This window comes from Amyelois transitella, chromosome 28 (assembly GCF_032362555.1).
Source record: "Amyelois transitella isolate CPQ chromosome 28, ilAmyTran1.1, whole genome shotgun sequence".
In the NCBI taxonomy this organism is placed as follows: Eukaryota; Metazoa; Arthropoda; class Insecta; order Lepidoptera; family Pyralidae; genus Amyelois; species Amyelois transitella.
Window position 1 is genome coordinate 2831101 of NC_083531.1, and position 269545 is coordinate 3100645.

Consider the following 269545-nt stretch of genomic DNA (forward strand, 5'->3'; position numbering starts at 1 on the left):
CTGGCAGGCTCAGTTGCGAGAGGAAGCTCTGCTAGTACAGCCTGCAACTCTTCCATCCTTGTGATTTTGCGTTTGGAGCCATTCCCACATACCACTACAATCCGGCCATCGCTTGTCCAGCAGCCTTTGATGCCCAAGATTTTTCGTGTCTCAATGAATACAGCATGACGTGCAGTTGTAAGGAATTCAGACACAGTGAGACCACTTCCTTTGAGCGATTTTTTGGCAGCCCATACTTTATTCCGGCTGCTACAGTCAGTAAAGCGTAGCAATATGGGCCTGGGTTTGTCGGGATGATTATTCTTGCCCAAGCGCACTACTGATAGTGACTGGTTGACAAGTCAGACAGACAAAGTTGTGTTTATTAATTGTTTGACATGGTTTTTCCTTTGTTGCCTTCACGTGATTTTCACATCATCACATGTTTTAGGAAGTCAACAAACAACTCTTCTGTCATCCAACCTGATTGATTACTACCTCCTTTACAACTAACAGGTCCATCCCGTATGAAATGATCTTGGAAGTGACCTTGCGGAAAAACAAAGAATGGTGGAACTGAATTGCCTACCGCCGAAGCAGCAGCAGCTACGGTGACTAGTGTGCCTCTTTTAGCTGAGGTAATAGCAGTTAGCACCAACTTGTTTGAATCCTTTTTTAGCAACAACTTTGGTTGGTTATGGCACCGTTGTAAACCCAGTTTCACCCATGTTCACCCATATTTCATGTGGCTGAATATTATTTCGTTTAAATACCAATTCAAGGTTATCGACAAAACTTTTGACATTATGTGGATTTAAAGCTCGTGGCTCGAGCCAAACTAGTGACTTCAAGTGTTCTAATGGATAAGGAAGGGTGTCGCTTCGGCGCCAGCTAGCTTGTTCAATTCCCATGACTTTGGCATCTTCAATTTATTGGATACAGCCACCTTAAATGTTATATTTCGAACTTCAAGGGTGCTGATATATTTCTTTTTCTTTAATGCGCAGCTTTTCTCTCTCGAGTTCAATTTCATCCTCATGTTTTTTTCGGAGAAAATTTCGCTATTCCTCATCGGAAGATCTAAATTGCTGCGTTGCCTGCTCAGTGTGGGAATGTGGTCCGACAAGGCGCCTTCTCGGTGAATGAGCACGGCCTAATGGAGAACCGTGCCGACGACGAGGTGTCTGCCCTCGTTGAGCTGGCTGACGATGAGCTGGTGCAATATCCTCCTGGTGAACTGGCGGTGGCGTCTTCGTCGGTGTTGGTACATGAGGCTGGTCTGACGGTCCAGCCTCATTCCAATCATCATGAACTGATATTTCATTAGCAGGAACATGGTCAGGAATTTCAACATGAGTCACTGAAACAAAAATTGTTTTATACATAAAAATCTCAATTTACTTAGTTACCTTGATATTCAATTTAATTCCTCAAATAATAAATACTAACAAACCTCTTGAAATTTCCCCAACTTCTGGAAATTATAATATTGTAGGGCTCTCTGATGATTCGAGGACGACACGGGGCAATGTTTCAGGTAACGATAACGTCCTGTCAGTATCCCCTGTTACATTTGGTTCCTGTTAAAATAATGTTTAAGTATGTTAAAAAAATAATCCATTTTTTTTTTAAATAAAAGTTGAAAATATTTTATAATTAATTTTTTAATTTTAAAAAAATCCCACTGTCCACTTGGAACCATATCTAAAAAATAAAAAAATGTGCTTCTAAAAAGAGAAACCTCTTGAGTTATAATTATACTAATTGATGACACAGAGAGCTTTTACATTTATAAGTAAGTATTAGGTATGTAAAGAAGGTACAAGAAAAAATGTAACCTGAAAAAACCAGTTTCAGGCACCCCCATCAGACCTGAAGCAGCTTGCGGCCCGAGTATACTGAGGACTCGCTCCTCCAGCTCAGAGAGTCGGATTTGTAAAGCAGGCCCACCACCAGTACCTCTAGCACCCTTATTAATTTTTGCTGCTTTCTTTTTAGTGTTATTTTTTAAGTCGCTCCACACCTTTGAAATGCATTAATACATTAAAGTCAAATATGTTAGGAATGTTAAGTAAAATATTAAGTACCTACCTAAAATAGGTATTACACGAATATACTTACTTTTTTCCATTTCTCTGTTGTTTTTGCTTCACGTAGTAAGCTCAATTAACGTGTTCGAAGCGTATTCAAATTTTAAACAAACAGTTTAGGGATGGCGATTCTTTCCAAAAAAGATCGATTTTTAAATCGATTCGAATCGAAGTCTAATAAATCGATACACAAAAAAATCGAGGTGAAAAGAATCGATTTTGAAAAAATCGATCTTTTTCCGAGTTGCTTATTGAGTCTATGTTTTTAATACAAATACAAACCCATTTACCAATTAAAGGGTTTTTACTACTAAATCAAAGTAACAGGTATTAAAAAAGATATTTATTTCAGTTAAAAATTTAGTTTACATTAAAAAGTTAGTTTATATTTCCCAGTACTCAATATCCAAGCTTTTTAAGAATAATAATCTGTCTAGCCTGCTAGGATCCAAGCGATTACGCTCATCACTTGCGATATTCAATACATACATTCAACCAATTGTAAATAATTTTATGTTCGTATCAAAACAGAAAAAATCGAATCTCGATTTCGAGGGTGAAATATCGATTCAATGGATCGATTAAGAACACAATATCGATTTAAAAAATCGATTTTTTTGGTCTACTTCTTCGATTAATCGATCTCAGATCGCCATGCCTAAAACAGTTACACTTCAGGTACTGAAGTAGGCCTCCGGGCCTCGTCGAATGAATCCTCGGTGGTTCGCGCCAGGCGTAGCAAATCGGCAAAATTATGAAATTCTTCTCTTCGTATTCTTTTCCTAATACGGCTGTGGAGCAACCCGTATGTTATGTCTAGTTGCGCGGACACAGACAGGTCGCCTTTCGGCAGCCGGGCGAGAAGGGCACGAATACGTGATATGAATATGTCCGTATTTTCTTCCTTCTGCGGTTTAGCGAATATTTCCAGATAAATACGATGAGGTGGCCGTCGATCACCAAATGCACTGATGAGATTATTTTTGGCTTCCTGCCATCAGCGCCGGATTAACCCTGTCATGGGCCTGTAGGCACTACAATTTTCGGGCCCCTTTTCTTTACCTATTCTGACTGACTAAATCATGTGATGTATTTTTTTTGCCTTCTACTAGGGTTGCCAACATTTTAGTGTCAAAATATAGTATTTTTTAAGAAAAGCATTTAAAAATATAGTACCTTGCACATAACTATAGTATTTTAGTAGGGAACAATAAAAAAACACCTAAGTTACATTTTACTAATTTATTTTTTATTTTTTACTGGCCAAAAACTATATTTTTTAACAATTTTTTCTCGCCAATAAAAGTGGCAGAAGGTTTATGGCAGTTAATTTTTAAATTACTATAAATGAAAAGCTCATTTTTAGTAGGTATAATAGATATATGTGCTCTGTTGCTTTCTTCACACCATTTCGAATTCATAATCCTTTCTATGAATGCCGAAATAGCGGGAACAGAACGCAGAACTTTGATATAAAATATAGTATTTTCGCGTACTATATAATTATTTCTTCAACAGTATATAGTACGGAGTCCCGAAATATAGTACAATACTATATATTATAGTCCGGTTGGCATCTCTACCTTCTACCCACATTTCTGAATATAATTCCAGATATAGGCATGGATGTCATGACGTCCTAACTCCTATGGGGTCAGACATCGCATGCTCTATCCGTGCTCAACGCGGATTGGTTCCGTGTTAGTACAGAACAGTCTTTCGCGCAGCACACGCTTAGAGTAAGCGTACGTTTGATTTCGCCCTAAGTCTAGGTGTTTTCTATATATAAGTACATGAAAAATTAAACGCTACTCAATAATTTTTAATTTAAAATATATATTTAGCCAAACGCAATAAACAAAGGAAAAAGTGAAGTACAGTTCTGTTAATTTAAATAGGGACTTTTCTAACTTTCTTATATATAAAGTCGTTTACGACTTCTTCGATGTGGACCTTTTCCAATATATCATTTTCAATTGCCATTATCGACAATGAATTTAAACGATGTTGAGACATTGTTGCTCGGAGACAATTTTTTAATAATTTTAATTTTGAAAAATTTCTTTCTCCGGTCGCGTTTGTTATCATCAAACTTCTATAAATTTGCAATGCTATCATAACATTTGGGAAAGCTGATTGAACCATATTATTAAGGATCAATTTATAAGATTTCTCAGCAGCTACAATGTTATCTTTCCCGGCATCCTCCAATTGTAAGACGAAGTACTTGAACTGCACCATCTCGTTTATAAATTCACGCTCAATATCCTCAGAATAAAGGTCACAAAATTTTGTACAAGCCTCTTTGATTTGATCGTCCGTCTTTATTAAGAAATCTGTTAAAAATGCAAATAGAGAGTTAACTTCCTGGTAGCTTTCTAGTCGTCGTGTCAATTCTGAATGCAGCACGTCCAGTACAGGTAAATAAGTTTCGATTTTCAACTTCTCTCTTCCACTGAGTATAGTTTATTTGATTCCTTGCCACCAAGTGGCAGCTTCGTCTTTGAAAAGGAACGATAGCCCTTTTATGATATTAGCATCCGCGACTTGGTCACAATCGCTGTAGGCTTCGACAGCGTCTATGAATGCCTCAACGCTTTATTGAGGTTTGCCCGCGAATGTAGATGTGCAGCGCGCTAGGGTTCCTTGACCTAGCGGAACCGATATTGGAGTGGAGTTTGCCCTCGTTACGGACTCCAGCAAGTCTCTGAATGCTTCGGTTTGAGATCCTGAGATGAGAAAAACCTGGTGTCGGTACGTAGCGTTGGCGATGAAGCGGCGCACAGTGGGAACTTTGACTACTTTTCATCTCATAAATCCATAACTTTTTTGTTAATGATGATATCAACGTTTTTCCTGATAATCTTCGATATATGTACAATTAAATAACATACACTTTATAATTGAAAGTTTATTAATAGTAGTAATAAAACATGTAGAACAAAAATAAGTACATAATTTGTAGACTTACATCTATGTTACAAGAAATATGAATAGAAATAAAATAAAATAACTTCGTCAAATATCAAGACAATATAAAAATATAGCTTAACAGTCACTCAAGAGCTCTATAGTTTCATCAAAAAGTTCCAAATATTTTTTATTGTAAGGTTTTCTCAAACATGAAATACGAGGGGCGTTCAATGTATTCTCGGTATTGAGGTGATATACTAATGTTAAGGGTAATTAAATTATCTCACTAAGTAATAATACTCTTTGAGGGTATACATAAAAAAAATTATTTAATTGTCACCGTTAGTATTCAAGATATCATTGCGAGAAGACAATTTAGATGACTGATTCGACAACGATGAAAAAAATCGAGCATCGCGCTGTGATAAAATTCCTCACAAAACAAGGAAAAACTCAAAAAGTAATTCACGAAGAAATGGTGGCTGTTTACCAAGATTCTGCGCCTTCATTATCTACAATTCAGAAGTGGTCAAGTGAATTTAAACGGGGTAGAGAGAGCATTGAAGACGATCCCCGTGCCGGTGGGCCGGTTAGTGCCGCTACTGAAGAAAACGTCAAATTAGTCGAGAAACTTGTACTCGAAGATGCCCGTGTAAGAGTGAAAATATTATCAGAAAGGACTAAGCTATCCGTAGGTACTATTCACACTATCCTTCATGAGCGTCTGAATTTGTCAAAGGTCAGTGCAAGATGGGTGCCGCGAATGCTCACAGCGCTTCAGAAACAAGTGCGAGTTGACTGTTGCAAGGAGTTTTTGGAGCTTTGTGGTGAAAATCCACAAAGTATTTTCGATCGGATTGTTACTGGTGATGAAACGTGGGTTCATCACTATGACCCTGAGAGCAAGCAAGAGTCTATGCAGTGGCATAGAAAAGGAACAGACCCACCGAAGAAGTTCAAAGTCACCCCGTCCGCAGGAAAGCTCATGGCCACAGTGTTTTGGGATTCCAAGGGAATCTTGCTAATCGAGTACACAAAAAAAGGTCAAAGTATTACTGCTGCATCTTACGCAAACACCCTGCGTAATTTAAAGGAGGCAATTAAAGAAAAAAGACGTGGAAAATTGACCGCAGGTGTCTTGCTGCTTCACGACAACGCTCCGGTCCACAAGGCGCGTATCGCCAAGGCTGCTGTGCAGGAGTGTGGGTTTGAAGAAATCAATCATCCACCCTACAGCCCGGACCTAGCTCCTAGTGATTATTTTCTATTCCCAAATCTTAAAAAAGATCTTCGTGGAAAGCATTTTTCCGACGATGAAGAGTTGAAGGCAGCGATAAACGAACATTTTTCAGGCCACGAAGAAAAATATTTTTTAGAGGGTATCGCAAAGTTACTTTCCCGAACAAATAAGTGTCTTGAGATGGTAGGGGACTATATTGAAAAATAAATTTTATTTAGAATTTTCTGCTGATTATTTCATGCCTATACCGAGAATACATTGAACTCCCCTCGTATATGGATCAGAGGTATATAAAAGTGTGTGTAAAACATCTTCGTTTGTAGCTGTCCTCGAACATTTTCTTGCATGATGAAGCCTGAACTGCCTGTAGTCTTTGTTTCGTGACTCCTGAGCGTCTTCTGAGAGTTGTCCAAGAGGCAAAACTGAGAAATGTCGTATAATACTTTCAACATGTATTAACACCTTGTGCACCGAAGATGGCATATAATACCATTTATATTTATTAACATACAGTTGTGCTGTATCAAATGCATATTGACCAAATTTCGTGGCAATACCTCTACCGCTTGACATAACCTGAAGTATTATATAGAATCGTTTAATTAATTCCTCATCTATACCAGTGATTTCTGATGAACATTGGTAATTTTGAAAAAATCTCCTGCCCGTATTACCATCATTAGTGTTGCTAGTAATTTGCTTTGGTTTATCTATATTTAATCCAAGTTCTTCTCTGAACCTTCTTTGTACATAAGCCTTCTTTTCCTTTTTTAAATTTTGTAAATAAAATAAAATAAATAAATAAAAATATATTTATTGCCAAAAACATTTACATACCGCTGTTACAAACATAACTAATTATCAAGTTTTGATATAAACAATCTTATAATAATAGCACTCATTGAATACTTACATTAACTATGTATACAAACAATGTACGCTAACAGAAGCTTATAAAAATATTATTGTTTTTAACATGACCTAGAATAATGTTGAGGGTAGAAGCAATAAGTTTGGTAACAGCAGATATCGACGGCTACTCCCCGCACTAGTAAAAACTGTGTTGCGGCAGAGTAGTTATCATCGTCCGCAGTGACCATTTTACATTGACCCATGTACGGCTAATAGGCGCTTTACAAAACAGATCTATTTAAAATTGGTTTATGTGGTGACAATAATAGTATGCGCAAGATTGTCAGATAAAGAATATACTTAACAACAGGATATAGTGATGTAATTTAATTAATGGTTCAAATTCTATTACTAGGTAACCAAGTTACTTAATATATTTTGTACCAATAAACTGTTTAAATATATTTACTATGTATATGTACATTGATAAAATAAAAGTATTTACTTATATAAATATTTAGTAATTGTTTACTAATTATACCATATAACTGTAGATTATATATATTTATTAATAAGTATAGTTTAGTATAGAACATATATAAATACACAATACACACATATATATTCTAAATGCGCGGTTTGGTTAGATTTTCTGTAGCTTGATAATCTAACGTTAATAAGTAATTAGTGACCAGTTTTTTGCAAGACCTGAATGTTTCATCCCTAAGAGTTTGAGCAACCACGCTGCCTATTTTATTATATATCCAGGGACCCAAATATGAGAAACAGCTACGAGCAAATCTAGTTCTGGATTGAGGGACCATGTAAACAGTAGCAACCCGCCTGCGTGAGATTACACTGGGAGGTGGAACCTTATGTTGTCTCAAAATGACTTGTTTTACAAATAGTTGACGCACGGTTAAAACTGGAAACACTTTATAAAGTTCAGTTGTTGAATAGTCAAATCTTTTAAAATTTAATATTTTAATAATTGCTCGTTGCGTCCGTTCTATTTTAATAAGATTTGTCTTATTGGCACTTCCCCAGGCTGTAATACCGTACTCCAATAGGGACTGACAAAGTGAATAATAAACTATTTTGTTTGTGGCGTAATCACGTATCTATTTCTATATCTCTCTATTTCTATAATCTTTTTGACGGCCTCTGTGGCGCAGCGGTAGTGCGCTTGTCTGTGTCACCGGAGGTCCCGGGTTCGAATCCCGGTCAGGGCATGATGAGAAACGAACTTTCTCTGATTGGCCTGGGTCTTGGATGTTTATCTATATAAGTATTTATAATAAAATATAGTATCGTTGAGTTAGTATCTCGTAACACAAGTCTCGAACTTACTTCGAGGCTAACTCAATCTGTGTAATTTGTCCCGTATATATTTATATTTATTATATTTACGTATGTGCCTTATTTTTTTTACTATGCATATTAGTTTTCTTACCCTATTACTGAGTACTTCAATTTGGTGTTTCCAGTTTAAGTTACGGTCAATCATTATACCTAGGTATTTAATATATGGTACTGACATTAAACTATAACAATCACAGAACTCATTATTAAAACATGTATCTGTGTGTAATTTAATATTTAGTCCAGTCGGTTGTCCACTAGCATTCATACTAAAAGTAATATATTTTGTCTTTTCGCAGTTAAGTGTAAGCAAGTTGGTATCAAGCCATTCCATGACAATCCTTAGACCATCTTCAGTCGCTTTGTGGACCTCCTTCCAAGTAGGCGCATTAAACAAGAGAACAGTGTCATCAGCGAAGGATATTATTTTAGAATTATTCAGGGCGATTTTACTAAAATCGTTTAAATATATCAAAAATAGAGTAGGCCCTAGCACCGAACCTTGCGGTACCCCAAAGTTAATGTTTACAGATTCACTGATCACACCATTTATTTTCACGCATTGAGTCCGGTCACAGAGGTAAGACTTAAAAAGTTCCAACGTAATCCCACGTACCCCTGCGCATTCTAGTTTTCGTAATAGCAAAGGAATAGAGACAGTGTCAAATGCCTTCGCAAAGTCCAGGAATACGCCTAAGCATTTGTTCTTTTTATCTAAATTGTAAGTGACATTATGAACTAGATCTTCAATAGCATTAGAAGTTGACAATCCCTCCCTGAAACCATATTGATTTGAAGAAAAGAAACTGTTAGCGTCAAGAAAACTTTTTAGCCGTGAGTTAATAGCCTTTTCAAGTATTTTAGCAATCACTGGAAGAAGCGAAATCGGCCTATAATTATTGACACTATCTCTATTCCCTGACTTGAACACAGGTATGACTATGGATTTCTTCAGCGCCTTAGGAAAGATACCTTTTGAGAAACACAAATTGCATAGATACGCTATTGGCTCCGCTAAATAGTCCGCACAGTCTTTTATAAGTTTAGAAGACACCCTATCCCAGCCAGTTGACGAGGTGGTTTTCAAAGAATTAATTATTTTTCTTATTTCATACTCATCGGTTGGTAAGAGAGTGAGGGAGTTCATTGGTCCAGACCTTTTCCTAAGTTTATCAACTAACTCATTCTCAGTTTTGCCAATTCTAGTCAATATTTTAGTCGCAAGAGATTTTCCAGTATCAGCAAAATGTTCATTTACTATATTTACGGAGGCTATTGGAGTATTTTCAATATTTAATAGTTCAAGGGGTGTTTTAGATTTAGAGGTGATATTACATATTTGGCTAATAGTATTCCAAGTATTTTTTATATTGTTTCTATGTTTATGAATTTCTGATTTTTCGTAATCTGTTTTAATGTTATGTAGTAATCGGTTACAATAATTCCTGTACCTTCTGTAAGATATTTGTAAAGAAATGTTATTAGGGTCCTTTCTAAGATTTGCGTGCAACTTGTCTCTCCACCTAACACATCTGATTAGGCCTGGTGTCATCCACGGTTTCCTATTATTTAGTCTATTGTTTATTTTCTGTGTTACCGAGCAATTTTCTATAGTATCCGTTAATATTTTCAAAAATACATTTATAATTTCTTCAGGATCTGTATTTGAATAAAAGCCTGACCAATCCCAGTTTTTTAGATGATTTATGACCTTGTTATAATCAATTTTAGAAATAGTTTTATTTGCTGTATTGACCGAAGGTGGACTATTTATCGATAATAAAACAGAGCAGTGATCAGTAATAGTAGAGTTGCAAACCAGTGTAGTAGCTGTATTCCCCATCTTAATAAATGAATGATCATAGCATTTTGATTCCCGAGTTGGAAACATATGGCTAGGCAAAAGACCATGCATTGATAACCGATTCAGATAATCTGGAGTTCTCGTGTCTATATTTCCCTCTTTTATGTCCAAATTTATGTCCCCAGTCACTATAATATTTTTAAAATGTTTAAGTTGACGCAAAACTTTATCTAGTGAGTTTTTGAACGAGTCTATATCATAAACTGATGGGGACCTATAGATAGCTATTATTGCCTGTTGATTATTAATCTCAATAACCAGACAATCGGCATCCATAAACTCAGGCTCATAAGTTTTAACATGCAAATTTTCATTGACATATACTACTACTCCACTACTCTGGTTAATGTGGTTTTTTGTTGAATGACAAACATAATCATTCATACCAGGAATATTGCTCAAGTGTGGGAGCCAACACTCCGTCAAGATAATCAGATCAAAATTTATATTTAGTCTTGCAAGATGAAGTGCGAAATCATTGAAATTACGATCTATGCTTCGAATATTCTGAATAATAACATTTAAGTTGCCATTAGATTGACTAAATAAGTCTTTGCAACCATTGACTTCATCAATCAGAAACGCCTCACCAACATTGACATTAACATCAATGTCAGTGTTAACTTGTTGCATATCATTGACTATCATATTGTTTATATTTATAATATTTATAAATTAACAGTAAGTAATTAGGCGTCTCCAACCTCCAGTCAAGAATTACATTCAGAATACCTAAAGCAGGGTCATCTATTTTAGCGCATATTATAGATATTAATATATTAACACAGTAAGATACACATATATATAAATTCTGAAAAATACTGATAAGATAGATACTGATTAGAATAATATTAATATATACGAAATATATCATTATGTTTACTGGTATACAAAATAATCTAAAATAACAAAATGAAATGTACAAAAATCTTATATATATAGAAGCAATCTCATGCAGTGTGACTTTTATTGCATAATTAGTTTTATTTAGTCAATCTGACCTGGGGCAACATTTGAGTTTTTCCAAATCCGTAAGTTTATCAATACGTATTGGGGTTTCGTCATCATTTTTTCTCAGTAATACGATTCCTCTTGAAATCCAGCAGTATTTAAATAAGCCTTCCTTTACTATCTGTTTGGCTGCAGCCAGGAGCAGCTTTGTTTTCGGTGTCAGTTTCTCTGACACATAAACAGGTGTTACGATAGTTTTTATTCCTAGGTCATTACTATTCAACTTATTATCTTTATTCATTTTATTATAATTTTTAACAGATTTTAAAAGCTGGTTTTTTTGAGCCATGTTTTCAAATTCAATGATTATTGGCGCATTGGCCTTACCTCTACGATAAATTTCACGGACCGAAGCCTCAGATATCCCACTATTTACAGCATTCATCAACATCGAAGCTATATGCTTCAAATCTTCGGTTTCTTCCTTTGGCACATTCCTGACTTCAACGGTATTTTTCACCTGGTATCTTTGAAGTTGTTCTACTTGATCTTCCAGTACATCAATTTTACTGTGAGCATCAGCACATTCAATTTCCAGATTAGAAATTTTGTTTCTTAGCTCGCTCTGTTGATTAATATTTTGCTGTAATTTATTTTCAATCTCACTGTTACTTTCAATTAATTTAGTATTTTGGGAGGTTAAGGCTTCTATTGCTTTTAACAAGCTTTCATATTTTTTGTCCTGGTTTGATTGAAAGATTTGGAAACTGGTTTTCATCTCAGAACAAAAATTTTCAAATGACTCTTTTTCAGGGTTTTTTCTTTTCCTCGAGTTTACCCTCACGTTAACGTCATCCTCATCGAAACTCAAGTTGGGATGTGATGAGTAAGTTCCCATAGTTGGTGAACGTTGCAGTGGCATCTCTTTTTCTTGCGTATACTATATTTTTAAGTAGTTGCAGATCGCAGTCAATGCGTCGTTGTGCTATGCGTTGTCCTTGTCGCTCACTAGTCACTGGTTAATTACCGTAATCGAAAATATGCTTTATAACAATGTAGAAAAGTTGAAAATTGTATAAAGATGTTTATAAAATGATTAAGAACACGTCCACTTCGCTCAGCGCCCGACGATGAATGAGTGCTTTAGTATATTTTTGTTCTCTTATAGTTGTGGCCGACCATTTTGCAAATCCTAAATTGTAAGATAAGTGTAAAATAAGTTCCATAAATCTGATCCAACAATGCAAAGTTGAAAGTCCATATTGATAAGAAGCTTCGTCGACAGGTTTGTTTTGAACTTTTTCTAAATTGTTCATCTCTGTTGGTCTTGCACCGCAAATGGTACATACAGCACTCGATAAAGTTTCTGATAAAACCTGAGCCACTTTACCGTCAATCATAGTTAAAAATAACGTGTGTTTTATTTCAATACCTTCTCCATTATGATTGATTAGGGAAGGACTTAGAGCTGAAATTTGAGCATTAATTTCATCGACTACTTGTTTCGTCTTCTCTGGAGTCTCTTTTGAAAATTCTATCAAAATAGGTCGGCAAAATCTGACTGATGATGAAGCAGGATTACACCACAAAACTTTATTAGTATTGGTATCAATAAGTCTCAGGGACACAGGGGATGATATAAATAAATTAGAGTCTGAAATCAAATCACTCTCTTCAGGCAGGACTTGTTTGTATTCGCTTTGTGCACTTGATCCATCACAGCCCCATTTGGAAAGTAATGTTAAGTGAGTTGAACCAACTTTATAAACATCACTAATTTTTAAAAGCCTAGCTGAAGTGTGATCTAATTTGCTTTGATGTTTGTTATTTCAATGCTCGATTCTAGCGGATAGCACATCCGTTTAGCTTCAACGACTCAACTTGTATGAAGGAAATAATAAGCAGTTTTTTATGATCAAACAATTCCTCATATTTTCATACTGTGATTTACTCAGATTTAATTCTATGAAGATGCTGAGAGCTTCTTCTTTTGAATAAGCAGTTACCTGTTCGTTAAGAAGACTCTTGCGTATTTCACTATTCTTTTCTGCCGGCAACATTCGTAAAACTTCAACAATGAAGGCTTCTTCTACTTCGCCTTGAGACCTTAAGCCTTGTATGTATGAGTTCAATATAAAATCGGGCCCACATGTATCAAGTAATTCCTTGTTTTTACGTTTCTTTGTACTTTCTGAACTATCTTCATACGTTTTAGAAGGCCTTCCCTTTTTTCCTGCTGATGTCGAAGGTCCCGATCCGGTCCGGCATGTAGGATCTTCTAGCTTCACAGTAAATTTACCATCCAGCCAACTGATGTATTGACTTAAAAACTGATCTTTCTTTCGACCCGCTTTAGTATAGCGTTGTCGAAACTGAGTTATGAAAGAGTTTTGAATACTGGCAATGATTTTTCCTATGTTTGCTTCTGAAGATTCGGTGAAATTGTTTCGTATATAATTTGATAAAGAATCAACATAATTTGTATCATTATCAATCAATATGAGACTTAAGTCGCGTCTGGTGCACGAAAATTCACTCCTTGTGGAGAGTAAGTATTAACAAACTTTTGCGTATGACAAAAAATAATGACGAACTGTAACGTTTCATGAACAAGTCCCTATTTTATACTAAATAATGAGGGTATCTGTAGCCGCAACTTGTGAAAACGAACGTCTCTGAGGAGTTTTGGTTTCTGCTTCAAAGTAGCTGATGTTTTCATTTGCCATGAGAACTTTAATTTGTTTTTGCCTGATATGTTCAGAGCAGGACGGGGCAGTAGCTAGGTGGGGATTCTCACAGAATAAACATGATACCTGAGCATCCGAAGGACACTAATCGTTTAAAACCTAAACCGTTTCTGCATTGGATTGTGGTAAGGAGGTAAAGGAATACTCGAAGAGAGGTGTGAAAACAAAAATCTCTTCGAGAGCACATGCCCACAGAAAGTTAGGACAACGATAGTGGTTGGGAACCAGGAAATTGAGTCTGGTTTCTTAGATTTTGAGTTGAGACGTCTGGCCATAACTACCTGACCACAGTTGGGCGGAACAGAAATATTTTCAATTAATTCCTCTAAGGTCGAGTCCGTAGGGATGTCCCTAACAACTCCCATGCGAGAGATATTGAATCTAGGTACAGATGCAGTATATTTATTAGTCGGGATTAAGGGATTTTCTAGAAATAAATTGGCAGAGTCCCTATCTGTAAATTCGATGAAAACTTTGTTCCTACCCATGAGTTTTAGTCCACCAGATTTGATATCAGGGACAGAATTCTGATGCAAAAATTGTGCAAATTTAGGTAGCCTAATATATAATCTGTTTACAGGTGCAACATTTTTATTAGAAGGAATAAAGGGATTTTCAAGAAATAAGTTGGCAGTATCCCTATATGTTAATTCTATATAGAAACATTGTTCCTACCTATTGGAAATATGCTTAAATTAGTAAAATATTTTCGCTGGAAAAAAAGATGATGTACTCATTCAAAATTCCGAAATTCCCATTATTTCCACAATCCAATGGAAAAATATTTTGTGTCACAAACACTCTCACTTGGCTATTGCAGTTTAATAATCAAATTTATATTGTCACTTGGCTAATTCAGTAACATTAAGTATTTTAAAAATTAAAATTCCACGGAGCACTGTCTTGATGTTGCGCCACCTAGCGGCCTTTTTGATGGTGCTCAAAAGCTTACAGTCCCGCCGGAAGCACTTCATTCGCTTATCAGTCCTTTGTTGTAATTGGCCTTTGTCATCGTATCTAACGTCAATCGAAGGCAAATCTTGCTGCGCATTCCTTTTCTTCTTACTTGTGGTTCCTCCACAGAGCTGTTGCTTGGTCGTCCTCTAGTTGAGGGAGCATGAGTGCCATAGTTACAAAGTGCGTCAGCAAGCTCTGGGTACATTTACTGCTACTTTTTTAAATTTAGAAAGATTACAACAGGGGTCACTGTTTACAGGCACACTTATATTTAATACATTATAGTTTGGAAGGAGTTTAGTACATTTGCAAAAGGCTTTACAATATATAGGTATATTAACCATTCCAGTACCTATTACATTTATGTCTATTGTTTCTAAGTTTTCACAGTCTATAGATAGTTTGCTTAAATGGGATTGTACAAATATCCAATTGTTATTATATAGGGGATAGTTTCATTATGCGATATTGGTACGGGTACAATATGGTATAAATAGAATTCTCGGGGGCTTTTTTTTTTTTTTAATATACAGAAACCTCCAACAGAATGGAGCCTATACTAACTTTGAGCCTGTTTCATTCAAGTTCTCGCTTTCATGCCTCTCGTACTTCCATACTTCATACCATCTAGTTCATTCATCATCTTTTATTCCTTGTACGGGTGGGACTCCCGTCTAATGTCTATGTATTTATTCTATCTTACACTATTTTAATGCTACTTTCTTGCGGTTGGGATGCCCGCGTACTGTACTCTCCTCTCATGGTATGGGTAATAACTTTGAGCCTTGCCTTTATTTATTACATTTCTTAATCACTAATAAACTCTACTAATAATTAATTACTAATTTTACATTATGTGTTTTTAATCTTATTCCTATTTTTTGTTATCCTATGTTTAAAATAAAAATATGATGTGTACTAATATTGTGCCATCATTATTTATTGCTATGTCTTTTGTTCACAATATCGACTATTTCCACACAGTAATCTAAAAATTTGTTAAATTTATTTCCGGTTATTATTGTCTGCAAATTGTCTTTAGTAATTTTTGTATCCAGAGTGTATTCTATGTCAAGTCTTTTGCTAGCAAAAATGGGGCAGTCAGTCAGTAGATGTATTACCGTGTCGTCTTTGTCAGGGTCGCACAGGCACGATGGCCTGCTCAGTCGTTTGAATCTGTGCAAGTATTCAGCAAAACCACCGTGTCCCGTGAGCACTTGTGTAATTTGGCTGCAGGCTTCTACTCTCTTCATCGCTTTGTATGCTGAAGCGGCTGTGGGAAAAAATATTTTCGTAACTGGTGCCGTTTCTCCCGTCCTTTATCTCTCCTCCCATCTATCAAGTGTGCTCTCTCGTAGAACGCTCTTACTCGAACTTACTCGAACAATATAGTCTAAATAGGCGTGAGCAACCGCTTCTAGGCTCACATCAGTTTGTTTTAGTCAGTCGACGGCTTCCCGCGCTTCTTTTCTCGCCCCGCCCCCGCTCCATTGCCGTCGCGACGTAGCCAGGACTATTTTATCATTCTTCCCCCTTGACCGAACTACTTTCAAGAGGCTTTTTATTTAGAGATAAAGTAGGAGGAAAGTCGTGTGGTGTTGATAAGAACACGCATAACCATTTGGTAGGTAAGATTTTGGAGTTGATGTTACGAGTATTTCTCTAAGAGCTTGAATGTCATAAGATTTTCCCAAGCTCTGATCTAGATTTTGGGGAAAGTGTGATAATCTTTTTATATGAGGAAGATAGATTAGGGGGTGAAGAGTGGGGAGGGTTTCGTGGGCGTTGAGGAGAGGTGACTAAATATTGGGAGGAGTAGTATTGGGAGAAAGCAGAGGGTATCTGTAGCCGCAACTTGTGAAAACGAACGTCTCTGAGGAATTTTGGTTTCTGCTTCAAAGTAGCTGATGTTTTCATTTGCCATGAGAACTTTAATTTGTTTTTGCCTGATATGTTCAGAGCAGGACGGGGCAGTAGCTAGGTGGGGATTCTCACAGAATAAAAATAAAATAAATTAATAAAAATCATTTATTTCAGGTTTAAAAACCTATATAGTGTTAGTAACAGAGTGTCTTACAAACTATGTTAGTACATCTATATTAAAATTACGGGAGCACTTGGTGTCCTTAGCTAGGTGGATGCGAGTCCAGTGCTGCATGAGAGCGCAGTCCACGTCCAGCCTAGCAGCTACGGTCTTCACCAGGCTGTTGGTGCTGCGCCGCACTCGGCGCATCAGAGATGCTGTACGCTTCCTAATAATGGCCGACATAAACATGATACCTGAGCATCCGAAGGACACGAATCACCTGAGGTCTGGAATGGCACTGGCTGCTAATGACAGAATTTGCAAAAGTTTCTGCATTAGATTGTGGTTAGGAGGTAAAGGGATACTCGAAGAGAGGTGTGAAAACAAAAATCTCTGCGAGAGCACATGCCCACAGAAAGTTAGGACAACGGTAGATAGTGGTTGGGAACCAGGAAATTGAGTCTGGTTACTTAGATTTTGAGTTAAGACGTCTGGCCATAACTACCTGACCACAGTTGGGCGGAACAGAAATATTTTCGATTAATTCCTTTAAGGTCCAGTCCGTAGGGATGTCTCTAACAACTCCCATGCGAGAGATATTGAATCTAGGTACAGATGCAGTATATTTATTAGTCGGGATTAAGGGATTTTCTAGAAATAAATTGGCAGAGTCCCTATCTGTAAATTCGATGGAAACTTTGTTCCTACCCATGAGTTTTAGTCCACCAGATTTGATACCAGGGACAGAATTCTGATGCAAAAATTGTGCAAATTTAAGCAGCCTAATAGATAATCTGGGTACAGGAGCAACATTTTTATTAGAAGTAATTAAGGGATTTTCCTAGGGTTGCCAACTTTTTTTAGAAGAAATAGAGTGTATCTGATTTTAAAGGAGGTAAATAAAGAGTACAGACTTACAAAAAGGAGTACTATTTATTTTGTATTTTTAAAAAGGTATTTTTTTGTACTTTTTGCCGCACATAACAGTTTTTCATTGATTTTAAATAAATTGTATGACTCCAAACATTCCAACTCTAAATTTATATATATCAAGAGCTCAATTTTAATGAAGCTCTGTTTCTCTCTTCTCGCCACTTCACATTCATGACCGAAAAGACTCTTTCAGTAAATGCTGAAGTGGCGGGAACAGAGAGTATATAGCTAATGATTTTTTTTAAACAATTAAATTCTTCAGGACATTTTTTAAAAATAAATTGCCATTTTTCTGAAGTGGATTTTTGCAAAAACTCTGTATTATTAAACAATTCGGCTTGGAGTTGTTTCAAAATGATCACTTCTGAATATAAACTGTCCATGTTTATGTTCAGTCTTTGTAAATTAAGTTTTCCTTCTATAATTTTTTCAAAATAATTAAATTCAACATTAGTTTTTAAAGATATTGTATTTAGTGATTACAGCTACTACTAAAATCAAACCATTTTTGTAGATAACTTAAACATTTGTCTATACACAATGAAAAATTAGTGTTAATCTTACAAAACAAGTCGGGTGATGATTGTTCAAGAGTTTTTAATTTCTTTTTTGTTGTACAGCCATAATAGTTGTCTTTCTGTCTTTGCAGTAATTCAGTTTTCAAATTATCCATTATACCAAAAGCATCTACTATTGTAACAGAGTTACCTTCCAGAGATTTAATAGTTTTGTTAAATATGTTTAAAATATGGCTGGCAAAATGTAAGTAAATTTCAATTAAAACATCTTTATGACCTAACATCAACAGATTTTGAATTATCATAGAGCAATCCTCATCTAGACTTTTAAAATAATCACATATTGGATGCCAATTCAATAATATGGTATCAATACAAGGTAGTAATGACAACCATCTAGTGCCAATATGTCTCTTAAGCTCATGAAAGTCTCCTTCAACTATTGCAACAAACATTTTCAATTGTTCTCTCCTACAAGCTGACACAGAAAAATGGCTATATATTTTTAATATAACATTTTCAACATCATAAGTTAGAAAACCCATTCCATGTTTCACACAGTTGTGCACAATATGTGCATGACAATTACCCTTAACAATATCAGGTACTACATCTGCCATGTTAGTGTATAATGAGTGATGCACACCAAAATTTGAATTTGTGTTATCTGCACTAAGGCCAGATACTCGATTAAAAGGGATATTATACATATCCATAGATTTTTTTATAGCAGCAAACATGCCATCAGCACTCTCATTAGCATTTTCATAAAAATCTAAAAGTTTGTTTTGTATTCCCTTTTCCACAGTGAAATATTGAACTACTAAAGGGAATAATTTGATGTTTTTTTTATTAGATGCATCAGTTTGCAGACAGAAATACATATTTTCATCTTTTAAATCATTAACTACACTTTCAAGAGCATGAGGTCCAAGTACTTCTGTAACCAGAGCTTCCATTTTAGTCCTGGCTAATTTGATGTTAGTAGCGGTTTTCGAGTCACTATATATTATTTTATCTAGTTTAACGGAACAATCCATGCTATTATACGACAAATTATGTTTAACTGTATGGAATGTTAAAGCTAATTCAGCAGCTGTAACATTATCATTTTCAGATACTGGTTTTGAAGTTGAAGGTGGAGTCAAAAACTTTTGTAGGACTCCTGATGTCCTTTTTAATTCAGTTTTGGCTTTATGTTGTTTTGTATCTTGATGCTGTTTTATCTGAAAAAAACATAATCTACATGCTACATGCACCTTAACCAAAACATCTTCGTCGACATGAATAAGTCCAATTACATGACTGCCAGTCCAGCACCACAATAAGCCCAATTCAATGCAATGACATATATTCACACAACCAAACCAACCGACCGACCGCAAATACAAACAAAACAAATTAAACATTCCATGACTTAAAATCGTAATAAACAGTTTTACGTACGTGTCCAACTCCAGCTGATGAAATAGAAAAAATTACACCACAAATTATGCATTTTGCATTTGTATTATTTTCTGGGTCTTTCCTCAGCCAAGAAAATTCATTTTCCCAAGATTGTGTGTACTTCTGTGACCTTTTTTTCCTCGTAACAACTTTTCGCTTTTTAGGTGGGGTGCTTGCGTTATCAACACAGGATTCTTGATCTGAATTATCTTGTTCGTCAATTAAGTTGTCATCCATTACGAATTGGATAAAAGTATTCCAAACAAACAAAAAACAAAGACACACAACACAGTTTACACAGTGGAAACAAAATCAATGTAACGGGTATTCTCAACTCAAAAGAGTCAAAGACTACTCAAAACTTGTGACATGACATTCATTGACATTGACACATGACATTATTAGTGGCTGCGTTCAGGAACATTCGAATATGGTTATGGGAATCGGTGACATTGCAGACAGATTCAGCATGTTATAAAACACGCACATAGGCCATCTCTTAGTTTTTCTGTTCGCGCATATGTTGGAACACATTTGATCCACAGTGTCAACCGCACCCTTTGTACTATTGTAAAAGTGAATTATTTCTGGTTTTCCTGTATCTTCGTTAATAATAGGTTGATCGTGAATAGTAGATAAAACAAAAACAACCTTATTTGATTTAGCTTTGTACGAAACTAACGACTTATCACCGTCGTAACAAAACATTGAAGTACCAATTGCGCGAGACTTAGTATTCTTAAGTTTTTCAGGGATTTCTCGTTTATTACTTCGTAATGTGCCCACCAATGTCAGATTATAAGGTGCCTTCAAGAGCTCCTGAGCCAAAGGAACAGATGTGAACCAGTTATCCATTGTAATGTTGCGATTTGTGCCGTGTAAAGTTGACGTTATTTCTTTTATGAAAAACGTAGCCAATGGTTGCCTTTGAATATCAGTTCCTTTTCCTAAGTATGGAATGACATTGACTACGTATTTACTGTTCACATCTGCAGCCATCACAAGTTTGATTCCATATTTATTTGGCTTATTCGGTATATACATTCTGAATGGGCATCTTCCTCGAAATCCAACGAGTTGTTCGTCTACAGTTATATACGACCCTGGAGTGTACCACCTCTGAAAGTTGACAATCAATGCTTGCCACAGTTCCCGTATAGGCGCAAACTTGTCATCTCGTTGTCTAATAGCTCTTGTTTCCTTATCATCAAATCTAAGGCATTTGATAAGAAAATTGAATCGCTCTGCACTCATACAAGCTTTGAAAATAGTCCCTGATCGTTGAGTATTGAAAAGCGTGCGTGTTGGTAAGTGGTTACTTTTCACAGCTGCTGAGATAAATAGTAAACCAAGAAAAGCTCTTATTTCTTCAAAACATGTGGGCGACACCGTATACAACTCCTTTTTATAATTATTTTTTTATATATTTATTTCTGCATTTGTAAATGTCACAATATCTCGCAGCATGTCTTCCGTTAAAAACAGTGAAAATAGATCAATTGGTTCAGAAAGTTCCCTAGCTTCTTGTTTAGGCCCTGGTATAAAGTGAACTATGTTTCTCTGCGAAGTTCGTACAGAAGCTAACCTTGGTGTAGACGACCATTTATGGTTATTTTTCCCGTATAGGAATTGGGAACGTGGCTGGAGAACATTTGAGTGAATTTTCTGAGATGTCTGAACCTCTGTATCCTCACCTGATTCCTCGGAGTCAATAACCTGAGTTCTCCTTCTCTTACTTGGGCGAATAGGTTCGTCGTCGGACTCGCTGGAAAATTCCGATTCACTGCTGGTATTTCTGTGAACTTCCTCCTCCACATTATCTTCGGTTTCCGAGGCTGAATTGTCGGACCCATTCTCGTTGTCTGCATCAATGTCTTCCTCAAGCCACCGACGTATCTGATCCTCTTGTCTTCTCAAATCCATCTAAAATTATAATAAAAAAGTATTTTTAGTTATGTAATACGTCTTTCCGTGTCTGAAAATGTGTGAAAAAAATAAAATTTTGGCAATAAACAACTAACAAAAAATGGTTAAGAATATACACCATCAAAATAGGCTAAATAAAACGATTGCATTCATAAATTTGATTACTATATCACTTAAGGTGTATAAACAAATATAAATAAATAAAGAAATATAAATCTAATTCCTCCCAAATCATTAAAAAGTAAAAAAAATATATAATACTGTACATACCTTTCAAAACTAACTTTGTTACTAAACTTTCGTCGAGCGGACGACGAAATGACCGTAACTCCTGTTCTAATAATCGTGTGACGTTGCGCGTGTCACGCGATGCACTAATTGGCAAATCAGGAAGCTAGAAAAAGTGGCGGGGGCGTAGGGCGCGGGGAAAAGGGTTAACTCAAATTTCGCGGTATGGCGCGTCGTCGAACGGACGAATGTTTAGTTATCTAGGGTTAAATAAACACTGTTTAGCACTCATTTTATCACTTATAATTTATAGGTATAACTTATAATTTTATTCTCACATTCTTGAGATTTGTGATGCGTTGAATCCCAATAATTATTTATTTGAAGACTTTGTTGCAATGTTAATTGTCTTTTAGCGTTTTCGGTTGTCGTTTGTAGTTTAATTTGAACTTAAATCAAAATTTCAGTACACTCTGTACATAAATCTTTTTAAAATTGGCAATCCATAAAATATATATATATATATATATATATATTTCTTTTTTCAATATTAAATCTCATAAATATATAAATCTCCCGTGAACAATGTATTCTCCCGTCCACATTATATTCTAAGTATAATTTAATATTGTGAAGTTGACGTTGTTAAAGAAAATGCTGCAGTGCAGTTTGTTACCGCTTCTTCTGCACTGACGCCTTGGAAGCGGCAGTAAACTTAGTTTTTAAGTAATATATTTGACGTCAACTAAGTTGTTAAACCATACGACAATTATTAAGCGATATAATAATATCCTATAATAATGAATAAAAATTTTGAATTTTTGAATTTTTTGAATTTTTGAATTTTTGTTGGAGTTACATTAACCTACAACAACATAAATTGGTTACGATTACTATACGAAATAAAACACGTATATAAAACGTTTAATTACTAAACACTAGGCTACACACGAACTTACTTACATAAAGTTGGTAAAGTAAGTAATAAATAAATATTAACTGACCATTTGTTTTTTCGTTTCTGATGAAAGTTTGACAGCATCATTTAACTTCTCAAACTCTGCGAACAGTTCGGCATGAATCGATTTTAGGTAACTCTTTAGAGCTGTAGTTGTGCGGCCTTTTCGCGAATACACTTTTTCACAAAGTTTGCATTTGGCACTCGAGTCGTTAATTTCAACGAAATAGTTCCAAATGGGACTTGTTTTTGGTTTCATAATTGCACTGTTATTGCACTAAACACAACTAGGTACTAAACAAACAACAACAGAAGAAAAAACAATAGAACATGTCACTATTTATTAAATATGCGCATCACCGCGCCCCGTGACGTTAAATAGTATTTAACGTCACGGGGCGCGGTGATGCGCATAATGAATGAACCAGAAACAATAAATAAGCAAACTCGTTGTGACACGTTTGTTTATGTTTACTTACCGCGCGCCCCTCTCTTTCGGCAATTATCGGAATCACGCGCGCGCGCCTGGTCGCTCGTGTACTTTCGCGGGGGCCCGCGCGTCGACGAAAGTTTCGTCGACGCGCGGGCCACGCCGCCACGCCGCCGTCATGTCGCACCCCACCTCACCGCTCTCGCCCCGCATCCGTTTCGAGTTCTGTTATTAGTTTGCGGAACCAGAAGCAGAAACGGAACTGAAAAAACATGCGGAACTTCTGCAGATGCAGAAGCGGAAGCAGAGTTCTGTTGCAACACTACTTTTTATCAAATTTCACTATCTTTTCTTTTCATATATGTACCATAATCTTACTGCCAACTATACGCAAATGGCTGATATCTGGTTTTTTTTTCTGTATATTGTTCATAAGGTGTTTTGTTAAGTCCTGACACAACAGATCTATTCCGCAAGTTTACCGCTGTGCTAACAGATTCTGCCCAGAACTTCTTCGGTAGGTTTGCTTTTTGTTATTTCATACAACAAACACTTTGCTTTTTCAACTATTTTTGCAGGTAATTTTCAAACTGTTTGTTGGCAACTCAGCACCATTATCTGTCCTCAATATTTTATCTATCCATTTTGGTTCTCTACTAATTAGTAGTTTTGAACTTTTTTGTTTTACTTAAAAGTTTTGAAACATACAAACACTTCGACGTTTGTTTTCAGGAAGTAAACATATGTCATATTAATGTAGTCGTCCACAAACAATAAGAAATATAAGATAATAACGTCGTTCTAAATGAGGAAAAATATACTTTCAGTGTTACATACAGTTCCTTGGACATCAATTATCGTGCAATGGGGTGAAACCTCTAGACAAATATGTCAGTCTGATTGAGTTATTTAGAGAACCTAAGGTAGAAGAGGAAGTCCGGAGCTTCTTGGGAATTTACTACATACTGTGACAAATATAATATGCATCCAACTATTGCTTAATATGTAGTGTTCTAAAAAGTTTCGTGTTGAATTTCAGCTTTTTCTGTTTGACATTAGCATCAGCAGGTGTCCACATCGGTTTACAATTGTTCATTCCAAATCGTGTAAGTATCATACTTATATAAATGGATTGATCGATAGAAATCTGATTTTCATTCTGTGAAATTCTATGTGTGTGTGAAATACCAATGCAGTGTTTAGCTGTTACTAAATCCTTCGTGCAATTTTTCTCAGCGGTAATTTTAAACAATCGGATTGGTACATTGATAGTGGTGCCAGCTGTCATTTAACATCAAACAGGGATTGGTTGTTGAACGCAACAAATCAACACCAAGTGCGAGACATTATTATTGCTGATAAGACGAAAATTGCTGTTGGAGGCCGTGGAGATGTCTAAATAACGTTATGGGTGCTTTATATGTGCCTAACTTGGCTACGTACCTATTATCGGTTAGCCAGGTAGTGAGCAAAGGAAACAACGTGACATTTGACGAGAAGCACTGTTATATTTACAACCATACTAAAAAAATTGTAGCAATCGCAGATGTGGTTGGAGGTGTCTACAAATTGAGGATAAAGGAAGTAGATTGTTTTTTAACTTCAGTGTCAGCTAATTTATGGCATAGAAGGTTCGGTCATCTTAACAGCAAAGACCTTAATGCAATGAAAGATAGTGCTGTTAAAGGTATGTCATATTCGAACAAGGCTCAGGTCAGTAAGACTAGCTGCGTTGTATGTTGTGAGAATAATATAAGTATTCAGTTATGGGTGTGTTATATGTGCCTAACTTGGCTACGTACCTATTATCGGTTAGCCTGTTAGTGAGCAAAGGAAACAACGTGATATTTGACGAGAAGCACTGTTATATTTACAACCATACTAAAAAAATTGTAGCAATCGCATATGTGGTTGGAGGTGTCTACAAATTGAGGATAAAGGAAGTAGATTGTTTTTTAACTTCAGTGTCAGCTAATTTATGGCATAGAAGGTTCGGTCATCTTAACAGCAAAGACCTTAATGCAATGAAAGATGGTGCTGTTAAAGGTATGTCATATTCGGACAAGGCTCAGGTCAGTAAGACTAGCTGCGTTGTATGTTGTGAGGGAAAGCAATCCAGGCTGCCTTTTAGCTATGTTGGCAACAGAGGCACAGAACTTCTCGAGGTGGTTCATGTAGATGTTTGTGGACCGGGATCCTCTTCATTCGCCTATTTTTTTTTAGACTATTATGGATTCGCATAATTGTTTTCGCATAATATGTTTTGGCATAGTACTTCTATCGCATAGTAATATTTTCGCCTACTACTTTTTAGGCACAATACTCTATTGGAATATTCTGTGTTGGAATAATTTGTTTTAGACTAATGCACATTATTCATATTATTCTTAGGACTATTCATTATTTGTCATAATTTAATTGTCATAATTGTCATTTGAATAAAACACAGTTTCAAAGTTATCATGATATATTATTATTTCAATCATTTAATATTTTACATATTATTAAATTTAAATATATATCATGCAATATATATTTATTAATATATCCATTCATTTGAGGTTTAGATTACTGGCTATGGCTTTTAGGAAATCAATTTTACTTGTATAATCATTTTTCTGACTAATAATTATGTCAATACGCTTCAGTTTATCGCTGTATTTCTTCTTTTTTTTAGGTGGTGCTATTCCGAGTTGCCTCTTTTCAATTTCTGTGATTTGGTGTGTTATCTCTTGGGTAATCTTTCTTGCTAAATAATAAAACTGGGGATGGTGTTTCCCCACGAAATGTGCGAATCGGTTATGCCATGCTTCGGCGTGATTTTGTGTCCTGGGTATATCTTCTTGGGTTAGTTGGTGTGTACTCCATATTGCCGGTGGAAATTGTGGCGGAGAAGTTGAAGTACCCCACACATAATATTGTTCAAACCACGTCGCTATTGGTTCTGGAAGAAAAAATACGTATCAAATTACACCATATACGTACGTCAAATACCTACCTACAGCACAACTTTTTAACGTTTAGGTTAGCGAGGAGCGAAGCGACGAGCGTGGCTAGGTGGACATGAACCCCCCGCACGAGCCGAGCGAGCGAAGCGAGCGTGCCGCGGTAGCGGCCGGCGAGTGCCAGAACCGACTTTAATAAGGCGTTCCCAACTCGGACAAAACTAAACTATGTAGGCATACAATCATTTACCTGTTGGTGATGTTTTTGTTATTTTCCATTCGTCAAAGTATATTGGTATATCTGACTCTTCCAAAAATGCCAAAGCATACAAACATTTAATTTCCAATGCAAATGATTCATTGTTTCCATATAGTTTTTGAAGACCATTCTTTTGTATTTTGCGATAAATTATTTGACCAAGATGAAAGTTACATCCTTTTATCGTAGTATTTTCGAAAACTTGTCTGGCACACGTATACATGTGCAGTTTTTTCGAAGTCCATCATAATGTATTTTGGTGATAGTAGTAAATTGTTTTTCTCGCAGTATTCTACAAGTAATGTAAATAATATGCTATATGTATTTTTGTCCTTGTTGGTACATAATGCGAATACACAAGGAAATGTTTCTGAAAATATACACCCGTGTATGGTATATAGTTGTTGGAATATCTTCGGTACTACCTTAAATGTTCCATCCATAATTATGTACTTAGACTTGCATAACAACGTAATTAGTTTCTTTGATGTGAATATTATTATTCTTCTATCATTATCATACTTTTTATCTATTATTATTATATTGTTAGGGATATTATGATCTTCTGCGGTTTCTGGAATACAGTATTCTTTATTTAATTCAAAGTGTATATCTGTTGGTTCGGTTATCGAAACTGTTCGTTTTCTCTGTCTGTATATTGTTTGTTTTAAATTAACTTTATTTGGTAGATTAGCCAACACTAATGGAGTGGTCATAGATTCGCATTCGGATATAATATGTATTGGCTTCTTATCAGGATTTAATAATGCGTTTTCTTTAATTTTGTTACGGGCGCATTGAACCTACAACATGAACAATAACATTACTTAATTAGGTACATAGGATTAGGGTTAGTACGAGTATATACCGTAATAGATCGTAATTAATAGACCACTAACCTTTTCTCTTAGTGCATCAGGCTCGTGATTGTGGGTTTTTATCTGTTTGGATATGATTTCATGATTTTGTGCATCATTTAATTTGGTTAGGAGTCGAACGTTGCACTTGTAATTATCGTTGCGGCGTAGTTCACACACCCAGTAGAATTTATTGTTTTCCTCCCGGTTTTTTTCGTATATGAAACCACTGTGGTTTAATTTGAAACCTCCTTTGTTTGTCCTCAATATACGCACTTGATTTTCCATTTTTAAACAATTTTTTTAGTCATACACAACAATTAATAACACTTGTCTATACTACAATTGACAACACTGTTTCATTCATTATTAATAAAAAATAATTGCATTTTACCCACATATAATAACGCCTAGCACCTGTTTAATAGCAACTTTTCAATGTGTCATTTTATGCATTGCGCATTATTTATAACAAGGATAATACTTTTATGGATTTTGGAATGATGCTTATTTATTATTATGCTTTTAACTATTTATGTTACTTGATATTAGAAGTTTCAATGGATATGGTTTTTGTATTTGTGCTTTTTGTATTTATGCTTTAAAAATTATGCCTAATGATTACAATGCGTATTGATGTTTCTGCGTAAAACTACGATGCGTAACTATATTAGGACAAATATTTATATGCAATCCAATAGAGAACCTTGTGGACCTATGGAAGCCAAGATCTATTGGAGGAATGAAACATTTCTTATTGTTTGTTGATGTCTGTAGTCGGATGGCATTCGTATATTTCGTTTTGAAAATGCATTGATGCCAGATATGTTTATAAGATACAAAAATATAGCCAGTGGCCATCTTTTTATTCTTCTCCCAATATTTTAATTACTGCAAAGTTGGTCATTACAATCCACACCACCTTTGGTACTATTGTAATAAGTAATTATTTCTGGTTGTTTGGTGCGAGCATACTCGCTCACTCCCGGCACGGGACATCCATCACTGCCCACCAACTGCACGGCTCGAGGGTCCTCGCCCATCAACTGCGTGGGGCCTCCATCGTCACCTACCAGCGACGCGGCGCTAGGGTACTCGCCCACTCGCGGCGCCGGGCCTCTAACGTCGCCCACCAGCGGCGCGGTGTGAAGGAACTCGCCTACTCGCGGTGCGGGGCCTCTATCGTCGCCCACCAGCGGCGCGGTGCGAGGGTACTCGCCCACTCGCGGCGCGGGGCCTCCAGAGCTTCCCACTAGAGGTTCGAGTCGGGATTGCTTATCTATTCGATGTGCGGGGGACCCATCACTCACCGGTGGCGCGCGGTTCATATCACTGCCCATCGGCTCCACGGGTTGCAGCGCACTACGTTCGTAATTCTCGTGTGATTATGCCATGCTAACGTTCCCGTCCACGCGGGGCGTATCCAGTGTTGAAATATTAAAATTTGACTTTATCGATTCATACAACACTATTGGAGAGTGTGTCACCTCACTTGTGTCATAGACTATATATTATCTTGTACTCTGTGGAATCTCGTCAAGTAATAAACTGCGTTATTTAATTCTTTGAACTTTTAATTAGTAATTTCATCATGTTATGGGCCCAGGCCACCTTATTATTATCTCAAAACAGTTAAATAGTATAAAACAATATAAAAGTTTCATTGAATCCGAAATAAAAGTAGTTCCGAATAGTCATAACCTAAAAGTCAACACGTGTTTTCTGTTTCTTGCAATCTCTTCATCAGCAAAATGTCTTCTACAAACACGATCGCACTGATTGAAAAACTGACCGGAAGAGAGAACTATCCAACGTGGAGATTCGCCGTTCAAACGTATCTAGAGCACGAGGACTTGTGGCAATGCGTCACAGCGAACGAAACAGTTGACCCCAAACTTGACACAAAAGCTAAGTCTAAAATAATTTTATTAGTACATCCTATCAACTATGTACATATACAAGAGGCGAAATCTGCCAAGGAGGTGTGGAATAACCTCTCTAGAGCTTTTGATGACAAAGGATTGACACGAAAGGTTGGCTTATTGAGAGATCTGATAACCACAACATTAGAATCATGTCAGAGCATAGAAGACTATGTAAACAAGATTATATCAACAGCACACAAGTTAAGAAATATAGAATTCGATGTGAATGATGAATGGCTTGGTACGCTATTACTAGTTTGGCTCAGAGAATGGCTCACTTAAATTTTGAAGATTTGAATAAATTGACAGAAAGCTCTGGTTTGAAGTTGGAAAATAAAGAAAAAGTAATATGTATTTCTTGTTTACAAGGAAAACAATCAAGAATACCTTTCCCTACTGAGGGATCACGAGCACAAAATGCACTGGAACTCATCCACTCTGATGTATGTGGACCCATGGAGGTATCATCTCTTGGAGGTGCTCGTTACTTTGTCACATTCATCGATGACTTCACTCGAAAGGTATTTATATACATATTAACTAAGAAATCAGAAGTGTTTGAGAAATTTAAGGAATTTAAAGCTTTAGTGGAATATAAACTTGGTTTTAATATAAAAACACTCCGTACTGATAATGGGAATGAATATTTAAGCAATTATTTTCAGCATTTCCTTAAAAAGTCTGGCATTTCTCATCAAACTTCCGCCCCTACACCCCTCAACAAAATGGTTTGGCGGAGCGAATGAACAGAACTCTATTAGAAAGAGCAAGATGTATGTTGCTTAACGCAAAAATACAAAAACAATATTGGGCTGAAGCAGTGACAACAGCAGCATATATCACCAATAGATGTCCAACAAGGGTGTTAGGTTATTTAACACCAGAAGAAAAATGGACTGGTAAAAGGCCAGATATTAGTAATATAAAAGTTTATGGTTGTGAAGCTATGGTTCACATCCCTAAAGAAAAAGCCAAGAAGTGGGATCCAAAGGCAATAAAGATGATTTTTGTGGGCTATAGTGAACAAACAAAAGGCTATAGGTTCTTTGATCCAAAGACAAGAAAAACCTTAATCAGCAGAGATGCAATTTTTATTGAAAGTTCAGTGAAGAGAGATTATGCAGCGATGCCATTATCTGAGTCGGTCTCGGAATCAAAAATTGAAAATGAAAGCCCGACTAATAATGACACAACATCTGAGAGTACTGATGACTCCTACCATTCAGATGATGGATCTATATATGAACCAGATGAAACAATTGAGGAAATGGAATTACAACGAAATATAACAACTAGATCTAAAATGCGGACTGCCAAAATGCAAGGTAATACATATATGTGTGCAGATGAAATAATTGATCAATATGATGTTCCAGAAACCTATGCTGCAGCAATATCCACTGACAATGTGCATGCTGAAAAATGGAAACAGTCAATCAAGGAAGAACTAAATGCACATCAAAAGAACAACACCTGGAGTTTAATTGAAAAACCAAAAGGAGTACGACTAATAGACTGTAAATGGGTCTTCAGAGTAAAAGATAATGGGTCAGTTTTTAAATCAAGACTATGTGCTAAAGGATGTGGACAAATAAAAGATATTGACTACACTGAAGTTTATTCACCAACAGTAAGATATGATTCAACAAGAATCTTACTCTCAGAAGCTGTTCAACATGAATATGAAATGATGCAGTTTGACATCAAGACTGCATTTCTATATGGAGATGTGAAAGAAGACATTTACATGAGAGCTCCTGAAGGTTTGGATGTCCCACCAAATCAGTTGACCCACATACAACTCTAGAAAAGGGAACTGAAACACCAGACAAGAATATACAGTACAGAGAAGCGGTTGGTTCACTTATGCACCTTGCAGTGGTAAGCAGGCCTGACATCATGTATGCAGTCAGTCTGGTAAGTCGCTATTTGAATAGTTATAATCAAACACATTGGAATGTTGTCAAGAAAATATTTAGATATTTAAAAGGAACATGATAGAATGTGTATCAAAACGCAATGTCAGTGTAACAAAACGAAATGTCAAAATTGTACTTCCCTCCTTTTTTATTACTTAAATAAAGTCTGTTGCGAACATACACGTCTTTTAAGTGGTTATGGGCTTCCATTTGCCGTTTTATCAGTTATTTTATGTTTTAAAATAGATAATTTGTGTATAGTATTTCGCGGAAACATGACTACAAACTATATTGCCAATGTGCCGAAGTTAAAAGGCAGAGAGAACTATGATGAGTGGTGTTTTGCTGCTGAAAATTTGTTGGTCTTGGAAGGTATGGAGAAGTACATCAAACCAGCGGAAAATTTTGAAACAAAACCAGCGGAAGATGCAAAAACCAAAGCTAAGTTAATTTTAACAATTGATCCATCGTTATACGTGCACATAAAGAACACCAAGAGTTCGGCAGAATTATGGAATACCCTAAAGACCATGTACGATGACTCTGGTTTCTCAAGAAAAATTACTTTGTTGCGACATTTGATATCCTTAAGACTCGAAAATTTTGATTCGATGGCTAGTTATGTGACTCAAATGGTCGAAACAGCGCAAAGATTGAATGGCACCGGATTTGTTATAACGGAAGAATGGGTTGGATCGCTTTTATTGGCAGGTTTAAGTGATCATTATATGCCAATGATTATGGCAATCGAGCATTCGGGTATTTCGATAAATACTGATGTTATTAAATCTAAATTACTTGACATGGAAATGACAAGTGATGGTGAAGCTAGTGGAGCAGCTTTCGCGGCAAAAAATAGATTTTCTAACAAACATAAGAAATATGGCGGGACGTCAACTTCACATAAAAAGTCAATGACATTGACAGATGAAAAACCGGCAAAAACAATAACATGCTACAAATGTAAAGAAGACGGCCATTATAGAAATCAGTGTCCTTTGCTAAAGAAAAACGCTAATAATTGCGTGTTTAATGTTGTTTTTCTAAATGGAAAGTTTAATAAGAACGATTGGTTTGTTGATTCAGGAGCGAGCGCTCATTTTACGCCGAATGAAACTTGGATAGAAAACAAGGGCATACCGTATTTGTCAGAAATTGTTGTTGCAAATGAATCTAAAGTGCCAGTTGTTTGTTCCGGAGATGTAACAATATTCTCAGAATTGAATTGTCATATAACAGTTAAAGATGTGCTATGTGTGCCGAGTTTAACTACAAATTTATTATCAGTAAGTCAACTTATAAAAAATGGAAATAAGGTTTCATTTAACAATAAGCACTGTTATATCAGAGACAAGAATAACATTTTGGTGGCGACTGCTGATTTAACTGATGGCGTTTATAAGTTGAGGTTATAAGAACCAAGTTGTTTGTTAGCGGCTACAAAAGCTAATGGTAACCTATGGCACAGGAGACTCGCACATATTAACAGTCAAGATATGAATAAGATGAGAAATGGTATTGTGAAAGGTTTGTCTTATGAAAACAATTTTAATATAAATAAATCTCAATGTACCATTTGCTGTGAAGGAAAACAAATGAGATTACCATTTTCCCATATAGGTGAACTAAGTACAGAAGTTTTGCACAGAATTCACACGGACATTTGTGGTCCTATGGAAAAAAGTTCATTAAATGGAGCAAGATATTTCCTTTTATTTGTAGATGATTATAGTCGCATGACTTTCATATATTTCCTGAAGAAAAAAAGTGAAGCTTTTATCAGATTTAAAGAATTCAAGTCAGTTGTAGAAAATCAGCAAAATAAGAAAATTAAAATATTGAGATCCGATAATGGACTAGAATTTTGTAACAAGGAGTTCGATAATTTTTTGAAACAGAATGGTATCATCCATCAGAAAACTAATAGTTATACTCCAGAACAAAATGGACTGTGTGAAAGAGCTAACCGTACAGTCGTTGAGAAAGCAAGATGTTTATTATATGATGCAAAGTTAGATAAGAAATTTTGGGCTGAAGCTGCAAATACAGCAGTATATTTGAAAAATAGGTCCATTGCATCTGGTTTGGATAAAACTCCTTATGAATTATGGTATGGGTCAAAACCAGACCTGAGTCACCTACGTTTATTTGGCAGCAAGGTAATGGTGCATGTATCAAAAGTACACCGAACAAAGTGGGATAAGAAAGCCACACCACACATATTAATTGGATATGGCGAGGATGTGAAGGGTTATCGTGTGTATAATACCGCCAAGAACACTGTCACTACTAGCAGAGATGTTGTAGTGATGGAGGATGACATATGTGTAAATGAAAATAGTGAAGAGTCTGCCATATGGATTCCTACTGAAGATACACCAGCAGAGAGTGCAGAGGATGAGAATACAGATTCAGTGGGGGAAGTTGACAAGAATATTTCAAACTCTGAGGAAAATCTTGACTATTCTTCAGATTCTTCTGTCTATTTAGATGGCAAAGAAACATCAATTCCTACTTTTGCACCAGAATCTACTATTGAATCTACAGAACAGGTACCCCAGAGAACCAGCAAGCGACAAATAAAGCCACCTGAGAGGTATGGTTTTACCAATATTTGTGTTTCCAGTTTTGTTCCAGCATCTGAAGAGATAGTTTTCTCAGAGGCTATTAATGGTCCAGAGCGGGAGCAGTGGAGACATGCAATGGCAGAAGAGTTGCAGTCTTTCGAGGACAATGAAGCGTGGGAGCTTGTAGACAATCCAGGTGACGTGACAATAGTAAAGTGTAGGTGGGTGCTTATTAAAAAAATTGATATTGACAATAATGTACGATTTAGAGCTCGTCTTGTGGCAAAGGGTTTTTGTCAGAAACCAGGTATTGATTATACCAATACCTTTTCACCGGTAGTGAGACATTCGACTCTAAGATTATTGTTTGCTCTTAGTGTAAAAATGAATATGAGTATTACTCATTTGGATATAAATACAGCTTTTTTAAATGGTTTTCTAAAAGAAAATATATATATGTCTATACCTGAAGGATTTGTAAACAAAAGTGGGGGAAAAGTATTAAAATTAAAGAGAGCAATTTATGGATTAAAACAATCATCACTAGCATGGTATGAAAGAGTTACAGATGTTTTAAGTAAACTTAATTTTAAGAGTAGTCAATATGAGCCATGTTTGTTTACAAAAATAGATGGTAAAGTTAAAATCGTAGTAGCATTGTATGTCGATGATTTTTTAATTTTTTCGAACAATGACAGTGAAACTAATAATTTGAAATGTATTTTAGCTTCACAGTTTAAGTTAAAAGATTTGGGCCCTGTCAGGCAATATCTAGGCATGAGAATAAATTTAGATAAGGATAAAAATTTTATTACTGTAGATCAACAGCAATATATAGAACAGTTAGTTTCTAAATTCCAGATGTCTGATTGTAAAACTCAAAGTACTCCAATTGAGCCCAAATTGAATTTAGAAAAGTCATCTGACTTACCAAGTGTTCCTTACCAAAATTTAATTGGAAGTTTAATGTACTTAGCAGTATTAACAAGACCGGATATAGCCTACTCTGTGAGCTACCTTAGTCAATTCAATACTTGTTACAGTCACATACATTGGAATTATGCTAAGCGTTTATTGAGATATTTACAATGTACTAAACATTATTGTTTGAAATATGAAAAAGATGATAGTAATTTGCATGGATATGTGGACAGTGACTGGGCAAGTGATGCCTTAGATAGGAAATCTTATACTGGGTTTTGTTTTAAGTTGTCAGGGTCTGCCATTTCCTGGCAAAGTAGGAAACAGAAAACAGTTTCATTATCTAGTACTGAAGCAGAATACACTGCTTTATCCGAAGCTTCAAGGGAAGCTATATATTTAAGGAATTTACTACATGAGATTACCAGCACATTTTATGTAATTGATTTGTACTGTGATAACCAGAGTGCTTTGAAGTTAGCAGTTAGTAACCAGAGCCACAATAGATCAAAGCACATAGATGTTCGCTTTCATTATATAAGGGATATGGTAAAGAATAAGTTTGTTAGAATTAAGTATATTCCTACTGAGGAAATGCCTGCTGACTTACTAACTATAGGTCTTTGTCAATTGAAACATTATAAGTTTATGAACTTGCTTGGAATAATATCCTTGTAATGTAAGTAATTTTGGTTTGTTTTGATAAGTGGGGGTGATAGAATGTGTATCAAAACGCAATGTCAGTGTAACAAAACGAAATGTCAAAATTGTACTTCCCTCCTTTTTTATTACTTAAATAAAGTCTGTTGCGAACATACACGTCTTTTAAGTGAACAAAAGACCATGGCCTATGTTACTCGCCCTCGAAGAACTGTCTTGAAGGCTACAGCGATGCAGATTATGCAAAAGACACTTGCACACGCAGATCTTTGACAGGATATATGTTCATAAAAAATTGTGCTGCTGTGACTTGGGCAACACAACGTCAACACAGTGTGGCATTATCCACTACTGAAGCAGAGTTCATGGCTGCATGTTCAGCAACTAAAGAAGCTATATGGTTAAAAAAATTATTAATAGATATAAATGCATTTAACCAGGACTCTATTTGTTTAAACATTGATAATCAGAGTGCAATTTGTTTAATTAAGAATGTAGATTACCACAAAAGATGCAAGCATATTGATATAAGATATAATTTTATTAAAGAAAAATATTTAGAGAAAGAAATAGATCTTAAATATGTAAATACCAAAGAACAATATGCTGACATCTTTACTAAGGCTTTACCCAAAGAAAAATTTGAATATCTTAGAGATAAAATTGGTGTTAAACAATTATAATTTTTATAAAATTGTATTAAGTAAGTGTGACAACTCAAGTTGTAAGTTAGTTATGAAAAGTTTATTAATGTAAGTGCATAAATGGTTAAAAGTTAAAATGAACATTTTTATATTTTTGTATAACTTATAGATGTAAAGTTAAAATTTGGTGAGAGTGTTCATTCTTTTGTTTTTGTATAACTTGTAGATGTAAAGTTCAAATTTGGTGAGAGTGTTGAAATATTAAAATTTGACTTTATCGATTCATACAACACTATTGGAGAGTGTGTCACCTCACTTGTGTCATAGACTATATATTATCTGTACTCTGTGGAATCTCGTCAAGTAATAAACTGCGTAATTTAATTCTTTGAACTTTTAATTAGTAATTTCATCATCCAGCATACATCTATTCGCGAAATCATATACCTTGCTCGGGGTGTCCGTGAAACACCAAGTACCAGTAGCTATATTCAATATCATACTTGCTCTAGAGATAAAATCTAGTCCCAATAATGTTTTAGTGTCGGCTTCAGCGATCACGGGATGACCATGAAGTCAGTGCGCAGTCTACAATCACCAATCTCGACGTCCACTTCAGCACAAAGAATACGTCTTCTTTGGCAGGAACCGTCAGCCAGACGTGTGGTGGGATACACCTCCTCGAACTTAACACCACAGGGTACCATTATTTCGTGCAGGGTGGGGCTCGCAATACAGTGCGTCGCGCCCGTGTCCACTATGGCTACGCCGCTATGACCTAGTATACCTATGTTAACAGTCGGTTGCGACGAATCGAACGTCGTAGCGGGCTTGATGGCGGCGACACTACATACGCTACTCTCATTAATCTGTTTTGACATACCTACTAACTCCCAACTACTATCGCTGTTAATACTATTGATAAAGTTATTAGAGTTTCCCAAAATGTGTTTATTAAATGATATACCACTAAGACCAACAGTATTAAAACTTTGTTCATGATTATACGCGTTAACACTAACTTTGCTATCGGATTTACCTACGCGATTACCAACCATATAAACATCACACTTCGACCTTATAACGCGAGGCTTACCACAGCCGTAACAGCGAATCAATGTCGTATCGTTCTTATTAGGTACGTTATCGGACTTATCATGCTTAGACCTACCCTCGTTAGCTAAATGTCCGTGGATCTTACACAGAGAGCACCGCGTTCTAGACAACATTTTCATAAAACAAAATGGCTGGTGGACTCTGGCGCTAGTGAGCACATGTGCTGTGATTCCGAACTATTTACATCATACACCGGAGTTCAAAATAAATTGGTCATAGTGGGAAACGGAACGCAAATTAGTGTCAATGGTTGCAGTCAGATGGCGCTTGAAGCTTGGAACGGGAGTGAATGTGACGTGTGATCGTGACGACCATAGAGAACGTATTACATGTCCCTGATTTATAAACAAACTTGTTCTCTATGAACTGCGCCACGAATAGAGGTTATGTTGTTGTGACAGACGACAATACATGTAAATTTTACAAAGATAATAAAGTGATGGCAATAGCTGAGCGTTATAGGAGCATGTATTATTTAGAGTTTCGATATTTCAATACGGAAGCGAATTTTGCGGAAACGAATCAATCAGACTGGCATGAATGGCATGAAAAGTTAATACATCAAAACATGGTACATGTAGAAGGCGTGTTAAAGAAAAATGGCATCGAATTAAATAAAACTAGATTATTAGCACCAACGTGCGAAAGCTGTTTAAAAGGCAAAATTCATCGATTGCCTTACAATGTAAGTGACAATGTTAGCTCAAATGTATGCGATATTATACACGCTGATACATGCGGTCCAATGCAAGTTGATTCAGTAGGAGGATCTAAGGGTAGTTTTCAAAAATTTGCCGATTTCACCTGCCAAATTTGTTTGACATGGATTTATTTATGTTTGTCGATTTAGGGCAACGCAAATGTCAAGGATGGTTATAAGTACTTTAGTAGCATAAAGGCAAACGCTTTTAACTTATTTTTAAAGAATATCTAGGACTTTAAATTTGATTTGTAACTGCATTTTCTAATTAACCTGCGTGTCCTAAGGACAGGAGAACGTAAGATTTTTATACATAAAATATTATACATAAGAGCTAAACAAAATGTAATGAGCCACTTAATTCATGAAAGTGTTAGCTACAATATCCGGAAATTTGGGGCTTCTAAATCAAGATATAATAAAAGAAAAAAATAATAAGTCATTGTAAACAAAAAAATCTACATCACCTGTCACCTTAAAAGATTTCGACTGGTGGCAACACTATTTCCGTTCGGGCGGCCGTACCTCCCCCGCCCGGTAGCAGCAGTTGCCCGCTAGCGGCAGGAGTGGCGAGGTGCGTGCGAGTGTAAAAGTTTGCGACAAAAACAATATCATCTATCGTCGCCGCGTGTATTTGTAACGGTAAGTTCTATTTTTTCTGCCTTCAATAACTTCAACGCTTATTAAACGTTTCTAGTTAAGGTTTCACCTGGTTATTTAGAGCACGAGGTCTGCTTTGGGGTGAAGTAGGTATAACCGCGCTGAATTAAATATTTGCTGTGTCCGACGAAATAACGTCGATTTTCTCATTGACCTGTTTCTAAATAACCTGCCGTTACCGCACAGGTGGATGAGATGTGTTCGAGTGAATGAGATCCCCCTAAGCTTTAAGATACAATACTACTTTTTAACGCTCTTTTATACTAAAACAAGACACCCATTTCTAACATATCTCTCTCTCTCTTTTAGGATCCTATTATAACTATTAATATTTTAAGATAAATTATATATTACAAAGTGCTTCTAAGCTGTTTTGTGTTTACTTGTAGGTTAACAATGGGTCGACCAAAAACTATTTCTAAGACTACAGAAGAAAGAAAATAACGCAAAAGAGAATTAGAACGAAGGAGATACCAAAAAATTAAAGAAGATCCAGTGTTATATGAATATCAGCTTAAAAATAAAACTAAATATGAGAAAAGGAAAGCTCAGAAGAAGGTGATTTCAATCAAAGATATGACTCCCAGAGCGCGTAGAGTGCAAAGAAAAAAATGGCGTGAGGCCTTCAATGCCTTTTATAAAAGAAAGAAGGATGCAAAAACTGCGGATAGATTTATAGAGACACATAGCCCTTCATATATTGATGCTGAACAGATTGAGCAACAACGTACGAATGTATCAACTAGAAACTCTCCATCTCCTTCAATTCTTACCTCTTTCTTTCTTCTGCCTGTAGGTCACTCTCATACGTCTCAGAAACGTCTCCAATTTCCAGCAGAGGAAATTCACCTTCTCAAGTAGTCAGAAAATTAAGGTATAAAAAGGATAAAGAAATTAAAGCACTTACAAGACAATTGGAAGGAATTAAGAAAGTAAATGAAGCTTATCGTAAGAAATTGAAAAGACTAACAGAAGAGAAAAAAGAAAGTAATATGGATACATTGAATGACAAATTGCTGCTGTCTTATACAGCTCTGAAAACCCACAAAGCTAAGCAAGAATTTTCATGTAATCTACAAGTAAATATTAAAACTACATTAAAAGACAAAAGGAGATTAGGAAAACTATCAAACATTTTTAGACGAAGAATAAAATAACAAAAAGGTTTAAAATTGAAGAAAATACGAGATGACATTAAAGAGTTTCTAGAGGAAGATGAGAATAGTCTGTAACTGCTGGGAAAAAGGAGACAGTGAAGAAAACTGGAGTTATTAGACAAAGACGCTATTTGACGAACTCCTTATATCAGTTGCACAGAAAATTTTTGACAAAAGTCGATTATAAAGTTAGTTTCACAACTTTTAGTAGATTGAATTTTGTTTTTTACCCATTAAACTTGCCGCATTCCCTCTTTGGATAGCTATGGAGAGCCTTTGCACCAGGTACCATCCCGAGCGGTAGTCATAACCACGTGCCTTTAAACGCCGTCCTATCTCACCAATAAAGAGCCTCGCCTGAGGACACCATGGACCGGCTGTTTCTAAGGCCACCGGAACAAACTCATACTGAGTTGTTAGAACCGAGTATTTATTAATCTTTTGTTCAGCAGCTATCTTAGTGGCTGCGCCGGGTGTACGCTCAGTGTTAGTGAGATAGGACGCCGCATACGTGCTAACACACGTCGCGTCCCACAACAGGCAACGTCCTCTCTGCCACGGCACCAAAGTGAGTCCATCAGGTCGCCTCCCGTCTGTACGCGACAGGCCCGGCGGTTCCAGCTGACAAGGTATATTGCCAGATATTAAAGCCCTTCGTATAATGTCATTTAACGAGTGATGCCGCGACAGACGACCCGCACAACGTGCGCACCCGAGAGCATGGTGCCCATCGGCCTCCACCATCTTCCCACAAATACAGAGATGAAGTTGACACACAACGCACCCCAACCGTAAAGCTACGGCTACTCTCAGGGAATCGTTATCTAATAATGTTCCCATTTGTGGGGATGGGATAGCGTGCAACCAAGCGCCCGACTCCGGTTCAGCTGCGGCCTTGAAGCGAGCCAAATGAGCACCGGTGACCTGGCCCTCCCGTTCCCTAAAAATAGCCTGAGTCCTGTTTTCATCCCAAAGACGCTGAACCTCGGGCCTATCAGGAACCGCACAGTTCGGGTTTTGCCCCACCCACGCTGTCAAAGCATCGTCTACAAAGGGCAAGATCAAACTGTCACAGCTAGAAGGGAGTAATTTAGTGACAAGATTGACAACCCCATGCGACGAGGCCAAGAATGCTGGGAGAGCTAAATCTTCCAAGCGGCGAATACCCAAACCACCGCACCGGACAGGCAAAGAAGCTTGCTTCCACTGCACTTCATCAAGCCTGACGTTAAGAATGTCCTCTAGGATTGATTTGACTGCATTGTCAAACTGTTCTATTTCGTGAGGGCATAACCAAGAAGGACTCGTTCTCAAAACGTATGTCAACCGAGGGACCGCCAAGGAATTTCGGAGAAGCACCAGCGAGACATGGGAAGATAAGTTTTTCAAACGATCGTGAGAGGCAACGAGATTTATCAATTTATCCTTAAAGGACTGAGGCAATCCCTCCTTAAAAATAGGTGCCCCTAAAAGCCTGAAATTGGACTCGTCCGTCGACTTTTCAATTGTTTTGTTAATTTTAATTTAAAATAACAATTATAAAATACTGCTGTATAATATAAAGCCGGTATATATAAATATAAAATATACCCGTGTGGTTCCGGGTAGTAGAATTGTGCTCACCCATCTTTTCATGTAGTTAAATAAATATGTTGGCAACAAATAAAAGACCGATCCAAATAATAATCAATACCTTCAATTGAACATGATTAGACAGACAATAACAATTTAAAATTTCTTGTAATAATTTAAATTACACTTCAGTACCACTCTCTTCTCGAACATGCTGTCTGACAGTTTATGACTCTTTGGCAGATTTGTCATTGTCGCAAAAGAAAAAAGGCGTTCCACTGCAGCTGACGATGGCAAAGGTGTGTTGTACTTAATAAAAACACTTTTTATCTCAGGATATCTATTGAGAAGTTGCAAATCTTGGCTTTCCTCGGCAAAAAATGCAGCATCAAAAGTTCTGCTTTAGTCATTGGGGCATTGGAGGAGCATTCGTTTTTATTTGAGATTGAAATATCCGAGTCTGAGTCAGAGTCAAAATTAAAAAAAATGTTTTCTTGGGTACTTTTTGTTGTTGCTACTGTTACTGTATTTTCACTCATTTGTTTGGAAATGCAGGTCTTGAAAATTTTCAGAAATTTAGTACGATCGTGGGGCTCAAAACAAGTCAACCATTTATTTTTGAATCTTGGGTAAGATAATGCCGCAATAGCCGCATTTTCCGCTTCAGGAGTGGTGACGTCAAACATTTTTCAAATCTCTTCTCAACACTCTCTGTATGCCTTGATCAACGGGTTGCAAAAGGAAAAGTTGTTTTTCTTTTAAATTTTTTGCAATTTTTTTCTCAGCGCAAGTAGGCACGGCAGAGTTATCCCATAATAGGTGTTAGTTTCACTTTGCAGTATATCGAGTGCTTCTGCAACTGGCGAAGTACACATCAAATATTCTTGTATGTAATCAAATTCATTATCTTTGATAGTATTTTTTATGTTTAATGATTTATGCAGAAGTAAGCTTTTTTCTTTAATGTTGAAAATTTGCTGGAGGGCATCAAACAAGCTATTCCACCAGGTCGGCTTAACGTGTGCCCTAACACATCCTGTATTATTTCGGAACTTTTTGGTCGCCCTGCAGCCTTCCACAAAACATTACATTTTTTCATAATTGCAGCATGCATTTGCGACAGAGGCGTGTCTTGCTCGGTTAAAACTTTGTTCGCATCCGTAGTTGAGCAAAGGCTTAAAGTATGCGCACAGCATCGTAAATGAGCAGGAAGGAAACAAATATGCTCAGGATCATCAAAATTCCATGCTTCACCTTCTTCAACATCTGATTCGGAAGAAACTTCTGTTGACTGAGAGTCGGACATAACTTCATTTTCAATGTTTATATTGCTCAATTTAACACCGAACATTTTGAAAGCTTTTACGAAATTGCTGCCATTATCCGTCACCGATGCAACAATTTTATTCGTATTGACTTTTCACTTTTCTTTTTTTTTACATAGGTTTTGTACTCTTCAATGCAAACTTGCCCATGTTTTCGCTTCAGGTGACCCAGAAAATTCGACGTACAATTATGAAATCCTTTAACTTTAGTTAATACATCTCTTGGACATTTCATACAAAGCGCTGTGATTTTATTACCCGAACACTCTTCTGGCAAGTATTTGAAAAATGTTCCATCCAGTAAGAGAAGCCGCGCTTGCGACGATGATGAACTCTCGGCGGTGTCGGTTGGTGGCACAGGTGAAACCGTTTCTAATGAATCATTTATGTCCGAAAGAGTCATTGAAATGTTACTGTCTTCGTCCAATTCGTTTATCGACGCCATTTTATGTTACAAGTCTAGGCGAAAACAATGTATTTTTAACTAAAATACAAACATTAATTTATGTATGCAAAAAGCTTTAACGACACGAGTAAAGAGATTAGTTCACGTGGCGAGCGAGCAATGAGCACTGGACGAACGACGCCCCACGCACGCCCGGCGCGAGAGTGATGGAGACGAAGATTTATACAATCTGTGACGTGTGTGAGAGCGAGAGGTGAGAGCAATGTTCGGGCCGACAAAATGAACACGTTACACCCCTTTCACACGGCAGTCCAGTTTTTTACAGGATCCCGTTTTCTACAGGATCCCGTTTGATGGCGAATGTGTTTATATGCTAGCGTTCACACGAGCATCCCGCATGCGGGATCCTGCAAAAAACCGATCCGGTCGAATTGTGCCATTCGGTTTTGTCACTAGAAACTGGATCCGTAGTCCAGTAAAAAGCGGGATCCCGTTTAATCACACATATATTTCAATAGCAATCTTCACACGGCTTCCTGCATGCGGTTTTTTGCTGGACACTGTTTTTAGCGGGATAGTGGAGTGGTGGCAGCCCCCGCCCCGCGCCCGCCGCGTCACCCGCACATGTGTAGCGCTCGCGCATTGCTCTTTTGCGCGGCGCCGAGATTGCTGTGTTTCGTCGAAAAATGTCGCAAACAAATATTGATCCCGAACTTCTTATTACACTAATTGAAATTAGGCCTATATTATGGGATAAAACGCTGGAAAATTATAAAGATAACAACTTGCGAACTGCAGCATGGCGCGAAGTTTGCATTGTTTTGAGAGAAGACTTTCAAGAACTTGAGGAAAAAGAAAGACAAAGCTATGGTAAGTTTTTATATTTATTTCGTTTATCCTTGTATTGCTTCGTCTTGCCAAGGTACAGCTCCCACTTCAGAAACAAAATAATTTGTGAACTCTGTTCGTATTGTGTTAGCACAGCGTCCACCTCGTGTATTTGGCTCATTACGTACGTTTTCCAAAGATATCGTTGAATCGTTGCTGTCAATGTTCGCATATGAACTTTCATTATGCATGATATAGTTATGAAGCACGGCGCAAGTTTTAACTATCGAGATAGCTGTACTGGTGCTTACGTCCAATGGACGATGAAATATTCGCCATTTATTTGCCAATATTCCAAACGCGCACTCCACATAACGTCTGGCTCTTGTTAATCGATAGTTAAATATCCTTTTATTTTTATCTAAATGAGTTCCTCCATAGGGTCTCAACAGATTATAATGCAAACCAAATGCTTCATCACCCACTATCACAAATGGAACACGTGATTCCAAACCTGTAAAGAGAGGACGAGCTTCTGGTAAATCTAAACTGCCATCATTTAATCTTTTCCAGAAAGTAGATTCTTTGAATATAGAGGAGTCGCATTCTTTGCCATAAGAGCCTACGCTGATATAGGTGAATCTATAATTCGAATCCACTACCGCTAGCAATACAATGGAAAAAAAATTCTTGTAATTCATGTACATAGAACCGCTGTGACTTGGTTTCTTCATTCTTATGTGCTTCCCATCAACTGCACCAATGCAGTGAGGAAAGTTAGCTTTATTATAAAATGCGTCAGCAATTTGTTCCCACTCATATTTTGTGTCGGGCAATTTCATAAACTCCTGATGCAAATTATTCCATATGACGTTTGTTACTTCTACTATTATTGAGTTGATTGTTGAGACTCCCACTCGATATGCGTAATGCAAATCCATGTACGAACACCCAGATGCCAAGTACCTGCAAATTAAAAACATATATAGTGTTATTATAATAAAGTTAAACACATATTTAAAAAAATCACTATGTACGTTTTTTAAACATTGTGTTAAAAACGTCAGTTAAACTTTTTTGTAATAACCCTGTAATATTTTTTAACATTACGTACAACTAAATTTCCAGCAGAGGTATTCTGTTATTTTTTGGGATCGAACTCGCTTCGAATAGATAATGCTATTGGTCGAGCGAGAGAACTTTATTTATTTTTAAATACAAAATACAAATTTTCAACCAATATCGTTAGTTATTTGCATATATTTATAATTTATTATTATATATTAAAATGTTAATAATTATGAGATATTTTAATATATCACAATAAAATATAAATGTATTATTGAAATTTGAAAAAATAGCAGAATACCTAATACTGGAGCTGTTGAAGGTTCTTTCTCCGCCCTTATTTATAATTTATGTTTTCTTTTTCAGCTAAAATGGTCGTTAAAAAATGGAATCAGATAAGAGACAGCTGGAAGAGGAGTTTAAATGCGAAAAAGAAAATAAATAAATCTGGATCTGCTGCAGTTAATACCAAAAAATACTGTTATCACGACCAGTTGTTGTTTTTAAAAAAAAATATGGATCCGGCTGAAACACAAGACAGTGGCGGTAACAAAGCTGCAGATATTGAAGAGGGTGATACGGAAAATCCTATCCAAAATGAAGAAAGTGAAAATGAACCTATTATCGGAAGTCCAGGACAAGAAAATCCTGCAGGTGGTGCTAAACGACTTAAGAGAAGTGTACTACCAAGGCAGAGACTTTCTGTAATGGATCAAAAAATGGCGAGTTTCATTGATCACCAGATGAAAAGTCAGCCGAATACGCAGAATGAAGATCGTAACTTGTCATTTTTTAAAAGTTTACTTCCTACACTAGCTTCACTCAACGATGATCAAATATTACAATTTCAAGCAGGTGTTATAAGTTTGTTGCAAAATATAAAAAGCCGCAATTTTAACCAATGGTCCTCTCAACAACCATCTACTTTTAACAACTCTTATCAATCAGCAGGTTATTTCACACCGCATTACAGCGTTCAGTCATCGCCATCTGCACAATCAGTTGAATCGCAGAGCTCTGATTTTCCGGATTTCACTAATATTTAATTAATATTAACGATCATCTTGTGAAAATATCATACATACATAACTTATTGTGTTTGGTAATAAATATTAAACTTTAAATATGTATTTCATTCTTACCTTAAACATATTGCTAACTTTTCTTCAGGTGTGATGCTTTTTCTCATATTTGTATCATGTTTTTTTTAAATCTTCATTCACCCTTTTTAAAAGATCGTCAAATGTGGTCATACTCATTCTAAAATAATTGAAAAATTTTGACTCATCTCTTCTCAAATCGCTCATAAGATTCCGAAAAATACCCAAATTCGAGCGTTGTGTCAGAATAGGATGAACCCAGAATCTTCTATTTCGCTGCCGACGCCGATAATACCAATAGAAAATTAGGAAAGTATTTACGTCCATTTCACCTGATAACCGGCGTAGGAATGGTAAAAAAACAGGATGCAACCGTGTTCATACGGCAGTCTAGTTTTGCGGAACCAGCTTTTTACTGAATCCTGCAAAACTGAACTGCCATGTGAACACAGCGTCCAGTTTAGCAGGATACCGTAAAAAGCCGATCCTGCAAAACTGGACTGCCGTGTGAAAGGGGTGTTACGACTAGAAATGTTTTTGTTGTATACCTACGCTGTAGAAATATTTATCAATGCAACATTGTTATACATATAAATAAACACATATTGAAAGGAAATATAATGAATATTTCCTTTATATACCATCAGTTATTTTTTCATGTAGAAAGAAAGATTTAGATTTTTTCTTTTATAGATTTGTTGACGGGGCTCCCCTTTGAGTCACCGGGAATCCCTTCATCCACAGGTTTATATAAGGATTTTATTACAATATCTAATAAGTATGACTTTAACAAAAACAAAGAGTAGAGAACTAAATTAAATAGATTTATTCCAGTCGGATACCACTATTTGTGATCCTCCTACCGTGAGTATTATTAACAATTTCTCGTCTGATCCCACTTGCAGTTTGTACGTCCCAACGGATCCTACTACATTCTTGCAAAGTTAAAAAAGGGGTATGTACAGTCAGGAAAAAAGTCATTCGTTAAAAATCAACATTCATTTATTTACAACAATTATCACAGATATCATAGAAAAATAAATCATCACAGAAAACACTTTACATTTAAATTAAAACTATCAAATATTAATTACAACGACTAGCTTCAAATCAACTTGTTATCTTAACTAAAAATATAGATAAGTCATTCATATAATCTGTATATAAAAATTTACAAAATAAGGAAATAAAATAAAAAGAAATCATAATCTTAACTTTTCCAGGCAGTGACCAACTGTGATTTTACCTGACAAAAGTTCATTAGTTACGTGTTTAAACCAGTTGTCGTTAGCAATCACTTTGGTTAGTCTTCGCTTCGGGTTCGGCAGCTCAAAATTATGCTTTTTAATGTTAACCTTTTGAAGACTGGCATCATCTTTTAAAACTTTTAAGAGTTGAAATAAATTGGGTTTCTTTGGCAGAGTACTGTTTAGTTTTTTATGCCAAGATTCTACAGCATTGGTTGTGCGGTGACGTTGATTATGAACACACCAAATGTTGACAAAATTTTCGTCTTCCAGCCATTGTGTCACCATATAATCGTTGAATTGTTGAATTTCATTAGATTCAGGACTGTCTTCCATTAAATAGCACCACCCGTCTGAGATGAATTCTCGAGGTAGCAGCGGCAGGAGAGCTGAGAGCGCTACATGTTTTCGGAGTCTCTTTTCTTTAGTTAAATTTAGCGCTTTAGCCTTCTTCCACACGTTGTGTGAAAAATGAAAGTAACATCCTTTTACTTCGACTGAAGGGAAAACTTTTGATATGGCATTCATAGCCGCTTGTTCATAATCTGTCACATATATCAACGGTTCCCAATCTGGAATATGTTCCTTTAATACTTGAAAAAGTGTTGTGTAAATTTCTTCAGTTTTTCTATTCAGCAACACGTACATTAAAGGCACTATTCTTGTGTGCTCTTCATTGCTTCCGAGATCGCCGTGTATAGAATAAAGTTGTACAAATGGTTTTGGGCAGCACTCAAAAGTTCCGTCACTAAAATAAATCTTGATATGTTTAATTTGTTCCAGGACTTCGCTATCAGCAAAAACTATAATTCGAGTTTCGGAAGATTCATTATAGTAGTCGGCAAGAACAAATTCCTTGAACTGCAAAGGAACTATAACTTCTTCAGGCAAATTGCATTGTATTTTTGTCACTCCGGCTTTCTTATTTCTGGCATTATATAAAGAAGATTTAATGTTTCCGAATGACGGAAGCTTTTTTAAGAGATCCAAGCCTGCATTTTCGAATTCTGACATAAAGTTGTTGTAAATATTGGGTATTGGTGAAAAATTCGAAGATAGAACCTTTTCTCGGCATTCATGTAATTTTTGATCTACTACATTTTTTATTTCGTCCGGCTTACATTGGTGACTTTTTTCTTTTATAATGTTGTTTTCCTGATGAAAAAAAAAACTTCAAGTTAGATTACACACTTTAATGAATAATAATAATACTGTTAGACTAATCCACACAGCGCCATCTAGCCCCAAGCTAAGCAACTAAATGCTTATGTTATGCGTGCTAGATTAACGGATATTCCTACTATTTATAATAGTTTTTTTTGTTGTATATATGTCGCAGTCATCTGGTTGAATCTACTATTTGATTGAATGACTAGCTCCTATATTGAATGACGATATTCAATTGAATGACTAAAGGACAATTCGTCAAGTCGTGTAACGTTTAACGTCTTGACTGAACGTCATTTAGCGAAGTCGTTGAATGGGATATAGCCCATTTTGTAATGTTTGGTTAGGATGACCATGAGTTCGCAACTTAAAAGTTAACCTTACTTTAAATAAAAATAAGTTAATTATAAAATATCTCGTTAAATAGAATCTGTACGACTTTGTAATATTTGATTAGGGTGAACATAAGTTCGCTAATTTCGTAAAATTAAAAAGGTAACCTTACTTTACATAACAAAAATGAGGACATGATATGTTGCAGGATAATATGGCACACCTTATTTATGATATCACAAATAAGGCACTTTAACGCTAATTTAATCGAAAAGAATTTCAATACAGTGCTTTCTGTGCAAGCTGTTTGACGCCACATTTGTTTTGGTGACTACTAGCGCTGCAGTGGGAAAAAAATGAACTAAATTTGAATCACCTGACTGATTTTACGTCCGCCCTGTTCAAAGAGCTATGTTACAATCAGCTAACTAGTTGGACGTTGAGTGACGCTTGTTCTATCAACGTTTAGCCTAGTGATTCAATTGAATATCGTCATTCAATAAAGGAGCTAGTCATTTAATCAAAAAGCAGATTCAACCAGATGACTGCGACATATACACATTATACATAGTAACACCCAGACCCATCACAGATAGTAAAATTCATCATTTCATTTTCTGCCCGGCCGGGGATCGAACCCGGGACCCGTGCATAGCAAACCCGCCATGGTGACCACTACGCTACTCAGGTCGTCAAAATGAATCAATGAATGAGCCAAAAAATTAAAGCAAGTCAGTTCGTTATTTTATGTGGATATAAAGTAGCTCATACCTTTATATTTATATATGCCGGGCACTTTTTGCGCCAATTCACGCATCTCCACGTAATACATCCACTTTTGAATGTTATTTTCTTAGTATATTGGTAACCAGCCCGCAACAAAACTGCACCACCGTTCCTCTGTATAATTGTGAACTCACCACCAGAGTTATTAGAGGTAGAGGGCTTGCTATTACCTTCTGACATTTCCTAAAACGAATAACATTTTCATTATTATACATCAATTAAAAACATAAAGTTCTAGGATAATGATGATAATAAAATTGATGTGTTGAAATAAACGTTAATCTTTTCTATAAACGAAATATAACTATTCTCTGCCATGCCTTAACTGTTCTATAACAATAAAACTTTGTAAATGAAAATAGAATTTAATAAATCTATAGCAATCGTTTAATATTACAAGATGCGTACTTACTGTCTAGTAATTCACTTCAACACGTCACGTACAATGAGATGCACATAATTTCACATTGGAAAGCAAAATGACGACTGGCAATTAGAATAAAGATAACCCCTTTCTCAAGGTCAACTAGCTCTAAGTATGAAACAATTCCTGGAAATATTAGTTATACTTGTCTCTGATTGGATGGACAAGCGCGCCTACTACGTTCGCAGGTAAAAAAGCTGCATGTATGGCTATTATTACTTTTTTTAAATTAGTATCATTATGATAGTAGAAATTATGTTACTGGCTGTACTAAAAATATGTTTAAACCACTAGTAGGATCAGAATGGAATATATAATAAATTAAAAAAAGTTGATCCCACTGGTATATTATGCAAGTGGTATCCGACGGGAATAAAAAAATAAATAAAATAATCGTGATCCCACTGGGATCAAAACTTAGTAGTATCAGACTGGAATAAATCATTAAATAGGTTTACATGACAACTTTTTTTTGTGGTGTACGTGCCTCAGTGCACATGAGAATGTGTGTGTTAGCGCGCGTGCGTGTGTATGTTTGTGTGTGTGTATGTGTGTGTATGCGTGCGTGTGGTATATAAGTTAATTGTTAATTTTAATTGTTTTATAAAACAATTAAAAAAGTTAATTGCAATTATTTTAATTGTGAGTTGCAATTGACACACGTTAATCAAATTAATTTAATTGCAAGGTGCAATTAAAAGTTCAATTGCGATTAACTTAATTGTAATTAATTTAATTGCAATTACTTTTTTAATCAATTAACAAGACAATTAACAAATTAATTGATTAATGCCCAACACTGGCGGCAGGTAGGGTTGTTTGGTTGGTACTGGTCGGTCTTATGTTTAGCGTGCAAACGCGCGTGTCATAACGACGGGAGTTTTGAATTGTGGGATGCTTGCTAGCTTTAAAAATAAAGCCAAAAAGGAAAAATAAATTATAAATTTGGGTTTGTGTGTCTATTAACGTAATCCAATTTGCCATACAAATTTTGTGTAGGTTTTGTATAGTTTGAATTCATACGTTCTTAATTAAGATTTTGCTTTTTTGCAGGTTACAATTCCGCCTAATAAATTAAAAAGTAAGATTTGGAATTATTTTAAAAGAGCGGGGCACAAGGAAGCCATTTGCAAAATATGCAAGAAGAGCCTTAAAACATCAGGCAATACATATAATTTGCGAGGGCATCTGGAAAAAATTGGAAACATTGGAAGATGATGTTCCCGATCCCGTTCCCTGCAAAAAAAAAAGACATTCCATATCTGATTTTATGTTCAATGATGCTACAACTGCCCCTGCCCCTGCCACTGCTACCAGTAGTGCCAGTATCAATCAAGATAAAGATAATATTGAACTTATCCGCCATGTCAATTTTAATGATTCGACTGATAAAGGTGCACGAAATTCAGTGGCCGTGGCCAGTACATCGTCATCGTCAAATGTTGCAATTTATACACGCAATACTGCTCAGCCTCAAGTTGATGATTTCATAAACAACATTAAAAGTATTTCTACACAGGATGGAGCAAAATCTAAGAAGATTACTGAGGCTATTCCCAACTTTATAATAATAGATAATAGACCGTTTCTCACTCTAGAAGGTAAAGGTTTTAAACAACTCATGATAGAAGTGTGTCCGTTACATAAGATACCAAGTCGAGAGACAATAAAAACAAGGGGTTGATGAAAAATATGAAGCCATGAGTCATCTTTTTAAAACATTATATCACAAATTCTGCCAGCTATTGTATCACGTACGACATTTGATTTGCAACACACAATTTACAATTTCATATGGAATACAAATTAATTAGAGTATGAATTGCAGCAATACAAAAAGGTCACAACTCAAACGAATTTATTGCTGTAGAGCAATACGCTGATTTTCAGTTATGACCTCGATGCCGTGCAGGTCGATCTGCGCACGTAATAAAAAAAAACATTAACAAACAAACAAAGACTCGTGTCGTGACTTTAAGTTTTAATTGTATATGTGTCATAAATGTAGCGGCTTAACAACCAAAAGAGTATCCCAAAATATTTGAAAATTTAATACACGCCCCGGCATCGCTCGTGTAACCTTTTTCTTGAATCGCTCTTTAAAATATACATATAATGGGAATGGAATAGAAGAGGACATGAGGAGCTGAAACCGCCATCGGTTCCGAATAAGTATGTTCTGTAGATCTAAAAGATGGCTGCGTAATTTAACTTTGAACGAAATGAGAGATGCTTGAATAAATATTCCATTAAGGTTTTTAATACCAATGATTACTAAGTAAAACAGTTAACGAGTATTATGCTATGACATATAACAAATCAGAAAGAGACGGTAATCAACGATGGCCTAACTGGGCCCGATAATTGTCGATCGAGATATCGTCGTCTCTCATTATTTGCATGAGATTTGCCTATCCCTTTACAACCGGACACATAAAGTTGTGAGTTTATGAAAAAAACTGTACTTAGACTTGTATTATGGTTCTAAAGAATACAGGAAAAATAGAGAAAAATTCGGAAAAGCCCCATTTCCCGGAAAATGACGTGCACGATCGTGCGCTTCAGATTATAACTGACATTTGCACGATCGTGCAAGTTTTATATTTTTTGTAAATAAAACTCCAATAAGTAACAAAATCAAATATTTTTTTATTAGAAAACACTTAAAAACGCTTTATCTTTAATCAGTCTCAAAAATTTACCAGTCTTCATAATAGGAACAAGCTTTCATAGTTATTTTTAAAAGTTTAACAAAATTAAATGTCTTTTCATGACTTAAAAATTATAAAAATACTCAAAACAAAAAACAACTCTCCATAATTAAAATATAAAATTACTTTTACATTAGGCAGAATGAAAATCTTTGAAACAATTCTGATTACGAGCTATACAAAGATAGGCATTGCATTTGATGCATCGTGTCTTCGTACGACTTTTGCAATTTTCATTTTGACATGCTCTAGGAGACTTAAGGTCATCAAACTGTGGCAAGTGATTATAACCATCATATCTTAAAGATATAGAAGGCTTTATGGCCTTTTTAAACTTTTTTGGCACATTAATCTCCATCGTATCTTCATCAGAGGAACGACGCTGCTTATCAGGGCTATTTAGCAATACCTCCGCTATTTCAAGACGAAAATCTAACAAATCTAACGTTTTATTTCTTGGGTATTTGTTAGCTAAACAATCATTTTTGTAAGCGCGCCAAGAATTAACTAAAGACAAATCTAAAAAATGAATAAGTACCTTCAATGTCCATTTTTTAGTTTTTATAAAAGTTCTATAGTATTCCATTTGCTGGTCCAGGACATCCACCCCGCCCATGTGTTTGTTATAATTCATCACTATTTTAGGGGCTGGTACGTCGATATATTGACGGTTTTTCCTATCCCACCGTTTCACAATATCTGTGGTCGAGGCACCTGTACAGTTGGACGCTAGGGTTACAGTGGTATTGTCCTTCCATTTTACAAGAACTGATGAATCCCGCACCATTTGCTGACTTTCGCCTCGTTGCATAAGTGAGTCCTTTTTAAACTTAAGGCTAGTCCTGTCAGGTATTCGATTATGCATTATAGTCCCAGTGCTGTGGATACCTCGCTTGTTTAACTCCTCTATCAAAGGTATCGTAGTAAAATACCTATCGTGGTACAAGCAACTGCCAACTGGGACACTTCTAGCTAAATGAAGAATGACAGATGGTCCGAGGCCTAGCCTCGTCTCTTCAAACATTGTCTTTGCGCCTTTGTAAATCTCAAAATCCAACATGAGGCCTGAACTAGTCGTCAAAACAAAGTTTTTGAGTCCCACAGGTCGAGGTTTGTTTTTTACCACTTGACGGACGGCACATCTTCCAGTAAATGGTATCATCTGCTCGTCGATAGAGTAGTAACCGGGAGTACGTTCTTGTTTATAACATCCATTTCTTACTTGGTCTATAATTGGCTGCACCTTCCAAAGTACATTAGGTTCTTGACTAGGGGGTTGAATGTCTGTATTAACAACATGCAATGCATTTCTGAGTGCTTGAAAGCGATCTCTGCTCATCTTAGACGTAATTTTTTCTAATGCTATTCCAGCCCGCCAATACATTGTCACCCTTGGATAGGGAATACAACCCATCATGATATGGATTCCAAATAACTTAATTATTTCAGATCGAGATGTTTTTAATTCTCTGCCACTCTTTCGCATGAAATAATTATTTGTACACAAACTTATTAGTTCATAAAACTCGTCATCAAAATATTCTTTGAAATACTCTACAGGAGCTTGAACTGGTCTTACGCTGGGTTTTTCAAAATTGTGTGGCTTATCTTCAAAAGGTGTTTCTTTCCAAAGATCAGGGCGCGAAGTCGATGGTTGGTTTTGTATGGAGAAAGTAGACCTGTTAGTAGAATTCGGTTGAACTGGTTGAATGTTAGCAGTGTTGCGCCTAGTACTGTTCCTGTTTTCTCTAGAGGACGATACAGTAGGAGAATGACTTGATGACGACCTTGTAGATGATCTTTGTGCGAAATTATCAGGGGTTGGTGTATTAATTGTGTGACTTGGCAATTGGCTCACCTGAAGTGGGATATTGTTCGTATTTGCTGAAGAACAGGAGATATCTTCGCCAAATGACACAGCTGACGGCGGTGGTAGACACTGTCCTTGGTCGGGGATGGGCTCAGCATAACTCTGGTCTAATAAGACGTCTCCAGAATCCAGGCCTTCTAATACCAGCCGTTCAATCGCAGTTGGGTCACAATCGTCGTCTGAATCTTCGAATTCGTCAATATCCGAGAGATTACCATCACCCATCGCTGTCAAAACGTTCTCTATATCATTTTCATTTAGAGGCAGGCCTGAAAGAAACATTTATTATGTTATAAATGCAAATAAAAAGCAAACCAAAACAAAATCTGCGAAAATTAAGTTCAGCGCACTCATACCGAAAGCACACGAACGTGCAACATTTTTATTTTAGCAGTATTTCTATTAATTCCCGTGTACATTTTATTAAAAATCTTATTCCATTCGATACTTTAATACCTTTACTACATATAATCATAATAGCACATTCATTTTACCATAAAAAAGTAAATAAAAATAATACTTACGTGAGCCGCCGATTCCGCCAAAAAACCCAGCCATGTTCGACGCCTCACTGCCTGCGACTGAGAGGTCACGAGGTCACGCAATATTTATTATTCGCAGGAATAGATCTTGCACGCTCGATCAGTGTCGTTTGCGTCCACGAAAACGAAATCGCGCGTCGTCCAGAATTTTTCAAAGTATGATGCACGTTTAGTTTGAGTCGGTTGTAAAGGGCTATAGAGGGAAGCCTGCGACAGCCAGACTTTTCATTTCAATAAGGTTGAAAGTTTGTCTGCACACGAACCTAACATGATAGGTAGTAGTTCCTTTGAAAGTTATTGGGTAGCAATTTTATTACTTCGTGTGAGCAAGTGAGATCTAGGATATATTAAATAATCTCGCTTGCTCACACTCGCTTGTTCTAGTTACTAGCGTTACTTGGATTCCGAAGTTATTCAAGGATTTTTTTTTTTGCTATTTTAGTGTTACTGACAATTTTTTATGTTTTAAGGTGCCATTTGAACTAAGTAACTGACTGACTAACTAACTGATATCTAAGAATTACAATACCCGTGTCTTCAAACACGGAAATCAGCAAGAAATATTAAACAAGAGGAAGCAAAATAAAACATTCAAAAATTAAAAATACCTAGTTAATTTTATTGAAACAGTTTACCTATAGTTTTATTTACATATTGATGATTATATAAAGCTATACATACAGTATATTACACTAATTGTATCATCCACTTATCTCCTGTTATTTAGTTAACAGATTAATTATTCGTTTTCATAAAGAAAAGATATTGAAGCTGTCCTTAAAATACTATTTAAGTAATTAGTACATTAATATAAATTGGCAGTACCTTTCACGCACTATATGGACTCGATGCACAGGGCAGTTGTCTTGCACAAATGATATTGTTGGCATATCATCAATCGGATAAATACACCGCACAGTTGGTAACATGGTTTCTTCCAGCACTTGCACATAATGAGTAGCTGAAGCGCGTCCTGCCAACCACACCTGTTCCCCAGGTCCAGCAGCACTCATCCAGCCCCACATATTTACAGATATGCGTCCAGACTCCATATTTGGCACAATATTTTTTTCTTCATACCGAGTTGCATTTCTTCGCCATAAATGAAGCCTACCGTGTTGCGATGACATAAACGAACTTTTCGTCCGTAAATATCGCTTTTTTCCAGTCAAAATCCAAATACTGCCGAGCAAATTCTAAACGTTTTTGCTTATTTATTTCGGATAAATACGGCTTTCTTGCTGGCTGTTTGTGGTTTAGTCCCTCACGGTGCAAAACTCGACGAACAGTTACCACTGATGTGTCGAACTGTTCCGCAAATATTCAGGTCGGTACGAAGCCATTATTTTCGTACTGTTCCACCATTGATCTCCGCTGTGTGGTGTCGCTGTGTTGATAAGCGGACGACTTTTTACACTACCCTCTTCTTGATGGCGCGTTACCCAACGCTTCACCGCTTGTTGTTTATTGTGTTATTTGTGTAAATGTGTGAGTGATAGCAGCGGTGCAAGCTATAAAGTTTTGCGAACTATGACTGCAATTATGAACGCGAGTACATATGTACCTATGATATTTTAGATTCAAGTATTTTCCTCTTGCACGCTGTGGCTTTTCTTGTGAGCGTGGTACGAAGATTTACGCCAATAAAACTTGTTGCACACTTTACAATACACAGATTTCTTTGGCTGAAAAGAAAAAAATATTGTTAACACTTATGTGATCTTAGCTTCTATGCTGGTAGGGTAGGGAAGAGAATACAGAATTTGCCAACTTCTAGTCTTACCGTGCAGATTTTAAAAGTCAATCAAGGAAAAGGCTTAGCTCATCTTTTAGGCGATGGGTTAGCAATTTGCACTATTTGAATCTTAGTTCCATCAGTTAGCCCCGTCTACTCCATAAAACGAATTATTGTTCCGCCCAGACTTTTTCTCTGGAAGGAGTCCGCATCAGACCACACGATCCTGCATTAGGTAAGTCAAGTTTTTACACGAACTCCGTCTTACATCCGCAACCTTTGCAGAGGAATCCATATTGGATTATGGTTCTACATCCAGCTACCTGAATGTGCAGGTTTCTCCACGATTGTGTATAAGTAGATGGAGTGGTAAGTTACTGCTGAATATGACGTCGCAACTGATGGTTGTGACAAGATAACATTTTAAGTACATATTACATACATACATACATTTATTACATACATACATACATTTATTACATACACACATACATATGGTCACGCCCATATCCCTTGCGGGGTAGACAAAGTCATCAGTCTTGAAAAGACAAGTATTGCATCTTATGTAATTCTGAGATTTATTTGACAGCTTTAGTGGTGCGCAGAAAATTGCGTCCATGATGCATAAAGACACATCATTCTCATAGTTTTCAAATACTTTTCTATTGTCATACTAGAGTATTCGCGTGTCAAATAAAGGTAATATTCATGTCATATCATGTCATAATGTCAAATAAAGGTAATAAGGTAGTCAAATAAAAAATATTTAGGAAATCCTTGCTTAGAGCACCCCTTGACTTAATAAGCTACATGCCAAATTTCAAATCTCTACTTGTCTGTCAGTCCGTCACTCATTTTCATATTAATATTGATGTACCAATTTATATATACATGGAAAGCACTCACCGTAAAATTATGTATGGCCTTCAAATGAAACTGAAAGCTGCCTTTATTGACGAAGAACTTCTTACAAATGTCACACTGAACGCTCTTTCTGCCTTTGTGTATTCTGAAATATGAAAAAACTTAATAAATAAAAATGAAACAGTAAAAAAGAAATTTATGTTCATTAAATAAATAAATATATAAATTAATAAAATATAAATATATACGGGACAAATTACACAGATTGAGTTAGCCTCGAAGTAAGTTCGAAACTTGTGTTTCGAGATACTAACTCAACGATACTATATTTATAATAAATACTTATATAGATAAGCATCCAAGACCCAGGCCAATCAGAGAAAAATTCGTTTCTTATCATACCTTGGCCGGGATTTAAACTCGGTACCTTCCGTGCCACAAACAAGCGCACTGCCGAGGGGCCACGATATTTATGACATCACAAAAATTTGTTATTTACATAAAGAAATTAGTTAAATAATTAAATAATATATTAATTAATGTCTAAACAGTAAATAATAAAAGGTGACAAAAAAATATTTCTATCAACTCACGGGCAAGAAACAAGTTTAACTAAATAAATACTTACAGCTCATGTAACTTCCTACTGTAGTCTTTTGTGAATGTCTGATTACAATACTTGCAAGCGTGCTTCACCTCGTGTACTGCTTTCTTGTGATGGGTCAGCAGGCTCTCTAACCTGGAATCCATATCCATAAATACAATAAAACTAGCTTTTAACTACTAAACTAGCCACCTACATGCGCGAAATTAACGACACCGACAAAATAGTACAGATTTTTCTCAAATTGCAAGTGATTACTTAAGTCTTATTTATAATTATTACTATAGAAATCGAGGATGATATAATTGTTAAATAAACATCATAAATTTTAATAAGGACACAAAAAAAAGTAGCTTTCAGTACCCGAAACAGATTTGAACCATTCACGCATTAATTGATAAAATAACGGCAAACTGCTTCAATGCTAAAGAAAAATTACAATCCCGGCGAAAAGAAAGAACTCTTACCATGTCATGAACAAACAACAAATTACATGGAAACAAAAAATTATAGAAGAAGGCTGGAAGAAGAAATAGAGAGGGAGTATGAAAATGAAGAGGAGGGTTCACTTGACTCGGCCTCAGAGTCGCGGGATAGAGTGGAGGAGAAATACATCTGAACGCGCCGCTTTATTTTACTATTCCTATCCCTTTTCATTCCGCACAATACGATAGTGACAGCATATGTGGTTTCTTCGGAGCTCGACAACACTCGACGGCTTACGAATGGACCCATAGAACATTTCAATTCAAATTTGAAAACTAGTGATTGAAGAAAAAATATGGCCGCATATTGACCGCTCCGCTCATATAATAAAAATAGTAAAAGTGCGTATCTTTGAAACAAGAAGAACCCTGGCCAGGGCCCAAGAAGCCAACATACAAGAAATTAAGGTACGTGTTGTGCGTTTACATTCCCGCTTCCCGCTTCTTCCTTTCGGATTTTCAATTTTCACAATATTCTCTCTTTACCAAAAATCCAGCGACCTAAATAATTTTTCCGCTATCCCAACATCTCAACACTTCCGATTCCGAATTTTTTCCAAACGAATCTTCAGAACCTGAGGATGACATCATTCGACCAAGTAAGAGACAAAGAACTCAAATTATAGACTCTGACAACTCTTCAAGCGATATTCATGAAATGAATTCTCTTCTAACTTCAAATCAAGGTAATCAGCGTGTTCTTCGAGCAAATTCCAGATTCCTTTACGGGAAAAACAAACATAAGCGGTCGTCTGTACCTAGATCAGCTACTACTCGTATATTGAGACGGAACATCATACGAGAAGATAGGGAATTAGACGAACCAATAGATTTATTTCGGCTTTTCTTTACTGATAATATGCTGCAACAAGTTGTGATATTAACAAACGCAGAGATTCTTAATCAAAGGAATAAATCGCTAACTTATTGCAAGAACGTCATTTCTCAAAATCATAGTTTATTAAGACAATAGGGATGAGGACTGTACTCAAATAAGTAGGTATAAAATGTTACCACCAAAAGGTAGTTTCTATAGTAAAAATAATAAAAAACACAATATTTTCCTCAATAAACAAGGGATTATTTTTTTATTTAATAAAATGTAATTAAATATTTCACTCTCAAGTCACGTGACAATGAACACCAATCAAAATGCGTAAAAGTATAAATTTTGGTGTGTCTCATTTAACCGAGCCCCATAATGCTGGTTATTTTAGTCAAATGCTAATAAAAATGACTGAAAAATGGGGCATTTTTTCAGAAAAAGTTGCAGCAATTGTTACTGATAACGGTGCGAATATCATCAAAGCCGTAACAATCCCATTTGGCAAACAAAAACACTTATGGTGTTTCGCCCACACCTTAAATTTGGTAGCTCAAAAACCTTTTGACGAGAAAGGTGGTATTGAAAATACCAAACAGTTACTAAACATTGTAAAGGACATAACTAGATATTGTAAACAGAATGTAAATGTTGCTGATGCTCTTCGTAAAGCGCAAAATGATATAGCAGTACCACTGAAATTCATTCAGTCAGTTTGCACGCGATGGAATTCAAATTACTATCAGCTAGTTCGATTTGTAAAGTTATCAAATCTACTTGCTCCAATATTACTTAACCACCCGAAAGCTCCACCAATGTTAACAGCCAGTCAACTGGAAGGTATTAGAGATCTTATAAATATTTTAAAACCCATGGAAGCTGTGACAAAAGAAGTATCTGTAGAAAAATTTGTAACATCAAGCAAAATTATACCAATTGTATCCTGTCTTTTAAAAACATATAGTGCTATGAAGACGGAAACGGATGTTGGTTCTGCAACTAAAAATTTAATATTGGAAGAATTAAGTAAGAGATTTGGTACAGTGGAACAAGTTCATGTTTTAGCTACCACGACACTACTGGGTCAGAGGTTCAAGAAAATTCATTTTTCTGACAGAGCTATTAATAAAATTAATAGTATGATCGTAACTTCAAAACAATAGTTAGAGAACAATATAAATCATGAAATACCAGAAAAAAATTTGGAAAGCCAGATGAAGGAAGCAGAAGAATCTAACATTTGGGAATTTCACAACAAGTTGGTAAAAAATCAGCTGCAATCACTTCAAACAGAAAGTCAAGGAGAAGGTTTACAAGATGAATTAAAACATTATTTATTAACACAGCCTGTCGTCGACTTCAAAACGTCGGACTCTATCACATATTGGTATCACCAAAGAAATTCCTTGTACAGCTCAATGACGCCGATTGCCAACAAATACTTTTGCATAGTTGGAACATCTGTTCCATGTGAAAGGCTTTTTTCTGTTGCAGGAAATATTGCTAGTGACGAAAGGAGTCGTCTAGATCCCGAGCGATTACGAGGGGTGATCCAAAAGTAATGATAATCAGTTATTTCTAGTGCACAAAGAAATAAAAAAAATATGTCAGCCACTTGCTCAGTTATCCACTAGTTCAGGTAAAAAAAATCATATAAATAGGTCACGATTCCCGGGAGCTACATTCATTTGAATACGAACAGTCAAGGAGTGAACATCAAAATGGACAAAAACGAAATCAGAGCCGTGATTAAATACCTCTGCTTGAAAAAAATGTCTACCAAAGACATACACAGCGACCTGGTGGAAACATTAGGGGACTCTGCTCCTCCATATTCTACAGTTGCACGCTGGGTTAAGGAGTTTAAGCTGGGAAGAACATCGACGGAAGACGAACACCGCGAAGGACGCCCATCGACCTCTCTCACTGAAGAAAATGTGAAAAAAGTTGAAGAAGTTATATTGGCAGATCGAAGAGTGACTATTAGGCATGTAGCTGAGGTCACAGGGATCTCATATGGCAGCATTCAAAGAATCCTTACGAACGAATTGCATATGAGAAAGGTCTCCGCGCGTTGGGTACCGAAAATGTTAAACGACGAGCAAAAGAAGAAACGAATCGACATGTCAAGAGCAAATCTCGAAAAGTTCCAGGCAGACAAGGAAAATTTTTTGTCACGTTTTGTGACCATGGACGAGACCTGGATCCATCACTTTGATCCTGAAACAAAACAGCAATCGATGACATGGAAACGAGCCGATGAACCGACGCCGAAGAAATTCAAAATGTCAAGCTCAGCGTGGAAGGTTATGGCGTCTGTTTTTTGGGATGCTGAAGGAATAATCATGGTGGACTACTTGGAGAAGGGGGCCACTATTACAGGCTCTTACTATGCAGAACAAATAAGAAGATTGCGGGAGGCTATTAAGGAGAAAAGGCGAGGCAAACTGCGGGCTGGAGTGCTGTTCCATCAAGACAACGCACCGGCTCACAAAGCTGCAGTTGCCATGGCTGCCATTCAAGAAGCGGGCTTTGAGCTGGTGGAACACCCACCTTATTCACCAGATCTAGCCCCCAGTGACTTCTATCTCTTTCCTCGACTCAAGGAACACCTCCGGGGCAAGAAATTTGACGATGATAGCGATGTGATGGCCGCGGTTGACGAGTTTTTTGAGAGTCAGGATAAAGAATTTTTTTCTAAAGGTATTTTAGGTTTAGAAAAAAGATGGACTAAATGTATAGACTTGCTAGGAGACTATGTTGAGAAATAAATTTATTTATATAATATATTCATTGTATTTATTATTGATTATCATTACTTTTGGATCACCCCTCGTAGACAAATTAATTTTTTTAAAGTCACTCGACTTAAAATACTGGGAAATGTGATTTTTTTGTTGAATTTTTATTTAACTTTAATAAAATTTTATAAACTTACAATTTGATTAATTTATTTTTTATGACTGACTTGTTTAGGTTAGACTACAGACAGACTGCCTAATTGGTCTCCTACATTTCCTACATTACTTGTATTAACGGTAAATTATCATCAATAATGCTCTGTGTCTATATGAGGCATGTTTGAAAAATCCGCGATTAATCCAAAATCGATTTTTAATGCTCGATCTAATCGAGAATCGATTCTAGTATGTTCGATTGACTGATCTAAATGACTATATTAGAACTAAAATTTAGATCATCTACCCCTAGTTCTCGACTCCCAAAACCGTTGCAGGATGACAGGGGGCAGGTCAACAAAAGCAAGACATCAGTGTCGTACTTGCAAGGTTATTTTGTGCTTAATGGCTGGTAGAAATTGCTACAAAGCCTATCACGAGAAGTAATTACTATTACTTTAACTATATCACTACTTTTTCTCTGTATTTTTCTTTTTTTTTTATAAAGTCGTTTAGAAAATATATGGAGTTTATGTACTTTTAGATGTATTGAGACCCGAGGTTGGAAATTGGAGACATATATTACTGTTTTTTGGAGCTCTGTGGTGAAAATCCACTATTTTCGATCGGATTGTTATTGGTGATGAAACGTGGGTTCATAACTATGACCCTGAGAGCAAGCAAGAGTCTATGCAGTGGCATAGAAAAGGAACAGACCCACCGAAGAAGTTCAAAGTCACCCCGTCCGCAGGAAAGCTCATGACCACAGTGTTTTGGGATTCTAAGGGAAAATTGACCGCAGGCAGGTGTCTTGCTGCTTCACGTCAACGCTCCGGTCCACAAGGCGCGTATCGCCAAGGTTGCTGTGCAGGAACGTGGGTTTGAAGAAATCAATCATCCACCATGGCTATATGTGATGGAAGAAAGTCCAAATAGTAAAGAAGTCACAATATTCAATGACTATTTCGTCAAAACATGGCTCGAACACGGTGTGCTCTCAGACACATGGAATACATTTAACGAGATTCACAGAACCAATAATATGGTAGAGTCATGGAATGAAAAAATAAATGGGAAAATTCCAAGGAAACCAAACCAAGGAAACCAAACATTGCACAATTTCTCGAGGGCTTTTCAACAAGACGCAAACTTTTATTATAACAAATTACAACAACCTAGAAAAATTAAAATTTCAAGAAGAATAATAACTACCATAAAAAAGAACAGAAGAATCAATAACACCATTCAGGAGTTATTGGCTGGCCAAATAACCATCGGCCATTGTCTAGAGAAGTTAAGAGTTTAGAGATTTTTTTTGTTGATTAATATATTTTTATTTACAATATATTTATAGTTATGTTAATTACACAGGCATGCAAAAAAAAAATTTTTTTTTGGTACAGCCCTGTTAGTGTCTATGTTCGATAAAGTAGGTAATGTAGGGTATATTGCCTAACGCCATTTTAACTCATGAGCTGTAGTTTTCGTTCTACTCTCGTTTTCAATTTTTGCCTGTCTTGGTCGTAAAAAGTCATTATTACAATAACATCGATTAAGTTTATGTTGATATTTCATTATGGCTAGTACGTCCAGATGTTGTGTTAACAATCCTGATCAATTTTGTTATGTTTGTGGTCAATTCATACTGAAAGGTCAGCGCAAATCAATTACAAACACGGTAAATCGTTTGTATTTTGCTTACTTCGGAATTGAAATTCGACAGCAAGATAAAGTGTGGGTGCCTCATAGTGTTTGTAAAATATGTGTTGAACATTTGCGACAATGGGAGAAAGGTACACGCAAGTCTTTGAAGTTTGGAGTACCTATGATTTGGCGAGAACAAAAAAATCATTTTGACGACTGCTACTTTTATATGACTAATACGGTGGGCATCAACAAAAACAATCGCCATAAATGGAAATACCCTAATATTTCTTCAGCACAAAGACCTATTCCTCATTCAGAAAATGTTCCAATACCAACTTTTCACCAGGAAGTGCAGCAATCTCACGAGGATCAAGTTGAAAAACCGGTTTCTTCTGAAGATGATTACTTTGAATACTGCGAAAAAACATCAAATCCTAAGCCATTTTCGCAGAAAGAGCTTAATGACCTTATCAGAGACTTAGATCTTTCTAAGGAACGTGCTGAATTACTGGCGTCAAGATTAAAAGAAAAAAACTGTCTTACTGCAGATGTTCGAGTGTCTATATATCGCACGAGAGAACAAAGTTTATTGCAGTTTTTTTCATCTGATGACAATTTTGTGTATTGCTGTAATGTGAGTGGTTTGCTAACTTTCATGGGTTTGCCAACCTATCAGCCCAATGAATGGCGTCTCTTTATTGACAGTAGTAAACGAAGTCTCAAAGCAGTTCCCCTACATAATGGAAATAAATATGCTCCCGTTCCAATTGCTCATTCGACATGTGTGAAAGAAGAATATGAGGTAATTTCAATTCTGTTACAGAAAATAAAATATTTTGAACATGTCTGGGTGATCTGCGTCGACTTGAAGATGGTTAATTTTTTACTGGGCCAACAGAGTGGTTATACTAAATACCCATGCTATATTTGTCTCTGGGACAGTCGAGCCAAATCACATCATTGGACTCAAAAAAATTGGCCAATGAGAGATGCTCTTGTTGTTGGGGAAAGAAACGTTATAAATGAACCCTTAGTTTCAAGAGAAAAAATCATTCTTCCGCCATTGCATATTAAGTTAGGGCTAATGAAGCAATTTGTTAAGGCTCTCGACAGAAATGGGCAATGTTTTCAGTTTATTTCACGGAAATTTCCTGGTTTAAGTACTGAAAAACTGAAAGCAGGGATCTTTGATGGACCTCAAATACGTCAATTAATGAAAGACACCGCTAATTTTGAGACTTATATGAACGAACTGGAAAGACTTGCGTGGAAATCTTTTGTAGCAGTTACACGAAATTTCCTCGGAAATCATAAGGCTGAGAACTATGTTAACTTAGTAGAAGAAATGCTAGTTTGTTTCAAAAATTTAGGGTGTAATATGAGTATAAAAATACACTATCTCCATAGCCATCTGGATCATTTCCAACACAATTTAGGAGATCTAAGCGAATAACAAGGAGAACGTTTCCACCAAGATATAAAAACGATGGAGAACAGATATCAAGGAAGATGGGACGTTCATATGATGGCTGATTATTGCTGGGGAATCATGCGAGATTTTCCAAGTCAATTTCATTCCAGGAAATCTTTCAAAAGGCAATTTCTTGATGTCTAATGCCAATAAAGTTTTTTTTTTGTGAAATTTATGTTTTTATTTATATCGAAAACTAGAGCTGATAGAAAAAAACTGATAACATTTTTGATATCACCATGTAGGACTTATTTAAAATCAGGTCCAAAACCCCCGGCACCAAAATCGTTGTAGGCCTGTGTTATTAATGATGTTGTTTTGATATTAATGACATTTTTTTTATGATTTTTAATCAATAAATAAAATTACAATTAAAATTCAGTACCGTAAAATGTTCCTACTTTGCTCCTTTAAGGTAAATTATGCTCCAATTTTCTGAAATGTTTCGTCGTTAAGCGACGAAACATTTCAGAAAATTGTGCAAAACGGTGCGACATTACATTTAATTGTGAACGCACCCAAAAATATTTATTTATGACTGGCAACACTGAAGTGGAAAAAAAAAACGTCCGCCATTTTTCTTGTCAGATGCAGATGTAGTGCAAGACGTCAAAAGGTTTTTTTTCTTGTATGGCAAAAAGCCACTTCCATCCCGAAATATGCATAGCATATTAAGGTAAATTATATTGTATATAATCAGGTAAAGGAATCCATAAATACTTCATTGAATTTTTTAATTAGTCATAATCTAACCTCACTTTTTGGTGTGCTCATATTTTTTTTAGTAACTTTGGGGTGACTTTGCACCTTGTAACAAAGTAAACCCAAATCGAGTAAATTGTTTTATTTCAGAAAAGATGCCAAGAAATTATAAAAAACCCGTCGGATCTAGAAATTATAAAAATTACAGCCCTGAAACTTTGAGGCAATGTTTGGCATCCATAGAAAATAAACAATTAACGCAAAGAAAAGCTAGTGAAGAGTATAGAATACCACGCAGAACCATTATTAACCAGCGAACCTAAACTAACCTAAACGATCTAAAACCACTTTAATTACCACTTTTCTTCTATGTGTATGCAAGTTCTCAAGGAACATGAAAACTTAGAAGTATTCGATAATAAATATTTTGAAACGGGACACACTCATATGGAGTGTGACTCCATTCATTCCAAAATATAATTAAAAAGAAAACGTGCCTGTGTATACACTGGATGATTGGGCTCAAATTGTAGATACAATTAGCTAGGACTAATCCCAAACCATACAAAGTGACAACATTACTTTATGAAGACTTAAAAGATTTCGGTACCCAAATTAAAAAATAAACAATAAAAACATTAAAAAATAATATTATAGCCAACGCCATTTGATGCCATATTGACTAATGTACCACAAGCGAATTAATTAATTTCAATATTACTCGCTAGGGTAAACACGCTAAACTACTTTTATTAAATAAATAATAATATTTTTACAATTAAGACTGTCCAATTAGTTTTCCATTTTTTACACTAGATGACCTGTTGCCATATTAAAACGCGCTATAGTTTTTTTTTTACAATTTTTATATACAATTTTTATATTTTTATATTCTTTTTTGTAATAGTGCCGTGTGGTTCCCGGCACTATTACAAAAAAGAATAGGACCACTCCATCTCTTTCCCATGGATGTCGTAAAAGGCGACTAAGGGATAGGCTTATAAACTTAGGATTCCTCTTTTAGGCGATGGGCTAGCAACCTGTCACTATTTGAATCTCGGTTCTATCATTAAGCCAAATAGCTGAACGTGGCCATTCAGTCTTTTCAAGACTGTTGGCTCTGTCTACCCCGCAAGGGATATAGACGTGATCATATGTATGTATGTTTATATAGTGTTTGGCAATTTGTATATCTATAGTCATTAATACAGATTACTTCTTATTCTGAGTTTAATTTTTAGACCCAGTACGGCAGTGTCTAGGTAGCCAAAGACCATTAAACAGAATAGTTATGCTCCTGAGAAATCTAAAAATAACAAACATTAGTACATATTTTCAAATCTTGATTTATACGGTTTTCTTTTAATTTCATTGGCCTCTCCTGAATAATTAAGTATTTTCAGTTTGGCGAGTTTACCACTGGGCCGTCGACTTCTTCTAACTGTCAGCTACTAGAACTTTTTGCAAAATGTTGAGCAATTGTTTCGCATTTTAAACATAGCACAAAAGCTTCTTGTGCCTTACTCATAGTGAGAGCAAGTAAATGTAAATACATTGAAACTTAAGCAAGACGTTCGGAGCAAATATTGACAGAAAATGCGATTCACTTCAGTTTTGGAATGACAAGAAATGTTTATTTCCGCGGTTATCCGAAATTGCCCAAAAATATATTTGTATACCTACCAGCATCGTCAGTCCCTTCAGAACTTCTATTTTCAAAAGCTGGGATTTTGTGAAATGATAGAAGAATAATGTGGATTTTAACTCGGGTTAAATCGAGTTTTGTTTTTTCCGAGTTGGTACATCACTTTTACAGCTCATTACTAGTGGTTCTTCTATAAGAAATGCGGCTTAAGCAATGGGAATTCCATTTTTAAGTCTTCAGAAGTAAAAAAAGGTTAGGGCCACATCTAGAACGATACAAAGTGTTCATTCCTGATGCAGAAGCCGAGCTAGCAGATTTTGCAGCAATAACATATTTTACATTAAAATTTAATGAATAAAATGGAAGATCAAGCACATTATGATCTAGAAAATGTGATACTGTAAATGCTCGGAAACGCATACGCAATCCACGATCTTGGAAACGTGAACAGGAGCGCCAAAAACAGTAAGTAAAATCTTCTCAAAATAGTACTTGAAATGACATTTGGAAAGTATTATGCAGAATGAAGTAATAGGTTCTTGTAGTATCTGATAACAATGGATTATGATATGTTAGTATCATTAAACTATATACTATATTTAAACGCTAACAAGTAAAATCGTTTATAATACTGTTTTAACCTTTTGGTCACGGCCAAGAAAAGTAAGGAAAATGATAGTATGTATGTCCGTATTATCAGTGTTACTACTATTTTAATAATAATTTCCCTGGCTGTTGGCTATGTTACGTGAAGCCTGACTGTTTTAAAGTATATTAACATTGTTATTACTACTGTTAGTAGTCAGCACCTATAATTTATGATGCTCGATCGATGTCTGGCAAGTATGAGGATGTCTGACAAGCGCTTATTCGTAAAAAAGCACCATATGCTATGTGGACCCATTGCATCATCCATAGGTAAGCTCTTGCATCAAAATCAATGAGCTCGGAACTGAACCAAGTACTGGAATGTGTAATTAGTTCGGTAAACTACATAAAAACTAGGCCTCTAAAAGCCAGACTTTTAAAAAACTATGCATAGATATGGGAGCTGAACATACAGCGCTGCTGTACTACTGTAATTCATGATGTTTTATTTCGTGTGTTTGAATTACGCGAATAAATTTACACTTTTTTACAGCAAGAACTTCAAGAAAATACCAAATATTTTACTGAACCTGATTTTTTGCTAAAGCTAGCATATTTATGCGATGTGTTTGAGAAATTAAACAATTTAATCTATCTTTGCAAGGCGCAAATGCGCACATTCTGAAACTTTCGGAGAAGATGGCGGCGCTTAGAAAGAAACTGCAGTTGTGGATAGCAAAGTTGGAAGAAGGCGGCGGTCAAGATTGCTTCCCGAAATTGTATACTTATGCGGCATCCAATAAACTGGTTGTTTCACAAGACCTGATCGCCCTTTTTACGGACCACCTAGCGAAGCTCACCGAATTGTTTTCGAAGTACTTTGCAGATGATGATGTTGAAAAATTTGCGTGGAGCCAAGACCCTTTCCATACACAAAGTCGACAAAGATTTACATCACAAGATGAAGAGTCTCATCAAACTCTCTTGCGACAGCAGCCTAAAAACTAGATTCGCGAGTGTCGATTTGATGATGGAATTAATGGTTTGTAATTGTGATGCCAACTAGAAGATCCAAAAGATAGAAAGTCAACTACAGGCTATTATTTTATGCAGGGGAAAGTGGGGTGATTGCGAGCAACGGGTTGATACAGACACCAATGCGTTGCCTGATGTAGCTCCCCCCGCGCCGCCCATACGCTTTCACGGGATCAAGTCCGCCATGTTTAGTGTACGGACAAGACAACTGTCAACATCGGAGGCCGCGCTCAACTTCCAAGGTATACTCGTAGAATCAAACATTTTCGAGTATTTTTTAAATTTTCTTTCAGATTTTCAGTAGAAGTAGTAGAGTAGTAAAACTATTATTGTAGCGGCCGTTCAGCCTCCATGGACAAACACTTTTTGACTTGACAATTTAGATGACCAAAACTGACTTATGAAAAAAAGGACAATCGACACTAAGACGAGACGACGACAAGACGCACCTTGAACGGGCGAAATTCTGTTTTTATTTAGACTAGACCTAAAAGACCCTCGGACTCTCGGCCCGTTCAATTATAGTAACGTGTTATTGTGTTATCAAGTCTGTAAATGTGATACTAATAACCAGCACGTGTAATTGTTCTAACCTAAAATCTTTTGTATAAAATAAAATGTAACCTTACAAAATACGGACAGTTAATACGGGGAAATGCCCCTTATTAACTGTCCGAATGTCTGTATTTACCCCAATAAATCTACTGATATAATACTTTTATCCGACTGCAAATAAAGAATGATTTAACCAATTTAGTCGTTGTCTGTTTGTTTTTTATTATATCAGGTTTTTATATTATGGTTAAAGAAGTATGTGCGATGAGGTCGGAATTAAAAATCGTTCATGGTAAACCCTGACACTCTCAAACACAAGGGTCTGTTGAAAGGGCTAACCAAGACGTAGAGAAGATGAGGATTACGCTTTATTCAATTTATGAAGAACAGAGCATATCACGCAGGGATAAATCGTAGCCCTTATGAAGCAATGTTTGGCTGCAAAAGCAAACATTGGATTAAGTAGTGTTCCTAAAGACGCGTTGGTTGACCTGTTAATAGATGGAGAGATTTTTTTGTTTGATATCTTAAATAGGTCTTAAAGTTAGAAGATAGCCTTTCAGTTGTAGATATTGTTATAATTTTGTGTAATAAAAAGGAATACTGGTAAAATACTTCAGTGTTTTTTTAGATTTAATCGATATATCGATTTTTTTCATTTTCGACATCGCTTGTCGTGTGTACATTTTTATCAATTATTAAAATTGCCTTAATGTCCCAGGCTTCAGCACTCGAAGAATTAAAAACATTAAAAAAATTGGGGAAGCAAAAAAGAAAATTAAATGTTTAAATGATGAGGTCTGTCAATAATCGATGAAACTTGTCCCCTTTAAATCATAATTGAGTTGAAGGGGAAGATTTTAATAAATTTGGTGATATCCATATTATTACGACAATGCTGCGTCGAAGGATTTAGACAGGCAGCTTTTAAAACGTAATGTGTTGCCATTGTCAGCAAATGCTACTAAATTGTTGATGCTGCACCAATTTAGAAGCATTTTTTGGAGCTTAGATAAAGGCATATCAACTCATCTGTGCTTTCGTGGGAGATGAAATGTCTATCAGAAAATCACTTATTAGAGATGCATAGTCAAAACAATATCACGGTCGAGTAAACATTGGGTCTGACATTGATAGTGACAGTGCTCATGTAGCAAACCAAAGTTTTGTATTTTAACTAAACTGTGTTAATGGAAAATGGAAACTGGCCGTAGCATGCTTTTCTCATCACTAGTTTAAGTAGTGAACAAAGTAGTTGGTCTGTTGTTTTCATGTTTATACAAATGTTTTGAGGTAGGTGTTACTGTTAGCAGCGTGATGTGGCTGCATCGAATTTTTCCATATTTCAATGTATGAGGTGCAATCTCATGCAATGAAAGGAGACCTTTTCTTTCGAGGATTTAAAAAAATTTAATTCATCGATTCTTGTCATGTGCTGAAATTAGTAAGAATCGCTTTTATTGATAAACAATTTTTTTATGATTCATTTGGAGCAAAAATTGATTATAATTTACAAGTAAATCTTGTAGAATTGGAAAAGAGCAAAGGCTGCTGCCATCTGCCAGGTAAATATGGAATATGGTGGTTTTCCGATTGAACTGAGTTTGGATGTTAATCTACATAAGTAATCTCCCACCTAATCAGTCTTATTAATAAAAATCGCTTACTCCAAACTTAATTCAGAAACGCCAGAAACGCAATCGTTCTATTAACTGGGATGAAGAAGAAAAGGTAATTTGAAAACATTATAGTGCGTGGGTGCGTGGTCCTTAATTCAAATAATGAAATGATAAAATGTGATATTATTCTCACTTTACAGCAATTGTTGACATCTGTGCTAAAAGATTTTGCCCTAATTATAGAAAATAAATCTTTGGACACCAATACCAGCAAACTAAAAACGAAAGCTTGGGAAGATGTTTGCAAAAAGTAAGTTCTAATATGCGTAAACTGCGTATCATCAGTATTTTAAAATAAAATTGTGTAATCAGGACAAGCCATGGGTTCCTCATATTGTTTGCCAGAAGTGTGTAGTATGTCTACGGTTGTGGTCCAGTGGAAAAAGAGATGGAACAATGTTCGAAACACCAATGATTCGGCGAGAACCTCAAAACCATCATAACGACTGCTACTTTTGCGTTGTGAAAATAAACGGAATCAATCCTGGAAATCGAAGTAAGTGGCCTTATCCCAACTTAGCTTCTGCTCAACGACCTCAATTAAGATCACGAGAGGTATAACCCAGCACATCTAAATCTTCTGATGATCCAAATATTTGTGAATCCGAACGAAATGAACGAAATATATCAAGTGAAGATTCTGATCCAGACTACAAATTCAACCTTTCAGAACCTCAACCATTCAATCAGAAAGAATTAAATGACCTAGTAAGAGATCTGAACTTACCGAAAGAAGCTTCTGAAATTTTAGCATCTCGTTTAAAAGAAAAAAATTTGCTTACTCCGGAAACCAAAATCACATTTTATCGTACGCGAGAAAAAAATCTGTTACCGTATTTTTCTCAAGAAAAGGATTTAGTTTTTTGTAACGATGTTAGCAGTATTTTGAAACAGATAGGTTTAACAAAGTACCAACCTAGCGATTGGCGTCTTTTCATAGACAGCAGCAAAAGAAGTTTAAAGTGTGTTTTGCTACATAACGGCAACAAGTACGGTTCTATACCTATTGCACATTCGACGACTTTAAAAGAAGAATACGCAAATATTTCTAAGGTTATGGATAAAATTAAGTATAAGGACCACAAGTGGGTCATTTGTGTTGATCTAAAAATGGTTAATTTTCTATTAGGTCAACAAGGTGGGTACACAAAGTTCCCTTGTTTCATGTGTCTCTGGGATAGTCGTGACAAACAACATCATTGGTCACAAAAAGTTTGGCCAGTGCGGGAAGAGCTGGTGGTTGGTACAAAAAATGTAATAAACGTGCCTTTGGTTAGTCGAGACCGCATCATACTTCCACCTCTTCACATCAAACTTGGCATAATGAAACAATTTGTGAAGGCACTTGACAAAAATGGAGAATGTTTTAATTTTCTTTTTCGCAAGTTTCCAGGATTAAGCAAAGAAAAATTGAAAGCAGGTATTTTTGATGGGCCACAGATTAGGCAAGTCGTAAAAGACCCCAATTTTGTCGAATCAATGACTGAAGTGGAATCCAAAGCTTGGAATTCATTTGTTTTGGTTATGAGTAATTTCCTAGGCAACAAGAAATCTGACGACCATGTTAAGCTTGTTGAGAGCATGCTATCAAACTTGCAAGTGCTAGGGTGCAACATGAGCATAAAAATCCACTACCTGCACTCGCATTTAGACCAATTTACTGAAAATTTGGGTGATTTTAGTGAGGAGCAGGGTGAAAGATTTCACCAAGATCTTCGCACAATGGAAGGGCGATATCAGGGAAGATGGGACTCACATATGATGGCGGACTACTGCTGGAGTTTGAAACGAGATCTACCTAACGTCGTTCATGCAAGAAAATCATATAAAAGATCATTTGATAGTGTTTAATAGATATTTTGTTGAAATATGTATTAGTTTTTTGTCTTTATTTGGTCGAAATTATGAAACTGTATATTTTAAAAAGTAAAGCTGTTGGCAATCTCACAGTATTTTTTTCATAGTCAGGACCATAGAAATAACCAATAAGAGAGAAAAAAATGAAGGAAACCAGAATCGTGTTGACCAGTGTAATATGTGATATTATTCTCACTTTACAGCAATTGTTGACATCTGTGCTAAAAGATTTTGCGCAAATTATAGGAAATAAATCTTTGGACACCAATACCAGCAAACTAAAAACGAAAGCTTGGGAAGATGTTTGCAAAAAGTAAGTTCTAATATTTATAATAATAATATCTCACTCCATAACCCAATAATCTGGTCCACTTAACATCCCATCCACATAGCCCAAATCAGTTGTTCCCTTCCTGGCAATAGTTTGGCAGATGTGGAGTCCATAGTCGGAATCCCTAAACTTGTCAGCTACCATGACCCTAAGAAACCCCACAAATGGGGCTACAAAAACTTTACCCTTAGCGGCAATTCAGGATTTAGTTTAATAAATTAAAAATGCTGAAACACGTGTTCTTTTATTGCAGTAAAGGGTTAAAAACATCATGATTGAGTTGAAGAGGAAGATTTTGACAAATTTGGACACATCCACATTATTACGGCAATATACTGGGTCAAAGGATTTAGACGCCTTAGTAGTATAAGAAGCCTTTTGCACCTTTGGTGCTTAAATTAACACACATCAAGATCCTGTCATCTGTGCACTCATGAGAGATGAAATGTTTATCAGAAAATCACTTATTAGAAATGCATAGTCAAAACTATATCACGGTCGAGTAAACATTGGGTCTGACATTGATAGTGACAGTGCTCATGTAGCAAACCAAAGTTTTGTATTTTAACTAAACTGTGTTAATGGAAAATGGAAACTGGCCGTAGCATGCTTTTCTCATCACTAGTTTAAGTAGTGAACAAAGTAGTTGGTCTGTTGTTTTCATGTTTATACAAATGTTTTGAGGTAGGTGTTACTGTTAGCAGCGTGATGTGGCTGCATCGAATTTTTCCATGTTTCAATGTATGAGGTGCAATCTCATGCAATGAAAGGAGACCTTCTCTTTCGAGGATTTAAAAAAAAATTGAATTCATCGATTCTTGTCATGTGCTGAAATTAGTAAGAATCGCTTTTATTGATAAACAATTTTTTTATGATTCATTTGGAGCAAAAATTGATTATAATTTACAAGTAAATCTTGTAGAATTGGAAAAGAGCAAAGGCTGCTGCCATCTGCCAGGTAAATATGGAATATGGTGGTTTTCCGATTGAACTGAGTTTGGATGTTAATCTACATAAGTAATCTCCCACCTAATCAGTCTTATTAATAAAAATCGCTTACTCCAAACTTAATTCCAATTTACGCTAGGACTTGTTAATCCGAGAGTAACAGCGCATTATGTTGTAAATTTTTTTGTTATTAACCCTAGATTACTAACCTTCGTCGATTCGACGACGCGTCACCAAAAAAATCGCGATAACTTTTGCGCGCGCGACCGTGCGGTTTTCTAATTCGAGCTAATCCCAGTCGACCCGTTGCCCTCGCGACGGACGGTAGTCTTCTGTGCGTAGGGGGGCTGTGCGCGCCGTTCCAGCAACCATGGCTCGTCGCATCGACGAAGGTTAGTAGTAACGTAACTTTTTGTACTATTTAGTTAAGTTAAAATAACGTTCTTTTATCTTTTTTTGATTAATAATGGTGTCTAATATTTCATTTTTTTAGATGCGGTCCTTGCGGTGTTATTAAATGATGACAGTGAGGAGGAAAATTTTTCAGAGAGTGAGCCCGAAGACCACCTTGAGGCTGATCCCGCGTATGAAACGGAGGGTGAAGATGAAGTTTTTACTGTGAATGACGAGCAACTTCCGGATGAAGATTATGAGGCAAGTGATACATCTCCACCATGTTCTACTGATGACGCGACACCTAGCACTTCAGCAGACCGTAGCGACTTGATTATAAGACCATCGCGTACTATTCTTCGTGGGAAAGATAAACACAAATGGTCGTCACAACAGTCAAGGTCACTAAGCAGAACAGCTTCAAGGAACATAGTTCATATAAGACCTGGACCTGTACGCTCTTGTAAAAATCTTTTAGAGCCTCTGGGATGCTTTTCATGTTTCATTACTGATAATATGATTGATTTAATTGTCACCCACACCAATGCCGAGATAGCAATAAAATCTCATAAATATAAAACATTAAAATCTACACAGAGACCAACCGATCCTAATGAAATTAGAGCTCTCATTGGCATTCTCACATTATCTGCAGCAATGAAAGATAATCATTTACCATCCAGAGAGTTGCTTGACACCACGTTCTGTGGCAATCGATATCGCAGTGCAATGTCCTGTAAGAGGTTTGATTTCCTAATAAACTGCCTAAGATTTGACGATAAGTCTACGCGTCAAGAACGGAGGTTAACCGATGTCTTCGCTCCCTTTCGAGATATTTGGGACCTTTTCATAGCTAAGTGTCGAGAGAACTATAAACCTGGATGCTACCTCACCATTGATGAACAGTTGTTAGGTTTCAGAGGCAGATGTCCCTTTCGTATATATATACCAAATAAACCCAATAAATATGGTATAAAAATTGTGATGGTTGTAGACAATTCTACAAAGTATATGGTGGATGCAGAGCCTTATCTAGGTTCGTCTACTAAAACAGATGGAGTACCACTTGGTGAATATTTTGTGAAAAAATTGACAAGGACTGTTCATGGCACAAATAGAAATATCACTATGGACAATTGGTTCACTTCGGTGCCACTAGCCAAAAGTTTAGTAAAAGAACCATATAAGCTGACATTGGTTGGAACTCTACGAGCTAACAAAAGGGAAATACCGGTAGAGTTTCAAAATGAACGCACCAGAAGAACTGGAACAGCTGTTCTGTTATGATAACGAACTAACACTACTATCCTACAAACCAAAACCCCAAAAAGTTGTATTCCTACTATCAACGTGTGACGAAGAGGGAACCATTAATGTAGAAACTAAAAAGCCTACAATGATTGAGTTTTATAATCAAACCAAAGGAGGGGTAGATACTTTGGACCAAATGTGTTCCATTGCCTCTTGCAGATATTTCGTTTATAAATAGTTACATCATTTATGTAACAAATACTATAGAGGCTAAGAAAAAACCTCTATCGAGGCGAGAATATCTAAAAGCTCTACATCACAAGCTGATCGAACCACACATGCAAAAAAGATTGCTTATACCATCTCTACAAACTACTCTGCGGGACTCAATTACTCAAATTTTAAATATGCCAGGAAGTTGTAATGAGAGCGGTATAAATGAGACTGTGCAAAGTAATGCGGCTGATGTCCTCCCACAGCAAAATAAAAGAAAAATATGTGCCATATGTCCCTCCGCAAAGCGAAGGATGACTAAGAGTAGGTGCACTAAGTGCAATAAATCGTTGTGTGGGGAACACAAACTTGATGTGTGTCACAAATGTTTTAGTTCCTAAGCTATTGCCAAAATTTTGTTTTTAATTGATTATTCTAATATTATTTTTATAATTAACAGTTTATTTAGAACAATTTGATGTTATATATAATATGTACCGTTATGTTTATAAATTTTGAAAAAGTTGATTTTGCATGTAAACTGAGATCTCATTAATAAGACTGTTTGAATAAAAAATAATGTTAAAGTGTATATTATTATCTTTAAATATGAAGATTAATACTTTGTTTTTAAAATAAAAACATTAATTAGAATATATATTTTTTTAATAAACCTCTAAGCCCCCTCCATTATAGAGCGTAGTCGAAACGACGAAGGTTAGTATTAAACGTCGTAAAATAAGGTTAGTGATCTAGGGTTAATAAACGTGGTGTAACCTTGGACTAGCAATACATTCCTTACGCCGAAATGAGCCAGAAACGCAATCGTTCTATTAACTGGGATGAAGAAGAAAAGGTAATTTGAAAACATTATCCCTACAAGGCACTCAGTGACTCATCGGGAACACTCATAGAAAAGGTTCCCTACACGTTTATTAAAACTGATATAGACTTCTGTTGGGTTTTTGTAGAAACTTTACTAGTATAGCGATTACGTAATACAGATAGTTTGGCATAGATGGCGGTATCGGTCACTAGGCAAAGAACAGAACTTCAAATTCGGGGTGTCGTCGCGAGTTCATTAATTCCACATATTGAAAAAAATATAAAAGTTGTTTTATTGGAGTTTTGGACAGTAAAAAAATTATTGTAGTTTTATAATAGTGTTCACTTTGACTCGGGTAAGTTAGTTTTTGTATTGTTGTAATTTATGTAAGAAAAAAATCCATTTATTTGAACGTTCCAGATACGGTACACTGTGCCTTAGTCTTCCTTTTTACCAATACGTACTATCGGTATTTTACTGACGAATATATATTTTTTTTTTAGATTATGGCTAGAAAAAGATTATTTGAGGAAGAAATTATACATTTCTTGACTATACCATCGGGTAGCGAAGATGGCGAAGATTCTTCTGCAGCCGACAGTGATGAAGATACTGAAAGATTACGATCCACTCTTAGCTTTTTGCCAGAATCACTTAATGACATGGAAGCAAATCAATGTCCTTCTACTAATGAAGATACAAGTCACGAAAACAGACATGAACCAAGCCCTCGACCCAGTACTTCGGGTGCAATTTCAGAGCCCACTGCAGGTATTGTTCAACCGTCACCAACAGCCAGACAATCTTCGACTTTTGTGAGTATTGCCACATCTAACAGAACTAAAACCAAGGTCTCTTGCTCTCAAAGAAAAAAAAGGAAGTTCATCTGGAAAAAGAAGTCTTTTCAACCAGTTCTGCCTCAGTTTACTGGAAACACAATTTTACCGCCATCGATTTCACAATTTGAAACACCCTTACAATATTTTCTATGGTTTTTTGATAATGAATTATTAGAACACATCACAGAAGAAATGTACAAATTTAGCATCCAAAAAAATGTTTCGAAGCCATTTCATATTTCAGTGTCAGAGTTAAAAAAGTTTTTAGGTATATGTTTGACCATGAGCTTAGCACCACTGCCAAATATACGAATGTATTGGGCAAGTGAACTGGGCATACCGTTGATAATGGAGACAATGCCAATTAATTATTTCAAAAAAATCTGCCAGTACTTACATTTTAATGATAATTCATTGCAACCACCTTCAGGTTCGCCAGGCTATGATCGTCTACACAAAATCAGGCCTTTATTGGAAACACTGAAGAAAAAGTGTCAAAGTATACCAAAAAGAGAAGCGTTGTCAGTCGATGAGCAGATGTGTGCGACAAAGGCTTCAAATTTTCTACGACAATACCTTCCGAACAAGCCACATAAATGGGGGTATAAGCTGTTCATACTTTGCGATGATCGTGGGTTTGCTTACGACTTTGAAATTTATTCGGGGATGGAGAATGATCCTAATCTTAGATCCTCAACTGAACCAGACTTAGGAGCAAGCGCAAATATTGTCGTACGTCTAGCAAGGTTCATACCCAGAGACCAACAATATAAATTATACTTTGATAATTATTACACATCGCCAGAATTAATTTCATATTTGTCAAAACAAGGTATACAATCATTGGGAACCCTGAACAAAGGTCGGTTGGGAAAAGATCTAAACATACCATCTCTAAAAGATCTGAAAAAAGATAAGATCGATAGGGGATCCTCCGAGGAATGGGTGGCTAATGTTGATGACACAGAGATTGCTACTATAATGTGGTACGATAACAAGCCAGTTGTGCTCTCATCATCGTTTGTGGGACGAGAGCCAGTACATCAAGTGAAGAGATATTGCAAAAAAGCTAAAAAATATATTTATGTTGATTGTCCTCAAATAGTGAAAATTTATAATCAGCACATGGGAGGTGTCGATCTGCTCGACTCATTTCTGGGTAAATATAAAATAAAAATAAGAACCAGAAAATGGTATTTGAGATTATTTTACCACCTTCTAGATGTTGTGGTTATAAATAGTTGGTTGCTATACAGACGAGTTGGAGAGCAGAACGGGACACCAACCCCTCTAAAACTGAGAGACTTCAAGTTTGAAGTTGCAAAAAGTCTCTGTATGTCTGGTCTATCGATGAACAAGAAAAGAGGTAGACCATCATCTGCGTCTACTGAAATTGAGCTGAAAAGGACTAAGCGTAATACTGCAATCCTGCCTCCTCCTGATGTCAGAAGTGATGGGTTTGAACATTATCCTATTTGGGGTTTGAAACGTCAACGCTGTAAATATCCCGGATGCAAAGGCAAAACTTTCATTACATGTGAAAAATGTCGTGTGGAACTTTGCTTCTATAAAGATAAAAATTGCTTTCGGAATTTCCATCAATAGCACTGTTATAATTTTATTTCGTTTATTATATTTTTTTTTCTTTTTAAGGGCTTACAATGATAATTATAAAACATGTTGTATTAATCAAAGTGGGGTAGTCCATTTGTACTGATTCGATGCCAAAAAGTAGTATTAAGGCACAATGTACCTCAGCGGGAACCAAATAAAAAAAATATATTTCTACGTAAATATTTGGTTTTGATTTTTTTTATTATTTTTCCCGGACTTCTAGTGGTAAACTATATAACATACATTTTACTCGAAAAGAAAAAAAAAATCGTGCCTTGTAGGGTTATAGTGCGTGGGTGCGTGGTCCTTAATTCAAATAATGAAATGATAAAATGTGATATTATTCTCACTTTACAGCAATTGTTGACATCTGTGCTAAAAGATTTTGCCCTAATTATAGAAAATAAATCTTTGGACACCAATACCAGCAAACTAAAAACGAAAGCTTGGGAAGATGTTTGCAAAAAGTAAGTTCTAATATTTATAATAATAATATCTCACTCCATAACCCAATAATCTGGTCCACTTAACATCCCATCCACATAGCCCAAATCAATTGTTCCCTTCCTGGCAATAGTTTGGCAGATGTGGAGTCCATAGTCGGAATCCCTATATTTGTCAGCTACCATGACCCTAAGAAACCCCACAAATGGGGCTACAAAAACTTTGCCCTTAGCGGCAATTCAGGATTTAGTTTAATAAATTAAAAATGCTGAAACACGTGTTCTTTTATTGCAGTAAAGGGTTAAAAACAAGATGATTGAGTTGAAGAGGAAGATTTTGACAAATTTGGACACATCCACATTATTACGGCAATATGCCGTAATAATATGATGCAAATCACTTATTTGAGATGCGTAGTCAAAACAATATCACGGTCGAGTAAACATTGGGTCTGACATTGATAGTGAAAGTGCTGATGCAGCAAAAAAAAAGTTTTGTATTTTAACCAAACTGTATTAATCGAAAATGGAAACCGGCCGTAACTAGCATGCTTTTCTCATCACTAGTTTAAGTAGTGAACAAAAGGTTGGTCTGTTGTTTTCATGTTTATACAAATGTTTTGAGCTAGGTGTTACTGTTATCATCACGATGCTGCATCGGATTTTTCCATGTTTCAATGTATGAGGTGCAATTGAATGCAAACGGATGGAGATCTTTCTTTTCGAGGATTATAAAAAAAATTGAATTAATCGATCCTTGTCATGCGCTGAAATGAGTAAGAAACGCTTTTATTGAATTAAACAATTTTTTTATGATTCATTTGGAGCAAAAATTTATTATAATTTACTAGTAAAACTTGTAGAATTGGAAAAGAGCAAAGGCTGCTGCCATCTGCCAGGTAAATATGAAAAAGAAAATGAAATGTTTAAATGAAGAGGTTTGCCAACAATAGATGAAACTTGTTGTAGGGACACAAATGTACAAATACAGGTATGCTCCATATATGTAGGTATGTGTAAGCAAACGTACGAAGGTATGAGTGTCTATCTATGTAGTGGTGGCTGCGCCCACCTAATCTGTTTTATTAACAAAAATCTCTTCCTCCAAACTTAATTCGACTTTACGCTAGGACTTGATAATTCGAGAGTAACAGCGCATTAAGTTGTAAATTTTTTTGTTATTAATAAACGTGGTGTAACCTTGGACTAGCAATACATTCCCTACGCCGACTTTAATGCGGATGTAATGGCAACCCAGTAGATTTAAAAGTAAAAAGAATGAGTTATTGAATGAATAAGGAATGAAACTGACGTCTGACGGCTCCGACGCTGTCAAATCGAAAATGCCAAATTGATAAATCACATGATCGTGTGCGTGTGTTATTTTATTTTCGTTTAGTTTAATTTCGCCAATCTTCATTTTCAAATTAATAAATACTATCTACGCTGTTATTTAGGAATTGGGAAAAGTGTGCCGCGATAAAATGAGCCAGAAACGCAATCGTTCTATTAACTGGGATGAAGAAGAAAAGGTAATTTGAAAACATTATAGTGCGTGGATGCATGGTCTTTAATTCAAATAATGAAATGATAATATGTGATAGTATTCTCACTTTACAGCAATTGTTGACATCTGTGCTAAAAGATTTTGCGCAAATTATAGGAAATAAATCTTTGGACACCAATACCAACAAACTAAAAACTAATGTTTGGGAAGGTGTTTGCAAAAAGTAAGTTCTAATATTTATAAAAATAGTATCCCACTCTATAACCCAACAATCTTAATATTATTTACCTTATTTACAGATCTTTAAAGATGACATACCAATGACTACACCAGTAAAAAGAAGTTTGGACATACATATGGGAAAATGCCAGGGTATGTATTGAGTGAGGAAATACACAGTGCTCCCTACCACAGGCTCCGGGGTTATTAAAGGAATTAAATAATGTTATAAATAAAGAACATATGTTAACTGTCTACAGAAGTAAGATTATAGATTAGATTGTTTATTTTAATATTTTTTTTTAGGTGTGCAAACAGAAAATTCTTGTTAATAACAATGTTGTGGGTCATAATGGTTCAAAGCCAAAAACAGTAAATATATTATCTAAGTTTTCTGCCTATTATTTATAACTCACTTTTGTATATCAACACAACAACGACAGAAATTTTGGTCGGTTTTCAATTATTTGTTATATTACAGGACCAAGATGACTATGTAAATAGAATGGTAAATCATAGCAAAATGTTAAAGGATGAAGAACATATGAGGCATATGGAGATGGCTGAGGAAGAGCATGCAATGAAAATGGAAATACACAAAAAAAAATATGGCTGAAGAAGAGCATGTATTAAAAACGAAAATACAAAAGGAAAAATTAAAATCAGTCATATGAAAGCAAGAAATATTAGAAGAGAAGCATCTTTCTTCATAATTAATTTTTAATAGTTGTGTAAGGAGATATTATATTGATATTTAGAAAATAGAAAAAAAAAATATACTGGAGCTCAGGGACCTGTACAATCTGACACTAATTTGCCAAAAATAAGTACTAGCAGTGGCGTCGTAGTTCGCCTTATACCAGAAGGACTCAACTACAAACAATTTTTTGATAACTGGTACACGTCACTACCCCTTTTGACGTACCTTAACAAAAAAGTTATTTTACCAATAGGCACCATAACAGCTAATCGTATCCCAGGCTACAAGGTTCCAGTTGAAAAAGATAAAAAGGCCGAGGAACTACTGTAGAAAAATTGACCACAATTGACAACACTGATATTGATATATCAGTGTTGCCAATTGTGGTCAATTTTCTGGTCACTACTGATGTAGTGACCTGGTACGACAACAGAGTTGTGAACTTAGCTTCAACTTACGTTGGCAGCAAACCATCATCTGAAGTACAACGTTTCAATAAAAAAGAAAAAGCATATCAAAATGTATCATCTGGAAATTGTAAACAATCAGCATGAAAACTACGGGAAGAAAAAAGATGGAGATAAAGAAATTAATGTCATATAACAAATAGAAACAAAAAAGAAGAGACTACACAGAAAACACAAACAGCTTACAAGAGGAAAAGATGTGGGACGTGTGGCAGTAGCCGACATTAATCAGATGATGAAACATGTCCAGCAAGGAAAAAAGTGCCACTATTGCGGGAAAATAGGACACTTCAGACAATATTGCAAAACACCAAAGGGGCCTACAAAACGGAAACATGAAGAATATATAATAACCAGAGATAAAACAAACTATACTAGGGGAAAACCGCATTATGCAAAAGACAATAGATATAGAAAAGCAAAGTAGAAGTAGACAATGTTTTTAATGTTGAAGACAATGCAACTGTCGAGTGCACGTCTTTTTCGTGATTAAGGAGAAAGAGTGAGTAACATCGAGGACTTAATATCAAAAGTTTACCCTGAAATCAGCAAAATAGACTAAAAACTAAAGATCATCAATGGATGCGTCAAAGGGCAATATTGGCAGCGAGAAACAGTAGCGTGGATAATATTAATGACGTAATTTTAAGTAAACTTCCAGGAGACATAGCTACCTACACATCTATTGATAATGTAATGGATCAGGTCGATGCGGTCCATTACCCACAGGAGTTTCTTTGAACCCAAGTGGCCTTCCCCCATATGACCTCAAGTTAAAAATAGGTGCTCCAATAATTTTACTTAGAAATCTTATTTCATATAATCAAATTTCTTCGCATAAACGTGATCGTTGCAATAGTTTTGACTGGTCAAGCAGTTGGTCAAACAGTACTTATACCTCGCATCCCAATGATTCCAAATGATTTACCTTTTTATTTTAAAAGAATTCAATTTCCCGTTAAGCTATCTTTTGCCGTTACAATTAATAAATCACAGGGCAAACATTTAAACACGTAGGAATTGATTTATGTCAAGCCTGCTTTTCAATCGGCCAATTGTATGTCGCGTTGTTGTAGAGAAAACCAATATGTTTTTATGCCACAAGAAAATAAAACTAAAAACATAATTTAGACGCAGAAGTTCTTTAAAATAATTAAACTTAAAAAATAAATTATCAAAAATATCACAGAAAATGACACTGACAAAGTCATGGGTAACAGCTATAATTTATAAAGCTGAGGAGGCTGTTCGCAAAAATAAATGATGCCCAAAATAACTATTTCTCGCGGACGAAGTCGTGGGTACAGCTAGTATGATATATACATCACTACGGGAGTAAAAAGACGAATTGTGGCAGCAGCATTAAACAATAGAACCCCATATGAGCTGTGGACTGGCTCTAAACCTGATATAAGTAATATAAGAATCCTCGGAAGCGCTGTAATGGTCCATGTTGCAAAAAGAAAGAAAAGAGGAAGAAATGGGACAAGTAGTCGTCCAAATGTATTTTCATTGGATATCCAGATAATATCAAGGGATACAGAGTATACAAACTAGAAACAAAAACTGCAACAACCAGTAGAGATGTGATCATCATCGAGAAGGAATCTGATCTGATCTGAAAAATCCTGAGCATCTCATCGAAATGCAAGAATCAGAATGTTGATCAGTGAAGGATAGAGAGAAGTCTAATGATCCCGAATCAAGATCTAGCCAAAGTTGGCCTGAGCCACATGTTTGTACATAAACACCTAGTCAAAATGAAGTATTTTAAACTTTGAAATTTATTCAGGAATGGAGAATGACCCAAACCTCTAGGTAGAATATATTTATCTTCAAATCCTTCCATCAAAGATCTAAAAAAAAACTAGAATATATTTATCTTCAAATCCTTCCATCAAAGATCTAAAAAAAAACAAGGCAGAGAAGGTTTACCCCGAGGAATGGGTAGCTGATGTTGATGGAACAGAACACGTAACTGTCATGTGGTACGACAACAAACCAGTTGTACTAACTTCATCTTTTGTGGGTCGAGAACCAAACCAATCAGTAAGGAGGTATTGCAAGAAACAAAAATAAATACATCCAAGTAACTTTACATGCAAGTAACGTAAAATTGTCAAAATATACGAGTATAACCAACTCATGGGCGGGGTGGATCTCCTTGATTCATTTTTGGGCAAATACAAAAATAAGACTTCGAACAAGGAAATGGTATTTGAGATTATTTTACCATCTATTTGGTTATTATACAGAAGAGTTGGAGAGCAAAAAAGGACACCAACATCACTAAAACTAAAATACTTCAAATATGAGGCTGGTAAAAGTCTTTGTACGTGTCAATTACCAAAAAAAAAGCGGTTGACCGTCATCTCTGCCTGATGAATTGGAAATGAAGAGAAACAGAGCTAATACAGTGATCTCACCTCCAGTTGATGTAAGACGTGGCGGATACGAGCATTTACCAGTTTGGAGTGAAAAACGATACTTTGCCTTCTTTACAATACTCTCTATAATCCTGCATACCCCTCATATCTGCGCAACCGCTTCACCTTTGTTTGTCCTGTCGATACTCCATGCAGGTCTCATCGTAGGACCATGCTTAAATTCCCTACGCATCGTTCGGCCACTTTCTCCAACTCCTTCTCTGTCCATGTTGTTAGATTGTGGAACTCACTGCCTCCTGAGATACGTGACTCTAAATCACTGTCCCAATTTAAAAAAATAATTAAAATTTATTACCTCTCCAAGTCTTGCTAATTTGGTATATATTGTATTTAAGTTTATTATTTTGTATTTATATATGTATTTTATTATATTTTATTTATGTATTTGTTTATGTATGTCTATTATTAGTTGTGTGAGTGGAGTACACGCCTGTCACCCTTTCCATCATGTCTCCTATCTCGGGTCTGCTGGAAGAGATTTCTTTTGAAATAAGCAGAAACTTTGTAATTTTGTTTCTTGTGTTTATCAGTCTGGATGTTTTCTGTGTACATAAATTAGTAAATAAATAAATAAATAACGATTTTATCGCTCGCATCGCATTAGCTAGATCAATGAGCATAGTAGTAAATCGGATAAAATAGTGGCTAATTGTAGATCGCCAGAGAGTCTAACAATCAACTCCGACTCCCCAAGGGGAGTATAGGAAGACCTGACGTCGCCTACAGCCAGCAGGTCAAGAGGAAAGAAACCTCAAGAAACAGCAAGGAAACAGTGTCAGTGACAGTGTTTTTGGGGAATTGTTGTGCCCGCCCGATAACGCCGCTATCTCGCCGGGGCTTGCTACAAATAGTCAACACTCCCTTGTTTCATTTGTACAACCTATCGTGTTTCTTGACGGCCCCAGGCTCTACCGCGTCGCGACATCCGCGATCCTGCGACTCCCCACGTTTCCACGGGTACTAGGTACAAAAGAACTGGCGGTGACAGCGTAATCAGCACAAAACAGTGAAGGTGTGCGTCTACAGTCCCGCACAATTATGGTTGTCTATTACCAGAGATAATAATGTTGACGTTAACGCCTAATAACGTCTTTAAAACTAAGGTAGATGAAAAAGGTGAAGTAACAAAATATATTGCACAGCTGGTAGTAAAAGGATGTTCTCAAAAGAAAGAAATAGATTACAAATTATGATAAAAATAAAATTATGCAAGACATATCAAGAAGCAATTGGTTGCTGATTGTATATTTCACAAATTACTTGACCAGACATTAGCTTAGTCATTAATTTGTTAAGTAAATATAACAACAAACCGGAGATGCAGCATTGGCTGGCAATTAAGAGAGTTATAAGATACCTAAAAGGCACACTGGATTATAAACTCATCCATAAGCAAAATCCTGAAGAAGTTATTACTCGTGATGCCGACTGGGCGAATTCTGAAGACGTAGATGCTCATGTTCGGGTTACAAATTCTTGTTTGGCGTCTCGAATTCCAGCTAATGGATCCTCCATTAGCTGGAATTCGAGACGCCAAACCACTGTGGCTCTATCCACAACTGAAGCGGAATACATGTCCCTATCAGCATGTGTTCAAGAAGTTTTTATTGAGTGGTAAAAAAGAAACAACGCTGCCGTAAGGTAAGATTTGGTTTTATTGTATTATTTTATTACTTGTCAACTTATTTCAATTAAATTTTACCATGTACCATTTTATTTCCAAAAAAACTAAAGACAGATAAAACACTGTTGATTTAAGATGGTCGTACCTCACATTCCAATTCGATAGATTTGTTAGACTTTGCCAATGAGAACGATGTTATTATTTTATATTTACCCAAGCCACACAACACAAGCTCTTCAACCTCTAGATCGCACTTTTTTCAAACCCTTGAAAACCTTTTATAATCAGGAAGCAAATGCATGGATCTTGAGAAACAAAACCGGAACTTTAACGAGTCTACAGGTTCGATAATTAATGGGGAAAAGCTACAATTGTGGGAAATGCGACATCCAGTTTCATGAAGAATCCCAGACTGATATGGGTTTCATGTTTCGGTGCGAAATCATGAAAGCCACATCAGTCTGGGAGCATACGAACTTTTCCGAGAACACGGCTTGCACGTTCTTTCCTTGCCACCCCACGTATCTCACAAAATGCAGCCATTGGATCTTACAATATTCAGCTCGCTGAAAATGGCCTACAATAAAGAATGTGAGCTCTACATGGTAAACAATCCAGGGAAAAAAATAAGCCAATACGAGGTTGGAGAACTCTACACCAAGGCATTTAATAAAACAGCTAACATAAGCAAAGCTATCAGTGAATTCAGAGCTGCTGGAATTTATCCTATCGACCCTGACAGATTTAGGGACAGCTTTGAATGCTCACTGTATGCACAAACCGATATCAATCAAACTCAAGCAAGCAGTGCTTTGGAAACAACACCTGCGCAAAATTTAGCTGGGCCTATTGATACAGCCAGACTGAGCCAGACACCGCCAATGCAAACACAGGTTACGACCATCACTCCGATTCCGGAAAATGACAACTATTTGAATGCTACTGCCATATGCACTCCTCCTTCGCCATCCACCCCTGTGCCACTCACTGAAGTAACTAATGTGCTTATCATACCTCAAACACGCACATCCTCTAGACGACATAATAAGAAACATTCTCAAATTTTGTCCAGCAAACTAATCAAAACTAAGTTAGAAGAGAAAAAGAAAAGACAGAGTACAAGAAATTCTAAAAAAGAGAAAAATCCCACCAAAAAAACAGAAAAAAAGAAATCACAGAAGATGGTTTCAGCTAAAGGTAAAGGAGTCAAAAATTTAAAGAAGGCTTTAGGAGATGAAAAAGATGAAGAGTATTTTTGTATTATGTGCAATGACAAATATGAGTCACCACCAACAGAAGATTGGATAATGTGCTCAATTTGTAAGCTTTGGGCACACGAACAATGCACTTCTGGTGAGACCGGCAAAGGTTACATAATTATGTGATTTGTGTAAAGGAAAGAAATTATAATGTAATTGTAACTGTTTCAAACGCCATTTCTATTTACCCCCTACCATTCTCATTTGCCCCGCGGACTTATCTTAATACCCCATAGGGTGTCGGGTAAATCGAAACGGCGAGGTTTTTTGTATTCCTTTATTGTTCCAACAAAACGTTGATTATCAAGAGATTTTTTGTCAGTTATAAATAGAAAGATAAGTAATTTCTTTTTTCAAGACTTCAATTTGGTAACGTACATAATAAACCTTGGAAAAAAGCCGCATCCAGTGAAAATGCTATGTCAAGATTTAGAGCTACAGGAGTTTTCTCACTAAATCCAGGTGCTATTCCAGAACACGCCTTTAGTGGAGAGCCTATAGTTTCAGTTGGTATTGACATACATACATATAATCACGTCTAAATCCCTTGCGGGGTAGACAGAGCCAACAGTCTTGTAAAGACTGATAAGCCACGTTCAGCTATTTGGCTTTAAATATAGAATTAAGATTCAAATAGTGACAGGTTGCTAGCCCATCACCCAAAAAAGAATCCCAAGTTTGTAAGCCTATCCCTTCGTCGTCTTTTACGACATCCATGGGAAAGAGATAGAGTGGTCTTATTCTTTTTTGTATTGGTGCCGGGAACCACACGGCATATGACGATATATTGGTATCGACGATAGCATTGAATCTAAATTATTAACTAATGCTGATCCTGGTCTAAGTACATCGAAAAAACAGTCATCATTTTATCAAATGATGACTGTTTTTTCGATGTACTTAGAGTAACCGACACCAATGAGAGTTTTAAATGAAATATCACCATTGCCCAAAACAATTCAAGAAGTACGTAAACATGCCAAGCAAAAAAGGTGAGTATTCTATTGACTTCTGAGGAACATATAGAGAGCCGTAGAATAAAACGAATCTAACAGTTTTTCATCTAGGCTTGCTTTGACTTTCAAATTAAAAAAAAAAGAATGACTTACGAAAATTTCTCCTCGCACTGATCACAGTAAAACCAAATGGGATACTTCTTGGACCGGCACTCATCGCCCTCCTGATGGGACTTTAGGAACCGCAGATATCGGCTAGTGTAACCGCAGACCGTGCAGTAGTAAGCCCTGAAAATAACTTCGATGAATGAGTGAGAGTGAAATAAAAAAACCTAAAACAAAATGGCGTCCGTAAGTAGGTACAATAGCAGACAGTTAAAGTAAAACAATACAACATACATACATACATATGGTCACGTCTACATCCCTTGCGGGGTAGACAGAGCCAACAGTCTTGAAAAGACTGAATGGCCACGTTCAGGTATTTGGCTTAATGATAGAATTGAGATTCAAATATGTAGTGACAGGTTGCTAACCCATCGCCTAAAAAAGAATCCCAAGTTTGTAAGCCTATCCCTTAGTCGCCTTTTACGACATCCATGGTAAAGAGATAGAGTGGTCCTATTCTTTTTTGTATTGCTGCCTGGAGCCACACGGCACGCTCGCTCGCTTCATCCTCATTCATAACTTTACTAATTCATAAAATTTATATGCATTGAAGTATTCTACACTCTACACTGGACTGGACTTACATGAAATGATGCAGATAATGATCCAAAACAGTTCTTTTATCACAGAATCTCTGGTCACATATACTACAAACTTCTAATCCTTGCCTCTGTGAATAAAAAACATTAAATATAAATAACTGGAAGCCGCCCGCGATTTCGTCCGCGCGAAAACCCGCGGTTGGTCCGGGATAAAAAGTAGCCTATTTGTTATTCTGGGTCTTCAGCTACCTACATACCAAATTTCATCATAATCGGTTCATTAGTGCCGTGTGGTTCCCGGCACCATTAGAGGAAAGAATAGGACCACTCCATCTCTTTCCCATGGATGTCGTAAAATGCGACTAAGGGATAGTCTTATAAACTTGGGATTCTTCTTCTAGGCGATGGGCACAGTAATATCAATACTATCAGTAAGCCCAAAAGCTGATCGTTTGAAGACTGTTAGCTTTAACTACCCCTACAAGGGATAAGGAGGTGATTATATGTAATGTATGTATCGGTTTATTAGTAGGAAAGTACAAACAAAAAGACACAAATCACTACAATCAAGGGAAGCCTTATATTGGATCATGATTACACTTTCAGTTGCTTGTGTGCAGGTTAACCTACAATGTTTTCTTTCACCGTAAGGGCATCAGTTAGCACACAAACTAATATACCTCAGATATTAGTCATTGATACATAGCTGAGGTAGGAATTTAACTTGTTATAAAAATAAAACATTTAAATTACCTCGTCATGTTTCATCAAATGTTCAGTGTATTGATTCACATCATCAAATCCATACACACATTTCTCACATTTAAAATAAGCGTTCTTATAAATATTGTTCTCCCTCTCCTCTTCCAACATCTGTTGCAACTCCTCTATGCTTATTCTCTTTCTAGAAACTTTACAGCGTTCCAATACTTTACGTTTCGGTATATCAAAAGCTTTATTGTACTGGTAAGGTATTAATTCATTATTATCTTCATCATTGTGACCAGACATCGGACGCACTTGTTCAAATTCATCAAGTTCATCTTTATTTTTATTTTTGTGTGCATCATCAGTCTTATACATTGAATTGCTTTCAATCAGATAAGGCTTAGTTCCCAAGGCTACATTTAAACGATCTTCACCATAGAGTTCATTACATGATAATTCTTCATCAACATCTAAATCTTGATACTCTATCTCTTCATAGTATATGTTGTTGACATGATTTTGTTCATAATCATCATTCTCGTTCAATACTTCATCACTATCATCATTTTTAAACTGTATTCGGCTCGATTGGTCTTCGGTGACTATTTTGACACCATCAACCATTAGTTCCCATTTCAAGTTTGAGATTGACTTGATAGAAGTCTAAAGGGGATCCGAATAAAAAAATTTATTAATAATACATATAATTGGGGCAAAAATATTTGTTTTTGTATCAATGTATGTTTGTAACATGATAACTTTTGATTTTAATGAAATTTACATGTATGAATGTTAGAATCTGTCAAGAATTTTAATTAGTTAAGTAGTCTTTGAGATATTCACAATTTTGTAAGAATTTAAATGTTTATAAGATTAAGTTCATGGTGGAAGACAATAAAATAACTTTTGCTCAAGATATCTTCATTAAATATGCATGCCAATTTTGTTTTATTAAAGTTATGTTGATGTCATTAAGTGATAACTTGTATCCAATTTTGAAATTGAATCTATAACATCAATGTTTTGACGGCCTCTGTGGCGCAGCTGTAGTATGCATGTCTGTGATCCTAGGTTCAAATCCCGACCAGGGCATGATGAGAAAAGAACTATTTCTGATTGGCCTGGGTCTTGGATGTTTACCTATATAAGTATTTATTATTATTATAAAATATACATAGTATTGTTGAGTTAGTATCTCGTAACACAAGTCTCGAACTCACTTTGAGGCTAACTCAATCAGTGTAATTAGTCAAAAACAAAAAAAAAATGTAAATCACTCACCATGTGACCTTCCAAGAACCTGGTAAACATTTGTTGGGCCTGCAATGCTTTTTTTCTGAACTTGACAAACTTCTTCACTGTAGAAGCACATTCCCAACATAACTTGTTTTTATTTATATTTAACTAGAAAATACATTTAAGGCATTAGCTTTGAGATAATTTAGAATAGAACCACTCTATATCTTTTCGATGGATTTTGTGAAAGGTGACTAAGGGTACTTATAAACTTGGAATTCCTCTTGTAGGCGAAGGGCTAGCAACCTGTCACTATTGAATCTCAATTCCATCATTAGGCAGCAGCGGCATACAGCTCAACATGACTTTCAGTCTTTTCAAAACTGTTGATTCTGTGTATCCGCCTGTTAGGATATAGCCGTGACTTTTTTAATTACATCCTCACCTCTCTGGAGAACAGCCCAAGGTATGGCTTTGACCATAGAACCTGGACTGGGTGAATCAGGTTTTTACACCAAGCAACACCCATCCTACCTCCGCAGCCTTTGCAAGGGCATCTAATCGATATTGGATCAATCATGGTTATACATCCAGTCTGAAAGTGTGGGGATATTTTCCATCACTGGTACATAATTTGTACATAGCCAAGATGCGATTTGAACCAGTGTCTTTGCGAATAAAGCACCTTACCGATTCGACCTCCGACGCTGTACTTCAAACTTAATTTGTTGACTATTACTGTCAACTATAAATTGTGTATAAATCATGCTCAAGCTTATTCTTGATGCTTGAATCAGGGTTATTACCTCTTTTAAAAAGTATTTATTTAAAGAAGGTACTTACTTGTAAATGAGGCAATAATTCTTGAATTTGTGGAATGTCCTGAATAAGATTTAACTCACGATCACTTGCGAGACAAATCACACAGACTATTTCATTGAGATAATTATTCAATTCATCCATTTCAGATCTTAGATCAATCTATTGTTTGCTGATGAAACAAAATAAAATCAAAATAGGTACCTAGGTACTCTGGCTTTGAGCTTTGACTTTTCTTCTTGCTGCTCACGGTCACAGATCTTAATATATAATGTCATGTCTCACGGTGCATTGCTTCCAGTGTTTCCACTATAAAAACTTTCTTTCCCCATGCCTCAATTCCGATTTCCCCTTTTCAGAACTTTTTTCCCCTCAAAAATTATTTTGCTGTAGTTTTGGTACTAGTGTTGTAACTAAAAGTTTAATATATGATTTCCTAAAATTTCCCCTTTTATAGTATTTTCCCTTTTTCTTCCCCTCTGGACCCTGATTACCCCTTAAAAGGGAAATTTCCCCTCATTGTAGAAACACTGATTGCTTCCTTGCTAGCTTTGCCTTGGACCGAAGAAAAAAAATGATTGTATGAAACAAATAGGAATTTTTAGAAGTTGTAAGTTCAAAAGACTCTTCATTCTTTAGATTAATGAATAGACAACTGGCGGCTTTCGAAATTTGTTGGACTATACTGAGCCGCCACCTTTGATCCGCCAAGCTGGTAGTCAAAGCATTAATATTTACGGAGAAATGTTAATGCTTTGACTACCAGCTTGATCATGACGTCTGTTTATTATTGTTATCTGATTTAAAATATCTGAGCTAATTTTTTAAGCATTCTGCATATTTATCGAAAATTACATATGTGTTTGACGTCTATTACAGCTACTTTACACAATCACAACTTAAAATAAGTGAAATATACATAGAAGAAAAAGGTACGCAATTTGTAAAACAAAAACTTGTATGTGGACGATCAAAAAGCTAAATATTATTACCATATGGCAAAACTGTGTTAGTTATCAATCTTATTTATAAAATTCTCGTGTCACAATGTTCGTTACCGTACTCCTCCGAAACGGCTTGAGAGATTCTCATTAAATTTTGTGAGCATATTGAGTAGGTCTGAGAATCGGCCAACATCTTTTTTTTATACCCTTTAACGATAAGGGTGGTCCACCCTTTACTATTTTTTTAGCTAGAAATTAGGTACTTGACAATATTTGGCAAAACAACGTTTGCCGGGACAGCTAGTTTCATTGTAAAATAAGATAACCAAGTTTTATAAAAACTTTAAGTGTGTGCAAATTTTATCAATAATTTTCATTTCAATGTAGCTAATTTAAAAGAATTCATCAGAATCAATACTAATATTATAAAGTGTTAGTGAGTTTGTTTGTTTATGATTCAGCTAACCGATATCCATAAAGTTTTGTAAATATATAGTATAAAGTAAAAAGATCGACGTAGGGCACTTTTAAGGCTGGCAATTTATAATTTAGTCTAAAGGAAAATGATATCCATCAGCCAATTGAAAAATTAACCCATTAAAAATATATCTGTGGCAATAATTTCATTACAAAAGATTTTAAGAAATAGGTAGACTAAATACGTTATATATGTATATATTATATATATATATTGCAATGAAAAAAACACCGATCATAATAAGTAATTATGCATTAAATAAGTAAACATATCAAACGGTTTATTCTATACTGTATTTTTCAAATATAGGCAATTCTTTTTTTTTACTAAAATGAACAAGTAAGTTTTGGCAACACAGGTTAAAATATTGATTTAGTGAGAGGCTTTTCTAGGGCTTTCACGTCAGTAAGAACTTATTCATAGTTATGTTAATGATCGGCATTTGCCTTGAGTCTTAATTACTACGCTGTACTTAGTCGAAAATCTCCTTTCGATATGAAGATTCGCTTCAATTTGAAGTTCAACATCTGAAACCAAGGCACGTATGGTTCTTTTACAATTTGTTTGTAATAACAAATGAGTGCAAGAAGATGTATCATGCAAAAATTCTGTGCAAAAATCAACAGACCTATAAAAACTAAGAAGATTTTAGCAGTATATCGTGGTAACATGTCTCGTTATATTAAAATGTTTTTTAATAAATCTCATTGTTAAACATTTTGTGGTTAATTTTTTCCTTGCTCACTGAAATATTATTAAGAATAGATACCTATTTAATCTACCTAAGTACGATAGGACATATTTAAAAAAATAAGCGTTTGTACATTCGTCTGTTTAAGGCAAGTAATTTTCGATGATACTGACATGATTTGAAAATTCTTTCACCATTAGAAAGCTACATCATTATCCGAGATTGCTACAGATAAAAGTAGGTATATTTATTCGGAAATAAATTAATTTTTCGACAGATTATTTAATAGAAATAGCAGATTTTAGTACTGTTTTTTGTGTTTGTAATTCCTATATTTTTTCTATTATTGTAATTAAATATATCTTGATCAAATTAAGGACGTCCTGGTAAAGGGTCAGGTCAAAAGTACCCGAAACCGCCGAGCTTGCATGAAGAGAGTTATGAATGTGGATGAAGCAAAGGAAGTATGCAGGGAACGTGGCAAGTGGAAAGAGGTAGTCTCTGCCTACCCCTCCGGGAAAGAGGCGTGATTTTATGTATGTATGTATGTATGTAATTAAATAAATTGGTACGTAAATAAATAAATAAATTAATCAACACTTAAAAGTAATCCATGAAAAGCGCTTCCGAAAATCTTTTCATGCATGCGCCAGCCAAGTTTAAAATTACGAAACAAACGAAGTAAATAAGTACCTACTAAACAAGAAATTAGTATCTGTCAAATAATGGTGTCTATGTAATTTAAATAGTCTCTGCCTAATCCTCCGAAAAAGAGGTAAGATGTTTTATGTACGCATGCCGGCAAGTTTTGTGAGCTCCCAGTAATTACGTCTTATAGCTAAGTGACGTCTTATTCCTGGTTACTTTGGAAATCTAAAAATAAAGACCAAGAAAAAATGGAAAAAAAGAAAGTAAGACTATTTTAATGTAATTTCTATATTATTTTTCTTAGGTTAACGGTTACATCATGTTCTACTATTAAATAGAAATATGTAATTGCGTTTTTCGAGCTGAGACCTTCGTATGAAATGACAATTCAGGGTCTATATCGCTTCCTTTTGTTGTTCTTGATTAACAAGACACACAGCATGACACATTTTCACTTCATAGCACGTCTTTCATTCCAAATTAAATGATTTTAATGTGACATGTGTAAACAGTGAAATTTTCAACGAAAGTTCGTTTATTAACGGATGGAACGTATGGAATCCCTATCAGGTTACATATGCAAGGAAGATCGAAAAGGTCCAAAAGGTCTTCTTGAGGTCCTTGTATAAAAAATCATTTGGATACTACCCCTATTTGTATCCCACTAAGTTCTTGCTTGGTCATTTAGGGTACAACTCCCTAGAAGTACGTAGAATGGTGCAGCAAATAACTGTCTGTCTTAAGGTGTTGAAAGGATCGATAGATTGTCTCCTATTACACAACTTATTGTGTGTATTGTTCGTCTCTGATGAGCTTGAGATTCCAGTGGATAGGCGTTGCCGTAGTAGACCCCCTAAATTATTCTACCCAGACGAAGGGCACACGGTATCCCGCGCGATGTCGCCACTAGTTCGACCGTTAAACCACCTCAATGCACTTCGTAGCGCCAACACTGATTTTGACCCTTATTTTGACAACTGGCCAACCATTGCACGAGCACTACTAATATATTGTGAAAATTTGAGTGACCAGTGGTTTAATACCAATAACACTGACACTGACGAAAGTGATTAACTTAATTATTGTATTAAATATAAGATCTGACGGACAAAACTTTTATTGACAAAATTTTTAAAATATTATTTTTGTTGTTTTTAATTTATGTGTATTCAAATTTAATTTCATTATTCAAATTTTTTATATTATATGATTTAATATGGTTAACTTAATATGATATACCTGTGTTTCAAATTGTAAAGTGTGATAATTGTAATAGGTGTAAACCGTTTTTGTCACAATAAATAAATAAATAAATAAATAAAAATAAATAAATATTAACGACAATAAAATTTTAAGCCTGCAGATATAAAACTACATAATACTCTTTTATTCAAAATGAAATTTAAAGCCTATTATCAAATAAAGGTTTTTAAAATTTGTTGAATATTTGATCACAACACAAATTTAGTTTAAAAATTTAGCATCATTCAACGTAACAGATGAAACTTGTGTCATTTTCTAAAATGTTAAATCACTATAGATTTACGGAGTTAGAAAAAACCTAGCAAATATATTGTTTAAAATTTCTATTGTATTGGTAAATGTTTTTAAGACACACTAATAATATTATGATTGTACTTACCTATGTTTTATTTTTATGAGATGTGTTATACTAACTTTATTAACAATTATAAAAATATTGCATGCCTAGAGGGGCAATCTGTTGCTACTTTTAAATGTATTTCCGTCCACATGCCTCCACAGTTAAGCATTAAATATTTTTGAATTTTAAGTACCTATTTGGTTTATACCTACTGGTCGGAAACCAAGTGACACGGCAAAGCGCTTTATCGTCTTGTCTACTTTCTCTTTCATTCATAGATATAGATGGCATGGGTTAGACAAAGATAATAAGTGAAATGATTAGCGACCCACGAACGACAACGATTTATTTTAGAATTCTTGATCCGAGGCCCTATCGCTGCAATTTAGAGCACGGCGCTGTCACTTTCACGTCTGTCGTCCATTCCTGAGAGTGATAATTCCTGTACATTTTTTTCCTGTCACTATCTCACATTTCTTCATTTTCTTTACTTCTATGTATAATTCATAGACGATGGAATGGAGAAAACAAAGAGTAGATGTAAGATTATTGGCGTTGTGGTTGAGATGCGGGAGCAGAGTTTAATTTACCGTCTAAATACAAATAAATAAGCAGATCTGCAGGAAATCAAGATGTTTATTTTGCATGATGATACCAATGTAATTTATGAAACGAAGTCGGCGACGTCTCGGAATGTACTGTTAGCGACGCGCTCACATAGGTTTTTTTTTTGTAAATATTTCTCAATGATGGTTTTGGGTTTGTGTCACTGTCGTAGATGTCAATGTCAAGTATTGTGAAAGAGTGTGTCGCGCCTTTTTTGTTTGATTATTGCAAAGAGTAAAGTAAGTAAGTAAAGCTTTTTTGTTTTCCGCATAATTATATTTTATTACCATAATTCAGTGTAAAATATAGTTTATTTTATTACGCTACGTGTTTCTTTTACCTGGCCTGATCATAGTGACCATCCGTCGTTGTCACTAACAAATGTATACAAGAAGATGTATCCTGCAGTACACACTGTTGGTAAAGCGGATTCCTCCGAAATAGTACTTACTGATAATCATGGTAAAGTATAAAAAACCCTTTCATTTTAATGATTTCATTCGGTTCGCTATTGTGGTTTGTTTAGCCTCCCAGTCCCGAGACCCGGTTTTAAATAGTACCATATTGATTTTTATATAGGGTAAATTTCTAGTCATTGGACCCTTAAGGAGCATATGAGTCGTATAAAATCAAAAGCGGCAAAGTAGGGTTGTCCTAAATTTTGACAATCAAACAAAATCCGTTAATTTCGATTTGGATCCATAAATATTAAAGGCAGATATGTTGTCTATTACTGTAAGGTGTCAAAAATCTATGTAATAGTTAAGGATAAAGGTGCAAAATCACATTGAATTTGCTAGATTGCCGACTTTTATTTTGAATTATAAAGATTGCCGTATTTGAACCCAAACCAAGGCAAGATGGCTGTCTTTGGTACCAAACGTTGGTCTAGATTGCTGTCTTTGATTCTGACAGATTTCATGAAAATTAGGGTTGGCAACAACAGATAAAACCAATATATTCATAGGTAATTTTTTTTAATTAAACTTAGAAATAGTCAGTTTCATTATTAAAAAACTAATTAAATACCGAAAAGGCTGCATTCGGTTTTCCGTACTAAGGTTAGTTTATCGAAACAATTGGTATGGGAGAGGGAAAATTAATTTTTGATTAAAAAAATTAATATAAAAAATATAGAAACTTAAAACGGACGTGAACAAAACTTTTTTTTAGATATGAACGCTACTATTTTCTTCTGTAGGTTCTAAGCAGAAACTACCTTCGTCAACTGTAGGCGCCACTAGTATCTCCTGACTTCCGAACACTTTATTGTAAAAATCCAGGAGCAGTGAATCTGGCCACTCAGAGCCGAAATGTTTGGTTAATAGTTTCTTGACGTCTTGTAATTTCTTTTTATTTACAGGTACGATATTGGACAAGGGTTCCGGGTTGATCATGGAGATAATTTTTCCGCGTTGGCATACACTTTCAGATTTACCTAGGTCTGTTTTATAATTTAGCTCTCCACGGACTAGTATGTTTCCTCTCTGTTTTGATCGTTTTAGTACGAACCTTTTACATTCCTTAACCTTTAGCTACTGAGGTGGAATTATTTTCACGTAAGTACTGATGTGGGGGCCTCCGCGGCCCGTGTATATAAATGTTCATATTTTAAAATATTTGTGTTTTAGGTTTTATTGTATAATAATAAGCTTTTGTGGATAGATTTTAAATGAAATAAAATGTTTTTTGTTTAATTTTTTTATTTATAATTAACTTTTGAGTGTTTTTAAAAAACACAAAATTTTTGGCAAAATCACATGAGATCAAAAATCACAAAGTATTCATTAAAATATTAGAAATAATCAACAAACTTACATAAAATATTAATTTTTAACAGTCTTTTTAACATTAAGCACATTCATAATTATCTTTGTATTATGGGAAGAAAAAAAATACAAGCACCAAAATCATACACAATCTGGGCAAACTTGCTTTGCACATTGAAGGCAAACATGTTTCTTGCATGTGTAACATGTGTGTGTAGATTTTCGTTGTAGCTTCAAAGGACATGTATGGCATCGTCTTCTTGTTTTAAATGTTTCATCAACTTCTTGAGGGTCAGGTACAGGCATATCCGGTCCAAGCACACGTGCCAAACTCAAACGCAGCTCACGTGGCAACCTCTCGTTCAACGCTCGTCTTTTCATTTGGGGTAGCACTAAAGTTCGAGCTAATTGTTTTAGAAACATTCCCCTTTCAGTTGTCTTGTCATGGTGTATGTCATAAATTAAGTGACTATTGACGGTACTGATGTCCAACATGCGGTAGAAAACTACCATTGGCCAGCGGCGAGTCCTGCGGGTTGAAGTGTAAATTGCACATTTTTTGTCAATTTCATCCACACCGCCTTTGGTTTTGTTATAAAACTCTATTATTTCAGGTTTCCCGGTAGTTTCATCAACAGCTTCTGCATGGTGCATTGAAGATAGCAGGATGACTGCTTTGTTTTTTTTCGGAACATGTGACAAAATATGGTACCGACGCATGTAAGTCCCTTTTTCTTCAAATATTCTATAAGCTCTATTGATGTAAACCAGTTATCACAGGTTATGTTTCTGTTACTCCCGAACAAAGGTTTTGCCAGATGGATCACAGATTGTGTTGGAACCATAAACTTTTTCTCTTCTTCTGTCAAGCCCGCGCCATCTGATCCACGTCCAGTATAAATATAACAGTTATAAAAATAACCATTATTTGCATCACACAAGCACATCAATTTCAAGCCATACTTAGCAGGTTTCATTGGCATATAAATCATTAGATGCGTGCGTCCTCGAAAAGGCACCAACATTTCATCCACAGTGGCATACTCGCAGACGTTATAAATCTTCTGGCAATTTCCTACAAATTTTGTAAATATGTATGAAATTGCTGCTATCTTGTCTGACTCTCTTCTTTCTTCACGATCATCAGGGTTATCAAATCGCAAGCAATGCAAAATGACCAGAAATCTGTTTTTAGACATCACACATCTAAATATCTCCCTACCGGTACCATCAGTCGCAAATAGGTAATTTACATTTTCGTGATTGGATTTGAAAACCGCAGTGAACAAAAGCAGGCCAATAAATGCATGAAGTTCCACCATATCTAAATTTCTGAGCTCTGGGCGATCTTTGTCAGAAAACTTGCTCCGGTATTGAATTATCTTTTCATTAGTCCACTTGAGAGTCTCTTGTAAAATCTCATCGTCCATCAATTTGTTCCAAATAGAAAAAGGATCTTTTGGATCATCTTCTGTTAGATTTAAAACGTTAGTTCGTTGAATTATGTTGTGTTGAGGAACTCGAACAGCTCTAGATGGTGGTTGGCAGGCCCATTTGTAGCGATTTTTCCCATAAAAAGATCGACGTGTTGACAGGGGAGCATCGTCGTCGGATGACATATTATGTTCTTCGGTAACATGGTCCGCAACCTGTTCTTCGGATTCCGACTGACTTATAGTATCTGATTCGATTTCGTGACGCTCCGGTGTAAAGTTGTCGCCTATGTCTTCGACCTCGGAACCGCTAGAGTCTTCGTTGTCTAGCCAAGACGTCACAGTTGTTTCAAAATCCCTGGTTCCCGGCACTACGGCTCTTCTATTTTTCGCTGCACGCTGGTTATGAACATTTCCGATAGACCGTTTTCTTCCGGACGACGTACTGGGTTCCATTTTTTAAACGTTTTCAAGCTACTGCAAAAAAAAAACACAATAACTTAATCGAAACTATTTACAAAAAAGTTACGTAAACACTGAGGTGGGACCTAAGAAGCCCGCGACAAATTTCAAATTGAATTTACTTACCGAATTGCGCACGAAAACACGTGCGAAGCTTCTGACGGCCTAGGCGCAACTAACATCGAAGCTACTAGAAGTTACGGGTTTGTCGCGCGCGGGGGAAGGGAGGAGGGGAACAATTTCACTTTCGCTAGGCTCGAAAAGCCCCCACCTCAGCAGTTAAAGGTTAAATGCAATTGACCAGGAAGTCGTCTTTTTCAGTACCTTTTTAACGGCGTCTCTCCAATCGCAGACGATACAGTCGACTCCGAATTTGACAATACTTGACGATTCCTTCACAATATTCGTTATTTCATCGGGATGTAATATGACGTCCTTTTTCTTTAATTTCCTTTCAATTACACCAAACTGCCGATCAGCGGGCATAAAAGAGTGACCAGTAACTGGGAATACCATTTCAATTGACTTGATGGTATTATTTTCCAATAACCATTTGCAGCAAGTTCCTAAAACTATGCAGTTTTTATTTTGGCCACCACAGCCGTCGGCGACCAAACGTATGTGTGAGATGCCAGTTTTGTCAGTGACATTCAGCCTGTGATATAAGGCTGATGCAATAAGATTTGAATCTTTGTTGTATTCATTTTCAGTGCATACCAGTGGCGTAGCGTGCATTGGCGGGACCCCGTATAAAAAATTGTTTGGGGGCCCTTGTATTGTTTGGGGGTAAAGATTTTTCACAAAAGAAAAAAAATATTGTGAAAAGAAATATTTATTTATCATAACATAATTTAACCTTAATTTAAAAATTTAATTTTACAAATAAAAATCAAATTTTAAATATTCATTCGCCTTGCCTTTTTTTCGGCAAACTGATTTATTAAATCATTTATGGCTGATGATGATTTTAGTTTTTCTAAAGTTTCTACCTCTATGGACAATAGTGAGAGGTCTGACAGCCGTTCTTGTCCCATCGAAGTTCTTAAGTAATTTTTTATCAGTTTTAATTTTGAAAAACTTCTTTCTGCAGTTGCGGTTGTAACTGGAAGGGTCAAGAATAAAAAGCATGCTGTGATTACCTCGGGAAAACTAGATGCAAGACTATTGAATTTTAGTAGCAATAATTCAATGAGTTCTTTAATGGAATAAATTTTTTGAATTTCAGATTTTAAGCATGTTTTTAGAGCCTTTAATTGGTCACAAAGATTAACTGAGATGTCTTTACTGTGTTTAACCGACAGTTTTTCGGAAGCGATTAATATCTCTTCGTTTGAAGAAGATAGGAGTTTCTCCGGTTGTTATATTTCGAACATACTACTCAGGTCGCAAAGGCTCTGAAATCTTTCTTTAGTTTGAGAAATTAATATATCTAAACAGCAATAGTATACATTGACTTTGAAATAGGATTCCGGGTCGGAAATTCTCTCATCTTGTGATAACTCATCAAAAAAACGCTTCGTTATCTTTCGCCTACTGTTTTTAAAAACAGTTGTTACCCCCCACTCTTTTGCTAAATCTTTGGACTCATTTAGCAAACTATTAAATGAAATCTGATTTCTTAATTGGCACAGTCTATTTAAAAGATTACTTAATAAAATACTAGATTTCTGTAAGTCATTATTTTCATGCTGTAGAGCTTTAGAAATAGGATTAATAATTTCAAATAGTGAAGAAAAAAATGTAACGAGCACTAAGAAATTATAACTCTCTAAAATATTAATTATATTTTTACATTCTTCACGTTCATCTTTTTTATTTGAAATTAAATTTAGTTGGTACAAAGTTTTCATGATAAGTAAAAAATTTTTCTTTACCGATAATAAAGCATCGTTCCTAGAAGACCATCTGGTTGGACATACCTTTTTAAGGGTAATCAAATATTTTTCAGATGGATCGTCACTTACCATAGCCCAGCGTTTTATACTATTGCCAAAAAAAGTATATATTTTTTCTAAATTATCGAAAAAAGTCGATACTTCACGAACGTGTCTCGCAGCATCGTTTAAAACTAAGTTTAAAGCGTGCGCAGCACAATGAACATAATCGGCATTTGGAGCATGCTCTTTTATTAGGGTTTGTAATCCTCCATAAACACCCGACATAACATTTGCTCCATCGTAACCCTGTCCTCTACATTTAGTCAAATCAATTCCATATTCTTTAGTCAAATTTAAAATGTCAGTTTTCAGACCTGCAGCACTGCAATCGGTTACTGCTATAAATCCTAAAAAGGACTCACAGATTTTTATTTCTTTAGGCACATTATCATCATTTTCTGTAACCGAGATATATCGAAAAACTACAGAAAGTTGGTCAATTTTTGACAAGTCTTGTGTTGTATCCAGAATTATTGTCAGAAATGGTGCTTTTTTAATTTCTGAGATAATATTGTTCCTAACGGTGGTACCAAGCAAACTAATAATTTCGTTTTGAATCGTAGGGCTTAAATAATTTATTTCGCCTTTCAGTTTTAGAAGAAGTTCTTTTAAAGTTGCATCATAGTTAGATAGCAAACGTAAAATTGCCATAAAATTTCCAGAATCAGAATCATGCCCTCTCAAAGATAGATTACAAGATGCTAAAGTAATTATAACATTAATAATACGATTCAGTACATCTCTCCAGAATGTAATTTTACTATTGATTTCACTTTGCAATAGACTATCGATGGTATTTCCTTGCAACCAATTATTATAAGAGAGTGAGGCATTCATATGCTGCTGTGACTTTTCATGGTCAAGTATAGTTTGCGTAAAATTGCTTCTAACCGAAACACCGTTAACCCAAGCAGAGGAGTACGATTTGTTTTGACGATCTGCTAATAACCAACAGAAGTGACAGTACGGTTTGTTTAAAACGTTAGAATAACATAACCATGGTCTTACAAGTTTTATGCCTGCCTGATTGAAATATGAATAATAATAGGCCGAAAAAGGTCGGTTACTTTCTGGATCTTTTGGAAATGGTCCTTGTGGTTTAAATGGATCCCAATTTAAAAATTATGTTTTGTTCGCATTCAGATAAATTGTCACCGAAATTTCCTCTATCTGATGAAATTATATTACAATCCTCAAATATATCAGAATCGTTGACTTGGTGTTCTTCAATTTCTGGATGGACATCCGATGAAGTATGTGCTTGACTTTCTTCTATTTCCGAATGGATATTTGACGCAGAACGTGCTTCAGAAGAATCTAAAAATAAACGAGTATTCGTTAAAAAATAAATACGAATGCTTTGGTACTAAACTAAAAAGAGTTATATATAAATAAATAACTTTACTAAGGGTTACAGTTAGTGTTTACGCGGATTGTGTTCGTATTAGTAGATACAAAATCACCTGCAGCCCGTCCGTGCGTTACATTACACCTGCGTGCTATTTGAACGCAGCGCGTAGTGTCGTGGCCATACAAAACGAGAACAACCCGAAAGCGAGTCTGCACATCTTCTCAACACGCAATTTACGATACGATACAGACTGATAGACAAACAACAAAACAAATTGATCCAATAGATAAGTTAGTTTCGGTTTTTTTTGTTTCGAGGCACCCTAGAAACAAAATTTACCCTTCGCTACAGGTAAATAATAAACCAACCACGCGTATCTAACCACGCAGATCCACATTAGCGTCGTGTAAAATAGTACTTGTGTAAATTAGTAAGTTTTTCGAACAACTAATTTTACAATTTGACATTTATTTTTAAACCTTATCCGTTTTAAGATTTTTGCCAAACCAATTTCATGTAAAAGTTTAATTAGTAAGGAGTCTCCAATATCTTTTTTATATTTTTGGACCAGTAGATGTAGTTGAAAAACGAGGGGGGGGGGGGGGAGACCACTTTTTGTGACGGACAGATTGACAGACCGAAATTAAAAGATTTCCTTGTTAATCACTACGGACCCCGAATAAATGGGTTGGGTAGTACTTACCTTTCCAATCTAAATCACTCACAGTATCTTGTCTCTGAAAAAATGAAGAAATTTTGGGCACTTTTTTTATAACCTCTTCCCTTTTCCGTTTACTTTTTCTTTTCTCAGCACCGCTGGGATAATCTCTTTTCCTTTCACTCATTTCTTTTACAAATCGCTACTAATATTGTTAAACCAGAAGAACAATATTGTTTGTACTGAATTACAATGTAGGTAATGCACAATTACATAAAACGCGTAAATAAACACTGCACTGCACTCCGTGGTTTAAACATTGCTCTATATTTGGCAGATGTTATTGCATATGGCATTCTTATTGTGTTTCTTTTACCTTTTCTTTCCGATGTTTTTGGCAAAGTTAAAAAATTTCTCAAGACTATTTGAAACTATTTTAAAAGCAGGGCTGGTGTCATATATAGGCTGCTGAATATCTACTTGTGCAGAGTTTACAGAAATATTGTTAGAGCTAACAATTTGTTTAGCTGGAGTCACATATCGCACCCCCGGTGCGACACTGTCACTTATGCAAAAACACAATTTTTCAGGAGAAGCATTTAAAACTTTAACATCTCATAATATTGTCATATTTGAAGATTTTTACAAGATGAATAGCTTATACTGCAAAGTCAACTTTTAATTTACTTTTGAATAAATAATCGCCAAATAATATTGTAAAAAATATATTATTTAATTATTTTAAACCATTGGACACCCTCATAAGTGACGTTGTGGCACTAAGGAATAATAATAACTGTAATTGTGTCACACTTTGTTAAAACAAAAACACCCAAATTGTTTACTTAGTTTTATTTTTAATCACAAATGGCAATCTATAGGTAATAGAAAAGGAAAACAAAATTCTGTAAAATAAACATAAGAAACTTTTTTTACTTCTTAATATTTCTGCTACTTAGTGTAGTACAGTAAATAGTATAACAAAGAAATAACAATAACAGGAAAGAATGAGAATTTAAACGTTTACAAAAACATCTTAACTTAGAGATAGTACAACAAACATAGCTTTAGTCTTTTTCTCCTTAGTCTAGTTAGTATCTGAATTACAAGTTTAATCAGACTTGTGACATCACAGCACGTTAATTACCTACCTGTAAACTTTAATAATGCCTATTATCATACTATTTAGAAATGCCTTAACTAATTTTTCAAAACAATTAACATAAAATTATACTTCAATATTTTGTTTTGAAAACGTAGTACAAAAATAAAAATTAAATTAAATGAGATCCTTGAAGAACTTTCATAGTATCTTGGTACTATATTTGTCTCTACCAAGTTCAAGAGATCGTGCTTCTTGCGTTCTGTGATCGCAATCTTTGATGTACATACGCTGGTTTCAAAGTGATTTCGTTAATACTTGGAACATGAACTCGGCCTCGACGCAAGGTATTTCTATTTGTTTCTGCTACTGATTTGGCCTCTTCCCAGTTTTCGGTCTTGTACGTTTTTCGATATTGATAATTAGCGCAATTTTTGATAAACTGAATACTCATAATCTCGCTAACTTTAATTGCATCGCCGTTAACATTTTTACTCATATTAAAGTTTATTTTATCTGTCAAAGCCTTAAGATCGAAGAAGTCGCTGTAGTTCATTTCTCTCACTGAAAATGGTTTCCCTGCCTTCTTCGCTCCTCGTATAATGAAAATGTATTGCTCAGGAATATAGATAGGCCCAGATTTTTTGGCTCTAGTGATAGCTTTTTCGATTACTGAATGTGCTGTGTCTCCTTCGTTCTGGGTATGTCCACGTATCAAGATATTATGTTTTATTGAATTAATGTTCAATGTTGTAACCGCGAAGTGATACATTGCAAAAACTATTAATTAATAAGAGGCAGGTACGAATTAGGTATTTCTGTATGGCAAGTTGTCATAGAATTCATGGCAATCTGAAGGTATAACACTTTTTAATTGTTGTAAATGTAATAATTTTTATATGATTTATTTTTTATTATTTTGTGCTTTAGGACATGAATCATTTATTATTTATAATATTGAAGAAATAACAAAACACAATAATAACTAAGACAGAAAAATAACTGTTATACTGTATAACTTATACAATTAAAATTTCTTCTTTCTAGCTTTGACAGCTGCAAACTCAGCAATAACGTCATCGAAATTTATATTTTGTATTGCCTCGTGTTCGATGGCTAAATATACCAAGATTGCTAAGCCGCGATTGGGTCATTGTTGCACGCAAGTAGTTTTTTATTAATTTTAATTTACTGAAACTCCTCTCACATGAAGCTACGGACACACAAACCGTCATAAACAATTTTAGTGCAATCATAAGATTTGGAAGAGATTCTGTAAAATCCCATTCTACAATAAATTTAAAAAAATCTAGAGACACCCAATCAGTAGCCGTAACGTTAGCGGCTTTTAAGTGTCTACGCAGTCTTGGTATCTCCAAAAGTAATTCAGTTTCTGAGACCTCATCATAAAAATCAGTAAATTTAGATGTAGCTAATTTCAGTTTTACAGTATTCGCCAAAAGCAAAGTATTAGCTTGTACTATCTCGAACAATAAAGCTACGTCTTGAAGAGACTTCGATCGTGTTTAGAGTTCAACTCTGAATCGGTCAAAACATTCCAACATATCTCTTTGAAGTTCCTCTTTCAGTGTGAGTCCAGCATCGCTGGCCATCTCATCAACCATCCGTTTTTTACGCCGAAATCGTTTTTCTGTTGGAATATCGTAGTCTTAGTTTTTTGTTGCAATGGCTATTGCCTCTTCCACAATATGATCCCATTTTTCATCGATATAAAAACGAAGTGCCTCTATTTTTATGGCAGTTTCATCAACAGTCAAGCCTTTACTTTGCAATGCAATCTGTGCAGCATTAGTTTCCCGAAGAACATCATACCAGAAGAAAAGATAACATAAAAAAGTGTAATTGCACACAGCAGGCAAGAGATTTTGTGCAGCACCTCTAGTGTCTACATTTTCTCGTCCATCACACAACTCCTCAATTGCGTCTACAAGTCCTTCAAAATTCTCTGCTAGTGCTTTTACTGCACGGTAATGAGCACTCCAACGCGTTGTTGAGAGTGTTTTAACAGATAATTTGCTGTGTTTCGTAAGCACTTCCCAACGGCTAGTGGAGGCGGAAAAAAAAGAAAAAATCGTCTCTACCGTTCCAAAAAACGTAACCCATGATATATTTTGTGCAAATAAATATTGACCACACAAATTAATCGAGTGATCAATACAATGATCAAAACAAAAAGCAATAAAAATTGCTTTATTGTTTTTATAATGGACTGTACTCCTCCATGCACACCGCGCATAACAGCAGCATTGTCATAGCCTTGGGAACGACACATCATAATATCTAAATCGTCTGTCTTAAGCTTCTTAAGAATTTCATCGCTTAGATCAGCAGCTTTTTTTCCTTGCAAAGGAATAAATCCAAGAAATGCTTCTTTGACTTCCACTTTCCTATTTTCTATTTTCACATAACGTATCACTTCAGACATTTGGTCAATATGTGTAATATCGGGTGTGCTATCAAACATAATACCAAAATATTTCGCTGATTTATAGCTGGAGAGCTAGTGAACCCTCCGAGTAACAGTCTTCCTGTAAGGCTAGAAATTTGTAGAGCGATTATTCATAGCACACCAAGGCCAAAAATCATGACCTGGCAGGCATCTGCCCTGCACGTAATCAACACGTTTATTTCTTAAAATGTACAATACATAGCATAAAAAAACTTCCTGCTGTAAGCTTCAAAATTTAATATCATCTATTTTATTTATTGATAATTATAAAAAAAATTGCCAGGCGATTAGAGTAAGCAAAAGTACTTACCAGGTGCATCGAGACCTGCACAGTTTGGGAAGAAAAATAAACTTTCTTCTGTAAAGTTGAAATTTAAGTATGTGTTTCAGTATATCATTTAGAAGAAATGTGTACAATGACAGGCGGTTCCGAACAGCATAAGACCTTGACAGGCGAGGGGAAAGATGCTAAGAGCGTGCGAGTGTCAACGATTTTTATATGAAGACGAATCCCACTTTTGAATTACTACGCTGCATATTTTGAGTGCCTTTGAAAATTTAAATTTTATATTATTATTTATTGCTATCTTGAGTAATGTGAAGAAAATACTTTCTTTTCTTTTTCTTTCTTTACTTTAATTTTCAAATTATTGTCTTTTCTTATTTTTAATATTGATTTGCTCTTATGTAATGATGTTGGTGTGAACTTACAGGAACTAGCTCTTAGACTATTAATCTCGTCGACAAGCTTAGTTATCACATGGTTTGATAGAACATTAATGAATTCATTCTGTATATCTGGCGACAAATATGATACTTTTGAAGTTTTATCTTCCTCCAATTTCATCATGTGTTATTTCAACACTACGTCATACTTTGACAATAGTTTTACCAATTCCAAAAAGTTTCCTTTATTTTTAGAGTCTTGTCCTTCATCATGTCCACAAAAAGCCAGGTTTTGTTTAGCCAGAAATAAAGGTACAGTAATACCTCGGACTTACGCGATAGGTGGGACTGAGCGCTATCCGCGTAAGTCGAATTCGCGTAAGTCGGGGTACAATTTTGCATATAAAGACATACAAAGTATATTTAATTGGGACTGGAGACTAAATAAAACAATAATTTAGGAAATAATTAGTATCTAATTTTAGATAATATGACAAACTATATTAATAGAGTGTATAAACACAATCCGAAGTTATTTTTATGTAGAAGGTTTCATAAATTGTAACAAAGTCGTCTGACGAGTCAATGATTTTTTCTTCTCCCGTAATATCTCCTCGTAGCATCCTAGTAATTTTTTTATTTCATGTTTTGTAACAAAAATGCGCTCTTCATTGGAGTCTATGTTTTCCAAAATTGTTAACCCTTTTTCAATCGAACTGAGGGCTTCTGTCAAGTTTCCAACTGTCATTTGATCTTCTAATTGAACTGGATCCAAAGAATCATGTTTATCAATTTCTTCCTCTTGTTCACGCATTGTCATGAGCTCATCAATTGTAAGCTCCTCATTGTGTGAATCCAACAGCTCTTGAACATCATCACTATCCACTTCTAAATTTATTTTTCTACCAAGTTCGACAACGTCTTTGATCACATTGCAAATTTCATCAGGCCCTGGCACTGATTCCGCCTGAGTCTCAGTGGAGAAAAAAAATGGACAGAGTTTTTTCCAGACGCCATTTAAAGTTTTTTGTGAAATTTCATCTCAAGATTCTCCAATGATTCTCACTGCTTCTAAAACGTTAAATTGTTTCCAAAATTCTTTAACAGAGAGCTCGTTGTTTTGTCTCATAGCTTCATGCAGATGTGCAAACGATCGTCTCGTGTAATAAGCTTTGAATGTTTTGATAACTCCCTGGTCCATCGGCTTAAGCAAGCTGGTTGTATTTGGTGGCAAAAATTCAACTTTCACACGTGGGTCGAAACTAGTTAAAGTAGCAGGAGGATGACCTGGCGCGTTGTCGATTAATAGCATCACTTTAAACGGAATTTGTTTAGACTGGCAATAACGTTCGACTTCAGGTACGAAGTGATGACCAAACCAGTCTTCAAAAAGGGAGGCCGTCACCCAAGCTTTACGATTCGACTTCCAAATCACGGGCAAACCAGCTTTAGATTTGCTTTTCAATGCTCTTGGATTTTCTGAGCGATAAACTAAGAGAGGTTTTAATTTAAAGTCACCAGCTGCGTTCGCGCCAAGCATCACTGTCAATCGATCTTTGGCGGCCTTAAAAACCTGGAAAAGTTTTCTCTTCACGCGCAATAAAAGTTCTTTTAGGCATCTTCTTCCAAAACAGGCCAGTTTCATCTACGTTGAATATGGTTTGGCTGGTATAGCCACCTTCATTTATCATAGCTTTGAGTTTCTCTGGATAGAGAGATGCAGCCTCTTTATCTGCACTTGCCGCCTCTCCACTTTCTGCAATGCTATGCCAGTTACAGCGACTTTTGAACCGGCTGAACCAACCGTTACTGGCTTTAAACGTTTCATCTTTAGCCATCTCCCCAGCTTCTTCTTTTAATTTCTCAAAAATTTGTTTAGCTTGAAAGCACACCGTGTTCTGATCAATAGGACAATTTTTCACACTTACTTGATTATCACACCATAATTTTAACAATGTTTCCATTTCAGCGATAATTCCATGCCGTTTACGAATGATGCTTGAATTCAAAGACTGAGCGTTTTTCACAGCTTCGAGAATTTTTTCTTTACTTTTCGTAATTGATCTGACTGTCGATTCCGGTAGATCATACTTCTTCGCTAAATCACAAATTTTTATTTTTGCATCGTAGTCTTTAATAATGTTAAGTTTACACTCCAAAGATAATGTTTTTCTCTTCTTGTTTAAAGCAAAAGAGTCGGTTCTACTTCGTTTGGATGCCATAGTACTTAGTAAATATCTCAGGTCGTCGCACAACGCACAAAAAAACACAAAATCGTAACTTATGTACCTACGCGCCGATTCCGCACTACACGTCTGTGCCTGTTGTAAACTGAACGAATAATAATGCAGGCGGGGGGAGTCAGAAACAAACGCCGACGCTTGACCTTGACTACGCGACGTTCAAACAGAAAACGAATAGACGAGAAAATTAAATCGCGTAACTCCGAATTCGCGTAAGTCGAGGTAGCGTAAGTCGGGGTATTACTGTATATCCAGTAATCTAGTCAAAAGATGCTTCCACTTCTGTTTTTCTGTATCCATCAATTGCAAAACTGCATCATCTATTGTTTTATTACATTTTAGTCACAGTTCTAAAGTTTTCCATTTCTCAAGATTTTGTAGATGTTCATTTGAACATTCGTGTTCAGCTACTTTCGGATTTAATTTCCACCACTTTTGAAATCCAGTCGTAAATGTTCCCGCATTGGTATTATTGGTCATAGCATATAAACGACAGCAGAAACAGTACAGGTTATTAGAAGTGATGGAATAAACCATCCATGACCGTAACATTTTTTCGCCATTAGCCATAATTTTATAAAACCAATCTTTTGAGAGATGACGAGCGTCACCTTTTATTTTGGTTCCGTGTCTAGAAACAGTGGCAAATGGTCCTTCATTGTTTTGGAAATATTCACTTCCTTTTCTCTCTGATACATCATTCAATTGAAAAAATGGTTCATTGGTAGCAATAATAGTACTGCTACTATTATTTTCAGCATCTTCTTCGTTATTTTTAATTAATTCTGTACTGTCAATGTTGCTTCCTGAGGATGAGCTGATATTATCTAAATCATCTATTGCATTTGCATGAAGACGAAAATCAGTTTCTTTTGATGAACTTGGTCTGTCATCAGTATTTGTAACATATTTAAAAATCGATCCAGACATACTCTGAGCTACATCCAATCTAGCCTGTTTGGCTTTCTTTTGCTGAAATCTCCTTTTTCTTTTGGATGTATGCACTCCCCGGGGCATTTTTACTTGATGTTTGTTTCTTACACTAAAACAAAAAGCCAGTTTTTATGGTTTATAATGTGAGAGTATTTTCTCCATAATTTTCGTCCATATAGATAGATGTAGGTACTAGGGAATTTAATTATAAATTATCTTACCTGTTAAATATTCTTTTAAAGTAATTTAAAAAGAATATTTAACAGGTCATGTTAGGGATTCTTTAAAAGTCTCCACCTAGGGTTCCGTCATGAAGGTACCATACGTTTAATTTTGAATTTAAACCGTGAATTATTGAGTTAATTCCCAAACTGAAAATAGCTGGACCGAGGGGATCACCCTACTGACAACCCATGGCCGAATCAATCTCATTATATTTGTGTACTAATTTTAAAAGAGTATGATAGCATTGCAATAAAAAGTTGTACAAGTCCAATTTAATTTCATTCAGCAAGGTATCCCTATTGACCGAATTAAAGGCGTTTTAAAAGAACATATTGGAATGAATAAAGGTGCGCACGGCATGCACTGCAGCTTCACACCCTCCACGTGACCCTCCACGTGTGCCGAAACCAACCTGTACGGGCGCAAAAAGATTTTGTAATTTATGGCGAGTGAGCCGAACGCAACTTACCTTAACTTTAGCAGCTTACCTTCTAAACGTAGACCCTACAGCAATGGGGCGTATACCACCGTCCTTTTTAGTCAGGGCAATAAGATTCGCCCCATAGATCACCGCTGACACGTCCTGACAGACATCTCCCAGCAGCATTAGATTGATTAGTTTGGTAATGCTTGTTAAGACATTATTACCAGCTACTCCAGTGCCGTAACTGGTCAGATCAAAGTAGTAGTATTGTCGTCTGGACTACATCCGGATTTCCTCGACTGGAGGTGTTTTTTGAGCTCCTTCCTATAGTTGTTTCTCAATGAATTAAATTTTTTCTTCACATCATCTTTGTTGACTTGTGGAACATCTTTTTGAATTTAGACTACAATGTTTCTTTATTATTGTAATTTTTTTTTATCACGTTCATGATATTCTGTGCTCTTGACATTCCACAGAGACGGCAGATCTCTAAACAATTGAATGCATTCGACGATAAACTCTCTTTCCTTAACTTTTGGATACACTTTTTTCCGCCATTTTGTCAGAGCGCGCGTGCACCTGTTCTCCTCTTCAAAATGGCACAGAATAAAAATGATGCAATACCTACCCTACACTACGCAATAAAAAAAATTGTACAATAAAAATTAAACTCTTGCAAACTTTTGTTCAATCATTGCGCAGTCTTCAATATTAGCCCTAATCGGTCAATTTAATTACGCAATTAAATTGATCGTCTAGACCGCCTTACAAATTTGAATGACGCGCCAAATGAAATCACATATTAAATTCACTACGCGACTGGTTTTCAACTACCTATCCATGCACGACCGCAACCAGGCGAGCGCTCCAAAATGAAATTTGATATTAGGTATTACATAGATGTGTCCCTACACACATATATTAACGTGTCATACACCACAAATCGAATTTCACTCAATTTGCACTTATTTTTACACATGTACTGATCGTAAACTGGTAAGTAAAGTAGGTGGCTTACTGGAATCGGCTCTCTTTGTCTTCATACTATCTCGACCTTGGATTGTCCGATGTGCCCTTTGTCATGGGTACAAAACTGTTTCTACGAGTAATTAGACCTCGACCTTCGAAAAATTGCACTTCTATAAAGCTCCTGGTTTATACAACGTACATGGCAACGACGATACATACGTAGCATAAAATAGAGAATTCCGATCCCCAGTACTAACACTACTATGGTTAGCACTATGGTTATGGTAGAAATATGAAATTTTACTGTATCTACTTGCGAATTGTTGGTACCGCCGGCTGCATTTTGCACCACTATGTTTTCCTCCTTAGTTTGGGAACCACCCATTTTTATCTCAAAACTATAGCACTTCTTCACAATAAAATAAACACGCTGTATCGCACTGGCGGAGCAATCAAAGTGATCAATTCAAACATTTTCAAAACTTGCTCGCCAAAGTCCAATTGTTTGAAGCACATGCCCATGTACGGCACGGAGGCGCTGGTAACACGATCACGTCTGCGTGCCCACGCCCGTAGGCAGGGTCGTCATGTAAGGACGGAGGTATTGAAGAGATGATACAAGAAATGATACTTCAGGCTGCTGGAATAATACCGACTATATTTTAGGATAATCATGTTTATATAAGTTTGACGAATACATAGGTATACACACAGATAGATACAACTAGTTAAGAGTATATTAGTTACACATTATGGTACCTAAAGATAATGTACCCCGTTCGTGATGCAAGTAATAAAGCAATTCTAAAAAAGTGAACCAGTTATCAAAGTAAACTGTACACAGAGAAAAATAGTGTTGCACAATCTTACAACAGTCTTACCACCAACGCCAAGATAATCTTCCCAGTCTGAAAATTTAACATTATTCTAACATTTGCCCCATCATAAGCAAAAAAGTCTTAAACCATCCCAGAACTGCCGGCTCGAACTTGAAATTTAAAGCCCCATTTATGAGGTTTCTTGGGATTATACTGTCTTCTGTTACCCGCTTTTTTGCTCTTATAGGGTATTATCATTTCATCAATAGCGAATGATCGCTTTTCTTCTAATTTGAGACATTGCTGACGTACATGCTCCATTACAGCAGAAACTTTATGATAGTTGTCGTTTATGTCTATATTTGTATTATTACAAAAATGTTAAAAGCGCTTGATAGATCTATAACGTTTTATCCCCATAGCAGATGCAATCGGTTTAAACATGAGATCATTGCTCCAGTAGTCTTCAATTGCTGGCATTTTTACAATTCCCATACTCATCTCAATACCTAACGCAACTTCAATTTCTTTCCTTGTTACGCATATGGATTAACCTCGTTGTACCGAATACAAGATTGTCATATCTACAACGAAGTCCAAAAGATAATTCAAAACGCAAAGCTTGTTCTGTTGTTGTTTGAATCTGCTTCTACGGTTCCTGTATATTTTTTTTTTAATAAAAATTCTAGACACTTCATTTTACGTTTTCTTGGAACAGATTTTGTGGGTGGAGGTGACATTGGAGAAGGCTCAGAATTAGTGACATGGTAGTACTACGAGTTGCTATTCGTAGTGTCAATGGCGAACCTATAGAACTTGTTGATGGTGTCTCAGGTACAATACACATGGAGGTAGATTTGTAGGTCTAATTAATTGTGAAGACGATACTGACAATCATGATTCTTCATCTGTATTTATACCTACTTGCGAAAGTTCTTGGTCTGGGTTTTCGAGGTCACTCAAATCTTCCAATAAGTCATACACTGCAGGCCAAGCACCACTTCTTACAAGCAAAGAACCATTGGAGTCGTTCCTGAAGTAATCACGTGCACATAGTCTTCCTTCTTCATCGTCCTCAGACTCTAACTCTGAATCTTCAGAATCTGAAGGAGGCACCAGAGCGATAATTTTCCTAGATCTCCAAGCTTCTTTCGTCATATTGCTGAAATCAGAACAGGCAATGTCCGTTAGAAGTGACAAATAAAACTTTTGGCAACTTTGGGCGATGTCCGCTACAAATGACGTACCTACTTATGAAACATTACTTTCAGTACCTAATTGATGATGTCCGTTTCAAGTGGCATTCACATTTATACGAAGATTTGTTTTTAACAGTCTGTCAAAGAATTGGTTGGTAAATAGTATTTTCTCACTAAGTTAAGCCGTAGATCGAAAAATTATCTTATAAGACTTAAAATATACTTACAGGTTGGTTACATACAAAAGATTCAATGCTCCTGGGAACCTGAAGCTGATCGTCTTGATTTTCGGGGCAAAAAATTTCATGATTATCATTGCTCTCAGGAGCTATTTTGTTGTTGATTTCTGGTAAATGAGTTTTGATGTTCTCCACATGCGCCTTCTAAAGAAATAGCCGTCACATAGAATGAGTACAATTTAAATTTTAACAAAATATTAAAATTTTAAATAAGTTTTGTGTACTTACGAAACAGTGTTTACTCCCAAATATCTCTTCGTAATCCTGTGCATTTGAATGTCTTAGTCTTGTCACAGAGCTAGTGTTTATATTTAAACTTTCCAATATCTTTCTTCCTCGTAACTCTTGATAAAGGCGTTCATTTCGTGATATTTTTCTAGAAAAAATAATAATTATGTATGTAGCGGCCGTTCAGCCTCCATGGACAAACGACTCTTTGACTTGACAAATTTAGATGACTAAAACCGACTGACAGACTGTGAAAAAAAGGACAATCGACTTGGACACTAGGGAGACGACCATAAGACGACGAGACGTATCTTGAACGGGAAAATTCTTTTTTTATTTTATTTAGACTAGACAAATAGACCGCCTGAGGAATGGCCCTTATTTTATAGTCAGTTTATGTCCTCGACGAAGTTATGTGGCTATAGCGACGACGAAAACATCGCTAGATTAGCACGTTGCCTGAAAGGCCGCGACCTGAGACCGCTGTTGAAGACATTGACAGGACGGTCAATACGTGCACACAAAAGAATCATGTGCTGCTAAAGGTTGTTCCAGTTGTGGTTTCCGGAGGAAAAGGCGATGTCACCACGTTCGCTCTCCTGGACGAAGGATCGGCAGTGACCCTGGTGAGCTCGTCGTTGCTGGAGAGGGCCGACATCACGGGACCTACGTCGAGCCTACGTATGCGCGGCGTGACTGGAATGACTACTACGGAGACAGACTCGAAGACGGTCTCCTTTAAAATTCGTGGACTGAACGAGAAAAATGTATTTAATGTAAATAAGGCGCGTTCTGTACATAATTTAAATTTGTCTGTAAATAGTTTTTTGTATAAAAATATTGTAAATAAATATCCATACTTGACAGACTATGTGACAGATTATGACATACGACCGGACAAGGTTGAACTACTTATAGGACAAGACAACATTGACTTAATTATAACTAGACAAGTTATACAAAAACATAAGACTGGACCGACGGTATCCAAGACTGATTTAGGATACGTTATACATGGCAATGTGGGACTTGGTGGACTACCAAACGACTTGACTGTCCTACACGTCTGCCGCTGCCGATGTGACTCAGGGTTCATACAGACGAACTGCAAGTTGTAAACGTCAGAGTCTACTTCAGCCGTCGCCATCTGTCGACGGCAGCCGACGACGCGTCGGCGGCAGCAGTCAATACGTCGACGGCTGCCGCCGACAGGTGGCGATGTTTGCGGTTCTTGCGTGTTTCGTCCGCCATTTTGTAAAGGCCTACGCAGACCGGGACGGAATGGCAAGGGATTTTAATTTTTACTAATGGACATTCAACCGTACTGTAAGAGCTCGTTCCCACCTGTCGGCTATCGGATCCGTATATTAATCGGATGTCGGCGCCTTTGTTCACACACACGATCGGTTGTCGGCCACGGTCGAAGCTAGTGCCAATTTCAAGCACTCTACGCGAGGCGATTGTGCACGATGGACGTCGACGAAGCTCTTGTTGTGATGTATTATTATTTGAGAAGAAAACGAAGAAAGACAGCCAAGGAAAGAAAATATTGGGTGCACCCAATCCTGAGAGAAAGATTTAGTTTGGGAACATTTCAGAATTTAATAACAGAATTGAGGAGTGACGAAATTAAGTTTTTCAATTATTTTAGAATGTCGATAACTACATTCAACCATCTATTGGCTCAAATATCAGTGAGCATAAACTACCAAAATACGAGATTTAGAGACTGCATTTGTACTGAAGAAAGGTTGGCGATATTTTTAAGGTAATATAATTATACATATTAATTTGTATAAAGGAAGAGATAAAACAGTCACTTTTAGTTCACATATATTTATTGAAAGAAATAACTTTAATTTTTTTTAATTACGAAAACAAATTAGTGGAGTTAAATATTACTAAAATCTAAGTCCGAATCTTGAGTATTACTTGAATGTAGTGACAAAGTAGGTGATGCTGGTTCAACGAGTTGGCGTGTCGAATATCCATATCCACTTGAAGGGAAGATATTATTCTGGTTTAATGGTGGGTGCACATTCTGGTTTTGTGACGAATATACAGATTGTTGCACGTGATCTCTTGATTGTGAATGCCAACCATAGTTTGATGAGTATAAACGACTTTCACGCTGCTTTTTAATATTTTGAATCAGTGACAGCACGCCTGATTGAAACTCTAAAGTTTCATTATCGTCAAAAGACGTAACGCTCGGTAGAACACCTTTAAAAAAAGAGAGCATTGGATGTTCGTTACTTCTGTCTGACTGTAGCCTGCTATCTAAAAACTGGCTCATTTTGTCATCGAGACAGGAGGTTTTGGGCTTTTTGGAAGTGCTTGGTAATAGCAGCTCTGAATTTATATCTGTTGTATTGGCCGCTGATGCCTCGGGACATGTATCTGTTGGACGCTTCTTGACAGAATCATGAGTTCGATTAGGCTCAGCCACTTTTTGCAGAAAACTCATCTGTTCTTTATATATATATGGCTTTGAAAACTTAGCCCCTGCTCCGGATTTTTTGACGTCATTTTTATTTGCTCGCATCCAGGCATCTCGTAGATTCGACCACTTTGTAGATACTAATTTACCTGCAATTACAATAGGTACATATAGAAATGTTAATTATTTTACCTACTTAATTATTTTACAGATATTGCGCATCGGGTTGTTCCTTCAAAGAATTGCACTATAGTTACAGAGTTGGTGTGTCAACTATTAGTAAAATCTGCAAAGAAATTAGTTCCACTATCTGGGATGTATTAAGAGACGAGTTCATGCAAATTCCTGATAATGAGCGTAAATGGTTGGAAATTGCAAAAGGTTTTGATATGAAAGCCAACTTTCCGCACTGTCTTGGAGCAGTTGATGGTAAGCACATAAGAGTGGTGAAACCAAACAATACTGGCTCGATGTATTTTAATTACAAAGATTATTTTTCATTTGTTTTACTAGCCGTTGTTGATTCAGAATATCGTTTTATTTTTATGAGTGTTGGCTCGTATGGAAAAGAATGCGATTCTTCAATATTCAAGGAGTCAACTATATGGAAGAAACTGAATGATGGTAGTTTAAATATACCAAAACCAAGGCCTCTACATGCAACACTTCAAAATGATATGCCTTATGTTCTCGTGGGCGATGAGGCTTTCCCTCTGTCAACAAATTTGTTAAGACCTTTTGGAGGCACTCATTTAGACCACATGAAAAAAATATTTAACTATCGTTTAAGTCGGGCAAGAATGTACGTTGAATGCGCATTCGGTATTTTAGCCAATAAATGGAGAATATTTCATCGGCCACTGGATGTCCACCCAGACACGGCTATCGAAATTGTAAAAGCGTGTACAGTATTACACAATTTTGTAAGAGAAAAGGACGGTCTGAACTTTGAAGATATTCATTATGCGGCAGAAAATCCGATGCAAGAACAAGTACAACTGCAAAACTGTAATCCACGTGGTGGTCCTATTGCAAATTATATACGGTCTGAATTTGCAAACTACTTCGTTTCAACAATAGGCTCGGTGCCTTGGCAACCAGAAGCGCATGGTTAATATTTATGTTTTGAATTTTACGTATATTATTAAATAAATAACTTCAAACACTTACCACATGATTGTCTTTCTTTTTCGTCCAAATTGTCAAAATTAGGTATGAGTAGGCAGCAAACTTCCCGCCAAGCAGCTATTTTCAGGTTCTTATCTTTATAATCATTTAGAGTTTTGTCCCAAAGGACACCTCTTTCCTGAACTAGTGTGATCAATTGTTCGGGGTTGATATTTTTTTCCATTACTACGAATCACCAAACGTGCGTACAATAAAAACACAACAACTCTGCTTGCGCGCCGCGATGTGTGTGTGCGCGATCGCAGGTACGACGTACGCACGAACGGAATGAGGGGTAGCGGGGAGAGGGTTATCGGCTCCGACATCAGACAAATGTGAACAGCGCCGTTCTTAATCATAGGCGAGCGAGATCCGACACGATTTTTTTCCGGGCGTAGAGGGCTGGCAAAACACCCGACATTTCTTGTCGGAGCCGACACAAAATCGGTTTCCGATAAGTGTGAATAGCGTCATATATAATGCTCTGCCACTAGAACTTCCGTTTAATATACGGATCCGACACCCGACAGGTGGGAACGAGCTCTTACAGAAATACGACATAAATTGCTATGCTTTAAAATGATGCCGTGGCATTGAAAGGGATTTAATCGAAAAGACACGCCACAGGCTCCCGTGGCGGGATGCCGCGGCATACTGCGGTAGGCAACGGCATGACACGGACTCCGGCGCTCGTCACAGGCTCCCGTGGCGGGATGCCGCGGCATACTGCGGTAGGCAACGGCATGACACATGTGTGTCAGAATGGCGGGTGTACCTCACGGATTTTAATATCTGTTTTGGATTAAAAACGTACCTGATGTGTACCTCAGTGTACCTACCCTAAAAATCTGTGTACCTCCTTCTATGTAAAGATTTTTAATAAAATAGGTACACCCGCGGTCCTGACGTCAGGACCGCGGGTGTACTTCTAGTTAGCATATGTAGGTAAGTTAACTGTATATGTAGATTTGGTACCTCTTGTGTACCTGCAGAAACAAATATTAAATAAATAAAAAATATTAAGGGTACTGAGAAAATGAAAAAAAGAAAAAAAAGAAACTCTTATAGGATCACTCTAGTGTGTGTCTGTATGTGATTATACATTTATGTATAGATACAGAATTGGAACATTCCTAAATCACAAAATATATTTTTATGTATATTACAAAAAAATATTTCAATCCATAAAGGTCACATTCTGAAATCATACATTTAGAGCTTTTTCTTACATTATTACGAATATCGTCATAACACTCCCATCGCTTGCCTCGGAAGGATACCTACATGAAAGTATATACTGTAGTAATGAACTAGAACTAGATCATTTATACATAAACATTTTGTTGTTGATATATGTTAATTATAATTTGTATTGTGCAACTTCTTTTCTGTTTTGTTCAGAATGTGTCATTACTGGCCAGTTACAAACAAAGAAAAAGAAAATTTTAACATGAAAAAAATGGTTTTTTTTCATTTTCTCATCATTTTTAATATTTTTATTTATTTAATATTTGTTTCTGCAGGTACACAAGAGGTACCAAATCTACATATACAGTTAACTTACCTACATATGCTAACTAGAAGTACACCCGCGGTCCTGACGTCAGGACCGCGGGTGTACCTATTTTATTAAAAATCTTTACATAGAAGGAGGTACACAGATTTTTAGGATAGGTACACTGAGGTACACATCAGGTACGTTTTTAATCCAAAACAGATATTAAAATCCGTGAGGTACACCCGCCATTCTGACACACATCATGACACGGACTCCAGCGCTCGTAGTAATATAGGGCCCTAACGCACTAGCGGTTGGCCGCTAGGCGGTTAGACTCGAGCGGTCCAACCGCTTAACGCGGTTTCTTCGCGGTTGGCCGCCATAGCGGTCAGCCGCGATGAAACCGCGTTAGGGCGCGTTTATATGACGCGGAATGTTACAGCGTGTCGGCCGCGCGACGAAAGTATGGTGACCGCGCGGCGGCCGCGCGGTCAGGCCTGGTGGCCACGCCACTGCGAACCCGAACCATTTCCAGTTGATCTTGGTCTTTCTTAAAATTCACACGTGTTCGTTATGAGCTATTTGACTAAGAAGAATAAAATTATGATTGCATATTACTTGTACCGACAAAGCAAAAAGAAAGAAAAAAAGAATTGTAGAAAATTTTGGATTCATCCTATTTTAGCACGGCGAGAAGAGTTTGGTGAATTTCATACGCTATACAACCAATTGCGAGAAGATGAAAAAGAATTCGCAGATTATTTCCGAATGGATGTTAAAACATTTGATAAACTACTCAACTTCATACATGATAAATTGAAGCACCAGAACACTAACATGCGGGACAGTATTACCCCCACAGAAAGATTAGCAGTGACATTGCGGTAAGTAAATAAATAATAACAATTACTTGGTCAAGTGGTATTTATTAATCATTATATATATAAATTTGTAAGGCAGACTATATATTTGTAAAATCTAAATCGTCGATACTTGAATTGGATGGACTGGCAAAATTGTATTGCTCTCCACCTACGGTAGATTCGGACTCTTCAGAATAAGATGATTGTTGTGTTGTCGGACGTCCAGATCCAGCAGCAGTAGTGTAACCATACTGATAGGTGCTTTCGTATGATACATTTTCGCCTTCTCGACGATACGTAGTCTCGGGTGGTGGAGTAAAGTAAGGCCTTTTCGAACCAGCATTCTATGTGTGTCAGAATGGCGGGTGTACCTCACGGATTTTAATATCTGTTTTGGATTAAAAACGTACCTGATGTGTACCTCAGTGTACCTCTCCTAAAAATCTGTGTACCTCCTTCTATGTAAAGATTTTAAATAAAATAGGTACACCCGCCATCCTGACGTCAGGACCGCGGGTGTACTTCTAATTAGCATATGTAGGTAAGTAAACTGTATATGTAGATTTGGTACCTCTTGTGTACCTGCAGAAACAAATATTAATTAAATAAAAAATATTAAGGGTACTGAGAAAATGAAAAAAAAAAAAGTTTTTTGTCTTTGACGTAGATTTTATTTTATAAAAATAACTACAGTATAAGTAACTAAAAATAAATTAATTGTACCAGGTGTCATTAATTTAATTTATTTTAAGTTATTAATACTGTAGTTATTTTTATGTAATAAAAACCGGCCAAGTGTGAGTCGGACTCGCGCACGAAGGATTCCGTACTATCATTTTTAGTATTTGTTGTCATAGCGGCAACAGAAATACATAATTTGTGAAAATTTCAGCTCTCTAGCTATCACGGTTTATTTACAGCCTGGAGACAGACGGACAGATAGACAGACAGTGGAGGCTTAGTAATAGGGTCCCGTTTTACCCTTTGGGTACGTAACCCTAAAAATGACGTCATAGAAAAAATTTTTTTTTTTTTTTCATTTTCTCAGCACCCTTAATATTTTTTATTTAATTAATATTTGCTTCGGCAGGTACACAAGAGGTACCAAATCTACATATATAGTTTACTCACCTACATATGCTAATTAGAAGTACACCCGCGGTCCTGACGTCAGGATGGCGGGTGTACCTATTTTATTTAAAATCTTTACATAGAAGGAGGTACACAGATTTTTAGGAGAGGTACACTGAGGTACACATCAGGTACGTTTTTAATCCAAAACAGATATTAAAATCCGTGAGGTACACCCGCCATTCTGACACACATGAAATTTTCACAAATTATGTATTTCTGTTGCCGCTATGACAACAAATACTAAAAATGATAATACGGAACCCTTCGTGCGCGAGTCCGACTCACACTTGGCCGGTTTTTATTACATAAAAATAACTACAGTATTAATAACTTAAAATAAATTAAATTAATGACACCTGGTACAATTAATTTATTTTTAGTTACTTATACTGTAGTTATTTTTATAAAATAAAAACTACGTCAAAGACAAAAAACTTTTTTTTTTCATTTTCTCAGCATCCTTAATATTTTTTATTTAATTAATATTTGTTTCTGCAGGTACACAAGAGGTACCAAATCTACATATACAGTTTACTTACCTACATATGCTAACTAGAAGTACACCCGCGGTCCTGACGTCAGGATGGCGGGTGTACCTATTTTATTTAAAATCTTTACATAGAAGGAGGTACACAGATTTTTAGGAGAGGTACACTGAGGTACACATCAGGTACGTTTTTAATCCAAAACAGATATTAAAATCCGTGAGGTACACCCGCCATTCTGACACACATAGCATTCTGGAGCTGTTGGTTTTTAGCTTTTATATTTCTCACAATAGACATCACCTGGTACTGAAACTCAACAGTATCTTCATCATTGAATTGTTCAACAGTTGGTAAAATTCCTTTAAAGAACGACATCATACGACTGTCTTCTTCTTTTTCAACAGAGTCCATAAACTTCATGAATTTTGCATCCACATCACTCAATTCTTTATTTTTCGTATTTGGTTTACTTTTTCCTGGCTCAGAATTCTTAAAATTTGAATTAGTTTCGCGGGGGTTGTATATTTTCTTTAAAAACAACATATTATCATAGTATGGGTACTTATGAACTTTTTTTGTTGCAGATCCAGATTTGTTTTCCCTCATTTTCTTTTCGCATTTCATCCACCCATCTCGCATATTTTTCCATTTCTGAATAACTTTTTTACCTGGAATTTAAAAATAATATTCACATTAAAAAATATAGTTATTTTTAATTCGCATGATTCCTCTTTATGTTTCATTATCAGGAAACATGTTAATTAATATTAATACTATTAGTATAATTAATTGCTTGAAATAAGTTCCTTAATATCATTTTATATATTTACAGGTACTTGGCAACAGGTCACACGTTTGCCGATTTAAGATACGCATTTAGAATTGGAAAAACAACATTATCGTTTATCATTAAAGAAGTGTGTAACTGTATATGGTCAGAACTAGTAAACATATATATGAAAATACCATCAGAAAATGAATGGCTGAATATTGCTGAAGACTTTGCTGTTATTGCAAATTTTCCCCACTGCCTAGGTGCTGTGGATGGGAAGCATATCAGAATAATTAAACCTACAAAATCTGGATCAATGTTCTTAAATTACAAACACTTTTTTTCTATTGTATTAATGGCAGTCGTTGACACCAATTATAATTTTATATTTGTAGATATTGGTGCATATGGCAAGGACTGCGATTCAAGTGTTTTTAAAGAAACTGTCTTTTGGAAGAGACTGCTGAACAATACACTTAACTTACCACAGCCTGCTCTGATTCCAGAGACTAATTTTCAATTACCGTACGTATTTGTCGCGGATGAAGCATTCGCGTTGCACAAAAATGTACTGAGACCATTTAGTGGTCGAGAACTCAATGAAACAATGTCAATATTTAATTATCGTCTTACTAGAGCAAGACGTTATGTGGAATGCGCTTTCGGCATAATGGCCAATAAATGGAGGATCCTCCATCGGCCTTCAAATGTATCTTTGGAGCTCACAGTCGACATTGTAAAAACCTGTTGTTTATTACAAAACTTCATACATAAAGAACAGGGCATAGGTAATTTAATTGTCGATTCAGGCTTTGAACTACAGACACTGTCACGATCAGAATATGCAGATCCTTTAATAGCAGACAATGTTCGTCAAAATTTTGCTGAATATTTTGTTTCTCCTCAGGGCAGTGTACCATGGCAAAACAAATATATATAGATACTCAAAATTATCAAATCACTCGTTTATTGCAAGAATATCACAGTTAAAAAACAATTTTAAACTTAACTCAAATAATATTTTTTTGCGATTTATGATGATGATGAATGTTCACAATTTTTTAATTACCAAATAAAAGATGGAAAACTTACCGTATGTGTTTTTTTCCCCAATTGGAAGGTCATTGAAATCTTCTTTTATAATTGAACATAGGTCATGCCAGGCTTTTAGTGTTTGACGTTTATCCTTATAGGATTCGCTTGTTTTATCCCAAAGGATATTTCTTTCTTCCACTAAAGATATCAATGTCTCAGGATTGATACTCAGTTCATCCATCTTCGAAATCACGATGTCCGCGCGTCACGATGTCTACGCAAGTCCAATGAAAGGAGAATGCGGGGACGCCGGCGCGGGGCGTACATCGAGAACATTCGAGTGATTCGAGCGAGACGGCCGCGCGGCCGCCGTGTGATCGAGGAGCGAACGCCGCGCGGTCACCGCGCAGTTAGTTACTCAAAATTAATTTCAACTTTACGTCCTAGATAATAAAACATAAATTTGCTATAACTGAACAGTTAGTACGCGGCCACCGCGCGGTCGCCGCGCGGCGGCCGCAAGAATTTTTTCGCGTCGTCTAACTGCAGCCTAAAGCGGTTGGACCGCTCGAAGGCGCGTGGCCCATAAATAAAATGGACGCCGTCGAGATAGCTTGTGTTATTTATTTTTACTCCCGAAAACAACGAAAGAAATATAAAAAAAGATACTGGATTCATCCTTTAGGCCTCGGTCTCGAATTTTGCGGGCAGCGGGGTGGCGGCGGCGGCGGCGCGGGAGAGGGGCGGGCAACGCATACCTGTTCTCGAAACCAGCGGGCAGATCGCGCGGTACTGTAGCGGTGTAGTGATGTGTTCGTGGTTGTGTTGTCGACATTCGCAAACGAAATGTCTGAAAATCGGCGACAACATCTTTTTGATTCAAATGTATTCCTAACGCTCGATTTATTGTGGGCAAAAGAAGAAGTGGATCCCTACTATAAGGCAAGGAAAATAAATGGCGAGTTTTATCGAAATTATGAAGAACAGAGACAAAATCCCGATAAATTCTACGACTACACCAGAATGAGTGTAGAAACTTTTGACTATATTCTAGAAACTATCAAGAGTGATTTACAGTCTGGAATTAATCCAAAAAGTTTTAGAGGTACATCTCCAGCAGAAAAATTATACATAACGCTTGGGTAAGTAAAACAACGAAATTGTAATTTGTAATTGTATTTATTGATAGTTTCAAAAAGGAAGTGTTGTACCTACTAATTTAGTAAATAGTTTGGCATCGGTATTAAGTTCCCAGATACAATAATTTTAATTAAATACCTACTACACACTAATCAGCCTTAATTATTTATCTTTGACGAAAAATATAATATAAAAACGTTTCGTATGAAATAAGTAACATAACAGTTTGTCATTTATTTTTAAAATCACAGTTTTCGTTTGTACTACGATTAATTATTTCTACAATCACAGTTTTCTCACTCATTTACAGTATTTTTATTACAAGGTCGATATACTATGTGTGTCAGAATGGCGGGTGTACCTCACGGATTTTAATATCTGTTTTGGATTAAAAACGTACCTGATGTGTACCTCAGTGTACCTCTCCTAAAAATCTGTGTACCTCCTTCTATGTAAAGATTTTAAATAAAATAGGTACACCCGCCATCCTGACGTCAGGACCGCGGGTGTACTTCTAATTAGCATATGTAGGTAAGTAAACTGTATATGTAGATTTGGTACCTCTTGTGTACCTGCAGAAACAAATATTAATTAAATAAAAAATATTAAGGGTGCTGAGAAAATGAAAAAAAAAAATTTTCTATGACGTCATTTTTAGGGTTACGTACCCAAAGGGTAAAACGGGACCCTATTACTAAGCCTCCACTGTTTGTCTATCTGTCCGTCTGTCTCCAGGCTGTAAATAAACCGTGATAGCTAGAGAGCTGAAATTTTCACAAATGATGTATTTCTGTTGCCGCTATGACAACAAAAACTAAAAATGATAGTACGGAACCCTTTGTGCGCGAGTCCGACTCACACTTGGCCGGTTTTTATTACATAAAAATAACTACAGTATTAATAACTTAAAATAAATTAAATTAATGACACCTGTTACAATTAATTTATTTTTAGTTACTTATACTGTAGTTATTTTTATAAAATAAAAACTACGTCAAAGACAAAAAACTTTTTTTTTTATCATTTTCTCAGCACCCTTAATATTTTTTATTTAATTAATATTTGTTTCTGCAGGTACACAAGAGGTACCAAATCTACATATACAGTTTACTTACCTACATATGCTAATTAGAAGTACACCCGCGGTCCTGACGTCAGGATGGCGGGTGTACCTATTTTATTTAAAATCTTTACATAGAAGGAGGTACACAGATTTTTAGGAGAGGTACACTGAGGTACACATCAGGTACGTTTTTAATCCAAAACAGATATTAAAATCCGTGAGGTACACCCGCCATTCTGACACACATGATATACTTAGTGGTCAGTATAATAATTCCACGCTAATCTTAAAACTAAATCTTCTCTCTAAAATTAAAGTTCTCATCTGTACGACGATTAGTTAACTATTTAAATCACAGTTTTGTTATTTATTGACAGTATTTTCATTATAAGATTGATATACCTCTATTGTTGAGTACTATACCCATACATATATGATTCATTAGAAGGGTACGTGCTTTCATTTACACTTAACTCATCTAGAAGAGCTTGATTAATTTTTTGTCTTACTCTAAACTTTTGAAAGGGCGTGAATTTTTCCATTTGTGGAAGTAAACTCATAAAAAAGTAGTAGTCATCAGACTTATTCTCATTTCTAGAAGCCTCGTTTCTACTTTGATTTGATAAATCATTTTCCAGCAGTCTTATCCTTTTCCTTTCCAATTCTAAAAATTCAGTTCTTATGTCATTCGCTGTTCTCTTTTTTCTTGATCGTTGTGACGCAGAAGCTTCTCTTGGAGGCGTAGAAATTTCTTGCAATGATGTAGAAGCTTCTTGAGAAGAAACAGGAGTAGTGTTGTAAAATGTCGGAAACTTTCCATTAGTGGCGGTCATAAACGAATAAATGTCCGGACAGATTCGACACATATAGACAAATTGGACATTTTCATTAATTTCGTGTATATACAAGTACTACATAAATCTTAACATTTATCGGCCTTACTCTCACTCACGCACTATTTTAACGCACGGGGATGACCCCGTAGCTTCGTCAGCGGCGCGTATGGCGGCGTACCGGGACGTAGTAGGCGTAGTCGCAATATTGGAATCATGCTCTGCATTTGTTGAACTCGAACTATACAGGTTGACTTTTAATTCAACTGCATAAATTTAACTGTTAAGTGTACTCATCTAAAGGATATTTAAAAACGTTGATAGAAAAATATCGGTTCATATTTCAGAAAGTAGGAAAAAAATAAAAGTATCAAAATCCACGATCCTAAATACGTCATATCACCCCGGGCGGTGGAAAAGCGACGCGTAAGATTCAGAGGTCAACGACACAATTCATTCAGAGCTGAGCGATCACGACAACTCTGTACTTTACTTGATCTTGATACTAGAAAAATAATTTATTTTTCAGACATTTATTTACGTGTTTAGTTTTAATTTCTTTTTGTAGTATTGGTCTTTAATAAAGCGTGTGACGTAGTTTTTGAGGGTTTTTTAAATGTGAAAATTATGACGTTTAATTTAAATAAAAATAGGCTCAAACGGCTCAGAAGCATGGGTATAGTCAATGTTTAAAAGGATGCAGTTGTTTTAAATGTCACCCTGTACAGTGCCTTCAAGACACTCTTTAAGTACCTAATACTCTACTAGACGCCGAATATTCTCGCGTAATTGCGAAAATGAATGCAAAGATCAAAAGTTCATCAGCGCTCACATTGTTCACTGACCGATGGAGGAATATAAAATTGTGTCGAGCCAATTAAATATATTACTGATATTGTATCTATAGTCATCAAGTACATAAAAAACAGACACGTGATTTTGGCTCAATTCGAGAAAACGCAGATAAGCATTTACGGGAACCTAAAATACTCTTTAAAGCTTCCATGTAAAACAAGGTGGAATAGCATTGTTATAACATTGGAATCGTTTATATGAAACAAGGATGCTTTGAGAACACTAGCTATTTGTGATGCTATTGATGTGGTCATTAATATAAAAACAGTTGTATTAGATGAACAATGATGAACTGATGACAAAATATGGGATGCTCAAGCCGGATTTCGAAAGGGAATGGGATGTACGGATCACGTCTTTTTATTGCGATGCATAGCCGAAAAGTTTTTGGCAAAGAGTCAAAAAGTTTATTGCTCATTCGTGGATATGGTTTTCCATATCCACGAATGAGCAATGGCCTATGACAGAGTTGAGAGGAATGAATTGTGCTCAGCACTTTCTATGTGTGCAGTCTCCTAATACGAGCACTGAAATCCTTATTATTATTAACTTATACCCTTAGAGCGCACACTGAGTGGTTTAAGATTGAGAAAGGCGTTAGGCAAGGATGTGTTGCGACACCATAGCTGTTCAACCTATTTATGGATAGTCGTTTGACAGGTTTGAAAGAGTCCGAAAGTGGATTAAGGATGAATGAGTTACTCGTCAAATGTCTGCTCTATGCTGACGACCAGGTAATACTGGCGTCATCAGCTGAAGAGTTACAGGAGATGGTAAACTGTATGCATGAAGCTTTGAACGAGAAAGGAATGAAAGTGGACGTAAGTAAAACTAATACACTGGTTTTTGAAATGGAGAAAGAAATGACAGCATGTAATATTTTGATTGAAGGAGAAAAAGTTGAGCAATTGAAAGAGCTTGTATATCTAGGATCAAAGTTTACATCAGATGGCAAGTGTGATAGTGATATTGAAAGGAGAGTGAACGCGGGAAACATGGTGAATGGAGCTTTGCATGTCTTTATGTGCAGTCAGAAACTTTCCAAAAAGGCTCGACTGGCTGTGCATAGGGGCGTGTTAGTCCCGACATTAATGTATGGGAGTGAAAGTTGGGTATGGCAAAAGAAGCACGAAAGCAGAATAAATGCAGTGGAAATGAAAGCGTTAAAGAGTATGATGGATATGAAATTGAGTGACCGGATAAGGAATAGCCTGATAAGGGAATGTTGTGATGTGAAAGAAGATGTAGTTACTGGAATAGAAAAGAGTATGTTAAGATGGTTTGGTCATTTGGAGAGGATGAATGAAAGCAGGTTGACTATGCAGATATACAAGGAGAGTGTGGAGGGAAAGGTTGGAGTTGGAAGGCCTAGCCGAACGTATCTTGATCAAATTAAGGACGTCCTGGAAACCGCCGACCTTGCATGAAGAGAGTAATGAATGTGGATGAAGCGAAGGAAGTATGCAGAGATCGTGGCAAGTGGAAAGAGGTAGTCACTGCCTACGCCTCCGGGAGACTCGCTGCTTCCATAGAAGAAATTAATCATACTTTATAGAAATATATTATTTATCACATTATGCAGCTTACTTACATACTGACGAATGTGAAAGAAATTATTCACAAACTAGTGATTTTGAGTCCGTGTTCGAAAGCGAAGATTGCGATAATATTGATAATTTTGCGCTAATAGTAAATAATACAATATTTTTTATAAGTTTTATTCTTATTCCCTGCCTCGCCGACAATCGCAGAACGGTAACAGCGGAGTTTTGGTTTTATTTTGCTTTTTTGTGATTAAATGTCATTAAGACATTAAATATTTTGATTTTGTCATTTTTGTCTATTTATGTCTAAAAATGTCCGGACAAATGTCATATAAGTCAATTATGCTCGGACACTTTCGACAGACACATTGAATGTGACCGACACTTTACAACACTAAACAGGAGCCTCTTGTGAGGATGTAGAAGGTTGTTGTGGATAAATAGAAGATTCTTCATTATGACCGGTTGTATCTTCTTGAGAGTTTTCTCCAGATATGTCTTCTGTCTCAAACGAATCATTACTTATCTGATTACTTACTTCAGGTCTGCTTAAATTACCCTCAGTAACATTTGGTACAACTTCATCTTGCAAAAACCTCAATTGAGAAAAATATTGCCAATTTGAGGGTTGATTAACATTTCCGGCATCTCCTGATCTAGGGGCAGGATTTTTTTTTAATTCCTTTCTATAGTGATCTTTTAAATTTTTCCATTTCTTCTTTAAATCGGTCACTGAAACAAAGAACGAACAGACTATTTATTACATACATAACTTTAACATATACATGCTTTAATTTTCAGGTTTTTGGCGAGTGGGCAGCCTTTCAAAAGACTGTCATTGTCATTCAGAATGGGAAAAACAACGGTAGCCAACATAGTTTATGGCACTTGTAAAGCTATATGGAAAAATTTGGTACATTTACATATGCCAAAACCGACAGAAGAATTATTGAAAAATATAGCGGAAAAATACTATGAAAAATGGCAATTTCCTAATTGCGTTGGTGCTATTGATGGCAAGCACTGTCGAATAAAAAATCCTAAGTTCGCTGGATCATCGCATTATAATTATAAACATTTCTTTTCGATGCACTTGCAAGCGGTCGCGGATGCTGACAAAAGATTCGTTTGTATAGAAGTTGGAGGAAGAGGGAAACAAAGTGATGCAGGGACATTCCATTACTCTAATTTGAACCGTTTACTTCAAAGTAATAACTACAATATACCAGGTCCACAATATCTACCCACATCAGATATCGTTCTACCAATGGTTTTTATTGGAGATGAAGGATATCCACTCAAAACATATTTGATGCGACCTTATCCACAAAGCGTACTTAATGCACAAAGTGAGTTATTTAATAAGCGATTATCGCGGGCTCGAAAGACTATTGAGTGTGCTTTCGGAATTTTAAGATCCAGATCGCCCATAGAGACAAACAAATGTCATGCAAGATTACTCATCAAAACTTGCTGTTTGTTGCATAACATTATCCGAGATAAGGACGGTGATAATGACATTGCCTATATTACTGTCAATACGAATCAACAAACATTACAAACACGATTACAAACCAACGCCCGGACGTCTTATCAAGCACAATATATACGTGAAAAATTCAAAGAATATTTTGTAAATAATCCCATTAGCTACTAATTAATTTGTAAACCATAATAAACATTGTATATAACATAATAAATAATTTTTATATTCACCTACCTTCAATATTCAGTTCGTTTTTTATTTCTTCCCATAATTGATTAATTATTCTTCTATTTTTATGGTTCACATCTTTGCTGTTCCATATGGGTCTCCTCTCAAAGATTGCCGAAATAATTTGCTCTTGCACGTCCGAGGACATTTTGAAACGTCACAAAAAAAAGTACAACACTATACTACAATGCAGACGCGCAACACGGGACGGTCACCGCTCGACTGGAGTGCACCGCTCGTTGCCCGCCCCCGCGCCGCTCCCGCGCCTCTGTTTTCGAGACCCGGTCCATTTGACGATACGCAAGATCCTGCCGCTCCCGCGCCGCCGCCGCCGCCGCCCCGCTGCCCGCAAAATTCGAGACCGAGGCCTTACTAGAAACACGCAACGAATTCGGCCAGTTCGCAAGTTGTTTTCAAGAACTGAAGAAGCACCAAGATAAATTTTTCGGCTATGTTAGAATGAGTGTTTCGTCATTTGAAGAACTACTAACAGTTTTATATGACACCATCAAAGGACAAGATACTAAATTTCGTGATTGTATCCAACCCGAAGAGAAATTAGTAATAACATTAAGGTAAGTATGATAAAAATAAAAAAAGTTTTAGTAGTTATTATGTTTTAATTTTAATCGCAATGTGGGTTTATAATTGAATAAAAAAAGTAGTAAACTATAACTATTACTGAGAATTATTATCATTAAAAAGATCTAGATAATCAGATTCTTGAGATATCTGTGAATATGTTGATTCAGGAGACATTACAGATTGTTCTTGATTACATGTTCCACGGTGTGTAGGTGGAACTGAGGGCGGTGGTGGTGGGTTATTATTTCTAGCAAATGATGGTGTCTGATATCCTTGGGATGGCCCTTGGTTGTAGAATGGTCGTACGTAATCCCAAGTAGAGTTACAGTAGTTGTATCTAGGGCATGCAATACCGGAAAGTTATCAATACCGGAATTGAGTTTCGGTACTAGAGACCTAATACCGGAATTCCGGTACTGGTACCGGAATTGGCACCATTTGTTTTTATTCTATAAATCTATACTTATTATAAGATAACATACATAGTGTGTTTAAATAAAAGAACAATCGTCTATTCAGTCTTTTATTTTCTTCTAATATCAAAATTAAATTAAATAAAAATTAAATCAACATTCTTTAAACATACTTGAGATCAAATCAAATAAGACATATTTTAAAAATACGTCTCCGACTCCGTGTCGATCTTATAACTCTAATATCAAAATTAAATCAAATAAAAATTAAGTCAACATTCGTTAAACATAAGTACTTGAGATCAAATCAAATAAGACATATTTTAAAAATACTTCTCCGACTCCTTGTCGATCTTATAACTCTAATATCAAAATTAAATCAAATAAAAATTAAGTCAACATTCGTTAAACATACGTCAATACGGATTTAGATCTGGCCGTAGTACGGAAGATACAGTGTCTGACTTCACTAAATTGGTGGTCTCACAACTAGATTCTAGGAAAAAATGCATTTCCGTATTCCTAGACTTAAAAAATGCATTTGATACGGTGTCGGTACCAATACTTCTGCAAAAGCTCGAACATATAGGAATACGGGGTGCACCTCTAAAACTGTTTTCAGACTACCTACACGATCGGAGACAAAAAGTTAAAGTAGGACAGTTCTTGAGCGAGGATGGGTTGATAACACATGGTGTCCCTCAAGGCAGTGTACTTGGCCCTACTCTTTTTCTCATTTATATAAATAGCTTATGCGAGTTAAATCTGAGAGGAGGTCAGGTGTTCTCCTATGCAGACGACACAGCCATTGTCTTTTCGGGTGACTCTTGGGAAAATGTGTATGAGCTCGCAGAACAAGGACTAAAAACAGCTAACAATTGGTTAAAATCTAACATCCTTACCTTAAATATTTCTAAAACTAATTATATTGCCTTTTCTATTCGTAATGATTCCCAACCACCTGAAAGTTCAACATTAAAGCTTCATGACTGTCGGAGTTCTCAGGAGCCTTGTAGTTGCATGATCATTACCAAAGTAAAAGCTGCAAAGTACCTTGGTGTAGTAATCGATCAGAACATTAATTGGCATTCCCATGTAGAATCTGTAACGGCTAGAGTAAGGAAACTATCCTGGATCTTTAAAAACCTTAGGCACGTAGCTGACATAAAATTATTACGAAAAATTTACATATCTCTTGTTCAATCAATTCTCACATATTGTATCCCAGTATGGGGTTGTACTGGCAAGTCTAAGCTACTAGAACTAGAACGAGCCCAACGGTCATTACTAAAAATAATGTGCTTTAAGCCTTACCGCTATCCAACACACTCTCTGTACACCGAAACTAAAGTACTGACTATTAGGCAACTATATATATTACATTCTGTACTCAAACAACACAAATCAATAAAATTTATAAAAGATAACCTAGTTAACAGAAGACCAAATATAATCATTCACATAGAAACTGTCAATACTGTGTTTGCATCCAACCAAAACTATAAATTGTCTGTCTATTTGTATAAGTTATTGGACAAAAAGGTAGGAATTTACGCTAAAACCCTTTATGATTGTAAATTGGCATTATCATCGTGGTTACAGAACCTAGACTATGACGATACTGAGGCATTGTTAACTCGTGTGGTTTAAAAGAGACATACAAAATATTGTTTTTAGAATAAAACAATTATTTTTGTTATGTTATTTTTAGATAAGGCATTAAGACATCTGGTGAAAGAGCGGGACTCATCAGACACAGGTTTTTTCTAACTTAATTGATGGGTCTCTGCTACCTGTGTATTATGTAATACGTTGATTTAATAAAGAATTTTTGAATTTGAATTTTGAACATAAGTACTTGAGATCAAATAAGACATATTTTAAAAATACTTCTCCGACTCCTTGTCGATCTTATAATTCTGATATCAAAATTAAATTAAATAAAAAATAAATCAACATTCGTTAAACATAATTGAAATCAAATCAAATAAGATTTATTTTAAAAATACGTCTCCGACTCCGTGTCGATCTTATAATTCTAATATCAAAATTAGTAGACAAAAAATAAAAACAATATTTGAACATCTATTTGACAACAAAATCAACAAACATTAAAGATCAAATAGGAACACCTACGTTTTTAGTTTACTTGATTTTGGCCAGTAATCTCTGCTCCTGATAATGTGTTCTTAAGAACAATAGTGCGTGCAACATTTTATCAGAAAGTGAGCTTCGCAGACGGTTACAAAAATAACCGGCGCTCGAAAAGACTCTCTCACTCTCTACACTAGTAGGTAAAATGCACATCAAATATTTATATGCCTCTGTGAGATATATCCCTCGTTGCCCTCCATTATCATATATAGCCTTTTCTATTTGGACGAATCCCAAAAGGTCCAAATTGGTGTTAGAAGACTGATCTTTATTCTTGTTAAATTGTTGACATTTTTCTAGTTCTTTCTCTAGCTGTTCTTGTAATGTCAACGTCAACGATTCCTCAGACCTTTCAAATTGGAGATTAGAGTCACGGCTGTTGCATGAATCATCCGTTGCGAACGCGGCCGTAGTTTTGTATTTAAGCTGACTTAGTAAATTGACGACAATGTCAGATATTTCATTACTATCAGGTTTGGGAAAAGTGTCATTATCTGGTTCCGCAAAAAAATCCTCTGCATCATGCAAATAATGAAGCACACCTGCTAATAAAAGCCTTCTTGCTTTTATACGACTTCGCAAATTCGATGCCAGATTTTTACTTAAAAAAGTGTCCTGTTCATCTAGTTTTTTAAGCATAAACTTTAATGCAGTATCGGCCGTATAGAGCGTCGTTTCACGTCGGCATAAAGACATAACTGTCAGTTTTACCACATTCAAGCTGTGATGGATCTCGTTAAGACACTGGATATCATTCTCCGAAAACGAAATATCTGATTTCCAATCAATTAAAGCTTTCGAAATAGAGTCTTTTAACTTTAAAAATACCCCAATCATATCAGACATGCTCGACCAACGCGTACGACAATCTAGTTGTAACTGTATTTCTTTGCCATGTTGCCGGAGTACATAGTCTCGGAGTGTATCTGCTTTGAGTGGTGATTTTCTTACCGACTTTACCAGGCTTCGAACTTTTGATATAACTTCCGGATATAACTTTACACTAGCACGAGCAGTGGGAATTTCAATTTGAAAACTACTATCATTTGTTGCCAAATCCTCATCGTCTTCGTAAGTGTCGTCACTTTCAAATTCCTCATCAGATGTATGGTGAATAATAGGTATTTGAGATCCAAGTTTGTAAAGAGTATCGATAACAGCCAGTTGAATGCCATGAGCGAGACACAGCTGGTGATATCCTTTGAAATAAGTCCCCATTTTGATCATCACACTTGCCCCGTCAGTGGTTTGACTTATGACGTCGTCATCCACAGAGACTTTGAATTTTGCAAGATGGTCTCGTAATAATTCAAACGCTTTCTGAGCTGGCATTGAACCACTGATCTTGACGAGACCTAGATTTTTAAAATTAAAACCACCGAAACCTTTGCTGTGTAAATTTATGTTCATATAGCGCTTATTACGCAAAGACGTCCATTCATCCAATGTCAACGCAAATCTTTCTCCGGCTGTTTTTAATTCCAATATTTTGGTAATAGTTGCAGCTTTGACTTCTTCAGCTTGAGTAAATATTATTTTTCCTATTGTATTGGATGATTTGGGCAAATCGTATCCACTTTTTTTAAATACATTTCTCAAATCTTGGCTCTCCGTTAGAAATCTAAAGGTACACCCATCTAATGCTGCCATTCGGGACACAACTACCTCTATTGAATCACCGGATCTAAAGAAATCTGTCACGAGTTTTCTCTTTTTTGCGTCTGCTACCGGTAGTTTAGAAGTCCCTGGAGTGATGTCTGGTACACTTATTGATGTAACATTTTCATTATCCTCTTCTGTATTTGTTGTATTTAAATATGGGTGTACTGATCGAAAATGCGTATGTAAACCGGTAGTAGAACCACCGCTAATTTTTAATATTTTGTGACAAGTTTTGCACTTTGCGCTTTGACCATCACTTGCACGAAGAAAATGATTCCAGATATTAGTGGTTGTTCTCTTGTTAGAGAATTCAAAGTATTGAACTTTTTTATTCAAAGTCGACCTAAAACAATAAAAAAAATGCATTTATGATTTTGACATAACAAATATCCAGTTGAATTATTGTTCATTTTTATTTTAAAGCGACCGACCCCGGCTTCGCAAGGATCCATGTTATATACAACCTTCTTCTTGAATCTAAATCCGTTGCGCAGTTTTTAAGATCTAAGCATACATAGGGACAGACAGACAGCGGAATGCGACTTTGTTTTATACTAAGTAGTAATTACAAACTTTATGCACAATAACACAAAAACCATCAGAATTCTATACCAGTTTGCCTTGGGGTGATGTGATCTGCATCACCCCTAGGAGGTTAAGGAAGTAGTTGCATTAAGCTAGCTTAAGACAAGCTAAAGCATGATATAGGTATATTATGAACAATAATACTATGACATATCGCTCAACGTTATTGGTCATTTCTGGACTCCCTCTTTATATTGAAACTCAAATCTCTTGTATAAAAAGTCTATGTACTTACTATTTTATTACATACCGGTTGACATTTAACCAATTAGCTTTAATTTGTCTACACACTCAGTCCGCCATCCTGAAAAACACAATTTGCTGTTCCGTACGAAATCAAATACCTACCGGGAGCAAAATGTACAGAACATCTGATTTCTTTTTCTCGATTTCGCAGTTGGCCGCTTAGGTTTTTCAGGATAGTGGGCTGAGTATGTAGACAAAGTAAAACTAATTGGTTAACTTATTGGTTAATTGGTTATATATAGTCAACCTGTATATAACCTTCGAGATTATACAATAGAAAATCATGACAGTTTTTGTTAAGTACCTAATTTATTTAAACTTAACTATAAGCTATAATTTTTAGCATAAATAAAAAATTTGGCCGCCATTTTATCAATAAAGACGCAAAAGAAACAAATGAATGAAAGCGCGGGCGACGGTGCGGTGCCCATTGGCGAACTGTTTATTTACTTTCCAGTAACTACCCAAAATGACTTATACAGAATTAAAATAATTGATAACATAAAATATTCGCTTTCCAGATATGCAACAAGATTTAAAAGTACTTACATTGTATATTAACAGTCGCGTGAAGCCGCGCACTACACCGCATACGTGCACACTCGCTATAGATGTTTAGGCGACTGCAATGAATGCTGCGCGGGGACCGGGGAGCGCTTGCCGCGTCGCGGCTCGCGGCTTGCGTTCGGTTCGGAATAGTTCGGATTAAGCCGAGCCGTATCTATGTCGCAGCTCACAGCCGTTTAAATAACAGCCTAGCCTCTTTACCAAACAGCGCCGTTCAACTAGCGGCTGATTATATTATTATTGTGTAATATAGTGTAATTTTTAATTATTATTATTATTTTTTTTTAATACCGGTATTACGGTATTTGTCCCTTCAGTTCCGGTGTTGAAATATCGAAAAAATCTGTCCGGGATACCGGAATTACGATATTCCGGAATTCCGGTATGCATGCCCTAGTTGTATCCAGACGTTTGGGCTTCAGTAATGACTTGCATTATTTGAGATTTTGTACGTAGGCGTATATGTTCAGGCACTTTTTTTATTTCACTAACCAACGACAAAAAGAAAAGTCTATCTTCATCTTCTTCCGCCTTTTTCAACTCTACATTCTTATTTAAGACGTTAATCAATTCAACTCCTATATCATCTTCTTTATTTTTCTTTTTTTTTCGTTTTGGCGGTGGTACTACGACTGGGTCAGCTACGTTTTCTGTTTCATTTCTTTCATTTTCTTGCCTTTGCATGCTTGAATCAGTTTCATTGATAGATACTGTGTCCTTCAAAAACATTAAATTATTGTAAAATATGTATTGAGTCTTTTTCTTAGCCGCTGACCCACTCCTGGTAACATTGTCCTTTAGAGCTTTCACGAAATTATCCCTAATGTTCTTCCATTTCTTTTGTAATTCTTTTCCTAGAACAATACAACAAACAAGTTAATGATTTAGTCATAAAGTAATAGATTTGTTGTAATTCGTGTGACATGTGCAATAAAGAATATACATAGGTCATTGAATTCAATAAAACATGTAATAATAATAAAATGTTTGTTTCAGATATTTTGCAACAGGTTGTACATTCACGGAACTACATTATACATTCAAAATTGGAGTAAGCACTGTAGCAGAAATCGTACGAGAAGTTTGTTTTGCAATTTGGTTTTGTCTGAAAGATATTTGTTTGCCTGAACCAAACAAAGACGCTTGGAAAAAAATTGCCAATGATTTTTTTCAAAGAGCAAATTTTCCTAACTGCTTAGGTGCTGTTGACGGCAAGCACATACGATGCATTGCACCTAATAACAGTGGCTCGATGTGTTTTAATTATAAAAGTTTTTTCTCTTTGGTTTTATTAGCAATATGCGACAGTAATTATAAATTTGTTATGGTTGATATTGGAGCTTTTGGTAAATTCAGTGACTCGTCAATATTTCAAAATTCGGTTTTCTATGAAAAAATGCAAAAAAACCAATTGGATATTCCAGAGCCACAACCGATTTCACAAAGCAGCGAGACATGTATCCCATACGTATTTGTAGGCGACGAGGCATTTGCGTTATCTACGAATTTAATGCGCCCATACGCAAAAAAAGATTTGGATGAAACCAAAAGAACGTTCAATTACAGGCTTTCTAGAGCAAGAAGATATGTAGAATGCAGTTTTGGAATTTATGCAAACAAGTGGCGTATATTTCATAGACCTCTAAATGTTCAATTCACTCTAGCAAAAGATATCATAAAAGCTACTTGTGTCTTACATAATTTTGTAAGAGATCGAGATGGCTATTGTTTCGACGACTCACTCAGTTGCCCTTTGCCAGAAAATGTAACACAGGAAGGGTTAAGAAGGAACAATAAAACTGCGTTGAGATACAGAGAATTGTTTGCCGAATATTTTATGACTGATGGGAAATTAGAATGGCAAAGAAATATGATTTAACTGAAAATAGACCTATTTATTATGTTCTAAGATGTTTAAAGTATGTTTAGTTTCGTTTAAAAATATGTAACAATAATAATAAATACTTACCAAGACTTTTTTTTGCCTCTGTTGTCATCTCTTCTTTTCCAAAAATATCTACTAATTCTTCCCACTGTTTCCGTTTTAAATCTCTATTCTTATAAACTGCTCCTTCACAATTCCAAATAGCTTCTCGTTGTTGAATTTCAACAATGAATTTCTCTGTGTCGAAGTTCATGGCTGCGCAACTCAAAACACGTGCATACTTCACCGGCGGCTCGCCGCAAACTAACCGCCAGTGCGTATACACAAGATGGCGGCTAGCCGCGAAGCGGGCCGCGGCCCTCCATTCAACCGCCGCGGTTGAAATTTTGTGGCGGTTTAGTGCGTACGATCATAAGCGGTTGCATATTAAACTGGAAAAGCGGCTAGCCGCGCGGTTAGCCGCCCCCGCGGTTAGCCGCTAGTGCGTAAGGGCCCATACTGCGGGGTGCGGCGGTGGGGGTAGAGAAGCGGGGAATGCACACCATTGACCATCCATTTGCGCCCGCGTCTTTGACGACTGTGTACCTACGTGTTTTTTTCGGAGACCAGTTTTTTACGTTTTTTATTCCAACATGGAGGAAAAATTAATAACATTAGTTCAAGCCTATGATTATTTATATAATATGTCATCAAAACATTATATGAACACTCAAATGAAGAACAATGCGTGGAGAATAATTGGGACAGAAATGAATAAAACAGGTAAATATTTTTGCAATATAATTATATTTTAATACTTCACACGGTATTAATGTCTATTTACAATATCGTTTTGCCATGGAATCGAGCCCTCATCAGAGTTAAAGTAATCTTTAAACATCTCCCGTACTGTCGTACCATCTAATGCATTGTTCATATTATTATCGTTTTCTAAATTAATGCTTACACTTGCTATACTTTGACTTTCTGTGCTTGTACCACCTATGATGAAATTGTGTAAGCAAGTACATGCTAAAATGATATTATCAATATATTTTGGTTGAACCTGAATTCCTTTTTGACATAATTCGAAACGTTCTTGAAGTATACCAAATGCATTTTCGACGATACGCCTGGCTCTACTCAAACGATAATTGTATATTTTCATTGCTTCATCTGTCAATCGGTCGCTACTAAATGGTCTCATAATGTTTGTGGTTAACGGAAAAGCCTCGTCTGCTATAAAAACATAGGGCAACTCAAGATCTGTCCTCGGTAAACGTTTTTTTGGGGGAATATCGAGGGCATTAGAAGTCAATTTTTTTCCAAATATTGAGTTTTGCATTATACCTCCATCACTATTTCGTCCATATGATCCTACATCTGCAATCACAAATTTATAATTTGCATCCACAACCGCTAGTAGCACGATACTAAAAAACTTTTTATAGTTCATGTAGAGACTTCCACTATTGCGAGGTGCCCTTATCCTAAAATGTTTACCATCTATTGCACCGATGCAGTTCGGGAAATTCCATTTTTCATCAAATTCCATCGCGATTCGCGTCCATTTTTCCCTTGTTGGTTTTGGCATAACACTAGGCCTTAGGACATTCCAAATGACTTGGCAAGTTTCATGTACTATAGAGCGCACTGTACTAAACCCCATACGATAGCTGTAACCTAGAGACTTGAAGCTACTTCCCGTGATCAAAAATCTGAAAGATAATATAAAGAGGGGTAAGTGAGGCAGAGTGAAAGACAGGGTACAGTTAAACAAAGTCAATTAAATAATACGATATATTTATTTATATATAATTATGAATTCCTCACGATATTTTCCTTCACCGTAAAGCCAGTGGTAATTTTTACTTAGAAAAAAAATTAGCTCAATATAATCCCATAAACATAGCTGGTGCTAACCTAGTCACCTAGTCACTATCTAAGGCCTTTTCCCATTACCTACTTATTCTGATTCTATACCATTTTACCTGCTTATGTTTTGTTTTAGGTGAAGAATGTCAGAAAATATGGAGTAATATACGTAATAATTTTAGGAAAGCTCTGAATAACAGAAAAACAAAGAGTGGTGACCCGTACACAAAGCGACGCCCTATCAAGTTTGAAAAAGAGCTGGAGTTTTTGAAAAAATTCATTCAGCACAGAAAACAAACCTCGAATTTGGACTCCTCTTCAGAGGATACGCAGACTTCTTTTGCAGAATCCGCTGTCGTTGATAGCGATGAACGTTCAGTTTCGCGAATGACCAATGATTCACACCATTCCTCAATAATACCAGAACCTACAACAACTGCTGAAATACTAAATAAATATATTGAATCGAAAAAGGAGGTGGACGCCATTGATTCGTTCTTTCAAACAATGGCTGCCACAGTAAAAAAGCTACCAAAAAGAGAGCAGGTCCGAATAAAGAGACAAATATTTAATATGGTAACTGACGCCGAATTAAACTACATAGAGGGAACTCCAGCTCCAACATCTGAAGATGTCTCTACCAATTTGCAACATCAACGACCATGCCGTACCGCTTTTACTTCAAGATCTGGCTGTGGAACCGCGGCAGGCTTGGGCTATGAAGCTGTATCAGGATCTGGCTATGAAACCACCTCAAGATCTGGCTATGAAACCACCTCAAGATCTGGCTATGAAGCAGCTTCGGGTCTGACTTTGGAACCGCCTCAGGCTCCGGTTATGAAGCAGCTTCGGGGTCTGGCTTTGGAACTGCCTCAGGCTCTGGTTATGAAGCAGCTTCGGGGTCTGGCTTTGGAACTGCCTCAGGCTCTGGTTATGAAGCAGCTTCGGGGTCTGGCTTTGGAACCGCCTCAGGTTCTGGCTATGAACCTGCTTCACGGTCTGGTTATGAAACCGCCTCGGGCCCTGGCTATGAAGCTGCTTCAGGGTCTGGCTACAAAACTGCAGTTTCTGAATACGAAACTAATCTAAAGTAGTAGGTACTCTAAATTAAGTAAAAAGAAATAAAGATCCAGGAATTATCAGTGAGAAGATTTATCAGTGCAAAAACATAAAAATCGTTATTATGTGTCTACAATTCATGATTGTATTTGGCAAAAAAAATTGTTTTTTTAATTAAATAAAAGAAGAAAATATTAAACTTATACAATCATTTAACTGCCCACCTCAAACACAAGGATAATCTTTGATCGGCTTCAATGGGGTTGCGAAAATTGGTCCTCTGTTTTTCGATATATGGTCGACATATATTCAACAGTGCTTGAAATTTCTCATAATCCATTCTATGATAGTCATAAAATTTTTGCACGTCGTATTTTAAGTCATTAAATAAATTATTGAATTCACCCTTTGATTCCCTTTCTTTCCATAAATTATCAACCCAAAATCTTCTTCTATTCCTATTATTAGCCTGTGCACTTTCTTCTTCATCTGCAATAATCGATATCAACACTAAATCCCAATCTACCATTGTAAAACTGAGGCACACCAACACTCAATCAAACGCAACTGAAGACTGCAGGCAGCAGGAGTCGCTGAGGCGTGCTTTGTCATGCCGCGGCACCCCGGGGCATGCCGGGGCATGCCGTGGCAAAGTGCTGGAATGCCGCGGCACGCCGTGGCATGCCGTGGTAAAATGCTGGTATGCCGCGGTATCTAAGCAGCCGGTGTGCGCTGACTCACGGCAAAATCCCTTGCCATGACGTCCCGGTCTGCGTAGGCCCTAAGTCGACTGCAAATAGACGGAGAGTGCGCAAGCGTCACGCATCCACAAAATGAGCTCAGCTAAGAGCGCATACAGACGAACGGCATGGTGTCGACGGCAGGGTACCACCGCAGCCGTCGACGTGTCGGCGGCAGCAGTTAAGCCACGGATACACTAGGGGACAAATGGAGCAACATGTTGCGGAACATGTTGCTCAACAACTACGTGGAATGTGCCGAGATACATGTCGCGGAACATTTTGTCGACCACACTTCTCAGTGTTTATAGAAATGTCGCCCGAGGAGGTTGTGGCTATTAGTGCTGCGTACATAGTAATTATATCGAGTGTGTTGAAACGTAAGAGAAAGAGAAGGTGGTGGATGCGGAATTTCTTATTACAACGAGAAAGAAGAGTAAATATTCTAAGTGATCTCCGAATGTCTGACGGATCGTTTGTGAATTTTACTCGCATGTCATCATCTGATTTTGAAACTTTGTTGCAAATGATCGCATCTTCCATAGCCAAACAGGATACAATATTACGAAACGCTATTAGTCCTCATATCAGACTTGCCATTACATTGAGGTACTTGTCGACTGGAGATTCTTATGCTTCTTTGTCGTACACTTTTCGAGTGTCAAAACAACTGATACGTAAAATAGTACCAGAAGTTTGTAAAGAACTGATAAATAAATTGAAGATATGTGTAAAGGTAAGTTAAAGAAAACGCATATATTTTATTTATAATTGTATTTTAATCTTCAGTAAAATAAATTTTAAAGAGTACGAGATGGATATAGCGACCAACGTAAATTAATTAGTATTAGTGCCATCAATGCTATTAGTGTTCGAGGAATCCATAGTTTCAAGTATATCTTGTATAATATGCTCTTCAGAAGGCTCGGGGCTAATATCACTGGATGCAGTGCTATAGCCCTGTTGAACAACTGGCTGGCTTTGATTATTATAAATTGTACGGTATTTTCCTAAGCGTGCATCTAATAAAATATTATTAATATAATATTTAGCCATAATTACACTGTGTTCGTCATTTAATGCACGTAACTCAGTTCCTACGTACTGTCCATAAACATCGAATTCATCTCGGGACATCATTCTGTTTTTAGCAGCATGCAGAACTTCATAAGCCTCCTCTAATCTATCTTCATTGGGGTGGCTCCTCTTGCGAGTTGGTCGCGACGATGAAGGTGTTGGTGCAGGGGTTGTAGGTTGCTCTGCTTGATCAATGGTAGATTGCGATTCTAGTTGATGAGGAGATTGAAATTCTGGAACGGTAGATTGAGACTGTAGAACGACATCTTCATCCGGAGACGAAATCGTGTTTTGGCTTTGTGGACTCTGAAAAATTAATGATATAAATATTAAATCAATTATTATAATAAGGATAGACTATAAAACACGTATTGTATTATTTCAAACATCTGTTAGACATGAATCCTTAATTATTAGTACGTAAAAATAGTATTTAATGTTTAATAATTTCTTTACAGGTCCCAGCTACTGCAAATGAATGGAAAGCCAAGGCTAGAAGCTTTGAAAATATATGGAATTTTCCGCATTGCGTTGGATCTATAGACGGTAAACACGTTTTGATCCAAGCTCCTTCGAATTCTGGAAGTGACTATTTTAACTATAAAGAACAATTTAGTATTGTCCTATTGGGTATTGTCGATGCAAATTACAATTTTATCTATGCAAATTGTGGTGCTAAAGGAAAATCTTCTGACAGTGGAGTATTCCAAGAGACTGCTTTTTATAAAGCTTTGGCTGATAACCAACTCAACTGGCCGACTCCAGACCCAATACGACAAGATGGGCCGAATATGCCTTACGTACTTGTAGGAGACAGCGCCTTTGCACTGACAGAAAACATGATGAAGCCATATCCCGGTAATCATGACGTGGGTACAACAAGACGCATTTTCAACTATCGACTGTCAAGAGCTAGAAGAATTGTCGAAAATGTGTTCGGTATCTTAGGTGTTGTATTTCGTATATTCCGAACTCCCATAACCATCCTACCCTGTAATGCTGAACTTGTTGTAATGGCGTGCATATACCTCCATAATTTTTTAAGGCGAAATAGTCAATCGAGATCACTGTACAACCCACATGGAACTTTTGATTCTGAAAATGTGGATCACGATATTTTAGAAGGATCTTGGCGCAGAGAAGCTGGCTCTGTTAATATGTCGAATTTAAATGCTATGGGACGACGCTACCCTGAATCTGCTATGGAAATAAGAAACAAATTTGCTGAATATTTCATGAGTGAAGAAGGACGTGTTCCCTGGCAGAATAATTTTTAAATGAATAAACTAGTATTGTACTATATTTTTTCTTTTAATGTTATTGAACAACGTCAATCCTTTTAGAAGTGAAGTCTTGTGGGTGAGGTGTGTACAAATCTTAGTTAATGTAAATAATACATATTATATTAGTAGTGATAAGGTGAAATAATAATAAAATAAGTGATAAGATAAAAAAATACAGCATCATATGGGCAGAAAAAAGGAAATAGAAATAGAAGAAAGTTTAAATTAATAAATTAAGTATGTATAAATTTAGCTACCCGTGCGAAGCCGGGGCGGGCCGCTAGTAAATATAAATAAATTAGAAATAAAAAAGCATAACTTACGTTTGTGTCCAAAGTGTCCAAGCTTCCAGACGTTGTGGCTCCCTTTAGCAAAAATTTCATTGCATCATACGCAAACCATGCACTGGACTTCACGTCCTCTCGTCCACTGCCAGTAGTTTTTGACGATTTCACTTTCTTCCTTTCTCGGACAAATTGCGAACGCAGGGTATGTACTTTGGCTTCTATTTCTTTTCTAGGCAATTTAAGCGCCTTGGCAATATCCTCCCATGCATCATTTTTCTTTATTTTATTTCGATAGTCACGGTGTGAAGTATCCCATAACAAGTCACGACTTTCGTAAAGCTCAATAAGCAAAAGCACTGTATCATTTCCCCACACAACAGACATTTTAAAGGCACGTTGCGTACGCGACTATACTCGGTGACAAATGCCGCAACACTGACGCGGGACACATGCGCTCGCTCACGAGGCGGGAGCAAGCAACATGCCCCGCGTCACGTACAATGTTGTGGGTCATGTTGCGGGACACTATGCAACGTTGCAGCGTCACGTATATTTTGTGTTGCGCGTCATGTTGCGGGACAAAATGTTCCCTAGTGTATCCGGGGCTTTAGGCTCAAACCACACGGGCGGCGCGGCGCCGCACCGCAAGCCATTTCGCCGCGCTGGCGACCACACGGGCAGAGCGGCGTCGCAACGATCTACGGAGCCGCGGCGGCGCCGCAGCGGTAGCATAATGAGGGGTTGTCCATCGCTACGTACGACAGTCTGTAATAACAATGGATCGGGAAAGACGTGTGCTGCTGCTCTTATTACTTCGCCACCGAAGAAATCGACGTAGAATCATACGAAAACACTGGATCAGTCCATTTATAGCCTTGAGGAATAGTGACGGACTTTTTTTCTTTAAAGAATATCAAGAGTTAGTTTTAGACGAAAAGAGGTTTTACAATTTTTTTCGAATGAGCGTATCCACTTTTGAAGGTTTATTGCAATCCTTAGAGCCACATATACGGAAACAATATACTAATATGAGGAATCCAGTGGAGCTAATAGAAATGTTGGGTATCACTTTGAGGTAAGTAATGAAAATCTTTTATTTTTTCAACTTGCTTTATTCGAGTTAAGTACAAATGGTGTAACACACACGACTTTGTTTTATATATTATAATAGATTTTCAAATCAACTTCAGGGCAATATTATCACTTACATGTTTGCAAAGTCATATTCAATCTCTTCGCTATTTTGAGACACTTCAGAACCTTGATTTGGAGATTGAAATACAGCAGAATTTGAGTTTATTGAACTGTACGTACCCGTACTTTGGTAATTTCGGGTTTGATACCCGTGTGATAATTGCTCTTCAAACGCAAAGGACGAATGTGGAGTCGATTGTCCATAGCGCATTTCCGTGATTAGTTGTAAAACTTTTGTTTGGAAAGTCAGGGTCTGAAGTTCGGTAAAATCTTCTATAGATGGCAGTATGCCTTTAAAAAAGGACAAGTGGCGATTCTCCTTCTCCTTAGGAGCTTTTAATGCTTCTAATGTATCTTTTTCAAAATCATCCAATTGTAATGTTCTCTTCCGGGTGACAGGAACATAGCGGGACGGCCCAGGAACAGGAACATCATCTGTAGAACACATGGTCGATTCATCAGCTAAGTTTAAACTATCGTCCGTGGCATTCTGTGCTATTTTGGTTAAAAATAATAGCTGATTGTAATAATGATATTTTGCAAGCTTTTTAGCGGCTGAGCCGGATCTCGAGGCTTCTTTAATTTTTTTCAAATGTTTGAAAAAGGTGTCTTTGACATTTTTCCACTTTTTCACAACAGTATTACCTGAAATGAAAATCAAATATTACATGTATATTTGTAGGTTCATCGCGTCTTTTTTTAAGGTCCTATAGATGCGTAACTAGAGCCTTAAATCGAATACTTCAGAAATGCATTTCATAAATATAAGGGAAAATATTGCCGAATTTTGAATCACCTCTAAAAAGTGACTACAAACTACCAGTATGTGGTCACTTTCAAGGGGTGATTTAAAAACATATAATTTTGTATAAGCATCTATCCCTGAGTGAGTACTGTTTTATAGACGAAGAGTGAAGCGAAACTAGCGCCACCCGTCTATTTATTCTTTTTCTTTCTGATTACATCATATTATACAAATCTAATTCGATAGTGCCCTAGTAAATGACTCATAGTATTTTTGGTATAAATTTCACATTTTTCCTTCGGTAAATTCAGAGAAAAATTGATTACTGCCGAAAGTGGCCACTTTTGGCGATAATCAATTTTTCTCGGCGGTTTTGAAAGGAAAAATTGTGAAATTGATACGAAAAATACTATGAGTCATTTACTAGGGCACTATGGAATTAGATTTTTAAAATATGATGTGATCAGAAAGAAAAAGAACAAATAGACGGGTGGCGCTAGTTTCGCTGCACTAGTCGTCCTAATAATCTTAATTTTTTTTTTTACAGGTACCTAGGAAGTGGAAATACGATTCAAGATTTAGAATTCAAATTTAAACGGGGGAAATCTACGATTGCATGTATGATATTGAGAGTATGCGAAGCTATATGGAAACATCTTCTTCGTGACAACATCCCTGAACTGACAACAGACCGATTCCAAAAAATAGCATCTGATTTTGATGTCAGAGCAAATTTTCCTCATTGCATCGGGGCCATCGACGGAAAGCATATACGCATGTGTAATCCTGCTAATAGTGGCTCCCTCTTTTTTAATTACAAATCTTTTTTTTCTATGGTGTTGCTAGCTGTTGTGGACTCTAACTATAAATTTACTTTTGTCGATATTGGCGCATACGGAAAAGAGTGCGATTCAACTGTTTTTCAAAACTCAAAACTGTACGAGTTAATGATTTGCGAGAAGCTGCCATTGCCTGATCCCCAGCCACTATGTGGTTTTAATAGACCAATCCCATATGTGTTAGTGGGTGACGAAGCTTTTGGATTAAGCAAACATGTTATGCGTCCTTATGGTGGTAAAAATCTCGATGTAATACAGATGGTATTCAATTATCGTCTTAGCAGGGCAAGAAGATATGTCGAATGTGCTTTTGGAATCATGGCAAACAAATGGCGCATTTTTCACAGACCGATAAACGTATCCTATGATTTTGCTACTGCCATTGTAAAAGCATGTTGTGTCCTACATAATTTTGTGGCCGATCGGGAAGGTGTTCGTCAAAAAGATAAATTGGCGATAATTTGTGATGAGTTTCACTCTCTCCAACCCCAAAATGAAGAATTGACAGCAGCTAATGGCATTAGAAATGAATTTGCAAACTATTTTATGAGCAGCACAGGATCTTTGAAGTGGCAATTAAAGAAAATTTAGTCATGTTACTAGTATGAAGAAAAATAAGGACTCACCAATTTTGTTCTTTCGATCGGGAGCGTAGCTATCATATTCTGGAAATAAATTTTTTGTAACATCTGCCCATGCCTTCGCTTTTAAATTATTGTTTTTAAAATCCACATGAAACTTATCCCACAGTACTTCCCGTTCTTGAACTAAAGAAATGAGGTAGTCCATGTCAATATTTTCCTCATCACTGGTACTCATTTTAATAGGTACAGGTTACGTGATCGTACTTAATCCAGCATGCGTCCTTCCCTATGCTGCGCAAACAAACAACTGCGGCGCCGCTCCGGCACCGCTCTGCTTACACCCCTCCCCGCCTCGTCTCGAATCCGACGCGCGCGGTGCGGCGCCGGAGCACACCGCACGGCGCCATGTGGCTACAATGCATTTTTGTATGTAGAAAACCGCAGCGGCGCCGCTCAGGCGCCGCGCCGCAGCCGCGCCGCCCGTGTGGTTTGGCTCTGACGTTTACAACTTGCAGTTCGTCTGTATGAACCCTAAAATTTTTTATTATAAAATAAAACCCTCTTACCTTAATTTCATAGCGAGTCTTTGCTCAGCTGGTATACTTTTCCGCATCACGGTGTCTTGGCGAGATATTGAGGCTTTCAAGATAGTTGTTAACTCATCAAAAGAAGCGATTGACATACGAAAGTAAGGGTGAAGCCAGACGGGCGTAATTTTATAAGTTGTGAGTCGCAGAATTTCGGCCGCGTAAATTACGCCCAACCGAATTTCGGTTGAGCTGCCAGATGGACGTAATTTATTCAGTCGCTATCGAGTGTTGATACGGGGTGTTTGTGTCATCAAGTGCGATGGATCCATTGAAAATATTGTGTATTTACGAAGCATATTCAGAAGATACTGAAGATGATGCCAGAAAAAGAAGCTGGGTAAACCCACTCAATAGTGAGAGGCTGATATGTGGACAGTTCCATACATTATATGAACGTGTATGTGCAAATCCAGATATGTTTAAAAACTACTACCATATGCCATTACATGTTTTTCAAGAATTATTACATCACGTAAAACCTTTTATTACTAAATCGGACACAAATATGAGACTAGCCATCAGCCCAGAGGAAAGATTAATAATAACACTCAAGTAAGTTTTAAAGTATTTTAATTATTATTTTACTTAAATATAAAGATTAATGAACAAGCTGCACAGTATTCTATGTTTCATCATATTCATTTATTTCATTAGAGTGATATTCATTTGCCTGTGTTGTGTATCCTCTATTTACTGGTGTCGGGTAGTATTGATTACTGCTGTGGGAATCGGAAAAGGGTGATGAAAAATGAGGCCAATTTGATTGTGTGTGCTGTTCTGGAATTTGGTACTTGACTTTATTTAATGCTTTCATAAGTTCCATGCGAAATTCGAAATTCTGTTTTTCTGTCATTTTGGACATCTCCGGCAAAAAAGACAATAAAAATAATCGATTAGGATCCTTATCATCATCATTATCAAACTTTTTGAGAAGAGATTCTTGAAACAGTGTCAGTGTTTGTTTTTTATTTTTTGTTCGGGATACAGATGTCTCGGGTTGCGATGGCACTGTCTGCTTTGACGTCGATGGCTGGTTTTCGTATACAGGTTTTTGCATTGACGCTGGCTGGCTGGTAGACGGTTGATACAGTGGTGAGTCTGCTTCTGTGGATCTGGATTGTTCATCAGGATCTTCATCGTCGTTGTTGCCAGTTATATTACTGTCATCGTTATCATTATCAGTGTTTTCAGGAGAAGTTACATTTGAAAATGAGTTCCTTGACTGTTTGGTAACTTTTAAAAACTGCAATAAATCAAAATACGGGCATGGTTTCTTCTTCTTTGCTGCGCTACCACTTCTTTCTTCATTTTCTTTTTTTTTTTCACGCGTGTAATAATCTCTTACGGTTTTCCATTTTTTTTGCAGAAAATGTACTGAAAAGCAAAAGATTAAAATTTTAATAGGATGATTATGTTATTGATTTATGTAATAAAATATAACTTTAGTGTTTTCAATTGTGTTCAATTAATTATTTTTACATTTTGTTTCAGGTATCTTGCCAAAGTTATTGATTTAAATACAATAAGTGAAGACTTCTTGATTGGGCGTTCTACTGCGTATGATATCGTCAAACATACCTGTATACAAATATGGAATGTACTTCAGCCTAATGAAATGCCAGAACCGAATGAATCTATTTGGAATTCGAACTCCGAGCTTTTTTATAAGAAAACTAATTTTCCAAATTGCGTTGGGGCAATAGATGGTAAACACGTCAGAATAAAATCACCTTCACACAGTGGTTCGAATTATTATAATTATAAGAAATACTTCTCCATCGTGTTAATGGCTGTGGCAGATGCAAACTGTTGTTTTACAACGATTAATGTTGGTGATTATGGAAAAGAATCCGATAACTCTATATTCAGAAAGTCTACATTAGGTCAAAAGTTTTTCAGAAATGATTTAAATTTACCGGAAGACAAAAATTTGCCCAATTACACAAACGAACCCCAACCTTTTGTTTTTGTTGGAGATGAGGCGTTTGGTTTACACAGAAATATGATGCGCCCATATCCTAACAGAAACCTAGATAGAAACAAACGTATTTTTAATTATCGTCTTAGTAGAGCGCGACGATGTGTAGAATGTGCTTTTGGCATATTAACAAATAAATGGAGGGTACTTCACTCTTCAATGCAAGTCAACCCTGACTTTGCCATTGATATAGTTAAAGCTACATGCGTTTTGCACAATTTCGTGCGAAGGAGAGTTGGGGCTAAGTTTGACGATGAGTTTTTGAAATGTCCTTTACAATGTATTCAACAAATTTCAAATGGAAGAAGGTCGTCGAGTTCTGCTATAGTCACCAGAGATTTTTTTAAAAATTACTTTGTTTGTGAAGTAGGAGCGTTACCCTGGCAAAATCGAATCAATTCTGTATTCTGATCTTTTACAATAAATTACTTATTGGTAATTTTAATATAGGATACAGCATATAGATACAGCCGGTATAGATATAATACAGGTGTTACAAAAATCACTGAAAAGGTGAGACACGTAAACAATAGTTTCATACAAAGAACTCGATGGCATAGTCAGAATTTACCAAATCACGAAAAAAAATTTGACTCTCCATACAAAATGCGATTAGCACTGGGACATTTTGTATGGGGAGGTAAATTGACCATGCCATCGAGTTCTGTGTATGAAACTATTGTGTACGTGTCTCACCATTTCAATGATTTTTATAACACCCTGTATATTAATAATATTTTAATGTTAATAAAAATATTTTGTACGTGTCTCACCATTTCAGTGATTTTTAAAGCAGCCTGTATATCAATAACATTTTAATGTTAATAAAAATATGGTAAAAATACTCACTTTTCTTTTCTTTGTCTTCGTTGCTCAAGTTGTTCCATTCTTCAAAACAATTCTCAGCGACCTCTTGCCATGCTTTCTGTTTCAAAAACTTGTCACTGTATGACTTTTCTGACAAATTCCATAAACATGGCCGTTGTTCCACTTCAAAAATCAATTTTTCCGTGTCGAACATTTTTCAGAACAGCGAGAAACTCCTACCTACGCATCCCGTAACGAACTGTCGCTGCGCTGCCCCGCTGACCGCTCTCCCCTCCCTCACCCCGACAGAAATTCGGTCGAGTTTATGCGCGTGAGTCGACAGACAACTCATTTTGCGTCGTCGTGTGGCGCAAACTGCACTTTTGTATGAAACCGAATGCAGCAGAAATTACGCGACCGAAAATACGCGACTCACAACTCATAAAATTACGCCCGTCTGGCTTCACCCTAATTGAAAAATTTATTTTCGTTCTCTCGTAAACGTGGATAGAGTGTATAAAAATCTCCCTCTTGTTCTCTATACATTAATATTTCTTCAACCCACACTGAACGTATCTTTCTTTTTCGTTGTTGTCGGCGACGGCGGCGGAGTAAAAGCAATAACACCCCTTTCACACGGCAGTCCAGTTTTTTACAGGATCCCGTTTTCTACAGGATCCCGTTTGATGGCGAATGTGTTTATATGCTAGCGTTCACACGAGCATCCCGCATGCGGGATCCTGCAAAAAACCGATCCGGTCGAATTGTGCCATTCGGTTTTGTCACTAGAAACTGGATCCGTAGTCCAGTAAAAAGCGGGATCCCGTTTAATCACACATATATTTCAATAGCAATCTTCACACGGCTTCCTGCATGCGGTTTTTTGCTGGACACTGTTTTTAGCGGGATAGTGGAGTGGTGGCAGCCCCCGCCCCGCGCCCGCCGCGTCACCCGCACATGTGTAGCGCTCGCGCATTGCTCTTTTGCGCGGCGCCGAGATTGCTGTGTTTCGTCGAAAAATGTCGCAAACAAATATTGATCCCGAACTTCTTATTACACTAATTGAAATTAGGCCTATATTATGGGATAAAACGCTGGAAAATTATAAAGATAACAACTTGCGAACTGCAGCATGGCGCGAAGTTTGCATTGTTTTGAGAGAAGACTTTCAAGAACTTGAGGAAAAAGAAAGACAAAGCTATGGTAAGTTTTTATATTTATTTCGTTTATCCTTGTATTGCTTCGTCTTGCCAAGGTACAGCTCCCACTTCAGAAACAAAATAATTTGTGAACTCTGTTCGTATTGTGTTAGCACAGCGTCCACCTCGTGTATTTGGCTCATTACGTACGTTTTCCAAAGATATCGTTGAATCGTTGCTGTCAATGTTCGCATATGAACTTTCATTATGCATGATATAGTTATGAAGCACGGCGCAAGTTTTAACTATCGAGATAGCTGTACTGGTGCTTACGTCCAATGGACGATGAAATATTCGCCATTTATTTGCCAATATTCCAAACGCGCACTCCACATAACGTCTGGCTCTTGTTAATCGATAGTTAAATATCCTTTTATTTTTATCTAAATGAGTTCCTCCATAGGGTCTCAACAGATTATAATGCAAACCAAATGCTTCATCACCCACTATCACAAATGGAACACGTGATTCCAAACCTGTAAAGAGAGGACGAGCTTCTGGTAAATCTAAACTGCCATCATTTAATCTTTTCCAGAAAGTAGATTCTTTGAATATAGAGGAGTCGCATTCTTTGCCATAAGAGCCTACGCTGATATAGGTGAATCTATAATTCGAATCCACTACCGCTAGCAATACAATGGAAAAAAAATTCTTGTAATTCATGTACATAGAACCGCTGTGACTTGGTTTCTTCATTCTTATGTGCTTCCCATCAACTGCACCAATGCAGTGAGGAAAGTTAGCTTTATTATAAAATGCGTCAGCAATTTGTTCCCACTCATATTTTGTGTCGGGCAATTTCATAAACTCCTGATGCAAATTATTCCATATGACGTTTGTTACTTCTACTATAAGGGCGTGGACCCATGTCTACGGTGCGGCGCCGTTTGCCGTGCAACGGTACGGCACCGCCGCCGGCAGATGGCGCGGCGCCGTGCCGCGCCACGGCGTCGTGTACCGGCACGTACACGCTCAGCACTTATACCAAAATTAGTTTTGGCTTGTTATGGACCGCAAAAGACGTATCCTGCTCCTGTTGCTGTTAAGACGTCGACGAATGAAGAAAAAACGAAATCAAAGAAAATATTGGGTAAATCCATACCTTTCTATAATGAACCATGATGGAGATCATTTTAAGAGCTAGTTCAGACATGGCGGATTCCGCGCAGATGCAAATCGCGCGGTTCTAAACGCAAGTGTTCAGACAGGCGCGGATGTACATGCGGAGTGCCGTTATTCGCATAGGGTGACAGTCCAATCATGGAAGTCGAAGAAGCAATATGTGTGTACTTGTTGCTCCGTAAAAAAGAAAGAAAGAAGAAACGGCAGTATTGGGTGCATCCAATATTACGCGATCGGTTTACTCATGGTCAGTTTCAGACTTTATATCCAAAATTAAGAAGTTTTGAACCAAAATTCTTCAATTATTTGAGAATGTCGATAAATTCATTTGATGAATTATTAGAAATGATAAGTAAACAAATTGAATCTAATGATACCCATATGAGGTCAAGCGTGTCCCCAGAAGAAAAACTCGTGATCACATTAAGGTAAGATATTTATTTTATACGTCAGAATATATATTTTGTACTATAGAAGACTGTGAATCGTCAGTGCTATTGCATGATAAAGGCGATGGAGACTCTCCTGGTACTATTGTAGAATATCCAGTGAAATATCCTTGTGGGTTTGAATATTGTTGGTTTTGCCAAAATACTGCATTAGGCGTGTTTTGCTGGCTCGTGATATGAATAGGCGATGGTAATTTCTGCCCTTTCTGTATTACCTGGAGCAATTCAATTTTAGTAGCCAATCGTTTATTTTCTGGAACTTTCTTTAACTCTTTATACAATGACATGCAAAAAAGTTTATCATCATCATCTTGCTTTGACATACTTTCTTGTATCTGTCTTTGTATTTTATCTCTTGATTCAATACTATTTTCTAATATGTCAGCCAATCGCTCTTCTGAAGTAATTTTAGTTTTCTTCCTTTTATTGGGTACCGGTTGTATTTCACGTGCATTTACAAAATTATCTAGCTTTTGGTCAATGTTCCGAATTTCTTCATTTTTGGCTTCATCTATGTTTGTGATAGTTTCTTTGTTTTCTATCGTCTTCTGAAGAAAAGAAAGCCGGTCGAAATACATGTATTTTGAACCTTTACATGCACCAGAACCAGAAGGAATTGATTTGCCTTTCTTGAATTCCTTATTATAAGCATCACGGATGTTCTTCCATTTTTTTTGTAATAATACACCTGGAACAGAAATCACTATCTTTAACAAATATAAATACAGTAGCGGTTAGGTAATTCAAGACACTCATTATGCTTTAACTAGCGGACCCGGCAGACTTTCAAAACGATACAGATTAATATTTTATTTTTCAGATATCTGGGTACTGGTTGTTCCTTTGGAGAACTACATTACAACTTTCGTCTTGGCAAATCTACAATCACAGGAATTGTCCGTGAAGTATGTGAAGCTCTGTGGGAAAAAGTCACAAAAAACGTCATGCCTGAATCCAGCGAAGATATATGGAAGAAAATAGCTAAAGATTTTGAAAAATATGCAAATTTTCCCAATTGCATAGGCGCCATAGATGGCAAGCATATAAGGATTACAAAACCCAAAGATTCGGGTTCTTTGTATTATAATTACAAAACTTTTTTTTCCATAGTACTGTTGGCACTTTGTGATAGTAACTATTGTTTTACTTTCATAGATATCGGATCTTACGGAAAAAGTAGTGATTCTGCAATTTTTAAAAATTCAGCATTTTATAAAAGGTTAATAGAAAAGTCATTACACATACCAAAACCTAAACCAATATCTGAAACAGATCCTAAACCATTGCCATACGTCATAGTTGGCGATGAAGCGTTTGGTTTATCCGAAAATGTAATGCGACCCTATGCAGGTAAAGGGCTATCATACGAAAAAAAAATATTTAATTACAGGTTATCAAGAGCTCGACGTTTTATTGAATGCACTTTTGGAATTCTGGCAAACAAGTGGCGCATTTTTCATAGGCCTATAAACGTGAATATAGACTTTGCCGAAGACATAATAAAGGCCTGTTGCGTGCTACACAATTTTGTTAGAACTAGAGATGGTATACAGTATGAAGATACTTTACATACTGCGCCAATGAGTAATCTTATTACATTACATGCAGGAAGGGGTACACCATCATCATTAAACATTAGAGACAAATATGCTAATTACTTTGTGAATGAGGGTCGTGTAGAATGGCAAGACACGAAAATATGAAATTAAAATTGTTACAGTTCGCGCCAAATAACTAAACTCAAGATGGCGCGTCGCGTTGGTGGGTTGTACATATTACAGTTAATAGCTATACGTTACTGTGGCAACGTGATAGTTTTCCCGCGCTCGTTACGTACCGCCAAACAACGTTATACACATTTCAGTTATTTGGGGTGGACTGTCTATTACAAAACATGTAAACTACCCTGGTAAAATGTATAATTAAATGTCTACTGACCAAAAAGAACCTTCTTTTCCAAAGAATCCTCATTTTCTCCAAAAATCTCCACCAGCTCCTGCCAAGCTCCGATCGTTTTGTTAGAATATTCTGCACATTGGATGTTCCACAAAGCAGGTCTTTTTTCCACCTCATCGATGAATAGCTCGGTGTCGAAGCGATCCATTGTCACCGTCCGATACGCGCGGCTTCCGCGGAGCAACTGAACGCCCTCTAGGTACGTCAAGTAAATAAAACCGAGCGGCGACCGCGCGAATTCATTTTCTAGCGGTTGAGTGGCGGGAGCCGCGCGGATTGTCAATCCGTGCGGACAGGTATGAACGATTTGTAAGGCGCTAATGTAATTAGGATCCGCGCGGTTCAACCGCGCTGTTTGAAACCGCGCGGAATCCGCCGTGTCTGAACTAGCTCTAAGACGTCGACGAATGAAGAAAAAACGAAATCAAAGAAAATATTGGGTAAATCCATACCTTTCTATAATGAACCATGATGGAGATCATTTTAAGAGGAAATATGAAGCGTTGAAAATATGTGGTGATGACAAATTTTACGAATATTTTAGAATGTCTATATCAAGTTTTGAAGAACTGCTAACCAAAATAGCGCCTCGTATACAGAAGAAATACTTGTTCAGGAAACCTGTTGGGCCCATGGAAATGCTAGGCTTAACTATAAGGTAAAAAAAAGAAATTTATTTCAACTTATTTACATATTCTAATCATAGAAATATTTTCTTTGATGTATTCATACGTATGTATTAGCTAGGTCTGTGTTTTGTGTCAATCCGCCAAGCCTTTTAAAATTGCTAACTCGTCAAGTGGTCCTTTTTGCAGAATTTAAATAAAACAATCAAGTTCACGCATTTAAACAAATGTATATTTTTTACTTCTTTTCGCAACCATAATATTGTAATCTTTGTATCAATAACAATCAAACAAAAAAAAATCAACAAAGAAGAAAATCAATAAAAAAACCGTTTTCTTACAAAATTATAATATAAATCAGTAATAATGTAATCTTTTTCGTATTTATTATGATTTAAGAAAAATCGTATTCGGATTCCAGTGTATCTGTGGTATTAGACATGATGTCTTCCAAAGTTGAGACTGGTGATGTTTCGCGACGATTTATACTAATTGGGTTTGATGAATTACAAGCTGTTTGATAGTTAGTTTCATAAGACATTGTAGCTTGTGGTTGTTGGGCAGTTTGGTTATAGTTAGCGTCGTAAGATGTTGCTGTCTGGTACCCGCTATATGACTGGAATGGTGATTGATGGAAATCTGTTAAAATCTTTAAAACCCCGCTTTGAAATAGCAAGGTCTGGTGGTCATTTAACTTGTTGAGAGACGGTAAAATGGCTTTAAAAAATGACAGGTGTCGATTTTCAGAAGCAGCTAAAGTTTCGACGATTTGCTTCTCAAATTCATCGCAACTTGGTTTTCGTTTTAGCGTAGTTTTTCTGTAGGGTTGATATCTTGACCTTGTGTTCGGAGTTTGAGATTCTTCTTCTATACTATCTTCAGTTAAATTTGGTGCATTTTTTTGTAAAAACATGAGTTGTCTATACAAATGATATTCTTTTATACGTTTAGCACCAGCTCCAGATTTCTTTGAAAGTTCTACCTTCTTTGTATATTTGAAAAAATTATCCTTAATGTTAGTCCATTTTTTTATGACGTCATTACCTGTAACAATCGTTATAAAAATAGAACTGATAATAAAATTGCTTTTATAATGGTCTGTAAAATTTTAAGAAATGTTTCTTTTGCAGATTTTTGGCAACAGGGAATTCATTCAGAGATATGGAATTCACAGATTATCGTGGAAAATCTACAATTGGAAAAATTGTACGAGATGTTTGTCGTGCTATATGGGACATTCTTTTAAGTGAAAGTATACCGAAAATATCCGAAGAGCGAATTGAAAAAATAGCTAAGGATTTTGACGTAAAAACAAATTTCCCGAATTGCATGGGGGCATTGGACGGGAAACACATCCGAATATGTAGTCCTGCCCACAGTGGGTCCCTTTTTTTTAACTATAAAAGTTTTAACTCTATAGTCTTGCTGGCACTGGTGGATTCTAAGTATAGATTTGTATATGTTGATATAGGATCGTATGGAAAGGAATGTGATTCCACCATTTTCCACAATTCAAAACTATACGAATTATTATTGCAAAATCGACTTCCCATACCAGCGCCAAAGCCTTTACCGGGGCTCCAAAATTCAGTTCCCTATGTTTTTATCGCTGATGAAGGCCTACCGTTACTTAACAATCTAATTCGTCCATACCCAGGGAAGCATCTCAGAGAAGAACAAAGGGTTTTCAACTATCGTTTGAGTCGAGCAAGAAGATATGTCGAGTGTGCTTTTGGTATTTTCGCAAATAAATGGCGAGTATTTCATCGGCCCTTAAATGTTCAATATAATTTTGCGACCGACATTATCAAAGCATGTTGTGTTTTACACAATTTTGTTGTAAGTCGAGATGGAGTTAGAAAATCAGAGGAGTTATATATTGACGACTGTTTTTTGAACCTTCCACAAACAGCAGATGACGTTTCCTTAACAAATCCTGTCAATATAAGAGACGAATTTTGTAAATACTTTAATAGTGATGTCGGTGCGCTTAGTTGGCAACTAAGCAAAATATAACTAAAGTTGGGTCACGGATCGAACCCACCAAATGTATTGAGTGTGTGTAAATGGCAAGTTCATAATAATACTAAGCATTAATGCATTGATTTCACTTTGATGTTTATTGTATTCACTTTATTAAGTTAAAAAGATAAATAAATAGGTAGGTATATACTCACCGAGTTTCGTTTTTTCTTTATTGTCCATGCTGTCGAATGATGGAAAAATATTTAGGCAGACATCTTTCCACCCTTCTGTTTTTAAATTTTTATTCTTATAATCCTCCTTTGACTTGTCCCAGAGAACGGGACGTGCTTCCACTAGTGAAATCAAAAAGTCTAAATCTAAATCGTCCGCCATTTTATGCAAAAAAAATTACCACGTGCGCACTATGCAACTGACAACACAATAATGAGCACGTCGGTACACGACGCCGTGGCGCGGCACGGCGCCGCGCCATCTGCCGGCGGCGGTGCCGTACCGTTGCACGGCAAACGGCGCCGCACCGTAGACATGGGTCCACGCCCTGAGGCCTATATTATGGGATAAAACGCTGGAAAATTATAAAGATAACAACTTGCGAACTGCAGCATGGCGCGAAGTTTGCATTGTTTTGAGAGAAGACTTTCAAGAACTTGAGGAAAAAGAAAGACAAAGCTATGGTAAGTTTTTATATTTATTTCGTTTATCCTTGTATTGCTTCGTCTTGCCAAGGTACAGCTCCCACTTCAGAAACAAAATAATTTGTGAACTCTGTTCGTATTGTGTTAGCACAGCGTCCACCTCGTGTATTTGGCTCATTACGTACGTTTTCCAAAGATATCGTTGAATCGTTGCTGTCAATGTTCGCATATGAACTTTCATTATGCATGATATAGTTATGAAGCACGGCGCAAGTTTTAACTATCGAGATAGCTGTACTGGTGCTTACGTCCAATGGACGATGAAATATTCGCCATTTATTTGCCAATATTCCAAACGCGCACTCCACATAACGTCTGGCTCTTGTTAATCGATAGTTAAATATCCTTTTATTTTTATCTAAATGAGTTCCTCCATAGGGTCTCAACAGATTATAATGCAAACCAAATGCTTCATCACCCACTATCACAAATGGAACACGTGATTCCAAACCTGTAAAGAGAGGACGAGCTTCTGGTAAATCTAAACTGCCATCATTTAATCTTTTCCAGAAAGTAGATTCTTTGAATATAGAGGAGTCGCATTCTTTGCCATAAGAGCCTACGCTGATATAGGTGAATCTATAATTCGAATCCACTACCGCTAGCAATACAATGGAAAAAAAATTCTTGTAATTCATGTACATAGAACCGCTGTGACTTGGTTTCTTCATTCTTATGTGCTTCCCATCAACTGCACCAATGCAGTGAGGAAAGTTAGCTTTATTATAAAATGCGTCAGCAATTTGTTCCCACTCATATTTTGTGTCGGGCAATTTCATAAACTCCTGATGCAAATTATTCCATATGACGTTTGTTACTTCTACTATTATTGAGTTGATTGTTGAGACTCCCACTCGATATGCGTAATGCAAATCCATGTACGAACACCCAGATGCCAAGTACCTGCAAATTAAAAACATATATAGTGTTATTATAATAAAGTTAAACACATATTTAAAAAAATCACTATGTACGTTTTTTAAACATTGTGTTAAAAACGTCAGTTAAACTTTTTTGTAATAACCCTGTAATATTTTTTAACATTACGTACAACTAAATTTCCAGCAGAGGTATTCTGTTATTTTTTGGGATCGAACTCGCTTCGAATAGATAATGCTATTGGTCGAGCGAGAGAACTTTATTTATTTTTAAATACAAAATACAAATTTTCAACCAATATCGTTAGTTATTTGCATATATTTATAATTTATTATTATATATTAAAATGTTAATAATTATGAGATATTTTAATATATCACAATAAAATATAAATGTATTATTGAAATTTGAAAAAATAGCAGAATACCTAATACTGGAGCTGTTGAAGGTTCTTTCTCCGCCCTTATTTATAATTTATGTTTTCTTTTTCAGCTAAAATGGTCGTTAAAAAATGGAATCAGATAAGAGACAGCTGGAAGAGGAGTTTAAATGCGAAAAAGAAAATAAATAAATCTGGATCTGCTGCAGTTAATACCAAAAAATACTGTTATCACGACCAGTTGTTGTTTTTAAAAAAAAATATGGATCCGGCTGAAACACAAGACAGTGGCGGTAACAAAGCTGCAGATATTGAAGAGGGTGATACGGAAAATCCTATCCAAAATGAAGAAAGTGAAAATGAACCTATTATCGGAAGTCCAGGACAAGAAAATCCTGCAGGTGGTGCTAAACGACTTAAGAGAAGTGTACTACCAAGGCAGAGACTTTCTGTAATGGATCAAAAAATGGCGAGTTTCATTGATCACCAGATGAAAAGTCAGCCGAATACGCAGAATGAAGATCGTAACTTGTCATTTTTTAAAAGTTTACTTCCTACACTAGCTTCACTCAACGATGATCAAATATTACAATTTCAAGCAGGTGTTATAAGTTTGTTGCAAAATATAAAAAGCCGCAATTTTAACCAATGGTCCTCTCAACAACCATCTACTTTTAACAACTCTTATCAATCAGCAGGTTATTTCACACCGCATTACAGCGTTCAGTCATCGCCATCTGCACAATCAGTTGAATCGCAGAGCTCTGATTTTCCGGATTTCACTAATATTTAATTAATATTAACGATCATCTTGTGAAAATATCATACATACATAACTTATTGTGTTTGGTAATAAATATTAAACTTTAAATATGTATTTCATTCTTACCTTAAACATATTGCTAACTTTTCTTCAGGTGTGATGCTTTTTCTCATATTTGTATCATGTTTTTTTAAATCTACATTCACCCTTTTTAAAAGATCGTCAAATGTGGTCATACTCATTCTAAAATAATTGAAAAATTTTGACTCATCTCTTCTCAAATCGCTCATAAGATTCCGAAAAATACCCAAATTCGAGCGTTGTGTCAGAATAGGATGAACCCAGAATCTTCTATTTCGCTGCCGACGCCGATAATACCAATAGAAAATTAGGAAAGTATTTACGTCCATTTCACCTGATAACCGGCGTAGGAATGGTAAAAAAACAGGATGCAACCGTGTTCATACGGCAGTCTAGTTTTGCGGAACCAGCTTTTTACTGAATCCTGCAAAACTGAACTGCCATGTGAACACAGCGTCCAGTTTAGCAGGATACCGTAAAAAGCCGATCCTGCAAAACTGGACTGCCGTGTGAAAGGGGTGTTAAAGTTTGTGACGCTGAATTTTTTTCAATATTAAGATTTTTTTTTTTGAAATTTTGGATGCAACTGAAGATGCAGAAGACTCAGGACGCGGCGAAAGTGGAGTAGTTTCCGCTTGTAAGTTTTCTGGAGACTGAATTATGTTTATTGAGTTCTGTGAATCATCATTACCCAAGAAACTGCTACGATCTGAACCGTCATCATCATCAACCGAAGAGATCGTATTTCTTTCTTTGTAATGAGGTACTAAAAAACTCATTTCATCTTCAAAGGTCCACTTTTTCGTCGTCGGGGCTGCCTGACCACTTTTAGTTTTACGCTTCTTCATAGCTCGTCGGTGAGACTCTCTAAGATTTAACCAAGTTTTCTTGCACTCAGATTCTGAAATAAAATAAATCATGGTTAACTATATCAAGCGCATGTAGTTACACATGTATGTGTGAAAGGGAGTACGTACACACACATTCACATAAACATATAGACGTATTATAAAACGTATATTAAATATACATTTATTGTTGCAGGTACTTCATAACTGGATCTACATTTACTAATTTATCATCGAGCTTCCGTTTAGGAGAATCAACTATTCGTTTGATAGTAATAGATGTGTGCAATGCAATAATAAATAAATTAATGCCAATTCATATACCTCAACCAACTACAGCCACATGGCAAGGAATCGAAGAAGGATTTAAAAATAAATGGAACTTTCCGAATTGCATAGGCGCCATTGACGGCAAACATGTAAATATAATTGCACCTCCCAATAGTGGATCGTTGTTTTTTAACTATAAAAAAACATTTTCTATTGTTTTGTTAGCTATAGTTGATCCTGAATACAGATTCATAGCGGTTGATGTAGGAGCCTATGGAAAAAACAGCGATGGCGGAATCTATTCATCATCTACATTTGGAAAGGCACTTGAAAGAAACACATTCAATATTCCATGTGACAAACCATTACCAGGAACTAATCATGCAATGCCACATGTATTTGTGGGAGACGAGGCATTTCCATTGAAGACATATTTATTAAGACCATATCCTCGCTCAAATACACGGAGACTATCAGATCCTGAACGGCAATATAATTACCGCTTATCACGAGCTAGAAGGGTTGTTGAAAACGCTTTTGGAATTTTATATCAAAAATTTGCGATTTACAACAAAAATATTAAATTGCATCCAAAGTTTGTAGATAAAGTGGTATTAACAACTTGCATTTTACACAATATGATGAGGACATATAACATTGAGATGAATTTACAGGAACCGAACAGAACAGAACAGGAAATTACAGTTGAATTCGGCGAAGACCGATTGTTAAGTGAATTACCAAGTATTAGTGGTGCCCATATGGCTACCGCTTTTAATGTACGTGAAAAGTTCAAAACATATTTTCAAACTTCTACCGGACGAGTTCCATGGCAGTAGCTTTTAGCTTTAAATATTAATGTTAATTCTTAATGGATATTTCAGTTAAATTTTTCATTATAATTATATTAATCACAACTGTTTTATTTCCCATACATACCTACATACGCGAAAAACATTAAATAAATAATTAAATAGGAGTAGGTACTTACCAGATTGCTTTAAAGTAATACTTATTTGTTTCCAAGCCTCGTCCTTTTTTATAGTATTGCTGTATTTAGCATCACTTAAGTCATATAAATATGGATATTTTCTCACTTCTTCAATAAGTTTCTCCCTTTGCATCGTTATTTTGTGTTTGAATCGAACTTAAAATTTTAAATAAAACATACGCGCAACACGAATGAAATACTCCTTGCGAATGGCGGCGTCTTTAGCAGGCAAGTCGCGGGACGGGAAAGGGTGGACGAAGAGATGTGAGCTCGGGTACGGAGAGACGTAAGCGCGGGAATTCAAGTTCGGAGCCTGTTCCGAGGCGAGGCGATTACGTTATTATTCCGATTAGTGTGCGTTGCAGTAGGGAGTTTAATACAAACCATTCTGAACGGCTCGAGGCGATACGGTGACGATCCCTTTCCGATCCCATATGTGTGCTGAGACCCTTAACGCTCTTTTTCTACAGAATCATTCGGCGTAAAGCAGTCTGATGATTTTTCCCTGTCTCGCGAGGATCAGCGGGCGCTGAATATTATGGAACGGACTACGAGACTATTGCCTGAAGATTGGCGGGAAACGGGTCTGCATTGGAAATCTGAGGAGTTCCAGCTATCTGATAGCCTTCCGCAAGCGAAAGTCCGATGGAAGGGTGGTGTTGAGATAAAAATGGTGGGAGCGTTTAGTAAGGTCTGTAAAGACCAGCCTTATGATGACCCTTAGGCCTCTTTTCCATTACACGGTTGTTCAAACGTACGGTGTGTAAGCCGTACGGTTGAAAAAACGTGCTAGCTTGTACATGATACGGCAAAATCACCGCGCGAGACATTGGTAAGTACTGGCTAGTAGCGCTTTTTACTCGGGCTGTGTAGGACGTGCTGCGACATGAATTTTCTTACGAAAAAAAAGATTATAGTTGCTTATTACATATATAGGAAAAAGAAAATAGAAAAAAAAAGGGAAGTAAGGTTTTGGATACATCCGATTTTAGAAAAAAGGGAGGAATATGGCGCGTTTCATACACTTGTCAAGAATCAATTGAGAGAAGATGAAGACAAGTTTTACAATTATTTTAGAATGCAGAAAACTACATTCGACAATTTGCTCCAAAAATTATCCCAGGAACTAAAAATCAAGATACTTTTATGCGAGAGAGTATATCGCCCGCAGAAAGATTGGCTGTAACTCTGAGGTAAGTAGGTACAAAATTAAATGACATATTTTAGTTTAAAATTGTTTATTGCACACAAACAAAATTATTACATGTAATTGAATTTTAACAATTATTAATTTAAGAACAAGTAAATCAAAAATACACTACGCTGAAAATGCTACTCAAGTGCGGTACTAAAATCGAATTCGTCTTCAATAGAAACTTGAGAATCTGCCGAGATACTTTCCGCATTTACACTATGTACAGATAATTGTGATTCGGGTCGGTAGTGGATTGGCTCTGAACCAGAACCGTGTCCAAAATCATGAGAAGACGTCTGTGGACGACTTATTCCATAGCCCGATCTAGCAGCTGTAGGGCGCTGACTCCACGAACGAGGGAATCGCAACGAGCCCGTCATACTATCGTCGGACATACTCCACGAACGAGCGATAATTCCGCCAGCGTATCGTCGCGACTCGTGACGGGATCGCAGCGTGTCCGCGACGACTCGTAACGGAATCGCCGCGAATCTCTCGCTTCAAGAATAAACTTTTCAATGTCAAACATTGTACTATTGTTTAAAAAGCTTCTCGAAACGTCCTTGCTTAACGGGAATCAACGTTGAAATGACGCTGCGTTTGACAGCGCGCCCGCCGCGCGCTCGCGACGAGCGCGCGGCGGGCGCGCTGCAAGTCGCGGCGGGCTAGCGACGATGTAAGGGTGCGTCCACATCTGGCGAATGTGCCGCGAATGTGCAGCTCGCGAGCCGTTTGCGAGCTGCGCGCGTACAATTTTGTTCGAGCGCCGCTCCTGCGCCGCCCGCGCGCAGTTCACGCGCAACCTAAGCGCCGTACGCGATCAGCGCGCGGGCGGCGCGCTAGCGGCTCGCGTCTTCCTTCCACCCGCGTCTCAATCCCCGCACCCCTTACCCGCTCAGTTCGTTTCTGATTATTGGAGGTTAAGTACGTGTTGTCATGGAGTGGACGGAGGAGAACTGTTTACGCTTAATTGAAACATATAAAAGATTTCCAGTTTTGTGGGATCCTAAAGATCAATATTACTATAGAAAAAATGTAAAAAATGATGCGTGGAAAGAAATTGGTGCTATAATGGGAAGCGATTATGAACAATGCCGTAGCAAACTGTTAAGTCTTTTATCTTCTTTTAGAAGAGAGAAAGGAAAAAGTCAAAAAAGTAAAGGGACAGGGAAAGGCGAGTAAAAAACTATTTGTTACTTTTTATGTTTTATTTTATTAGTTAAATTGACTATGTAACTAATATTATTCTATATTTTTAGGTGCATCCGAGACTTACAAAAGTAGATGGTTTGCCTATGACGCTTTTTCCTTTTTAGCTGATCGGGATAAACCAAGGAAACGTATAAATACTGTAAGTAATTAAATCAACAATATTTATCTTGAAATGCAATACGGCCTTCATTTACGCAATAAGAAGCAATCTCATCTCTTATTTCGTTTATTTCTCTTGAATATCTTATTTGTGATGTTTGAATATTTGAAAGAGATGTCAAATTAGGTACGGATTGATTTATATACATATTGGAATTAGTTGTATAACTATCGGTGGCGTTCTGTTTCAAATAATTATGCAAGTGAATAATACTCATAACGACTACTTCAGCAACTTCTGGTTTTAATATCATAGGTTTTCTAAGTACCCTAAAAATGGATGATGCAATGCCAAAGGCACTCTCAACAATTCTGCGAGCTCTGCTTAATCTATAGTTAAAAATGCGTTCCGGAGTGCCTTTACTGTGGTTACCGGAGTATGGTTTCATCACATGTTTATCTAGAGCAAAAGCGCTGTCAGCAACAAAGAAGTAGGGTATCGCTTTAGTCCTGTAAGGTAATGCTTTTTCTTGTGGTAAATTTAAGGAGCCATTTTGCATCATCTTGTAGAACTCTGTATCTTTGAATATCCCTCCATCAGATATACGCCCCTGGCAACCAACATCAGCAAACATAAATTTATAATCTGAGTCTACCAGTGCAAACAGAACAATACTAAAAGTAGATTTGTAATTATGATATTCAGTTCCACTTTTCGGAGGTGCCTGTATGACTATATGTTTACCGTCTATTGCGCCAATGCAATGGGGCAAATGCCATTTATCTTCGAATCCTTTACTCACTTCTAGCCATATTTCTGGTCTCCTTGGCACCTGAAAAATAATAATATAAATATAAAAACATTATTACAGGAACAGGCAGATATAGAACAAGATAAAGTGGATGAGCGACAGGTACAAGATGATGGAATAAATACTGACACTGAAAGCGACCTGTCTTTTATTGAACCTCCGCCGTCCAAAAAGAAAAAATCGACGGATGATAAAATCGTAACTGAAGCCCTACAATGTTTAAAGACTGCTACAGAAAAATTGAGCGATAATTCCAAATTGTCACAAGAAGTACATTCATTTATAAATTTTATTGGAGCCAAAATGGAATCTTATTCACGTTCAACAAAAAATATGGTTCAACAGGCAATATTTGATGTCATAATGAAAGCTGATTCTGGGTACTATGATTATCAACCAAATATGCAAGTGTCAACGCAAGGTTATACAACTTATTCTCAAAGTGCTTCTACGTCCAGACCGCACAGTCAGGAAAGTAATTATTCGGCAGAAGATACGAATGACAGCTACAGTGATTTGTTTCAATAATAACTACTTTCTTTTTGTAAACTTATATGTTGCTTATAAAAAAGGCTATGTGATTATTTAATAAAGATAATTAGAAAAATACTCACACGTACGTTTTCCTTTAAACACTTGATAATCGCCAAACACACTTCAGGAATAATAATACTTATACTTTGCTTAGAAATTCTAAAAAGGTACTGCAAGCTTGTGTAGGAATCTCCAGTGGCCAAGAATCGTAATGTCAAACTTAATTTATTTTCAACTGAAATTGGTAGCCTAAAATGCGTTTCCTTTTTAGCAATCTTGAAACTAAGCATGTGTAGTAGATTTTCATATAATTCTGGTGACAATTTTAAAAAATTTGCATAGTGGCCGCTTAATTGATGGCTTTTTAACTCCGCTACTATATTCTGTTTTCTTTTAAAAATAGGATTTTGCCACCAACGCCGTTGTCTCTTTTTTTTCCTTTTTATCAGTAATATAATAGCTAATGATGCAGCAATTATATTAAAAGCACTAGTGTCGTCCGACATCTTCGAAAGTACTGAGCCAGTAAATGGAACTGTAAGCGCGAGGATTGAGTACGCGCAGATCGCGCGCCGCGCGCACGCCTTATACGAGCCTTGTATGAGTTGCGCTAAGGCGGCGCAACGAACCATTGCAGTGACTGCATGCGTGCAGCGCGAGTGCAGTTCGCGTACCGTTCGTGAGTTGCACATTCGCGGCACATTCGCCAGATGTGGACGCACCCTAATGACGTTTCGCGCGCTCATTGCCACTCGTCGCATCGCAGCGATAGTATCGCCGTGTGGAGACGGTTTCATAGAGAGTGTATAGAAATACGTGGCACGACGATAATATCGTCGCGATTCTCTCGGTCGTGGAGTCAGCGCCTTAAATATCCTTGATAGCCTTGATCCCATTGGTTTCTTGATGTAGGTATATACTGAGTACACTGTCTTTGTTGAATATTTTTAATTATTGAAATTACTTGAAACTGAAAGTCTATCATATTTTCATCACTGAACTTGTCAACTGTATCAGCGATTCCCATAAAAAAGTTCATACTACGGCTTTTCTTTTTCTCATCTCGTTCTGCTGAATCCATAAACTTCATAAACCTAATGTCAACTTCACTTAGTTCATTTTTTCTTTTTTTTTTAGCCCTTTGCGTCTCACTCCGTTCAGTGTATCCCGAGCTTGATAGATTCGGGACTGCACTATCAAAATTTTCATTACTGAGGCTAGAATCATGAACATGTTCAGTCATGTTAGAATCGGTCTTGCGATGCTCAACATTTTTTTTTAGGAACATCGTTTCATCATAGAACATATATTTTCTTATTTTTTTTGCTGAAGAACCAGACTTACATTCATTAATTTTTTTGTCATATTTTATCCAGCTATCTTTCATATTGGTCCACTTCTTCATCACCATTTGCCCTGAAAATAAATAAATAATAATTATTAAATTCAAAATTTATAAAAACCCCCGACCTAAACTGAATCGACCCCGACCTAAAATGGGGTTTTAGTATTTGAACCTGAACCGTTTGGTTTTATATTTCAGGTATCTAGCAACAGGAGATACCTTTACTGACCTATACTACAGCTATAGAATTGGAATAAAAACCATAAGTTGCATCGTACGTGAAGTATGCCACTACATTTGGTTAGAACTGTATAAAGAATATATGAAAATACCATCTAAAGAAGACTGGCTACACATTGCAAGCAAATTTCAAGAATCTTCCAACTTCCCGCTGTGCTTAGGAGCGGTCGATGGAAAACACATCAGAATTATTAAGCCAATTGATAGTGGCTCGATGTTTTTAAATTACAAACATTTTTTTTCTATAGTTTTGATGGCAGTAGTAGATAGCGATTACAACTTTATATTTGTTGACGTTGGCGCCTACGGAAAGGAGTGTGATTCCAGTGTGTTTAAAGAGACCCCATTTTGGAAAAATTTAACAAACAACGGATTAAATCTACCCGATGCAACACGTTTGCCTGGAATTGACTACGATTTGCCATATGTGTTCGTTGCGGACGAAGCCTTTGCTTTGCATTATCACTTGCTTCGTCCATTTGGTGGTCATCAGCTTGATCAATTAAAACGTACATTTAACTACAGACTCACAAGAGCGCGAAGATTTGTTGAATGTGCGTTTGGCATTTTATCCAATAAATGGCGAATTTTTCACCGGCCAATGAATGTGTCCATCGATTTGGCAGTTGATATTGTGAAAACATGTTGTGTTTTGCAAAATTTTATACATAAGCAGGAAAACTTTCAGTTTCACAATGCGAGTGAAAATGAGTCCACCCTTGATTCAGAATCGGAACTAATCCAGTTACCTATCACGAATGCAGTTCGCGGAAGTTTGGCGGCTAATGAAGTTCGCAACAGATTTGCACAATATTTTGTATCTAACGAAGGTCGCCTCTCCTATCAAAACAACTATGCATAAGTAAAAAGTTAATAATTAAATATCTGTAACTTACCAAACTTGTTTTTCTCATCACCACTTAAATCTTCAAATGTGGGCTGGAAATGAATAAATATTTCTTTCCAGGAATCATATTTAAGCCGCTTATTTTTATAATCGTCGATGGTCTTATCCCATATTACAGGCCTTTCTTGAATCAACGTAATTAATAATTCTTGATTTATGTTCATTTTATAATAAAATCGCGAAACAGCATATATAAGCGGTCACGAATCCGTGCGTACGTCCGGCACCGTCGACACACCCCGATAGACTGCCATACAACACTGGTGAAAATCACGCCGTGTGTAGACGCGGCGCGCCGAGGGGCAGTCACGGCGCACGCGGCCGCGGCGCCGTGCCTTGGCGCCACCGTGCATGTCGACAAGCTCATATAGTGATCCATACCACACTGACGACCGTGCCTACACGCGGCGAATTAACCGTAGATTTTCACGGCGAGAAACCGTGTAATGGAAAAGAGGCCTTAAAACTACGATTCCGACTGACCAAACTTTATTAACGTTGCTGACTGAGACTGAATTTATGATTCAAGACCTTTGACGTACGTACCTTTAGACCATGATGACGACTTACCTCTGACACCAAATGATTTTCTGTTTATGAAAACCGACTCTCATGACTATCCCTTTGGAGTATTCACTGATTATGACCTACTAAGACGGACCTGAAGGGAATCTCAGCGACTTGCAGACTTGGAAGCGCTGGGTAAAGGAGTACCTGCCGACTTTGACTCGACGTGACAAATGGTACCGCGACAACGACAGACCACTGATTGTAGGTGACTTAGTAGTGATTGCTGACGATCAGCTACCCCGCAATCAGTGGCCTCTTGGCAGGGTCGATCGGGTTTTTCCTGGCAAGGACGGCCTGATCCGTGTGGCCCAAGTCAAGACAAGACATGGACTTTACATTAGACCTGTGACAAAGTTGTGTGGGCTGGACGTCCGCTCCTCAACTTGAGTACCAGCTTTCTGGTACTGGAGGTGGGAATGTAGCGGCCGTTCAGCCTCCATGGACAAACGACTCTTTGACTTGACAAATTTAGATGACTAAAACCGACTGACAGACTGTGAAAAAAAGGACAATCGACTTGGACACTAGGGAGACGACCATAAGACGACGAGACGACAAGACGTATCTTGATCGGGCTAAATTCTTTTTATTCAGACTAGACAAACAGACCCTTGGCCCGTTCAATGTATTAACAGTCCTTGAGGCTTAGACAATGTAGTATCGCTTCTTAACGAAACGATGTCGAAGTTCTTTTTCGTCTTAGAGATAACGATAAACATTTCCTAGCCAATGTAACGCAATTGTCGCGATCGTTGTGTCGAACGGATCGTTCGATAAACAAACGAATATTGGCTATGGTAACGAAAATTTAGCTGTCAGTTTCAAATTGGAACAAACAAAGCGGGATTATTCTAAAGTTTAAGTGAGTGTTTACTGTGAGTGTGGTGAGTCGTTTTTAATTGATATTATTAATTCTTGACGCTTTTTAATAATCTTATAGCAAAACTTTGATAGTGTTAAATTATTAGAGTGTTTTTACATAGTTTTTACGTAGATTTCTTCAAAATTAAATAGAATCATCGTGATTGTAACTGTTCAAAATAAATATAGTTATTTTTTTTATTTTTAGTGTTAAAGAATGGATTCTAGGGTAAGGGCAAGTCCCGAATAACTCTCAACTCTACTGGAGTATATGGAAAGGTAGGTAAATCCAAGTTATTTTCCATTTCTTTTAAATTCAATCGTACAAAACTTTGGTACCATTTCAATCGCTAATGTAAACAATGACGCGATAATAACAATGAAGCATTTGTGTATTGAACCGTTGCTTATGTTACAGTCATTGGGACCTGGCTAGGCCTGTTGCAGGGGCACAAGGTCGAGTACGGTCAGACCAATTATGGTCTGATCTTACTAATATATTAAATTCCGTTGGTGGTGGTGTCAACAAAACAACAGACAAGTGGAAAAAAGTAAGTAATGACTAGCAATTCTATTCCAATAGCCGTATTTGAAGAGTCTTTGTGATTATAAGTTCTTTCTATGGAAATTACTCAGATATTTAGTTATATTTAATAATCTTTTCTACATATTACATGCCAAGCAATTTGGATGTGGATCTGGTATAGATAAAGTCACAAGTTACAATCTGCTTTGATGTGCAAATCAAGCACCTAGAATATCATATATTATTATCACATATGTGCAAGAAGTGGTAACAGGGATGTTAGGAATTTTTCGGTCCAGTGGAGTTACCAATTTTCAACTTATGTGGTTGTATGCATACTTATGACTGATAATTCCAAAAAGGTATGGGCCGATTTAAAATCCAAGACTAAGAAAAAAGGTCTGACCTTGCGGCAACATGCCAGAGGGACTGGAGGTGGACCGGCTAGCCAGAAATCCTTGTCGCATTTGGAGGAAAGGGTTCTGGCTATTATCGGCCCAACAGCAGTGGAAGGACAAGACTCTATACAAGAGCTTGGATTTAGTGTATGTATTAACCTTATTTTCCAGTACCTCATGTAACAAAATTATTAGCTAAAAATCAATACTAACTAGGTAAATCTTGTTGAATAAATATTGTACTTGAATATTAGAAATTAAAAATTTTAGCCATTACACATATATAATTAGATAAAACAGTATACTATTTAATTAAGTATCTACATATTCAATAAATATCACCATAATAACTTTTTCAGAGACCTCAATCTTCTGCACCTGCACCCTCTCAATCATCTGCAGTTGTTGCCCAAGAAGATGATCCAGTATATGTGGACTATGGTGGTGGTGTGGTTAAATATTAAAATAAGTAGATAAGTATATTGATAAGTTAAAAGACTGGATACTTATTAAAATTGTTATATTATTATTATTATTTTCTTTTTCATTTGATACTAACTTAAAAAAATATACTTAAGCTTAAATAAAATGAAACTATAAATTAAATACAGACAGAATTATCTAGTCAGTAGAATGCTGCATTCTACTGACTAGATAATTTCACATAGCCCTTCCTCGAATTAACTCGTTTTGATTAGTGTTGGTTGTAGAGGTGTTATGCTGTATACTTTGATCTTCACTACCATCAAGAGCCTCAGCTGGCATATCTGTTGGAGCAGGTAGTTTAGCATGTATTGCAATATTATGCAATACACAACATGCGTTAATAATTCTGCTAGCCACGTAAGGCTGATAGTGAAGAACACGGTGTCAAAGCATACACCTCCAACGAGCCTTCAGTAATCCAAAACATCGTTCTATGCGAGATCTGGCTTGCACATGACGTCTGGTATATATTTCTTCTTGGGACCCTTGTTCAGCATCTAGTATAAGCGTCATCAACCAAGGTCGCTGTGGATATCCAGAATCCCCTGAAATTACATACTCAATAAATATTTTATCCTACTACTATTATAAAGGCGAAAGTTTGTATGGATGTTTGTTACTCTTTCACGCAAAAACTACTGAACCGATTACCATGAAATTTGGTATGTAGGTAGCTGAAGACCCAGAATAACACATAGGCTACTTTTTATCCCAGAATTCCCGCGGGATTGATAGGGTTTCCATGCGGACGAAGTCGCGGGCGGCCTCTAGTTCAAAATAAATTGAAGAACTATAATGTGTACTTGGGTGGCAAACAATGAATACTAATTTAATTTAGTTGATTTCCAATAGTTTATAGAAGTAGATGTATTATTTAAATGAAATACTTTACATATGTTTATTCCATATAAGTTTTTTATCTATTATGGTTTGCAATGAAATATAAGAAAAAATGTCTTACATACCTAATAACCAAACATGTTCACCACTTTCATGAAGCCCTCGCATGAAAGTCTCTACATGACTAGCGGACCATATGTGGGAGTCATGTGTAGCACCACCAAATTTTGAATTGACATTAACTATTTTTAAATCGAAATCGCATATCTGGGGAAAAAATATACAAAACAATTTGTTTTGGGGATATAACAATTGATAAAAAGTTATATAATGCTCAATCTGTGTGATTTGTCCCTATATATTTATTTACATGTGATACCTTTGACAGGTATATTCAGGCCATTTGAATTGAATTAACACTTTATTGCACAACATATAAAGAGTAGTATATTTAGGTGTTTTGATAATAAAAATTAAGTCTAGTTTCTTACCACTTGAACATTTAATTAATGATATCCTTTTCTATTAAAAAAATGAATATTCATCCTCCTCTGGTCTTACTATAGCTATATGGGTACAATTAATGCACCCAATAATTCCAGGCAAATTATGTCTTATATGGAATCTGGAAATGTTAACAATTTTATAACAAATACTGGCTGTAGGCCTAGGTGACAAATATTAAGAAAGGTTTTATATCTTTATAATTACACTTACTTCTCTTTGATTAAAGATCTCTCATGTGGTGTTTGTGGAAACACTATCCACCTGCTGACCATCCAATTGTGATTTAAAGAATTCACAACCTCCCTGACACAGCGACTTGTAGTCCGCTGTGTCAAATATTGTCCCACACCTACAATTGTCTGGTATGACCCTGTGGCTAAAAAGCTTAGAGTACACAGCACCTGAAAAACAGTAATGTCTCTGCATACTCGTGTGGTTTTCTTTATAGGATTAGACTATAGAAATTTCTATAAGTATTCTAAGTTTAGAGATAAGTATACTTATTTCCCTATGAGGTTAATCCTTATGAAAGTTCTTACCTTCACTTCCAGGGAAATTTCATTGGATCCTTTCAATCCAGTATATCTTTTTAGTTCGTCGCATAATCGTCGAAAAGTTTTTTTATCAAGCCTGAAATGTTGTATAAACAACAATTCCGGCATATCTTCAATCGTTTCCATATGTCTTCTTGATGAAAATCGCCTTTGACGCCTCACCCAGGTATTCTCATTATGTGCAGCCCACAATAAACGTAAAGAATGCATTTTTATATAAATAAAACTGTATTAACGCAACGTAGCCCTTGTACACAAATCACAGCTGACTGTAATTTTCGGCCATTTTGTAGCGATATCGACAGCCCCCAAGCTTTCGTTATTGTGGCGAACACATGTCGAATCGAACGATCGCTCCCGAAGAGAAAGCGAACGTCAAAAGTGCCGCTTGGCTACGCATTTGTATTGAAATAGGCGAATAAACAATTCGCTAATTGACGATTTCGTTTCGTTTTCGACATGAATGTAAACATTGTCTACCAATTTTGTTATCGATCTCGATCGATCACGTGATTTAGCGAAGGCTTATGTCATCCCATACATTTTTTTATTGCCGAACTTCGTCATCGTTTTCAAAATGTTACTTTGTCTAAGCCCCCTTATCTCCTATCTTTATGAATTCTACATAATTATTACAAAATTTAAAACAATAACTGCTATCTCATCTTAGTGACTATTTAATTTTAGATTTACTTAATAATAATTAAGAGCCACATTAGGTTAGACGGAATATGAATTAAAATTTTATTTATAAAAGTGTACCTACCTACAACTTTAATTGATATAGTGTAACTATAAAACGAAAACGAAATGTTTTTGTGACGAAAACGAAATAATAAATGAAATCTTTTAATGAAAAATGGTCTTGTACTTACCGTGAAAGAAATGTTTATACCGTAAAACTACCACACTGTCACAACAATCCTATTTAAATAAACAATTCAAACTGAAAATGTATTAATTTTTCGTAAAACTTACTGAATACGGAGTCCTACTTGTCCGGACCCGCTGCAAAGAATAATAACGGAATAACCATCAGCGAGCGACTATGTTGTTGCTCTCTTACACACATTATCATGCGTCGCACTCATTCAATGCACAGCTAACTTCAATCTGCTCGACAGCTCGACGAGTCAGTCTGCTACTAGATCCCGCATGAACCGGGCGTGTCGCAACTTAGATAGGATATATTGCCAGCATATTTTTTTCAGAATGACATAGAAGATATTGCCACAGTTCCATAATTTGCTCAATTTTGAACTTTAAGACCTGGTGTCTTCACAGGGAGCTGCGGAACATAAATTTACGTACAAATACGCAATAAAATAAAAATCGAAAAAATGAGTTAGGAGTTATTGCCAATTCGTCGTCGATATTATATAAAATGCCATTATCTACACACAATTGAGACACTTCTTTATTTATATGAGACTTATGGCCGTCTACCAGCAATAAAACCAGAAATTTTGTGTTGTTTTAATTTTGGGACCAGAGTATTTGCAATATAACTGTACATCCAATCAATCAAAAACATCCATCCCTTTTCTGACTTACCAACGCTCCATTTTTTTATTCTTTATTAATTTGTCTAACAATTTCAGATATTCATGGTATTACGGTACCAGATGCTGCAAAAGTTCCTAGTAGGGTTGAGCCACCAAAGAGTATGCACTTTTTAAACTTTTATTTCTAGAAAAATCAACTTTGATCATAGACTTTGTACTTACTTATTATTTATTTTAAACGTTGGTTAATTAGGAACATTCCTTGAAATCTTATTCTTAAGTAATAACATTAATAAATACTTAAAAACGCTTAAACTTAGAACTCCTTCCGTACTCTTAGGGTAGTGCTTCGCAAAGAGTACGCGCTGAGTACCTTTCGAAGAAGCTAAAAGTACGCATGAACGCAGAATCACAATTATTACATTGGATCCAATCCTCTTGTGGCGGTTCAACGTAAGTTTCAAGACAAAGAAGGCATCTAATTACTTCTTGATTCAACAATTGCGGAGTATTTTTAGAAGCTTTATTTGTTTTGTTTCTCTTATCCATTGCTTTTTTGTTTTTATTTCTTTCTGCTGTCTGTTTTTCTTCTTCAAGTTGATTTTTGTACAGTGAGGTACCAGGTTAGAAACTGTGACCGACCACTGACAAACCCATGTTGAAAATCACCAAAAGAATTTTTTAGAGCCGAATACAATTGATTATGTACAATACGTTCGAACACTTTGGCAATTATACACAACTTCGAAATAGGCCTGTAATTAGTGACGTCAGTTTTAGCCCCCTTTTTATGTATAGGTATTATAAAGGCAGACTTCCACGCATCAGGAACAACACCCTCTCTCAGTGACTTTTGAAATGATGGGCATGGCAATCGTCTCCGCTGTGGCTATAAGAAATGATGCTGGAATTTTATCCGGTCCGGCCGATTTAGGTGTATTCAGACATTGTAAATGCTTCTTAACGTCATCTACATTAATTTCTATGTTTGAAATTTGTGTACAAGGAGATAGGTTAAGTTGCGCTAAATTAATATTATTGGATTGGGGTTGCACAGTGGAATGAGTGAAGTTAGAGAGAAAGTAAGAAGAAAATGCATCACAGATTTCGATTCCTGAGCTAACTTTGGTATTGCTATATGTCATGTTATTAGGAATAGAATTAGACTTATTTTTAGTTCTTAAGTAGGTCCAAAAGTACTTAGGGTTCGTGCTAATCGATTGCTCAACTTTAGTCAGGTAGGCCTGGTGGCATTCCCTCTCTAAGTGTCTCACTCTGTCACGCAATAATCTAAAAGTCTCTAAGTCAGAACGATTACCATAGATGTCAAACTTTATGAAGTACTTATTCTTTTCCTTGATTACTTTGATAAGTGACCTAGAGTACCATATAGGATAGGACTTATTAGTTGATTGAGCTGTAGGAATATAATTGTCTACGAGGGAGTTTATACAATCATAAAAATAATTTACAGAATCTTCTACATTTCTTTTAGAAAATTCCAAGCTCCAGTAAATTTTTGAGATATCAGTGTTGATGGTGCTATAGTCACCCCCGTGAAATAGTCGCTTGGTCATTGAGGCCGGTTTTAAATAAACAGTTGTAATGAACTCCGCCGAAATCAATAACGCACTATGGGTCGGGACATTCCAAAACTTTAACTAAGTCCAATTTTCTCACTGCAGGTAGAATCGAATTGAAGAATGCTACGTCCTTATTAAAACAAAGATTATTTGTAGAATTCCACAATTCTTGTGTGTGTCTCTTTTTCTCTTTTTTTTGTGGGCTCGGCAAGTCGTTTTCTGATCCTTGGGTGTCAATGGGTCGTCATTTTACTGTGAAGTTCATGCATTATCAGCGGGTATGGATTCGTGAACATCGCTTAAATCGGTCACAGGGTTTAAAAATGACATACAGTCAGCAAAAACATATTTTTTTTATTACTAGCTCCAGAACCCGATTTTTTAAATTTTATCGCCGTTTGTTAACGCACATGTTGATCTCTTGCGCTTTTCCACCTCTGAAGTAAACTTTTCACTGAAACAATAAAATTTATTATATTACAGGTACCTTGCATCCGGAAACTCATTCACTGATCTACATTACTCTTATCGTATTGGGATTTCAACAATCAGTGGAATAGTGAAAAAAAATTGCCAAGCTATTTGGGTTACTTTAAAAGACGAAGTTTTAAAGTTCCCGAATGAACAAAGTTAATGGATAGAAATCGCTACAGGATTTGAGAAGAATACAATTTCCCACAATCCGTTGGAGCCCTGGATGGCAAACACATACGCATGATAATGCCACAACACACGGCATCATTAAATTTTAATTACAAGGATTATTTTTCAATTGTTTTACTGGCAATGTGTGATGCAAACTATAACTTTAAATATATCAATGTGGGAGCACCTGGTAAAAATTCTGACGTACTGAGGTATATTTAGAGAATCGTCACTAATGAAAAAACTTGAAAAAGGCACTATTAATTTACCTTCACCTAAAGCGCTCCCTGGTATGAGTACTCCGGTAACATATGTGATACTCGGTGATGAAGCATTAGGAATATGCATTTATTGCATATGCAAGAAAAAATCTTAATTATAAGAAGAAAATCTTCAACTATCGTCATTGTCGTGCTAGACGGATGATTGAATTCACTTTTGGGATATTGAGTAATAAATTTCGAAATTTCCATAGACCACTAAATGTTAATACGGATCTCGCAATCGATATCGTAAAATGTTGCTATGCATTACACAATTTCATTCGAGTACGAGATGGCTACCAACATAAAGATGCTTTGGTAAATCCATGGGTTTGCCGACTCAAATAATTCAATAATGAGCAACCATATTGGAAATGATATTCGTGATCACTACGCAAATTATTTTATTTCAGAAGCAGGACAACTTGAATGGCAAGACTATCGTATTGCATAAATAAATATAACTATGATTGATACTTACCTTACATGTTTTTTCTTTTTGTTCGTTTGTCATCCACGCCTACAAATTATGTATTCATTATTTCCACCCAACAACTCTATCTTACATCCCTGTCTTTATACAACGGGTTTCGTAAGTCCCAAATGGCAGGTCTTTTTTTAACTTCTCGTATGAGTTGCTCAGTATCAATTGCCGCCATGATTGTACATAAGACGCACACATTGGCTTTGTCGATGTGAACCTATGCATATACCATACAAATGTCACAAGTTTGTGGAAGGTCGCAAATGAAATGCGTCTTGTCATGCTGCAAACGCAGCCGGTGTGTGAAGCCTTTACTCCTGAGATGATATTGCAACACATTTTGCAATATCATCTCAGGCAAAGCACATTTGCTCTAGCTTCTATACACCTTTGCAGCTTTATAGAAGCTCCATCTCTCTCTTACTGTGCAAGTTCTTAAACAAATCTCGGTATGCTGATGTTGTCAGGGTTCTCGTCTTCCACTATTAACTTCGTAACGCCCAAGCTATTTTCTGGTAAGACGTGCTAACGCCCAATGTTCAATACAATGTACAATACATTCTAACACGGTTACCGCCCACGCACACTTGTCTATTTTTTTTGTGTAAAACTCAACCAGGATTTTTTTTATTATTTTTCTGGGTACTGGGTAAAATGGAATATAGTGCTCCTAATTTTAAGTGTTTATATCATGTTTATTTTAATGTACATTGGGCGTTTATCTGATCTGACTTCAATAAAAATATTTTTTAATTCAAACTTATGTTTTATTGTTTTAATCAGCCTCACTGTTACAAACCAGCCTTATTTTTAATTAGAAAACAAAAGTAACTTAAATAACAAACTTATGTGTAAAATAAATCAAGTTTAACTAGCATTGTACCTGTCAAAATATATCACATGGCCCTGAACCAGATTCTTCGACAGCGTAAGGACAGCCTTCTCTCCTAATCCAAAATTGGTATTTTCATATTCGGGATATGTAGTTTGTCCTTGGTATATGTGAAAATCACAAACAGTAACATCAGGGTTTGCCAAAACAAAAGCCTTTAGGCCAACTGGATTTGGCTTAGCCGGACAATACTGCTTGATAGCACATGACCCAGTAAAGGGTATAATCATTTCATCTAAGGAAATATACTGTTCTTTCTCCTGCTTTAGGCAAGTAGTTTGTATCTGATCAATTAAGGGGCGCATCTTCCATAGTTTGTCTGTAGCTCTGATTTCCGGTACAACTTCAGGATCAAAAACAACTTTTAAAAGAGTTTCTCAGCATTAAAAATCGGTTTCTGGACATATTGTCTGCAATGATTGCTACCCTCCATTTTTTTTCTCAATACATCCTTATCTGTGGGTAGTTGATGGCTGCCATCAAAAATGTAATACCCAAGTAAACATATAGTTCTTCAGAAGATAAATACAAACTACGTCCCGTCTTTTCAATAGCAGTTTGGTTTGATTTTGTCACAATGAGATCAATTAATTCCTTGTTTAGGTGTTGCATCAAGTAATCGGGTTTTGATAACCCCCCCTGTCGATCTCTAAATATGCTAGTTGTATCAATTCAGGTAAAATATGTAGATTCCAGGTCATTAATAGTCCAATTACCAGGATCAGTCTTAGGACTGGCAATCTTAGTTTAAGGAAGACAGGCGTACCTATTTAAAAATCAACTATTTATAACATTGATTGGTTTACACATATATATATGTTGCAGTCAAAACTCTTAACCAGTCAAAAGTACTATTGACTAACAAATTCAGTCAAAAGTACTTTTGACTGAACAGGTTGGTCAATAGTACTTTTGACTGAAAATTATTGGTTATTAGTACTTTTGACTGCAAATTTACGGGTAAAAGTACTTTTGACTGACGCTCTTCGTCAAAAGTAGTTTTAACTGGAATAAAGCATCAGTCAAAAGCATTAATTCGTTAGATGTGAATGAAAAAGATATTTATTAAATGTAAAATCGTTTATTACGAAAAAATTGACATTGCAAACAATACAAAGAAAAGATACACTTAAAAATTCAAACTAAAGTAGGTAATCAAAAATTATACAAGTTAAAAAACACATTAATTTACAGTTTATCGCTTTTCTTAAATAATTTTTAACTATAATTGAAATTTAAAAATCAAAACATAATTCGTGATTGTATAATGAAACCTTGTAAATTATATATGTTTTACTTATTGCAAATTATTTGTGCATCGTAAGCAACATACGTGTTTTTTTTAAACTTTACTAGGCTATCAGTCTACAGCGACGAATTATTTATTCATGCAACTCAGACTATTATGGCACTTTGAATTACACAGCAATCCTTTCTTCTTGCATAAACATTTGTTGTTTTTACAGCCCGTAGAACATACACATCGAGCATAACCTTGTCCTGTTCCGATAGCAGCGTTCTTTGCAGCTGTTCGTAATGTAACTGTTTTGTTGGGCACCTCATCCGGGCGGATAAATTTTTCTTTGCAGCCATCAAATTCGGATCTGGAAAATAAAATGATAAAAACAGGTTACTGTAGGTTTTAATTTAACTAACAAATACACACACGCTCACACGCATACACGCACACACACACAATTTTTTACTAACAAATACACACACGCTCACACGCACACACATGCTCACATGCATACACACGCACCCACATGCACACACACACGCACACACATGCGCACACACACACGCACACACACAAATTTTAACTAACAAATACACACACGCTCACATACGCACACACACAAACAAATTCATTTATATTAACAAATTCACTTAGTAGACTCACATTAAATTTTAATAAGTAGGTACGTACCTGCAGTACAATTTCTCTAAAATCCCACTCTTTGTCCCAATTCTGTATAACTGCTCACAAGTAACTTCTAATACAACTCCAATTAAATTACGAAGGTCTGCCTTTCCTTTGTCTACGTCTGGGATTGGTATGGTCACATTGTCTCCGACGTTGAGTGGTGGATGAGATTGATCGCTTGCTGTTTTCATTCTCTTTGCTTGTTTTACTAAATTCAAATGCGCTTTTTCTCTTGCTTCCAATATCATTGATTCGTTACTGTTGTGTTCAAATATTTCTTCTTATTCTTTGTTTTCTTCTTGTTCCTTATTTTCTTCTTGTTCTTTACCTGTCTTTTTTGTTTCAATTTTTTCTTGTTTATCTAGGTTCTCTTCATTATCATCGAAGTTTTGATCCATTTCTGTGATTGCAACTTGTAAGTCTTCTTCATTGTGCAATCCACTTATAATTTCCATAGGTAGATTAGATGTTGTAAGCCCCACTTTAGGTTCCATTCCAAACATTGCTTTATACGGAGACTGCTTTATCCCTGAGTGAAATGCTCTGTTCTTCATAAATTGAACAAATTTTAGTCCATTCGACCAGTTAGTGGTTTTATTGTCTTCCATCCAAGATGCGAGCATTTTTTCGACATCTTGATTAGCCCTTTCCACGGAACCTTGACTTTGGCTATGACGTGGTTTCCCAGTTACTAGTTTTAGCTCCGGCCAATATGATGTTAATTCTTTTATAACTGAGTTAACAAACTCTCTGCCATTATCTGAGTGCAAAATACATGGTGCTCCAAAGGTCAAAAAAATATCCATTAATTGATATGCAACTTCAGTAGCCCTTTTTGATGTCAGTGGTCGCAAAATTACAAATTTAGTTAAATGATCCTGATAAACCATAATAAATTTATGCCCGCGATCTTCTTGCGACTGCATGTCAATAAGGTCGACTTGGCAGCGGCTGTTCATTTCAGAGTGCAGGATCGGTTTCGAAACCAAACCCCTCCTTTTCTTGCTTTTCTTCCTTTGGCATACTTCGCACATTGACAAATATATATTAATCATTTCTTTTGTTACATTAGCGTACTTTTTTGCCGTTTCGTTCTTAAGTCTATCGCGACCACCATGCCCTATAGAAATATGAGTAGCATCAATAATGTCGTAGATTTCCTCAGCCGGCAAAAAATATTTGACAGGTTCTGTGTTCGTAACTAATTTTTTTATACCACAAACTTCAATGATGTTGAAGCGTTTTAGTCTACTGTACTGTAATGGTGTTTTCTTTTCATCAAATTTCGCGTCTTCCACATCCATTGCAAACTTTTCAAATTTTTCTTTTGTCATAACATTAAAATGACTATCTTTCATATCTTCTAACGCTAAAAGTCTTTGCAAAAAGCGTTCTTTCTTTTCATACTCACTCATTTTGATTCTAATATCAGCACGTTATCCACAAATGATGAGTAATATAAAAGTTTATTTACGAGCGTTTGTCGTTATTTTTATCGACCACCTTAACTTTTTAAGAGTTTTGACTGATACAACCAGTCAAAACTACTTTTGACGGAATCACTTAGTCAAAAGTACTTTCAACCAGCTCTATTGGGCAAAAGTAGTTTTAACTGTTATTTTAGTTAAAAGTATTGTTGACTAAAGCATACGGTCAAAAGTACTTTTGACTGATTTTGCTAGTCAATAGTACTTTTGACTGGTTAAGAGTTTTGACTGCAACATATACATATACATACGCATATATACACATTTGTACAATATTTACATTTTTATCTTTTTTTTATGTACGTTTTTGGATTTTTTTTGTAACCTAGGTAACTATTTCACATCTTATTGCAACTAATGAACATAAGTTCCGATATTTTTTTTTGTTGTAAGCCGAGTTCTTCTTTCGTTCAGCGTTAACCCTGCTTTAGAAAAGACTCGCTCGCAAGGAACAGATGTTGCCGTGATATTTAGGCGTTTTAGCATATATCTGTGGAGTCGCGGATAAACTCCTTTACGTTCCCTCACCCTCCAATCTCGAAATCCAGTTTTTTTAAAGCGTGGGTCTAAGATAGTAGCTTTACTAAGCAGGACATGTTTTTCGATATCGCCGAATCTATGTACGTCTCATCTCGAATTTTAATGACGCCACTAGTTCCTCAATCGGTGCATAGGTCTCGGCAGAAGTTTTTTCTATTTGCATAAACAACAGCTTGCAAAAAACAATATATTTTGAAGCGGAGACATATTCTTCTCCACTCACTTCATTGGTGACCTCGTAGAACACCTTTAAAATAGGGATCGCTCTTTCTACAATCGCCCACTTCTCTTGTGATAGGGATAAATCAAGGTTAGCAAGAGCAAGCAAGCTAAGCAAGATTTCTCTGATATGACAAAGCTTGTCTAGTGCTTTTCTCTGATGCCTTGTAGTACAGTCGTCAAATCTCAAAACTCGAAGCAGAAACCTAAACCTTTGAGCAGACATAGATAATCGAAATATCTCTACTGAACCACCATCTGTTCTAAATAACTCATCAACATTTATATGATTGGATTTCTTCACTCCGGATAACAATAGCAATCCTATAAAACATTTTATTTCGTTTAGATTAGTCGGTCTGGCATATGATTCCCTATTATATTTATGTTTTACGGTATCTATATACTGATTGGTGTACTTGATAATTATGTCAATTATACCATCGTCAAAGTGTTGCCAAATAATAATAGGATCCTTTATATTTGCCACAGCCCGTTTTGGTCCTGGTAACTGAGTTAAAATATTGTGCCTTTGGGTACGGACTGATTGACGATTCCTTGCTCCATTTTGTATGTTTATCCTTTCCTAGGTAAAATGAAGACGTGTTACCTGATGATTCTCGATCACTCAAATCCTCTTCGCTGTCCGTATTTCGATCTGATGCAAGATTATCTGCTTCTACATCGTTCTCCGTTTCGCTATCCGATGATTGCTGTGAGCTTTCCTCGACAGATAAAACTTGATGTAAAAGAGCCTCAAGACGACGCTGTTCTCTTTCGTGCGACATTCTGAAACGATTTTTTCATACTATATAAAGGAATACCTATATTTATTATGTTTTTAAAAAAATATATCCATAAAATTATACAAAAAACACATTAATCAAATACCATTCAATATAATAAATAAGATAACAGTAACAATAGTAATAAGTTTTGATGTTATTCTAAGATTTTTTAAATTCTGTGCTAAATTCCATGTAAATATTTTACTTGAGCCCTTCTCCCATTACTATACGCGCGCGCGACTCTAGTCTTGAATACTCGAGTAGAATACTAGTTGGATACTTGCTCGCTACCCGACGCTCGCATATTATGCTACTAAAAACATCATTTGTGCAAACTCGTTTATTGTGGACGGACGTTATGTCCAGCAGCTCCAGTGACGAGAAGGTCTCGCAGTTTTTCTGTTTTTTAGAAATAGAAGACGTCAACGCAAGAGAAAATACTGGATTCATCCATATATTGAAAGAAACATAAATTGTAGAGTTTTTGTAGCCGCACAAGAGCTACAATATGATGATAAAAAGTTTTTATCTTTTTACCGAATGTAGTAGAGACCTACTTGCATCTTGTTATTAAAACCTGCTATACATCAACGAAATACTAAATTTAGAGAATGTGTCAGTGCGGAAGAAAGGATTCTGATAGCCCTAAGGTAAATAATACTTCGATATGTACGTAATTAAATGTTTATTAAATTTTAATATGCAAGTACTTTATAATTATTACAATTCTTCCTGTGATTAACATAGGTATGGATTCATAATAAAGTGTGGTATTTGATTGTGCTACATTCAGACTTTCGTTTATCGTAATTGGCGTACTTATTACCTCGGCAGCACTCATCGGTGAAGGAGTCGAATAAAGTGTGATGGGACTATTAATATTTTCACTATTTTGGTCCATTATATCGTTTATCAATGCAAGCACTCTTCTCCTAAACAGTTTTCTTTGACTATCAGTCATTTTGTTCACGTCCGATAGTAAACTCAGTAAAAACATTTTGTTTGAATTTTCAGCACTGTCACAGTTATCTTGAATTTTAGATCGTTTCAATTTAAAATAAGCTGAAATGTTTTTCTCGGCTTCAGTTTCTTCCAGCTTCTTCCGTTTTTTGTGGTCCGTGGTGGTGGTAATTGCTGTTGCGAGATTGGTTGAGTGCTTGTACTAGTAGACGGAAGAGATGGTTGCTGTTGCGAGATTGGTTGAGTGCTTGTACTAGTAGACGGAAGAGATGATTGCTGTTGCGAGATTGGTTGAGTGTTGCTTTTGGGATGATGGCTGAAAAATTTCAAATATAAAGTACTGCTATAAGATGTCATACAATAGAGAAAGTAACAAATATAATAAAAGCAGTGTGTATTTTACACAACTATGTTCGAAAACGTGAGGGTATTCTATATAGTCCGAGGGAGTTTATACAGAACAGATTGCTCATTATTCCCGTTATACTCGTACAACCTCATAATATAGAAATAACGGCAACTATGTCACCACATAATCCACGAAATTATTTAGCAAACTACTTTATATCTGAGCAAGGTTCATTGCCTTGGCAATACCAATCCTGTTTGCAAAATACAATGTATCATTTAATAATAAACTATGTTTGTATACAAACAAAAAAATGTACCTGTTATTTGAAATTTGTTCCCAATTTCTGCCCAAGTCTTGTCTATTGTATTTTTCCGCATGTAGTCAGGTAAATTGTAGTTATATAAACAGGCATGTTTTTCAATTTCTTGTACAAAATTAATATTTGTTTCTTGCTCCGCCGCCATCTTGTCAAACCGCGCGCGACGCGACGCACAACCGACCAACACGGCGGGTATCGCGAGACTAGTAGCGAACGCGTAGAATACCAGTATCGTAGTGTGCGAATCTCCATATGAATGTATGTGAGATACTTTGCGGCGACTAGTCATGGCTTAGTCTCCGAGACTAGAGTCGCGCGGGGGTATCGTAATGAGAGAAGGGCTTTACTTGTTTGGTGACGACGGTCTCACGGACCGGGTTGGCAATAAAACTCCGGAACGTGCGTTCGCCGCGAAGCCACGAGCGGCACTGAATGTTTAGGACTTAAAATGAGGCAGCTACTCGAAATCGCAACCCGAATAGACGGCGGGCGACATATACGTCACCAATGGCGGGTTAATGGCATTTTTATCTTCATCCTTTTGAAGCACTAAATTTAATTTACTCGTTACAGCTTTCCAATCACCAATTTCGGTATAACAGATTTCGTTGACGTGAACCGGCAAACATTCAGGGATATATATAGGTCCAGATCTCAACTGTCTTTTCACTTGCCGTTCAGTCTGAGAGTGAACAGAGTCCCCTTCGTTTTGGGTATGCCCCTTGATGAGAAATTTATGAATGATGGACTTTATATTTGGATAGTTCTGCACAGAATAAAGATACATAGCCAACATGAACTTATTCTTCTGCTGTCCAGCATGATTTTCAGAGTAAAAAACAACGTCAACTGGTTTGCCACCGTCTGAAATATAATTTTATATATTTAAAAACGCATGTGGCAAACTCGTTAGAACCTCTATGAGCCTGTGACTCGTCCTAGACATAACTTTCAACACAGTGGGTTTTTACATCGTAAATTGTCAGATTCAGTACATTCAGTTTCGAGTTATAATAAAATACAGAAATTTCTCCTTTCGGACATTGAAATACTGCCCGTAAGTCATACACGGCAACCACTATGTCATCATTATTCTTGTCTTTTTCTTTCTCATTTCGAGATAAAAGTTTTTCTTGATGGTGATTTAAGTAACTTTCTTTTTTTCAATTCCTTTTCTTCATCCGTACAATTTTTATAAGCCTCACAAAATTCACAAGTGTCTTTTTTAGGGACAAAGAAAGAAATATTGAATTCTTTTGTAAATATTCGATAAAACATTATATAATTAACGAAACCACATTATTAGCCTTGCATTGATCTACATAGTCTCTGTGAATGTCGGAAATAGTTTTGCTTCCATCAATGTATTTTCTTTTTGAATTAGCTCTCAAGTAGTGAGATTCTATTTTAGGTATAGCTTCTATGAAAGCTTTTGCACAATTCTTCAGTGTGTCTGTCATCTATGTGGGCATGGTTACTATAACATCCACGTTTATCTTTAATTAAAGAGATGTTTGTATTTAGATTTTTCTTTTTTAATGCAGTTTCTATGGGTCGCACGGTGGGGCAATAGACCCTCATTCGTACCATCAAATCAACTAAACCAGTTAGACCTTCTAAAATGGATCGGATGTTATCAAAGACGTGTCTTCTTCTAGAAATAAACTCAAATTAACTCAATTTTGGTGATAATATTTTTTATTTATTTAAAAAGGTACATCATATTATTATTTCAATAAACTAAATAAATTTAAATCCTCCAAAATTCGTAGTTATGAACAATATTGGGTTATTATTAAAGATATGTTAAGGCACCGTCATCGTCATCGTCATCATCGTCATCATCATCATAATCATAATCAGCACCTTTATCAACTGATTTATTTGGAGATGGAGCTTTTAACATGAACAGTGCTTCTTGAGGGATATTTTTAACTTTGTTTTTGACCGGTTTTTGTTTACTTGTGATAACGGGATCAGAACTTAGTAAAAAAAAGTTAAAAATATCCCTGTTCGATTGCTGCCTACTACATTTCCTAGAATGGTGCTCCCTATAGCGCTTAAAGTCCTTATTTCTTGCCTCCTGTGACTCTTCTGTCAATTGTCCTATGGGCAATGTCGCAAATGATATTATTTCTGGCCCATGAATTAAATACTTATGTAAGGTAGGTGGCATGTTGTACCATGGGTATAAAGATACGAAATATCTGGCAGTATTAAGCGCAAACAACCTGTACTTTTCACTATCTATGTCAAATCCACTTGATATAGTGATCAAAATTATGTGCATCTTTTTAATTAAGTCAATGTCTATATGAGTAATTTCTGCGGATAGCTCTGGATTTTGAAAAAAACGCCTGGCTGTATTGCCATCGTTGCTATTTCCAAAACCAGGTTTGGGTTTGTCTACAATAAGGCCACACTTTTTTCTAAACTCTGTTTGTATGCGAGTTTTATTTTCTGAAACGATTTGCTTGTCGTCCTTCCCACGAGCTTGCCATCTTGCTATGGGCAGCTTGTATGCTAAATGTAGTAGACATTCGAAGCATCGAATCCAACCGTGCAAAATAGAAAGACCAAATCTCAAATTATCGGTATTCACATCCCTTTTAACCATTTCATCTATGTTATTGAAAAGTTTTGATGTTGCACCGCATAAAAAGCATTTCATGGTTGATGTGGTTTCTGTCAGGGCATTACACACCTTCCCGTCCACCATAGATAAAATTAATTCGTAACGAATTTTTAATGTTTTGTTCTCAATATTTACAGTACTTTCACGAAGATTTGATATTTGGTTTTCTATTTCACGGTTTTCTTGAATAGACACATCAACAGATTCCTTCTGAAATTCAATTTTTATTGGCCTACAATATCTTGTTGACGCAGGACTTGGGTTTTGCCATATGACGATATCATTAGCTACCAATCTTAGCGGTACCAGACATGTAATAAATACAGCTGAATCGGTAGCTGCAGAGTCTTGAAATGCTTGCTTATAAGAGCTATGACCGGAAGACCCGTCAAATCCCCATTTAGATACTAGACATATTTCATTGCACCGGTCGAGGTCGTCATTCAGGGTATTGATGACAGGAATCAATGTTTGACATAATCGCATAGAAGTGTGATCTAAAAGAGATTGTAGCTTGACAGAAGCACTAGTTTCAGTTACGGTAATGTCATGAGGGTAACATAGCTTTTTAGCAGCCTGAACTAATTTATATGAAGGGAATTTTTCCGGAGCTCTTCGTCGAATCACATTGTACGCCTCACGGGAAAGCTTTGCTTCTATCATATCAGATAAAGCATCTTCAGCTGACACTAACTCTTGCGGCTTCAAGGATTTCTGATAAGCTTCTTTATAAGCCTTGGCTTGTTCTGGATGTTTAGAAATATCTTTAATAACTTTTGAAGCTTGCACTTGACCTTCAGATCTTAAACTCATACAAGCAGCATAAACTAATTCTTTGGATGTCATTGATTCACGCAACTGCTTGGTTTTAGCACGTTTGCTGTTATCCGAAGAATTCTCAAAAGAGGTAACGGGTCGGCCGCGTTTAAGTGTGGACTTAGTGCGTGGAAAAGAAATTGATGTCTCAAGCCATTCTTTGTTATTAATACTAAATTTGTTTTCAGTTCTACTCGCTTTTGCCCATCTTGATTTGTATTGAGACTTGAAAGCACTCAATTTCTTTTTCATATACTCGAAGTCACAACCAATTCGTTTTTCAAGCTCTTTAATTAAATGCATGTATCGTTGTTCTAAACTATTCTCCCCAGAACTATTCATTATGCTTATAAGTTCTTTTCTTGTAATAAATAACAATTTATTAGACGTTCCTGAAAGAAAATAAATAGTTCTAAATGCGAAAGTCAAATATGATAAAAAATGTTTTCTGTGAGTCATGAACTAAAAATTGACATACTTCGTATAGTGGCAAAAAGTGGCAAAATTTGAAACTTATTTCTAAAAACCTATAAAGTAAAGAATATTTTCGTATAACAACCATAGCTTAATATTGCTTTGAACTCAAACAAAACATCGAATGTTTATAAAATTTCTCGTAATTCGATTATAAAACTTTATTTATCTCGGCTACTAGGAAGTATTTACGCAATGAAAAAAAAAGAATGACTAAATCACTGTTACATACCTGAGGATGAAGGTTCCATGTCTAAATAACACCAAAAATAATTCAATTTAGTGAGAAATCGCACTTAATTGCACGTAAATTACGAGCGCTAAATATCTTATCGACAATATACGGATGTTTACTTCTCTTTTATAACAAACTAAGTTCGTAATGAGACGTTTCAATACTGTCGATTGATACCTCGGTTAGTTATCTTAATAAGTGATATAATAAGGGTACTCTGTAATCACTTTATTTTATTGAAATATCGGTACAGTTTGAGGGTAGCGGCCCCACTGTGGGTCGGTTGTTTATTGCAAGAGTATTAAGATAAAAGTCCTTGCATACCCTTATTTTTACACCTTGCAGAGTAAAACAATGCCTTATTATTGTTTCGTTTTGGGTGCTGGAGTCCCATTTTCATCAATTCTAACATAACGTTGTACTGGCTAGATATTACACACACATTTATTTGCCAAATAAAATAAATTGGCATGTCTTAAACACAATTAACATACCTTCTTTTAATAACATTGCGTTTTAGAACGGTTTGAGGAAATTTTATGTATTTATGCAGGATTGTCGGGTGATTCAATGCTGCTATCGCATCCCTCAATGCCCGAGATACTGATTGCTGCGACATGGCCCATGGCGTTGGTAGCTGCCAGTTGCATAGAATGAAAGTGCTACTAGTATCTGTAAACCAAAACCAATTAATTAAGCAATTAGGAACTTTTGCAAACTTGTTTGTATCACAAACTAACACAAAGTACTCACATAATTTGAAACAAAATTACCTTGTATTTTGTACTGATATCACTTCTTCTTTTAGGAGCTTGCATCAAGGGTTTAAGCTCTTGATATAAAAAAACCGTTTAATCATGGAAAAATGCCTTGGTGACACGATAATTTTAAATAAATTCGTCTTCACTCATAGCAAGTGCATTATCGGCATACCGAGCAATCCTACGCAAATTACGCGTTTCTCGCAAATACTTTCTACAGGCAATTTTTTACAAGTAAAATGTATACACAATTTTCACAAAGATACTATTTCGTATTATGATTATCACAATAAATATCCAAGATTAACACAAGTTCAACGCAATGTGGGGCTGTCAAAATGATTCCAAGTTCCAAAACACAATATCATTGTTAATAAGTGAACTAACTCAATATCCGCCCGATTTCGCCCCAATGTGGTGTGTATTCAAGAGTGCCAAATGATGTTTCTTGCATTGAGATTGGCATTGTATATTGTTATTGTAAGTCGAGAGTAAGCCTGCTGTTAGTGGCGTAGATGATTTTCATCGGAACACGATGACTCCGGCATATCTTCTCCTTCGCGACCAATTCATTGCAAGCAAATGCTACACACTGCTCCCGTATAGATAACTCCCTGATGATTTTGGATGGGTTCCACATCGCCACAACCTCCGATGTATACAGGTGACGCTTTACGATAGGTTCGTCACAATCGTCTCGAGTCGGTGCACCCGAACTCGTTGAAGGAACAGGATCACTCCCTGACGCCTCTGCAGCCATATTCAATGCAATCTGAAGTCCGATGTGAATGCCAAGGTAAACGTCGCGTAATCCAAACAAATCCAGTTAGTAAGCCAAGTCGTGTGATTCTTCTAAAAACTTTCAGTGTCGCCCTCTTAAATCTATTTCGAGGAAATATAAACATCACAGGAACTGTATTGCCAGTTGCTAATACGGCTCCAATCAAAGTCACGTTTGTGCCCCGTTCTCCTGACGTTACAGAACCAACGTTATGTTTTCCTTTGGCTGCTATTATTTTACCCGGTTTTATGACTGTCGAAACTCCGGTTTCGTCGATGTTCCATATCCTAGAAGGTGGGAATTTATATTTATCCATAAGCACCGCTAACTTGTCATAAAAAAGTTTAACATTTGTTTTATTAAACGAGTTTTATTGACCTTCCTAAGCCGGTCGGTTCGGGTTTTCTAATCGACAATTCACTATTCCTCTTAAGAAAGGTTGTTAGCCAATCTTTCCCTGCTAATTTATTTACATGCCAACTGTCAGCTATTTTTCGATTATATTTAATGGCACATTCATAAGCAAGACCCCGTACATCTGATGGAGTTAAACCATAAAGGATAAGTGCAACTTTTATGAGGTAATCTTTTAATATTGTTTCTTGGTCAACATAAAAAATCTGGCGTGCGTTTGCATATTCCTTAAACACATCAGCATTAAGATTCGCTTTTAGCTTCTTAAAATACCTGGAAAGCGTTGTTCTGTCGATATTGTTATCTTTAGCCGACTTTCTTATACTCTTCCCATTGATAACTTCATCTACAGCTCGTTTTAACAAATCTTTACTGTTATTAGCACGATCAGTTTTTCTTTTATAAGTTCGCATCCTGAAATAAATAAAATATTTGATGTTTAAGCGAGGCATAACTTACTGTCATTAATGCACGTCTAGCAAAAAAAAACAGTGCCATCAAACATCGAAACAAAAGTTAGGGGTCACTTGACCATGGTTCATTTGACCCCGTCTGTTATGACTCAAGTGACCCTTTCCCCGAATAATTTGTAATAAACTAAAATGCTAAAAAACCGTTGCAAATAGGGAAACTTTGGAATCATAATCGTTAACAGTAATTAATAATACTGCAAAATACACTTACTTGATTGCCAGATAATAATATTTGTGACATTAAATCAAAATCCAGTGGAGCGATGTTTTTTTTACTTTTGGCGCGAAATCTACAACAGAGCGCACTCTCACCCATACCAAACGCCGGCCGGCGACTAAAGAAACGGTGGTTCTATTCCCTCACCTCCCCGCTTCCCCTTATAATTCTCTTTCGTATTTATCACGCACCGTGTTGGTGGTACTAAGGGTGGCGCGGTAGACCCCACGTCTCAACTGACCCCGCTCTGCCCTATATAATCTAGTATCCGGAAAGACGTTCGGGATAAATAAAAGAAATAAAGCACTAATTATTCAGTAATTATTTATTTATTTGTACTTAGATATATTATCATTGTCCTTAAAGACTATTTTGTCGAAAAAAGTAATTAAAATTATGAAAAAAAAAAAAACAATTATTAAACTAATTAACATAACTCAAATATTCTTTGGATCAAAACAAAAATTAGGAATAAAAATCTCAGACTAGTATATATACCTAGACTAATAATAAAAAATACAAAATAAGAAGAAAAATGAATTAACTTTGGTTTAGTTTGCATCAGAATCAGTTTCTTTGTCCATATAACATTGATAGCAAATAAATGTTGTATGACTTCTGCAAATATTTTTCATACATTTCATACATTGCGTTTTTGATTGATTGTCTCCTCTTTTTGGCTGGACATATTTTACAGGTTCCTCTGCATGTGCCAGAACTAACTGCTTCTGTATCAGCAGCACCAACCTCAATATTCAAATGCTCCCATATGTTTTTTTTTTTTAGTTTTCTTGAAAGGCCTACTATCATTGATCTTTGAACGTACTCTTTTGTCAATTCTGTGCCTCTAATGCCCGTAAATACATTCGCCTTTTCCATAGAGTCACATTATTTGCCCTCAATATCACCATATTATTATTCCTGCAATATCCAGAAGACGAAGGAATAGGTCAATGGCCATCTATTATTCTTCCATAAAACCGAATACATTTTTACTTTTTTGCCGACTTCATCGACACCCCCCTTTGTTTTATTGTAAAAAGTAACGATGCTGGGTTTTGCGCTATTCATTTGTGTTTTCGTCAATTTCTGCAGCACAATGAAGTGATGATATAAGAACTACAGATCTTTTCTTTTAAGGCACGTAAGATACGACAGTTGCTGTATCTGAAAATCCAAATTGACTTGAATATTCAGGTTTATTTTTATCTATAAAGCAAGGAGGTATTTCTTTCTTGTTTTTCCGGATGGTACCTACAACAGAAATCTTTTGATCCTTGGCCAAATCATTCGTCAGCGGCACACTGGTATACCAATTGTCGATGGTAAGGTTTCTCCCAGTGCCAGAAATTGGTGTAATTCGCCTCTACGACATCTGACGCAGCATTACTCACCTGATATGGGCCTTCAGACTACTTGCCAGCAATATTTAAAACGTAAAACGTAGCAGCATCTACTAGTCGATAAAGTTTGATTCCACATTTGTTGGTATGGTATTTTATAGCCCTCAATCCACGAGAGAATAGTACTGTCCCGTGTTAAAAGGGACCATTGTGTTGTAAACCCGGCCAGGCGGCCAGCGTAACGTACCTCGTCTAATGGCGGCGGGTCATCCGTAGCTGATAGCGCGATGTCTTTGATGAGTTGCTGCGCGGCGGCGGCGGCGGTTAACGGCGCGTCGGGTTCGATCTCGCTGCAGCAGGCGGGTAGGTCTGGCGGCTCCGCTGTGGTCCCGATTGCCTGCCAGTTGGGATGGGAGCCTTCCAGTTTAAACCACGTGAAGTCGATGGTTGTGGCTGGTTTGGTTTCTTATTTTTATCATAAGAAACTTTTATGTCAGCGCCTGACATCGATACTATTTTCGCTGTCTTAAATGTTTCAGCCAAGGTTTCTCCAAATAGGTACTTGTCTATCTTAGTTTGCATTAAATGCTCATTTATATCTTTTTTTTAGGTAGACTGAGCAAAATAACGTCGCTTGACCGAGTCAGTATGTAGACTGTCGCACATGAGCTTGGCCACATCCATGAGTTATTTTATAAGAGAAGAATCCCTATTCTTCTCATTGATTTTGGTTGTCATGATGTCACTCAAACAAGCTAACGCTGTAGCCAGCTGCTTTTGTCAATTTTCTATTCCTTTATCGCGCTTAAAACTTGGTTCTGGTATGGCGGCTTTTATTTCCGGATTTAGTATCGGTGGGAGCGTTCGAGGGCAGTTGGCCGGCAACAAGTACATTTTAGACAGCTCTTTTCGCACATCGGTGTCAGTAACTTAGGGCATCTTGAACAACCTTTTTTCGTGCGCCTATTTTTCTTAGTCATTTGCTTTTCTTCTTTGAACTTTGAACTGAAGAAGGTTCTTTTTTGTTAGAATCGTCATCTGCAGATTGTTCTGTGTCTGTATTATGCTCACTATGATTACTCGATCGATGACTTTCCGTCACATTTTCCTCTATTAACTGTAAACTGGCATCTTCAAAATCAGACATTTCCTCTAGCCACGCCACAATCTGAGTGTCTATTTTGTTACTTTTATCCATGTCCATTCCAAGGACCAAACTTTACATAAACAAAAAAACATTTAATTTTCTAACGTCCTTTAAATAAATGAATCTTTATTTACAAATGGTCTTATAATATGGACAGCTTATATTATAAGACCATTTGTAATAAGATATTAATTTAGTTTTTATTGTTTTAGAAGTTTTTTTGTTAGATAGAAGGTATTTGTTTACATAATTGATGATTTTAATAATTTATGAATTAGATAGAAGGTGTTGGTTTATAATAACACAATACTATTGATCATTTTTATTTATTTAAAATCGTCTTAGTGGCTATTAAACTCATTTGTAATTAACCGTAGTAAAAGAAAAAACAAAACAAAAAGAAAACAATTTTGAATAGACATTAGTCATGGGGTAAATTATCGTAAAATAAGTGGCAGTGTCTGGGAAGTACCGATTTAAGCTGCTAGAGGTGGTTATATTTAGTAGAATCTATAGGGATCGCAGATGCATGTAGGTTAGAATAAATTATCGAAGTCAGCTTTTTGTGTCTCAGTGGTAACTCAGTCCAATCATTATCAAAGTTGATCTTATAAGTAATAGTACCATCTGGGCTGTATTTTAGTGCCCTGAGATGTACCAACAAATCTCAAATCTCCTACTTTCCGACCCGGTCTTATGGTGCTATATCGCATTGTCGTTTTGTCACTGTAATCTTTTACAAAATTGTGATCGATCTGAATAGCTTCTTAAGGAGTAGGTTTATTTCGTGCCTCTTTAGCCACTGTAATGTAGTCACTGGGAATATGGATCTCTCTATTCTTAAGTTTTCTTTCGATTGCAGCATGTACGGAATCACACTCCATTTGTTCTGAGCTCACTGCTGTGCTGTGTGTGAGCTGTGTTCTGAGCCAGGCTCTAAGTACTTCTGCGTTATAATTACGTTATGCTCGACACTCATGTTTAGTAATGCGTTTGCTAATATATTATTCCTATTTTGGTAAGTACATCCATCAGAATAAATAACTATGGGCAACCCTTTTGAAAAAACATTATCCACAGTGAGACTCAAAAGTATTGAGACAATTGAAGTTTTATTTTTTATTTAATTTGTGTAGGATTTTGCAAATGAAAAGAGCGTTTATAGCGTAATTATTAGTTTTAATAAGAGAGCAATTTTATACACACGCAGTACAAGTGATCGTAAAACGGAAGAGAGTGCTGCCACCTTAGCAAGTGACAAAAACCCTAAACTAATTAGATTGCGTTCCATTTCTAACACCCACCCCAGAACGCAATCCCATTTTTGACATACAATAAAAATGTTTATCTACGGTGGTTCCTTTAGTTAATATATCTGAAGTATTTTCTATACCCTTTACATAACAAAATTTTAATTTTGAATTACTAACATGCTCTTTGAGAAAATGATGTCGTATATCTATATGTTTAGACCTAGGTAGATAACAGTCATTAGCAGTTAGTTTGATTGCACTTTGATTGTCACTGTAAATTACTAAAGTCTGGTTACACTGAGCTCCAAGTTCTCCCTGTAGCTGCTGTAGCCACAGTGCCTCTTGCGCTGCTGATGACATGGCCATGTACTCAGCCTCCGCCGTAGACAGGGCCACAGTTTGCTGTTTTCGCGAACACCAAGACACCGCGCCTCCCTGCAAGATAAATATGTAACCTGTGCACGATTTACGATCGCGGACATCACTTGCCCAATCCGCGTCACAAAAGCCTGTGATCTCGCTATTACCATCCTTAGTGTAAGTCAGTCTATAATGTTTAGTACCTTGTAGATACCTGAAAACTCTTTTCACTGCTGCCCAATGCTGGGATTTGGGCTCTTTGTTGTATCTACTTAGTGTGTTGACAGTATATGCGATATCTGGTCTTGTACCTTGTGCCACATAGAGTAGGCATCCAATTGCATGCTGGTATGGGCAGTCATATGGCTCTTCATCATTCTCATTGAATTTAAGTCCAACTTCCACAGGTGTTTTCACAGCTTTACAGTCTGTCATATTGAACCTTGACAATATTTCTGTTATATATTTCTCCTGATCTAACATAACCGCATCTTTGCTTCTAGTTATGTTTAGACCCACACATTGTTTAGCTTCACCAAGATACTTCATGTTCAATTTCTTACATAATTTATTTTTTAAATCATTAATTAAGTCTGGAAGGGAACTAAATATAATGAGGTCATCGACCCACACTGCAATAAAAATCCTCTTTTTATCATCATAATAAATACAGGGATCTGTTTTCGACTGTTCTATTCCCATCTCTGTCAATACTTGGCTAAGCTTAGTATTCCACAGTCTGCTTGCCTGTCTGAGCCCATAGATGGACTTAAGCAAATAACATACCTGTTTCCCTTCAGCATACATCTCTGGCTGTAACATATATATTTCAGTGTCTATTTTTCCCTGAAGGAAGGCTGACACAGCATCCATTTGATGAATCTGCAGACCATTTTGTGCTGCCAGGGCAAACAAATAACGTATAGAAGTGTATCTTACTACAGGAGAATAAACTTCTTGGTAATCTATACCTTTCTTTTGTGCATAACCTTTGATTACGAGTCTCGCCTTGTATTGCACAACATTTCCTTGCTGATCTGTTTTAGTCTTGAAAACCCATTTACTTGGCAATGCCTTTTTGTCCGCTGGTAAGTCCACAAGCTGCCAAGTTTTATTTTCCATCAACGAATTGTATTCTGCATCCATCGCTTTTCTCCATTCAACAGCATGTGATGATGATAGAGCTTCTTCTACATTTTGCGGATCTGAAACATTCATATAAAGACATAACAAACCCTGTTCTTGTTGATCAATGTGTGTACTTGTTTTATTACGTGGTCTGAGGGTGATGTTTCTTGTCTCATGGCTCTGCACTGATAACCAACGCGGTGGATGATAACTTTCATTATGGTCATCAGTGTCAGTTTCATATTCTTCTGAGCTACCATCATCATTTACCGATTCACTTAGCTGAGGGCTAACAGGACCGGTTTGCTTTGCGTCGACATCACCTTCCGCCTTGATTGACTCATTATCAGTAGGGTTTGCTGTAACTGAACATTCCTTAAGTTCATAAACATTTTCAAAAAATACAACATCCCTACTCTTTGTGATCTGATGAGTTGACGGGTCCATAACACGATATCCTTTTGTTTCGTCACAATAACCAACGAATATCATTTGCATAGCCTTTTTGTCCCATTTAAGGCGTTTTTGTTTCGGTATATGCACCATCACCTTTGAACCAAATATTCTCAAATGACTCAGTGTCGGTACCTTTCCTGACCACATTTTATATGGTGTAGTATCTCCTAGAACTCTGGTAGGTGACCTATTAACTAAATATGCAGCAGTGGCGATAGCTTCAGCCCATGTAGGTTTTCCAAGATTTGCATAAAACATCATACATTTTGCCTTTTCTACTAATGTTCTATTCATCCTCTCAGCAAGCCCATTTTGCTGAGGGGTGTATGGAGTACTAGTCTGGTGAATGATACCCCATTGTCAGTTCTTATGGCTTTAATGTTAACATTTAATTGTTTTTCTACTTTATTTTTAAAATCTTTAAAGACTTCTAAAATATTCTGCTTATCTTTCATAAAGTATATAAAGACCATTCTAGAGTAATCGTCTATGAAGGAAATAAAATATTTCATACCTCCATACGAAGGATGCTCCATTGGACCACATAAGTCTGAGTGTATAACCTCCAATGCCTTGGATGCTCTGGTACCTGCATGTTTGAATGGCAACCTCGCTTGTTTCCCTTCGAGGCATGAACAGCAATGAATGTCCTCTTGCAGACCTTGTGTTAATTTTACTCCTTGGGTACACTCTGGTAGTTTCTTAAGAGCTGAAACATTTAAATGTGCCATCCGTAAATGCCATAGATTGATATCATTCTCATTTACCTTATTGGCAGCCCAGTGAGCGGTTTCATCTTCACTTGAATGAGTATCCAACACATATAGTTTATTTATTAAAGTAGCAGAACACAGTGGTTTCCCAGCCGCATTTTCAATTTTACACCCCTTTTGATTAAATGACACCTTGTATCCATTTTTTGTAACAGTGCTGACTGACAACAAATTGGCCGCAAGTCCAGGCACATACAGAACATTTCTTAGCTGTATCTTGTCAAGTTGTGAAACATTAATACTGATGTCTCCTACACACTCCACAGACAATGGCTCTCTATTTGCCACTGTAATTGTTTTTATATTTGTCTCACGTACATTATACATCCATTCCTTGTTGCTACACATATGCATAGATGCGCCTGAGTCAATGTACCATTTCTCTTTATGTTTGCCGGAGAAAGCTGAAAAAGCTGCAATAAAACTATCTGGTTCCTTACTCTCCTTGTTTGGTGTTTTCTTTGATTTCTTGCAAAACTTTGCGAAATGACCATAACCATTGCAATTGTAACATCGTGGGCCTTTAGTCTTCATGGGCGGCTTTGACTTATTGCGCTCATCTTTCTTATTTTTAGAGTTAGAATAAAATGCACTGCTTGGATCTTCAGTTTTTACTTCTTGTAACAATTTTGTTTTGATAAAATCTGCACCAATTTTTGCACCTGAATTTTCTAACCCCATTATCATCGGTCTGTACTCATCAGGTAGACCTGCTAGCATCAACGTGCCAAGCCACTCGTCATTGACTTCAAATCCTATATTTCTGAGTTTGTGAGCTGCATTCATTATTTTACTGACGTAATCTTCAATACCGTTGCTGGATTCGAGTGAAGTGTTAATCAATTCCTTCAACAAGCCTACTTTTCTCGTCAACCCATTATCATCAAAGGCTTTATGCAAGTTGTCCCATACTTCTCTAGCAGTCTTACACTCCTGAACATGGACGTAGTTTTGAGTGTTGATAAGTAGAATGAGTTTGGATTTGGCCTTCACATCTTTCGCCGGGTCGACTGTAGCTCCTTCGGTCGGTTCTATGCATCCCCATAAACCTTCATGCTCCAGATACGTTTTTATACAGAATTTCCAAGTTGTGAAATTATCTCGGCCGCTCAGCTTTTCGAGATTAAACATATTTGAGCTCGACATCTTGTTTTTTTTTGGACGCACGTTGTGATTCGTGTAACTGTATAACCTCAATTGCTTGCACTATTCGGTAAAACTTCGGAATCACTGCTATTTTTCCACTGATATTCTATATTAAGAAACTACGCTCTGCTACCATGTAGGATTTTGCAAATGAAAAGAGCGTTTATAGCGTAATTATTAGTTTTAATAAGAGAGCAATTTTATACACACGCAGTACAAGTGATCGTAAAACGGAAGAGAGTGCTGCCACCTTAGCAAGTGACAAAAACCCTAAACTAATTAGATTGCGTTCCATTTCTAACAATTTGTGTTCATTATTTTCGAAACTTTTTATTAGTATTTTGTTGCATAGCCTTTTCCTTCAAGACAGCTTCACAACGCGCCGGCATTGAGTCAACAAATTTTTGCAAACGACCGATAGGAATTTTGCTCCATTCGTTACTCAGTGCTTTGTATAGAGCATCCTTGTTTAAATAATTTCGACATCTTACATGGCGATCCAGTTCTTCCCAAAGATGCTTTATCGGGTTTAGATCGGCACTTTGGCTGGGCCACTCCAGGAATTTGATTTTCGCGAGTTTCATGAAGTCACTCACATGCTTCGATTTGTGCTTGGGATCGTTATCTTGTTGAAATAACCAGCCAGGTGGCATATTTATTTGAGCATACGACAGCATTGCTGGTAGATAGGAGGAAATGGCATAAATAATATACGCTAATGTTGTTGGACGGTATTTCTACATTTGTTTTTTCCTAATTGTAGTGAAAAATACGGTTTGGCGGCTTAATCAGAATAAGCGAAAATTAGCTTTATGGTCATAGAAATAAAAAAGTCACCTTTTAATAAAAATGTAGGATAGGTAAAATAGATAGATAAAAATGTGAGCCGGGAAATGATTTCATAGCTAAAACGCAATGCTCCAGAATGAACTCTAGAGATATCCTGGGATAGCGGAAAAACAATTATGTAGGTCGCTGGATTTTTGGTAAAGAGAATATTGTGAAAGGAAGAAGCAGGAAGCGGGAATGTAAACGCACAACACGTACCTTAATTTCTTGTATTTTGGCTTCTTGGGCCCTGGCCAGGGTTCTTCTTGTTTCAAAGATGCGCACTTTTTCTATTTTTATTATATGAGCGGAGCGGTCAATATGCGGCCATATTTTTTCTTCAATCACTAGTTTTCAAATTTGAATTGAAATGTTCTATGGCTCCATTCGTAAGCCGTCGAGTGTTGTCGAGCTCCGAAGAAACCACATATGCTGTCACTATCGTATTGTGCGAATGAAAAGGGATAGGAACAGTAAAATAAAGCGGCGCGTTCATATCCAGTGCGCAGTGAGGCTCAGAAAGCTTTCATTATTGTGCTGGCATGTCCATATATCAGACTGTCACTGATAATGCTGCTGCCTGTGAAATGGCTTCTATTTTATCACAAATTCTATTGTATATGTCAGGAACAATCTTGTCAGTCATGTAAAAGCGACCAGGTACTTTATAATGGGGCAAAGCGTTTGCCATAACCCTATTAAATCCAACTCGTTCAACAAGTGACAATGGTGCGTTGTCTAAAGCAATAATTACACCAATTACTTCATGATATTGATTTCTGATCGTTAATGTCCCAGAGCAATTCCCTTTCTGATGTTTCCTTTAGGGTTAGCCTCCGTTCTTTTGATTTGGACGTTCCAAGTACTGCTGGCATTTCGGAATCGGTAGAAGTAGAAGTACTGCCCGTGTTGCTGCCACTTGTCGATGCAACATTAATTAATGCAAAGTATTGGTCAGCATGTTTGGATTTAAGATGATTTTTTAAAGATATTGTAGCTGTAAGTAGAAAAACAAAAATTAATTATGGTTAATTTCAAATAATTTATTTATTATAAATAGATAAGTTATTTTATTTCCCTTGTCAATCTTCAGCTAAACAAAGTTACAAACTTGATATATAACTTCTCTACCGGAACTGCGAACTGTATTTCTTTTTCTATGAGACATACTTTATTTCTCACAAGTTAAAGTTTACGGCCTCTGTGGCGCAGCGGTGAATACGCTTGTCTGTGACACCGGAGGTTCCGGGTTCGAATCCCGGCCAGGGCATGATGAGGAACGAACTTTCTCTGATTGGTCTGGGTCTTGGATGTTTATCTATGTAAGTATTTATAATATATTATGGTATCGTTGAGTTGTATCTCGTAACACAAGTTTCGAACTTACTTCGAGGCTAACTCAATCTGTGTAGTTTTAAGTTTAAAGTTTGTAAAACTTAGGAAAAAGCATTAATAATCCTTCACTGAACACAGAAATGACTGACACATCAAGTACTCAGGTGACGTGACATAAACGAGTATAGACAGTGTGCAAAAAATTTAGTTCCGTTTCAGGACATTCTTGCCAAGCTGCACTTACTTGTCCAATCCCACTTCCGGCTATCGAAAAAGAAATCCCGCATATAGTACACTTCGCTCCATGTTTATTATTGATATCTTTGCACCATTGGTAGTCGGACTCCCACTTGCTCTTATATTTTTGAAGCCTTATTTCTTTTCTTTCTTTTTTCTTAATAAAAAAAAGCGCGACAATTGAATTATCGATAAAAATATAGTGTTTTTCGTCCTATATTGTTTTTCTATAATATATAAGGTAAAGTCACCTAATTCCGCGGTATTTTCACCTGAAGTTAAGTGAACATTAAAATTTAAGTATCTAATGTGCTCTTTTGAAGATTTGGTTATATTTATCAGCAGTATTATTTATCTTACTTTTGAAATAAATCTACAATTGGTCAGTAAACAAATAGTATAAATGTGAAATAATGTAAAAATATTGTAGAGGTAAGACAATGTAACCCTATTTATAAGTGATTTGTATGAAATATAATTCAGTATTAACTCATCATTCGGTCTATCAATTAGTCTCCTAACACACCACCTTTACATGGCGACCCTGCCATATTTGGTGTCGGTTTGGCACGTGTAGTTTCGGATTTCGTCTCGGTGCTACAGTGCAAGGCTACTAAGTACAGAATGGGCAGTGCAAATTTTGTTCTCTATCTGTCGACGTGTGAAGTGGATATTAAAAATCGTCATAATGGGCGCATCTCAGACTAAAGAGGAAATAATTTTGGCGCAAAATGCAGCTGGTGGTGGAGCTTTAAATCAAGCCACGATAGAGCGACATATGGGCTTAACAAATATTATGCTCAGTGTAATTTTTGTTATACTATTTGTCGGAGTGTGCATGGTCATATACCATTTTTACAAAAGATGCCACAGAAAGTGGATTAGAGAGGAGATAAGGCAAACAAATAAGAGAGAGTCATTCCTGATGAGGTCATGGCGTGGACGACGTGAGGCAGATAAGGTCGAGCAGGTCTAAGACGCAAAATGCGGAAATAGTGCAATACAATACAAGTGTCGGCATAAAAAGTGAAAGTGAAGTGATAAAAATAAATAAAAAATAAATAAATAAGGACCTTTTAAGAAATGAATTCAATCATAAAAGAAGAGAAAGAACGTTACTTATAATAAATATCTAACAAAATAAAGTGCAGTGTAGAGGGTAACGCGATGAGGCTCCGTGTATGGATGGACGATAAGTAAACACTAGTTAAGGGTAAGCTCTTATATTTGATTGTTATGGCTCAATTGATTCATGATATATATAAGGAATTATTATGTATACGTACTTATTTAATAAAAATAGGACCTTCTAAACGAATAGGAGAAACTATTGAAAAGAAATTAAGAGAAGCTGAACAGATAAAATTAAAATATGAGCAGGTATTAGAGGAGATAAATGAGAAGTTGAATGATTTAACAAGTGAGGATTACGAATTATTGTGTAAACATTGTACTTTATTTGAAGATTTATTTAAAGAAATAGAAAGTTTGTGTAAAATTGATAGAAAGATAGTTACAATGGAGAAATTTAACCATAAAGTTGCTTTGGGTTTATTACCTGTTATGAATGATGATGAAAATAACACAAAACACCTCATTGACACTATTGAGTATTATGCAGAAACACTAGATAGTGAATCACAGAAAAAATTAATAACTTTTGTATTGAGGAGTAGGTTGTCAGAAAGTGCAAAATTACTTTTAAATGATAAATATGACACTATTGCCGATTTAGTACTTGCGATGAGATCGTGCTTGTTAGCTAAAAAATCAGCAACAGCGATACAGAAACAATTATTATCGTTAAAACAGAATGAGATGTCGATTGTAGATTATGGAAAAGAACTTTCAGAGATGTTTGTCAATCTTACAATTTCGCAATCACAAGGAGATTCGGAAAAGTATAAAGCTTTAAAAAGTATAAACGAAAATCAAGCTATTCGACAGTTTGCTGAAGGATTGCGAAATCGTAGGATTTCCACTATTATTTTAGCACAGAAATTTACATCCTTAAAGGATGCAGTTCAAGCAGCGGTAGAGGAGGATGTCGCATCACCATCGACTTCCAACAATATTATGACAATGAGGAATTATCGTAATAATGGTAATCGTAATTTTAGAGGCCGTGGTAACTACAATAGAGGTCCGAGAGTATATCGAGGTAAGTACACCCAGTATAATCATATGCAACAGGGGTCTAGCGGTCAACGAGGAGGAAACCAAGGTGCGAGAGTGTGGCGCAATAGAGGTGGTCGTGATAATAGTTATAGAGGTTCGACTCCTCGCCGAAATTTTGGACGAAACTATCGAGGTAGGACAAACAACTATAATCATCAAGTTCATATGATTTCACGTGATGACGTAGAAGGAAAGGTTGATACGAATTCTAATATTCAGTTTTTTCGTGACTAAACATCAAATATTGGCTAGTAACAATACTTGTCATGTAACATTACATTTGTCTAACAACTGCGCATATTCTTGGTTAGTCGACACCGGCGCTTCTATATCGGCTATAAAGTATAAACATGTCAGAGAGCAAAATATTCCACTCCAAAAAGAGCACATAGAGATAGACGGCATAGGTGGTAGAGTTAGAGCAATTGGATACGTTTGTTTACAGTTATTCATACCATCTATGAAGAACAGTGTTACTCAGAAATTTTATGTATTCGATTCTTTACCTTGTAGGGCGAATGGAATAATTGGACAAGACTTTTTGAATAAATATAGAGCGACACTGGATTTTAAAAATAAATCGCTACAATTATATTCAAACGAAAATAAACAGATAGTCATGCCCTTAACAACTAATCAGTGTTCGTTTAATATTCCTTCCAGATGTGAGACTATACATTATATTGATACAGAGTTGACGGAAGAAAGTGTTGTATGTTCTTCTGAAATTTGTGATGGCATTTATATAGCTAGTGCATTAGTAAAACCTGAGAACGGTAAAATCCCTATACAAATTTTAAATACCACAGAAAAGAACTTGACATTAAGTGAAATAAAACCTATAGTTCACAAAGCTAGTGATTATCAAAGTTGTGCTTTTGGAAAATGTAATAAAAATGCTGATCGGGCCCGAAGGTTATTAATGGAATTAAAGTTGGATTATCTTAATATGGAAGAGCAAAAGTCTATTGAAAATATATGTGTGAAATATGCAGACATATTTTATTTACCTTCTGATAAATTATCAACAACTAATATTTATGAACATAGCATACACCTTAAACAAAATACTGAACCGATTTTCGTGAAACCGTACAGATTACCACATTCACAAAAAGATGAAATTAAAAAACAAATAGATAAAATGCTTAGTGAAGGTATTATAGAACCCTGTCAAAGTGAGTGGTCTAGTCCAATATTATTGGTTCCTAAAAAATTAGATTCCACAGGTGAGAAAAAGTGGAGGTTGGTAGTAGATTATAGGAAAATTAATAATGTTATTAAGGAAGATAAGTTTCCCCTTCCAAATATTCATGAAATATTAGATTCGTTATCGGGTTGTGTATATTATACACATTTAGATCTTCACCAAGGATATTACAATGTAAGCTTAGAAAAAAGTAGCCGAAAATATACTGCGTTCTGTTCAGGTCAGTTTCAAATGACTAGGATGCCTATGGGTCTAAAAACTAGTCCTAGCTCATTTTCCAGGATGATGAATATAGCTATGGCAGGTCTTACGTATGAAAAATGTATGGTGTATCAAGATGATTTAATATGTATGGGACGAGATTTAGAAAGTCACAATAAAAACTTACAGGACATTTTTCAGCGACTCCGAGAAGTGAACCTTAAATTGAATCCAAATAAATGTGAATTTTTGAAAAAAGATATTTTATATTTAGGTCATGTAGTTTCGGCAGCTGGTGTTTTACCAGACCCAGAAAAAATTAAAATAGTTCAAAATTATCATGTTCCAAAAACAACAGATGAGGCAAAAAGATTTGTAGCATTTGTTAACTATTATCGGCGATTTGTTCCAAATTTTGCTGAAAAGGCTCATCCATTAAATCAATTATGCAGGAAAAATGTAACATTTGTGTGGGATGATGCTTGTCAAAAATCATTTGAAACTCTTAAAAATGCAATAATTTCTCACCCTGTATTACAATATCCCAATTTATCTCAGGAAAATACATTTATAATTCAGACAGACGCATCGGGATATGCTATAGGTGCAGTTTTAAATAACAACGATGGCAGGCCAGTAGCCTATGCAAGTAGGAGTCTTAACAAAGCGGAAAAGAACTATCCAACTATTGAAAAAGAGTTATTAGCAATAGTTTGGGCCGTAAAACATTTTCGCCCATACTTATACGGTCGGAAATTTATTATACAAACAGATCATAAACCGCTTGTCTATCTGTTTAATATGAAGGATCCGTCTAGTAGATTGATGAAGTTCAGAATGGCTTTGGAAGAGTATGATTTTGTGATAGAGTATATAAGAGGAGCTGATAATGCAGCTGCAGATGCATTGTCTCGCTTATGTATATCATCGGATGAATTGAAGGAGATGAATGAACAAATGGTGAATGTTATGACACGGGCACAGAAAAGACGTGAGAATGAGAAAAATAAAGATACTGGGAATAATATGGTACCTACTGACGATTGGACTGATCACCCGAGAGTCATAGAAACACATATTAAACCCAAGAGATCTATAGAGTTAAGATTTGCGAGTGTTACAGACATGCAATTTTTAAGAAGAATGAGATATAAGAGTAGTAAAACGAACACATTATTATATGTTGAAGAGAAAAAATGTATTTTTATTAATCCAGATTCTCAATCACAAATTTCGTCAGGCGAATTTGCGAGAGAACTGTGTGTTTTATGTAAAAGTAATGACATAAGTGAAGTATGTTTTATTAAGAAGAAGAATTATTGTTTATTTATTGAGAAATTAGTAAGCGCTATAAAAGACATAAAGAATTGGTCCGGACCACGTTTGTGTGTTTTAAATGATATAAAAAGGATAGAAGATAAAGATGAAAAACGAATTATTTTAAATGATTTCCACCTTTTGCCTACAAGTGGCCATGCAGGCGTTAGAAGGATGTTCACAAATATTAAAAAATATTACTATTGGCCAGGGCTTGAAAATGACGTAAAGGAATTCGTAAAACGTTGTGATAAGTGTCAGAGAATGAAGCATTCTTCACATTATATAAAAGAGCCCATGGTAGTGACGACAACTGCTAATTCAGCGTTCGAAAAAATTTTCCTTGATACTGTAGGACCTATAGATAGGGATAAAAACAATTATTCATATATAATCACGATTCAGTGTGAATTAACAAAATATGTTGAAGCGTATCCTATGGTAACAAAAAGTAGTGTTGAAATAGCTCAAAAGTTCGTAAATAATTTTATATTGAGGTATGGCATTCCCAAGGTGATAGCCACAGATAGAGGAACAGAGTTTTTATCATCAATATTCAAAGAGGTTTGTAAACTTATGAATATAGACCAGTTGCAGTCAACAGCCTATCATCATCAGACACTGGGTAGCTTGGAAAACACTCACAAGGGTTTAGGTAATTATCTACGTATCCAATGTGAAAAACATCCTGAGATTTGGAGTACATGGTTACCATTTTGGTGTTTTTCACACAACACTTCCGTTCACAGTGAGACTAAGTTTACACCGTTTGAGCTCGTATTCGGTAAGAGATGTGTTTTACCGTCAAACCTCACAAAGGATTACGTAGACCCATTGTATAATGTAGATAGCTATCCCTTAGAATTAAGATACAGGATACAAACTTCTCAGAAAGAAGCGCGGGATAATTTAATATTAAGTAAAAATAGAAGGAAGGAAAAATATGATCGAAATAGCAATTCTATTATTTATAAAGAAAACGATCTTATTTTATTAAAGAACGAAACAGGTAATAAACTCCAAAGTATTTATTCTGGCCCTTATAAGGTTGTAAAGGAAATTCCTCCAAATGTTGAAATTATAAAAAATAATAAAATAGATATAGTACATAAAAATAGAACTAAACTTTATCATGAGCCTACAGAGATGAGTAACAGTCAGAATGATTCATAAAATACTTAGTGATTGCATTGTATAAAGAATGTGTCAGGTCAGCGAAAGTTATTTTTAGCCTGTACTTGTATTGTAGAGCATAGTTTGTGTATCGGGTACGTGTAGTAAGATATAACTTTAAGTAAAAATAAAAGGAAATATTACCCATTTATACTTTTATTAGTATTATAATTAAAAGAACATAAGTAACATTTTTATTTTATTTTCTTTGTTATAGAAAATCAACCATATGATTTAACAAGTACTTAGAAATATTTGCAATTGCATTGTATACTGTAATGTCGTATAAGCTTAATCTATTTTTAGCCTGCACTTGTAACATTAGTGTTGTTTTTTTTTTAAAAAAAAAAAAAAAAAAAAAAAAAAGAGTTCCATTAATAAAATAAATAAGTAACTATAACAAAATATTATGTAAAAAATAAAAAAAAAAAAAAAAAAAATATGTCAATAATTAATATTAACTAATTTTAATTCTTGTACCAAACCGTGCACGGTACCTACAAATAAGTAGTTTTAATACAGTGGATTGTAAACTTCTATTAATTCATATTTCGATAAAATTAAAATAAAACTGTATTTTATTTTAATTTCTCCTGCGAGGGAGATGTAGAGGTAAGACAATGTAACCCTATTTATAAGTGATTTGTATGAAATATAATTCAGTATTAACTCATCATTCGGTCTATCAATTAGTCTCCTAACACACCACCTTTACAATATAAATAATTCCAAAGACCCTAATTCCGATTTAAAAATCCTAATTCCGATGGATTTTGTTCCTAAATCCGAGTGTACCTAATATTATAAAATGGAGGTGGGGATAATAAATACAGAGTGTCCAAAACTCAAGTCTTTTATTTTGAAATCAGTCTTATTGTTGGTACATGATTAATATCTAGATATTAATAATTCAAACATAAACATTAATAATACTTATGGCTAAATACCAATCTCGTATAAAATTAAAAATATAATCAACTTCAGCACAACATTTTTTTTTTGTTCTATAATCCTATAATAAAAAGTAATAATTTTTAATAATCATATCAAAAATAACATCTAACTTTTCCTTATTATTAATGAGATCAAAAACTAGGTTACAAACTAGTTGTTAAGTAATAAGGCCCATTATTTCTAATTAAAAATAATAATTTCGACAATAAGCAAACAATAATAGACTTTTACAATAAAGCCGGTTTTGAAACTCATACTAAAAAGTTACGTTTTAGTATGATATATATAATCAGTTATTTTTGTTTATCAGATTAAGTTTGGTATGGCTGGTACCGACTTCAAGCATAAAATAATATTTTTAACTTTTTAATATGCGTTTCTACACCGGAGGTATGATATAGTACCAGAGAATGATGAGAAGTATAAAAAAGCACACACTGATTATCCAAATAAGAACTTTCTCCAAAAAAATTAATAAAAATGAGCTATGTTGAATTCTCCGATGAAGATTCACCGAACAAGTCGGTATAGGTTTTTTTAATACCAAGAACTTTTTTCCTTGTGATAGTCAAGGTCACATCTTCATTGTCGTCAGAGGATGGTATTTGTATCCTGTCACCTTCTATATTTGCCTCGTTTTCTTGATCTTCTTTAATTTTTTCAAGAACGTTTGATTTTTCTAATGTAATTCTATTTTTTTTGTGACTTATTTTTTGTTTGTTTTTATTCTGCATTTTGAGTTTTTCTAATTTCTTTTCTTCTTGTTTCTTTAATCTCTCTGCACGTCTTTTGAGTACTCTTTCATTTTTTTCTCTCTTTTCTATTTCAACTCTACGTTGATATTCTATAAATTCGTTTGCAACTGCAACTGTTGGGGTGAGTTTTTTAGTTTGTTTAGTTGATGTTTTCTTTGGAGACTTTGGAAAGTAAAAAGCAGTTTTAAAAGGAGTTGGGAAGTTAAGTTTCTTATCGGAAGTAGAGTTATCAACTTCTAGCTTATCAGTCGAAAACTTAGGGTCAACAGAATTGAAAATATCCAGTGCTCGATCACTGCTCGACTGCCGTGAGCTTGCCCTGGATGATGGAATTTTTTGTGAATTGGAACGACAAGCCTGCAATACAACTTCATTAGTTATTTTGTCAGAAGAAGTTTCTTTCAGTACTACAATATCTTTTATCTGTTCAGACCGTTCTGTATTAACATGATCAAAAATATCTAACGCTTGGTCACTGCTTGATCGTCGTGAATTTGCTCTGGATATATTAAGAGTCTTGGAACAACAAGGTTGTAATAAATAATCATCTACATGCTCAAGTGAGCTTTTCTTTTGCAAAACACTTCCAGAATCAAATGAACTGCGTCTAGAATTTTCATCTTGTGGCGTCAATGGTCGATTATTACCTCGTTGATTAATACCAATGCTCATGATAGATTCAGGATTAGGGCTCAAGGGAAGTATGACACTGCCATTCGAAGCTATTTCCATATTCAAAACAACATCTGACACATCACAATCTTGTATATTATTCAAAATTGTTGTGTCATTGAAAATAGTAGAGAGATTCGATTCTTCGTCTTGAATTTTCTTCCAAAATTCAAATAAACATCTATATTTTTCCTCACCTTTCCACACACTTCCTGAACTAACAAAGTATTCAAGTATTTCCGGGTCCAGCCGTTTCTCAAACTCCTTAATAAAATTATTAGATTGTTTTGTAGATGGTTCCTGTGCAATAATTACAGCGGTATCCGTTTCTTGCGGCATAACTTTAGAAAAATCAATATTATTGACATTAAACGGAAAAATTCCAGCGCTTTTAAAGCTATTTTTTATTGTTTCTACTTTAAGACTTTTATCGAAACATTTTTGTACTTCTTTTGCGAAATCTGTGCGTTTTAATTTGGCGTAATTGTTTTTACCCTGAATTCATGAACAATTTCCTTCCACGTACCCTTAACAGGTCGAAAAACTCCAACGTCTAGTGGTTGAAGGATATGCGTCGAGTTCGGTAGTAGTGCAACAAGTATAATTCCCTTTTCTTTACAAAAAAGACTCAATGGCAAGGAAATGTGCGAGGTGTGCCCATCCATAAAGAGAACAACAGGCATTGTTATTTTGTTTTTAAGTAACCATTTATAAAAAACATTTGCCACATATTCATAGAAAGCCTCCATGTTCATCCACCCTGATTCCGTGCATCCTATACCCCATGTAGGTGGGACTGTTAGGGATAAGTTTTTTGGCAGGCGTTTGTATGGATACAGCACCATAGGTGGAGCGATTTTGCCACTGGCAGAAACATTTACTAAGACGGTCAAACATTCTTTTTCGTCGTTAGCAACTCGATTATACACTCTCTTGCTCCCTTTTTTGACTAATACGTCTTTTTCTTTGGGACACAGATAAAAAGCAGTTTCGTCGCAGTTAAAAACTCTTGACTCATCGTTAAGTACACTTAATAAATTATTGGTCTCAAAATAGTTATTGACTCTATCAAACCAATTGCTCACATCTTGTTCAGTTACTTTATTACGATGAGTAGGTAATGCTTGTGCTTTTTGCAACAGTCGGATGTCTTGATAAGAAACCGGTAAACCAATGTTTACCTGGGATACCATCTTTAAAAGTGTTCGGTCTTTTTAAATTTTCGACCAACTTGGCTACTCCTTGTTTTAATTGTTCTTTGGTAACTGGAAAACCTTGTTTTCCTAGATAATGAATCCAGTCAACAATTTTTGTTTCTTCCGCTTTTGAAAGTATTGTTTTTCTACCGGGAATGTCACCGCAATATTTTTTATCACGTTTATCGCGCAATGTCGTCTCTGGAATATTATAATCTCGAGAAACTTTATAGACGCTGCTGCCATTATTGATTTCCGTGATAGCATTTTGAAGATCTTTTTTTGTGTATTTTTTTCTTGGGTTCATTATTCTATAACAAAACAATTAAGATTAAATATTAAAATTACGTAAGTAAATCTGAAAAGAATGATTTATCAAAATTAATCTAAAGGGTCCCTAGATGTATGGATGGTTTAGTGCTTTATAAACGAGAAAAGTTAGATAAGGAACACACTGTATTTTTCTTGTATCGATACCACGGAATTAAGTGTTCATATAACCTTATTCCGTTCTAAATACATCGGATTTGTGTTTTAATACTCTCAAACAAGTTTTTTAATTCCGAGTGATATAAAATAAAATATTTGTCAATATACCAATACTTAGTTAAATGCTATCGATATATATTACATTAAAAATATAAAGCATAAATAAAATTCAATCAGAACACACCAATAATCTAATAATATCAATGTTGCTTTTCGAACCAAGAAAACAATAAAGTACCTAAAAAGGTATTATTTAGGTTATTATATCTAACAAATGTAACGTCAAAGTGTACATCGGAAATACATTTTTACAACTATTGGTTATTTAAGAGATTACTACTAAAATATTAATTTCTTAATCACAATAGTGAACTCAAAATTTAAAAAAAACGTAACCCTCTTCGATTTCCTAATCCCGTGGTGTACATCGGCAATTAGGAACCTACTGAATTATTGGAAACCTAATGCCGCGGTATTTTAAAATCTAATTTTCTCATGAATTTCAGAACAAATACTCAAAATCTAAAAGGTTTATATATTTTAAATACCCCTTTTAATATTCCTACATAAACAAAAAAGTCACAGATCGTAAAATTCACGAATTAAACGCTATTTAAGAAAATGTAGTACTCACGTAAATTAGGTTCGAAATACAAGAAGCGCGCTTCCGGGTCAGCTGCTGGCGTCGAACTAACCGATTATTTTAAATTGTGCACACACTATGGCAATAATTTGCACACATAAACATGAGTCAATATATTCTTAACTGAATTACGTATTTTGCGGTCAAAGTGAACTTGTAAAATTGAATGAAAATACCGTTATTCTAAATACATCGCAATTACCTGCCAGTTTTGGAACCCCTCGGAATTGAGTGACTTTACCTTAGTAAAGCCTGACCAAAAATATAAAAAACCTCATTTGAGTACAGCACTTATGCATTTCATATTGCAACATTTTATAAAGTCATGCCTATGTGAATTGGCAACTAAAATATTTTTTTGCTACCGCATTTTTTATACTTTAATTATAAATATTGTTGTCCCATAAACAATTTGGGAATGAATATTTATTTATGAGTTACTCATGATCTTCTTCATATATGGAAATAAAATAAAAAATATATTGTTTTAATCACCAAAATCTGAATCTAATTATTCAACTAATTCATAGGACATATCACTCTCTGACAGTGCCAATGGTTGCACTTCAGACGTGATGGACTCACTATCACTTCTAGCACTCAAAAAAAGTCACTGCTACTGTCGCCCATATTAATAATAAATTTTTCTATTTCTGTTTCTATTATGGTACTCCTGCTTCTGTAACTGTCCTCTATTTTCTTTGTATGTTCACAGCAATTATTCCATTCTTCAGCAGTTATTTCCTGAAATAAGTATAACAGAATTTCCTATTTCATTATTAAAACAAGTATTGTTAAATAAAATTATGTATGCCTGATATTTACTTCGAAACAGTCTTGTACAAGTTTTAAAAAGGTGACATTATCTAAATTAATATTCTTCATAGCAACTTTTGAGTAGGGTTTTTGTTACTTTGTAGACTTATGAAAGGATTGAACATACTAATTCCGTGAAAACAATACAGAGTTCTTCAAAGTTATGTCTACAATTGTTCAGGGATTATGGATGAAATAAAAACCTATTTTGTATGAATTATATTGTTTTATTCTACTGTACAGATGGATAGCATCAGCTTTCAAGAAAGCTTCCAGCTTCTCGGCGTTGCGTGACTTCCCGTTAATCCGCGCAGTACACTTAGTGAAGTTTCCCGGCGGGGCGGCAACCACGGCAGGGGCTGTTGAGCTTCTCTGTATCGAAGTCGTCGAGGGAGTCGACGTCCTGAAATCGCCGGTAGAATGAACTCGTGCGATAAATCGAAGGGTTTCGATTATCGTTTTATTTGTTTCCTATATATTGTTGACGTCACTTGTTCCGTGCTGTGTGCCCCAACAGCCGAGGAAGGTGTAATGGATTCGTTTGCCCGGTAGACCCTGCAGCTCTCCCTGTTCCCAAAGATGCCCCTAATTAGCGGCAGGAATAAATAAAATACGGAAGATTGCAAAATACGGTCTTTACTTCCACTGACAAACAAGAACACCAACAAAAAAACACTATTCAAAAAATTACATAAAAAAATGTCATCCCCAACATACTCCCCGCCTTGATGGTCGAAGGAGCATCAAAAATTATGACTTAAACAACATACATACTCCCCGCCTTGATGGTCATCAACAATTATGATTTAAACAAATCTAGATGGTACCTTCACTAGGCGGCCCGAGCGTATGGTTTGTTGTTTATAAGGGCAAAGATCGAACTTTTTCTTTAACTCTTTGTCATTCTTTGTTGGTGACTTAAGAAGGTTCTGGGCTTGTGAAACCTCCGGAGGATACAGACGCTGTAACGGCCTTAATCTAACTCTTCGAGCAGTTTTCACTCGCCCCACTCTACCTTCATTGTCAGAACCCGGTATGAGCAAAAGTACGGGTTTTGCGCCAATCAGTTTCACTGCATCTGTTGTTATAAACGATCGCTGAGCTCCTGCATCCGATAGTACTCTTACTACTTTTATGTCATTGCAGGTATCAAACTTAATCGACTGTAGCAAGACTGTTGTATTTGACGCCGTCTTCAGTACAGTGTTTTGGTCTTGGGCTTTGGTGTTTTCTTTATTTATCGATGTGCACATTATGGGATAGTGCCGTTTTTCGCACACCACACATTTCGGAAACTTCCTGCATCTTCTTGCGAAGTGACCAATTTTGAGACAAATATGACCTACCAAATCTCTAGCACTGCATCCTTTTTCGATACTTTGTATCAAATATTGGAATTTATCGCTGTCATCCAACTATTCATCCAAATGAATTTTTTGAAATTGCGTCCAAAATTGCAACCATTTCTTCACCGTTCCATCAAACTTTGGTAATTCTTATTTTGGAAGCTTAAGTCCACCTCCTTTTTTAGAGCCAGATGCCGATCCAGTCACGGATTGATGCTCAAACTCATTTTTCTTGCATAATTGTTCAATTTTATACTTGATCTGATAGAACTCACTTGAGTACGCGTCGTCCGACTCCATTTCGTATTCGAAAAAAATTTCATCGCGCTCTGGCTCGTCAAGCCAGATGGACATAATTTTATTCTGTAACCCAGACAACTCTGCGAATAATTCTTTTAATTTATTGAACTCCGGAATTGCTCTATCAGAATCATCAGATTGCAAAAAATTTAGAATTTTGTTTTTTACCAATGTGAACCTCCTCCTTGTTATTTTTCTGTTCGCAAGAAGGCGATCCATTTTTTTATAAGTCACGGTCGCCACTTATGTAATGGATTCGTTTGCCCGGTAGACCTGCAGCTCTCCCTGTTCCCAAAGATGCCCCTAATTAGCGGCAGGAATAAATAAAATACGGAAGATTGCAAAATACGGTCTTTACTTCCACTGACAAACAAGAACACCAACAAAAAAAAACCCTATTCAAAAAATGACATAAAAAATAAAGAAATATTTCGATATAATGCTACCTGCGACTACATGACCAAACTTTGTATTGAGTAATGGAGGTGAAGCTGTGATGTCCCCATGCCCCACAGGTGTACCGGCTAACTCGAGGCTCAGGAGGCAGCAACACCTTAAACACAATGACGGCACCTAATAATATATGTATGTTGCTGGATTGATTAAATGTCTTGTCAGCCAATACTATATTGGGAGGCAAAACTAATTTATTAATGTTGAAAGTCTTCTGCGGCAATTTTGAAGTGATTTTTTCAAGTAAGTAGCACACAACAGAAATGCTATAGTCCTGTGTCAGTGAGTGTAATTCTAAATTTACTCTTTGCTTTAAATTGTTAAAAGTTTGACCTATGCCTGTAACAGGAGTACTGGCAGTCTGAATCTGTAATTTTAATAAATCTGCTAGCTCTTTGGTCACAAAGGATACCTGTGAACCTGTATCAAGGAGAGCCTTGACATAAACCTCAGTTCCGTTGCTCGCTAAAAGTTTTACCTGTGCTGTAGGCAACACAACTTGTTCAGTAGCAGATCCAGCCACCAATGTGACTGGTGATGAGGCCTCTTCCACATGGAGAAGAGAGTTATGATCATTTTTACAGACCTGACATTTAAACTTATACCTGCATGGCTTATTGTGTTTATTCAAACATATTTGGCATAGATTATTAGCTGTAACAAACTTAATTCGCTCACTTATTGACATTAATTTAAATTGAGAACAAGAAAATAGTTTGTGGTTAGACTTACAAAGTATGCAGCTCTTCTTCTCAGCGCTGGCAGGCTGTACCTTCTTCACAGTAGCTACGTGGACAGCCTTCGGAGCCAACAGTACCTTATCTCGTTCCATATTCTCGAGCGTTAATGCTCGCTTCTCTAAAAATTCAATAAGGCTTGTTACACTAGGTTTTTCTTGTCTACCAAGTTCGAATTCTCTGTTGCAAATCATATCCAATTTTCTTGTTAAAATGCAAAGAGTGATAGGATCCCACTGATCAACAGAGTGGCCTAAGTTCCTTAATGCAGCTAACTGTTGCTTAACAATAGACAAAAAACTTCTAATATTAACAGCTGTGGATTTAGTCATAGGGCTTATATCTAACAATACATTTAAATGGTCATTTGTAATCTTATACCTATTGTTGTATCTGTCATTTAATATTTTACGAGCCTCCTCATAGCTTTCAGAACATAAAGGTAGATTTTTAATAAGCTCATGAGGTTCGTCTTTTAAATAAGATTGTAAATAGAATAACTTTTCAATACTTTCTAAGTTACTATTTTTATGGATAAGAGCATCAAAAAGCCCAATGAAGGCTTGGTAATCCCTGTATTTGCCATTGAAAGTTGGAATTACTACGTTTGGTAACTTAATTTTACTTTGTTTTGAACTTTGACACAACACTTCTGGGTCCTGATCATGTATTGAAGTTTGACACGACACTACTGGCTTCTTATCATGCTTTACAGAGAGTCTTCCAATTTTAGTGAGCGCTTCCAAATACGTACTTTCAACGTCGTCCTCGGGGTCATCAGGATCCATCGCTATAATGTCGAGGTGTAAGTCCTCCCACTTAGAAAATGAAGATCGCAGACGTTCTTCTCTGACGCACAAAGCGTGTTTGTCTAACTCAGAGGCGCTTGGATCACGCAGGGCGTTATGCATTTTGGTGATAACACCTTTAACGGCAGCGCGTTTGCGTCGAAGAGCGGCCAAATCATAAGACTCAGCAATTGCGAATTCCGGTTCGCCCTTATATTTTGACATTTTGATTTTTGTTAAGACGGCGTAAACACTTATTTGTACGTAATTTGCACTGATGTAACGCACTGATTATGTTTATTTTACAATATTACTCGCAACACGATAATTAACAAAACTCAGCGTTGCTGTGATGTGACAATTAAAATAGCGGGCGAAAGTTGTCGTCGTAGTCTCGATGACAGCGCATCGGACCAATGATGCGCGTAGACGCCGTTGCAACAGCGCCAAATAGCTTCTCGCGTCGAAAATCGGCAACTTTTCCGCGCCAATGTACCAATCAATGGGCGCGAATCGTGTAGGTAGGCGTGAACATGTATCGTTGAAGTTGAATTGAAAATAAAATTGACACGCACCATGAAATGAAATGAATGTAAATTGGCAATGGATGATGCCAATATAATAATGAATGCAACATGTAGGTACTCCCGTGACACTCCCGTCTATCCGGTGCACTGTGATGGCGTCTTCCCGCGTAGCGTCTTCTAACCAAAGGAACAATGCGGAATTATGTACTGCACACCACTCGCACTAAACTCTTGGATTTTTACTGGTCTTGAAGGACCATGAAAAAGATTGAAAATAGATTGTAATGTAAAGTGGAGTATGTATTGGACTGGTAAAATAAAAATCCTTGAGTTAACGGACAAGACTCGTGTCGCTTTATTGCGGTGACCCACAAGAAGATATTGGATGTACAATGTAGCCATATCGAACAAAAAAATTAAAAAAAAAAAATTTAATGTTGGTGTTCCAACAGATAACTAATTGTCCCATATTCTCCACGTTGGTATCCTGCTGCATTGCGTCTCGCAGATGCACATAATCCTCGGCACGTAAACGTGTCTGGTTAGTGCGTATATAAATTAACCTCTCTGTTTCTATTTTTGCGTACATATCTACGATGAATTGACTGAACAATCCTCGAAATGGTTGTAAATAATTAAAACAATGTCGTCTTATTTGCATTTGATACGAATAAAACTGTAGGGCTGATAACTTTTTATTATAGTTTGTTATACGAAATGGGTACGTATACGTAAACGTATGGGATGGGTACGAAATTGTACCCATCCTCACCATGAACATATATTAAAGGATACTGCAGGGCATCATAAGCTCTATGTGTTTCGTAAATACGTTGTAAGCGATCATCATGAGTACGCAGCACGATGTCACGTCGATCAGATTCCTGATCGACTAAGATTACTGCAACTTCGTCTGCAACGGGAGCATTGTACCTTCCACGATGTTCTCCGACAGGACGTCTATCTGCCTTAATTATAACTTTGTTATTGTTATTTTGGCCTTGTGGGATGGAATCTATTGCCGCTTTGAAACTTCTGACATACGGATTTACTTGATGTAACATATTCTGAAGTTGAGATATAATATTGATGTTCAGTCCAGGAAAGTTATCATGTCGGATATTGTAATTAGAGACGAAATAAATTTGAACAAATTTTGGCTGATTCTGTGGAAGCAAAGATCCAATAAGGTGATAAACTTGGCCCTTAAAAGTTGGCATAATGGGCCCTCTGTTATTTGTTTGGCCCCAAAAGACGTCATTTGGAATGCACTGTTGTATGCACGGACATTGTCTAAAAAATGTTTCAATTGTGGATGCTCACCACTTAATAAAACTTTAACAATATCAGGGGGCTCATGAAAATTTTCTATGCGCACTTTGCCACCTGAACAACATATGCCATTTGGTTCTTTGCGCCATTTTAAAGCATTACAAAACTGACAACATACCACCATATCTCCTATAACGGCAAAGTCCGAATAATCAATTCTGGGCGAAAACAAATAACCTGAGTTCTCTTTCTTCAGCCATGGAAGGATTTCAATATCCACTTCACTTTCTGGGTTTTCTGTCGAACTCGATACCATTCTATTGAGCGTATGCGCAAGTCTATCAGCATTTAGCCGTAACTGGCGTTGGTCTGCAGTTTCTTCACGTCGTATTTCCCTTACTCGGTCTCTCTCAGCTAATAAATAGTTTTCCTGACTCTGACGGGATAGCTCATAGTTTTCTCTAGCTGTTTGTAATCTTTGTCGATGTTCGTTTTCACTTTCGAGAAGTCTAGAATTATTGTGTCAATCTCGATCAGCTGTTAATCGAGATTCACGATCAAAACTACTTTCCAGCTCTCTAGAATGCGAAGTTTGTACTCTTTGAGAGTATAGGCGATTTTCCCTATCAATGAAAGTCTCAGATTCACGTGTGAGTGCATGAGCTTCACGATCGGCAGTAAGACGTGTTTCCCGCATTTCCTGTGTCTCCTGAGACCGGGCATTTGCTGTCCGAACTATCTGAGAACTAAGGCGAATTTTTGTATCTGTGAATCTCTCAGATTCACGTCTGAGTGCATGAGCTTCACGATCAGCTGTAAATCTTGCCTCACGATCTTCTTCAGATTCCTGTGATCGAACTAATCTCATCCTTTTAGCATTTCTGCTGCACTGAGAAAGGTTGGACCTTTTTCGTGGCATCCTTACAATTAATAGTACCTACTACTTTACACAATATTATTTAGTAAATATGTACTACCATAAACAATTGAATTATAAATACTTACAGATGATTATACAGTTTAAGTAATAAGTTTCAACGTGTAACCCTAACCTTTTCACTATCTAAAACAAAAGAGACGTGCAATAGATAAAGGTATGTATTTTAAACTTCTTCCTAACCTGAGCTAACTAACTATATAAACAAACAAAACTTCCCGATTTTTAGAAAGAAAAAATATTTAAACCAGCAAAGTAAAAATTTACTTGACCTAACTTACTTATACGTATTTACAGTTTAACTAATGACTTGTGATAATACTTTTAACCAATAGGTACCTGTTTACGGCCTGGGTCGTCTGACAAATTGGTCTCATATTCATCATTGGTAGTTGATGATGTTAGACGCGGGAATGTCCTTAATGCATTTTTCCAACTCAGTAAAATATTCTTTGATAGTTTCTTTGATGCGATACAGCGGCCCGTGATCTTTTTTTAATCTGGCAATTTCTTTTTTAAATTTTATCTATGTGCCTTCTGAGGAAGCCTTCCACAAAATCCGGACCAGGAAAATTGTTTTTAAATCTCTTGACTTGATATCACCCAGACGAAGGTCAAAGTCAAGTTCAAAAAAAAATTAAGTTGTCCGAAACTAGATACCTAGAACTCATTTTTCCAATACAACCATTCTCTTTACAATCATTTACAGCATTGATATTTCGGACTCATTTAATGAACTTATACCATAATCTGACAACGTTAGTATATTAAAAGGAACGAAAGATCATTTTCTAATTATGTTTTTATTGCACTCTGAACACGCTATACAGAATAATGCGCTGTAAATTTCGTTAAAGATAATTTTTTTCACGATATAAGCGACGTTACAACTGCAGTCAATCACTTCTAGATTTCCTTTAAGTGTTGATGGATAGAAAGCCTTTAAAATTTCAGTTCTCATCACCATTGTATTTACTGAAATATCTTTATGTAATAAAGCGCATACTAGTTTTGAAAAACAATCGTTACTGACTGACATTATATTTAGTTTTTCCGTCTTTCAAAAAAATAAAGATTTAGCGGGTTTGATACTCGTGAACACGCCACATAGAGTTGTCCATGAGATGACAGCACTTTTCCAAATGTACACCTGCAACTTTAAGTGTTTGCCCCTGAGCTTTGTTTATTGTAATGGCAAACGCTGCTTTTAAAGGAAACTGCACTCTTTTAAACTGAAATGGCAAATCTGTTGGTATTATGGGTATACGGGAAATCAAAACATTTTCCCCTTTTGCCATTCCAGTCATAATTGTAGCTTTGACAATGTTGCGTCCTAGATGATTAATTTGTAGCCGTGTACCATTACAAAGTTTTGGTGCGTCAAGGTTTCTAATTAACAGAACTGGAACACCAACCTTCAACCTCAGCTTATGGGAAGGTATTCCTGACAGTTCCAAAGAATTGAGAAACTCAATAGAGTACGATGTCACTTGTTCAGTATCCATAACATTTTCTACAGAAAGGTACTCAACAACATTCCCCAGCAGGTCAGACATAATTTCTTCGTTGATTTGGTTTACAATTTGATTTGTCGGCGCCAAAATTGCCCTTTCACACAACCATTCCCTGTTGCCCATATTTGTTGGTAAATCAGGATAAACGTTATTTTTTAAACATTCTGTATTATTAACCACTTCACATAATTCCTGTCCCAGTGAAATCAAACCGTCACAGTCTGTTGGCATACGATCTTCTCCAATTTTTAGAAGAGCAGCCGCATATTGCCCTGCTTGAATATCGTTGTGCACTTGTACTCGCATATTTACAGTCAAGCAAAACTTTTTTACATGTACCCATAATGCAGATGCTTTCAAACAGGCGTTTATTTCATCTGCTGGTGTACCCCTAGTAATGACCGGCAAGGTCTGCCTAAAGTCCCCTGCTAAAAGTACAATCATTCCTCCCATTATGCTCCGGTTGCTCTTTAAATCCTTCATAGTACGATCTAAGGGACATCGTACATTCATCCCAAACCAACAGCTTACATTGCTGCAACATTCTCCCACGGTCACTATTTTTGCTAATATTACAAATTGGCATTTCTTCTTGAGCCAAGTTTAATGGCAGTTTAAGTACGGAGTGCGCTGTTCTTCCTCCACTAAGTAGCGTAGCAGCTATTCCAGAGGAAGCTACTGCAACGGCAATTCCATTATCCTTTCGGTTTGGAAAGGTTTTGCCAGTGCCTCCTAGAGCATCCAAAAAGAACAAACCACCATCACCACTTTTCTGGATTCAAAAGTGGAAGGGCATCCGTTATTTGTTGCATTAAAGAATCAGTGTCATAATCTAGTTCTCGTATTAAATCATTACTGACTTCCCCAATTCTTTGTGGCCTGCTCATTCCAAAATCAGATACATTTTTTCCAGTAATATTTATCAATTGGTCTTCAATCATTGTTAGCGCTTCATTATAAATTAAATCATTGTATGAAACATTCGGATTCTGATTTTGTAGTCTGTGTAAAATGTCATCCGCCATATCGTTTTTATACTTTTCCCACAATCGTTAAGGGGTTGGAAAGTCCACATGTTGCAATCAATATTGCAAAAAGCTCTATCACCTTGGAAGCAGATCTGCATTGTACAGCCTCTTCCATAGTTATATCCCAATGATTATCATTTTCTAATAACCCTCTTGCCTCACATGCTTCTCGAAAAGTCAAAAATTCCTGATCATCAAGTTTTTTAAGATCTCTGAAACAGGAGAACTGATACACGCTTTTGCCCAGCAACTAATATCAGAATTCATACCTGGCCAGAAAAATCTGTGGGAAATTAATTTACGAGTTGTGCGTGCGTATGTTATGAATCATGTTAAAAACAATTTGCCTGAAATCTTTGGGTACAAAGGGTCTCATATTATTAGTCAACATTTCGCAATAAATTTTACTATTGCAAAATAGTAATGCAAAGGCTTTTAATTTGATATTTTCCTTATCAACGTTGTTTGTTCATAAGTACTGCGCAATGTAGTCATCGTGTTTCTGCGCTTCAGCAAATTGTTCGTAGTCGAGACTTGAAGGGTAGAAAATCGTCGCGACTCCAGACAGCGAATCGGCTACTACATTGTCGTTACCACTAACGTGACGTAAATCGGTGGTAAACTCGCTAATGAATAATAAATGTCTAGCCCTTCGTGGTGTCTCGGAATCGGTACCTAATTTTAAAATAGGCGTGTACCAATAGTTTATAATCTGTGTAAATTGTCAAAGGCCTACCTTCGAACAATTTGCGAAAGTGCTTGATTGTCACATAAATAGCGACTTACTCATGGTCATAAGTACTGTAACGTTGCTGAGTTTCCGACAAACGCTTGGAGAAATACCCTGGAGGCTTCCACGAACCTTTATCTAGTTGTTGTAGAACCGCCCCTGCGCACGTATCAGAAGCGTCCAGGCGCTGTTGAGTTATGCGCTTACCAACACATTTTGCGATTCATTTTTATATATATATCGCAAATTAGGCCAGCGCCACTAAAAAGTTGTTCGCTCGCTAGCGAGACTGGTGGACACGACAAATATTGCTGGGCAATTTGTATTTCCATTTATTTTCCACCATAATACCAGGTCATCACTAATATTTATACGTTTTTCTTTATTGAACTCATTTAGTATACTTTTCATTACAACAAATTTTCATTAACTGCACATTTTTCATATGTGGTATTGTCATCGTCTTCATCACAATATATTCGACAAAATGTTTGGACATTACTATGGCTAGCTTCTGCCGGTAATTCTATTCTTGTCCGTTTTTCTACAGGAACGGATTGCCGTTCCTGTAGAAAAACGGAGATAGATACATCTAAAAACGAAGCTGATATTGATCAGCTTCGTTTTTAGATGTATCTGCTTCAAATAGTGACATTATTTCTGTTTCAATATTTTCTTTAACCGCTTCATTAATTTTTTTTGTTTTATAGCGAGGATATAGATACGTTGCTATTGCAAAGAAATTGTTTGATTGAAGGTCACCAAATTTGGAATTTAATTGATCGACGGTACACTTTATTACACTTTTAAATTTTTCATTTGTGTCTTGCTTACTGCCTTCAGTGTGTAATGTATACTTTAGTGTGTCTTCGCATGACACACTGGAGCCAATAAAAAACTCAATTTTCTTGAATTTTAGTGTATTTAGATAAATTAATGTTACAAAGTTTTTAGATTGAGCGCGTAACGCCGGTGAAGCCGCCAAAAGTGAAAATTAAATTTTTTTACAATGAAAAAATGATAGTGACATTTTATTTTTAATATTTTGGCAAAGGCAATGCATTCTTGTCTTTAGACATCATTGGGCCTAAACAGTGTGTGTATAAGTGGGATTACTGATGAGATACTGTTGTTATTGTCACTCATATTTCACTTTTACTGATAATAAGCCGCAAAATCAAAACAAATATCAACAACCTATAAACGTGTCATGTGCGTAATAAATTAACAAAAAGTGAAAAAATAAGGTTTCCCCGCGCGACACGCATGAACCTGTTCATAACAGTCGACACAGACCGCCGCCGCCGCTAAGTTATGCTTTGACCTCCGATTAAAACTTTCGATTTAAAGTGTCGGAACCGAAGGTGTAATAATAATCGAAAGTTCCGACTTAACGGAACCGGAGTCAAAGCTCCGTAACATTCCTGGTATGGACAATCCCTTTGTGAAGGTGTGACAAATGTGAAAGCTTTCTGGAGTTTTAACAATTTCCGCTCTTATCATACGAAGATGACGGCTTGATATCAGCACAAAAAGCGCTAAATTTGAGCTGACATTTGTTGCGTCGCTGGATTTATCTTCTGCACATTCAAGCTTTATTTTACTTATCAAATAGTCAGCTGTTAAGTCTTTTTCTGGTAAGACATCATTTAAATCACCTATATAACTAGAGCTTGGCGGCAAATATTTTAACATACCTACAGTTCAGTTCAGTAATAGTTGCACCAGTTTGTAAGCTTATATTTTTTCATTCCAAAATCGTTGCAGAACAATATCACAACTGTGTATTTCTTCAATTTTGTTTTAGAGGGCTGTTGTTCAAGAACACGAAACATAAGTTCCGGAGAGGAGATATATTTCGACTTCAATGACTTTTGACATTACAGTAATACCCGGACTTACGCGATAGGTGGGACCGAGCGCTATCCGCGTAAGTCGTGGTTAAATTTTCATGTAAAGACAAAGTACACATACATACAAATAATGTTTAATTGGGACTGGAGACTAAATAATTTAGGAAATAAATTAGTACGAAATTCAGTACCATTATCAGTACGGATTGTTTTTGTTTTTAGTTCAAACCTATTTTCCAATTTCCATTTGAAATCTTTAAAAATCTCAGACACATCATAATTTATTTTTCATGAAATATACATGAACCATTCGTGTATAGTCATCTACAAAGGTAATAAAATATTTCATACCTCTGACTGATATATTCTCCATCGGGCCACAAAGATCCGAATGTAATGATGACAATGACTGGAATGTAAAAGAAGAATGGGGAGGTAAAGAAAAAAACGTTAAGCATAAACTTGAAGACTCAAAATCCAGCATAAAATCTAAAAACAAAAAACGTGCTAAACAAATCTGTCTCAGTGATTGTCCTAAATGGGACTATATAAAAAACATAAAAAATTGCAGCGTGCCTATTCTTTCGAATGGCATTCTCAGGTTCAATATGCCTGAATGGTAAAAATTTGAATGTTAATTCAACCTGTGCATTTGATTCAATATTTCAATCTTAACTGAATGGCTTGGTAGCAAGTGACATTTAGGCCAGTAAAGTAAAACAGACAAATAGTCAAATCATAAAACAGGCAAAAACCAGAGTCGCCTATGCTTCGACGTCAGCGTAACGTAGTGAGCGGTTGTGTGTTTCGTGTCTAAATAAATTCTGTGCTACCTCCAAAATGGTACTCTAAAAATGCACTAATTGTAAAAATTATATAACTAAAAAATCGCCTGGATTGGAGTGCAGTCGATGCAATAAAGTGGTGCATGCTGACCCTACATGTTCTAAGATGTTTAACAAGCAACTAAACACCCTCCGCATTGCGGTAGGTGTTGAATGGAGCTGTGAGGAATGTATGCAAAATGTATCCCGCCGTTCATCATTTTTCATCCCTGACGATGATGATGAAGGCGAGTCAGATTCAGAACACATCAAAGGTGGAAGCTTAAACAAAAAAACTGGTGCAGGATATAAGCCGGGAACTCAAAAAGACATTCCGACAAGAGCTGGGCAATCTTGAATCCTCTTTGGAATTTCTAACGGACCAAGTGAGCTCCATGGAGAAATGCATCAAAGAACAGAATAATAAAATATCGGACATAGAACGAAAAAATCAGGAGTTAAAAATAGTACCACAAATCTAGAATTAAGAGTAGCCGTTATTGAACAGAGCAGAAATGCAGAAGAGCAAAAAGCGTTGTCATCTTCCTTAGAGATCGCCAGACTGCCCGCCAGTACTGAGGAAGACATTAGCATCGCTCTTAATACGATAGCATGCAAGCTTGATCAAGACAAGGCCGACATTATCTCATCTCGGAAGGTATACAACTGGAAAAATAAGCCGGTGCAATTTGTAATCAAAATGCAGCCAGAAAGCGCAAGAAACAAGTGGATAGCAGCCAGTAAGAAAACGCATTTTACTTCAGAAGCCGTATTGCCTGGGGTACCAAAAGAGATTGCTGATAAGCGTATTTATATCAGAGAACCGCTAACAAAGCCCCTTAAAACATTGTTATATAATGCAAAGTTACATTTACGGGAGAGAATACTAAGTACCTATAACTAATTTAGTGCATGTCAGCACTATTGGGGACTTCCATAGAGCCTGATTGCATTGGAGTATTCAGTAAGATTGTTCTCGTCATGCACCTCCGACAGACGTCCCATTGAAATATTATCCCATTTATATATACAATATAACTTTTGTAAATTTAATTTTAAATTTATTTAAAGTTAGTTTTCAATATTTTTTTATAACTTTTTAAAAAGTCTCCCATACGTTCCCGAAACAAGTCTAGGTATTTGCAGAAAATACAAAAAAAAAACACGTTATATTCAAAGAGCCGAAATATTGCTAAATATACCGATATTCCAAAAATCCGTAATAGCATTCAAGGGCTGGATTGTGGAAGCAATGCTGCTCATTTGGCTCAATGTTTATTTGGAACATACCAGCCATCAATAATATTAAGCACTACCTGTGAATGTGGCAATAAAAACGAAAAAACTAATAGGTATTTTTGTAAGTACTGATATTGAAGTTTTAAATCAAGATGGTCTTCAACATGTCCAGCAGCGTATTAATAAGTATATAGGATTACAAAGGCATTGCTATAATTGAAAAAGAATTACAAAGTGTCAATACATCTACGGGTTACATACTTTAATTGACACTAGTGTTGTAACTGATGAGCTTATGAAATTTATAGAACAAAAAATATGTAAATAGCAGGATTTCCAAAAAATAATCACTTTATCAAATAAAACTTATGTAATCACTGTGATTGTCGATTATTGTATTGACAAACATCACTACGTTGCATATGGTTTCATACATATTAGGGTGGGCCACCGAAGTAGGAATACGGAGAAAAAAAAAGTTATATTTTTTTACGTAATAGCGCAAAAAGGTGATTTATTGTGTACTTATTCCACATGCAAAATATTAAAATAATTGGATATCATCTTCAATCTCCGGATTGATTTGAAATCTAGAAAAAATAATTTTTTTTAACTTCTAACAATCGAATAATATACCTAAACTATATCTACTCAAAAATATTTTTAATAATTAAAATCACAAGCTTTAGGAACTACTAGTTTATTATCTAATCTAATCTCAAAAAAAAAACAAGATACACATTAGTTTTTCTTAATTAACACTAAAATCCTTCTTGCTCCCAAATTTTGGCATATTTTTGCGAGAGTCTATTTGTGCTTAAACGAAGCCTTCCCTTGCAGTGTGTTAGCCGCTTGGGTCACTACCTTGTCTGATCTTTCAACGGCTTGTGTGTAACAAGTTAGGCGAAGAAGCGGCAGTTCACCTTCACCTCTCTGTGAAATGAATAACTTCAGGTCTTCGCCACTCAAATTCTTCAAAATGAGGGGCTGAGTTATCTCTTTTTCCTTTTCTATTTTCGCAAACACGATCTGGCGGAATAAACGAATGGCCAACTACTGGGAATATCATTTCCACTTTATTAATGTGTCTTGGAGCTTCATTATATAGCCATTTGCCCAACATGGCTAACATGCCGTATTTTTATTTTGTCCAGAACATCCATCACAAACCACACGCAAAATTTTGACTTGTTTCTCGAATGTAGTGTTTTGTAGAAAATGGTAAACAGCACTGGTTATTTCATTTCCTCCTTTATTATAGACCACTTTACTCCAGTAATAGGAATTAACATTTACTTTATCAAGCTTAGCTTTTGAACTTCCCTCGACAATTGCAAAGTGGTAAAAACTGAATTGTCTACTATAATAAGCCGACTGATCGGGTAGTTTCGGCAAGGCTTGATTCTTTTGACAATTGACTTTTCTAATCGACAAAAGAAGTATTTATGTCGTTATCAGCGTGTGTCCAAGAGGCGCTATGGCTTAAGCAACTTCAAGAAAGTTTTTAGCCACAATTGAAGAATGAAGCTATGGTTATTTACAGTGATAATCAAAGTTCTATAAAGATTTCAGGTTCCGATGGCTTTAATTTAAGAACCAAGCACATTGACATAAGGAATCATTTTGTCCGTGATAAAGTGCTAGGAGATGACATCGAAGTTCGCTACGTCCGGATTGAAGAGATGGTTGCAGACGCGCTGACCAAGGCCACAACCTACCCCAAACTAGCCCACTGTTCCGCGAGGATGAGACTATGTTTAAGAGATTAAATTAATTAAATTAAAAAGCTTTTCTTTGATTCCTTACATTACATTACAATTATTTTCAATTTACTGTATGCATTAAGTATAAGTTTTTTAAATAGATAATGTATATAATTATATTGGTATTTATTTATTTCTTCATGTAACAATTTTTTTTTTTAATTCTAGTAATTTTGTTAACAATCATATTAATAATAATTAGTTAATATTAGATGATTACATTAGATTAATAATTTGATTTAAATATTTAGTTAGTATTAAAAACAAGTATAGTTATAATATAAATTAATTATTAATCAAAATTTCTTTTATCTATATTGATGTAAGGACCGCCTAACGCGGTAAAAGCCAGCATATTCCAGCTGCATTAATCTTGATTCTGATAATAAGGACCGTACATTAAAAGTGGCAATGTAGTATAATTTTTTAAATGGAGGGATGTAGTCTTCGTGCTCCGCGGTGACAAGCCGGCTTCGGGGTGTGAGTGTGCGGGGTTCACGTGTTGGGATGGTTGGAGGGGCTGTTATTAATTGCTATTCTTTTCCTGAGTCTTGAACTTGTGAAGATGTTCTTTCGTGAAGCGTGAGCGTAGGTTTTCTTATAGTTGCTTATGTTGCTATTGACTCTATTCATTTTTGCAGGTTGTTTTATCTTTCGTTCTTCATTTGTACGGCAAGTAATTTCTGGAGATTCTGATAGATTTCGTTTTTTACTTTCTGTTTTTTTGTAGATTTTCCTGTTGATTATTTTTTTCCAGTATTATAAGTTTATCATATTTAATAATTGCCTTTTGTCCTTGTTCTTTCAATTTCTCTAGTTCTCTAGTTTTAATTCTTTACGTTTGTTAATCACCTCCAGAGGAAAATCTTCTTTGATGTAATATGATGTTGATTCTAGTTTCTTTTTGTTTTTCTGGATGAGAATTTTAAAACCCATGGTGAGAAACGTAATAACTAGAGACCGGATAATATGCATTTGCATATTTAAGCGATTTTCAAGGCTAATAGCATATTTTTACTAATATCTAGTGATGCATATTATTGCTATAATTTACAGTAGGTATTTTTCGAGCGTAGCGCACTCGGCAGCCGCGCGTATTTTGTTTTGGTAGGTACTCAAAAAATGAAAGAGACAAATGATCGCGCCGCCGCGCGCTCGCCTACCGCGCTACTCCCACCTATTTTGCATGTCATTATTACTTTGTTACTTTGATTGTTGACACGCTCGTGCTCGCATAATTCACCTGCAGTTAAAAGTTTTTGTGTGTGTACAATGCCTCCCGAAAAAAAAAGTGTGTCTTCGTGGATAAGTGAATTTCCTGGAACATTTACTTACGACGGAAATGTTTTATATTGTCGAGTTTGCGACGAGATGTGCGAGAAAAACATTTCGTGCACTAAAAAGTTTCAAATAGACCAACATGTCAAGACAAGTGTTCACGTCGCAGGATTGCAGAAAAAAGGTCCACGACAACAGCTTATAACCGCTTCTGCTTCTAGCTCGAAATGTAAACAAAACAACCAGTTTAGCATGGATTTATGTGAAGCATTGCTTGCAAGTAATATTCCTCTCTATAAACTAAAAAATTCTACTCTCAATCACTTTCTGCGAAAATATTGCTTAAATCAAAATATACCAGACGAGTCAACATTGCGTAAAAATTATATACCAACAATTTATAAAAATGTTATGGAAGAAATACGTAATGAACTGAAGGAGAACCTTATTTGGATTTCAGCTGACGAAACTACCGACAGTTGTGGTCGTTATATAGCTAATTTAATTGTTGGTACATTGAAACTAGAACCTTCTCCTTCCTATTTGGTGGCCTGCAAAGAATTAGAAAAAACAAATCATTCTACGGTGGCCAGATTTGTGAACGAGGGTATAAAAAAAATATTTCCTGAATCATCTGCAGAAGAAAGAGTATTTATTTTTCTTTCAGATGCTGCTCCCTATATGATCAAAGCAGCCAAGGCCCTCCACGTATTTTATCCCAATTTGATTCATGTAACGTGTTTTGCCCATGGAGTACATCGACTTGCTGAAGAAGTACGATCCACATTTGGGAATGTAAATAAACTGATTTCATCAACAAAAAAAGTGTTTCTTAAGGCACCTGCTCGTACTAAAGCCTACAAAGAAAAAATACCAAATGTTCCTCTCCCTCCCGAACCAGTTGTAACCCTATGGGGGACATGGATAGAAGCTGTACTGTTTTACAATGAACATTTTGAGGCCATCCAAGGTGTGGTAAATGACTTTGACAGTGCCGAGTTAAGAGCAATTTGTGATTCACAGACAGCTTTTAACGATTCTACCATAAAAAAAACATAGCTGCAATTTGCACCAATTTTTCTCACATACCCGAAAGTATTAAAAAGCTTGAAACTCATGGTTTGGCATTGAATGAATCCATTCAAACAATGAATAAAATCCGCTATCTTAACTCCACGTTGCCAAGTACGTTGCCGCATAAACTTAAAGAAAAGTTTGAAAACATTTTGAACAATAATCCAGGCTTTGAACATCTGTGTCAAATTGATAGCTTTATTAATGGACCGACGGAAGTTTTGCCAGAAAATATAAGCGCTAATATAGCACCCAAGTTCAAATTCTGCCCATTTACCTCAGTAGATGTGGAGCGATCATTTTCGACCTATAAAAATATTTTGAATGATCGAAGACATAATCTTACCACTGAACATTTGGAACAATACTTGATTGTTAATGTTTACAAAAATATTAAATAATGTTACATGTTACTGTATCGATTAACAATTATCAATGAATAGTTTTCTATAAATGATATAGATAGCTGATTTTTTAATAAAAAATATAAAACTTAATAGTTTTTTTATTTGATCAAATAACAATAAATTAAAAAGATACATAATAAAGTAAAACATAAAACAAGTATTTACTAACAAAATACTTAAATCTAAAGGAATAATATTTACAAAACAAAAAAAACTCATTTAATGTTGCATATTCTGTCAGTTTTCGTGCATATTTTAGGCATTTTTCATGCATATTTCAAGCTTTTTATGTTACATATTATCCGGTCTCTAGTAATAACAATAGGTCTGATCTTGTTGTCCCCTTTTTTTCCGAGTCTCCTTACTGACTCTAGGCTGCTATTTTCACATTCTATGTTCAGTTGATTTCTGATATATATATATGACAGATATCAGGTGTATTTGATGGTATGCATTCATCGAGTAGCATTTCCCATATTACTTTACACACTTCGTCCACGATCTTACTGATTGTTGCGATTCCCATCCTAAATGAATACTGCAAATCGGTATATGTTCGACCCATAGCAAGAAATCTGAAGTATTTTTATTATTTGAGGAAAACTGGTTCAACAAAGGTGAAAAACGGGAACGGGAACGGCCAGTGATGCGTTTTTAGAACAAAGAATGCAATGAAAAAAACGCCTTCTGGAAGTGGTGCACCAAAATACAAGAAGTACATCTATTATGATGAATTAAGCTTCCTAGCTCCAGCAGTTGAGAATGAAGTTGACTGACTCACTGAATGAATCCATGCCCTCCCCTTGCCTTCCTTCACCTTCAATAAATAGAGATAATTCACTGTATAGTATGGTATCTTCAGAAAATACTCAAGATTCCGAAGATTTTCAAACACTAAACAGGGTGAGCAGAATGACCGTAGTATTGATTTAGCATCATCACAAAAACCTTGGCTGGAAAAAGAGAAAAAAAGGGCCCGGAAACAAATCCAGAAAATTCTGCATTTGAAAAAGAATTACTAACTTTATTAAGTAATCAAGCGCCAGATCTTGCTGCTGACGACCTGTCTTTTTTCGCTTCTTTAGGTCCAATTTAAAAAACTTTTTTCTCTCTTACCTTTAATATGAATATTGTTTTCTTACCTATACTTTACTTTGATTAAACATAATGATAAAACGAGTAAATATGTTTTTTTTTTCTTACCTTAAAGTCACCATTAGTCGTTCAATCGGTATAGGCACGATTCGTAAGCTGCAATGAACCAGTTCATCCTGTATCTTGGCCAATAATTCGTCAAAAGATCTAGTTGACATTCGAAAGTAATTAAAGAATTTACTTTCGTCAGCCCTTAAAGTGCCATATAACATGACAAATTCTCCTGCAACGGCTCTCTGCTCTATCAATGGATGAACATGGAGTCTTCGTCGTCCCCGTGTTTTATTTTTTTGGTATAGATAGTACAAAGCAGCAATAATTAATACACTCCGCATCACAAGTCTCCAAGCGTAGTTTACGTCGTCCTAGTTTGCTTGTTTTGCCGAGAGCACGCACCAAACTTAAACGAAAAAATATTACCTTTGAGGGAGCACTCTTCTATAACAAATTACCTCCACGTATAAAAATATAGACTCTATATATAGACTCCCTACAATCTTTCAAATCCGAGTTACGTGACTATATTATTAAAAACTGCTCACTCTATGAGAATTAGTTTTTGGTATTTGTTTGTTCTTTGCTTTATTCTTTGTGCTTGTTATCGTTCAACCAAAAAAAAATGTATAATATACCCTGGATATTACCCTTAATTAAATACGGGACTGCTGTTTAGTTTTAAGAACTTTTATCTCTTTTTTTCGTGCCGTGTGGTTCCCGGCACTATTACAAAAAAGAATAGGACCACTCCATCTCTTTCCCATGGATGTCGTAAAAGGCGACTAAGGGATAGGCTTATAAACTTAGGATTCCTCTTTTAGGCGATGGGCTAGCAACCTGTCACTATTTGAATCTCGGTTCTATCATTAAGCCAAATAGCTGAACGTGGCCATTCAGTCTTTTCAAGACTGTTGGCTCTGTCTACCCCGCAAGGGATATAGACGTGACCATATGTATGTATGTATGTATGTATCTCTTTTTTTCTCATGTTAGTGGATTTTGTAATCTTTTTTGAGAATAAATTCTTTAAACCTAAACCTACTAACTGTATGTAACTATCACAGATAGTTAGTTGATAATTGTTTTATTTTAGGACATTTGGAGTTTGGAAGCGTCGCTTTCCTGTTATTAGTTATACTTTACGTTTGTCACTGCCAAACATTCATGCAGTGATAATAGCTACAGCAGTACTTCACAATATTTGTAGAAATTTCAACCTGCAAGAAGTCCCTCCAGAAGTTGAGGTGCCAGCACTACCAGCTGAGGAAAATGAAAGGGAAAGTACTCCCGAAAGGGTTCCCCCTCAGCATAATGCTGGCTGTAAACAATATGCTACACGGCCAGCGCTGATCTTCCGGGGGTGCCCGGGTAGGCATCACGGACATAGGTACAATGAAAACAAAAAAAAAAAGAAAAGAAATATATATATATATGTTCAACATACAAATAATACAAGAACAATATATACTTATATATTGCCCTTGCATTACTGCACCCACATTTATTCATATATATATATTCTTCCTGTACATAAATACATATTTAATATTAATAAGTTGAAGAAAAAAAAATAACAAATATAAATAAAATTAAAACAATATTTTATATTTGGATGTATTTATTTTGAAACTAACTGTACACTTATTTCAACTTTATTTTCACATATTCTAATTCTAATCTATGGTTTTCATTTTCTAAGTACAATTTTTTATTATTTAGTTTATAAAATTCCATTTTCTCCATTAAACACTTTTTTTTATATTACAATACTCAGCGATGGCATTGTCTTTGGCAATTTTACTTGCATGGGGATCAGCCTGCCTTTTTAACTTTCCGATAAAATATTATTAAATAAATGTAAATAAATAGGGTTGGTATGTATTGTGTGAATACAAAGTCTGTAACTTTGTATTCACACAATACACAAAAGTTACTTCCTACCGAATTAAGGATACAGGTACGCAACCTGTATTTTAAATTTTATCAAAATCTGTTTAGCACTTAAAACAAGATTAATCTACAAATATTAAAAAATACAAACTTTTACATTTATGATGTTAATGGGATTTTACAACTGTTGAATCTTAAACTAAGTTACTTGATACCAATTAACACAGCTTCTTTATTTAATTAAAATGAAAAAAAAAACCATACGCATTCTTGGTGTGCTGAATAAAACGTTTTTTGGTTTAGAAATTGGAATGTCTTCTTCCACCGCATAGACCTTGCTACTGAGCACCGGGGTTTCACTATTGATGTCAGTGGATGAACCCGGCTTTGGGTCAAAATATATGTCTATTACTTGGGCTTCACCACCAACACCACCCTCACGACTACTATCACCTTCACTACAACCACCATCATCGCCACAACCCACATCTCTGTCACCACCAAAGGGCACTTCAAATCCAGTTGCTGTGCTTCCTAGCAAACTGGTGATCCGGTCCAATATCTCATCTGGAGGAATATAGTCACCAGGTCCTCCACCAGTCTGTAAAACAAAGTGAAAGAAAAGACCAAGAGATGCAAGCATTTCTCCACGAAGATCCCTAACAACAAAAGCCAACGTTGTAGGGTATGTGCACTCAAGAAAAAAAGGAGCGACACAAGATTTATGTGTTTTCTGTTTATTAATAGTCTTTTGTAAGTTTTTTACAATACCGGTTAAATGTATTCCTTTTTTAATTCCCTGTATCTGATTTTTCTTTCTGCTCTTTGTATTTCTTCTTTTGAAAATAAACGAATGGGATCCTCAGTTAAGTTATTAGATTCTTCAGCAAATTCGTCGGCTTGAACAATCACTACACAAGGTGGGCTGGTCAATGTTTTCTCCTTTTGACGCTGTCTATATTTCTTCGAATTTTCCTTCCATTGTTTACGCAATTTTCTTTGGTCACGAGGACTTTTTTCAGTGATTGATAATTGTTTTTTTGTTTCCCTTACGTTTTTCATACTTAGCCCGTTGTTTTTCTTTTCCCAACGCGTATACGAGGGAGGATTGATAAGTTTCCGGCCTGACCAAGAAAAACAACGTTTTTAAGATTTTTTTATATTTATTTCTCAACATAATCTCCTCCAAGGCTGATACATTTCTCATAGCGGTGTTCTAGTCTAGTAATGCCATCTCTATAGTCTGATTCGTCAAGCTCCTCAAAATACCCATTTACAGCTTTGATTACTTCTTTATTGTCCGCAAATCTCTTACCGCCAAGCCATTTTTTGAGGTTAGGAAACAGATAATAGTCACTCGGGGCTAGGTCTGGAGAGTAGGGAGGGTGCGACATCAATTCAAACTTCAGTTCGTTGATTTTAGCCATCGCAACGATTGATTTGTGCGCTGGTGCGTTGTCGTGATGAAACAAGATTCTTTTCTTCGCCAGATGAGGTCGTTTAATTTTCACCTCGTGGCTCAAACGTTGCAATAAGTCTGCGTAGTATTGACCAGTGATAGTTTTACCCTTTTCAAGGTAATCAATGTATATAATACCTCTTGCATCCCAGAAAACAGTAGCCATAACCTTGTTCGCTGAAAAAATTGTTTTTGCCTTCTTTGGAGTTGGTTCCCCTGGTCCAATCCACTGTTTAGACTGTTCTTTGGTTTCAGGAGTGTAGTGGTGGACCCAAGTTTCATCAACGGTTATGAATCGACGCAAAAATTCGCTTGGATTACGCTTATACAACGTCAAATTGGCGGTAGAAATATTTTTTCGAATCAATTTTTGGTCAACTGTTAGCAAACGCGGCACCCATCTTGCGCAGAGCTTTTCCATATGCAAATGTTGGTGCAAAATATTTTGCACACGTTCATATGACATCTTACAGGTCTCAGCTATCTCACGCACTTTTAATCTGCGATCTTCCAGCACTATTTGATGTATTTTTTCGATCATATCTGGAGTTGTGACCTCAACAGGGCGTCCTGAGCGAGGCTCATCAGAGGTGGTCACACGACCTTTTTTAAATTCGGAAACCCACTGCTTAATGGTTGAATATGATGGGGAGGATGTCCCCAGTGTTGAGTCCATCTCTTTTTTAATATCCTTCGGCTTTAACCCCTTCAAATAGAAGTATTTAATGACAGCACGATATTCCAGCTTTTCCATTTTCAAGAAAAACACAGAGGCGTCTTGTTCAGTGTGCACTCAAATCTAAACTTAAATGGCGATCGGGCTGAAACTATAGCTACAAGCTAACTAAGGATGGTACTATAGAACGCCACCTCAAGGTAGGCCTAGTGGCGCCATCTCTTGGTCAGGCCGGAAACTTATCAATCCACCCTCGTAATTCTAGATCGTTTTTTATTTCCATATATTTCCTTTTCTTACATAGCCTCTGTTGAGCTAAGCGCTCTGCTTTTGTTTTGGCCATATTTTACCCATCTACGTAATGAAACAAAAGGTCTCTTAATTATTTTTATTGACTTAATTATGCAGTACTGAACCATCATCAGTAACAGAATTGAATTTTTTTAGATTAGTGTATTAATTGTCTAATTAATATTCTGAATTTTCTCAAAATACCAATAAAAATTAATAAAAAACATTATCTTCAACAATCAATAATTAATCTCATCAAAAATATCATTTACTTACTAAGAAATCATTCACCGCAACAGCTATTGTTCAGTGAATGATGTTACGATAAATGACGAGATGCTTCAGCGATTGTCGTGTCCCAATGAGTATCGTTTTCAAGCATATTCAGTTCTTGACATGCGCTGCACGAAATGTGGGGCACACTATACCATTAACAGTTCGTAGTAATTCAAATGATGTTAGCCCTCGAACATGTACCTACCAGCAACAACCGCAAATATAAACATTCATCATTCTTCGGATGAACTGTGTAAATACGACCAAGAGCATCAGCAGAACGCATATCTGGATGACCAGGAACTACATCGACTTGCTTCCGACGTTGAAATTTCTTCGATGTAGCGTTCCACGTGTAATAACGTGGCATTTCCGAGTAAAGCAACGTTCGTGCGAACGGATCGTTTTGACAAATCGCAAAGAAACTGGTCAGTGTTGTCGCTGGAACAGCATTCGACGCTCTCTACTCTCTGACCGTTCTCTAGATGCAACCCCAAATATACAACAGTGGGATAACGTTCGTGAATAGGGAATGAGAATATACGCCAAATTGCTTCATTTCAGTTCACATATCTACCAACTTGAAAGCGCGTGAATTCATCGTTGATATTGGATGTATGGATACCAAAAACCGCCATGTCGCTCCCTTTCGTGACATATTTGCAAATGTATTTAATAGATTTGACCGAATTGCAATACTCAACATCACAATGTGCCTTGAATGTTTTGGAAAAAAGTGGCGAATATGGAACAATTCAACTGTTGTCAACTATGAAATCGTTTCCTTTCACTTTAGTTGTGATAGTTCTACCATTATCATCAGGCGATCGACGCCGATACAATGGATAACCATCGTTGCCTGTACTAGTCTCTGCCGTGAATTTTCGCGCATACCGTTTGGAACACTTGCCGTCGACCATGCACGGTGATTGGCGGTTGATAGTGCCATATGGTCCATGAATCATATTCGTGATTAAAACATCATGTAGGCCTGGATCGGTTTCAAGAGCAGGAATCCGTACATATGATGTCATCTATTTGATCTGGCCGAATTCTGTCTACGAACTAAATTAGAATGTGAACATGCGGTAGGCCTCGTTTTTGCCATTCGACTGAATACATCCAGCATCGAGTAATCCCAAAGACGTGTTGCTTAACAATGTCATTTATTAGAGACCGAATTTTTTGCTTGAAAACCCGTGCGGTGATGTCGTGTCGATCACTTGATGTTCCGGGAAGCAGCAATTTAATAATTTCCATCCATTTCGGATAATATGTAAATGTAATGAATGGATCTGGCCGACCATAATGACGAACATATGTCATTGCATCTTGCGCATATTCATGCATATGACGCGGGCTACCTGTGTATGTCGCTGGTAAAATAGTCAATCGATCAACATTTTCTGAATCTCCTTCTGTGCTTATCGCGTAAATGAATATACTCTTCCGAACGCAATTTAGCTTGATTCAAACGGATGAAAGTCAGGCGCTCCGTTTCGATTTTAACGTACATGTCAACGCAGTATTGTTGAAGCAGACAAAATACAACAAATAATTGTATTTTAGAACCCCTAATAGGTTAACGACTCTTACAGCTACTCTCTACTGAATTAAGAGTGATAACTTTTTTTTGCGTTTAAAAGCAAACATTTTACTACCTATTCTTTGTAGGTATCTGAAAAAAAGAAGCTACAGAAAAAAAAACCGGAAAATATTAATAAAAACAAGAGGCGTCAAAAAGTAAATGATACTAGTTCAGAAGACGTTGAAAATGATTGCGCATGTATATATTGTGGTTACTTATACTCCCAGTCTACTGAAGGCTGGGGTAATTTGTAGCGTGTGCCATGGCTGGGCCCATAATTCCTGCGCAGGTGTGGACGAGGATGATGACGAGGTTCATATTTGCGAACGTTGCCAACCTGACTAAATGTGTCAGTCAGAGACAGTGACTAAAAAAATTGAATAAATTTGGCAGAACGCATCGTTACCAACTGTGTCACATGTAAGAGTGCGTCAAATGCTAAAATCTTATCACATCAAGTATAAAAATCTTCTAAAATCCAACCCAAAAATACCTCAGAAAAATATTGACACGTTTCAGCGCGATAACAAAGCTCTCTTTGACATTTGTTCCTGCAAATGCAGGGATTTAAATGCTTGTAGCTGCCCTAAGGAACGAAAAGTACCTAAAGATGAACGTGACTTTCTGGTCGACCAACGCACCTCAAGAAAAATGATAATAGGTAATGTTGATGTTGTTTCTACCAATCGACTCAGAAAAACATTGAAAAGAAAACTTTCTAAGCAGCGATCTGTAGCAAAAAGTCAAACAGGCAGAGTCAAAGAGTCTACAGACCCACAGCATAGTTCATCTTCATCTTCAGTTACCAACGAATCCAATTGTGATGACTTATTAATCTTTGAGGCGCCCAGTACATGGAAAAAAAATACCAGCAGGCCTACCATCAACTATTACAAAACGATTCAAATACAGACCTATTCAGTTTAGGAACCTAAAATCAATCGCGTTCAATTCATACCACCACCTTACTAAAACAAAGTCGTAATTGAATCGTTAGTGAACGAATGAAATCAAATAAAAAATAGAAGTTGTCTCTGACTGAGTCGCACTCCCCAGTGACAGCTGCTGGCAGACGAAAGAAAGAGAACAAGCTATACGATCTCTCAATATTTTATCTCGCTCGGTGATGTCACTAGATTTGCGTTCCTTTATACGAAATTCTCATTATATTGTGCCAAAGAATGTTTATTTATTTGTTACTTATACAAAAATATATATTCTAAACTAGCACAAATTTACCAAGTTTATGTGAAACCTTCAAACTACAGATAAATTTTATTTAAATAGTATGTACGACTATTTTTAACTATAACATTTAAAACAATATGATGTGTACACAAATTCGGAACGGAACGTACTTTGATTTCGAGTCAAGTGGTTCGTAATGAGTACCTTTAGCGGCAGATTCGTTTGTTTATGTGCGTGTTTTTGAATATTATTTAAGTGAAAAAAGGATAATTTTTACAAAATCATAATGTCGTAAGTAAATTCTTTTACTACTTTAATGGTCTAGCATACATTTTAAACATAAACAAGTGTGTTAGCCAATTTGAATGGGACCTTATTCTTTCAACAAAACTATTTTAAGTGGTTGTTTTTTTTATAGCGTCTCCCACACTCGAAGAGTTACTTTCAGCCAGCTTGAGCAGCTATGGGAGTTTTTAAATAAAAATAGGTGCTTAGCTACAGGCTTTAATAAAACGTCCCAAGCAAGGGAGTTTTCAAAAAGAATGTGGAAAGAGATAGCGCAGTATTTAAACTCGCACGGTGATGGAGCATCAAAAGATTGGAAAGGATGGTGCAAAGTATGTAAACATTTCTTTTTATGTTGTAAGAGGTAATCATTATTTGAATTTCGTTCTATTATTGATCCATACATCATATCATGGTTCTGCCTATCAACAAGGGATATAGTCGCGGTTATATGTACGTATGTAACAAAGCCTAATAACTTCATCAACTTTCAAATTATCAAGAAAGGTTAAATTTATACTTAAAAGTTTTTGTATTGGAATTTTACTTAAGTTTTTGTATTTTACAGTATTGGAATGATTATAAATCAAAATTAAAAAAGAATGTTGCGTTAGTCAGAGCCCTTCAAATGTGAGGCCTCTTACTGAAATAGAAGAGAAGTTTTTGGTTATTGTGGGCCAGGATTTTGGCACTGGTCTGCCAGGAATTAGAGTGAAACCAAATTTTGAAAGGGTAAGATTAATAAAAATGTCCTAATTAATGCATGTATTAATTTCTTTAATGTCAAAACTAAATGCAAATTAAAAATTCTTAATTTCGTTTCAGGAACCAATAGAACCTCAGCCAGTTGCCTCGAGTAGAATTTTAACCCCAACAATAGAAGTAAGTTCTTTTTACTGTTCAATTAATTATTATTTTATTTTCATTTTATGAAGTCTTACATAGTCATCATTTTCTAGATTTATGAATTTGAATTTAATTGAAATTGGTTCAAATTTATTCATAAAAACAAAATAGGTATTATATATTTGTCTTTTTATATATTAATTTAATGTGAATTAGTATGGTTTAGTTATATTTTTAAGTATTTCTTCAGGAAGCTACCCAAGAGTTTTCATTCCGTCGAGGATCTTAACGCTCCCGCCAGCGCCGCAGGCTGCGGAAGTGCAGCCTCCTGCCGCGCGGTCACCGCGCACGCCGCTGCCGGCTCTACGCCGCGCCGCCGCCCACGCCGCGCGCTGCGACGGGATCCGCCCGTGTCCCAGGAGGCGGCTCGCCGATCTCTCATAGAAATCTCGAGCCGCAGAGCCGAAATAGAGGAAAGAAATACTAATCTCTTGAGACAACTGGTGGCGGAGATCCGAGAAATCAAACAAATATTACTATCTAGGTTTTTATATTTATATTTTAACTGTAGTATTTATTTAAATCTATAACACACTTTTATAACAGAAATTAAATAGTTACTAAATTGGGTACTAAACTATTAATGTATTTAAATTTTATAACAATGCTATATAAAGTTGAACAAATTTTAATCTAATGAAACATAAAATTTATCCTAATAATTAAATAAAATTGGACTTAAAACTTTATGTATTAATAATTTTAATTAACATTTATATACATTATAATTTATAATTTTTACTTAATAACTTATATTTCAGGAACGCCGGACATCCCACAGTCGACGAATGAGATCATTCCGAATAGCTACACCCTGTTGAAGTGCTTGATTGTTTTGGCTGCTACTCACAGTATCTTCAGCAAGAGGTTAATTGAGTAATTTGGTAGGCTGCATTTGAGCTTCTTGAGAGCTGACTGCATCACTCAATTCTGGTGCTGTAAGATTTGCTTTATTGCAATATTGTGTAAAATGACACAAGCATTAACAATAGATGCAGCAACTTGGGGTTTATAGTATATCTGTGGGCCAAGAGGCAATGAAAGCGTGACTTTAGAAGGCCAATAGTTCTCTCAATTACGTTCCTGACTCGAACATGTACATTAGTGTAGTGGCCTTCTGGAGTTTCAGGGAGAGCATTTACCACTGGTCTCATAAGAAATTTCCTCAGTGGATAGCCAGAATCACCTCTAGACCCAGTTGAATCGATAAATGAAATGACAATTGCAAACTTAATAGAAGGACTCAATTCAATTGAAAAGGGGTTACTTTAAGAATAAATTGAATCTTATGAAGAACGCGTTTCTACTAAAGAACGAGGAATATAAAAATTACTGGTATGCTACGAGGAAATTATACGTGAAAATAAGAAAAATTTAACTCGTCAGGCAACATTGTTAGAATATATGAAGCCTTCGACATCAAAATAACTTCGGTTGAGCTTACTTTATTCACAACAATGTAATTCTTTTTTTATTATCCTACACTTTATTAAACATTTTTATTCTCAATTATTGTTTTCTTTATACTCTGGTCCCGATTAAACAAACTTTATATGTATGTATTGTATATATTATGATTAAACAATATTTATATGCAACGTTGAACCCCGTCTTACGCGAATTCGACTTACACGGCAACCGCTCGGACCCACCTACAGCGTAAGTCCGGGGTATTACTGTACATAATTGTCTCAATAGACATGACTGAGCAAAGTGAATGTCTATAAAGAAAGATATTCACTTTGCTTAGTCTATTATACATTTTACCTATCAATTTGATACTCTTTCAGAGTCTATGCTGAGCATTATAATTGTTACTGCTGATATTTTCCAGGACATGCCTCCAGATGATGTTGAGATAAAAAAGATAAATCGAACTACTCCCTCTGACGTTATACATAGGTATACCACGGGCGCATCATTCCCATGACATTAAAAAAAAACCAAAAAAATAAAAATTTCTTTATTTTCTCTACAATCTTATAGTTACATTGTATAAACAAACAAATCACAGGTAAAGAATATAACAAAAGATTGCGAGAGACTGGTGTCTGAACTAAGCAGAGCCTGTATCTCAGTGCACCAGCCTCTCCCCACAAGGTAAATGACAATACCTAATTATTTGTTTTGTCTTAAACATAACAATAACCATTCCTTGTACTGAAATAGAAACAGCCAACGATGACCAATCTACATCATTTCAACAACCTCAGGTGTATACTTCTTTGAAAACAGTGGTCTTTGATCACTCACCTAAAGATAAAGAAGAGAAAATGATGAAAATAAACCCATGTTTACCTGGTAGCACATACGCAAGAAAATGTTACGAAGTGTTAGAGGATAGAAGAATAGGTCTATTTAAATATTTCTGGAATCTAGATGTTCAACGTCGTAGAAGACTGGATCGTAAGAAGCGCATATAAGACTCCTATCAAAAGAAAAAAACGAAATATGTAGAAAGCAGAAGAGGCCAATCAATTGAATACGTAATTAACGAAGGTAAAGGATTTAGACCAGTTTGTCAAAAGTTTTTGATTAATACATTAGATATAAGCCAAAAGTTTATCTTATATACTACATAGAGTAATTATATTTCACCCGGATTTGGTGGCAGAAGAACTGACGCGTGTGTGGTAGAATCATGTGACTTAATAAAATCTTTAAATAGTGACATGTGTATCATGGCTGATAGGGGCTTTAAGCATATAGAACAATATCTAACTGAATCAGGTATATGTAACACTAGTAAGGCCTCCTAGTGTAGAAAAAGGAGCTCAAATGAGTAAAGCGCGGCCAAAGAAACTAAACAGATTGCTTTTGATTTGCAGAGTGATTCGGCGCCAACGAGAATTTTACCACATGCCTGCCTTAATTTTAATTTTATTAAGATACTGGATAATGTAATTATTATTGCATGTGCATTAATAAATCTGCAAGATTCTTTAATAAAATTAAACTAAAAATTTTCATGATTGTTTTTTTATTATAAACAAACATACATACATAAGCACACAGCATAACTATAGTAGCAGTAAAGTCCAGCAATATTATTAATTACACTTCTATGTAAGTACATACATATATGTACTCTACACTCTTATATAATAAAGGGTATATTTGATATTTTCCAGAAAACTATTAACTTCAATATATTTCAAGTTAAATGGTATATTTATCAAAGACACTTTTTTATTATTACCACAGTCTGTGGGTCTGCTATACAAAAAACACATGTTTTTTTTTCTGTGTCAAGTACATTTGTAGTTGCATTTGAGCAAAATACTTTTCTGTAGCTCCTCCATTTTTTACATAACTTTTGTAAGTTGCTACAGCTGGGGCATTTAATTTCAATAATACCATCTTGGAGTATACCATCTGGTGATCCTGCGATTATTGGACATTTCTTACTTAACATAAGTCCACATTAAATTATCTTGGTTTTTAGTTTAATTTCCACTGTTTTCCTGACTTCATCTTCTAGGACTCTACTTCGACTCATTGCTGCTGTTTCGGGTATTTTCCCTCCCAAAATTAGTGAAATAAGTGTGCCATTTGCTGTCTTAAAACGACTTACTTCACATGCTCTTGAAGCTGTTATGCGGCCATATCTCAATTCATACCATAAATTACATTTGTGCTGTTCTCTTGTTTCTTCCTCAACTTTATTTATTAAAGATTCAGTGAGACATATCTCTTTTAAAAATCATCAACGCATTTGTGTTTGTATTTGCACATAAGATGATGCATCGAGATGGCATGTGTGTCTTAAAATGAAATCGTTATGGTACTTTAAAAGTTCACAATTTTGAATTTTCCTCTTCTTTGCTTCGTCCAAAAACTCTGTTAGCACTGATATATTTGCTGGTAATAATGGATTACCATTTAATAGCTCTTTTGCAGTCATAAATTTTAAGCTAAATCCAACTCTTGATAATCTGGATTTTTTCCAGTAGCATTCTACTGCGGTACGAGAAGGCTCTTCACTACAGCGATGAACCCACATTAGGCAGACTATTACATGTTTGCAGCCACCCTTTGAAGCCACGCAGTCATGGTCTTGAATGAAAATGATAATGTCCGAAAAATTCGATGTAGGTAGAAATAACGCTCTTAACTTAATTCAATTCATTTTTCGACAAAAAATAAGAAAACAATTATAAATACCTTGAGCAAAATAGATAAAACCAAAACTTTTCCTTGTTTAGGACAAAGTTGAAACCCCGTCTCGTCTCCATTGAAGATTCTAGTTGGATCTTTAAGGATTTTAAGTTTTCGTCTGTAAGCGTTTTTTTCTAGATGTTTGAACCAATTTCTAATATTTTCTTGAGAGACATTGGAACTTACGTACTTAACTGCTTCTGCAGTTCTTTTGGCAATTTCTGGATGTCTCTTTAAATATAGTTTATACGACGCTTCTCCAGGCTTGTTGTCTTTAAATTTACTTGGTCTTGGTGTTTTTTTCATGAACTTGTCTACACTATAAAGAACATCTTCCTTTCTTCTGGGAAAACCTTTTTTGCTAGAGGTAAATATCCACTCGGCGAGCTTTTGCTCTTCGGTTTCTGCGAGAATGGTTGGTAGACCTGGTCTAGTTTTTATAGGTTTTCCACTAAGTCGAAACTGTAAAGTTGCTCTCGGAATATTAAATTTCCGAGCAGCTTCTCTTTGGGGCATCCCATTTTCATATGCAGCTACTGCTGCCGTTAAATCTTCTTCTAAAATATTTTTTTTCATAAGGTTTTCCCGATGGTGTTTTCGGCAAGATCTGTACAATAACATAAAATATTAGCTAACTTTATATTACACTATTAGATTACCACTCTGCGCGGGGTTTCATCCGCTTGGAATAACAGTGAAAAAAAAGTAGCTTATATCACTCCTGGCATCAGTGGAAAAGATCTAATGCCAGAATACAGAATTTTATCTACAAGGATCAGCGTATCTTGACATGCCGTTGACTGCTAAGTACACGCTGAGTGTGAACTGATTGTTTACGAAACTAAGTACAATTGAAACATAGGTACTTTGGACGTTCAAATAAATAGAATAAGCTTGTTGAGAGAATTTTTTTAAAGGTCCATTAAATTAATAAAAACACCAGTGAAAAACAAAAAAAGGTTGTCATAAAGACAAAAATATATTCACATATTTTTTGACTCGTCCAAACGCTTCATACTAAGTGACACCACGATGTGACGTCACGACGTGGCAATAGTTAAGTTCCACTGAACCGTTCTATGGTAGAACTGTAATAATGTTGTATCAAAATATGTAATTAGCGAATGGTAGCGCCATCTCTTATCGTTTTGTAGAAACTGTACTGTTTTAACCCATAGATTGCTCTTTTCAATTCTAAACCTTTTGTTCATAACACCTTCAGGTAAGGACATGTAAATAGTCTCTTTCAAGAAACCGTTTAGGAATGCTGTAGTGACATCCAAATGGATCAATACTCATATTCATCTTAACACTGAGACAAATCAATAATCTGAGTGTTGAATGTCTAACAACAGGAAAGAATGTGTCCGTATAGTCAATTCCAGGTTTCTGCGAAAAACCTTTTGCCACCAATCTAGCCCGAAACCGCACATTATTGTCCACAGCAAACTTTTTGTTAAGCACCCACCTGCAATTCACAATCGTCACATCACCGGGTGAACGGGCCGCGGGTCTGTTGTCTGTCTGTCTGTGTCTGAATAAAAACCGAATTTTGCCCGTTCAAGATACGTCTTGTCGTCGTATCTCGATGTCGATTTTTTTCACAGTCTGTCAGTCGGTTTTAGTCATCTAAATTGTCAAGTCAAAGAGTGTTTGTCCATGGAGGCTGAACGGCCGCTACATTTCAAGTCAAAGAGTCTCGTTTGTCCATGGAGGCTGAACGGTAGGGTGGGCCACCGAAGTATGGAGAAAAAAAAAGTTATATTCTTTTTCCGTAATAGCGCAAAAAAGGTGCTTTATTATGTACTTATTCCACATGCAAAATATTAAAGTAATTGGATATCATCTTCAAACTCCGGATTGATTTTGAAATCTAGAAAAATTCATTTTTTTTGGCTTAACTTCTAATAATTGAATATACCTAAATCATACTCAAAAATATTTTTTATAATTAAAATCACAAGCTTTAGGAACTACTAGTAAATAATTTAAAAGAAAATCTCAAAAAAAAAAAAAATACAAGATACACTTTAAGTTTTTCTTAATTGACACAAAAATCCTTCTTGCTCTCAAATTTCGGCATATTTTTTCGAGAGTCTATTTGTGCTTTAACGAAGCCTTCCCTTGCAATTTTGCTGCACAAAGTGTTAGCCGCTTGGGGCACTACCTTGACTGATCTCTCAACGGCTTGTGTGTGACAAGGTAGGCGTAGAAGCGGCAGTTCACCTTTACCTCTCTGTAAATTGAAGTAAATCATTTATAGACATATGACATATGTCATATGTTCGCTCGAAAAATGGTTCGTGATTGCCTTTACTATAGCTTTAGCAGTTCCAGAGCTTGGTGTAATATGACCCAAGTAAACGGAGCCTGGTTCTTTAATAAGTGAAATGTGCTCCTCTTAAACCGTCCTCCTGTAATATTTCTTTCTTTTTTTTGTCATTACAAGAGTTTTATCTTTCCAGCCGTCGAAATATAATGCAGGTATATTTTCGGGTTTTTCTTTAGAAATTAAAGACTTTCGTGTTTTACTTCTCTCCCGGCGCAATTTGTTTTTGTCAATTACTGGAGCAGCCGAGTCTGTGGTTTTTAAAACTATTGAAGCAATAGCTGCTCCTGCCCTATCAAATATTCCAAATCTGTCGCAAGTTTTTGAAAGCGCTGAAAAATCCATATTCTGTTGCAGGCTTACTATCATCTTTAAATGCGAGCCAGTTTAGGGCCTAAACTGATCTGCATCGCAAATTCGTACCACTACGTTAATTAAACGATCCAGTTTAGGTCTTCACCAAAACTGAGTCGCAATCCGATATCATTTACTCATTTTTGTATACAAAACCGTACCATAACGTGTGTTGAAAACCTAAACTGATACGCTTAGCTGTCAAAGTAAGCGATTCAAAAAAAGTTACTATTTCAGCAAAATCCAGTGGCTTATTGAAGTTATAAAATTGGGAAAAACCATTTAAATACAGCTTTTTAAGGCGGAAATTATTCTTGATGTGTACGTGAAGTGATATGTGAAGTAATTTTCGGCAATTAATATAGATTTTACGTACCTATTCATTTTATTATTTCAAGATGTGTGATGACGAGCTTGTGTTTTTTGAGTTCCTAGAAAGATACTTCTTTGCGAAGACGAAGGCTCTTAGCTCGAAATCAGTTTAACCCCTTTGATTGGGAAGATACGGAGTTTATAAAACGATATCGACTGTCAAAAAATTTGGTGACGAAACTTTGTGAAGAGATTCGGCCTATGATGAACGTCGCTAAAAGAGCTACCGATTTATCTGTAGAGACAAAAGTAAGTGCCTGCTTATACCGATTTGTGCCTTCGTAATTCACTTTTTGCAAGCAAATCAATAACAAAGGTAATCTATTTTGTTTTAGGTTTTAACTGCTTTATCTTTTTTTGCAACTGGTTCTTACCAGAGACCTACAGGTGATATAGGTGGGCATTCCTTGGCTCAACAAACTGTTTCAAAAGCAATTGCTCAGGTGACTGCATGCATTAACTCCATGGAAATGAGAGAAAAATATATAGTTTTCCCAAGAAGCCATGAAGACCGAAATAAAATAAGGGCAAGGTGGCAAGGTAAACAGTATCCATATTTTTAATTTACTGATATTGGTAGATTCATACTATAATATATTTTTAAAATTTTCTAGATTTTATCAAAAATTTGGCATTCCTAGGGTTCTAGGGTGAATAGACTGCACACAAATAGCTATTATAAGACCTACAGAAAATGAAGAACGATATTTCTGTAGAAAACATTACCATTCATTGAATGTTCAGCTTGTAAGTACTTATACAATCATCTGTTAATCATTTATTATACATACATACATATAATCACATCTTTATCCCTAGTGGGGAAGTCAGAGCCACCAATCTCTATAAATTCCATAAATTATTTTACGCTTATTATTTAGTTGTAAGAATTGGCAATTGAAATTCTAGATTTGTGATGCAGATATGCAAATAATAAGCGTGGATGCTAGTTTTGGAGGGGCCACACATGATTCCTTCATATGGAATTCCCATCCCATTAAAAATCATTTGGAAAATTTGGATGAAACAACATGGTTATTAGGTAAGATGGTACATTGGTGTAAACTTAAATATATTTATTTTTCTATCATAAGCTTTAAAAGCACAGCCTTTGTATCAATGGTATGCTATAGCATATCATTATACAAAATGTATTATAATAAGTACATTTGCAATTTATTATTAAAGTTAAATTGATTTTGATACTCAAGAAACTTTATTATTTGTCAGCTTTATTATTCCCCGATTGCAACATATTTATACATTTCGAATTTTATATATGTACGTACATGATATTAATAATATAACTACTTTAGTGTAAAGTTTTAATTTATAAGCAAAAGACTTGCACAAAAATGATTATAATAATATAAATTCATAATATGAATTCATATATTAAAATATCACATCTTTATCCTTTACGAAGCAGATAGTCTCCTTCCGAAAGGCTACATTTAACTGGGTGATTCGAAATTAAATAAATAAATAATAAATATAAATAACGGCCTCTGTGGCTCAGCGGTAGTACGCTTGTCTGTGACACCGGAGGTCCCGGGTTCGAATCCCGGTCAGGGCATGATGAGAAAAGAACTTTTTCTGATTGTCCTGGGTCTTGGATGTTTATCTATATAAGTATTTATTATAAAATATAGTATCGTTGAGTTAGTATCTCGTAACACAAGTCTCGAACTTACTTCGAGGCTAACTCAATCAGTGTAATTTGTCCCGTATATATTTATTATTTTATATTTATTAATGAGGTTTTTAGGAACGGTAGAGGGGTGAATAAGACCGAACTATGGGTTGAATAGGAACGCTTGATTTAACGCCTTTTATTCAATGCACTTACAAGAGTCAATTTATATTCAGGCATTAGCAACTCCTTAGCCAGTTTTGTACTTGTGTATAAATTGTCAGTTGTTATATTTCGACCGCTGCGTTTTATTGGTTCAACAAGACGTTTTACAATATCATCTGGAGAGTTAGATAGTTGATAATCTCCATCTGATTGTTTTCCAGAATAAACTTCAAACTTGCACAAGAAATATGTTCTCGGGTCCACCATGGCTTGGACTTTTATTCCATACTTGTTTGGTTTATTTGGCATGTAAACCTTCCCTCTAAAGCTACCATATTATAAATTGCTTTAATAACATAAACACCAATCAAAAACGCAAAACATAAACAGCAATCCTTTAAACCGGCGTCGGCGCAGAAAAGTGAGGTCACCTGACGTTTACCAGAGACAAAAAATACGTTCCGGTTGACGCAGAAATGTCGAACAAGAAAATAAATATTACTAACCTTTTATATACACATGCAGGATAGAAAAAAATTTCAATATCGGGAATTCATTTATGGCTTCGTATGCAGTAAAGGGATAAAAGTGTTTATGGACTGATAGCAGGATAGCTCAACTTGCAGCACAATTAAATTTATTGGATGAAGCCGAGAGGGTTGACGCACGCCGAAGAACGCAAATAGCTTGTTATTGTACAGCAGCTATAGAAATTGGTGATAAGGAATTTGTGGCAAACTACCGCATAACAAAATAATTTTTTTTGGAGCTTGTGGATGTGCTCTCCCCATACTTAGGGACCTTCTCGCAGAAGCAGGCGAGTTTCCAAGTTCTATTTATTTAAATTTGTGCCATATGAGTTTACATGTAATCTACAAAAAAAAAATCTTGTTATAAATATTGGTTGGTCTTTCTTTTTATGCAGCAGGCAGTTATCAACGTATTCTAGGAATAGAGGGTACTCCCATTTGTGTATATTTAGTGTATGTTATTCTTAGTTTGTTATCGCTTTATATCGCTATTCAACACTAGACGACGTTCGATTTCCAGTGTTTTTTCAACTGTTTATTAAAATTGTTACTAATTCTTTTCTGTTTGTTTTTTACAAGTTTCAGTTTAAAAGAAAAAGTAGAAGTATAAAATATAAACCGGAAGTGCTTAAATTCACCGGAACTCTTTTGTTTTATTTGTGGAGAGTTTACTTAAAGGCATGGATAGAAACGGAGAAGGTATTTTTGTATTTGAAAACATTGTTCCCTAGACTGAGTGAAGCTAAATCGAAAGAAGGAATTTTTGTAGGGCCAGATATAAGGAAGGTCATAAAAGATACTAATTTTATTTCAAAATTAAACAAAAAGGAACAATGTTGTTCCACGGCTTTCTTATGTTGAAGTGACAAAGAATTTTTTGGGAAACACAAAATCTACGAACTATAAGGAGATAGTTTCTAAGCTTCTCCAAGACTATAAAGATTTAGGATATAATGTCTTTGAAGATACATTTCCTTCATTCCCATCTAGATTTTTTCCCCGAAAACTTGGGTACAATAAGCGATGAGCACGGGGAAAGATTCCAGACATCATGGCGATGGAAAGAAGATACCAAGGAAAGTGGTCGCCGAGAATGCTTGCAGATTTTTGTTGGACACTAAAACGAGATCATTCGTCTTATTGTTACAAGAGGCAAGCAAAAAGAACAAAACATCCTCAGAATATATTCTTTAAAAAAAAAAATTTACGAACGTCAGTAATTTTGGGTATTGCATGGATAATATAATTATCTGACACGCTCGAGTATGTCCGTAGAACTGGTTTTTTTTTTTGAACCAACGTTTTCTTAGAACTTTTGTGTGCAACTTTATGAACATGTTAAAGAATTGGACGATCGCCTGATGCCATTGACTAGGAAGGAGTTTTGGAAATTAGCATTTGATTTAGCAGAAGGTTTTGATGCTAAGCCAGGTCTTTTTGGCCTGGTCCTGGTTTTTCCCCGGTGCGAAGGCTAAAATCGTGTCCTCTCGCTCTGGGCGGGAGCTGTTACTTTGGTACAAAAGAGATAGTTATATGCCGTAGCTTCATTTTAAGAATAGAACTCAATGGTCTATTAAAAAATGTACCGTGTCTATTCGGCCTGGTTCGCAAGGAACGAAAAGGAACATTCAACAAAGCGCGGCGCCTCGCCTCGGTTAGCATAGTGCTGTTACTGCTGTCAATTCTCGATAAACGTATTTGGAGTGCGCACGCGTTTGTATACTGTGTAGTGAATACGTCTTTTTTGTGCAGTGTCTATCTAACAGATTGATTTATCAAAATGAATAAAAAGCTAAATTGTAAAAAATAATTAGAACTGGGTTTTCCAAATTCAAGTGAATGTTGTGCAAGTTGTATACAGAAATCGACGGAATGTGAAAAAAATGAGGAAAATGCCAGTTCAAATATTTCGTTTAAAGTTGATTCAAATCGAAACATACACAATTCCAGCAGTGACAATGAACTCGAAACAACGATTACGAGATAACGATTTAAAAAAATTGATTTTGTCTCATGTGACGGGCACATTATTGATGTTTTGGGACCATTTGCTGCCACTCAAACTGATGCAGAGATTATGAAACATTTATTTGAAGAGGAAGATAGTCCATATTGTCAACTTTTTCATGCAGGTGATATTTTTATCTTGGTTCACGGACTCCATATGACTCCTAGAAAGTTTAGGTTATAATATTGAAAAACCTGAATCACTAGGACATGGTCAAAGACAATTATCAACGCTGCAGGCAAATAAAAGTAGAAAAGTTACATTGTGCAGGTGGCCCGTAGAAGTGCTAAACGGGAGTTTCAAGCGTGACTTCAAGACAGTTGGCTTTGTCTACCCTGCGAGAGATATAGACGTGATTATATGATATGTATGCATTCTCTTTATGGAAAACAAATTGTTTGACTATGAAAAGTATTGACACTCATCACCCAGGAGTTGTATCATGTATGAATCGTAATCGTTTTGAAGAGCTGTTACGTTTTTTTCATGCATGCGATAACACCCGCCTTCCAGCTGACGATATGTTTGCAAAGGTGAGACCACTTTGGAATTTGATGAATGAGAGATGGCTAAAGTTTTATCCTGGAGACAAACATTTATCCATCGAAGAGTCGATGGTGCCTTCAGCACATTCACGGTAAACCTATTTGTTTTGGTTATAAGATATGGTCACTGTGTAAACGATTGGGTTATCTTATTTATGGAGAACCTTACCAAGGAGCTAAAACTGGTAACACTAATCCAAATCTAGGCGTTGGAGGTTCTGTAGTGACTAATTTGATTTCGAAACAGCCAAGAGATGGCCACTACAGTTTCTATATTGATAATTTTTTCACTTCCTTACGCTTGCTGGACGAAGTGAGCCTGATGGGTCATGATATCACAGGAACATTACGTGCTAATAGAACAGATGGGGCACCGCTGAACGACATCAAGGAGAAACAAATTATAAAGAGACACTTTGTTAGTATTAAATTGTATGCTGATTTACATTATTTATCATTCAAAATACACCTCTGCCATATATGCCGAAGTTGGCGCCCCTCCACGCCAGACCGTCCGACGCCAAGCAGTACGCCAGAGACCTCGTCTTGACCCCACCCGACTCTGACAAGTAGGTTTGTTTTCTCTACATCGCTGAGAACGCTCGCCGGCTTCAAAGCCCGCTGAATCGACACGAAAACAAACCCCCCGCATCTTTTGTCACCGTTAAGACGCATTAGCTTAAAAATAAAATGGTCGTTGTAATAGATATTAGTTTACCCCTAGAACGAGGGGACATCATATTACTATATCATAATGATGTAGAGTGGCCGTGGCTCGAAGCCACACATTGGGTGCGCGGTCATCGCTGCGTCTTCCGACTTGCGACCCAAATGAAGAACATTTAATATTGAACATAAATAATACTAGTGACATATATTTTTACCATCAAAATGTTTGGTGTTCCTATTGCGGAGTATGCATTTATGTGCCGTTCCAGCCACACGATTGTTGTTAAATTTTTGATCTTGCAAAGTTTTCACTTAATTTTTTTCTTATTAACAAGCGAAAAATGGTGCAGTGATTTAAATTTCTGTTTTGTAGAAGCTAATTTTGTTGATAAGTTTTAGTTTTTATTTTCTATTGATTGAACTAGCCAACAATAGTGCTGTGATTATATAATTATAAGTCGGACAGAATAGTTCTATTGTTTCATTTTCTTTAAAATAAAATTATCTAATTATTTTGTTAAAAACTGTCAATAAAAGTTTTATAATTATTTTGATACTTTTATTTGAGAGGGAAACAACTGAATTTGTTGATTAATCACATAATTGAAAAAATATGCAAAATCGCACGTAAATTTAATTTTCATTTTTTCAACAGTCATTGATTGTGTTTTTTTACCAATATTTTTAGTCTAAAATTGATGCAACAAGGCGCAGAAGTAATACAATTAGGCAATTGGAATTGCTGCTGGAGTTTGTCGAGGACAATAAAGATTTAGCCCTTGGCAGACTCCGGAGCAAGGAGGCGCGAGCCTTATCAAAGAGGCTGTGGGAGCAATGCTCTACAAACCTCAATGCAGAAAGACCTGCTAGGCTTCCCAAGGAGTAGGTTAAAGTGAGTACCAATTATTCTAATTGATATCAGTGCAGGTTGGCAAACTAAACATACCGTCAAAGACATATTCATAATGCCATGGATGCTATGCATAACCAGTTACAATTAACGATATGAAATGTCGTGTCAGACATAAATTAACAACAATAAACGTGTCCCAACAGGGCACTGGTGGGGGCCCAATGCACAAATAGTGCTAACACCCCTAGAAGAGAGGGTGGCCAACATCATAGAGTATAGAGCGTGATGTTGGTCCTATGCCCAATATTGCATTAAACCCACTTCAGGTAGGTAAATTTCACTTTAACAAGAGTTTGTGCTATAATTCCTTGAATATTGGTCTGTAGAGAGCCGATATCTTTTTCGGAATTGTGCTTCCGACACATTTAAAATATCTTGCCGTAGAGCTGCATTAGCTTAAATATCTGTTATATGAGTATATTGAGCATCGATTAAGCTTTTGCTAGCTAGTTTAGCTAGTTTGCTCCTCGTATAAACTCTATGGTTATGTCTTTGGCCGGTAGTTTTTGTCAACAAGACGCTCAAAACTTAAAAAGTTTTCAAGTGGTTTCCGATACAAGTGGCTTACAATTCCATTTTGAGGTCTCTACAAAGTGAAAATCAAAGATTTGAAATAAAAATGGATTCGCAATCGCATAGCGTCGCCGGCAAACGAGTATAGAGCAGTTGGCGAAGCTCGTTGAATATTCAGAACAGCACAAAGACCTAGCTCTAGGAAGAGTTTGGTCAAAAGAAGCTCGGGCTTTATCAGCAAGACTATGGAGAGAGTGTTCCCTTATATTAAATGTTGAGGGAGATTTTCTTACTATGTTTAATTTTTAGGTCTGGAATGACCTTAAGTGCCGGGTGCGGGCTAAATTGGTCAGCATTAATGCCAGCTTTCAAGCGACAGGAGGTGGTCCAAGCACTGCCACATCCCTGACGCCACTTGAGGATAGGATTGCAAATATCCTAGGCAGAGATATTGGCCCCTTACCTAATGTCAGACAAGATCCATTTGCATTAGTAAATGTAAGACAATTAAAGTATTTATTTATTTTTTATGGTTTAGTGAATGAATTAATTCATAAAGCATAAATTCATAATCAAAATTCAAATTTTAGGAGTCAATGAATGAAGAGAATCCAGTGGAGAGCATTGAGGAGTATGTTGTTACTGAAGAAATTGAACCTCTGGATACAGTGTAAGGCAATTTTTCTTAGGACTTTAATTTCATTCATTGGTCCACCATCACAGTTTTTTTGTCAATATTAAAATATACACATACTACATATTATATTTTTCAGAATACAATTAGAGTTTGCCATATAGTAGGTAATGTGGCGCAGGATGTTAGTGAGCCTGCACAAGAAAATGTTGAGCGGCTATCTCCAATGCCTGTGCCAATAATAGAACAAGTACCTCCTACACCTGGACCTTCCGATAAATTTCTTTGTTTTCATTCAAAGTAAAATTTAGTAAACATTACACAGTATATAATATACTAATTATCTTTTTCTAGGAGACAGAAGTAGGTTAAGGGGACGAAGGCAGCAGAGGACTACTGCTGCAGCAAGGCATGAACATGTACCACCCCCGCCGGCTCAACGTATGTATTGAATAAAAAACTAAGACTTATCTATGTATCAGTAACTATCACTATATTGCATAAATCTTTATTACACAATAAATAAGTACTGAAGAAATCATAGTGTCATATATTTACTCTTAGGTGACAAACTCCATGATGTAGTCATATTTACTCTTTGTGATTGACACCATGGTAACCGTTGCTATGTATAGATTGTCATTAAATAATAAAAAATGTGCAAAACATTAAAATGTTTTATTTAACACATAGAAAGAAATAAACCTACCTGAAATAGTCGGAATGTTGTCGTTGGGCCATATTTTCTGCCTTACAGTCTGAACGGCGAAAATTATTTAAATTTCCTAGAAAATACCTTGAATTAGGAATTGAAGGTAATGCCAGTGACAAACGAGTAGGTTGATCTCGTGATGGAAAACAACCTAATATTCCAACATGATGGCGCTCCAGCTCACTTCGCTCGTGATGTGCGCAGCCACCTCTATGCCCGGTTCCCACAATGGATTTGACGAGGAGGACGTATCGCATGGCCTCCGCGGTCCCACACCGCTTGACTTTTTTTGTGGGGATACATTAAAAATAAGGTGACATAATATGCGTCGGATTTATTTATTAAGCACACCAAACATATTAAAATAAAGCGAGGCATTAAGAATTTTGTCAAGACGAAAAATGAGTTTGAGACCAAGCTGAAGAAATCATTTAGATGCTTACGTTATATACCCAAAAATAGTTGAAATAAAACAAGATTCTCAAATATCTACGGCATCATTCGTGGCAAGCAAAAGAGGCCTTATAGCCCACCTACTGCCTCCAGGTCATACGGAAGAACAGCCAATTGATCTTTTCCTTGTTCAAATCATGATCTTTTCTCATAAGTGTAGTCCTTTAACAGAAGCTACACGAAATAAAATATACTCGTAGTACAAAAAAAATTATATCTAAAGTATTTTTTTTTTGTTTTCAGATGACACAAAACAAATTAATGGTTTTACCATGTATGTAATTTTTGACCCTTCACTCTTAATAAGGAGATAAGGAATATTTTTTAATAAAAGGAAATTAAATATGAAAATAAAATTTGCGCTTGGACGGATTTGGTAGATGTGTACATGACTTACTGCGCACACGCAGATACAGACACGCGCATTTTACATAAATTGAGTAACGAACATACTTCACCTGAGAAGGTTAGAAAATAAAGCTACGTAAGTTATTTAAGTACTCGTAGTTATTGATAATGATAGATATGTAACTTCAACGTCCACATTACTTGTAATAGTCTCTCAGTAAATAAAACCAGTGTCCAAGTTTACAAGCAATTTTGCTTTTTTCAAATTAAACTCTCACTTACTGTGAGTGGTATCCAGAACCGTTGATAAAGATTCCTGCGGCAGAAACAAGGGCCAACCAGAACCCAACCGGTGACGGCGGTGGGATTCCTTTGCAAATCAGATAAGTAAGAAGAAACCCAGAAGTAAATGGAAAATTCATCTTCAATTTCTTTCAAGAAATTTAGAAGAATAATTTATTTGAGACATCATCATCAACAAAGTGGACCCGAGGGATGGAACCGGGCGGTTTTATATAATAAAATAAATCGTTTCCCTTTACGCGCTTGTTTGGGCTTTCTTATAACTGCAAAAACGGATGCGACGCTTACAGCCTACCAAGGTCTTGTTGCGTCAGTGCTTAGATACGGTATTTTTTTTTGGGGTAACTGCACCGAAAAAGAAAACATTTTCAAAGCACAGAAACGATGTATACGGTCAATGTGCGAGTACAAGAGACAGTTGCAAACCTATTTTTAAAAAGCTTAAATTACTAACATTCCCTGCTTTGTACATTTTTGAAATAGCTTTTTTTGTAAAAATGAATACAGAATTATTTATAAAGAACATGTATATAAAAGTTTACAGTGAAATAAAAACAGAATTAGGACAATGGTGGACTTATCTCTCCCATTAAACCGATGTATTTGTTTAAGTTGTATCGTAAGGACTTCGAAAGTAGTAGAACCGACATAGGGACGCAAGTCCCTCAATTCTGACGCCGCAGGCTGGCTCACTTTCCGATGCGGAATGGATGAGCGTAGAGAGTCTGTTCGAGGAGCAACCCCGGCAGCGGGCTCCAAGAAGGGGCCGTGAGGGGGAGGATGGTACCAGTGCAGAAATGCCGGCACCGAAAGCTCCCAAGGCGCCAATTATGAAGGCAAAAAAAGGTGGTCGGCCGAAGTTGACTTTGTCCGCTGACGCCCGTCGGGAGTTAGTGGCGGCAAAGCGCGACGAGGCCGAAAAGGCCGTGGCCGAGATGGCCAAAAAGGCGGAGACGCTGCAGGCGACATCCCCCGCCGACAAGGGCACCCTTGGGGACCAGGCCGCAACGAATATAAAAATTATTCGGGAAATTGCGGCCCATTCAGGGAACCTCAAGGGTACTTTTCAAAAGGGCCTGAAGGACGCTGCAGCGTCCGAGATGGCCAAAAAGGCGGAGACGCTGCAGGCGACATCCCCCGCCGACAAGGGCACCCTTGGGGACCAGGCCGCAACGAATATAAAAATTATTCGGGAAATTGCGGCCCATTCAGGGAACCTCAAGGGTACTTTTCAAAAGGGCCTGAAGGACGCTGCAGCGTCCCTAGAGAAGGTCATGTCGGCTCTGAGCTCCGGGTCGACAGGTGGGGAGGCTGAGCGCCTGCGCGTAATATGCGAGCGAATGGAATCAAAGGTCTCCTCACTTGAGAAAGAAGTGGCGCAGCTCAGAGCTGCTATTAATAGAGTGCTATTAGAGTGAGCGTCCTGAGCGGGCGGCCCTTGCGCCTGCCCCTCTGACGGAATTCCGGCAGGAGGAGACTGAGGTGCTGCACCGCCTCATTCTCACCACAGTGGGTCCTGTACTGGACGCCCGTTTTGAGGGGCTCCAGGACCCTCTCCTGCCGGAGAAAAGTTTGCGGCCCACACTGGCGGCCGATAAACGCCGTGCGCTGGCGAAAGAGACGTCGGGTGAGAGGTTGGCTGCCTCGGTGGCCGACATGCTCTCGGACTCGGACACCGATGTGGAGGAGGTGCCGGTGCCGATTCCGGCAAGCCGTACGGCCGTATGGCGGAAGGCGCCCCCCCAACCGACCCCTGAACCTAAGCCCAGAAAGGGCAAAGGCAAACGGGGTAGGAAGGGAAAGGGCAAGAAAGGGAACTCTGCCCCTACGGCGCCTGAGCCGGTACCGTTGGCGACTCCACCACTGTCTTTTTTTTTTTTTTTTTTTTTTTTCATTTATTTTGGCACAAACAGTCATAAGTACAAAATAAAATATCTTATAGAACAGTATACAGTATTATAGACCAAACAGTGCCGATTAAGTAAATATTATATGAATTATAATAACTTAAAACTACGCGTGTTAACGAACTTTGTGTTATTTAATTAAAAGTATGTAACGGGATGCATGCATACAATTAGCATTACACAAAAATCGTAAAGAATATAAAAATAAAAAATAAAACCGAAAACAATATTAAGAAATCTGTTTCAAGATAAATTTTGTACACACTTTGTTTTTAGTGGACAACAGAGAACAGGAAAATATGTCTCTGTCATGACACTGTCGTCACCGAGGTCGGCCAACTCACCATCCTACGCAGCCGTAACGGCTGCGCCGGCGTCACGGCCATCCGCTCTGCCTCCGGCTCCTGGACCAAATGACGAGCCCTGGAAAAAGGTTCCGGAGAAGAGCGCCAGGAGGAAGTCTGCCTCTGCCGCTGCCCCACCGTAATTATACGAATTGTTAATATTTCTCAGACTTAATTGTGGAGTTCCAGTGGAGAAGGGACAATTTTAAGTGCAAGAAAGACCCATTTTTAGAAATTATTGAATTCATTAAATACATACATACATAAAATCACGCCTCTTTCCCGGAGGGGTAGGCAGAGACTACCTCTTTCCACTTGCCACGATCTCTGCATACTTCTTTCGCTTCGTCCACATTCATAACTCTCTTCATACAAGCTCGGCGGTTTCGGGTACTTTTGACCTGACCCTTTACCAGGACGTCCTTAATTTGATCAAGATACGTTCGTCTAGGTCTTCCCACTCCGACCTTTCCCTCCACACTCTCCTTGTATATCTGCTTAGTCAACCTGCTTTCATTCATCCTCTCCACATGACCGAACCATCTTAACATACCCTTTTCTATTCCTGTAACTACATCTTCTTTCACATCACAACATTCCCTTATCACGCTGTTCCTTATCCTGTCACTCAATTTCACACCCATCATACTCCTTAACGCTCTCATTTCCACTGCATTTATTCTGCTTTCATGCTTCTTTTGCCATACCCAACTTTCACTCCCATACATTAATGTCGGGACCAACACGCCCCTGTGCACAGCCAGTCGAGCCTTTTTGGATAGTTTCTGACTGCTCATAAAGGCATGCAAAGCTCCATTCACCATGTTCCCCGCGTTCACTCTCCTTTCAATATCACTATCATACTTGCCATCTGATGTAAACTTTGATCCTAGATATACAAACTCTTTTACTTGCTCCACTTTTTCTCCTCCAATCAAAATATTACATGCTGTCATTTCTTTCTCCATTTCAAAAACCAGTGTTTTAGTTTTACTTACGTTCACTTTCATTCCTTTCTCTTTTAAAGCTTCATGCATACAGTTTACCATCTCCTGTAACTCCTCCGCTGATGACGCCAGTATAACCTGATCGTCGGCATAGAGCAGACATTTGACGAGTAACTCATTCATCCTTAATCCACTTTTAGACTCTTTCAAATCTGTCAAACAGCTATCCATAAATAGGTTGAACAGCCACGGTGACGCAACACATCCTTGCCTAACGCCTTTCTCAATCTTAAACCACTCAGTGTGCGCTCCGTTTATCCTGATACAAGCACTCGAATCCTCATATAAGGATTTCAGTGCTCGTATTAAGAGACTGCTCACCCCATGCATAGAAAGTGCTGACCACAATTCATTCCTCTCAACTCTGTCATAGGCCTTTTCCAGATCTACGAATGTGCAATAGACTTTTTGACTCTTGGCCAAAAACTTTTCGGCTATGCACCGCAAGGAAAAGACCTGATCAGTACATCCCATTCCCTTTCGAAATCCCACTTGAGCATCCCATATTTTGTCATCAGTTTCATTCCTGACTCTATTAATCAATACCTTAGCATACAATTTGCCGACGACGCTAAGCAGGCTTATACCACGATAATTTTTGCAGTCCAGCTGTGACCCTTTTCCTTTGTAAAGTGGCACGATAACAGCCTTACACCAATCTTTTGGTACTCGGCCGCTTCTCCAACACAAATTGAAAAGGCAGTACAACTGACTAGCTACTACGCCTTTTCCTGCTTTAAGCATCTCGACCGACACTCTATCACACCCAGCAGCCTTTCCCGCTTTCAGTTAAGTGCTTCCACAATTTCGAACATTTCAATTTCGCCTTCCATCTCATTCTCTTTTTCTTCGCTATAGCAGAAATCTTTCTTATTTCCTTCCTTTTTTTCAAATAAACTTTCAAAATAGTCCTTCCATATCTTTAGTACACATTCTTCATTAAATACGTTATAAAAAATATAGATGTTCTAAATTTTGCATTTTATTTCACCCTATCCTTGCAATTGTTGGGGGTGGAGGTCGAGGGGGTTACGGGGAGAGAGTTCCTTAACTCACAGGATGGAGCAAAATCTAAGAAGATTACTGAGGCTATTACCAACTTTATAATAATGGATAATAGACCGTTTTTCATTGTAGAAGGTAAAGGTTTTAAACAATTCATGAAAGAAGTGTGTCCGTTACATAAGGTACCAAGTCGGGAGACAATAAAACGAGGGATTGATGAAAATATGAAGCCATGAGTCATCTTTTAAAATATATATCACAAATTCTGCCAGCTATTGTATCACGTACGACATTTGGACAGAAACCATGCAAAATAAATCTTTTGTTGGTGTTACAGTAACACCAACACAGTAACACTGTTACTATAGGTACATTTTTTGGACAACTCTCAACTTCTCAGCGGGACCTTGGGTGTTTTTGAGTTGACCGAAAGCCCCACGTCGATGTACATAACTAATTGATATTCTCGCTGAATGGAACATTTCTATTGAGAAAGTAGGTCAATCGAGAAATGTTTGGAGAAAAAAAAATTATTCCTTGCTTCGCTCACACAATCAACTTGGAGATGATGTTGAATTTGATATCTTGAAGTATCACAAGCAGTTAACACACAAAAACATCAAGAATAAACTGTCTTCTTCAGCTACGCCTACGCTAAGCTCCATCAGCGAAACCGAGGTCCACATGTACCTTTCATCTCCTGTAACACCGATAAAGAGGGATGCAATTGAAATTTGGGAAGACATTAAATCTCTGTTTCCTGTACTCTTTAGGATCGCAATAACATACCTCCCGATCGTTGCAACATCAGTCCCAAGCGAAAGATTATTTTCAGAAGCTGGGGCAACAATCACACAGGAGGAGGATATTTTCAATGTTTGAATTAAGCGGTCGTCCTCTGCGAGTAGGTGTAAAAACTCTGCTATCTTCCTTCATTAGAATGTCCTTTTTCTGTACATACTTTGATGTATGATTTTTTTATGATCTAAAGGACTTGCAGGAAAAATGGGGCTACAATTTTAATGTAGATGAAGAAAAAATGATGTAATATGGAACAGCATCGAAGTTATGCAATTCAATGCACAGAACACATTTTCTTTTTACTATAAATTATCTTACAGAGATGAATATTAATATATAAAAATTTGAAATGTAAACAAACCCAACTCAAGTGTTTCAAACTTTAAATTAGATTTATGTTAGTTTTAAATGACGAATAAAAAACTTTCATCGAGCGAGCCATAATAGGTGAGGCCTATTTTAATCTTATGGCTCATTTTCATATTCGACTCTTCAGCGTCACCATGGAAATAAAGTGAGTTTTTTCCAAAACCAATTTTGGTCAGGGTTTACCAGGCATCCGAGTGGAACCATTTGAAGAAGTAAGGATTTTTAAAACTAAACAAAAAGATATTTAACAATTTTATTTATTTAAAATACAATTTGTCTTTTAACTATTACAGCCTCCATTGATTGTTGCCTCACAACCAAGCTGCTCGCATTCAATCCTACACCCAACCCAGTCCATTCTATCCATTGAGCTTCCAAATATAGAACTTAACCCAATGACACCCATAGAAACTACACCCGTAGTACAAGAACAAATTCATTTACAAGAACCTATTTCCGAAGATCCTCGAGCTCGGTCTCCCACTCCCAATCCACCTGTAAATCCTACACAACGTTCGCCGCGGCGCCGGCGTCATTGGCGTGAGCCTTCTATGACGTCGGAAGCTGCAAGACGTGCCCTTGTATCAGCCGCACAAATGCGAGCAGAGGCAGCTATTAGGACCTCCACAGCAATGGAGAAGATAGCTGAGAAAATGGCAGAGCTTCAAAATACTACTAGCAGAATTGAAAGGTACAAAAGAAATATCAACATGTTTCTAATTATATTTATTGACTATATTCAAACATACAAAATAAAATACAATTATTTAAGTTAGGTAATTTCTTTAAAAATTTAATTTAAAGTATAGATATCTTTAGATTGATCAAAGTCAAAAGCATTTATTTAGAAATAAGACGTTTAAATTATTTAAACCATAATAATAATCTCAAAGCTATGAACTACTAGCATTTCGGAAAGACCACTGCTAAAAAGAAACGCAGGAAGAAACTCATTCAACAGTATTGGTCTCTATCATGCC

At 36.3% G+C, this 269545-nt stretch overlaps 33 protein-coding genes, 1 long non-coding RNA gene and 3 pseudogenes across 39 annotated transcripts; 12 read left to right on the forward strand and 25 right to left on the reverse strand.

Moving 5' to 3' along the window:
- Positions 1–947: 947 nt before the first annotated feature.
- On the reverse strand, positions 948–4052 carry LOC132903553 (uncharacterized). The gene is made up of 4 exons (XM_060952135.1): positions 4005–4052; positions 1803–2002; positions 1145–1271; positions 948–1040 (listed from the first exon to the last, which is right to left on the reverse strand). The coding sequence occupies exons 1-4, from the start codon at positions 4050–4052 to the stop codon at positions 948–950; spliced, it is 468 nt and encodes a 155-aa protein (XP_060808118.1).
- Positions 4053–18231: 14179 nt separating this feature from the next.
- LOC132903675 (uncharacterized) lies at positions 18232–20322 on the reverse strand. Its single transcript, XM_060952468.1, has 2 exons — positions 19879–20322; positions 18232–19658 (listed from the first exon to the last, which is right to left on the reverse strand). The coding sequence occupies exons 1-2, from the start codon at positions 20113–20115 to the stop codon at positions 18387–18389; spliced, it is 1509 nt and encodes a 502-aa protein (XP_060808451.1). The 5' UTR covers positions 20116–20322; the 3' UTR covers positions 18232–18386.
- Positions 20323–43739: 23417 nt separating this feature from the next.
- Positions 43740–46141, forward strand: LOC132903673 (uncharacterized). The gene is made up of 2 exons (XM_060952461.1): positions 43740–43923; positions 45316–46141. The coding sequence occupies exons 1-2, from the start codon at positions 43740–43742 to the stop codon at positions 45993–45995; spliced, it is 864 nt and encodes a 287-aa protein (XP_060808444.1). The 3' UTR covers positions 45996–46141.
- Positions 43912–46567, reverse strand: LOC132903672 (uncharacterized). Its single transcript, XM_060952460.1, has 2 exons — positions 46092–46567; positions 43912–44847 (listed from the first exon to the last, which is right to left on the reverse strand). Exons 1-2 carry the CDS (start codon positions 46136–46138, stop codon positions 43947–43949), a joined length of 948 nt encoding a protein of 315 aa, XP_060808443.1. The 5' UTR covers positions 46139–46567; the 3' UTR covers positions 43912–43946.
- A 303-nt stretch (positions 46568–46870) lies between these two features.
- On the reverse strand, positions 46871–50447 carry LOC132903676 (uncharacterized). 2 transcript variants are annotated; one of them, XM_060952495.1, is made up of 3 exons: positions 49995–50447; positions 49568–49765; positions 46871–48451 (listed from the first exon to the last, which is right to left on the reverse strand). In XM_060952495.1, the coding sequence occupies exons 2-3, from the start codon at positions 49760–49762 to the stop codon at positions 47252–47254; spliced, it is 1395 nt and encodes a 464-aa protein (XP_060808478.1). In that variant the 5' UTR covers positions 49763–49765; positions 49995–50447; the 3' UTR covers positions 46871–47251. The 2 variants fall into 2 exon arrangements, with proteins under 2 accessions (XP_060808478.1, XP_060808477.1); XM_060952494.1 differs by having other exon boundaries at positions 49568–50447.
- Positions 50448–52752: 2305 nt separating this feature from the next.
- Positions 52753–55322, reverse strand: LOC132903688 (piggyBac transposable element-derived protein 3-like). Of its 2 annotated transcripts, XM_060952520.1 has the most exons (3): positions 55112–55322; positions 54576–54856; positions 54290–54396 (listed from the first exon to the last, which is right to left on the reverse strand). In XM_060952520.1, the coding sequence occupies exons 1-3, from the start codon at positions 55143–55145 to the stop codon at positions 54352–54354; spliced, it is 360 nt and encodes a 119-aa protein (XP_060808503.1). In that variant the 5' UTR covers positions 55146–55322; the 3' UTR covers positions 54290–54351. The 2 variants fall into 2 exon arrangements, with proteins under 2 accessions (XP_060808502.1, XP_060808503.1); XM_060952519.1 differs by having other exon boundaries at positions 52753–54856.
- Positions 55323–55771: 449 nt separating this feature from the next.
- LOC106139787 (zinc finger protein 529) lies at positions 55772–93462 on the reverse strand. Its single transcript, XM_060952528.1, has 8 exons — positions 93251–93462; positions 92453–92575; positions 91217–91834; positions 90506–90591; positions 89907–90041; positions 58357–58467; positions 57771–57873; positions 55772–56814 (listed from the first exon to the last, which is right to left on the reverse strand). The coding sequence occupies exons 1-8, from the start codon at positions 93368–93370 to the stop codon at positions 56710–56712; spliced, it is 1401 nt and encodes a 466-aa protein (XP_060808511.1). The 5' UTR covers positions 93371–93462; the 3' UTR covers positions 55772–56709.
- On the forward strand, positions 73594–76826 carry LOC132903633 (piggyBac transposable element-derived protein 3-like). The gene is made up of 2 exons (XM_060952329.1): positions 73594–75387; positions 75489–76826. The coding sequence occupies exons 1-2, from the start codon at positions 75366–75368 to the stop codon at positions 76673–76675; spliced, it is 1209 nt and encodes a 402-aa protein (XP_060808312.1). The 5' UTR covers positions 73594–75365; the 3' UTR covers positions 76676–76826.
- On the forward strand, positions 77720–80406 carry LOC106129194 (piggyBac transposable element-derived protein 3). Its single transcript, XM_060952435.1, has 2 exons — positions 77720–78033; positions 78182–80406. Exon 2 carries the CDS (start codon positions 78185–78187, stop codon positions 80120–80122), a length of 1938 nt encoding a protein of 645 aa, XP_060808418.1. The 5' UTR covers positions 77720–78033; positions 78182–78184; the 3' UTR covers positions 80123–80406.
- A 23141-nt stretch (positions 93463–116603) lies between the features above and the next one.
- On the reverse strand, positions 116604–117448 carry LOC106141805 (uncharacterized). The gene is made up of 3 exons (XR_009657459.1): positions 117323–117448; positions 117083–117238; positions 116604–116818 (listed from the first exon to the last, which is right to left on the reverse strand). It is a non-coding gene; the product is annotated as an uncharacterized LOC106141805 (long non-coding RNA).
- Positions 117449–118791: 1343 nt separating this feature from the next.
- LOC132903645 (uncharacterized) lies at positions 118792–120936 on the forward strand. The gene is made up of 2 exons (XM_060952374.1): positions 118792–119090; positions 119974–120936. Exons 1-2 carry the CDS (start codon positions 118792–118794, stop codon positions 120875–120877), a joined length of 1203 nt encoding a protein of 400 aa, XP_060808357.1. The 3' UTR covers positions 120878–120936.
- Positions 119084–121113, reverse strand: LOC106139457 (uncharacterized). The gene is made up of 2 exons (XM_060952375.1): positions 120933–121113; positions 119084–119911 (listed from the first exon to the last, which is right to left on the reverse strand). Exons 1-2 carry the CDS (start codon positions 121111–121113, stop codon positions 119214–119216), a joined length of 879 nt encoding a protein of 292 aa, XP_060808358.1. The 3' UTR covers positions 119084–119213.
- A 1730-nt stretch (positions 121114–122843) lies between these two features.
- Positions 122844–127264, forward strand: LOC132903588 (uncharacterized). The gene is made up of 2 exons (XM_060952191.1): positions 122844–123311; positions 125745–127264. The coding sequence occupies exons 1-2, from the start codon at positions 123001–123003 to the stop codon at positions 126622–126624; spliced, it is 1191 nt and encodes a 396-aa protein (XP_060808174.1). The 5' UTR covers positions 122844–123000; the 3' UTR covers positions 126625–127264.
- Positions 127265–129177: 1913 nt separating this feature from the next.
- Positions 129178–134235, reverse strand: LOC132903719 (transcription factor Adf-1-like). Its single transcript, XM_060952563.1, has 3 exons — positions 133875–134235; positions 132555–132886; positions 129178–129734 (listed from the first exon to the last, which is right to left on the reverse strand). Exons 1-3 carry the CDS (start codon positions 134014–134016, stop codon positions 129327–129329), a joined length of 882 nt encoding a protein of 293 aa, XP_060808546.1. The 5' UTR covers positions 134017–134235; the 3' UTR covers positions 129178–129326.
- A 552-nt stretch (positions 134236–134787) lies between these two features.
- On the reverse strand, positions 134788–140473 carry LOC132903717 (uncharacterized). Its single transcript, XM_060952560.1, has 2 exons — positions 140063–140473; positions 134788–139025 (listed from the first exon to the last, which is right to left on the reverse strand). Coding segments are annotated over exons 1-2 (2016 nt in total). The 5' UTR covers positions 140065–140473; the 3' UTR covers positions 134788–137011.
- LOC132903554 (uncharacterized) lies at positions 140474–142454 on the reverse strand. The gene is made up of 2 exons (XM_060952136.1): positions 142050–142454; positions 140474–140934 (listed from the first exon to the last, which is right to left on the reverse strand). Exons 1-2 carry the CDS (start codon positions 142216–142218, stop codon positions 140474–140476), a joined length of 630 nt encoding a protein of 209 aa, XP_060808119.1. The 5' UTR covers positions 142219–142454.
- A 278-nt stretch (positions 142455–142732) lies between these two features.
- On the reverse strand, positions 142733–145665 carry LOC132903718 (uncharacterized). Of its 3 annotated transcripts, none has more exons than XM_060952562.1 (3): positions 145103–145665; positions 143448–143662; positions 142733–143327 (listed from the first exon to the last, which is right to left on the reverse strand). In XM_060952562.1, the coding sequence occupies exons 1-3, from the start codon at positions 145405–145407 to the stop codon at positions 142774–142776; spliced, it is 1074 nt and encodes a 357-aa protein (XP_060808545.1). In that variant the 5' UTR covers positions 145408–145665; the 3' UTR covers positions 142733–142773. The 3 variants fall into 3 exon arrangements, 2 of the variants coding, with proteins under 2 accessions (XP_060808545.1, XP_060808544.1); XR_009657470.1 differs by having other exon boundaries at positions 143190–143327; positions 144119–145244; XM_060952561.1 differs by having other exon boundaries at positions 142733–143662.
- Positions 145666–146134: 469 nt separating this feature from the next.
- Positions 146135–148664, reverse strand: LOC132903589 (transcription factor Adf-1-like). Its single transcript, XM_060952192.1, has 2 exons — positions 148302–148664; positions 146135–147001 (listed from the first exon to the last, which is right to left on the reverse strand). The coding sequence occupies exons 1-2, from the start codon at positions 148647–148649 to the stop codon at positions 146456–146458; spliced, it is 894 nt and encodes a 297-aa protein (XP_060808175.1). The 5' UTR covers positions 148650–148664; the 3' UTR covers positions 146135–146455.
- A 688-nt stretch (positions 148665–149352) lies between these two features.
- LOC132903590 (uncharacterized) lies at positions 149353–151862 on the reverse strand. The gene is made up of 2 exons (XM_060952193.1): positions 151670–151862; positions 149353–150104 (listed from the first exon to the last, which is right to left on the reverse strand). The coding sequence occupies exons 1-2, from the start codon at positions 151860–151862 to the stop codon at positions 149470–149472; spliced, it is 828 nt and encodes a 275-aa protein (XP_060808176.1). The 3' UTR covers positions 149353–149469.
- Positions 151863–152770: 908 nt separating this feature from the next.
- On the reverse strand, positions 152771–155462 carry LOC132903636 (uncharacterized). Its single transcript, XM_060952353.1, has 2 exons — positions 155045–155462; positions 152771–153591 (listed from the first exon to the last, which is right to left on the reverse strand). The coding sequence occupies exons 1-2, from the start codon at positions 155214–155216 to the stop codon at positions 152840–152842; spliced, it is 924 nt and encodes a 307-aa protein (XP_060808336.1). The 5' UTR covers positions 155217–155462; the 3' UTR covers positions 152771–152839.
- LOC132903635 (uncharacterized) lies at positions 153585–155039 on the forward strand. The gene has a single exon (XM_060952352.1). It carries the CDS (start codon positions 153623–153625, stop codon positions 154604–154606), a length of 984 nt encoding a protein of 327 aa, XP_060808335.1. The 5' UTR covers positions 153585–153622; the 3' UTR covers positions 154607–155039.
- A 1999-nt stretch (positions 155463–157461) lies between the features above and the next one.
- LOC106143083 (uncharacterized) lies at positions 157462–159775 on the forward strand. Its single transcript, XM_013345055.2, has 2 exons — positions 157462–157751; positions 158593–159775. Exons 1-2 carry the CDS (start codon positions 157462–157464, stop codon positions 159473–159475), a joined length of 1173 nt encoding a protein of 390 aa, XP_013200509.1. The 3' UTR covers positions 159476–159775.
- On the reverse strand, positions 157748–160106 carry LOC132903639 (uncharacterized). The gene is made up of 2 exons (XM_060952356.1): positions 159711–160106; positions 157748–158460 (listed from the first exon to the last, which is right to left on the reverse strand). Exons 1-2 carry the CDS (start codon positions 159874–159876, stop codon positions 157766–157768), a joined length of 861 nt encoding a protein of 286 aa, XP_060808339.1. The 5' UTR covers positions 159877–160106; the 3' UTR covers positions 157748–157765.
- A 238-nt stretch (positions 160107–160344) lies between these two features.
- Positions 160345–163960, forward strand: LOC132903638 (uncharacterized). The gene is made up of 2 exons (XM_060952355.1): positions 160345–160386; positions 161485–163960. Exons 1-2 carry the CDS (start codon positions 160361–160363, stop codon positions 162368–162370), a joined length of 912 nt encoding a protein of 303 aa, XP_060808338.1. The 5' UTR covers positions 160345–160360; the 3' UTR covers positions 162371–163960.
- LOC132903637 (uncharacterized) lies at positions 161501–165466 on the reverse strand. The gene is made up of 2 exons (XM_060952354.1): positions 165183–165466; positions 161501–163938 (listed from the first exon to the last, which is right to left on the reverse strand). Exons 1-2 carry the CDS (start codon positions 165464–165466, stop codon positions 163038–163040), a joined length of 1185 nt encoding a protein of 394 aa, XP_060808337.1. The 3' UTR covers positions 161501–163037.
- A 2038-nt stretch (positions 165467–167504) lies between these two features.
- Positions 167505–173590, forward strand: LOC106139835 (uncharacterized). Its single transcript, XM_060952357.1, has 2 exons — positions 167505–168439; positions 172642–173590. Exons 1-2 carry the CDS (start codon positions 168393–168395, stop codon positions 173543–173545), a joined length of 951 nt encoding a protein of 316 aa, XP_060808340.1. The 5' UTR covers positions 167505–168392; the 3' UTR covers positions 173546–173590.
- LOC132903643 (uncharacterized) lies at positions 168571–173754 on the reverse strand. Its single transcript, XM_060952362.1, has 3 exons — positions 173580–173754; positions 171965–172514; positions 168571–168822 (listed from the first exon to the last, which is right to left on the reverse strand). The coding sequence occupies exons 1-3, from the start codon at positions 173752–173754 to the stop codon at positions 168579–168581; spliced, it is 969 nt and encodes a 322-aa protein (XP_060808345.1). The 3' UTR covers positions 168571–168578.
- On the forward strand, positions 169174–171186 carry LOC132903640 (uncharacterized). Its single transcript, XM_060952358.1, has 3 exons — positions 169174–169615; positions 169701–169792; positions 170625–171186. The coding sequence occupies exons 1-3, from the start codon at positions 169378–169380 to the stop codon at positions 171090–171092; spliced, it is 798 nt and encodes a 265-aa protein (XP_060808341.1). The 5' UTR covers positions 169174–169377; the 3' UTR covers positions 171093–171186.
- A 187-nt stretch (positions 173755–173941) lies between the features above and the next one.
- LOC132903555 (uncharacterized) lies at positions 173942–174792 on the forward strand (annotated as a pseudogene).
- Positions 174793–174809: 17 nt separating this feature from the next.
- Positions 174810–176480, forward strand: LOC132903642 (myb-related transcription factor, partner of profilin-like). Its single transcript, XM_060952361.1, has 5 exons — positions 174810–175044; positions 175230–175300; positions 175440–175572; positions 175910–176092; positions 176305–176480. Exons 2-5 carry the CDS (start codon positions 175293–175295, stop codon positions 176407–176409), a joined length of 429 nt encoding a protein of 142 aa, XP_060808344.1. The 5' UTR covers positions 174810–175044; positions 175230–175292; the 3' UTR covers positions 176410–176480.
- On the reverse strand, positions 176449–178904 carry LOC132903641 (putative nuclease HARBI1). The gene is made up of 5 exons (XM_060952359.1): positions 178318–178904; positions 177989–178179; positions 177763–177896; positions 177397–177538; positions 176449–176976 (listed from the first exon to the last, which is right to left on the reverse strand). The coding sequence occupies exons 1-3, from the start codon at positions 178540–178542 to the stop codon at positions 177797–177799; spliced, it is 516 nt and encodes a 171-aa protein (XP_060808342.1). The 5' UTR covers positions 178543–178904; the 3' UTR covers positions 176449–176976; positions 177397–177538; positions 177763–177796.
- A 6007-nt stretch (positions 178905–184911) lies between these two features.
- On the reverse strand, positions 184912–187148 carry LOC106141701 (KRAB-A domain-containing protein 2-like). Its single transcript, XM_060952345.1, has 2 exons — positions 185635–187148; positions 184912–185308 (listed from the first exon to the last, which is right to left on the reverse strand). Exon 1 carries the CDS (start codon positions 187044–187046, stop codon positions 185913–185915), a length of 1134 nt encoding a protein of 377 aa, XP_060808328.1. The 5' UTR covers positions 187047–187148; the 3' UTR covers positions 184912–185308; positions 185635–185912.
- Positions 187149–189614: 2466 nt separating this feature from the next.
- Positions 189615–191781, reverse strand: LOC132903671 (uncharacterized). The gene is made up of 2 exons (XM_060952459.1): positions 190294–191781; positions 189615–189941 (listed from the first exon to the last, which is right to left on the reverse strand). The coding sequence occupies exons 1-2, from the start codon at positions 190583–190585 to the stop codon at positions 189748–189750; spliced, it is 486 nt and encodes a 161-aa protein (XP_060808442.1). The 5' UTR covers positions 190586–191781; the 3' UTR covers positions 189615–189747.
- A 77-nt stretch (positions 191782–191858) lies between these two features.
- On the reverse strand, positions 191859–194734 carry LOC132903670 (uncharacterized). Its single transcript, XM_060952458.1, has 2 exons — positions 194454–194734; positions 191859–194139 (listed from the first exon to the last, which is right to left on the reverse strand). Exons 1-2 carry the CDS (start codon positions 194470–194472, stop codon positions 192092–192094), a joined length of 2067 nt encoding a protein of 688 aa, XP_060808441.1. The 5' UTR covers positions 194473–194734; the 3' UTR covers positions 191859–192091.
- A 2733-nt stretch (positions 194735–197467) lies between these two features.
- On the reverse strand, positions 197468–199643 carry LOC132903556 (uncharacterized; annotated as a pseudogene).
- A 20633-nt stretch (positions 199644–220276) lies between these two features.
- Positions 220277–222697, reverse strand: LOC132903664 (uncharacterized). Of its 2 annotated transcripts, XM_060952450.1 has the most exons (3): positions 222303–222697; positions 221544–221669; positions 220277–220911 (listed from the first exon to the last, which is right to left on the reverse strand). In XM_060952450.1, the coding sequence occupies exons 1-3, from the start codon at positions 222559–222561 to the stop codon at positions 220895–220897; spliced, it is 402 nt and encodes a 133-aa protein (XP_060808433.1). In that variant the 5' UTR covers positions 222562–222697; the 3' UTR covers positions 220277–220894. The 2 variants fall into 2 exon arrangements, with proteins under 2 accessions (XP_060808433.1, XP_060808432.1); XM_060952449.1 differs by having other exon boundaries at positions 220277–221669.
- A 26841-nt stretch (positions 222698–249538) lies between these two features.
- Positions 249539–255813, reverse strand: LOC132903557 (uncharacterized; annotated as a pseudogene).
- Between the last annotated feature and the right edge of the window lie 13732 nt (positions 255814–269545).

Bases quoted from the DNA above. Each gene is read 5' to 3' on its own strand.
- LOC132903553 (XM_060952135.1), bottom strand. From the start codon at position 4,052: ATGGCAATTGAAAATGATATATTGGAAAAGGTCCACATCGAAGAAGTC. The intron at 1,272-1,802 runs GTACCTTCTTTA...GATTGGAATGAG, and splicing joins TTCAGGTTACATTTTTTCTT to GCTGGACCGTCAGACCAGCC. The intron at 1,041-1,144 runs GTTCTCCATTAG...GATGAGGAATAG, and splicing joins GACACCTCGTCGTCGGCACG to CGAAATTTTCTCCGAAAAAA.
- LOC132903675 (XM_060952468.1), bottom strand. From the start codon at position 20,115: ATGGATGACAACTTAATTGACGAACAAGATAATTCAGATCAAGAATCC. The intron at 19,659-19,878 runs GTACGTAAAACT...TGTTTTTTTCAG, and splicing joins CATCAGCTGGAGTTGGACAC to ATAAAACAGCATCAAGATAC.
- LOC132903673 (XM_060952461.1), top strand. From the start codon at position 43,740: ATGTCGCAAACAAATATTGATCCCGAACTTCTTATTACACTAATTGAA. The intron at 43,924-45,315 runs GTAAGTTTTTAT...TTTCTTTTTCAG, and splicing joins AAAAGAAAGACAAAGCTATG to CTAAAATGGTCGTTAAAAAA.
- LOC132903672 (XM_060952460.1), bottom strand. From the start codon at position 46,138: ATGAGAAAAAGCATCACACCTGAAGAAAAGTTAGCAATATGTTTAAG. The intron at 44,848-46,091 runs GTAAGAATGAAA...TTTAATTTGCAG, and splicing joins AAGTTAGCAATATGTTTAAG to GTACTTGGCATCTGGGTGTT.
- LOC132903676 (XM_060952495.1), bottom strand. From the start codon at position 49,762: ATGTCAGAAGGTAATAGCAAGCCCTCTACCTCTAATAACTCTGGTGGT. The intron at 48,452-49,567 runs GTATGAGCTACT...TTTTTTCATCAG, and splicing joins CGGCATATATAAATATAAAG to GAAAACAACATTATAAAAGA.
- LOC132903688 (XM_060952519.1), bottom strand. From the start codon at position 55,145: ATGGCTGGGTTTTTTGGCGGAATCGGCGGCTCAC. The intron at 54,857-55,111 runs GTAAGTATTATT...TGTTTCTTTCAG, and splicing joins TGGCGGAATCGGCGGCTCAC to GCCTGCCTCTAAATGAAAAT.
- LOC132903633 (XM_060952329.1), top strand. From the start codon at position 75,366: ATGGCTCGTCGCATCGACGAAG. The intron at 75,388-75,488 runs GTTAGTAGTAAC...TCATTTTTTTAG, and splicing joins GGCTCGTCGCATCGACGAAG to ATGCGGTCCTTGCGGTGTTA.
- LOC106129194 (XM_060952435.1), top strand. From the start codon at position 78,185: ATGGCTAGAAAAAGATTATTTGAGGAAGAAATTATACATTTCTTGACT.
- LOC106139787 (XM_060952528.1), bottom strand. From the start codon at position 93,370: ATGGATGAATTGAATAATTATCTCAATGAAATAGTCTGTGTGATTTGT. The intron at 92,576-93,250 runs GTAAGTACCTTC...TGTATTTTCTAG, and splicing joins AATTATTGCCTCATTTACAA to TTAAATATAAATAAAAACAA. The intron at 58,468-89,906 runs GTAAGTCATTCT...TATGGATTCCAG, and splicing joins CAGTGCGAGGAGAAATTTTC to GTTAGAGAGCCTGCTGACCC.
- LOC132903645 (XM_060952374.1), top strand. From the start codon at position 118,792: ATGGACGTCGACGAAGCTCTTGTTGTGATGTATTATTATTTGAGAAGA. The intron at 119,091-119,973 runs GTAATATAATTA...ATTATTTTACAG, and splicing joins AGGTTGGCGATATTTTTAAG to ATATTGCGCATCGGGTTGTT.
- LOC106139457 (XM_060952375.1), bottom strand. From the start codon at position 121,113: ATGGAAAAAAATATCAACCCCGAACAATTGATCACACTAGTTCAGGAA. The intron at 119,912-120,932 runs GTAAGTGTTTGA...TTGTAATTGCAG, and splicing joins AAAAGAAAGACAATCATGTG to GTAAATTAGTATCTACAAAG.
- LOC132903588 (XM_060952191.1), top strand. From the start codon at position 123,001: ATGAGCTATTTGACTAAGAAGAATAAAATTATGATTGCATATTACTTG. The intron at 123,312-125,744 runs GTAAGTAAATAA...ATATATTTACAG, and splicing joins AGATTAGCAGTGACATTGCG to GTACTTGGCAACAGGTCACA.
- LOC132903719 (XM_060952563.1), bottom strand. From the start codon at position 134,016: ATGTCCTCGGACGTGCAAGAGCAAATTATTTCGGCAATCTTTGAGAGG. The intron at 132,887-133,874 runs GTAGGTGAATAT...TCTTTGTTTCAG, and splicing joins AAACGAACTGAATATTGAAG to TGACCGATTTAAAGAAGAAA. The intron at 129,735-132,554 runs GTTTAGTGTTGT...ACTAATGGAAAG, and splicing joins CATCCTCACAAGAGGCTCCT to TTTCCGACATTTTACAACAC.
- LOC132903554 (XM_060952136.1), bottom strand. From the start codon at position 142,218: ATGAACTTCGACACAGAGAAATTCATTGTTGAAATTCAACAACGAGAA. The intron at 140,935-142,049 runs GTAAGTATTTAT...GTATTGTTCTAG, and splicing joins AGAGGCAAAAAAAAGTCTTG to GAAAAGAATTACAAAAGAAA.
- LOC132903718 (XM_060952561.1), bottom strand. From the start codon at position 145,407: ATGGTAGATTGGGATTTAGTGTTGATATCGATTATTGCAGATGAAGAA. The intron at 143,663-145,102 runs GTGGGCAGTTAA...ATTATCTTTCAG, and splicing joins AGATTATCCTTGTGTTTGAG to ATTTTTGATCACGGGAAGTA.
- LOC132903589 (XM_060952192.1), bottom strand. From the start codon at position 148,649: ATGTCTGTTGTGTGGGGAAATGATACAGTGCTTTTGCTTATTGAGCTT. The intron at 147,002-148,301 runs GTAAGTTATGCT...TTAATTTTTCAG, and splicing joins TGGACACTTTGGACACAAAC to AGTCCACAAAGCCAAAACAC.
- LOC132903590 (XM_060952193.1), bottom strand. From the start codon at position 151,862: ATGAGTACCAGTGATGAGGAAAATATTGACATGGACTACCTCATTTCT. The intron at 150,105-151,669 runs GTGAGTCCTTAT...TTTTCATTTCAG, and splicing joins CGATCGAAAGAACAAAATTG to GTAATACTGTTGTGAAAAAG.
- LOC132903635 (XM_060952352.1), top strand. From the start codon at position 153,623: ATGATTATGTTATTGATTTATGTAATAAAATATAACTTTAGTGTTTTC.
- LOC132903636 (XM_060952353.1), bottom strand. From the start codon at position 155,216: ATGTTCGACACGGAAAAATTGATTTTTGAAGTGGAACAACGGCCATGT. The intron at 153,592-155,044 runs GTGAGTATTTTT...TTTGCTTTTCAG, and splicing joins CGAAGACAAAGAAAAGAAAA to TACATTTTCTGCAAAAAAAA.
- LOC106143083 (XM_013345055.2), top strand. From the start codon at position 157,462: ATGGAAGTCGAAGAAGCAATATGTGTGTACTTGTTGCTCCGTAAAAAA. The intron at 157,752-158,592 runs GTAAGATATTTA...TTTATTTTTCAG, and splicing joins AAACTCGTGATCACATTAAG to ATATCTGGGTACTGGTTGTT.
- LOC132903639 (XM_060952356.1), bottom strand. From the start codon at position 159,876: ATGGATCGCTTCGACACCGAGCTATTCATCGATGAGGTGGAAAAAAGA. The intron at 158,461-159,710 runs GTCAGTAGACAT...TTTCTGTTCCAG, and splicing joins GGAAAAGAAGGTTCTTTTTG to GTGTATTATTACAAAAAAAA.
- LOC132903638 (XM_060952355.1), top strand. From the start codon at position 160,361: ATGGAAATGCTAGGCTTAACTATAAG. The intron at 160,387-161,484 runs GTAAAAAAAAGA...TTTCTTTTGCAG, and splicing joins ATGCTAGGCTTAACTATAAG to ATTTTTGGCAACAGGGAATT.
- LOC132903637 (XM_060952354.1), bottom strand. From the start codon at position 165,466: ATGGACGTAAATACTTTCCTAATTTTCTATTGGTATTATCGGCGTCGG. The intron at 163,939-165,182 runs GTAAGAATGAAA...TTTAATTTGCAG, and splicing joins AAGTTAGCAATATGTTTAAG to GTACTTGGCATCTGGGTGTT.
- LOC106139835 (XM_060952357.1), top strand. From the start codon at position 168,393: ATGCGAGAGAGTATATCGCCCGCAGAAAGATTGGCTGTAACTCTGAG. The intron at 168,440-172,641 runs GTAAGTAGGTAC...TTTATATTTCAG, and splicing joins AGATTGGCTGTAACTCTGAG to GTATCTAGCAACAGGAGATA.
- LOC132903640 (XM_060952358.1), top strand. From the start codon at position 169,378: ATGGAGTGGACGGAGGAGAACTGTTTACGCTTAATTGAAACATATAAA. The intron at 169,616-169,700 runs GCGAGTAAAAAA...CTATATTTTTAG, and splicing joins AAGTAAAGGGACAGGGAAAG to GTGCATCCGAGACTTACAAA. The intron at 169,793-170,624 runs GTAAGTAATTAA...ACATTATTACAG, and splicing joins CAAGGAAACGTATAAATACT to GAACAGGCAGATATAGAACA.
- LOC132903643 (XM_060952362.1), bottom strand. From the start codon at position 173,754: ATGAACATAAATCAAGAATTATTAATTACGTTGATTCAAGAAAGGCCT. The intron at 172,515-173,579 runs GTAAGTTACAGA...ATTTATTTTCAG, and splicing joins TGATGAGAAAAACAAGTTTG to GGCAAATGGTGATGAAGAAG. The intron at 168,823-171,964 runs GCGCTGACTCCA...GTCCGACGATAG, and splicing joins GGCTATCAAGGATATTTAAG to TATGACGGGCTCGTTGCGAT.
- LOC132903642 (XM_060952361.1), top strand. The intron at 175,573-175,909 runs GTAAGTAATGAC...AATTCCAAAAAG, and splicing joins CAACAGACAAGTGGAAAAAA to GTATGGGCCGATTTAAAATC. The intron at 176,093-176,304 runs GTATGTATTAAC...TAACTTTTTCAG, and splicing joins TACAAGAGCTTGGATTTAGT to AGACCTCAATCTTCTGCACC.
- LOC132903641 (XM_060952359.1), bottom strand. From the start codon at position 178,542: ATGCATTCTTTACGTTTATTGTGGGCTGCACATAATGAGAATACCTGG. The intron at 178,180-178,317 runs GTAAGAACTTTC...ACTGTTTTTCAG, and splicing joins AAATTTCCCTGGAAGTGAAG to GTGCTGTGTACTCTAAGCTT. The intron at 177,897-177,988 runs GTAAGTGTAATT...TAACATTTCCAG, and splicing joins AGATCTTTAATCAAAGAGAA to ATTCCATATAAGACATAATT.
- LOC106141701 (XM_060952345.1), bottom strand. From the start codon at position 187,046: ATGAGTGAGTATGAAAAGAAAGAACGCTTTTTGCAAAGACTTTTAGCG.
- LOC132903671 (XM_060952459.1), bottom strand. From the start codon at position 190,585: ATGACTAGTCGCCGCAAAGTATCTCACATACATTCATATGGAGATTCG. The intron at 189,942-190,293 runs GTACATTTTTTT...GAAATTTTTCAG, and splicing joins GAACAAATTTCAAATAACAG to CCATCATCCCAAAAGCAACA.
- LOC132903664 (XM_060952449.1), bottom strand. From the start codon at position 222,561: ATGTCAAAATATAAGGGCGAACCGGAATTCGCAATTGCTGAGTCTTAT. The intron at 221,670-222,302 runs GTACGTATTTGG...TTGAATTTTTAG, and splicing joins CCCCGAGGACGACGTTGAAA to AGAAGCGAGCATTAACGCTC.